Source organism: Ambystoma mexicanum, chromosome 5p (genome assembly GCF_040938575.1).
Source record: "Ambystoma mexicanum isolate Mex_15411 chromosome 5p, UKY_AmexF1_1, whole genome shotgun sequence".
Lineage (NCBI taxonomy): Eukaryota > Metazoa > Chordata > Amphibia > Caudata > Ambystomatidae > Ambystoma > Ambystoma mexicanum.
The window spans coordinates 221,474,586-221,762,943 of NC_090930.1; positions in this window are offsets into that span (position 1 = coordinate 221,474,586).

Consider the following 288,358-nt stretch of genomic DNA (forward strand, 5'->3'; position numbering starts at 1 on the left):
CATGGCATACACATTAGGGGCACCTGCCACCTAAACAAATACAGTATTTGACCCATCTCTTACTCCCCAACCCTCCCCAAAATTGCATTTTGCCTCTGTTCGCCGCCGCGCTGTCGGCAGATCCAAGATGGCGGGTGCATCGAAAAACAATGTGTCCCACCTCACTCCTCACTCCAGCCAATCGGCGGACATATCACGTGTCCGCAGACATGACGCAAGCCGATTAGCCAATCGGTGTCCTATCCGCGGAGCAAACAGGGAAGTGTGGCCGCAGAGCGGACATAGATGTCACTAATTGTTTTACCTTATGTTTTGGCCATTTAAAACAAAAATACCAGATGGATTTACACCAAATTTACAAATGCACGCTTTTGGGACTAAGCCGCCGTTCCTGCCGCAAATTTGGTGGAAATCGGTCCAGGTGTTTGAGCTGTAAACATGCGCAAAGTTATTTCCCATTATGTCTATGGGACAAAAAGACATTTTGGGACCCCCCTATAACTTTGCCCTCCCTGGACCAAACCTCACCAAAATTTGCAGAGTGGGCCATATACTTTTTTTGCAAGGTTTGGTGATGATTCGTTTGGGAGGCTTATAACTTCGCACCTCTGACAAATCCTCAAGAAACCTTGCAAAAAAAGTGTATGGACCTGGCAGATTGAATTCAGCAAAGTTTGGTGAGGTTCCGTGGTGGGGGGAAAAGTTATAGTGGCGGTCCCAAAATATATTGTTTTTCCCATAGATGCAATTGAAACAACATTTTGCTCACTTCTACAGCCCAAACGAATGGACCAATGTTCTCAAAATGTGCAGCAGGAGCAGCTTGGTCAATAAATTGTGCTTTTGTAAATTTGGTTTAAATCGGTCCAATAGTTTTTCTTAAAATGGGCAAAATGTACGTCCCAAAAAAATTGTGATATCTGGGTTCGTTGCATGGACTCATTTCCGTGTTCCATCCATGGACTGGCCTCCAATTGGCCCAAAGGACGGCGTGCTGTCAGGGGATATCGGACGCACCCACTGATTGGATGTGAAAAGAGTGAGGCGCGTCAAGTTTTTGGAACTGCTCGCCATGTTGGATTCGTGAACAGAGCCCATAGTCTGCGGACATCGTTGTGAAAACATATTAATAAACCTAATATTGCACTTGCCAAAGTAATGCATCAATCTCTGGGGATTGAGGGGTGATGAGGATGACATCAGATGGGGTATGGTCTTAAAAAGCCCAATAAACAGTGTTTTTTCAACTCCGACATCTGCAAACAGTCTGGATGTCTGGGGAAGTCTGTGATGTTCGTGAACATCTGAGATGTTCAGGGACATCTATGCCTATTTCTGCATTAGAGGGTTGGTGAAAAACAGTTTTTGAATGGCTTATAACTTTGGCGCCACTTAATGAAGCTGCATGAATCTCATTCTAGAGTTGACTTTCAATGGTTCAGCAAAGGATGGGGCTGTTTTGCCAAGAGGGAACAAAATTAGAGGGGGGTACCAAAGTATTTTAAAGGCTTATAAAGGTGGTGCCATTTGACGATTCTACACAAAGGTTTGCAAAAGGATTTCAGACCTACATATGAATGTTTTTGCAAGGTTTGGTGTGTTTGTCAAGAGGAGGCAAAATTAGAGTGGGGTCTCAACATTTTTAGACGGCTTATAAATGTGCTGCTGTTTGACAAATGTTGTCAAACGTTTTCAGAAACATCCTTAAATAAGTTCTGTTGTGTTGGAGAACCCTCTGTGACCGACAACAATGACATCAGGCACCAGGAGAGAACCTATTGACGTAGTGACTACTTGTGAATAAACAGTTGGTTGTTTACAAAAATCAAGCCTTCTTTCCTTTCGACGTTGTATCATCTGGGTTTATCAAGTTCAGGAGGAGTCATCACAAAGGGTTCCTTGACTTCCTGGAGGAAACAGGTCATCAGATTGACAAATCTGTTTCTCTAGAAGAGAAATTCCTGCTGAGGTTCTGAGAGGGATTTAGTGTTATGACCTGACAAAGCATATGACAGGATGATAAAATGGTCTAGCAAATAGGTAAAGGCAATTAAAACATATATTTTAGCAAGGAATCTAGAAGGAAACATGGTTGTAAACGTATAGGCCACCATTGATGATATAAAGTTATTTAAATATAATACAAATGTGAAAAGCAGTTTTTGAAAAACTACTCACTTAAATATTGTTAACTACAATTAGTATGAGGAGAGATGATTGGAATGAGGTGATCAGTGACAAGAAATAAACAACTAAAAAAATGAACTAAGAACAATTAAATGTTCTGAACTAAGCTTACACAGATACTTATGGCAAAGTATGTAATTACACCATGATTATAAATATTGTCATATTATCCATAATAAAAAAAAAAAAAAGCTAGACAACACTGAAAAATAATTCTGAAGGCTGTTATAGGGAAAGGGTCTCCTTGCTTCAGGACATTAGCTGAAAGCAGTAGAGAAAATGCACAAACTAGACAGATAATACTGATTAGCACACAGAGATCGTTATTGACCTCCTCTCAAATAATCAGAATATTCAGAGCATATTCAATAACTGCTGCTATTGACTTCATTCTAAACATTCTGACTCCCAAACCAGACTGGGAAACCATAAAGCAATTTCCAGGCAAGTTTTCTTTCAACAAGAGCCTACTTTTTCACAGCAACATCCTATTTAGCACACAAGCCAGAAATATAAAACATTGGACTATGCTTTCACTTTCTTACAACGACTCCTCTCCATCGGATTTGCCTCAAACCAGAGGATTGGTAGTGGGTCATTATCCCTCAGTAGTGATCCCTCCCTCAGTCAATAAGGCTATACTAACGCCTCAGTAAATAAGGCTATGCTAACCAAGATACTTGCCGAACGATATTATTAAAAACTACACTGAAGTATACGTTTAAGAGAATTTTTGTAAATAATGGATTAAGAATCAAATAGATGAGAAATTGCTTGTAAATTATCATGACATTTTGAGTATTATTAATGTAGTGAACATCACCATTTGTAATCAACTTGAGTTTTGGGCTCAATTCCTTGAACCGGTATTCAAAAGAATTATCGAGACAGGACATACCCCTAATTCATAGCAGGAAGCCCTTTTAATTCAAATGAATGAAAAATGTTGTAGACATGACCCACATAATTAAAGACTAATAGGGCCTCATTACGAGTTTGGAGGCAGCCATGCCCTTAGTAAGGGCATGGCTGCCTCCAAACTCAGGCCCGTGTCCGGGTTCCCTGAATGGGGAATTACTAGGCCATTCTGACTTTGGAGGGCCCGGTATTTCCCCATTCAGGGAACCCGGACCATCCCCATTCCCATTCGAGACCCCATAGGGCTCAATGGGAATGGGGAGGGAGCTAACAATGGGCCTGTCAATATTAGGCCCATTGTTAGCTCCCTGGTCCCCTTGCAGGACCCGCTAAGGACGTCTGGTAAAACCAGATGTCCAAAGCGGGTCCTGCAAGGGTACCTCATAATAGGGCGGTATGTGTTTAACGGCACCGGCACCTTTACCGGCACCGTTAAACACATACCGCCCGGGCCGTGATGAGGCCCCTAACATTTTTAGTGCCATAAATAAAATTGTTTAAACTACAATGTTGTGAAAATAAAATCTTGGCCTCGTGAAAATAAAGTCTTAGTAAAGAATCAAATTATTTAAAAAGATCCACTTTCCATAATTTATAAATATTGACATCATTACCGAAAACTTTAATCAGTAAAGTAAAACTTTGACTCTTTATAGCTTTTTTGACTTGTCTTTACTTTTGATTCTGTTTGTAGAAACTGTTTGGGGAGAAAGATGAGGAACTGGAGGATTGATGCTAATCTTTTGCACCTGGTTAGACAATAAAGCAGTGAGAGTATGATTAAATAGAAAAGGTTAATTTACTAATGGCATCAAAACAAATGTTAGGTCGAAAGCTGGGCTGTTTTTTAGCTATCTTCCTTTTTTATTGTATATTTAACTGACTTTGATAGTTCTCTGGAGCAGACAAATTCTTATCCTTTGAAATTAGAAAACACATATTTATTGAATGTCTACATTAATGACTTACTGTTATTTACTCATACTGAGAACGTTTTACAACTGATGCTCGATGCAATAGCAGATTATGGTAACTGTAAGGATATTTGGCGTGTTACAGCATAGAAAAGACATCTGTAACAGAATACAGTGTAGGGGATCAGGTGTACAAGTTTCATTTTGGAAAAAGTAAACAGAAAAATTCTAAATTTCTAGCAGCCTGGCAGGGGCCATTTCAAATTATAGATAAGGTCTCTCCTGTGGTTTATAAAATTTTGAAAAATGAAGGTGAGACGGCGATAGAGCAGTTTGTCCATCTAAATCAGATCAAACCATGCCATCCCAGACACGAGATCAGGCGGCTTGAGCATGTAGAAACAGAAAGCCCTGGGGCTACTACCCACTGATGCACACAATACAACATAAAGTCCCTTGAACACAAAAAGAGAGAAAATAAATGGATACAATCAGGAGGCAGTGACAGAGAAGTTAAAAAGTTGATTGTTATAATGGCACACAAACACTGTAATATATGTAAAAATATATAATATAAAAGTAAATAAATAAATATATATAATGGAAGCTCATGATTGGTGTGCAGAGAGAAAATGTATTAAATATTGAATGCTGTTTTATATATGCTTGTTTTCTTTTTAACTTGTGTTTAATTTCAGAAAAAAAACGAAATGTTTTTACCAAGCATGTTTTATTTTTGGAAAAAGGGTGAAGTTAGTATTGTGCAATATACTTAATCTGTTTCTTTTCTATTTTTGTTTAGAACATTAACTATTTATACCGGAGGTCACGGGAGACAATGGAGTCCTGGAGCCCACGTGGACGGATTCCGGGAAAGCCCCAAAGAGGGGTGAAGACCAAGGCTGCAAAGCGATCAGCATTGAAGATGATACCGATGATATGGTTAATGATGATGATATTAGGAGGGATCTTCAAGAATTCAGAAGCACAGGTTGTCATTGAACCTGGACCAGCATCTGGTATCGCGGTGGAAGAGGCACCAGGATTCATCATGAGTGATAGAAGGATGATTTTCCAAAATATCTACATACCATTGAATCCTGAGATTTTGATTGAAAAACATTTGAACAATACCGGAATTAAGATTGAACAGACTAAAGAGTGGCTGGAAATATGAAAAGAGGACACTAAGCAGTCAATAAGAGATATATTAATGCAGTTGGAGAAAACATTTGTGAATTCAGCAGACATTAAGAAGAGGAGAGAAACGAGAGGTGTGGTGATGCTCGCTTATATCATTGGTAATGTCTATAGTTGGAGCCATAATAGGTACCACAATATCAACAGCCAATTCTATTTCGGTAGGAACACTGAGTACTAAAGCGCAACAACTGAGTATTGACCTAGAAATAATACAAAAAACATTAGATGGGATTAGAGGGGGACTGGATGAACAAGTAAGATTCATAAATGAAACTGCAATCATTCTGAATGAACAAGCAGATGTGATGCAACGGGCGACTAAAATAATACTTAAGCATGACAGACCTTTAAATGAAATATTGAACATAATGAGTCCTGTTGATAGATTATTAACGAATTATATGAGAGAAGTTCAAACTGCAGTTTCACAATTGATTCAAGGACATATCCCCTTGTATTTTGTTTCGCAGGATATTATTCGTCAAATGATAGAAAGATTGACCAGGAGGGAAATTGATATAATACAGGTAAAAATTGCATTTGAAATGGGTAATGCAATGCCGTTATACGTGGACTTGGAAAGACTAGAGATCGGATTTTTGCTATGCATCCCATATGTAGCTCCTGAACTTATTTATCAAACAAAGTGGGTACACAACGTGGGATTTTGGCAAGAGGACACATTTATTAAGATTAAGACTCCAGAAGTGGTGGCATTTCAGTCATGGGAACCTGAAGTTTATTTAATACCAAACCTGGAAACATGTGTCAAATTTAAAGAACAAAATTATATGTGTCCAGGTAAACCGTTTGTTCCTGATGCCACAGATGCTATTTGTGGTTTGAAATCTGACCCAAGTATATCAGAAGGATGTGAAGTGATTATTAGCAATATGGGGAGCGAAGAACTGGCACAGGCCAAGATGGTCAGAGGTAAATGGTTGGTCAGCACCTGTTTAAAGAACATGACGGTAGTACATTTAAACCATGGAACATACGTGGTTAAACAGGTGAAATATAATGTTTTTTATTTACAGGTTCCGAAGGATACAATTGTGTCAATTGGGGGGTTAACATTGTTTCATGTAACAAATGATGTTTGGGAAAGCCAAGTGGAAAATATCGATTTTTTTCAAAGGGATACTTTTCCAATAGATCCGGATGTGGAATATTTATTGAATCACAAAGAAAGACATGTTATAAAAATGAATTTGAGAAAAAACAATATTACAATTAGTAATCTGGGGATAATAGAAGTGGAAAGATTTAATTGGGGAACCTGGGGGGAACGCTCAATAGTGGGTTTGGCTGTCCTGGTGCTAATCATGGGTGGATGGTTGATTGTGCTATCAGTAAAAATGAAAATGTTACTGATTTTACTAGCTACGTCAGGAAGAGAAAGATATCCCAATGCACATGCATTTTAAAAGAAAAAAAAGAACAAGTTGTTTTTAGGAATTGGCTTGGATCGTAGCCAAGTTCTAAAAACAAAAGGAGGGTATGTAAGGATTTTTGGCGTGTTACAGCACAGAGTACAGCACTACTGCACAGGTAGCATTTTTTTTTGATGCAGCACCACCACATGGGAGTGGTGCATTGCTATATGTGTTGCCAGAGTAACATGGACATATAAGTAAAGACAGGCTATTCAGTCAAAAACGATTTTTACATATAAGATGCAAATCTATTTTTACAGTTAAAAGCACACATGTGCACATTCAAAATGCACACTATTTTTCACCTGAAATGCCTGTTTTGCAAGAGACACATTTGAAAATTAATAACTAACCTTATTAATAACAAACCTGACTAATAAAACTTCATTTAACATAACCCACTAATAAAAATGTGTCTCCACTGCAGAATTAGGCCTACTCTGAAAGTGAACTTTTAAACGCACATTCATTTTTTTTCTCTGCTGCTCTGTCCACAAAACTACAGGAAGCAAAGAGCTCTAAAGGAACAGGAAATCAGTTTGTTATAATTTCCACTGTAAAAGTGAGCCATTGTGTAGTGAGGGAGGAGATGACATGATTGAATCTGATTGGAGCAGCGTCATAGCAAGTATCATGCTAGAGGCTGTGATTAGTTTTGCTGGAGAAGCTTGAGGGGAAGGGGAGGACAATCGAGATCTTGCAGAGCTGGGAGAAGGACCTGTTTCCTGGCTGGGGCATTCCTGCTGCAAAAGCTGAGAGTTCCAGGCAATAACCCGTGTTTGAGAACGGCAGACGCTTGTTCTCACTGGGGTTGATTTTCAAGGGAGCCAAATTCAGAAAGAGAATAGCCGGAGAAAACTCATGCTGAGTTTCGCTGTGCAAAAGTGTGCAAAACTGTTCAGTCAGTGTATTCGAGGGAGTCTCAGTCTCTTATCAGCATATTTAATGTTACCAATTGAATATATTCTCGCAGCTCTCTGTTCATTTTATCACAAATAATGTTGTATCATTTCATTTATTTCTGTAAAAAAGTTAAACTGTGTTTAAAAGAAATTTCTATAATACAAAAATATTTGAAAACAGATAGCTAGTGTGTATTATTTCTCTCTTTCATTTTGCATGGGGAAAGGTTTAAACGTGGGTAGATTTTTAAACAGTGCAATTGTCAGTTTAAAGCAGATGTGTGCATGATTCTATTCATTATGGACAGTTGTGAGTGACTGTTTGTAGCATAGCCTGTTGGAGGTACATGAGTCAACGGGAAGAGAGACTCTCTGGACATAGTTCCCTACCATATATAAGGTAGTGGAAATTACCACAAAAATAACACAATAGCCCATGGTGGCACACAACACTAACACTGAAAATGTGGTATCCCTAAAATGTAGGCCTGAGGTCTCTCTAGTAATCAAGAACAATATAGATAAAAAACAACGGATGTTGGATATTGGGGCCACAAATAAACCAACCACTATACCAACCAACCACGCAAACTACCGCGCACATCATCTAAATAGGTCTGAATTCTGAAATAATGCAATGTATTATTGTCATGTGTGACCCAATATGAATACAGAGAGTGATTATTGTAAGAAAATACCGCAAAGCCCCAAATATCCACAAAATACCCAACATAACACAAATCATTTATTAATAAACGCAACAAAAATAAGATCATGATTTTTAATGAACAAAGGAAAAAAGGAAGAGTATTTTTTTAGAGCATCATTTTTAAGTTATGGGCCCTCATTACGACCCTGGCGGAATTCGGAAAACGATGGCGGAAATGCAATACCGCCATCGAATAGCGCTCGGTGCGACTATGACCCGTCACCGCAAAGTACGAAGCCATTAGCGACACCGTAGTGAACGCCAACGCTAACTGCACCAAGCACGCGCGCGCGCCATGCCAAACCGCAAACACCACCATGGCACAAGGGTACGCCAATTCCGACCCTAGCGGACATGTACCTAACGCCATCAAGCATGGCGGAATGTACCATTCCGCCATGGTGAGAAGTACGGCATCGCAAATCAACCGTAAACGGCCCCACTGAGTGCCTGTACACCGCTCCCTGCCCACAAAGTACAACTCCCCGTAGGTGCAATGAAGTCACAATGCAACCATTGAAATGTACAAGTCACCCATGCATGCCAACGAACAAAAGAAACACAACAGGGGCCAATGGGAGCTGCAGGGCACAGATGGCACGAATACAGAAGCCATCCCAATGGACATGACCACAGTCCCCCACCAAGAAACGCACGCAAACACAGGCACCTGTGACCAGCAATATTCCGAAAATCACATCATTCCACCAGTCCACCTGGCTGACCGGCATCTGTCACACAAAACCCAATCCCCCGCCCCTGAGCATGACAACATTCAAACTGTCATATTGGCAGCCCCCATCCCTGACCTCACGGGCTTCGTAGGCAAACGCGCCCAGCACAGTACCACGCAACTAAACCCCGAAGCTGGAACCCAATGCAGATCTCCCCACAATACATCGCCCCCCAAATAGGCATATGCCACATCACTTGCAAAGAAAAACGCTACACGGGCCAAATCAGAATAGAAATTTAATGCACATCAAAATCACCAAGCCCATACAGCCATCAGGCCATGAACTCCAAAACACTTTTCACCATTGTGGGCTGCATCCGCAAGAAATGACCAGCCACTACTTGTGTGACGCCCTGTTCCCTCATGGTACACAGAGCCACATTCACGTACGAAAAGGCAACATGGAAGCGCACAGAACCGCAGGGCCGTCCCAATGGGGAGGCACTAGTCCAGCTGAAAGGCCGAAATGTTGCTCCGAGCCACCAGTACTGCGTAAGGGCATGTGGGCCATTGGCGATCGTCCCATAAGATCGTAATGCTGCTCCACTGATTAACACGAAGCAGCAGGTGTCGGGAGTAAAAGCCATCTGCAGGAGTGGCATACAGATGGCAGTGGCAAACGGGGAGGAGATACCTGTCAACCAAAAGAAAAGAAAAAGAACAGAATGGCCATCAGAACTACATTCCAACAACTCACTTCAATGATCACACTAAATCCACAGCCATATGCATGCTAGCCCACTCCAAAGGATCATCACCACCCCAAAACCACTTGCGACTCATAACCATCTATATCGAGGTGCAAACACCATCACAAACGAGTGTACCTGTGCATGCGTCTGTCAAAACAGAAACCATCAGATGGGAATGTTAACGTGCATGGACACAAGTGTCTGAGGGCGCGTCGAGACAGGGAGGGCTCAACAAGGCCAGATAGACGATGGTCCCACTATGGCAGCCCTGCATCACATAGCGTAGGGGAGGCGGATAGATCCCAAGAAGCCCTGTACATGGCAAACTCTGTATCAAATCACCTGCCCATGCATCCATCCATCATTCCCTCATCCCGGGATCAAAACGCCTGAATAATTACTCACATGACATTGGAAACATCCATTGAGTCTGTGCGTTATGCAGCCTGCAAAATCCACAGTGCCCCAGCCCGTAATTCCAGTGTCGTGAAGTAACATGTATTTGGGAACGGCCGGCCTCATCGGCCACGTAGCTATTGCGCATCCCAAACTATTCATATCAATCATTGCTTCCTCGCCATGGCCCCTGTCTCAAGGACATTGAACAATAGAACGTTATATTTGCAGTCAGACCTGTGGGCATCTCCTCGCCGCTAGCTGGAAACCGAAAGCGCCGCCCTTCGAATTCCTCATTTGCAACATCACGTCGAAAAGGCATCTGTGGCCGTTTGAAATCACTAATTATTCCATCAAGTGCAGCTGTGTGTGAAAATGGAAACTGCCTTCACCCACAAATGGGACGCCCCGCCCGTCGTTGCAACTCGGTAGAGTGATGCATGAGGGCCCACCGTTACTCGAGTACTACGTTCCACTGACCCTTCACAAGTCTGTTCGCGACTGCACAGATAGTATGGGAAACAATGGGACCACAGCAGAATGAACATATCAACCAATCTTACACGGCCATCGGGTACAAATACATGATTGCAATAGCAAGATGCCATTCCCCGAATTGCAGCGTTGTGCGCGGGACGTGCCCGGCCAAAGGGGAGAGCAGTTTGCACAGGTGGAATTAATCACCACAGGTGGAGGCCATACAGCCTGAAAACACATAAATTGCACACCCAGTCTCCTCCCACAACCACACCGAAATGCTACCGGCAGGACTCGCGATGTTGGCCCTGGGGGACCTGATAGCACTGCAAGTACTCCAACTCCAAGAAGAAGACGAACACCAACTACAACCGGCCGCACGGAGGAGACGCAGGAGGAGGAGGAGGCCAAGGCAGGGCCAGCAAGGGCCGCCAGCACAGCCACTACCACCACGCAGGCAGCCCGCAATCCCACGCCTCCGAGCACATCCGTTCAACCTCACTGATGAGCAGATCCACACCCTCTACCATCTGGACCGGGACACCATAGCCGCCATTGTGGACATGACACAGGCTGACCTTGTCAGCATGATAGATAGCCCAACCGCCATCCCACCCCTACTGAAGGTGGTGTCTGTACTCCACTTCCTGGCCACAGGCACCTGGCAGCACACAGTCGGACAGTTGCATGGCATTTCTCAGCCACTGTTCTCACGGACACTATTGCAAGTGCTCGATGCCCTCCTGCAGCACGCAGACGACTACATCTCTCTACCACGCTCGGAGCAGGAAATTACCAACACAAAAGTGGGATTCCATGCACTTGCCGGCATACCGGGTTGCATTGGTGCCATCGACTGCACCCATGTTGAATTGGTCGTCCCACATGCCATGGAGGCCCAGTACCGCAACCGAAAACAATTTCATTCCCTGAATGTACAAATGGTGTGTGACTCCAACAGGATCATTACACATTGTTGTGCCCGATTCCCTGGATCAACCCATGATTCTATGGTCTTGAGGAACTCTACAATACCACGCTACATGGAGCGACACGCAGGGAACAGATCCTGGCTACTCGGTGAGTCTCATTACATGCATGATTATGTGGGGTATGTGATTTGGCAATGACCTGGCAGGAAGGGGGGGGGGGTGTGCGTACGTAGCAATGGCATTCCACATCATGCGTTTCTCGTCCACATACAGGTGATGCTGGATATCCACTGAAGAGATGGCTCCTCACACCAGTCCGGAACCCACGGGACCAGCATGAGGAGGACTACAACCATGCCCACTTACGTACCCGTGTAGTCATCGAACAGGCATTCGGCCTACTGAAGACTCGTTTCCGCTGCCTCAGCAGGTCTGGCGGAGCACTCCTGTGCCGCCATGAGAAGGTTGCAAAGATGGTCATGGCATGTGTCATGCTCCACAACATGTGCGTACGTAGAAATGTGCCCATGCCCCCTGACGCAGAACTGCAAGCACCTGATGATGGTCATGATGAGGGTGGGGATGTGGCAGCACCTCATGGAGTCTGCGAGGCACCGGAGGCCCGTGACATTCGTCAGCATATCATTGATGCATGCTTCTAGCACTCACGCCTGGTGGCTGATACATGGACACGGGACTCGTGGCACTGTGTGTGTCTGGGACATGCACAATATGGACTGTACGCCTATGATGGCCTAGTACACAAAGATCAATGTCCACACATCTCATTGGTTGATCGTGCACTGTTTATGGCATATGTGATATCATGTTGAACACCCTATCGACCCGCCACCCAAGTGAGCCCAACACACCCCCTCCACCCTCCTACCTCCCCCCCGAACACCAGTGTCCAAAGATGCTCATTGTCAGTGGGCAGTCGCTATTGCAAGCCCCCTCTGCGGGTATCAGGGGCACCCCTGCCTGTGGAGCGCAGGTTCCTCCCAGATCTACGTTGGGGGCTGCCCTGGACGGAACTTGCAACGGATGATGTGTCTGCCTGCTCACGTCCATGCATGTCCCTAAGGGTTTGCGAGAGCTCAGTGAGCACACGGCGCACTGCGGCAAGTTCGGCACATACGTCTTTGGACGTCGCATGCAGTTCCCCCCTCAGGCTCTCGGTGCTTCTCTCCATTTGGACTCTCAGGCTCTCGGTGCTACTCTCCATTTGTGCCCTTAGCGTCTCTGTACTTCTCTCCATTTCTGCACTAAGTGTCTCAGTTGATGTTTCTATGTCTGCCTTAGTGCCCCCACATTCATCGGCATGGTCCTTGAGGAGCGTGGCCATTTGCTGCTGTTGCACGATTAACTGGTCGAGGGACTGTTGCCTCTGCTGGGCCATGGCCATTTGCGGGGGTGTCACAGAGGGGCTGTTGTCCTCATGTTGCCTTGCCACAGGGCTTGTGGGGGATGGCCAGTCGTCGTCTTGTGGGTGCCCCTGCGTGGTATCCTCATGTTGTACGGGATGGGACAGACAGGGGGATTGGGACAGGTCATGGATGGATCTGACTTCGACATCCCCGTCTTCGGTGTCCGAGCATGCTGCCATCAATGGGGTGTCACCTATGGTGCTGCTGCCACCAGAGGCAGTGCCTTCTGTGGCATCCATTGGGGGGACCTGTGGTGGTGGTGTTGTGGGCATGCTGGCTGCTGGGGTGCCTGTTGATGTTCCCTCCTCTGTGCTGCCACCTGATTTGTGCTGCTGCCGTGTCTTGATGCGTGCAGCTGAGGTGGAGGGTCTCTGGCCGTTGGTCTTGGCCCTCTTTGCAGGTGTGCTGGTAGGGGTGTCCTGGAGCTCGTCGTTTGGATCGGACCCTGTGGTGGAGTAAAGGAGGGCGAGGGTTATTGATGGGTCTGTGGTAATTGGAATGGCATTGTATCACATGCATTGGAGTGGTACCTGAGGGTGATTTGGGTCGGGGCCTTGGAGGTGCTTTCATTTGTGTGTGGAGTGAGGGTGCAGTTGTTTGGCAGCCTGCAGTTAGGGTGTGCCTGCTGCACGTGTAGTGCGTGTTTTAGGGGTTTTTAATTATTTATGTATTTATTGTGGGTTTTAACGTGCGCTATCAGGCCGATGTGTGTGGACGTTCTCCTGGACATGTGTTTCTGTTGCACTATGTGGACGCATGGTACTTCACATGGATGGACTGTGTGGATTTGGCATTGTTTTATTTGGCCCACCTACCTGAATCTTGGGATGTCTGCACTCCTTTCTCCATCCCTCCGACTCCCTCTATGCTCTCCATTCCGATGGTGGACGCACAGATTTCTTCCCAGGGGGTCAACTTGATGGGTGATTCAGGACCTCCCCCGGTGGCTGTGGCAATGTTGCGGTTGGCAGAGAGTATGCTGCGGACGCGTATCCGCAGGTCGTCCCATCGCTTGCGGCATTGCTGTGGGGTGCGGGGTGCGGTCCCCACCGCACTTACCCGCTTTGCCACCAGAGCCCATATGGCCTTCTTGTTTGCAAGTGCCGTTCTGGTCATTTGCGTGGAGAAGACGACGGCAGCATTCTCCTGGAGGGTCTCTGTTAGCACGGTGAGTTCCTCACGGGAGAAGTGGACCTGCCGCTTGCGGTCGCACGCTTTCTTCGCTACTTTTCCCATTTTTCTTGGTTTCGCTAGGGTGGATGACGGGTTGGGGTGTGTTTCAGGGTAGTGATTTTAGTGGTTGTGTGGTTTTAGTGGTTTTATAGGTGTACGGCGGGATGTTTCCCGTTCCGGGGCCATGTTTTAACTTCCGTTTCCGTATATTTCCGGTCACCGTACTTTGCGGTAGGCGCACACTGCGGTGACCGCTAAGAGGGGTGGCGGTATTGCACCTAGGGCGCCGTACGGCGGCGGTGTGGGCCGTTTTGGGGTCATTTCCGCCATCGCGGACTTTGCACTTCCGCCATGGCGTGGTGCTCGTGCCCGATGGGTCGGAATGGGCCGCACTTTGCTCCTTCGTGCAATGGCGGAAACGCTATTTACGCTGTGGCGGTCCGGTCAGTCACTTTCCGCAAGGGTCGTAATGAGGGCCATGGTGTGTATTCCTTGATACCATTAATTACCCTACGTAAACACAAGTTTATCCGAGCAATACCTTATGAGTTTCACTGCTAATTTGAGAAGCACATTAAATAAGGTGGTTGTGAAATTGCCAGTTGTGAATTCTGATTATTGTCTATTCAGACCGTGTTCAAAGTAAGGAGGAGCACCTGGATTTGAAGTAATGAATGTGGATAAAAATTCAACTTATGAAACTTTAAAATATTCAATGTTACAAAAAGTCATTTAGATGTAAATAATTCTAGAGAAGTTAATTCATTTTTCAAACAAATTCACTCAGGTATTGCTGTTTGGGGTTCTAATTAAGCAACCTAAAAATAAAGAATGGCAATGATTTGGAGAAATTAGCATGACTGGAAAAAATCCATAGAATATTTAACCTGCTTTGCATCAAATTGTACAGACACAGCCATATATTCAATATGTCCTTGGTTGGCAGGTAAGGAAATTATTTATGAAATCTAGCATGAACTTATTAGAAACAATGTAGGTTATAGGTCCACGATTAAAATACAATAAATATACATGATTTTGTAAACTCTTCAAGGAAGAATCCAAACAAGAGACATCTAAACATCTGATGACCCACTGTGAAAATTCAAACTAAAAACAAATGGTTGCGATATCTGTACATTGCCATCTACATCTACTCTTAATTCAGATATCTTTGAATGGTAAACAAATGTGTGTGGTAATACAGTGTGGTAATAGATGTGATATTGATTAGCATTGCTTTAATATGCATAGTGTATAATGCTGAACAAGGATGAACTTTACATTTAAAATAAAATAAATAATTGCTTTAAGGAACTTGACCTTCAAATTTCAGCAGGCATTGTTGCTTAGTTCAATCACTTTTTCAATGTGTTATAGTAACTTTAAATGCATTTTTTATTCATAAAATCTATTTCTCAAATGGTGCTCATAACTTTAACTTCAAGTTCCAGCATTAATTGCTTTTCAGTTCAGGCTCTTCCTCTACTGGCTTCAGCAGCATGAATTGTTTGGCAGATGTAACCCATTTTCAATTGTACCTATGAACATTCTTGTTTGAACATGCTGAATTTCCCAGTCCATTACAATATCTAATTTCCTCAAGGAATTTTACCTTCAATTTACAGATTGCAGCTTTTTTTATTCTACCACTGTCTAAAATGGATCTTGGAATGTTCCCCTCAGAAGGCAGTGTTTCTTAGTTCAATCTTCTTCCTAACTGGCTCAAGAAATGTTGCCTTCAAATTCATGGGAACTTTGCCTGTGTGTGCCCTCTTACTGTGTTTCTCAGTTCAATCTCGTTATCAATTTGTTATAGGAACTGTGCATTCAAGTTCCTGCAGCTGTTTATTTTTAGTGGACTCAAGATGCTCTAGGATCTGTTTCACTTCACTCTAGCCAGCAGCATGTCTCTTTTTCCATTTGACTGGGGTTTCTTGACAGACTTTTCCTTGACCCCACATTTTGACTGGGTTGACTCCTTTGCATCGTGCAGCCTTCCAATCAGAGTTCTGTGTCTAGTCCTCAACTGGCATCTGTGAACCCTGCTCTGCTCTTGAATCTATTTACTGCCTTATGTCATGCTCCCAGCCATGTTAACGTCCATGTCAGTGATTTCTCTAATGTCACTGCTTGCTCTGCATCAGGAACTCTTTCTCTTCCTCTCACACTCGATATGCCACAGTTGTGCTGCATTCTCCACATATTTTGGCATGGCACTTGTCCTGCTCTCACTGCAGTAACATTTTTTAGTACCTGACGTACACTTATTTTCAGTCTGCTATATCAGTCTCCTAGGCCAGTGATCCTGTTCTGCCTGACTTGGCTTGCTGCAATTTCTATGATAAACAAGACCACAGCTGGCATCACATAACCCGAAAAAGTGCAAAAAGACCCACTACCCAGTGTTTTCTTCAATCCTTCAAAGGTTTCTTTACAGCATCCTGTGATCAAAAGCACCACAAATGTATCCAGGCTACCACGGATATTTTGTTTGACCTCAAGAGAAGCACCAGCTCACTGTAGCATCAATTGAATGAATTAAAATGAATAAGCACTACAATTTGGCAGTACTTCAAGACACATATGGAACACCACCAACAGCAGTGGCATGCACACGATACTGACTCTCTGGATGATGACGTGTAAATGAAATAGATGCTTGCAAGTAAAGTGGGTACTTAGGTGGTTTAGCAGACACAACAAAAGGGTTGTATAGTTAAATGCTATTAATTTATAAGGTGTTTTCAAGTTCGTTGGGTGGAATATGATTCAGATGGTTTGTACCGAGGCAATGCTAGTACTTTTGTCTTTGATCATTTAATGTAACCAATATTCTTTAGGAGCTCTGTCTTAAAGCTACAAAAGGTAATGTTACTATGTATAATCACTTGCTGTAAGATTGGCTTTAAGAGTGTTGCCTCCAAGTTCCATTAGACAAATTTACACTATGGGGGTCATTACGAGGTTGGAGGTAATGGAAAAACGATGCCGGTAAGGGATTACTGCACGCATACCGCTCCGGGCTATTCCAAATCAACAACCCGGTATTAGCGCCACCGCTGATAGCGTGCTCCCCCGTACTGGCATATGCATGGGCACGCCGCCCTTGGGCCAGGCAATAGCGGGAAGGCACTAACAGGAGGACATCACAAGTCAGGCGGTCATGCAAATACTGGCATCATGAAGGCGGTAATGAGGGATACCGGGATGCCGGCAATACCAGCATCGCAAACCACCTGCAAACAGCAATGTGTTGTGCTCCCAACTGCCACGGGTGCACACAATCAGCACAGGTGGTGGCAATGGAGTCTGGCCCAGCACAAAAGGAGCACACCCACACACCACATCCCTTACCACACCAAAATGATTCCACTTATAGTAGCAATCCTGGGGCTGGAGGACATGCTTGCATTGCTACACCAGCAACAACAACAGGCACCACAGAGGAGGCATAGGAGGAGAAGAAGGGTGAGACAGGGCCAGCAAGCCCCACCAGTGCAGCTAGTGGTACCACGCAGGCAGCCCCCAATCCCTCGCATCAGAGCCAGTCCATTCAACCTAACCCCTGAGCAGATCCACACCCTGAACCGTCTGGACCAGGACACCATCACCACCATTGTGGACATGATACACAATGACATTGTCAGCCTGATTGAAATATGCACTGCCATCCCACCTCTACTGAAGGTAGTGTCTGTGCTCCACTTCCTGGCCACAGGCACCTACCAGCACACAGTGGAGCACATGCATGGCATTTCACAACCCTTATTTTCTCGCATGCTGAACCAAGTGCTGGATGCCCTCCTGAAGCACTCAAGGAACTACATATCCCTACCACGGACTTAACAGGAGATCTTTGACACAAAAGTTGGCTTCCATGCACTGGCAGGCATGCCAAATTGTATTGGTGCACTTGACTGCACCCATGTGGAATTGGTGATCCTGCATGCAATGGAGGTGGTGTACCGCAATCGTAAGCTATATCACTCAATCAATGTACAGATGGTATGTGACTCCAGCAAGATCATCACACATTGTTGTGCCCGATTTCCCAAATCAACTCATGACTCAATGGTCCTGCGGAACTCCAGGCTACCTCGCTACATGGAGCGACATGCAGGACGATGTGCCTGGCTGCTTGGTAAGTTGCATGACAGGCACATGGCAGTGAAATGGTGAGAGAGATGCACACACCATCATGGTGTCATTGTTGTGGTGACTGCACAATGTCCACATCCCAAAACACTGTGCCCCAAAGCATCCCAAACTGAACATGACAACCAATCTCCATAGCAATGAAGGAAGCTGCACACCAATCACAGCATGCCAAACTTTCAACCACCCCACATTCCACAACACGTGCACCACCCATCATCAGACCTCACCCCCCATAACACAATCCAGCAACATGCTGTGAGTATACACAATGTAAATGTCTGCAGCACATCACTACACAGGACAAGCATCCATGAGAGTGCACAAAACAAAACCACCAAGGGAATCCACTGCTTGTCACAGGGCCACCACCACAGTAGTGCAGCATGTCACCATGGGAATTATCAGCGCTGAATGCTAAATAATGCAGAGACTACTACCAACGCTGCCAGTAAGAAAATCATACAGAACACTACACATCACATATATGACACAAACACAGTGGTATGCGTCCACAGTGCATGAGCAACATCAAGGTAGTGTACACCGAGTATCATCTTGAAGACACAATCCACGCCATAAGACCATGGCACAGCACACATTGAGGCAAGGTAAAATGTGTGCATACAACCAGGGACATGTGCATGTGACCAACAAATATCTGCAGGCACGTGTGATAACTACAGCTGTCCACCATGAATTGACTAACACATACCTTATTTTGCACCCATGCAGGTGATAGTGGCTATCCCTTGAAGACGTGGCTCCTCACCCCTGTCCGGAACCCGCAGAACAGGCACGAAGAGGACTACAGTCGTTCCCATACCCGTACCCGTGTGGTCATCGAGCAGACCTTTGGCCAGTTGAAGGCACGTTTTCGCTGCCTAAGCCGGTCGGGTGGGGCACTCCTCTACAGGCATGAGAAGGTGGCCAAGATCATCATGGCATGTGTCATGCTTCACAACATGTGTATCCGATGGAACATGCCCCTGCCCCCTGACTTTGAACTTCAACCACCAGGTGAAGATGAAGAGGACGAAGAAGATGTGGGCGCACATCATCGCGGTGCAGATGCACAGGAGGGACGTGCTGTGCGCCACTCTGTGATTGGCCAATATTTCTAAGACACATGGGTGCAGAGGGTGTCATGAAAGTGGGACTGAGGGCACTGGGTGTGGGAGTACATGTACACTATGCACTGTAGACCAATAAATGACATATATACAATAAGGAATGTCCACTCAAGTATTTTTTCAGGTACACAACGGGAGTATTAAACGGTAAAATAGTAAAAAGTGCTCATACCCTCCAACTCAAACACACCCTCTCCCACTTCCCTCCCCCCACAACTCCCCTACACACCCTCTCCCCCTCTCCCTCCCACACAACTCGCCCATACACCCTTTCCTTCCCCTCCACAAATCCCCTACACATGGTTTCCAATCAAATGCTGCAGGTTTCTGCATCAATTGCCATTATCAGGCTGCCCCACTTACTTTTGACCACTTCCCGCATCTGGCGGCGGCATGTCTGAGCTCTGCAAGGTGCGCACAGACCTGCAAAGGGGGCTGCCCTGAGTGGAGCTCGATGAAGATCCTGTGCCCACTTGCTCCAGTCTCGGGGCAGGACGCTCTGCCTCCAAGGCATCCGCTATATGGCAAAGGACCTGCCTCAGAGCAGACACCTCCCCACAGATACAAGTCTTTCTGGCCTCGATGGCCTGTCTCAGGGACGCAGTGTTGTCCCGGCCCTCCTGCCTTGCCTGGGCACCGTCTGCTACAAACTGTCTGACCAGCCCTGTCAGCTCCTCCTGGCGCAGCTCTGTCTATGCGATTTGCTGCACCCCATCCCGGACACCAGTGGAGGTGGATGCTGCATGTTGCAGATGTCCCAACTCATGTGGCTCCTCTGTGGGACTCAAGCTCCCTTGCCCTGGCTTCCCTCCAGATTGCTCCTGTGTGCTGTCATTGGGGGTGCTAAATGGTGTGATCTGGGGTGATGGCGGGGGACTGGGTGTGGCAGGTAAGTCTGATGACTCATCCTCCACAGGGACACACACCTGGCCTTGGCTCTGTACATCCTCGTCGCTATGGGGTGCCGTGGCTGCCGCCTCCCCGACAGAGCTGTTGCCAGCTGAAAGGCCCCATCGGCCACTGGCTCCTGTGCAGTGGACACTGCTGTTGTGGGGATTGTTGCTGTGGCAGTGGCCCTTTGCCGCCCCAGTGACATAGCATCCAGTGATGCCTTTCCCTTCTGTGGCAGTTCTGACCTGCCTGGGCCTTATGATGTAGCAGGCCTGTTGCCTTCTTCCCTGCCCCTGGCCTTCTTCCTGGGAGTTGTTGCCTGCGCTGCTGAGTCCTGGGCCTCGCTGTCAGGATCTGAGCATGTGGGGGACTGAGAGAGGGATGGCATCAGTGATGGTTCAACATGCATCATGCATACATTGGTATTATTGTTGTTCTGCACATAAGAGGGGATTAGGTGTTGGAGTTTTCACATTCAGGTTGCTTGCTATATGGGGGAAGCATGCAGGCATACGTCAGGGTCACACATGTTTGAGGTGGTGTATGCTGTGTATGCTGTGTATGCTGTGTGACATGCATTTCTGTTGTGGACTGCATGCAGTGAGACTAATGCTGTTTCAATGTTTGGCATACTGCATGCATGTGGATGTGTCAGTGCTGAGGACGGCATCTAGGGCCATGCATTGCCTCATGGCACGGTCAGATTGGTGGACTATCATCATACTTTGCATTAAAGTGTTTTCTTCGGACACTCACCTCCATCTGTGGATGATGTGGTGTCAACTTCTATCTCACCCACACCTTCGCTGATAGTGCTAGAGCAGGTTTCCTCCCAGCGACTGAGTTTAATTGGCGAGCTAGGGCCACCGCCAGTAGCCAGGACCTGGCTCCGGTTGGCCGACATGATGTTACACACTCTGAGGCGCAGGTCGTTTCACCGTTTACGCAAGTCCTTCCTTGTGCGGGGGGTGTTCCCAACTGCACTCATTTTACGGGCTACTTGTTTCCAGATCTCTTTTTTCTTGAGCTGGGATGCTCTCTTGAGGTCATTCACAAAGACCACCTCAGCATTTTCAGCCAGCGTGTCTGCTAGCATTGTGAGCTTGTCCCCCGCAAACCACTTCTTACGCTGCCGGGATGCCCCTTTCTTCACTGCCTTTGGCATGTGCTGGTTGAGTGGATGTTCTTTTTCTGTCGGAATGAGTCTCCAGGTGCTGTGTAGTGAGGAGTGGCAATGGATTGTGTTTTCAAAGATGGCCACTGTGCCCTTTCCCGTTTCGGCGCAATGATGTTACTTCCTGTTCCGCTTATTAGCGGTGACCACTAATAGCGGTGGCCGCTATTAGAGGTACCCACTAATAGCGGTGCCCGCTAATGCCGTATCCATTATCCATTGAAGCCGGGCCCGTTATTTAGAGGTGGACGGTGGCGGTAGTGCTATCTGTGCTTCCGATGATGCCGCTAAAGGGCATTTTTGGGACTTTAGCAGAATGCCAGTACTGTTGATACCGGCATGCCGCTATGCTCGTGCATGCACACTCGTAATAGGCCACTGTTAGCGGCCTCTTTCCTACACAGACACAGTATTGGCTCCATACCTCCAACCTCGTAATGACCCCCTATATCTTTGCTTTTCAAATATTCTGTGGGGGTTCTGTCTGATTCCAACTACCAGCAGGCATATCTGGCAGCTTCAATTTTAAAGCTGTTGGGATGCATGTACAGCATCCATACAGAGGGAAAAGGTTCAGACCATGCAAACTCTATGGGCACAGAGATTTACTTGTGTATTGCCAGTATTTTCATTGTTTGCCTTGGTAGTTTTGCACACATCACACATGTCATTTTATAATTAGCATTAACACACTTTAGAGAGCGTTATGGGATAAAAGTGAAAGCAGCAACAATGCCGAAATGAGGAGGCTGGTTCCAAGTCATGTTGACAGAATACATCTAGTGGCAGCGAAGTATGCCACATTCTATTCGTATGAGAAACAACACAGAATATATTGTGTCATTTTGCATTTAGGGAACTCTTAGTAGCATAAGAATGAGAGGACACAGTGGGCCTCAATACACGGTAGGCGATAAGATACCGCCTTTACCGGCATGGCGCTAACAACGTGTCCACGTAGGCAAGAGACCGCTAATTGCGTGCCATTACGAGTGTGCGGGCACGAGTTTAGCGCCATGCCGGTAATGAGCCTACCGCCATGCCGGTAAAGACCTGTAAAGACCCTTAGCGGCACCGATGAAAGCGCTGATAGCACTTCCGACCTCCTGCAACACGGCATTAGCGGTGACCGCTATTAGCGGTCACCGTAAATAAGCGGAACCAGAAGTAGCGTCATTGCACAGAAACAGGAAATAGCACAGCGGCCATCTTTAAAAACACAATCCATTGCCATCCTCTCCCCCCAGGACCTGCATCCTCACCAGTGCAATACAAATCATCCAAGACCCACTGACAATGCCCAAGGCAATCAAAAAAGGAGCGGAGCGGCAGCGGAAGGATCGACTCACCAATGAAGAGCTCATCATGCTCACTGACACGCTTGCCGCCAACGCGAATGTGGTGTTCGCAAATGACATGAGGCGTGTCACCCTATTACAAAAAAGGCAATCTGGGCAGAGGTGGCCCAGAAAGTTGGTGCGGTGGGCACCACCCCCCGCACTGTGAAAGATTGCAGGAAGCGGTGGGACGATCTCCGCCTCCGTGCATGCAGCATACTGGCTGCCAACCTGAACCTGGCCATTGCCACAGGAGGCAGTGGAGGATCCCCTATCCAACTGATGGAGTGGGAGGAGACGCGCGCGAGCACCATAGGTGTGGAATCCATAGAGGGAGTCAGCGAAATGGAGCGTGGTACGCCCACAACGTCAGATGGAGGTGAGTGTCCACATAAAACACTGTACTGTGAAAGATGAGGTACTCCCCCAAATGTGAGCCCTAAATCAGCTCATGGATGTGGCCACAAACATACATGCACACAACCCTGCCCATGTGAGGGTCACATCCCAACACACACACATGCACGCATCACCACAGACTCGTGCCACCCAGACCCATGCATGAATGACCCACCCAACAGTCCTACGACCTGTATGCCCACAAATGAAGTCCAAATGCATATAACAGCATGATGAACAACATCTGCATGAAGCACGTTGACCTATCACCAATGCCATCCCCCTCTGTTTCCCCACAGGCTCACAGACTGACAGCGATGAGCAGGACACTGCGACACAGGTTCCCCCCACCAAGAAACAACCCAGGGGAAAGGAGTCAGGCAACATCACCAGCACATCGAGGGACACAGGGAAGAGAGCAATCCCGCAGAGGGCCTAACACAGCAAGCCACCCACGTCACCAAGACGTGAACCTACGGCAGAAACAATTTCTGCACCCACTCCAGTGATCCCCCAACGCACGAACCACCCACGGAAGGGCAACTGCTGCCAACAGTTCCATTGGCGAGGCAGCAGCCACAGCACCGCTGTCCGATGTGGAGGACACTTGTGACTCGGCCATGCAAGAGCACACCCCCAGCCCCCAGCAATCAAAAGAACCAAGCCCACGCCCCACATCACAATCCAGTAGCCATGCCCAGTCTGGTGATGAAATCGTGGAAGGGTGCTGGAGTCCACCGGTGTCCTCACCTGATGCTGGACCCATAGAACAAGGTGCAGTACCCACCCCACGAGCAAGACACAGTGGCCATGACATGGCCATCATCAGACAGCGGCAGGAGGGCATAACAACGCTGGTTGGCCAGCATGTTGATGAATAGCATGTTTGAGGGAGGAGTGCAGGGAGAATGCAAGGGAGATCAGACAGGGCATGGAAGCCTGCACCAACAGGCCCTGTGAGGAAATGGCACTAGTGAGGCAGGTCCTCACATGCATAGCTGACGCTATGGACAGACAGAACCGCCCACCGCTACAAGAACAACCATGCACCTCCTCCTCTGCCAGCTCAAGGCAGACGAGCCCCCGGCGCCGGTCCTTGCGATCTATGGGTTGCACACCTTTTCAACCCCCTAATGGTGGGAGTGGGGATGGGAACTAGGGGCAGCCCGATGCAGCTGACACATGTACAACAAGACAGCAACGTTGTACCAGCCATACATGGGGTTGTTGTGGGGGGGGGGTGTTTTGGGAGTGTTCAGGGGGAGGGGGGAAAGGGTGTTTTGGGAGTGTTGTGGTGGGAGGGGGGAAATGGTGTTTTGGGAGTGTTGTGGGGCGAGGGGGGAAAGGGTGTTTTGGGAGTGTTGTGGGGGAGGGGGAAAGGGTGTTTTGGGAGTGTTGTGGGGGAGGGGGGAAAGGGTGTGACCTTATCATTGTGTATGTCAGCTTTATTGGGGGACAGGGCCCAGTGTGCGCTTCATAACAAAATGCAGTGGACAAATACCCACATCCGTTCAACAGAGTAGGACCATGTGAATCAGAATATGTGGTTAATCAGATGCTGACGCACAGCGCGTCCCTCCTGGCCATCGCCTCCTGCATGACCTGCAGCCCGTCTCATCCCTCCTCATCCCCATCATCATCCTCATCAGGTGGTTGCATTTCAATGTCAGTGGGCATTGGCACATTCCGTCTGATACACATATTGTGCAGCATGACACATGCCATGGTGATCTTGGCCACCTTCTCATGACCATACAGGAGTGCCCCAACCGACCTGTTGAGGCACCGGAGCCGTGTCTTCAAAAGGCCAAAGGTCTGCTCAATTACGACGCGGGTACGGGTATGTGCACGATTGTATTCCTCTTCGTGCCTCTTCTGTGGGTTCCGTACAGGGGTAAGGAACCACCTCTTCAGGGGATAGCCAGCATCACCTGCATGGGTGCAAGAATGGGGATGTGTTACTGTTTACATCAAGTGGAACCTGTACATATCACACAAATCAACTTTGCATTGTGTTTGGCATCCACGAATCCCAGCATGCATGGAGACGATCAGTGTAACTACAATGTGGGAAGGTGAGCTAGTCCTTGCAAGTGGACATGCACCATGCATGCCTCGGGCAGTTATTTCTATGTTCTGGGTGAGGACAGGTCATTAGTGTTCCTGGGCCCGGGCAACATTTGTACCACACTGCTAGTGTACTGCCATTCTGAAATCGATGTCCCCATGCTGTGAAGCGGCACTTCAGTAGTGGTGTGTGGGTGTGGTTCAGTACAATGGCTACAGGTGACCCCTTTGTATGCACTCATGGGTGTATATCTGTTGTGATGTTGTTCAGCGCACATTTCCATTTTGCATATTGGCTGCATGTTGCTGCTTTGTGTCATATAGGGTATGGTATGATGTGCAATGTGCATGTGGATAGATATGTCATGTTTGGTGTATTGGATTAATTTCTTTGTTGTGCAGCTTCCATCTTGCATGTGGTTTTGTCCGGTCCATTGTGGGCTGCCTTGGTGGACATTGGCGTACATCTGTATGTCCATTTATTCAACAGACAACAGTCCACACCCAGTTGGAGTATGCATCTCTCTCCCCCAATCACACCCAGTTGGAGTATGCACCCCCCCCCCAATCACACCTAGTTGGAGTATGCATATCTCCCCCACCGATCACACCCAGTTGGAGTATGCATCTCTCCTCCCCCAATCACATCCAGTTGGAGTATGCATTCCCCCCCCCCCCAAATCACTATCCACATCACACTGCCAAGTGCTTGCCCTGCTACTCACCAAGTAGCCACGTATGTTGTCCAGCATGTCGCTCCATGTATCGTGGTATTGTTGAGTTCCGCAGGACCATTGAATCATGTGTTGATCCGGGAAATCGGGCACAACAATGTGTGATTATCTTGTTTGAGTCACATACCATTTGGACATTGATGGAGTGCTATTGCTTTCTGTTTCGGTAGACTGCTTCATTGTCATGTGGGACCACCAATTCCACATGGGTACAGTCGATGGCACCGATGCAACTTGGGATGCCTGCCAGTGAATAGAAGCCAACTTTGGTGTTGGAGAGCTCCTGGGCAGTCCGTGGCAGGGATATGTGTTCACTTGTGTGCTTCAGGAGGGCATCGAGCACCTGGGTCAGCGTGCGTGGCAATACTGGTTATGATATGCCATGCATCTGTCCTACCGTATGCTGATAGGTGCCTGTGGCCGGGAAGTGGAGCACAGTTACCACCTTCAGTAGAGGGGGGATGGCAATACGGATGTCTATGAGGCTCACAATGTCGTTGTGTATCATGTCCACAATGGTGGTAATGGTATCCCGGTCCAGACAGTACAGGGTGTGTATCTGCTCAGGGGTTAGGTTGAATGGACTGGCTCGAATCCTGGGGATTGGTGGCTGCCACTGTGGTATGACTAGGTGTACTGGTGGGGCTTGCTGGGCCTGTCTTGCCCTCCTCCTCCTCCTGCGTCTCCTCTGTGCTGCCTGTTGTTGTTGGTGCTGCAATGCAATCATGTCCTCCAGCCCATGTAATGCTGCTAGTATTGGAACCATCTTGGTGTGGGAAGGGGTGTGGGAAGTGGTGTGGCGCGCTCCTTTTCTGCTGCCCCAGTCTCCATTGCCTCCACCTGTGCTGATTGTGGCCACCTGTGGCAGGTGGGAACACTGCTCATGTCTCTTAACGGGTGGTTTGCGATGCCGGTATTTCCTCCATGCCTGTATGGGCTTTTTTGGCCAAATCCATGCCGCTATTAGCATGTCCGGATGACTTGTGATGGTCTGCTGTTAGCACCATGCCGCTATTGCCGACATGAGGGGTCGCGCGCCCGCAGACTAGCCGCTATTAGTGGCACTGTTCTTAGCGGTGCCGCTAATAGCGGTTATCTGGGTCGTGATTGGCAAGGGAATTTAGCGATACCGGTAATCCCTTACCAGTATCGTTATTCCCTTACCGCCATCCGTGTAATGAGGCCCAGTGTCTCTTACAACACACATATAGTACAGGGAAGCTAGCTTTCAGTGTTAGGGCCGTGGGCCACGTTAGCAAGTAGATTCTGTTGGAAGAGTTGGAGGCACATTAGACAGTCCAACTACAAATGCCCCTGTAGCTTAAATGTCATAATGTACTCTAGGAACTCCATCTCCACATTCCAACACGCAACATTACTCATTAACGTATCTTTCAAAATGAGCTCTAACTGCGACAACTCTTTGCACCAGCATGCAGCTTTCTTCTTTAACTTAAAATTCTCAGGGGAGTTGCCCAATCAAAGTATGGTGTCCAATGTTTCTATTCAATTCCAGTGACCTCTGCCCAGCTTTACCCTTCCACTTCTGACAATAATCTTTGCTGCTGGTGTGGTTCTGTCGGGGACTGCATGCCCTCACATAAAGTGAGAATGGTTAGTATTTTATTTATTTTCCAATTTTTACAATGAGCTAGATGGTGTGGTACTTTTTCAAAGTGTCTTCAAAAAACAAAACAGGACATTGAGTACAATAATAAGGTGTGCAATATATGTAAGGAATAGGAAACATGAATACGATTACAGGCTCAAACAGTATGCTTAGTTAAATTCCGAATCAGAGATATGAGCTGACAGTTGGGTTACATAGTGTGGCCAATGCTTTTGCTTAGGCACCATTGATTAGGGACATTCTGGTGCTTGCAGGTTATTCATATTGCATCAAACATAACACAAGAGGATAGATGAATAAGTTAGTTAACCGTTTGCCCGGAAAAGCAAGGCACATTTAGAGGTTGTCAGGTAATGGCTAAATGTGGTATGGGACATGAGTGTTAGTAATAAGGTAAATGTGCTGTAAGAGGATTCAATTCAGCACTACAGCCAAGTCAACACCTAGTCTAGAATACTGAATGAAAACCCTTATTGATATATCTTTATGTCCAGTTCATGCGTTCTGGATGACTACCCTTATATAACACCCCTCTCTTTGAATAACCCTGACCCCACTGAGCCAAGAAGTAGTTCTGTTTTGCAAGTTAAAAGGTTTAATTGATAATTTAAACAATATATATATATCACACTTTATAATACATTAATAATTGAATATCACACTTAATCTGATATGATAAAGATTAACAACGGAGAATCTGGCACGAGCACACTTCTTGATAATCACTAAGGAGTTGACATGAAATGGATAAGATAGCAACAATACTTTTATGGTTTCCAAGGGATGCAATGTGGAATGAAAATGCAATACAGAAAATAACTTGATAGGATTTCAGCAAAAGACAATGTAATCACTTTCTTGGACAATTCACCCCCCCTTTTATGCAATGCAAGGAAATGGAGGGAAGCACACAGTTCTCAGAAATGCAATCAAATGTGATTCAGTTCACCCCAGCAACTTAGACTACAGAAGTTGAAAACACAGGCCCAAATGCTTTTAAATGTGCTGGCAATGAAGAAAAAAAATATGCTAAAATGCTTTTAATTCCCTCTAGGAGGTTCAGGGTGAGTGAAATCAAGTTAATATTAGTCCAGGCTCACACTAGCAATGATGCAGGGATAGTTTTTATGAGGCAAACGATTTTTTTAGAGGAAAGCAAAAGCAGCTATCTTTTTGCAAGTGGAGAAATTTTCAAATCGCGGCAAAATTCGCGAATGCGCCGGGCGCTATTACAGAAGAACTACAAGGACTATCACTATCGTTTTGGGGTCCTAGTAAAGCCTAGGATCTCAGCTTCCAGATGAAAGTTACTGCAAGTCTCTAGCACAAACGGTCACGGAGATATGAGTGATTAAATAAAGGTCGTTTTTCAGATTTGAAATTTTAAAGTTCAAAAAGACAAGTGCAGCTTGCAACTAGAAAATGACAGGTGACAGCTTTGCAAATGACAGGTGACAGTTAGGAGACAGTTCTACTTAGATTAAAATAGGATTGAATTATCTTATTTTAACTAAGAGATTGGTTCTGCAAAGTTCTGCTATGTACTCACAATATATTTAGAAATATGCCTTGCCACGGATCTGGTCAGGTTTTAGACGGGACTCTGGTCTCTGCACTTCACAGTGATCTGGGTCTGCTCTCTCTCTGGATTCTGAAGATTGAGGGATTTAAAGTCTGGATCTTTCTGCACAGCTTTCTCTGGAGATTGATGGAGGTAAAGTATGGATTTTCCCGGCAGAGCTTCCAGCTGCAAATGGATTTGAAGGTCCCTATCTGTCCTGTCTCTCTGCTTTTATGTGTTTTAAAAATGGGTGTGTGTGAGCAGTATCACTAGACCCTACCCCTCTCCACTTGCCATTGGTCAAATTTCCATTTCTCACTTGATTGGGGAAGGAACTGTGAGTCAGAGCGATGTCATTTTATGGCTTGCAGAGAGGACACTCCCCTGTCAAATTGCACATATTGTTTTAAAATCATATGCACCCATCATGCATTACAGGAGGTATACCCTGTCCAAATCTGCTCTTCCTGAGGGCTTGCATTCAGAAATGGCACATATTTCACTTTTTAACTGATTTCGCAATTTCGGACATTAACCCAAATTTACACACATGTGCGCAAGGAGTATGGACATTAGTTGATGAAGTGTCAGATTTTTCACATGCACATATTTTGAGTAATATCCTCTTAACTGCTAAAACCCCCCTGAACATGCCACCGGTTTGAAAAACCTCTTAAAATGTGGGCAGAAAAATCACAAGAATTATGGTGTCATTTATACAATTTTCACATGTCCGCTCTATGAGTTATTCATCTTTTTAGAGTTATGTTCTGGCCCCAAAGGGGTGTGGTTTTCCTCCAGCACAAGGTTGAATTTCTGGTTTTTCCAGTTCTGCCAAGCCAGCTTGCTCTCACAGGCAGTGCCCCTCCCCTTTGCTTCCAGGAGAAATCTACTTTTACGACGTCTGCAATAAACCATCTGCCTGGGTCAGGACAGGGCTTTGTTCAGAGCTCCTGTATTCTGTGGGGCTCCCCTTAATTCAATTATCAGAGAGATGGCATATCCTTAGTGTGGCCAGCAAAAGGCAGATTGGCCTGGGAACACAGCTGTGACTCAAGTTTCACTCCTGATGGGGGTAGTTGCCAGGCAGAATTCAGTTCCTTAAGCCAAGTTTCAGATAAAATGTCACTTTTTGTTCCCCAGTTTTCTGCATTCAAATAAAACTAAACATTTTTACATATGCAGCTAGAATGCTGATTCTAAGTTTAAAACTATGACGTTTAAACAATTGCAACCTATGTGACACTCAAAAGTAGGTCACTCAGTCAATTTAAACATTTAGATTTGTAGTGTCTTTCAGTCCAAATTTACTTAAACTGCTGAAATCCACAGCTCAGCCAGTCTTGTTATAAACCTTCAAGTCACTTCAGAATATAACTTTACATTGGATCCACCTCTTAAAATGTCTTTCTTTGGCATGTTTTGGGTTCATTTATTCAGTTTTACACAAAAAAGTAAAATCTGGTGGTTTTAAAATGCCGGCTTTTGGATAGTGGTGAGTACTGGTACTGCACCCCTTTTTGGGATTTAAGAAAATGAATTCCCAACAGTTATGGGTTTGCTTTTGGCAATCAGCATTGCCATTCCCAATGGTTTCAGACTACTGTGTGGGTAGTCCCATGGTGGTTTTAGGCAGTTTCCTTCTGTGCCCATAACATCGGCAAAAATGAGTGGCAGCCTATTCTTCATGCATTTCCCTGTGCATTTTCTGGGAAGCTCTGGCCATCATGATGTTTTCCATGTCAGTACTGCACAGTTTTGAGGTAGGGCTCGGATGCATGGGTAAATACATCCCACAAGCCCCCCTCTTGCGATGGCCATTCTATTTCACGAATGGGACTCGCAAGACCTGGGATTTTTCCTCATCTTCTTCCAATAGATGGCATAGTTCAGCATCTTTTCCTCCATCCGGTACTGATCGATCGGTTCTCCTCACCAGTCCTGATGGGAATATTGGGCGGTACCCCGGCCCATTGCGTCTCTGCTCCCGGTCTCTGGATCATCCTCCTTGGCCCGTCTCCAGGTTTTCTTTCTCCTAGGACGACAAAGGAAGAGCGGCAATACCTACTCATAGACGTTTTTCCACCACTGTTGAGATAGTGGGGCAGCATATGCATTTCATCATAACGAAACATTACATTCTTATTTTGATAAAAAAACAGTATAACTAAGAGACAGTTTCATGCAAATCACAATATTTTAGAGACTAGATGTGGTATGTTTTATGGTTGGAACTGACTTAGTCTGAGACAGTACCCGCTAGGATTCCAGAGGATTCCTCCAGTTGTTGCAGAGCGTGCCTGGGATGGCAACATTTCAACTGGTTTATGTGGACCCACTTGTCTTCCCCCGCTGCCAAAGGACCTTTGGGGATGTGTATTTTGTAGGCCACAGGGGAGATCTTGTCGATGATCTCAAAGGGTCCCTTCCACGTAGGCAAAAATTTCCGCTGTTTTGCCTGGTTTCTTTGGAAGTTGTATAGATAGACCCGGTCTCCCACCTGATATTCCTTCCTGGAAGTCTTCAGGTCATAGTGGGTCTTCATGCTATCAGCTGATCTTTCTAGATTCCGCTGAGCATAAGCAAAAGCATGTTGAAGGTGTTTCCTTAAATTCTCCACATACTCATGAGTTGTGGAGGCATTTATTAGTGTCTGCTCTTGGGTCCTGTAGAGCAAATGCTGAGGAAGCACCATCTTGCGCCCAGTCATCAACTCAAATGGTGACATTTTGGTTGCAGATGAAGGGGTAGATCTGATGGCCATTAGGACCAGAGGTAATCGGATATCCCAACTTGGCCCAGAATCTGCCACAAACTTTTTTAAGATGCTCACAATTGTCCGGTTATATCTCTCTACTGCCCCAGAAGAAGCTGGCCGGTAAGCAATATGCAACTTCCTTTTGACCCCCAGTATCTCCCACATTTTTGTCATTACTTCACTGGTGAAGTGGCTACCCCTGTCTGACTCAATCCTTTGAGGTAGACCAAAACGGGAAAAGATGTGGTTAATCATCAAGGCAGCTGCCGTTTCTGCCTTGCAGTTTGGGGCTGGGAGACATTCCACCCACTTGGTAAACAAGCATGTCATAGTCAACATGTACTTATTCCCCCTAGCCGAGCGAATCACGGGGCCTACAAAGTCGATTTGTAAATCTGACCATGGCAGTGTCATCCCCCGCTTTTGGAGAGGCGCGCGGTGCGTGAGGGATGATGGCTGAAATTGTGCACACACAAGACACCCCTTCAAGTATTGGTTGAGGTCCTGCCCCATGTGTGGCCAGTATGCAACCTCTCTTAAGATTTCCAATGTGGTGTGAAACCCCCTATGACCGGCGGTGGCCGCATCATGGGCGTGACTTAACATCAGGCTTCGGAATGAGGTAGGAACCACCCACTGATCGTGGCCAGCTTTGGATTTCCTTACCAGCAAACCGTCTTGGATTCGGAACATTTTCGGACATTTCATCAACACTCTTACGTCCTCTTTCCCAATGTAATCGGTATCCGTCAGGGGAAAGTTCTCAGGGTCCTCAAGGTGCTGGTAAAATTTACCAATAATTGGATCCCCCTTCTGAGCTGTAATCAAATCAGCATCAGGGGTCTCCTTACTCCATTGTGCAATTGAAAGGTCGTTGTGAGCATTTGTCTGGGACCTAGTGATAGCAGTGACCTGGATTTCCCCCAACAGGGACTCAATCTCAATTAGATCCCCTTGGATGGCCCCGGTTTTGGCCAGCTGATCAGCTAAGTCGTTTCCAGTTTTGTCTGGTCCCTCTACTTTGGAATGACCCTTGATCTTTTTCCAATAGATGGTCATCTCATTCGAGGTGACCAGATCATCAATGTTTTGGATCAACTTCCCATGTTTCAAGGGTTTATTGTTAGCACATAACATGCCTTTGGTTTTCCAATTAACCAGGTGCTCCACGAACCCGTTCCGTACATAATCCGAATCGGTAATTATGACCAGTTCGTGGAGTTGATGCTGGACAGCAGTGAGGATGGCCTGATGCACAGCCATCAATTCTGCCACCTGACTACTTCGGGGACCAATTTTGTATCCAGCGGAGGGTTCTGGGGACTCATTCCCCCATGCATTCCCTACGCCGGCCACCAGTTCTTTCTCCCCGTTGTTGTCAACATGGTATGAGCATCCATCCACATAGACAGTGGGCATTCCCTCACACTTGTCCTCTTCAAAGACTTTGTGTGGGGAATTAAGGTATGCCTCCATGTTGTCCTTGATTTTTAGACTTTCGTCCTCGAGACTGTTTTCTCTGGCACAATCATGCAAGTCAGCCAGACCTTGCGCGAGGGGACTCTTCTTGTTTTGGCCATATCTGACCTCCACAGGAAAGCCTTGCATTGACAGAATCCAAGAAGTAATTCGGGAATTACTCACATTTCCGGCCTGGATTCTGTCACTTTGGAGATATTGCAGAGGCTGGTGTGGAGTCTCCACTATGATGTGTTCCCCCTGGATAAACGGGCGGTAATTCTTCAATGCCCACACCGTTGCCAGGAGTGCCTTCTCACAATCATTGAATTTTTCCTCCACAGAGGATAAAGTTTTGCTCGCATAGGAGATTACTTTATTGACCCTGTCATGCTTTTGGTATAATACTGCCGTCAAGCACGTATTAGAGAACCCTGTCTCCAGGAAGAACTCCTTGTTTCTGACAGGGTAAGCTAGGCAGGGCGCTTGTGAGAGGCTTCTTTTGAGTTGTCTTACTGCCTCGGCTTGTTCTGGACCCCATTCCCACTTGACCCCCCCCTTCAGGAGATGAATCAGGGGTCTGGTGATCTCTGCGTAGCCCTCAAAGAACTTTCTACTGTAATTAGTCAGTCCAAGGAGGCTCCTTAGTTCACGCAGAGTTGTGGGGTCTTTCAGTTTCTGAAGTGCTTCCACTTTCTTTTCCTGGGGACAGAGACCCTGAGGAGTAATCTCATGCCCCAAGAAGTTAACACGGGTTCTACACCACTGTGATTTCTGAAAGGAAAGTTTTGCTCCGGCGGCCCTCAACTGGGTCAGAACATAACGGATCTCCGCTATGTGTTCCTCCACAGATGAACTTTTGATGAGGACATCATCTACATAAGCCAGGTTACCCCTCGCACCCAGGTCGGGCATGGCCTTATGTAGGAAAATTTTGAACTCATTACCGGAGTTGAGGTATCCGAAGGGAGTCCGGGTCCATGTGTATTGCTGGCCCCCAAAGGTAAAAGCCAGCTTGTATTGGTCCTCCCTACTGACCGGCACAGTCCAGTATCCATTGGTCAGGTCTATTGCAGTGAATACCTGTGACCCCTGGATCTGGGCCAGCCCTTGGTCAATGTAGGGCAGAGGCCATCGGGAAGTATGGACCCGTTTGTTGAGCTCCCTAAGGTCAGCGCAGAGTCTCCACTGGCCGTTTGGCTTCAATATTCCCAGCACCGGATTATTGAAGGTGCTGTGGACTGGACGGATTATTCCCCGGGACTCAAGGTTCTTAATTATTTCAGTAAGGGACTCCATTGATGCGAGAGGCAAGCGATATTGCTTCACAAACACAGGAGTCATGCCAGGGTCTGTGGGGATTGTTGTTGTGTGGATGTCAGTGCGACCGCAGTCATATGAGTCTACCGCAAAGAGAGCTTGGAAATCCAAGAAAACTTGTTTCAACTTTTGCTTTTGTTCCAGAGTCACACAGGCATCAGCTAGATTGACTCTCTCTTCCACCATCTGCCTGAAGCCTGGAAAGACTTCTGGTTTGGCTATCTCCGCGGCCTCCTCCAGCTGGGTGGAGAAGTCCCTGGTCAGAGTGCTGATTTGGACCGGAGGCTTCAGGTGGGAAAGGCAGCCTTCATGGACCTGGAAAATCACCTCATCCCTCCTGAAGTCACAAGTCACATCTTCCTTACCATAAGGGCAAGAAGTGTACACCAGGAAGTTCCCCCCATGCCGGGTAAAAATCCTGTCTGGTGTTGTATTGTCATCACTGTCACTGTCAAAACAGTCCTTGGGGATTGGTCCTAACAGTTAATTTCCAAGATCAATGGAGAAATGTCGGTCATCAACCGCCATTCCAATAATGGTGCCTGCGGCTAGAGTAATACTCTTTAAGTCGCTGTTATCCACCTCTATTGGAATGGTGTCATGTTCTATGTTGACTAATGGAGTTGGGTTTACCCCTAACCCTTGCTGTTGGAGAGAAGCATTTAGATGTATGTAAGCATCAGGGTTTTGCAAATATTGTCCTCTTTTAACTTTCACTTCCAGGGAGAATTGTCGGGTCCTTTCTGGGATGGTGACTTCCTCTTTGATCTGAATTTCAACTGCATAAGGTAGCAATTGAGCTGACCTAAATGCTTTTTCTGGATCATCAAAGCCCATGGGATTATCCGCTAATCGGGACCAAGCTTTGAAGTTTATTAGGTCCAAACTAATGGCAAAGCGATTGAGAATGTCACTGCCTAAGTAAAAGGCGGCAGGGACGTCTCGCACGACCCAACAATTGTGGACTATGCTCTTGTTGCCAATGGAGATTTTGAGCATACACCTGCTTGGCAGGAGATGTTTGGAATTAGGTGCTTCCAGGTCCATTTCCCATTTGTCTATCAGTTTGAATGTGGGAATGGCTGGATCTTTTGGGAGTTGGCGGAACATGGCTTCGCTGATGAAGCTCTTACCGTTGTTCACACACACTCGAGCGAGAACAGAGTCCTTCCCATCATTTAACTGAACAGGGATGAACAACTGCTCTCCAATTTGCTGAATATCAACCAGGCTCTGAGCTGATTTCACATCTTTCTGGACTATAGGAGTGGGAGTTTCTGATGGTGGATTAGTATAGAATCTCAGAGTGTTTCCTTCCAGCGTGGAATACCACTTTAGACTGGAAGGAAGGTTGATTTTCAGAAATAGAGAGGACCCTGCATCACCAGTCTGTTGTCCTACTGCTATTACTGTCACGTCTGGAATCTGGTTATTCTGGAAGTGAAATTCTACTTGGTCAGATTTTTGTTCAACCATGTGGCAGGTGCCGTTTAAACTAACATGGTTGACACTCTGTTTTAATTTTATTGGTCGGCTAGTCTGGGTCCAGAGGACCTTGTTTACACAATCTATTAGGGGTGACAACCTTCTCAGGAGGTCATTCCCTAGTAAAGAAGGGGTGCCCTCTGGGGTCACAACTATGAACGGGTGTTTCAACTTATGTCGCCCAATTTTTATGTCCAAATCTACCGTCCCCTCAACAGGAATTTCCGTCCCGTCGAAGTTCTGGAGTTGTCCAGGAAGAGAGGTGAGAGGAATACGATAATTCTCTCCCCTTCCTGCATTCAGTTTGTCAAAGGCCCTTCTGGACAGAAGGGTAGCTTGAGATCCAGTGTCCACCAGTGCCAAAATTGTACCCTGTCCCTGTACTTGTACCGGGGCATAGTATCTTCCCTCCTTCTCCTCAAGGGGGCACAGATAATGTACATTTTTGGACAACTGGTGGGCTAATTTTCTGGTTTTGGACATCGCTAGCGAAGAGATTTGGGCAGAATTCTGTGGAGAGCCTTGGGAATCTGAAAGAAAAATTTGGCAACTGGAGATCAGAGCCATTTTGGGTTCCCCTGGCTCCGGTTCTGGGCCGCCCCCCCCTTTTTGGAGGCAGTCACCAGGATGGGTTTGAACCAGGGGATTTTCTTGCTGTTGGTTCTGGGATGAGATAGTGGGCGGCGGTAGCTCAGTCTCCACATCTCCCCAGTCTGGATTTGCATCCCTAGGGACCCATTTTTCTTTGGGAGGAGTTCTCCCCTCTCTGAAGGAGAAGATCCTTTTCCCAGGATCCTCTGAGGATCCCTCTCCCTCAAATTGGAATATCTGTACCTCCTCCTCAAACTGAGTCTGTTTGGGTCTTTTGTTTCTCCTACCCCCCCTCTGCTCCTTAGGAGGCAGACTTTCAGGGGCAAGAGATTTTGTTTCCGGTTCCTGGGTTTCCAGGGGCTGTTTACAAGTGAGGAAGGAAGCTTCCTCCAAGGCTTTACACCCCCCTTCCCTTTGTGCCTCCTCCCTGGGAACCGGTGAGTTATCGGGGTGCTGCCCCCGTCATTGTTCTGGAGCACCAGGTCCAGAGTTGGGTGCGTTCTGCGCCGGCACGCCCATCTGAGGGTTCTGCTGAGCCCTCAGTATGTGACCCAGATCCCGCGCCATGTTTTGAACCTGGCGCTCTAAGTGGGAAACCCGCTCAGGCTGATGCGGGGCCCTGTTTTCTCCCCTGGGCTGATCCCGGGAAGGGTAGCTGTCCCTCCTCTGGTAATACCCCGGGTTGGGAAGATTTGGGTACCCCTCCACCCTTGGCCTCCCCTCTCCCGGATTAGGTTGTCTGGGCTCAGGGAATTGGGGAAAGAAGGATGGATGATTTTGGGGTTGGAAATTGGGTGGATACCTGGGGAAAAAGTTCTGCCCAGGATTTGGAAAATTTCTGCCCTCCTGTGGGAAGTTGGGAGGGAAGTTCCCTGGGTTAGGTGCTTGGCTGGATCCCCCCCCTTGGGCTGGAGGAGTCCACACATAACCCAGGATGGGTCTGTTTCCCTTGTAACGGGGACTTACGTAATCAGGAGAGCGAGGGACCCCATTTGTGGGGCTGCCTCCCTGGCTCCCTGTCTGTGACTGGCCCGAGGACCTCCTGGGCCTAGCATTATTAGGTGCAGGTAGGTTTTTAGGCCCCCCCATCTCCAAATCCAAAACGGGGGTGACCTTTACCTCTGCCACCTTGGCAGCAGCAGGGGTGCTGTTGGCTTTGGGGTTTTTCTGGGCATTACTTTTGCTATCTACCGGTTTCTGCACCTCATAGATCCGGGTAGCCTGTTCAATGACCCAGTCTAAAGATCTTTTCTCGTGAAAATCCCTCACGAGCTGGGTCATTATGTATTTGGGCAAGGCATGAAAAAATGTATTAATGAATTCTCTACTGTCTGTGCGCACCCTTCTGGTGGTCTGCGCAAAAGCACGCTTTAACTCCTGCACAAATTCTTGTGGGGCCTGATCCTCCCCACATTGTAAATTGTAGGCTGCCTTTCGAGCCTCTTGAGGATTTCTATGAATGGAAAAATGTTTCAAGATGGCCGCCTTATAGGTGGACCATCTTAAATGATTTTGGTCCTCCAGCCCCGCAAAGAAACTGGAGTATTCCGGGGAGAAGGTCCACTTTACATATTGAATACAGCTTTGGCTGTCCTTCAAATGGAAAGTCTCCATCATTTGCTCAAACAACTCTAAGTGCTCCCAAACAGATTACTTAGCGTTCTTATGGTAAGGCGTGATGACGCTCCTGATCGCCTTAATCTGCTTTAAGGGGTCCTTAAGAAAGGCCCTTTTTGCCTTATTGGCCTTTTTGGTTCGGGTAACCCTTGTCCATTCCTCCTCTGACTCAGAGGCACTGCTCCCAGAGGTTCCTGTCTGTTCTTCCAGGTTTTCCCGGATTCTGCGAGCCTGGGAATGGCTGGCCGAATGTGGGGACCTGGTCTCCTGTGTCCTGCGCAGTTCAGAGGAGTCTTCAGATTCCTCCTTGCTGCCAGGATTTGATGGGTACCCCCCCCACTGACCTAACTGGGCAGAGGTTTTCAGGATGCCCTTAATGGGCCTACTCTCCTGGGGTTCCCCATTAAATTGCACTGTGCTTGGGTGCCCATACCCGGATGCCCGCCCCTCCATTCCTGGGTGGTACTGGCCTATGAGCCCCATGATTCTGGCTGGATAGTAATCTGCCATCCCTGTGGCCCTGTGCTCACGTGCGCCAGGGGACATGGGGGTGGCAGAGTCCAGGGACTGAGAGGTATGAGGGCCTCTGGTACTAGGGCTCCTGAGGTTATGCTCCGGAGTTTCCATTTCCCAGCGAACCTCATCTCTATCCGCCCCTGCTCCCTGTTGCAATGCAAGAGCCTGCATTTGTGCCTTCAGTTCCTCAGTTAAGGCCTTACTAGACTCTATCAGTCTCTCCTGCATCGCTACCTGTTGCTGGAGCCTATCATTGTGCTGGCAGAGAGCCTCATTCTCTCTCTGTGTTTCCTGATTGGTCCTGGAGCACTGGGCCAGTCTTTGCTGCAGGAGGGTTACCTCCTGAGCTGTGTCCCTATTGGCCTGCTCCTTTCTTGCTAGAGCATCCTCCACCCTCCTGGTGTGCTCTAACAAGTTCTGGTGTTCTTTTTGGAGGTCACCCAGTCCCTGGTGGGCCAGGTGATTTTCTTCCATTTTTCTTTTTAAATGGCAGACTTCCTGTCCTAAGGCGTCTCTTTCCTGACTAAGAGCCTGCATTTGTGCCGCCAGGTCGTCCCTCTGCCTTTGAAAGGCACCAGCTTTCTGGCGTTCTTCATCAAACTCTGCCTGGGCATCCAGGTCTTTCAAAATCAGCTTGTTGCTCTCTACCTTCACTCTATCTAGATGACTTTGCAGGGTGGCTACCTGCTCCGTGCATGCCCTGTTAAAGTCTAATTGTTGCTCCAGCTTTTTCTGGCTCTGCAGTAAGGAGTCCAAACTGTCTCGGTGCTCCTTCTGCAGGGCCAGAAATCTAGTATCCTGGTCAGCCTTTTCCTGTTGCAGTATATCCATGTCCTCTTTTATTTTAATGATATACTGCCTACTGTCATTTTCTGACTCCTGGCTCCTGAGCAGCCTCTGCTCAGAAGAGTCCAGCTCAGATTGGGCCTTCTGTAATGCCAGCAGTTGCCTACTCGCCAGATCTTGGCCTTCAGCACATCTGTCCTGCATGGCTCCCATATGTAAATATAAATATGCCGCTACCCTGGCAATCTTGTTGTGCTCATCCTTGGCCTTAGAGGACATATATAGTTCACTCAGGGCCACATGTAAGGGACCCTGGTCTCTCCATATATCTGACCCTGTTTCCGTGATTTGGGGTGTGATGGCCTGCAACCAGACTGTTTGGTCCTGGTGAGTCCACTCACCTCTCACAAATAACTTATGTAAGAAGTGCTCTCTGGCTATTTTCATGTCTACTAAGGTCGTCATTCTAGAGATTGGTCTCTGTCCTGACTTACAGAAGTTTGTATTTTATTTTTGCAAAACAGACCTTTTTCTTAGAGTGTTCCTTTGAGAAGTGCTTTACAGCGTAACACAGCGTGTGCTCCGACCGGATATGTGAATCTGGTCAGCTGGCACACTGTATTAATCTGCACAAGTGATAGATCTAACCCAAACGTCCGGCACGAGCCCCCAATTTGTAAGAGGATTCAATTCAGCACTACAGCCAAGTCAACGCCTAGTCTAGAATACTGAATGAAAACCCTTATTGATATATCTTTATGTCCAGTTCATGTGTTCTGGATGACTACCCCTATATAACACCCCTCTCTTTGAATAACCCTGACCCCACTGAGCCAAGAAGTAGTTCTGTTTTGCAAGTTAAAAGGTTTAATTGATAATTGAAACAATATATATATATCACACTTTATAATACATTAATAATTGAATATCACACTTAATCTGATATGATAAAGATTAACAACGGAGAATCTGGCACGAGCACACTTCTTGATAATCACTAAGGAGTTGACATGAAATGGATAAGATAGCAACAATACTTTTATGGTTTCCAAGGGATGCAATGTGGAATGAAAATGCAATACAGAAAATAACTTGATAGGATTTCAGCAAAAGACAATGTAATCACTTTCTTGGACAATTCACCCCCCCCTTTTATGCAATGCAAGGAAATGGAGGGAAGCACACAGTTCTCAGAAATGCAATCAAATGTGATTCAGTTCACCCCAGCAACTTAGACTACAGAAGTTGAAAACACAGGCCCAAATGCTTTTAAATGTGCTGGCAATGAAGAAAAAAAATATGCTAAAATGCTTTTAATTCCCTCTAGGAGGTTCAGGGTGAGTGAAATCAAGTTAATATTAGTCCAGGCTCACACTAGCAATGATGCAGGGATAGTTTTTATGAGGTAAACGATTTTTTTAGAGGAAAGCAAAAGCAGCTATCTTTTTGCAAGTGGAGAAATTTTCAAATCGCGGCAAAATTCGCGAATGCGCCGGGCGCTATTACAGAAGAACTACTATCGTTTTGGGGTCCTAGTAAAGCCTAGGATCTCAGCTTCCAGATGAAAGTTACTGCAAGTCTCTAGCACAAACGGTCACGGAGATATGATCGATTAAATAAAGGTCGTTTTTCAGATTTGAAATTTTAAAGTTCAAAAAGACAAGTGCAGCTTGCAACTAGAAAATGACAGGTGACAGCTTTGCAAATGACAGGTGACAGTTAGGAGACAGTTCTACTTAGATTAAAATAGGATTGAATTATCTTATTTTAACTAAGAGATTGGTTCTGCACAGTTCTGCTATGTACTCACAATATATTTAGAAATATGCCTTGCCACGGATCTGGTCAGGTTTTAGACGGGACTCTGGTCTCTGCACTTCACAGTGATCTGGGTCTGCTCTCTCTCTGGATTCTGAAGATTGAGGGATTTAAAGTCTGGATCTTTCTGCACAGCTTTCTCTGGAGATTGATGGAGGTAAAGTATGGATTTTCCCGGCAGAGCTTCCAGCTGCAAATGGATTTGAAGGTCCCTATCTGTCCTGTCTCTCTGCTTTTATGTGTTTTGAAAATGGGTGTGTGTGAGCAGCATCACTAGACCCTACCCCTCTCCACTTGCCATTGGTCAAATTTCCATTTCTCACTTGATTGGGGAAGGAACTGTGAGTCAGAGCGATGTCATTTTATGGCTTGCAGAGAGGACACTCCCCTGTCAAATTGCACACAATCTGTATTTGATATAAAAAAAACATATTTGCAGAGGTACATATTGTTTTAAAATCATATGCACCCATCATGCATTACAGGAGGTATACCCTGTCCAAATCTGCTCTTCCTGAGGGCTTGCATTCAGAAATGGCACATATTTCACTTTTTAACTGATTTCGCAATTTCGGACATTAACCCAAATTTACACACATGTGCGCAAGGAGTATGGACATTAGTTGATGAAGTGTCAGATTTTTCACATGCACATATTTTGAGTAATATCCTCTTAACTGCTAAAACCCCCCTTACCATGCCACCGGTTCGAAAAACCTCTTAAAATGTGGGCAGAAAAATCACAAGAATTATGGTGTCATTTATACAATTTTCACATGTCCGCTCTATGAGTTATTCATCTTTTTAGAGTTATGTTCTGGCCCCAAAGGGGTGTGGTTTTCCTCCAGCACAAGGTTGAATTTCTGGTTTTTCCAGTTCTGCCAAGCCAGCTTGCTCTCACAGGCAGTGCCCCTCCCCTTTGCTTCCAGGAGAAATCTACTTTTACGACGTCTGCAATAAACCATCTGCCTGGGTCAGGACAGGGCTTTGTTCAGAGCTCCTGTATTCTGTGGGGCTCCCCTTAATTCAATTATCAGAGAGATGGCATATCCTTAGTGTGGCCAGCAAAAGGCAGATTGGCCTGGGAACACAGCTGTGACTCAAGTTTCACTCCTGCTGGGGGTAGTTGCCAGGCAGAATTCAGTTCCTTAAGCCAAGTTTCAGATAAAATGTCACTTTTTGTTCCCCAGTTTTCTGCATTCAAATAAAACTAAACATTTTTACATATGCAGCTAGAATGCTGATTCTAAGTTTAAAACTATGACATTTAAACAATTGCAACCTATGTGACACTCAAAAGTAGGTCACTCAGTCAATTTAAACATTTAGATTTGTAGTGTCTTTCAGTCCAAATTTACTTAAACTGCTGAAATCCACAGCTCAGCCAGTCTTGTTATAAACCTTCAAGTCACTTCAGAATATAACTTTACATTGGATCCACCTCTTAAAATGTCTTTCTTTGGCATGTTTTGGGTTCATTTATTCAGTTTTACACAAAAAAGTAAAATCTGGTGGTTTTAAAATGCCGGCTTTTGGATAGTGGTGAGTACTGGTACTGCACCCCTTTTTGGGATTTAAGAAAATGAATTCCCAACAGTTATGGGTTTGCTTTTGGCAATCAGCATTGCCATTCCCAATGGTTTCAGACTACTGTGTGGGTAGTCCCATGGTGGTTTTAGGCAGTTTCCTTCTGTGCCCATAACATCGGCAAAAATGAGTGGCAGCCTATTCTTCATGCATTTCCCTGTGCATTTTCTGGGAAGCTCTGGCCATCATGATGTTTTCCATGTCAGTACTGCACAGTTTTGAGGTAGGGCTCGGATGCATGGGTAAATACATCCCACAGTGCACTAGAGCCAAGCAAAGGAGTCATTGAGGAAGAGAAGGTTATTTGCATAATGTATGCCGGCATGCAGTTATAGTGAGTTAGAACATTTGTTAAAGGAGCTAGATTGTTACATCATTTTTAAACCACTTGAAGGTATATTGTGTACATAGTTATGGGAAACTTATTTCAGAATGTTGTACCTAATATTGAGTGGGATCTCCCTTTCTGTTTCAGTCTTCTGTTCCTGGGTGTAGTTAGGTTGTTAACCTGTGATGGTCTCAGTTGTCATGTAGGTACATATTTGCTTATGTAAGAGTTCAGGTTTTTAGGAGCAATGTTATGAAAGATTTGGAAAATATTACAGATGATGAGCGTGTTGAGGGTTATTAGGCCGGTGAGATATGGTTTGAGTCCCAAAATAAGTTATTCTCCTTTATTTTAGATAAGTTGCAGTTGCTGTACTTGGTTTGTATGTTTTCCTTTATATATACTATTATAGTAGTCTAGACGAGAGAGGACAAGGACTCTAGTAACTCAATGTTCTTTGTCATTTGAAAGTAGGGGACAATCCTCTGTGTATATGGTGCTGTAAGTAAAATGTTTGGGGTAGCAGGACTTTTTGTGGTTGCTTTGTGAGTTTAGTGTTGAAAATGACACCTATATTCTTTGTATGGTCCAAAGGGGTGGGTGCCATACCCATGTGTCATGGCCACTGGACAAGGGCCATGTCTTCATCACCTACAGGGTCCAAATGGACCCAGTCCTGGCGCCTCTGGCACCAGGCTCATATAAAAGTGTGCTTGCACACTTTGTGCCAAAGGCATGTGCATCAGGGCCAGGCGTGGCCATAGAGGATCATTGGGGAGCATGTGTAAGAACCTCTGGGAGTGGCAAGGTGGAGCCACAAGGTGGGGCCAAAGAGAGGGGCCAGGGCCAGCCTATTTAAGGCCAACCCGCCCACATATTGGCACTTCGCGTTAGTCTGCTTTCTGCAGCGTAACGCTTACTGCCGTCCTTACCTGTTTTCCATGCTCTTCTCCTCGTTATGCATCTTACCTGATTCCAGCTACTCCATCGCTGAGGGCGCATCTTACCTGATTCTGTCTACTCCATCGCTGAAGGCGCATTTTACCTGACTCCAGCTGCACCATCGCGGAAAGCGCATCTTACCTGTCTCCAGCTACACCATCGCTGCACGCTCATCACCTATCTCCTGCACTCCATAGTCTGCAGCGCATCGCATCTTACTTGACTCCCATCGCTATTGAAAGTTGGAGTGCTTCTTTACCTGATCCGGACGTCCAGCTATGCGGGAACTTATGTTCCATCCTTCATCTTCACCGAACCTCCATCTTGCAGACTGTCCTCCGAACAGCCAGCCTCCGCTCGACGTCGCCAGACTTCTCCTGCAAGAGAAAAGAACACAATAGTTTAGGAGTCATATAAATAACTAACGCTCAGCCGCACCATACCTAAGCCTAGCGTTCTACATTAAAAGCCAACTTACTATCTAGTTCAAAGGCTTTATCATCCTATGGGGAATCGCTGGACTCGCTCCAAACACTGCGACTCCGGGCAGCCATCTTCACACCTATCGAGGAGAGAAAAGACATTTGCAAGAATTACGAACTATAATCACAGCAAAAGACATTGCAAGAATTCCGAACTACAATCACGGCAAAAAGACATTATAATTAACAAACAATAATCATTGCTAAAAGAATCACCTTCTAAGTGGTTGGTCACAGCCGGTTTGGATCACCACTTCCACGGGCCAGTGAAGCAACTAGGTCCACTCCAAGCACCCCTGCTAGAAGAAGCAGGACGGAGAGCTCAGCATTACAAATAAACAGGTAAGCTTGCATGGGTAAACACTTGCACACTTCGTTCTGGCACGAAAGGGGTTGAGGGGACTCACAACACCACCACGCTATTCACATTGCCTCTATCTTCTCTCAGGGGCAATATCAGCATCCGGAGCAGTTGATTCCGCAGCAGCTGGGTGAGAGAGTCGAGCCACCAGAGCCAAGTCGAGGGAGGGCTCCAACCATGCCCCAGCGTCCCCGCAGAGAACAGGTGAGCGTAACACCATGAGAGGTGGTGCCCTGAAAGATAGTGTTGCTGGATTAGTATCCACAAAGAAGAAACACTTTGTCTTAGAGGTACAATGGCAGGGTTTATGGATTCTCTGGAGGATTTGAATTGTAGGATGCTTGTTGTTATCAGGTTCAAGGTTCAACAGTACCTGAGTCATGGGAATAAAGTGGAGCCATGGGGAACATCAGATTTTGAGGGGGAATGTGTTGAGTTGAGGATTCCCATTTTAATCTGCAGGGAATGATCCTTAAGGTATATTGCAATGGTTCTACGTTATTTCGCCGCAGTATTTTTCATCGCAGGTTTTTTCATCGAGGTTTCTTTTTTGAAAAACTCATCGTTTTTTTGGGGGGGTTTTGGGGGGGTTACCCCTCCTATCCCCCCTTTTTTTTTATTCCCTTACACCCACAACCATATATTTAATTTTTTAACCCCCCCCAAAAAAAAAAAACGATGAGTTTTTTTTTCGAAATAAAAACGGCGATGAAAAAACACGCGATGAAAAATACCGCTGTGAAATGCGTGTATACCATTGCAATACACTTCAGTGCAGTACTATCTACTCCCATTTGAACTTTTTTTTTTAAACTTAATTTTATTGGAGTTTATATCAAACAGATTACAGTTTATACAACCAAAGTTAACAATCATAACAAGAAATCAGGTATTACAGTCAAATAGAAAGCACGGTTGAGATTTAGTTTCATATATCAGCAAAATTCTTGCATTTTGTTCCATCAACAGTTAACTCCCCTTTACAATGTCACTAAGCATTGGTCACTCTTCTCCCATTTCCCCCCCCCTCCCTCCTCCACCCCACAAGACTTTATTAGCTGCCGCCGTGGGATGTATTGTCTAGCGTTTGGCGGATTGGTTGATAGGTTTGTCAGACCTTGAAGCCTACCTTGTTCGGGAGGTTATCATGATGTTTCACTACTCAGGGCATTGGTCATTCGCTAGGTGTTAGTGGGCTGTTCCGGGCATATGTTTGTTGACAAACTCTCACCATAAAATGTCGCATTGCGTGGCTTTCCCGTGTATAGATGCCGTGATTTTTTCCATGATACACATATTGAAGGTCACATTAACCCATTCTTTTTCTGTGGGGGTTGCAGGGGATTTCCATTTCAAGGTCAATAGAGCCCTCGCGGCTAGTAACAGTGGTGCAGCTATGTCTGTGACCCTTCTCAATTCATCCTCGATCCCCTCGAGACCAAATAAGATCAAGTAGGGGTCCACTGTTCGTTGGATCCCGTCTAGATCCTTAATACAACCTAGGACCTCATTGCAGTATATTTCGACCTGAGGACATCCCCACCACATGTGCCAGTAATCTGCCGCAGACCCACATCCCTGCCAACACATTGGACTAGATGACTGATACATCTTGGAGAGCCTGTGCAGGTCATATTGCCAACTATTCAATAATTTTATCGAATGCAATTTATATTGGCATGGTATTGAGGCCTTCGGTGTTGTCCTACATATCTTATCCCATATCTCTGGGTCGATGTCTTCACCCATGTCCCTTTCCCATCTTAACCTAAGCGGTTCTGTTGAGCCCTTTCCCGCTTCCATTAGTGTTTTATACAAGGCAGATATTTACCATTTTGTTTCCGTCATGGAGTTGAGTATGGTTTCAAACGGGGTAAGTTCCTTGCTCAGCTTTTCCCTCCATTCTGGTTTTGTCAATACACCCTTGATCTGCAGAAAGTGGAATGCAGACAGTGTCCCTATTCTGAGTGCCTCCTCTAGTTTAGGGAGTGCAATGAAGGAGTCATTCTTTAGGAGTTGTCCCACCCTCTCCAGGCCTGCCTCATACCAAGCTTGAAACCTTTCCACATTGGGGATCTGGTCATTCATGCCCGTTGACCAGAGGTGACTTAATGGTGATGGCCATGTGGTAATCTTTTCCATATCCCTACTCTCTCGCCATATGTCCCATATGGTTACAAACATCGGGTGTGTCTTAGATCTTTTCAGTACCCTCTTCCTAGGGGACCATAGCCATTCGGAGATTGTTGCCAGGGACAGCTAGTGGTTGTCCATAGCAATCCACTGGGGTGTTTTTTGGTTACGAAGATGGGGAATAAGAATACGTAATTGGGCTGCATCATAATATTTTCGATGTCTGGGAGACCCACTCCACCCTTGTCTTTTGGTAATGTCAAATTGGAGTATGCAATTCTGGGCTGTTTCCCTTGCCATAAGAATTTTAATATCGCCTTCTTGACTTCTGCAAAGAATTGACGTGGCATCTAAATGGGGAGCATTTGAAAGGGGTATAAAAATCTCGGGAGACAGGTCATTTTTATCGCATTTAAACGCCCCAACCAGGATATGGTTAGGTTATCCCATCGGGCAAGGTCTGCGTGACATTTTTGGAGGAGCGCAGGGAAATTGGCTTCCTATAAATCTTTTAGTGATCTTGTGACATGTATGCCTAAGTACTTCATTTTTTCGTGTTCAATCATAAGGCCCAGGGACTGGTATCTTTCTGTGTTTGTATCCATTGATCCCTGTAAGGGGAAAAGGATGGACTTAGATTTGTTAACCTTGAACCCGGATACTTGGCCGTATTTGTCTAAGAGGTACAAAGTCCTGGGAATGGATGTAGTGGGGTTCGTCACATGAAGGAGTAGGTCATCGGCATATAGCGCTACTTTGTATTCCTCGTCCCCTAGACGCATATCTGTTACTTGAGTATCCTGTCGCATTTTTTGGGCCAGGGGTTCTATGGAGAGGGCGAAGAGGATGGCCGATAGGGGGCATCCCTGCCGGGTACCACGTTTCAGCTCGAACCATCTCGAGTATTCCCCATTGGGTATGTAAGAGTTCAGGTTTTTAGGAGCAATGTTATGAAAGATTTGGAAAATATTACAGATGATGAGCGTGTTGAGGGTTATTAGGCCGGTGAGATATGGTTTGAGTCCCAACATAAGTTATTCTCCTTTATTTTAGATAAGTTGCAGTTGCTGTACTTGGTTTGTATGTTTTCCTTTATATATACTATTATAGTAGTCTAGACGAGAGAGGACAAGGACTCTAGTAACTCAATGTTCTTTGTCATTTGAAAGTAGGGGACAATCCTCTGTGTATATGGTGCTGTAAGTAAAATGTTTGGGGTAGCAGGACTTTTTGTGGTTGCTTTGTGAGTTTAGTGTTGAAAATGACACCTATATTCTTTGTATGGTCCAAAGGGGTGGGTGCCATACCCATGTGTCATGGCCACTGGACAAGGGCCATGTCTTCATCACCTACAGGGTCCAAATGGACCCAGTCCTGGCGCCTCTGGCACCAGGCTCATATAAAAGTGTGCTTGCACACTTTGTGCCAAAGGCATGTGCATCAGGGCCAGGCGTGGCCATAGAGGATCATTGGGGAGCATGTGTAAGAACCTCTGGGAGTGGCAAGGTGGAGCCACAAGGTGGGGCCAAAGAGAGGGGCCAGGGCCAGCCTATTTAAGGCCAACCCGCCCACATATTGGCACTTCGCGTTAGTCTGCTTTCTGCAGCGTAACGCTTACTGCCGTCCTTACCTGTTTTCCATGCTCTTCTCCTCGTTATGCATCTTACCTGATTCCAGCTACTCCATCGCTGAGGGCGCATCTTACCTGATTCTGTCTACTCCATCGCTGAAGGCGCATTTTACCTGACTCCAGCTGCACCATCGCGGAAAGCGCATCTTACCTGTCTCCAGCTACACCATCGCTGCACGCTCATCACCTATCTCCTGCACTCCATAGTCTGCAGCGCATCGCATCTTACTTGACTCCCATCGCTATTGAAAGTTGGAGTGCTTCTTTACCTGATCCGGACGTCCAGCTATGCGGGAACTTATGTTCCATCCTTCATCTTCACCGAACCTCCATCTTGCAGACTGTCCTCCGAACAGCCAGCCTCCGCTCGACGTCGCCAGACTTCTCCTGCAAGAGAAAAGAACACAATAGTTTAGGAGTCATATAAATAACTAACGCTCAGCCGCACCATACCTAAGCCTAGCGTTCTACATTAAAAGCCAACTTACTATCTAGTTCAAAGGCTTTATCATCCTATGGGGAATCGCTGGACTCGCTCCAAACACTGCGACTCCGGGCAGCCATCTTCACACCTATCGAGGAGAGAAAAGACATTTGCAAGAATTACGAACTATAATCACAGCAAAAGACATTGCAAGAATTCCGAACTACAATCACGGCAAAAAGACATTATAATTAACAAACAATAATCATTGCTAAAAGACTCACCTTCTAAGTGGTTGGTCACAGCCGGTTTGGATCACCATTTCCACGGGCCAGTGAAGCAACTAGGTCCACTCCAAGCACCCCTGCTAGAAGAAGCAGGACGGAGAGCTCAGCATTACAAATAAACAGGTAAGCTTGCATGGGTAAACACTTGCACACTTCGTTCTGGCACGAAAGGGGTTGAGGGGACTCACAACACCACCACGCTATTCACATTGCCTCTATCTTCTCTCAGGGGCAATATCAGCATCCGGAGCAGTTGATTCCGCAGCAGCTGGGTGAGAGAGTCGAGCCACCAGAGCCAAGTCGAGGGAGGGCTCCAACCATGCCCCAGCGTCCCCGCAGAGAACAGGTGAGCGTAACACCATGAGAGGTGGTGCCCTGAAAGATAGTGTTGCTGGATTAGTATCCACAAAGAAGAAACACTTTGTCTTAGAGGTACAATGGCAGGGTTTATGGATTCTCTGGAGGATTTGAATTGTAGGATGCTTGTTGTTATCAGGTTCAAGGTTCAACAGTACCTGAGTCATGGGAATAAAGTGGAGCCATGGGGAACATCAGATTTTGAGGGGGAATGTGTTGAGTTGAGGATTCCCATTTTAATCTGCAGGGAATGATCCTTAAGGTATATTGCAATGGTTCTACGTTATTTCGCCGCAGTATTTTTCATCGCAGGTTTTTTCATCGAGGTTTCTTTTTTGAAAAACTCATCGTTTTTTTGGGGGGGGTTTGGGGGGGTTACCCCTCCTATCCCCCCTTTTTTTTTATTCCCTTACACCCACAACCATATATTTAATTTTTTAACCCCCCCCCAAAAAAAAAAACGATGAGTTTTTTTTCGAAATAAAAACGGCGATGAAAAAACACGCGATGAAAAATACCGCTGTGAAATGCGTGTATACCATTGCAATACACTTCAGTGCAGTACTATCTACTCCCATTTGAACTTTTTTTTTTAAACTTAATTTTATTGGAGTTTATATCAAACAGATTACAGTTTATACAACCAAAGTTAACAATCATAACAAGAAATCAGGTATTACAGTCAAATAGAAAGCACGGTTGAGATTTAGTTTCATATATCAGCGAAATTCTTGCATTTTGTTCCATCAACAGTTAACTCCCCTTTACAATGTCACTAAGCATTGGTCACTCTTCTCCCATTTCCCCCCCCCCCTCCCTCCTCCACCCCACAAGACTTTATTAGCTGCCGCCGTGGGATGTATTGTCTAGCGTTTGGCGGATTGGTTGATAGGTTTGTCAGACCTTGAAGCCTACCTTGTTCGGGAGGTTATCATGATGTTTCACTACTCAGGGCATTGGTCATTCGCTAGGTGTTAGTGGGCTGTTCCGGGCATATGTTTGTTGACAAACTCTCACCATAAAATGTCGCATTGCGTGGCTTTCCCGTGTATAGATGCCGTGATTTTTTCCATGATACACATATTGAAGGTCACATTAACCCATTCTTTTTCTGTGGGGGTTGCAGGGGATTTCCATTTCAAGGTCAATAGAGCCCTCGCGGCTAGTAACAGTGGTGCAGCTATGTCTGTGACCCTTCTCAATTCATCCTCGATCCCCTCGAGACCAAATAAGATCAAGTAGGGGTCCACTGTTCGTTGGATCCCGTCTAGATCCTTAATACAACCTAGGACCTCATTGCAGTATATTTCGACCTGAGGACATCCCCACCACATGTGCCAGTAATCTGCCGCAGACCCACATCCCTGCCAACACATTGGACTAGATGACTGATACATCTTGGAGAGCCTGTGCAGGTCATATTGCCAACTATTCAATAATTTTATCGAATGCAATTTATATTGGCATGGTATTGAGGCCTTCGGTGTTGTCCTACATATCTTATCCCATATCTCTGGGTCGATGTCTTCACCCATGTCCCTTTCCCATCTTAACCTAAGCGGTTCTGTTGAGCCCTTTCCCGCTTCCATTAGTGTTTTATACAAGGCAGATATTTACCATTTTGTTTCCGTCATGGAGTTGAGTATGGTTTCAAACGGGGTAAGTTCCTTGCTCAGCTTTTCCCTCCATTCTGGTTTTGTCAATACACCCTTGATCTGCAGAAAGTGGAATGCAGACAGTGTGCCTATTCTGAGTGCCTCCTCTAGTTTAGGGAGTGCAATGAAGGAGTCATTCTTTAGGAGTTGTCCCACCCTCTCCAGGCCTGCCTCATACCAAGCTTGAAACCTTTCCACATTGGGGATCTGGTCATTCATGCCCGTTGACCAGAGGTGACTTAATGGTGATGGCCATGTGGTAATCTTTTCCATATCCCTACTCTCTCGCCATATGTCCCATATGGTTACAAACATCGGGTGTGTCTTAGATCTTTTCAGTACCCTCTTCCTAGGGGACCATAGCCATTCGGAGATTGTTGCCAGGGACAGCTAGTGGTTGTCCATAGCAATCCACTGGGGTGTTTTTTGGTTACGAAGATGGGGAATAAGAATACGTAATTGGGCTGCATCGTAATATTTTCGATGTCTGGGAGACCCACTCCACCCTTGTCTTTTGGTAATGTCAAATTGGAGTATGCAATTCTGGGCTTTTTCCCTTGCCATAAGAATTTTAATATCGCCTTCTTGACTTCTGCAAAGAATTGACGTGGCATCTAAATGGGGAGCATTTGAAAGGGGTATAAAAATCTCGGGAGACAGGTCATTTTTATCGCATTTAAACGCCCCAACCAGGATATGGTTAGGTTATCCCATCGGGCAAGGTCTGCGTGACATTTTTGGAGGAGCGCAGGGAAATTGGCTTCCTATAAATCTTTTAGTGATCTTGTGACATGTATGCCTAAGTACTTCATTTTTTCGTGTTCAATCATAAGGCCCAGGGACTGGTATCTTTCTGTGTTTGTATCCATTGATCCCTGTAAGGGGAAAAGGATGGACTTAGATTTGTTAACCTTGAACCCGGATACTTGGCCGTATTTGTCTAAGAGGTACAAAGTCCTGGGAATGGATGTAGTGGGGTTCGTCACATGAAGGAGTAGGTCATCGGCATATAGCGCTACTTTGTATTCCTCGTCCCCTAGACGCATATCTGTTACTTGAGTATCCTGTCGCATTTTTTGGGCCAGGGGTTCTATGGAGAGGGCGAAGAGGATGGCCGATAGGGGGCATCCCTGCCGGGTACCACGTTTCAGCTCGAACCATCTCGAGTATTCCCCATTGGGTATGTAAGAGTTCAGGTTTTTAGGAGCAATGTTATGAAAGATTTGGAAAATATTACAGATGATGAGCGTGTTGAGGGTTATTAGGCCGGTGAGATATGGTTTGAGTCCCAAAATAAGTTATTCTCCTTTATTTTAGATAAGTTGCAGTTGCTGTACTTGGTTTGTATGTTTTCCTTTATATATACTATTATAGTAGTCTAGACGAGAGAGGACAAGGACTCTAGTAACTCAATGTTCTTTGTCATTTGAAAGTAGGGGACAATCCTCTGTGTATATGGTGCTGTAAGTAAAATGTTTGGGGTAGCAGGACTTTTTGTGGTTGCTTTGTGAGTTTAGTGTTGAAAATGACACCTATATTCTTTGTATGGTCCAAAGGGGTGGGTGCCATACCCATGTGTCATGGCCACTGGACAAGGGCCATGTCTTCATCACCTACAGGGTCCAAATGGACCCAGTCCTGGCGCCTCTGGCACCAGGCTCATATAAAAGTGTGCTTGCACACTTTGTGCCAAAGGCATGTGCATCAGGGCCAGGCGTGGCCATAGAGGATCATTGGGGAGCATGTGTAAGAACCTCTGGGAGTGGCAAGGTGGAGCCACAAGGTGGGGCCAAAGAGAGGGGCCAGGGCCAGCCTATTTAAGGCCAACCCGCCCACATATTGGCACTTCGCGTTAGTCTGCTTTCTGCAGCGTAACGCTTACTGCCGTCCTTACCTGTTTTCCATGCTCTTCTCCTCGTTATGCATCTTACCTGATTCCAGCTACTCCATCGCTGAGGGCGCATCTTACCTGATTCTGTCTACTCCATCGCTGAAGGCGCATTTTACCTGACTCCAGCTGCACCATCGCGGAAAGCGCATCTTACCTGTCTCCAGCTACACCATCGCTGCACGCTCATCACCTATCTCCTGCACTCCATAGTCTGCAGCGCATCGCATCTTACTTGACTCCCATCGCTATTGAAAGTTGGAGTGCTTCTTTACCTGATCCGGACGTCCAGCTATGCGGGAACTTATGTTCCATCCTTCATCTTCACCGAACCTCCATCTTGCAGACTGTCCTCCGAACAGCCAGCCTCCGCTCGACGTCGCCAGACTTCTCCTGCAAGAGAAAAGAACACAATAGTTTAGGAGTCATATAAATAACTAACGCTCAGCCGCACCATACCTAAGCCTAGCGTTCTACATTAAAAGCCAACTTACTATCTAGTTCAAAGGCTTTATCATCCTATGGGGAATCGCTGGACTCGCTCCAAACACTGCGACTCCGGGCAGCCATCTTCACACCTATCGAGGAGAGAAAAGACATTTGCAAGAATTACGAACTATAATCACAGCAAAAGACATTGCAAGAATTCCGAACTACAATCACGGCAAAAAGACATTATAATTAACAAACAATAATCATTGCTAAAAGACTCACCTTCTAAGTGGTTGGTCACAGCCGGTTTGGATCACCACTTCCACGGGCCAGTGAAGCAACTAGGTCCACTCCAAGCACCCCTGCTAGAAGAAGCAGGACGGAGAGCTCAGCATTACAAATAAACAGGTAAGCTTGCATGGGTAAACACTTGCACACTTCGTTCTGGCACGAAAGGGGTTGAGGGGACTCACAACACCACCACGCTATTCACATTGCCTCTATCTTCTCTCAGGGGCAATATCAGCATCCGGAGCAGTTGATTCCGCAGCAGCTGGGTGAGAGAGTCGAGCCACCAGAGCCAAGTCGAGGGAGGGATCCAACCATGCCCCAGCGTCCCCGCAGAGAACAGGTGAGCGTAACACCATGAGAGGTGGTGCCCTGAAAGATAGTGTTGCTGGATTAGTATCCACAAAGAAGAAACACTTTGTCTTAGAGGTACAATGGCAGGGTTTATGGATTCTCTGGAGGATTTGAATTGTAGGATGCTTGTTGTTATCAGGTTCAAGGTTCAACAGTACCTGAGTCATGGGAATAAAGTGGAGCCATGGGGAACATCAGATTTTGAGGGGGAATGTGTTGAGTTGAGGATTCCCATTTTAATCTGCAGGGAATGATCCTTAAGGTATATTGCAATGGTTCTACGTTATTTCGCCGCAGTATTTTTCATCGCAGGTTTTTTCATCGAGGTTTCTTTTTTGAAAAACTCATCGTTTTTTTGGGGGGGTTTGGGGGGGTTACCCCTCCTATCCCCCCTTTTTTTTTATTCCCTTACACCCACAACCATATATTTAATTTTTTAACCCCCCCCCAAAAAAAAAAACGATGAGTTTTTTTTTCGAAATAAAAACGGCGATGAAAAAACACGCGATGAAAAATACCGCTGTGAAATGCGTGTATACCATTGCAATACACTTCAGTGCAGTACTATCTACTCCCATTTGAACTTTTTTTTTTAAACTTAATTTTATTGGAGTTTATATCAAACAGATTACAGTTTATACAACCAAAGTTAACAATCATAACAAGAAATCAGGTATTACAGTCAAATAGAAAGCACGGTTGAGATTTAGTTTCATATATCAGCGAAATTCTTGCATTTTGTTCCATCAACAGTTAACTCCCCTTTACAATGTCACTAAGCATTGGTCACTCTTCTCCCATTTCCCCCCCCCTCCCTCCTCCACCCCACAAGACTTTATTAGCTGCCGCCGTGGGATGTATTGTCTAGCGTTTGGCGGATTGGTTGATAGGTTTGTCAGACCTTGAAGCCTACCTTGTTCGGGAGGTTATCATGATGTTTCACTACTCAGGGCATTGGTCATTCGCTAGGTGTTAGTGGGCTGTTCCGGGCATATGTTTGTTGACAAACTCTCACCATAAAATGTCGCATTGCGTGGCTTTCCCGTGTATAGATGCCGTGATTTTTTCCATGATACACATATTGAAGGTCACATTAACCCATTCTTTTTCTGTGGGGGTTGCAGGGGATTTCCATTTCAAGGTCAATAGAGCCCTCGCGGCTAGTAACAGTGGTGCAGCTATGTCTGTGACCCTTCTCAATTCATCCTCGATCCCCTCGAGACCAAATAAGATCAAGTAGGGGTCCACTGTTCGTTGGATCCCGTCTAGATCCTTAATACAACCTAGGACCTCATTGCAGTATATTTCGACCTGAGGACATCCCCACCACATGTGCCAGTAATCTGCCGCAGACCCACATCCCTGCCAACACATTGGACTAGATGACTGATACATCTTGGAGAGCCTGTGCAGGTCATATTGCCAACTATTCAATAATTTTATCGAATGCAATTTATATTGGCATGGTATTGAGGCCTTCGGTGTTGTCCTACATATCTTATCCCATATCTCTGGGTCGATGTCTTCACCCATGTCCCTTTCCCATCTTAACCTAAGCGGTTCTGTTGAGCCCTTTCCCGCTTCCATTAGTGTTTTATACAAGGCAGATATTTACCATTTTGTTTCCGTCATGGAGTTGAGTATGGTTTCAAACGGGGTAAGTTCCTTGCTCAGCTTTTCCCTCCATTCTGGTTTTGTCAATACACCCTTGATCTGCAGAAAGTGGAATGCAGACAGTGTGCCTATTCTGAGTGCCTCCTCTAGTTTAGGGAGTGCAATGAAGGAGTCATTCTTTAGGAGTTGTCCCACCCTCTCCAGGCCTGCCTCATACCAAGCTTGAAACCTTTCCACATTGGGGATCTGGTCATTCATGCCCGTTGACCAGAGGTGACTTAATGGTGATGGCCATGTGTTAATCTTTTCCATATCCCTACTCTCTCGCCATATGTCCCATATGGTTACAAACATCGGGTGTGTCTTAGATCTTTTCAGTACCCTCTTCCTAGGGGACCATAGCCATTCGGAGATTGTTGCCAGGGACAGCTAGTGGTTGTCCATAGCAATCCACTGGGGTGTTTTTTGGTTACGAAGATGGGGAATAAGAATACGTAATTGGGCTGCATCGTAATATTTTCGATGTCTGGGAGACCCACTCCACCCTTGTCTTTTGGTAATGTCAAATTGGAGTATGCAATTCTGGGCTTTTTCCCTTGCCATAAGAATTTTAATATCGCCTTCTTGACTTCTGCAAAGAATTGACGTGGCATCTAAATGGGGAGCATTTGAAAGGGGTATAAAAATCTCGGGAGACAGGTCATTTTTATCGCATTTAAACGCCCCAACCAGGATATGGTTAGGTTATCCCATCGGGCAAGGTCTGCGTGACATTTTTGGAGGAGCGCAGGGAAATTGGCTTCCTATAAATCTTTTAGTGATCTTGTGACATGTATGCCTAAGTACTTCATTTTTTCGTGTTCAATCATAAGGCCCAGGGACTGGTATCTTTCTGTGTTTGTATCCATTGATCCCTGTAAGGGGAAAAGGATGGACTTAGATTTGTTAACCTTGAACCCGGATACTTGGCCGTATTTGTCTAAGAGGTACAAAGTCCTGGGAATGGATGTAGTGGGGTTCGTCACATGAAGGAGTAGGTCATCGGCATATAGCGCTACTTTGTATTCCTCGTCCCCTAGACGCATATCTGTTACTTGAGTATCCTGTCGCATTTTTTGGGCCAGGGGTTCTATGGAGAGGGCGAAGAGGATGGCCGATAGGGGGCATCCCTGCCGGGTACCACGTTTCAGCTCGAACCATCTCGAGTATTCCCCATTGACAGACACTGAGGCTTTTGGAGCGGTGTAGACTGCTTTTACCCCCCTTCTAAATTTTGGCCCTATTCCCACAGCACGGAGGACTGCGGCAAAGAAGCCCCATTCCACATGATCAAAGGCTTTTTCAGCATCAATGGAGAGTAAGGCGGGATCGTTGCACATAGTTTGGGAGGCTTCAACCAAATGAAGAGTCTTTCTCATGGTGTCTGCACCCTGTCGTCCAATTATGAACCCTACCTGGTCGGGATGGACGAGATGGGGCATGTGGACCTCTAGCCTGGCTGCCAGGACTCTTGTGTAAAGTTTGGCATCAAGGTTGAGCAAGGATATGGGGTGGTATGATCCGCAACATTTGGGGTCTCTGCCTTCCTTGGGAATGACTGATATGAGTGCTCGGGCGAATGAGTCAGGGACAATCCCTGTGTCAAGGATTTCATTAGGGGGCGTGGCTACGAGGGCCATGTAGGTGGACGTGATCTGGAGGAGCTCCCGTGATCCTGAAATGATCCGAGCGTAAAAGTGCGCAATGATGGGCCGACGACTGCTGAAAATACACATGTCAGTGTGTGAATGATTGGGCCACGCTTGGTTAACTTTTGGAAGGTGTAGGAAGAACGGCGGCAGAGATCTGTGCGGAAAGGATAAGGAGCACCGGAGACAAAAGACGACACAAAATGGCCGACCAATGTCCGGAACAAAGGAAGGAGCAAGCCGCACGGTGATCGAGCGAAAGAGGCGTACTGGGCTCGCAGTTGACATTTGTGCAGAACACAGGTCCTCTGGGTCATGCCGAATAGAACGGTGAGGCCGAAGGCGAAACAGCCCACCTTGGACGACTTCGCTAAGACATCCCCTGGTCAAGACAATACCAAGAGCAAGGATAAGCCGCCTGCAGGCAGCATGACGACAATGGGTGCCAACCAAGAAGTCCTAGCTGCGATTGCAGACCTAAAGGCGGCCTGGGAATCTAAACTCGAATTAGCCGTCACAGAACTGAAAACGGCACTGAACCTTAAGGTCGGAGAGGTGCAGGAGGATGTCAATCTACTCTGACAGGACGTCAGGGCCTTGGCGGAGGGCACGGAGTCCCTTGAGAAGGAAGTTAGCCCGAATAATGCATATTGTGCCTCCCATAACGCCGAATTGCATGCCCTGATACAGAGAGTGGGCAACTTAGAGAGCAGAGCGGAGGAGGTGGAAGGACGCGCCCGACGAAACAACATCCGCATCGTGGGCCTGCCGGACGGATTGGAGGGCCACGATCCCACAGAGTTTATTGAGTCCATACTACTGTAAGAGATACCCGGAGGAGCCCTATCTCAAGGATTTGCGGTGGAAAGGGCACATAGAGCTCTAACAAGGAGGCCGCCGCCAGGAAACCCACCTAGGCCTGTGATAGCCAAAATTCTTAATTACCGGGACCGGGAGAGGATATTGGAACATTTCCGCAAGGGAGGAACGATTATACGAGGAGCGGCAAACATCACGGCCTACCCGGACTATACCCTGTCTGTGCAGCGTAGCCGCATGAACTTTGGGACGGTAAAGCAGAGACTGAGAGAGGCGGGCCACAAATACATGTTACTGTATCCGGCAAAATTGAAAGTTATACATAAACACAAAACTTTGTTTTTTGAGACCTCGGAGGATGCCATGGGATGGTTCGATGCGCAGGGATGTCCCCAGGAGTCAGAAGTTCGGACGGAGAGAGAGCACGGAAGAAATAAGTAATGCACGAGGAAGGTGCCACAAGATGGCGCGGCACAGACCCGTGGGACTTGAATATAGTCATTTGCACAGCCTTCAGTAGAGAAGGTCAGACTATTGCACTAGAAGTTATGAGCACTGTAATTATTATTGAAGTAATGGGAGCCTTACAGAGCGGATCTCTTTACCCCACAATAATCTTAGTTAAGTGGCCATTAGGGCGACTTTACCTTACTGAGCTCTGTGCATTGTTTGGTGCTTGCAGGGCTAGATGTGGGGGTGCCTGAGTTCCGAGAACGGAGCTGGGCAGCAGTTGGGGTGTGTGGTGTTGCGGAAGGGACGGGTGGAGGGAGGGGAGGGAAGTTGGGAATTTGTTGTGTACATAGTTAGGGATAGTTTGAGCTGGCAAAAGAAGCTACAAGTAAAGATGGAGAGCTGTATCTGTATCACGTGGGCAAGGCGGATTTGTTACACGGAAGGCAAGATGACACTCATAAGCCATGGGGGACCTTAAGATTGTAACATGGAATGTCAGGGGACTCAACAGTTACTTAAAGAGAAACAAAGTCATGATGTACTTGAAAAGACAGAAGATTGATATTGCGTTGTTGCAGGAAACACATTTGACCCGGCAAAAACTGGAACTGGTGGGGAAGAAGTGGATAGGTACTGTAGTAGGCTCTCCGTATTCTGCCTACACTAGGGGAGTGCTGGTCTGGGTGGCACCGCACGTTCTGCTCCAACTTACACAAGAAGTGGTGGACACGGAGGGGAGGTTGGTCATATTAAAGGCTTTGGTGGAGAATAGAGAGGTGTGCATTATAAATACGTATGCCCCCAACCAAAATACTGCGGCATATTTTAGAACCCTGTGTACTCATCTGGGCGCGTGTATGGGAGGACCGGCTATCTGGGGAGGGGATTTCAACTGCATGCTCAACCCAAAGGCAGACAGATCTGATGATAAGATTGATAGGCCCACCCCAACAGCCAGGGTATTGCAGACATTACTAGACAACTTCGGGTTGGCAGATGTTTGGAGGCTGAAACACCCTAATGAAACACAGTACTTGCAATTCTCAGCTCCGCAGCAACTGCATACAAGACTTGATTACTTTTTTGCCACGCCAGATGTGGTGATAGAGACCACCCAAATAGACTATAGAGCGAGGGTCCTGTCGGACCACTCGCCTCTGGTTCTGAGTTGGCAGTACTGCCGCCCCAGGGCGCGGATACCGACATGGCACCTCCGGGCGGAGGCGCTCCGGGACCTGGTCTTCAGGGAAGATATCAGGGATGCGATCACACAGTATTTTGAGGTAAACACAGGCAGCGTGGACTCAGCGGTCACGCTCTGGGAAGCCTTTAAGGTGGTATTGCGGGGTGCTGCTATTGCTAAATCAAAAGGCCTACAGGGTGGGGTCCTAACGGAGCTAGAGGAAGCGGAAGAGAAACTGGAACGGGAAAGCAACAGGGCGGGAGGGGATGCGGAACGTGTACTCGAACTACAGCAGAGGTGTGCAGAGCTTTGGGAAAGGCTCTGCAACCCTAACTATAAGAAGTATGTTGAGAGGCAACATGCAGGTGGGGATAAAACTGTCTGCTTGTTGGCGTGGTTATATAAGAGCGAAACCCCCAGGCCCCCGATTAGGACAATAACTAGAGAAGACGGGGAGGTGGTTGACACCCAGGAGGGAGTCAACGAGGCATTCTTCGACTATTACAGGACATTATATGAGGACAGAAGAGGGGACAATCGAGATGAGATTAGAGAAACTCTAAAAGACATGGAATTACCTAAGATTAGTGCTGAAGAAAGGGAGGAGCTGGATGCACCGATTACCTTAGAGGAATTGGAGGAGGTGGTGAAGCAGCTACCCACCTGTAAGACCCCGGGCGCGGACAGACTCCCTGGCGAGTTTTATAAAACATATAGAGAGGAAGTACTCCCCCCTATGCTAGAGATGCTCAATGAGTCTTTTGAGATGGGCCGGCTGCTGGAATCGCTTAGAGAAGCGTTAGTTGTGCCGCTTCCTAAGCCCAACAAGCCAGGGCATAGCTGCGGCTCCTATAGGCCTTTGTCAATGTTGAACCAGGATAGCAAGATATTGACGGCGGTCCTGGCCAATAGGCTGCGTAGAGTTATTAGCAAACTGATACACCCCGACCAGACAGGTTATGTCCCCAGCAGAAATATAACCCACAACCATAGGCGACTCCACCGGGTGATTGAAGAGGGAAACAGGAGCGAGGGGGAAATGGCAGTGGTGTCCCTAGATGCAGTCAAAGCTTTTGACTCAGTGAGGTGGCCATGGTTGCTGGAGGCCCTGGAAGAATACGGGATAGGGCCGGGTTATGTTAGGTGGGCAAAATTACTATACAGTGAACCACTGGCCAGGGTGCGCACAGGATCAGTGATATCTGAGAGATGGCAACTCAGTAGGGGCACCAGACAAGGGTGCCCCTGATCCCCGATGTTATACATTCTAGCCCTGGAGCCCCTGGCAGTGTACCTCAGACAACAATATGACATGGTTGGTATTGAGGTAAGGGGAGAGAAACATCTAATATCCTTGTATGCTGACAATTTACTACTATACTTGAAATATCCGGAGGAAAATCTTCAATATATTCTAGAGGTTATGGAAAGGTATGCAGAACTGTCCGGCACAGCGGTGAACCCCCAAAAATCGAGCATGTTCCCATTGGGGAGCTACAGAGGAGCCCCTCTGGAGCGGTTGCCAATGTTGTCCGTACCATGGGCAGTTGATTCCTTCCGCTACCTCGGAATAGATGTGTACCATAGGTGGAGGAGGAACACTTGCATAATACTGAGGTGGCTGTGGGAAAAATCCGAACAAGTATGAAGTTTTGGGAGAAGTTGCCGCTGGCGATGATGGGACGGGGGGCGATGCTCAAAATGGTGGTCCTGCCCAGGCTGTTACATTTCTTCAGTAATATACCATACTTGATACCCAAAAAGTTTTTTGTCAAACTGAATAGCATGTGCAGAGACTTCCTATGGCATGGCACTCGCAATAGAGTGGCGCTATGGAAGCTGCAGAACTTCCATGATAGAGGAGGCATTAAGCTGCCTAATTTTGAGGCCTATTATGTAGCCGGTCAGTTGCAATATGTAACCAAATGGCTTTCTGATGAGGTAACTCCTGTATTTAGGCTGTTTGGACAGGACTGCACTCCGTTTTACCTAAAGGAGATTATCTGGGTGCCTAGACTTGAAATGAAAGAACGCCCGGGTATGATGTTGCTTGGGTGGAAGATGTGGCGCAGAGTATGCCGACTGATGGAGAACCCGTGCCCGTGTTCCCCACAGGTGCCGCTAGTCGCCTTGGCTGGGGGAGACAACCAACTCAGAATGATAATCAGGACCTATTGGGAATCGGTCGGGCTGGTCACATTGGGAGATGTATGGCAAGAGGGGATCATTAAGGATTTCGAAGAACTGGGAGAAGAGGCAGGCCTGCACAGAGGCCAATATGACATGTATCTTAGGCTAGTGCAGATTATTCTTAAAACCTGGCCAGAGACTGTATTGGCGGAGGAGCCAGGGGGCATAATGGGAACAATATATGACATATCAGAAGGAGGGCACGAGATCTCTAGATTGTATGAGATGGTGATGACCCGGATGGGGAAGGATTTGACTCATTTGAGGCTGGACTGGGAAGTGGAGGTGGGGGCACAGATGACCGATGGGATGTGGGAGCGTGCTATGGGATACCACAAGAAGGTGTCCAGAAACGCCAGATTGCAGCAGATACAGTTATACATAATGCATAGAGCCTATATGACCCCGAAGAGAATATCTATGTTTGTAAACACAGGAAGACAAGCATGCCCAAAATGCGATGAAGAAGACGCTGATATGACACACATGTTCTGGTCTTGCCCAGTGATTGAAGGTTTTTGGGGGGAGGTGGCACAAAAACTAGCAGATAAAGGGGTCACGCTCAACATAGATACGGCCTGGGCCTGCCTGTTGGGAGGGTTTCCCAGACCACGGAATACTAAACATGTTGGGAAACTGAGGGACCTGGCATATGTGCTTGCAAAAAGAAGGATTGCCATGGGCTGGAAGCAGTGCCACTAGCCATGAGTTGAGGTATGGTGGCGGGATTTTCAAAAATGGGCGGAGGCTGAAACGGTAGTATGGCAGGAGGCATGTAGCAAGTGCGGGGAAGAAGAAGTGGGTAACCTGATGGCATGGAGAGTGTTAATAACAGGACTGTTTGGCACAATAATGGATTCTGCAGCTTCGGAAGGAAGCGATACCCGGCCACACGCAGCAGATACAGAATGGGAAACGCAAACAAGCTCTTGAGGGGGGAAGGATTTGGGGAGCAGTAATGTGCATTAATTGATGTTCACAAGTCTGTTGTAAATAGTGCTGCAAGTTTGGTTTGTATTGTTCATTTGTTTTCAAAATAATAAAAACTTTAAAAAAAAAAAGGATTTCATTAAATAGGGTGGTCAGGAATGGAGCCAGGAGGGTACAAAAGGTTTTATAGAAGCCGGTAGTGAATCCCTCCTCGCCAGGGGATTTGCCCAGTGTAAGTTATTTGATCGCCTCGTGTAACTCGTCTTCAGTTATGGGGGATTCAAGATGGGCCGAGTCAGCGCTTGCAACTTTCGGAAGAGCAATGCTAGAGAGGTAGTTGTCTATCTCTTGTGAGTGTGGTTCTACTTCTGAAGTGTATAGGGACTCGTAGAAATTTGCAAACAATTCTGGGATGGGGGGCATAGGTTGTGCCTGGTCAGGGGTTGGGTCTGTAATCTCTTTCACCCTACGTTCTGCCGTTGCATCCTGAGTCTAGCCGCTAGCAGTGCATCAGCCTTATCTCCCTTTTCATAAAATGTCTGCTTCAGTAGGTGTAGCCGTTTTTTCCTGGCCTCTTGGATCTTATCAGGGTCTGTGGTGTCCCCCACCCTGGCTTCTCTATCAAGATGACATATTTCACTCTGGAGCTTATTCTCAATAAGGGTTCTTTCCCTTTTCTTCCAAGCCCCCTCCCGTATGAGGATTCCTCTCCAGGTTGCCTTGGCCGCCTCCCACACACTCTGTTTAGAGACCTCCCCAGTATCGTTGGCTTTAAAGTATTCTTTGATCTCTGTTTCGAGTTCCTCTTTCAAGACGGGGTCTCTCCATAGGGCCTCATTACATCTCCACTTCCCGCCCTTAACTGGTAGATGTTCCCACTGTATATCGACTGTGACCATGTCGTGGTGGGACCACGCTATTGGGGTAATCCCTGAGTGTGAGGTGGTGTTGTTCAGTTCTCGTGAAAGGTAGATGTAATCTATTTGGGTGAAAGTACTGTGTGGAGGTGAATAAAATGTATACCCTCTTTCATCAGGATGCATCATCCTCCATGCGTCTACTAGTGCATAGACCTGCATCATGTTTGCAAAATCACTGCGTTCTCCTCTCATAGAAACATCAATGTCTGGGCGTCCCGCTTTTCGGTCGTGATCTGCCCATAGGTTGATGTCTCCGCCTAGTATAATATGGCCGGTGGCTTCCAACATTATTTTGGGGACAGTTTTAGAGAGGAATCGGAGCTGTCCTACATTGGGAGAGTAGATTGTCGCAATCGTTACATCCACCCTCCCAATAGTCCCCACAACTAGCAAAGCTCGCCCTTCCGCATCTGACCAGTTTTGGAGACAAGGAAATTAAGTCCCTTTCTGATAAGGATTCCCACTCCCCCTTTCGCAATGCTCCCGAGCCCCAAAACTCCATGCCGAAACATTTCCCCAGAATAGACCTCTCCTCCCCCTTCATATACTTTGTTTCTTGTAAGAGTAGGATATCGATGTTAGCCCTTCGGAATTCCCGCAGGACTAACAACCTCTTAGTATTTGAGTTAAGGCCTTTGGCATTAAGCGTCCCGACTTTCAAGGGGCCTCATATGCTCGCATCAGAAGTGGCCATCAATATATGACAATGCGATATTCACAACAATGGCTCGCCATATCTTGTGTTCCATACCCTCAACCAATCTTAGTGTCTTTCCCATCCCAGCAGCGAGTAAAAGCTCTGTAATAGTTGTACCCTCCCACTTGTCTTGCAGATCCCTCCCTCTCCCTCCCATGCACCCCCCACCCCATATGTCGGCGTCCAAGCAGGTCCAGTTAGATTCACTGAACTAGTGTCTCTCCCATCCCAGCAGCGAGTAAAAGCTCTGTAATAGTTGTACCCTCCCACTTGTCTTGCAGATCCCTCCCTCTCCCTCCCATGCACCCCCCACCCCATATGTCGGCGTCCAAGCAGGTCCAGTTAGATTCACTGAACTAGCAGCGAACCACCAATAGGGTCCATCGTCGCGCGGTACTTTAATTAACAATAAACACCACATAAATCTGAGCCCCCCTCACAACCCCCTTTCACCCCAACTCACAACCATCGAAAATAACTTTAGTGTTGGGCTGAAAGCGACCCTTACCTCAATCATACTCATAGTGTCAAGGTAGCTGCCGCTAGTCTAGCTCACTTGTCCCCCTCCAGGGTGTTGTTACCTCTCCAAAACTTTCTCGACCCTTTGACTCTCTGCCTCTTAGCTCCCCAGAGTTTCCAATCTCGCCCTTCATTTTTTGGGGTGTTTTCATCCTCCAGCGTTCACAGGGATCGACAAGATCGGAGATGCAGGTCTTTATTTCCCTCTCCGACTGTAGTCTGATTCTCGTGCCATCATGTTCAAAAGAGAACGAGAAGGGGTATCCCCACCGATATCGGGTATCCCGCTCTTTCAACCATTTTGTCAGGGGGCCACACATCCTTCTCAGCTCCAATGTCATGGCAGATAGGTCTTGATATATGGTGACCTGGGCACCGTTGAGAGTGATCACGCCTCCACGCCTTGTCTTCTCGAGAATCTTTGCTTTGTCCTGGTAGCTGTGGAAGCGGGCGAGGACCGATCTCGGCCTCCAGGTGGGCCACCCGCTCTGTGGATCCGTTCTGTTCTTGGCTCATCAATCTCATCATCTGCCGCCAAGATTTTGATGATATCATGAAGGGTTGCTTTCAGGCTCTCCTCTGTCTCGCCATACTGTTCCGGGATCCCAAAAAAAGCGTACATTGTTCCGCCTCTCCCGATTTTCAAGATCATCCATCTTAAGTCTGTATTCCTCTTCCCGCTGTTCGAGATCTGTGATCCTGTGTTCGAGTTGTGTTTCCAAAGTATCTATGGAGGCTTGATTGTTTTCTACCCACTCACCTGTCCTCAATCTTATCTATGCATTGGGTGATTTTGTCAATCTTTCCGCCTATGTTGGCCCCCATATTTTTTATCTTCGTCAGGAGGGCCGCTATGTCACCTTTCGTGGCTGCTGTCTCTCTGTGTGCCACGGGTTCCGTCGCCATCTTGGGGGTGATGAGTGTGTGGGTGGAGGGAGCGTAAGCGTAACTAGCCAGTTTTATTTTGGCCTGCATATACTTGGGTGCCTCACCTCCAAGTCTCGGGTTCGAACAGGCGAGGGTAGGACGTGAGGGCTTACCCCTCAGGCTGCTCTGCAACCCCACACGGTTCTTAGTCATCCGTTAGCGGTGATGTGCTCACCCTGCAGGAGGGACAAGTTGGCGACACCCTCCAGCAGATAACCTTCGAATTATGCAGGGTCCCTGGTGTAGGGGCAAGGTTGGAAGGTGTATCCTTGGTCTCAATTCCAATCAATACCAGGGATCCGAGGAGGCACACGCCCCTGTTTCGGGGGCCCTACCCTCAGTCCGAAGGATCCTTGCCCTACTTATTAGGAGGAGCAGATGATCTGCGGGGCTGGAAGGCTATGTGTCCATAAGGAGGGGGGGCCGGTAAAAGACTGTGCGTTGTTGGGATTCACCTTGCCCCTTGCTTCTTCATTTTGCTTGTGGTAACGTGTGTTGTAGGTGTTCAGAGAAGTTATGGTAGCCCTAGAGAGTGCCTCCCAGTTAGTCCCTTTGAGGGCCGGGGCCCTGCACGTAGGCCGCAGTGTTCGGATGTACCACGGTCACGGCGGACAGTGTGGGCTGCGTATAGTGGAAGGCACAGCTTACCTCTCGGCGGGGCCTTCTCTATTTTCCGATGATCCGTGGGCCGGGGTGTGTGACTGGGGGGTCCACGCCGTGGGTCGTTCGGGGGCACCTCAGGGGGGTAGCTCAGAGGGCCGAGGGGAGGCTCGCTGGTAAGCGCCTCAAGGGGGGTGCGTCACTCTCCCACTGGGCCCACTCGTTGGTCTGGCCAATTTGCTTTCGATTTCGTGCCGTCTCCGGCGAAGAACTAAACTCGAAGTTTATTTGGGCTTCGCGGGTCCGATTTCGATCGTTTTTTCTCCAGGATGGTGCAGGTGTATTCCGATGCACGATTCTCTGCTGTTTTCACCGTGGGGGGCTCGCGGGGTGGGGGCTCCGGTCACCTCGCAAACCTATGGGGACATAGCTTACACTGAGGAGGACACCATCCGTGCGCCCCCTGGTGGCCGATCCCATTTCAACTTTAAACTTTGTATTCGTGTCTAATGGTTGGCTGTATCATGGACAGATGATCCAGGAATTCTAGGGCTGTTGGTGTATTATTATAGAATTTTCTCATGAATGCAAAAGATACATGTCTCTGTACTTCTGTTTGAGGCAAGATTATTTTTCATGAAGTATGTTCTCTTCACTGTGGAGGACCATTTGGGACGTAGTTACCCTTTCCAGGATGTTATCAATGAAACGAATGGTAAATATGGCTCTGTCGCTTTCAGATGTGTCTGAGTATGCACCCACCTTTTTTAGCTGGAATGTTATTGTAACAGCCCTCAGAGATGTCAGGATACTGCCTGATGTTAGTAATTCATTACAACATGTGTTCATTCAGTGCATCACATTTTTAATCAGCTCTTAACCTGTCATGGAGCTGAATTCCATAAACGCAGGTTTTGGCCCTGGTGTATGGTGGCTGCTTTATATGATCATTTCTGGTGATTATTGTTAGCTTGAATTTTGGTATTTCTTTCCTGATAAGCCCCAACAAGAGAGGTGACTAGTTCCACTCAGGGTTTGGGTTGATTATTACCTTGTTATCCTGGATGAACTCATGAACAGTTTGAAATTGGATTTAGTTTTACACCTTGCATACGAGATACCGTTGTGGCAGTATCGCCTTTATCATGTTTACAATGGTCCTATCCAGCAATACATTTTGCATGCCACTTTTCCATTATGGCACTTCAATTTCCTCCATGCATGTTACTTTGTTCTTTGTTTCATAAGAATATGGTGTTTTTGGTTGTCTTGTTTTCCTGAATAATGTATGTCATGTTTATAACTATCCCATTCATTTAGTAGCAGGTGATGACTAGACCATTACAGCTCTATTTGTGTGGTCTGTTTGAAGTCTAGTTTAAATATGGGGTTAAGGCCATGTTCAGTGGTGAGTACGTTTTTTTTTTATCCAGGGTTTGAGATACTGATTATTTTTTGCTTGAATTCATAGTTTGGAATTTGGATTTTTTGATTGGTTGAGCCATAGGTTAATATCCCCTAGCTCTGGCCATTCTTATATAGGTGGTATACTGCATACCTATTCAAGTACGTGCAAATGCGCTGGGACTAAAGGTAAACCCATTCCACCCTCCCAGCCAATATTCTATCCCAATGTTCTGTACACTCAACATTGGAAACACAACTCATCCCCTCCCCACAATAATACACACAAATAATTGTTATCAGTGAACATTTCTTGCATGAGACAGTATGTGATGCTGGATAATGTTCCCATCATTATTTGCAAGCATATCCCTCCAACCATTTTGGAGGACAGATGACTCTGTGACTGCGTCTGTGACCTGCCCCATTCTTAGGTCCTGTATCAAAGGAGGACATGGTAGCTGGAAACAGTGTGATTGGTCTTCCCACATCTTCGCAGCATTATGCTCATCACCACTTTTGTTTTTCACCAATCACATCTGAGACCACACAGGAGGTGGTAAGTGGAATGCTGGGGAAGATCTAAGAAGACCAATCTGACTGCACAATTATTTGCAGAGGTAACCATGCGCTGTGACTAAAGGAGAGGAGTAATTTCTTTGTTGCACTCATACACTCTAATCTTTACGAAACCGTTAAGCCATTTCACCCCAGCCTACATTCCATCCCAAAGTACTGCCCTCCAACATTTTAAACACAACATAAATGCTATTATTGAATTAACATTTGCGCACGCATGTTTCAAAATTATGATAGAGAGGTGTACAGCTGGGCTCTGTTTAGTCTGTCTGGGTAGATGGGGCTACTCCCCCTGCTCTTGTATTAGTTGCATTCTAGGCCATTATTTTATAGCAAGATTCTAGACACATTGGTTATTTATTTATATACTGGAAGGAACAGTGCTCTTTTGATAACACAATAAAGTACAATAGATAGGACATCAGAGTTGATAGGAAACAGTAAACTTCTTACAAAGGGGTGAGTTTCAATGACATTCTGAAAAAGTTGTGGAGCGGAGCAAATGAAACAGTCACCAGGGACAATGCATGGGTGAATTTACGTAGATTAAGGATAATTAACATTAGACATTTGTAAGTGCAGGTAGGTGCTACGGCCAGCTGTGTTAGGGATGTGTTCATGATGGATGAAGTGCTAGAGTGGAGGCAGAGAACGTGAGGAGTAGAGGCAGGTTAGAGGCAATGAGAACATGTTATCAAGAAGGGAGATGAGAGATTGGTAAAGAGGGTTTCAGGGGAAAGGCAGTGGGCTTTTTGTTTAGCTTTGAATACATCAGTGTGGACTGTTTCTTGAATGACTAGGGGCAGAGAATTCCATGCAAGTGAAGCAAGAAGAGAGAAAGAGCAGAAGCAAGAGGAAGCACATGGAGGCTGAGGTGTCATTGGAGTAGTCAAGGAGGAAAATGAGATTACGAGAAGGCTTGTAGAGTTTGATAGAGGAGAATAGATACAGTGGTGCCTTACCATGGATACATTTGTGAACCAGGAGAAGACATTTAAATCTGGCTCTGTATTTCAATGTCAGCTATTCAGCCTGGTGACATTAAGAGGAAGTCGTTTGAAGTGAGTGCGTTCAAAGAGAGTCCTGGCAGTAAAGTTAATTATCTTGCACTTGGACTGGGATGAACAAACAGGGATATTCCTGCTTTCAAAAAGGCTATTCAAGGACAAAGGCCAGGCAAAACATTAGTTACAATTCTGCTTTCTTCCTCTTCCAGGCTCTTGCAAGTAGAGAGCAGGGGATATTGGTCCTAACTTCAAGGAAACAATGAGCAACACTTTCTTTCACAAGGTAAGGCTGATAATAACAGGGCTGCTGTACTGCATTGACATTGGCTGTAAGGATCAATCAGGGAGCTGCCTGCTTCCAGATTGGGTAATCGGGGACAAGGCCTAGGTAAAGTAGTGGTCTAAAGGCTTAACATCGTCTTCAGCTGAGCTCCAGCAGGGAGTGAGCAAGGGCTGTAGCTGCTACCTGTTGCCTTCAAAGGAGCAGTGATGAGCTTTCTCCTTCACAGGGCAAGATGGGTAAAAAACAGACTTGGAATCCTGCAACCACTTGGGCGGGAAGATCAATTGTGGAGCTACCTGGTTCTAAAATGTCCATTCATGGAAACATCTTCAGCTCAGCTCCAGCAGGCAGTGATCATGGGTTGTAACTGCTGGCTGATGGTAACAAGGGAATACAGAGACATTCTCTGCTTACGAGGACAGAGCTGGTAAAATCGGAATATGCAGGCCTATAAACACATAGACTGAAAGGACCAATCAGAGAGATGTCTCCTTCCAAAAATGTCTGCTCACAGACAAAGGATAGCCACAATGATGGTCAAATGCTGAGATATACTGCAGGTTAGATCCAGATTCACTACCATCAGGGAGCAAGCATTGGTTGTTGTTGCTTGTTGCTGACTTAAAGGGGCCAATGAGGAGCCCGTTAATTCCCTGGGCAAGGCTGGTAAAAGCTCAATATGCAGTACTGAAATCATAGAATTTGAAGGACCATTCAGAGGGCTGCCTATTTTCTAAATGGCAGCTCATTGACAGGGCAAGGCAAACTGATGCTCGAAATGCTGAGTTCTTCTTCAGCTCAGCTCCAGATTCATCACCAGCAGGGAACACACATGGGTTGTTGCTGCTGGCCGCAAGGAACCAAAGGGACATATTGTTATAATGCCCAATGCCTAATGCCCTCAATATGTCCTTGCAGTGGATGCGCACAACTTTGCACTCAAGTATCTGAAGCATCATCCTATCAACTAATGAGTGTGGTTGTGATCAATGAACAGTGCCCTGATATTTCACTTGCCATGCCCCTTTGCAACAAGACTCTTTTCCCTTCATTGTATTCCCCACTTGTTCCTCCACAACTGCCTCCATCACCAGTGAAGAAGCCATTACATCTCCTCTCCCATACATATTTGCCACAGGGGGGAATTCAATTGTGGATGTGAAATGCAGGGGACAGCTATGTTGTGTTAGAATGATGCTGTGACATTCACTACATCATTCTATCCAACATAGCAGCCCCCTGCATCTCACATCCACCATTGCATTTCACCCTGAACCATCGACTGCAATGGCACCCTTGCCATTACTTCCTCCTTTTGCCTCCACTCAGCTCCATCATAGCAGTTTCCTACCACATATTCACCTTCACATTCAATGACGCTAAAAGGTGGCCATAATATTCCTGAAACCACTTTTTCCATATTCCTTTTCTGACTTTCCCTCAACTTTAAAAATCACAAAATGTATAGGAAAATAAACATAATCAAGCGATAAAGGAAGCTAATGGAAGGGTGAAAAGGGCACACAATTAAAGGGAACAATTGAGAATGTAGATATAAACCAAGAGTACACTAAGGAAAAGGAAGGATTGAAAGTAAAAGAGGCATGAAAAAGTAAAAACACATAACAGTATAACTGACAGCAACTTTAGATTCCTTTAATGTATCCCTGCCTCGTCCACTGCAGCCAGTATAATTCATTGGATAGATCTTCCCTCACTTCACCCATCGCATATAGTACCACAATATACCAAAATGTGTACAATGGCAATACATTAATTTATTATATGTGTATTAAATTGATAATACTAGAAAACCAACAGAACATTTGAAAATGCCTAGCTAAAAATGTACACAATGGTAATAAACATAGTCTTGTTGTATTAGATTTGTGATATCTGTTAACAAACAAAACATTCTAAACATGACAGTCAACATGCCTGCATCCAAGCGCAACACTTGGTATGACTCTGACCTAGCCTCTATCAAACGAAAATGCAGAGTTGCTGAGTGTAAGTGGCAGGCCTCAGGCACATTCTCTGATAGACTGGCCTGCCGCCTGTTACAAAAGCATTACAGACTTTCTATCTGCTTGAAGAAGAGCGCCCATATCAGAGTCTGCATCTCTGGGACCGCTAACAACAGTGGCAAACTGTTTGAAATCTGCAAGGAACTCTTCAATCCTTCTGCAGTCTCCACTTCTCCTATGCCTTCCCTAACCTTATGTACGTCACTGGCCTCCCACTTCTTAACTAACACTCAGGATATCCCGTCCTCACTCTCCTCTACTAGACATCCCCATCCCCAGCTCTCAGAACTCCCTTTGCCCCCTCTTCTCTCCCTTCTACTCTCCTTGCTCTCACCCATAGCTCCGGATGAGGTCTCTAGTCAAGTCCACCCTATAAAGGTCTGCTCCAAACAGGTGCTCCCCTGCTCTTCCAGAACCGTCAAGAACAACATAGCTTCCGTTGCGCCAGACTTGGCTGATTTCGGTAATCACTCTTTTACCACTTGCTCTTTTCCACTACCCCTCATGCACTCCCGTGTTCATCCTCTCTTCAAAAAGCCCTCTGCCGTTCCCCCTGCCCAGCTAATTACCGCCCTATCTCCATTACCCCCTTCCTGGGAAAACTCCTGGAGAAGATGGCCATCTCCCAACTGATCCAACACACTGAATATGTTGGTTGTCCCCTCAACAGCAGCCAGAGACGCGGAAATTGATCTACTGAACACCCGTGAAGACTTGCTCTCATTTCTCGATTCCAGACCTCCATCCGTTCTTATCCTCCTGGACCTTTCCTCTGCCTTTGACATGGTCAATCATGACACTCTTACTAATTGGCACTGTGACATCCTTGGCATCACAGGCCTGGCACTGGACTGGTTGATCTTTTTCCTCTCTGACTGACCCTCCAAGGTTCAACTGGACCCTTTTCCCTCCCCTATCACTCTCTCCACCTGCAGTGTCCCTCAAGTCTCTATCCTCTGGCTGTGGCTCTTCAATATCTACCTTGCCACTCTAGCCCACCTGATCTCTTCCTTCTCTCCTCACTTCCAGTTTTATGCAGACAACACACAGCTTTCCTTCAAGCTTCCCTCTACTTCCTCCTCTTACTCCTCTTACTCCTATCTCATCCCTGACTGTCTGACTACTATTCAGGCATGGTGTGCTGCCAATGACATGTGTCTTAATGCCAATAAGACTGAGATCCTTCTCATTGGGACCCCAGCTCCCTCATTCCCTCCTAGCCTCTTGCAACCCTCCATGGGTCCCCTCCGCTCACCCTCTTGTGAGGCAAAAACATTGGTGTCATCTTTGACTCCTCTCTCTAGTTCTCTCCTCACATCACAGACCTTGAAAAGAAGGACCACTATCAGCTTCACCTCTTCAGAAGCATTCGCCCTTTCCTCACCTTCCCCCAGAAACAATGAGGGTCATTACGAGTACGGAGGTAAGGGGTTAACGGCGCCGGTAAGGATGCCAGTGGCGTCAACCCCTTACCGCCGCATTACGGGGTTCCCTCGCGGGACCCACTCAGAACGTCTGGTCAGACCAGATGTCCTTTGCGGGTCCTGCAAGGGGACCAGGGAGCTAATAACGGGCCCATTATTAAGAGGCCTGTTATTATCTCCCTCCCCATTCCCATTAAGCCCTATGGGGGGCTCGAATGGGAATGGTGATGGGTATTTTGAATGGGGACTTACCGGGTCCTCCAAGGTTGGAATGACCCGGTAAGTCCGCATTCAAAGAACCCGGACACAAGTTTGGAGGTAACCATGGCGCTGTCTCCAGAGCTCTGGCCCTCTTTAGGCTAGACTACTGAAACAGCCTCTTCCTCAATCTTTCTATTTCCTCCCTTTGGCCTCTTCAGCTAATTCAGAATAGGACTACAAGATTTATCCTTGGCCTCAAGCCCAGGGACCGCATCTATTCAACCATCAAATCTCTCCACTGGCTCCTGGTTGCTGCTCGGATCAAGTTCAATACCCTCTGCATCATCCACAATGCTTTCTAGGCTCTGGAGCCCCCTGCTATTCTAGCTAAACAGATAATAGGGGTAGATCACTCTCCTCCACAGGAGCCTCCCTCTGGAATGGTCTCCCAACCCCTTTCATACTTGAGCCGGATCTCCTTGAGGTCCGCAAGCTCCTCAAGACCCTCCTTTTCTCTTCTTCCTTTCCGCTTCTCCTCCCCTGCTAACACCCCCATCTTCCCAGTGACTGGCTGCCTGGTTCCCTATGAGTTATTCAGGACACCAGTTTCCCCCCCACCCAGTCACCCCCTTTCACCTATTCCAATCTAGCAGCCGGGCCCGGTGCCCCAGAAGTAACAATGTGCGTGTTTTTGAAATTGTTGTGCCTTTTCGCTCTCTGAGCGCATTGTGCTCCCTCCCCCAATCCTTCAGCCACTTCCTTGTTCTCTCTCCCTCCCACCTCCCAGCCAGCCCCGACCCCATCCTGATTGGCTTCCTGGTGGTAGTCCCTTCACTACACGACCGCTGCTCTCCCCGCTTGCCTCATTGCCAGCGGAGCGGAGAAAGCATCTGACCGTGACCTGCCTTCCATTGTTGCAGGAGGACTCGGCGGCCCTGGTGTCCCAGAAGTAACCTTGTGTTTTTTTTTAAAATTGTTGTGCCTTTTCACGCTCTGAGCGTGTTGTGCTCCCTCCCCCCACCCCTTCAGCCACGTCCTTGTTCTCTCTCCATCCCGCTTCCCAGCCAGCCCCTACCCTATCCTGATTGGCTGCCTGGAGGTTTTAGCTGACCATCCATGGGCAGCTCCACAGCTAATGACCCCTAGGCAAAGGGCGGCTCCCAGATAGGTGGCCCTTGTGTCTGCAGGTGTCGACAGGGTATGCCAGTTGTCAGTCATACAGGCTCCCCTGCTTTCCCCTGTCCACCTAGAAAACTCACGATTGTTTCTTGCTAAGTTTTCATCTAGCTTACTCCCCTCCAGCATCTGTGCGTTGTTGTATTGTCCACTTGTCCCTTCCCGCCTGTCTCGTTGGCTTGTGCCTCTCCCTGAATCCTCTCCCTAGTGTTCCCCTTTCCCCTAATTGCCCCTTCCTCTTCTCTCCTATCCCCACCTACTCTATGGTGCTCTCTGTCTCTCCTATCTTTTCTAACTGCTTCACTATCGACTATCCTGCTCTCCTCACTAAATCTGGTAAAAAGACGTTTAAAAAGGACATCCTTGTCTCTAACCCATGCCTCCCTATTGAAGACACCTATACCAGTGCCTTCTCTAGGCAAACCCTCACCGACATCCTCTTTGTCGTTCCCTCGCCAGACCTATGGACTCTTCATATGGTCTCTGTGCTTTCTCCTCTCTCTTCTTCTCCCATTAATGATGGAACCTAGTGCGATGGCCTCCTGCCCTTTACTTGAATGGTACTGTCCTGGTCCAAGTCCCTCAGGCCACTCTCCTCCTCTTTGATAGATGCTTCCCACGCCTCATCAATTTCCTTCCTTCTACTGCTGTCCCCTCCCTTCCCTCCACAGTGGCTTCCTTGACTCCCCCTGCTGTCTCCTCTCTGGCTACCTTGCCCTCTCCTCCTTCCTCTTCTGGCCCTCCTCAGGCTGTTTCTATACCTCCGCACGGCGTACCTTTGATTTGTACCCCTCCACGTAAGTCTTTTAAGGATGGCAACCTTCTCCATATTGCACTCTAAACTCTCGCTCAGCTGTCAAACACTCCTCTGACATCTGGGTCCTCCTGGAGGAACTTCACCTCGATGTCCTCGATCTCACCGAGACATGGTTCATGGCCAGCTCTGTCACAAGCTTCGACACTCTCCTCCCTCATGGCTACAAGATCGTCTCCGCACCCAGGTCCAACCGATCCGTAAGGGGTGAAGCCCTGATCTTCCCTGAGTGGATTCCTGCCTCTGTCATCCCTATGCAGGCCTACTCCTCTTTTGAATGCCTCGTCTGCAGGCTCTTTCTCTCTCCTAGCCAGTCACTTAAGGTGGCTACTATCTATCGGCCACCTGGTCAGATCGTCTCCTTCCTCTCTGAGAGGGTGACCCTCTCCTCTTCCCTCCTGGTCTCAACCACTCAACTCCTCCTCCTTGGAGACTTTAACATCCACCTGGATACTTCTTGCCCTTCCTCCGGACTCTTTCGCGACCTTTGCGACTCTCTCTCACTCTCTATTCTCCCCTCTGGCCCAACTCACTCTGCAGGGCACACTCTGGATGTTCTGATTACTTCAGACCTTCCCCTTTCTATCCCTCTCACCACTCCCCTCTCCTGGAGAGACCACCTTCTCCTCTCCTCCCAGCTCGCCCTCTCTACCTCTCAGGCCAAATCAACTCCTGCACTGCCACTCACCTTCTCGGTCATCCGACCCATGAAGCGCGTGTCAGTTGAGGCTTTCGCTGCCACTTTCTCGCCTCCCCCTCCGGCTGACTCTCACCCTGACACAGGCCTTTCTACTCTCCACTCTGCGATATGTGATACTCTCAATGTTCTTGCCCCTGTCATGAGGATCTGCTTGAAGTCCAAAGCCAAGTGCAATTCCTGGTATGACTCAGACCTCGTCACCCTCAAACGCAAGTGCAGGGTGGCTGAGAGAAAATGGCGTGCTTCTGGTACATCCTCTGACAAACTGGCCTGCTGCCTGCTACAAAGGCAATACCGGCTCTCTGTCCACACCAAGAAGAGAGCTCACATCCAAGCCCGCCTCTCTGGAGCACCTAACAACTCGGTTGAACTCTTTAAAATCTGCAAGGAATTGGCCAATCCTGGCACAGTCTCTACCTCTACTGTCCCTGCCCACGCCCTCTGCACGGCTCAGGCTTCTCATTTCATCTCTAAAACTCAGGTCATCCTGTCCTCTCTCTCTGCCTCTCCCCCTCCTCCCTCAACTCCCTGCTTTTCCTCTGGCCCTTTTCGGCCACCTCTCCTCCTTCCTTCTATTCCTTTCCCCTGTTCTCCCCAGATGAGGTTTCTAGATAAGTCTGATCTATGAAAGTCTCATCAAAACAGGTCCATCTCTATTCCTCCAAAGCTATTAAGGACAACATCGACTCTATGGCTCCTGCTCTGGCCGACTTCTGCAACCACTCCTTCACTACTGGAGTCTTCCCATCCCCCCTGAAGCACTCCCTCAGGCACCCTCTTCTTAAGAAACCCTCTGCCAACCTGTCCTGCCCGGCGAACTATGGTTACCAGTCAATTGGTCGAAAACATTTGGTCGACAGGACAATTGGTCGACACCATTTGGTCGAATGCCAAATGGTCGAATTTTTTTTTTTTTACCCCTTTTTTGGTTTCCCCCCCCCCAACCCCCTTTTTTTTCTTTTTTTTTTTTTCCCCACACGAAAACCCACAAAACACATATATAAAAAAATAAAAAAAAATCGACCATTTGGCATTCGACCAAATGGTGTCGACCAAATTGCAGTCGACCAGAATGTTTTCGACCAATTGACCGGACACCGCAAACTATTGCCCAATCTCCATCACTCCTTTCCTGGGCAAACTCCTGGAAAAGCTGGCCATCTCCCAACTCAGTCTCCACACTGACTCTGTTGGTTGTCTTCATGATCATCAGTCTGGCTTCAAAGCTGCCAGAAGCATGGAAACTGCTCTCCTGAACATCTGTGAAGAACTGCTCTCCACCCTCGACTCCAACACTCCCTGTGTCCTCATCTTGCTGGATCTCTCCTCTGCCTTTGACACAGTCAACCATGCTATCCTGCTCAACCGTCTCATAACCTGGATATCACTGGTCAGGCCCTGGTGTGGCTGGCATCTTTCTTCTCCGATCGACCCTCCCACGTCCAACTTGGGTCCTTCCTCTCATCTATCTTTATCTCTTCCTGTGGTGTTGCGCAGGGGTATAACCTCTCTCCATGGCTGTTCAACCAATATCTGGCACTTCTTGCTCACCGCATTGCCGCTCTCTGCCCCAATTTCCAGTGGTATGTGGAAGACACTCAGCTAATTTTCAGGCTTCCTTTAGCCACCTCTTCTCTTTCACTCATCTCTGACTGCCTGTCTGCCATCCAGGAGTGGTACACCACCAATGATCTCTGCCTTAATGCCAGTAAGACTGAGATTCTCCTCGTTGGCACCTCCGCCCCCACCTGTCCTGCCACTCTCTGGCCAGCCTCTCTTGGCCCTCTTCCTGCTCCCACCTGCAAGGCAAAAAACCTTGGGGTCATCTTCGACTCCACACTCTCCTTCTCTCCTCACATCTCTAACGTCTCCAAGAAGTCACACTACCAGCTGCACCTCCTGAGAGGTATTCTTGCTTTCCTCTCATTCCCCCAGAAGTTCATTGTCTCCAGAGCTCTGGTTCTCTCTAGGCTTGACTATTACAACAGCCTCTTTCTAAATCTGCCTGCTTCTTCTCTCTGCCCTCTGCAACTCATCCAGAACAGAACTGCGAGACTTGTCCTTGGCCTCAAGCCCAGGGATCGTATCTCTCCAGGACTGACATCTCTGCACTGGCTCCCAGTGGCTGCGAGGATTAAGTTCAAAACCCTCTGCATTGTCCACAAGACCTTCTGGGGCCTGGGGCCTCAATACCTCCAACTCTCTCTTCCTAAATATCTTCCTTCTCAAGCTCTTCGCTCATCCGCCTCCAACTCCCTCAGGGCCAGTCGCTTCTCCATGCATTGAGTTGGTGGTAGATCTCTCTCTTCAGCCGGGGCATCCCTCTGGAACAGCCTCCCTGCCTCCATGAAACTTGAGGAGAACCATCTCTGGTTCCGGAAGCACCTTAAAACCAACCTCTTTGCTTCTGCTTTCTCTCCCCCTCTCCCCTGTTGAACTCCTGGCTGCAGCTGCACTGGTTACCTGGCCACCCTTCGGATCTTCAACAAGATTTGCTGTAGGCTTATATTGTTTGTGTTCACTAACTTGCAGTGCATTTGAAAGACAGTCTCAAAATGGTGTTCTTGACTATGCTTAAAATGCTTCCTATGATATTGCTTCATTATGAAACACTTCTGTGAATTGACAGCACTCTGATTTCAAGTTTTTTTAAAATAATTTTTTTAACTATGATGCCTGATTTGGCATATTGCCATCAGCACCCATTTAGTTTCCTACACAGGTACTAAGGTTTTTTTTTCTTCAAACATTAAATCAAAACACAAAGAAACGTACCTTCCCTGTGCGGCCCTGACCAGGCCACACTGTGCTACTAAAAGCTGCAGTTTGTTTTCAATGCTGATGACTGTAACGTCATCAACATGAAGTGGACTGAGGGACAGCAACACTGAAAAATAGACACATTTTGCACCTGTGTAGGAAACTACACGTATGCTAATGTGAGTGGGATGGGGGAGCAGGGAAGGGAAGATGGCGCTGGCTGCTCAGGCAGCTTGGAACTTTGGCTTGTACCATACAGTGCAGCCTGCATTCCGTGCCTCCTGATTGGCTGGCGCCCCCCTGCAGGGTGCTAATGTCATGTAATGCAAAACAATGAATTGAGGGCTAAAAACGAATAGACATATTGCCAGCCATGTATCTGTTGCGTTACCCTTTTACATTAATTTATTTAAATGTGTTGACATCTCACAATTCCAATGACAGCAGGCAAAGTATGTACACGAGGTCCAGCTCTACATCGCTCTCACCTCCTGTACGTGCATATGCACTTGACTAAAAAAGCAATTTGATACACTCAGATGAATGTAATCAAAATTTTGCAAACTTCAGTATCCTTTTTACAGCCAGTTCTCAAAAAAGTCTTTAATCTTAATAACGATCCCTTGGTCTGCCATGGTTTTTCCAATTCAGAGGTCAGACCTGAGAGCCTTCAGGGAGCTCTCCAGCTGTTCCTGTTTTGTTCATGTATATTTATTTGCATGGCTTTTGAACCCCATTAGCCAGCAAGAGTGTGTTGTTTTCCTTAATGGAAATTCTGAAATGTCTGATACATTTCCAATAAACCCACTAGTAGCATTAAAAATGAAGCACTGCACAATTAATTCCTACATCCAAGGTCTGCTTTGGTGAATGGCACTGAGCGCCTGCACAAATAGCAGTATAGTGAATGCACAGAACCAATGTCCCGAAAACAAAAAGTAAAAACAAAAAACGCAAATACCTCAAATAATTCATGAGATAGCTGAGTTCGTATAGCATTCTCAGAAGTGATCTGCATTCCATGTGCGTATCTGTGACAAAATGACTGCCTTTTACATTGGGCAGGCTTATTATTCATGTTCTTGCACTGCTGTGTGCATTGTATATAATTGAACGGTGGTGGAGATTCCAGGTTTGAATGATTGAGAGTGGGAATATTGAGAGAGATGTTATGGGCAGATGAGTTCAGGAGGAGTGTGCAGCAGTTAGTTGATCTGGGGACCTCCTTACCAATGTACTATGTTACCTGTAGAGAGACTGAATTAAAAGGTCAACCACCTTCCTAGTAGTGTTCTCTTCCATAACAGTGGTGAGGAGCTGGACACTGAGGCCCCCAGGTGAGAGTCCTTGTACAGCTGCTTAGGGATTACCCCTTTCTTATGCTGAAGGTGGAGCATGAGGCTCAGATCAGCCTGTGCGGCTCCCGTGTAGATGCTCAGGGCCGTGGGAGCAAAGTGAGGCTGAGGCCTGGAGTGACCCTGCACAGCAAGGCAAAACTTTGCTCAGAGAGAGAAAACTTCAAGGGCAGTGTGGTGGGCGACCGGGAAGGTGTGGGTGCCGGTGAGACGCTGGTGTGGTTGTTGGAGCATGGAGTGCCAATAAAAGGATGGAGTCAGAGCAGGGTGCGTACGGTAGACACAGGAGCATTGTATAACACAGTGCTGTGTGTGCCAGTAAGAGGGAGACACTTGTGGGTGTGCACTATGTGCACTTCATCTGGATGGTTGTCACTGCAACCCTGGAGCTCTAGCAAAATGAGCATCAGGAAATCAGCTGTAAGGGAAAAGCTGGAACATGTCCCATGCTCAATTTGATTTACACGAGGAAATAGCCTACTGCTTGGACAAGGTATACTTTCATTTATTTTCTGGTTTGACGAGATTATCGGGAGTGCACATGGTGCATATCACAGCCTACTGGATAATGGTGACATACTTTACTGGTAGGATCCTTCTGCTACCCAAGTACCATGGGTAGCCTGCCACCCCAATTCCTACCCAACACAGTGGAACCCACACTCAGAAAGAAGATTTTCAGGACTATGATCTGGCCATTCATGGGCCTTCCTACATACTGAAGAGACTGTTATGGAAGTTTTCCTAAAGTCCACCTGATGGAAGACTTTATAAAACTATCCTTTAGTATACAGACCCCAGCTTCTGGTATAGGTCTGTACTACTCAAAGGTTTGGTAGTATGGAAGAGCAGCCAGGCTTATCTTATGTAGGTAGGTAAGTACAATGAACTCAATAAATCCATAAACCCAAAGAAACTCTTACACACTTGTTGTTATAGTAAAATAGATATGTAGTTTACACAAACAATGTAAATTTATATTCAGGTAAGTAATTACTATTTTAACTAATTAACACAATAGGAAACATAAGCAATACTTCAGGTGAGTACACCAATAGTGGGGAATTATGCAGACCACGAACACAGTAAATCACTTGTTATAGCAACTCAGAAAATGTTCTGGTGTAGGAAAAAAAGAGTTATTCAACACCAGCAACATCAGTTCAATCCTTTAAAAGACTTGTAATACTGTTCAAAGGCCATAAGGCTTTAGCAGTCCATCCCTATCTATGTATGAGTTCTTCAAAGTCAGATTGGAGGGAAACCAGGTAAAGCACAGCCGCAGAAAACTCAACTTTCCAGAGGATTCTTCTATTACAGGTTAGTAAAGTGCTTTGGTGGGTCAAAAAGGTTTCAAGCACCTCGGGAAAGACTCCCTGTAGGCGTACAAGGGATAGGCCTGTACGAACGGTAAAGGTAAACACTCAAACACTGGAATCCGCAATCCAGCAGCAAAGGATTGACAGAATGACTTACGGTATGTGCTACCACATGTCCCACAGTAACGGAGGAGTTGTGAAGAAGATGCAGCTGGATTATTTCACGGTACCGCAGTGGTGGACCTGGTCTCCTGTTCCTTGATCATGGTGTCAAAAGGAGGGACTCTGGAAGGGATGTTGCAGCAGCAGGTGAGAGAAAAAGGACTCCAGCAAAGAATTGTTCATGCTCCTACATTGGTCTCCAGTTTTGCTGCCTTTTCACAGACTCCAAGGATGAATGCATACCGCCCGGTAAATCTGCTTCCATTCTTCAGTCCTGCACTTTGGTGAGGGGACTTTGAGGATGGGGGTCTTATCTCTGTAAGTCCAACTAGTGCTCACCAAAGTTCTGAGAGGATTTGTTCATGGGAAGATGTTGCACTGTAATATGGTTGGAGGTCCCCGGGTATTGTTGGTTTGCAGCCCATGAAGGTGAAGGTCAAAGCCTGTTGGGGATGACTCGTCTTGCAGGTTATCTTATGGCTAGTTGGTTACATGAGGTAAAGGGAAGCAGTCATCCTCTTCAGAGTTCCTCTGTCAATTTGAACATGGGGTCAGCACAGCAGTGGTCTCTACGCGTTTTTCTGGAAGGGTCTGCAGGCGTCTCTGGTTGTCTTCTTCATCTGATCTTCTGCTCCAGTGGTCGACTTGCCTTCTGCCTCAAGAGGCTCACCTTATATTAGGATTTCACACTCATTCTCTGCAAACTCTCCCTGCATTTTACAGAAAGGGCCAGGTAGCTGTCCAATCAGGTCAGACAGCCCCCAGTGGGAACTGGATCCTTTCAGGCATACTAGAAGAAAAAAACAATAGCAGATTTTCGGGTTCCTCCCATACTTCCTGTCCTCGCAGACACACTGGAGCCCAGTGGGCTACAAAAAGGGTTGCTGCCTAAAACAAAACTCAAACCAGGACCTACCCCACCCAGTACAGTAGAAGAAGGACCAAGAAAGGAGAAAGATACAAAAAATGGCAAAAAGTAATGAGGCCAACATGTTGGATCAATGGTGACCCTTCTGTGCATAGCTGCAGCTGTGAAGACAGCCTGAAAGCAAGAATTGCACAAATGTTGGCAGAAGACATCCACTGCCACCAACCATAAGTGTCTGCGTGTCACTGTAGCATGAATGTTACAGGAGCAGAGAGAAAGGGGATACTAGGTACCTCTCAGCACTCCACATAGGGTGGTGTGTGCTGATCTCTCAAAATGAAAAGGTAAGAAGGATTACAAGTATAACTCTAACCTTGAGAACAGCAGTTCTTAAGAAAAATAAAAAAAAAGTATAAAAAGGAGAGGCCAAAGGTCTCCCAGCAACACTGAACAAAGGGTGGTGTCTGCTGCAAAAGTAAAGCACAGATGCATTTAAAAAGTATGGAGTAAAGTATAGCTCCATATTACAATTTAAAAACACAATTAACAGGGATCCCATGGTCAGAGCAACAAGAATGAATGAAGGGAACAAGAAAAAGGTTCAGAAATCAAGCACGAAATGCTGGTGGTCTCACATTTAGAGGGGATTTGGCATAAAAATGATAAAACACCCTAATACTGACATGTTGCCCATCTTATTCACAGCCTGGGATTTGAGGACAGGAGGATTTTGAAAAGTCTTTCTGAGCTAGGGCATGCCCATGCTGTGGGCAAAGAACAGGAAGCTGGCAGGGTTGAGTCATTAAATGCTTAAGAAGCCATCCGGCACAAAATGGACATGAATTTTGAGAAAAAGTCCAGAACAATCTTTGAGAGGTGACATGTTGGAATCCTAGAGCAGGGGATGGGTGAGGCAGTTGAATATTTCATCATAGGAGTGAGATAACTTGCTAATGGATACAAATTTGGTCTTTCATATAACGAGCGACTCAGAGATCAGTTCATGCTGAAGGTCTGTGAACGGTAACACCAGTTTGGATAAGGTTTTAGATGCAGCAAAGAAAATGTAACCTATGATGGTATGTGTCAAATAACTAAACAAAAATTAACCAAAAGTTCTTGACAGAGTAAGCACTTCAGTGGGTGATGTGGAGAGTCAGAAGAAAGACACAGGGCCACATTATAAGTTTGGCCTCAGTCCTTAAATGCAGCAGTAACGCTATTAACACTGCATTTAAGGGCTGGCCAAATCATGAGTTGGGCGGAAGGTTTAGAGTTCTACCTCCAGCTTTTTGCTGGAGCGAAAATATTCCACTTTCCACCCTTTTTTCGTCGCTTATTATGGACCCAATGGGGAATGGGAACTTTTTGTTGCACCACTGCGCTTGACTAGCGGTAACGCTATTTGCATTGGTGGTATCCCGGCTGTATTACCGCTGGGATACCGCCATGGCTCTGATAGAGCCCATAGACTCTTAGAGGATATGGTTCACAATATTTTATTAAAGTATGAATTATAAGGACTAACCTTCCCTATCCCTATGGGTGGTCCCTGCCTAACCTTCTAACTAAGGTGATTTTCCATCCCTTGTGAGAGTCCAAATAAAGGAGTCCACTGTCCAAACTATCCCAACTGACCCTTCTACTATATAAGCTAACTTAGTCTGAGAGAATTGTTCCCTTCTCCTAAGGATACTTCTATTATCATTCTATTGGGTCTGGCTTATGTGTGGTATGCGATCTTGACTTTTAATGTTTCTTCCCCCTTTCCTTGGGGTTCACATATAAGTACAGGATTCTTAAATAGTCTCTCATGGTTTCTTGGATCAGTCTCTGTAACTCTTCGAATGGTCTTGTGATTTCTTTCTTATACTCCAGGTTGTGATTCTCACCATATCCGTGGATACACTTGTTGTTCAGGTGGGCTATCCCACCTCGACTATTACAGCTCAGTTCACTTTGGTCTACTTAAAATTGAATCTGCTCTATCATGTTCCCCTATTCCCAGGGTATTATAATAACTGGTTCTGCTCTTCCTTTATTCAATTTATCAATAATGCTCTCTGTCGTACTATCACTTTTTAAGTTCAATGGGTTGAAGTTGAACTTTGACTCTATTCCCTTTTTCACGGACATTGTCATCACTCGTTCTTCTCTATCTTCAGTCTCTTTTTTAATAACCCATTGGTATTATCACCTTTTAAGTTTGCTGTTTCAATATTAACTTTGTCTCATAACTATTACTGGGACAAGGTGGCTGTGTGTAATGACTCCCTACTTGAGGCCTCCTGTAACTCCCGTCCTTCTGTTTGCCTTTGGTTTTGAAAGGAGAATGGCTTCTCTAGTCCTGGACCACTAGTGCCTTCTCTTCATTCGCGTCTGCTTCCTCACGCTTTGTGTCATACTCGTGCTCCAATGAGTAACCGAACACCATGTGGCTCCATGCTGTCAGTGGTATTGGCGAAGTTCTGTGGACCTGCCCTCCACCACAGACCCTCTTTCATGGTCTCATCAGCATCAATTTTCAGGCTGGGCTTGGGGATGGTCGACCCACATGGGAGACCGGTGCCCAATGCCAGGACATCACCCCGACTATCCTGGAGGTCTGGCTGGGATGCGTTACAGAATGTACCTCTGGGAAGGGAGGGGGACCCTGCCGGGGCTACCTGGGACTGCTACTGCACTTTGGGATGGTCAACCCACATGGTAAATGGATGTCCAAGGCCATGGACATCACCTACAAATGTTGTGGTGTTCATGCTTGCCTGTGTTACAGCTTTTCCCCACCAGGGAGTCCCAGCAGTGTGCCAACATCTCCCCGTAGACAAAAATCGTAACACAGCCCAGCCAGAACTCCAGGATGGTTGGGGGTGATGTCCCTGGCATTGGACATCCATTTATCATGTGGGTGTACCATCCCCAAGCACAGCGGCAGCTCCAGGGATCCCTACTTGGCCCCCTTCCCTCCCCCAAGGGAAATTCTGTAATGTAGCCCAGCCAGCTCTCCGGGATGGTTGGGGGTGATGTTACTGGCCTTGGGCAGCTGTCTCTCATATGCGTTGACCATCCCCAAGTGCAGCGGCAGTCCCAGGGAGCACCGGCAGGGTGCCTCTCCCTTCCCGGGGGTATATTCTGTAACGCATCCCAGCCAGACCTCCAGGATGGTCAGGGGTGATATCCCTGGCCTTGGGCACCCGTCTCCCATGTGGGACGACCATCCCCAAGCCCATCCTGGAGCACTGGCTGGGCTGCGTTACAGCATTTCCCTCTGATGAATAATGGGGACCTTACAGGAACTGCCACTGGACATAGGGGCGATCAACCCACATGAGAGACAGCCACCCAAGGCCAAGGACATCACCCCCAACAAATCCTGGATCTCTGGCTTGGCTGTGTTACAGAATTGCCCTTGGGCAAGGTATGGGGACCCTGCCCAGGCTCCCTGGGACAGCGGCTGCACTTGGGTATGGATGCCCCATATTGGAGACAGCCCCGCAAGACCAGGGACATTAACCATGACTATCCTGGAGCTATAGCTGGCCTGCGTTGCAGCTACTCCATCCGGGGAAGGTTGGGGACCCTGCCGGGGCTCCCTCAGACTGCTGTAGAACTTGTGGACAGTCAACACTTTTTCTTTTCCACCCAGGTAGGTGCACCCACACATGTGAGGTACTGTTTTGGTTGGGACACCTGTGGGAATGTGCGAAGGTAGGACATGTGCTGTTGATGGCATGTTTCGGTGGGTGGGAAGAGGGAAATGTCTGAAAATGGTAGGGTTTTTTGTTGCCAAATTTCGGATTTTGTCAGGGATTGTGAGTAATACATTCTGGGGTGATTTTCACAAGTTAGACCTCTGTGGATTCCCACGGATGTCTTCTTTTTGGAAATGCATGGGGTTCCCTGTTTTGCTTGGTGGCTTCGACACCCTAGGCCCAAATCAATAGGTTGTCTCCCCCAAACCTTTGGGGGTTACCAGTGGTTTAGCGTTTTCCCTTTGCACCCAGGTAGGTGCACCAACACATGTGAGGTACCGTTTTTGTCGGGACCCCTGTGGGAATGCGGGAAGGTAGGACATGTGCTGTTGATGGCATGTTTCGGTGGGTGGGAAGAGGGAAATGTCTGAAAATGGTAGGGTTGTTTGTTGCTAAATTTCGGACTTTGTCAGGGATTGTGAGTAATACATTCTGGGGTGATTTTCACAAGTCAGACCTCTGTGGATTCCCACGGATGTCTTCTTTTCGGAAATGCATGGGGTTCCCTGTTTTGCTTGGTGGCTTCGACACCCTAGGCCCAAATCGATAGGTTGTCTCCCCCAAACCTTTGGGGGTTACCAGTGGTTTAGCGTTTTCCCTTTGCACCCAGGTAGGTGCACCAACACATGTGAGGTACCGTTTTTGTCGGGACCCCTGTGGGAATGCGGGAAGGTAGGACATGTTATGTTGGTTGAGTGTTTCGGTGGGTGGCCAGAGGGAAATGTCTGCAAATTGCAGGTTTTTTGCCAAATTTCAGACTTTGCCAGGAATTGTGGGTAATACATTCTGGGGCGATTTGCCCAAGTCAGACCTCTGTGGTTTCACACAGGTGACTTCTTTTTGGAAATGCATGGGGTTTAATGTTTTGCTTGGTGGCTTCGACACCCAAGACCCAAATCTGAAGGTTGTCCACAAGAGCAGCATCACTCAAAATCTCCTCTGCCGAAAGACTTTGGGTTACCAGAGGTTTCGCCTTTTTCCCTTTGCGCCCAGGTAGGTGCACCCACACATGTGAGGTATTGTTTTCATTGGGACACCTGTGGGAATGCGAGAAGGTAGAATATGGGTTGTTGGCGGCGTGTTTCAGTTGGTACGCAGAGGGTAATGTCTGAAAACTATGTTTTTTTGCCAAATTTCAGACTTTGCCTTGGATTGTGGGTAATACATTCTGGGTTGATTTGCGCAAGTCAGACCTCTGTAGATTCCCACATGTGTTTTAATTTCCAAAATGCATGGGGTTTCCTGTTTTCCTTGGTGGGTTCGACACCCAAGGCCCAAATCTGTAGGTTGTCCACAACAGCAAAATCCCACAAAATCTGCTCTGCCAGAAAACTTGGGGTGACCAGTGGTTCAGCATTTTCCCTTAACGCCCAGATTGGTGGACCCACACATGTGAGGTACTGTTTTCATCAGGACGCAGGTGGGAATGCGGGAAGGTAGGACATGTGTTGTTGGCAGCGTGTTTCGGCAGGTGGCCAGAGGGAAACATCTGAAAATTGTGTTTTTTTGCCAGATTTCTAACTTTACTGGGGATTGTGGGTAATACATTCTGGTGTGATTCGCGCAAGTCAGACCTCTGTGGATTTCAACGGTGGTCTTCTTTTTAGAAATGCATGGGGTTCCCTGTTTTGCTTAGTGGCTCCAACACCCTAGGCCCACATCTGTAGGTTGTCCACAAGAGTAAAATCCTGCAGAATCTGCTCTACCGAAAGACTTGGGGTGACCGGTGGTTTAGCCTTTTCCCTTTGCACCCAGGTAGGTGCACCCACACACATGAGGTACCGTTTTCGTCAGAACACCTGTGGAAACTCTGGAAGGTAGGACATGTGTTGTTGGTGGCCTGTTTCAGTGGGTTGGCAGAGGGAAATGTCTGATAATTGTGGGTAATACATTCTGAGGCGATTCGCACAAATTAGACCTTTGTGGATTCCCACAGGTGAGTTCTTTTTGGAAATGCATGGGATTCTCTGTCTTGCTTGGTGGCTTAGACACTCTAGGCCCAAATCTGTAGGTTGTCCACAGCAGCGAAATAATGCAGAATCTGCTCTGCCGAACGACTTTGGGTGACCAGTGGTTCAGCCTTAGCCCTTTGCACCCAGGTAGGTGCACCCACACACATAAGGTAGGGTTTTCATCGGGACACGTGTGGGAACGCAGGAAGGTAGGACATGTGTTGTTGGCGGTGTGTTTCGGTTGGTGGGCAGAGAGAAATGTCTGAAAATTGTGTTTTTGTCACCAAATTTCAGATTTTGGCAGGGATTGTGGGTAATACATTCTGAGGTGATTCGCTCAAGTCAGTCCTCTGTGAATTTCCACAGGTGTCTTCTTTTTGGAAATGCATGGGGATCCCTGTTTTGCTTGGGGGCTTCGACACCCTACTCCCAAATCTGTAGGTTGTCTCCCCAAACCCTTTGGGTGTTACCACTGGTTTAGCCTTTTCCCTTTGTGCCCAGGTAGGTGCAACCACACATGTGAGGTAGCATTTACGTCGGTACACCTTTGGAAACACAGGAAGGTAAGACATGTGTTTTTGGCGGCCTGTTTCGGTGGGTTGGCAGAGCAAAATGTCTGACAATTGTGGTTTTTGGCCAAATTTCGGACTTTGCCGGGGATTGTGGGTAACACATTCTGGGGCGATTCGCACAAGTTAGACCTCAGTGGATTCCCACGGGTGTGTTCTTTTTGGAAATGCATGGGGTTCCCTGTTTTTCTTGGTGGCTTCGACACCCTAGGCCCAAATTTGTAGGTTGTCCACAAGAGCAAAACCCTACACAATCTGCTCTGCCGAAACACTTGGGGTTACCAGTGGTTTAGCCTTTTCCCTTTATGCCCAGGTAGGTGCACCCACACATCTGAGGTACTGTTTTCATCAGGACACCTGTGGAAATGCGGGAAGATAGGACCTGTGTTGTTGGCGGCATGTTTCGGTGGGTGGGAAGAGGGAAATGTATCAAAATTGTGGTTTTTTTGCCAAATGTTGGATTTTGCCAGTGATTGTGGGTACTAAATTCTGGGGGGATTCACGCTAGTCAGACCTCTGTGAATTCCAACAGGTGTCTTCTTTTCGGAAGTGCATAGGGTTCCCTGTTTTCCTTGGTGGCTTCAATACCCTAAGCCCAAATCTGTAGGTTGTCCATAAGAGCAAAATCCCTCTGTCTGCCGAAAGACTTGGGGTTACCAGTGGTTTTGCCTTTTCCCTTTGCACCCAGGTAGGTGCAGCCACACATGTGAAGTACCTTTTTCATCAAGACACCTGTGGAAAAGCGGGAAGGTAGGGCATTTGTTGTGTTTGCATGGTTTTCATAAAGTTTTCAAACATTTGCTGCTGCACTTTGACACACAATCCTTTCATTTCCCAATTGTGCCCTACATTTAGTCGCTGCTTTAGGCACTATACCCTGTGTAACCTGCACAAGTCACCTACCCTTCAAAGGCTCTGCCTCTGCTCTTTCATAAAATGTATGCATGCTCTTCCTCACCACATTTGTTATCCTTACTTACACATGCTAAGTATATCTGTTTAGGCCGCAAGCATAAAAAAACCTGTGTACCATGGCTCCGTTTTTGGCTTGTGGTATTGCTTGTTTTGTGACACATTACAAAGAATGTGTGATTTCCTAACTGGAAGATTCGGGGTAATGTAGCTGGGCATTGTTTTTCTCAAAATTCACAGAAGCCATTGCCTTATCGGGCCAACAATGTCCAACACATTACTTTTTTTTCTGTCATTTTTCAAACGTTTCCCCAAACTATGGAATTGTTCCCTACATAGTTGTTGCCTAACCTGCACAAATCACCCCTTCCTAAACTTGGAATTGTGTCTACTTTTTAGAAATGCATGCCTTTCTGTCTTCCCATTCAGCTTTCCTACCCTCCTCTTCCAACCGTCCACGCATGCCTACCTATCACAAAACGGCCGGTAATCATATCAAAATATGTTTTTTTGGTTTCCACTGAACCTGTTCTTGAAAGCCTGGAAAATGGAAAATGCAGCATAGCAAACCATTTGTTCCTAGCTCTTACAAGGAAAAAAAACAGAGGCTTCTTAGTAGATCGTTTTATTGGCATTTTCAGAAAAAAAAAACATTTACTCAATTGTTGGTTATTTTCTCTCACCGCCCTACAGCAAACTAGGATTCCTTGGTGGCGTTATGACCGCCTACATATGGGAAGAAAAGTGGCCAAATTTGTCAGAGATATCTTATGTTACAAAAAAGTTACAAGGGATTGAAGGGAGACGTACCGAAATCACAATAAAAAAGGCCTTGGCACTGGAGGGGTGTGGGGGGTCCCTTTGCATTTAAGGGGTTAAAATAATGCCTTTTGGAATGGTATCTGTAGCAACATTTTTCTATACAGTGATGCACAGCTTATAGAGGGAGATCAACGGGGTAGCATACTTTCAGGATGACATTTTGGAGATCTACCCCAGCACGTTTCTTTGAAAAACGATTGAACCGGAGGTACTTAGGGGTAGAGGAGCGAAGAGCTCGAGAGGGGAGGTATTTGCGGAGGGTTAGCTGAGGGTATTTTGGACCCAGGCCCCAGAAAGCCTTGTGGAGGATGCATAGGGTTTGGTATTTAATCCTTGCATCCACTGGGAGCCAATGGAGTGATTTCAGAGCTGGAGAGATATGATCCCAGGGCTTGAGGCCAAGGACAAGTCTTGCAGTCTTGTTCTGGATAGGTTGTAGAGGGCAGAGAGTAGAGGCCGGTAGATTTAGAAAGAGGCTGTTACGATAGTCCAACTTAGAGAGAACCAGGGCTAGGCAGACTGTGAGCTTCTGAGGGAAGGAGAGGAAAGGCAGAGTACCTCTGAGGAGGTGCAGTAGGAAGTTTGACTTTTTAGAGACCTCAGAGATATGGGCAAAGAAGGAATGTGTGGAGTCGAAGATGACCCTGAGGTTCTTAGCCTCACAGGTAGGGGTAGGAGGAGGGCCAGGGGAGGCCAGCCAGAGAGTGAGGGAAAAGGATGGAGATGGTGTGCCGATGAGGAGGATCTCAGTCTTCCTGGCATTCAGACTAAGGTCATTTGCGGCATGCCAATCTTGAATGGAAGTTAGGCAGTCAGAGATGAGAGAGGGTGAGGAGGTGGCTTAAGGCAGTCGGAAAATTAGTTGAATGTCATCAGTGTAGCACTGGAAATTTGAGCAGAACAAGGAAATGCAGTGGGAGAGAGTTGCCAGGTACTGGTTGAAGAGCCAGGGTGAGAGGTTAAACCCCTGGGGAACCCCATAGGTGCACAGGAAGATAGATGATAGGAAGGACCCCAGTTGGACCTGGGAGGGCCAATCAGAGAGGAAAGAGGTCATCCAGGCCAGAGCCTGATCAGTGATACCCAGGTTATCACGGAGATTGTTGAGCAGGATGGTGTGGTTCACTGTGTCGCAGGCAGAAGAGAGATCAAGAAGGATGAGGACAGAGGGAATGTTAGAGTCCAGGTTGGAGAGCAGATCTTCACGGATGTTCAGGAGAGCAGTTTCCGTGCTTCTGGCTGCTCTGAAGCCAGACTGGTGGTCATGAAGGCAGCCAACAGAATCTGAGTAAAGGTTAAGCTGAGAGATGGCCAGCTTTTCCAGGAGTTTGCCCAGAAAGGGGGTAATGGAAATTGGCTGTTAATTAGTTGAACAGCAAGGATCAGTGGGGAGTGCTTCAGAGGGGAGGGGAAGGATCCTGAGGCAAAGGAGTGGTTGCAAAAATCAGCAAGGGCCGGGGCGAGGGTGTCAATGTAGTCCATGATGGGTTTAGAGGAGCAGGGATGAACCTGTTTTGACGATGCTTTGATAGATCGGACTTGTCTAGCCACCACGTCAGGGGAGAAAAAAGGAAAGGAAGAGAAGGACGGCGGGGGGCTGCTTAAGGGGGGGTCTGCAAGCACAGACTGAGAGGGAATGGGGGCAGGGGAGGAGAGGGTGGACAGGATGTCCTGGATTTTTGAGATAAAGTGTGAGGCAAGGGTATTGCAGAGAGCCTGGGAGGCAAGAGGAGGGGTGGAGACTGCTGCAGGGTTGGCAAGCTCCTTGCAGATTTTAAAGAGTTCAGCCGAGTTGTTAGATGCCGCAGAGACACGGGCTTGAATGTGGGATCACTTCTTAGTGCGGACAGAGAGTCGGTATTGCCTTTTTAGCAGGCGACAGGCCAGTTTGTCAGAGGATGAGCAAGAAGCCCTCCATGTCCTCTCAGCCACCGTACACTTATGTTTAAGTGTAGCTAGGTCAGAGTCATACCAGGAATTACACTTGGCTTTTGACTTCAAGCATATCCTCATGACAGGGGCAAGAGCATCAAGAGTATGAGAGATAGAAGTGTAGAGAAGGGACAGGGTTTCGTCGGGGTGTGAGTCAGCCAGAGGAGAAGGAGGGGGAGAGAAGGTAGCAGTGAAAGCCTCAGCTGACACACGCTTCATTGGTCGGATGTCCGAGAAAGTAAGTGGCAGTGTTGGGGTGGGGTTGGCTTGGGGGGAAGAGAGTGAGAGATGGGAGGAGAGAAGGCAGTGGTCACTCCAGGAGAGAGAAGTGGTCAGGGGGATAGACAGGGGGAGGCCAGGGGAGATGAAGACATCAAGTGTGTGTCCTGCAGAGTGAGTTGGGCCAGAGGGGAGGATAGCGAGGGAGAGGGAATCACAGAGGTTGCGAAAGAGAAGAGATGAGGGACAGGGATAATCGAGGGGGATGTTGAGGTCAACAAGTAGGAGTGGTTGAGTGGTTGAGGCCAGGAGGGAGCAGGAGAGGTCAGCCCACTCATAGAGAAAAGAGGTGATTTGCCCAGGGGGCCTGTAGAGAGTAGCAACAGTAAGAGAGTGGCTAGGAGAGATTGAGAGCCTGCAGACAAGGCATTCAAAAGAGGAGTACATTTGAATGGGAATGATAGTGGCAGGAATCCACTCTGGAAAGATCAGGGCTACGCCCCTTCCAGGTCGAGTGGATCTTGGTGCGGAGAGGATCTTGTAGCCCTCAGGGAGTAGAGTGTCAAAACTCGTGACAGAGCTGGCCGTGAACCATGTCTCAGTAAGACCGAGGACATCAAGGTCCAGTTCTTCAAGGAGGTGGCAGATGTCAGAGGAGTGTTTAACAGCAGAGCGAGTGTTGAGAATTGCAAGATGAAGAAGGTTGCCAGCCTTAAAGACCTTCTGGGGAGGGGTACAAATCAGAGGCACAGCCTGTGGAGTTGTGGAGGTAGCCTGAAGAGTGGCAGAGGAGGAGGAAAAACTGGAGGAGGAACAAGTGGGTAAGGTAGCCAAGGAGTGAGAGGAGGGGACAGCTGGAGATGAGAGGAAGTTGATGAGGCCTGAGGACCTTGGACCATGACAGTGCCATTTATGTAGACATTAAGGATGACTCTGGAGGAGTCGAAAGAAGCCATTAAGACATCCCAGCGAGTGCCACCATTAATGGGAGAGGAGGAGATAGGACAAAGCACAGAGATCATATGGGGGGTCCATAGATCCGGCGAAGGAACAACAAAGAGGATGTCAGTGAGGGTTTGTGTGGAAGAGGCGCTGGTATAGGTATCAGCGATAGGGAGACCAGGGTTGGAGACCAAGATATCCTTTTTAAATTTCTTTTTTCCAGACTTAGTGAGAAGGGAAGGGTAGTTGATAGAGAAGCAGTTGGAGTAGATGGGAGAAACAGAAAGTGCCATGAGTGGAAAAGAGAGGAGGAAGAGGGAGGAGTAAGCAAGTAAAGCAGTATTGAACAGTCACTGGGCTAGCAGGTTACAGTCAATGGACAAAGTTAGATGCAAAAATACACCCAAGTTTGACTTTCAGGTAAATGCAAAAATGCACCCAAATTTGACTATCAGGTAAATGCAAAAATACACCCAAATTTGACTATCAGGTAAATGCCAAAATACACCCAAGTTTGACTATCGGGTAAATGCAAAAATACACCCAAGTTTGACTTTCAGGTAAATGCAAAAATACACCCAAATTTGACTATCAGCTAAATGCAAAAATACACCTAAATCAGAAAGAAGCTGAACCAATCAGGCCCAAAGGCGTCATTCAGCCCCATCTCCATAACACATAGCACATCAGGGGCCAGATCCGCTAACAGATCAGAGCAGGCAGCTGAATGTTTAACCAGGGAATGACTCACTGTGCTCAGAGAGGCGCAGCTTCACCTCACTGATGAGGCCCAACAAGGCTGAAACACGTGTATGGGGGTGCTTTTGGCACTCTTGTTCAGAGAGGAATTGCCAAAGCATTTTGGTGCTGGACTGCCCATGTGGGCGGGACAAAGACTGATATGCAAATGGATATTTCCCATCCGTGAAAGGTACAGTGAGCAAAAAGCACGCGCTGCAAACTCTAATCTCAGAACAGGTTATCATGCCATGTTCTTTCTGGAGAGGAGCGCCTGCTACCTTTTTTTGAAATATTTGTAAGGAACTTGAGGTTGGTCACCCTGAGTTACCTGGGGGCAACCAGACGTGGACTCCCTGCTCACTGTGCTCAGAGAGGAGCAGCGTTACCTCACTGAGGAGGCCCAGCAAGCCTGAAACACGTGTATGGGGTTGCTGTTGGCACTCTTGTTCAGAGAGGAATTGCCATAGCATTTCGGTGCTGGACTGCCCATGTGTGCGGGACAACGACTGATATGCAAATGGATATTTCCCATCTGTGAAAGGTACAGTGAGCAAAAAGCGTATGCTGCAAACTCTCATCTCAGAACAGGTTATCATGCCATGTTATTCCTGGAGAGGAGCGCCTGCTACCTTTTTTTGAGATCATTGACAAGTAACCCGGTCAATGCCTTCCCTGGAGGATCCAAGGTTGGAATGGCCCAGTAATTCCTAATTTAAGTTACCCGGTAAGGGGGTAGCCATGCCGCTAATAGCGGTATGGCAACCTCCTAACTCGTAATGACCCCCATAGACACCAACGCAATGACTGACAGCACACTACACATCTCATGTCACAATAACACAACTATCTATGTAGGCCCTCACTGACACCATAGCATCCCTCAAGGCCACATAGTATGCAGACAATATCCTTCCTGCCTGGTACTCAAGGGCAATCTGACAGTAGCACTTCACCATTACCTGTCCTATCATCAACTGCCCCCTAGGTCAAGGCACCTTCCACTCGACCCCGCAAGACTGGGAAAATCCTTCCACATCTTGAGAAAGCAACAATGGACCCTGACAATCTCAGCAAATAGTGCCCCATCCCCCATTTTTCCTCACAAGTTAAGATCCTTGCTGAAGCAGTAGCCACACACCTACTCCAACCCATAAAAGCCAAGGGACTCCTTCAGTCCTACCAATGTTGCTTCAGATCCTGATGCTGCACTGAAGTGGCTAACATCTAGGTGATCTACGATGCCTTTGAAAACCTCAATGATGACACTTCTTTGCCTCCTGGTTCTCCTTGACCTCTCAACAGTATTTGACACAGTAGACCACCTCATACTCACTACATAAGCTGCATGGTGATCTGAAAACATAATCTTCAGCTGCTTCCAATCCTACCTTGAAAATCTTGAACAGTTACTGCATATGGATTCTTCTACATCACCAACTCTACCCATCTCCTGTGGTGTGCCACAAGGTTGCATTCTGTAGCCTGTGAACTTTATTCTTTACATGGACCCGCTCTGAACTCGTCTCACTCTGTGCAACATCCACATCCACCAATACACAGATTACCCACATATATACCTTCAGCTATCAGTCATTGCAGACATCCAAAGATCCAGGCCCCCCATCTCACATTGATGAAGTCCTGGATGTCCAGTGCATATTTGATGTTCAACCCCTCAAAATAATATTTCATGAAACCGACCAACATCAAACACCCTGACATACAGACCTGACTGCCTCCTATGAACCTTGAAGGCTACGCAATTCAGACTGACACTTGTGCCTCTTATCTTGGGTGAAACATCAACAAATAACTCACATTCAAACTGCACATAGCCAGAGAGACAAAAGTGTCTTGGTAGGTACTTTCTCTCATGTGTAAAATGGAGGCCTTACTCGCAGAAAATAAATTCTTCAGATCTGCTGGCTAAACCTCTCACACCTGGTTGGTGGCATTGCTCTTTTGTATGGGCTGCATCCAACTACACTGTCACCCGTGAGATGTGTCCTGCAAGCTGCAGCAAGACTCCACAAATGTCTGTGAAATTCATCTACATCACACCAACCCTCACCAAGCTGATGGGGCTCCCACTGCAGAGACATATCATGTTCACATTATGCTACATTATCTACAAAGCAGTGACCATGAGGTCCAGTGGCCTTCACTCCTACCAGAAGTGAGGTAATGTGCAGATTCCAACTCTGATGGTGAAGGAAGGAAAGAACCAGTGGACAGGCCTTCTCTGTCTACTCTCCAAGACTCTGGAACCTCTCCCCCATTGACATCAGACTTACCCAATCGCTTTGTGAGTTCAATATTGGGCTCAAGACCTCCCTCTTCAAGGAATATCTCCTCTCTAACATGTGTGGCAAAAACACACGGCCCTCCCTAGCTTGTCCAGGACTCTGTAATCTGTTCCCCACTGTCTCGTCCCCTGCTTGCATGTCACTACCTTGATGCCAATTGCTCACCCTCGCACTCCTGTGCTTATTCCCAGGTCTCATTTTCTCTGCATTCCCTCACTGTGGTGTTCCCCCTATGAATGTGAGGCACTCTGTTGCTTCCCGAACATAGGTTGATGCTCAATTGATGCCATTATTACAATTGTTGTGGTGATGTTGATTCATTAAATGTGGTGTCATTTTTTGTGTTTCTGTGTGTCATGTGACTGCTTGTGTGTTTGTGATAGCTGATACTCAGCAGGTGTTGCCAAAGGTTCCAGATGCAAGGGCCTGGTATATATATGTGAATGACACAAGATATAGCGATTATGCAAGCATCTTGGGAGGTTGGCATTCACATCCATGTTGTTTCCCTTGGCATCACAGATCACCTGGACATGTGCGGAATGCCAATGTTTACTGTTGTAACGTATGTGCTCTGTGCCTCGGGGGGGACGGGGGTTGCAGCGCTTCATGGGTGCAGTCAATGGCTGATGACCCTGTGAAAATGCTGAAAAACAGAGAGGCGCACTGGATCTCTCTAACCAATGCAGTTAGAAAAGGCCTCAATAATTGAGAATAACGTGTGCCTGGACTGATGGCATTCTCAGCATCCGGTTTTTCAGCTATCATGAAACATTATCAGCCAGGCTCCAAATTACATAGGATTGCGATACGCAACAATGTGCAATGTGAGATATAATGTATAGAAATATGTGCTACACACTACACGCTAATATTAGCAGCATTCACCCCCTTGAGTATTTCAGGCATCATGTAACAACATTAACCAGGCGTTTTCATGGTATTACCGATTCTAAACAATCCAATTGGGTAATCAATACCAAATGTGGGGAGTGGGGGTTGTGGGCGAGTTCCCCGCACTCCATGTTTGGTAGTGATGGCTTTTTGGGGGTAGCAGGGTTGTCCCCTCCTTCTGGAGATTTGGAGGCGGGGGATGGGAAACAAAGCAAAAAAAAGAAGAAAAGTGGACCCTGCGTCGTCGGATCCGACCCACGTAGGAGGGACAGAACTGACGCCACAGGGTCAGAAGAAAAGCGGACATCAAAAAGGTAAGTAGGGTGTCAGTGGGGGAATGCTTGCGGGCTGTGTGGGGTTAAAGTTTTGCCAGATTTGGCGGCAGAAAAATTGTCTTCGCGGTCAATTCAGCCATGGAGAATTTTGGCATGCCCAAATCATATACATCCTTTTTGATTGCGGTAGTTTATGCAATACCAGCGTATATCGGGATGCACTATTTGAGTACATTGGAACATGGTGCTCAGACTTGAAGTATCAAGTCCTGTGGTGCGTACTGGACATCAGCATGCATCGCAGGAGCTCCAGAGCAACAGTCTCCTAGTTATCCTGAGGCACGTCTACATCCAGCGCTCCACAAGCAAATGCAAAGGACAAAACCGCAAAGGAGCCTGCACGGGTTCCTTACAAATTGGAAGGACCGTTCCACAAGGGAGAGTGTTGCCCATCTATTTTCTGGAGACTCGGTAAGTGATTAACTGAACATGTATATCGCAAGCGCTCAAATTGAACATTATTACTATCGAAATACTTTGAAGAGTAGGTTTGTTCAGAAGCTTAACAGAGTTTTCTTTTCTTGACTACACCTTCTTTCCTTTAGCAAGAAATGTGAATCATATGGTCACACGCAATCAGCTAGGAATTGGTGAAAAGTAACAAAGAAATAAGCCCTGGCTCCTGAGAGATCCCTGCAGACTAGGTAACCCCACAATAATTTTGTACATTGATGGAAGGAAAGTAGCTGGACTGAGTGGGACAACTCCCAAGCACATTTTTTGAAATCTGTGTTATTCTTTTTTTTGTGCTTCGATCACAAAACAACTGTAAGGACGTTGGATCAATGTACTGACACACAACACACCTGCTTTGGGCCAAGACATAATTCTATGATACGAGTGTGTCGCCTCACCTGGTGTCTGGGTCCACAATTGAACACTACTTTCTGGAATGGGGCTATGTGCCCATAGACACATGTTCCTATTTATCACACCCTTCTTTCCCAGAGCACATATTTAACTAATATGTATGGATGAACCTCCTTAGGGCATGCAGGCGCACACACATACTTTGGGACAGTATCCAGTGCTGGTTTCCTGGGATAGACAAGTGTTTCCCCCTTCTTCTTTGTTCCCCCTTTCCCTCTACCACACTGGGTGCTAGGGTTCACCGCATATTGTCTTTATTCTATCCCTATGTTACGTTTGGACATACATACTGTTTAATTGCTGGAGCAACTCACACTTCTTTGACTAATCAAATATCTAGGCATAGTCCACGATCAGTGATTATAGTCAATTGAATTCGAATTTTAGGATTTCAAACACGCATCCGTTTATCCTGACGAGACATAGCCGGGCTACTGAAATACCTTGACTAACTGATTGAGACCAGTGAATAAGACTGAATTGGTAGACAGCACAGGCCCCAATAGGACAAAACATGTGTCAGCAATCCACAATATTTTTGTTTAAAAAGGCTGGCCTCTTCACCGGAGCACATGGTGTGTGCTCCCTCGCTCCTACGATCCTGATGCACGCCTGCCTGGAGTCTGTGCTGGCTGTGACTTCTACACCCTGCACACAGGTAGGATTTGCGCAACATCATCTTTGCCTGAATCTTTATTGAGAAGGTGATTGAAGAAAGTGACACATTTTATTATTTGGCAAAAAACAAAAGAAATTATGTAAAAAGAAAATGTTTTACTTTGAAATGCAGTGCGTTTTTTGCCATGCTTCCCTGCTTTGTTTTCTTGTGCCCATTGAAGTTGGGGCCTTGTGGGCTGGGATCATCTACACCTTTTCTGCTATATCGTGGCATTTCCAAGATGGTGGGCGCTTTTGTAAACCTGTAAAGAATGCCTGAGTGTATGTTCTCTGCCTCTGCTGATTGGGCCTTGGGTAACCTAAAGGGCCCCCTGATTCAAAGGCACTATTTCTAAGGCCCTGTCTGTTCCCCTGTCCATTGCCTGGCCGGACCTGTGTGCCCTCTTCTACACCTCCCACGCTTCACATGAGTGCTGAGAAATATTCCTTGTTACCGGGACACACAGTAAGAAACAGCCCATCTAATACTTCTCTGCAAGCTTTGAATATCCTCATTGATCCTTTCTGACACTCATGGACTTTTCTACCTCTCACTCCTTCTCATTCTGGACTTCAAATTAAACTATCATTGCCCTGGCACTAATTGTTTTTGCCTGCCTTGCTGAAAGTCAACTTTTAGTGTACCCCGCTGAAAAATCAAATTTAGCCTGCCTGTTATTTTCATGTGTTAGCCTGCCCTAGTTGAAGTTGTTTTCATGTGCTAGCCTGCCCTAGTTGAAGTTGTTTTCATTTGTTAGCCTGCCTTAGTTGAAAATCAAAATTAGCCTTCCTGTTGTTTTCATGTATTAGCCTGCCCTAGTTGAAGTTGTTTTCATGTGTTAGCCTGCCTTAGTTGAAAATCTAATTTAGCCTGCCTATTCTTTTCATGTGTTAGCCTGCCCTAGTTGAAAATCAAATCTAGCCTGCCTTTTGTTTTCATTTTTTAACCTGCCTTAGTAGTAAATCAAATTTAGCCTGCCCTGTTTCATGTATTAACCTGCCCCTGACCACTGCTTTCATTTTCCTTGCCACATTTTTTGAATTGTGATGTGCCCAGTGACCACTGTGCTTTATATCTTCTGTGCTTTCCCACCCTGACTCTCTTGTCTCCTCTGCTTCACTCCCCCTTTTTTGTCTCAATTCCCCCACTCCTTTCTTCTCTCATTTCCCCCCTACATCCTGCCCTCTCCTCCCGCCTCCTCGACCTAAGCTATGGTGCTCTCTGTCTCTCCTATCCAACTGCTTCTATATCGACTACCCTCCCCTTCTCACTAAGTCTGGTAGGAAAAAGTTCAAAAAGGATATCCTGGTCTCCAACCCAGGCCTTCCTATAACTGATACCCACACCTGCGCTTCCTCCAGACTGTCTATCACCGACATACTCTTTGTCGTTCCTTTGCCAGACCTATGGACTCTTCATATGATCTCTGTGCTCTCGCCTTACTCTTCCTCTCCCATTAATGGTGGCACCCGGTGGGAGACCTATCTTGCCTCCTTCCACTCCTCTAAGATCATCATTAATGTTTACTTGAATGGCACCGTCTTGGTCCAAGGCCCTATGACCAACCTCCTCCTCTTTGATAGACGTTTCCCATGCCTTATCAATTTACTTTCAGCTTCCGCAATCCCTTCTCTCCCATCTTTGGCTTCCTTGCCCCCAAACTCTGCCTCTTCTGTGGCACCCTCTCCCACCTCCTTGGCAACCTTGCCCTCTCCTCCTACCTACGCACTGGTGGGGGTGTAGCCTTGATTTTCTCTGAGTGGATTCCTTCCTCTACCATTACTATGCAGGTCTACACCTCCTTTGAATGCCTGGTCTGTAGACTTTCACTATCTACCGGCCACCTGGTCAGATCACCTCCTTCCTCTCTGAGTGGGCGGACCTCTCCTCATCCCTCCTGCCCTCGACCACTCAATTCCTCCTCTTCAGTGACATTAACATCCACCTGAATGCTTATTGTCCCTCCTCCCTCTCTTTCTATTCTTGGAATAAAAGCATGGAAACTGCTTTCTTGAAAATTCCCGAAGACCTGCTCCACAACCTTGATTCTGATCTCTCCTCTGCCTTTGACATGATCAACCATGCCATCCTGCTCAACTGCCTCCGTGATGACCTGGGTATCACTGATCAGGCCTTGGCCTGGCTGACCTCATTCTTCTCCAAACCACCCTCCCAGGTCCAACTTGGGTACTTCCTCTCCTCTATTTCACTCTCCACATATGGTGTTCCCCAGGGGTCTAACCTCTCTTTTCATGGCACCCCTCGCCCACCGCATTGCTGCTCTCTGCTCCAACTTTCAGTGCTACGCTGAAGACACACTACTTTTTTTCAGGTTCCCCTCTGCCACCTCTTCTCCCTCTCTCATCTCTAACTGTCTGTCTGCATTCCAGGAGTGGTGTGCCGCCAATGACCTGTGCCTTAATGCAAGTAAGACTGAAATCCTGCTCATAGGCACTCATGCACCCTCCTTTCCTGTCATTCTCTGGCCAGCCTCCCTTGGCCCTCTTCCTACTCCCACCTGTGAGGCTTAGAACCTCAGTGTCATCTTTGTCTCCACACTTCCCTTTTCTCGACTCTGACGTCTCTAAAAATTCAAACTACCAACTGCACCTCCTCAGGGGTATTCTTCCTTTCCTCTCCTTCTCCCAGAAGCTCCCTGTCTCTAGAGCTCTGGTTCTCTCTAGGATTGACTACTGCAACAACCCCTTTTTAAATCTGCATGCTACTACTCTCCGCCCTCTGCAACTCATCCAGAACAGGACTGCGAAACTTGTCCTTGGCCTCAAGCCCAGGGATCGTATCTCTCCAGGAGTGGAATCTCTTCATTGTCTCCCAGTGGGTGCAAGGATTAAGTTCAAGACCCTCTGCATTGTCCACAATGCCTTCTGGGGTCTGGGTCCAAAATACTTTCAACTCTCCCTTTGGAAATACCTTCCTACTCAAGCTCTTCTCTCCAACACTTCCAACTCTTTCAAGGTCAGTTCGCTTCCCCAAGCAACAAGTTGGTGGTAAATCTCTTTCTTCGTCTGGGGCCTCCCTTTGTAACAGCATCCCTACCTCTCTGAAACTTGAGGAGAAGCATATTCAGTTCCAGAAGCACCTCCAGACCTTCCCCTTTGCTTCTTCCTTCTCTCTTCCTCTAACTTGCTGATCTGCCTGTGTTGCACTGGGTTCCTGGCTACCCTCTGAATACTGGCCCGTTCCCTGCCCACCCAGCTGCATACCAGCACTGCCTCCTGGCAACCTCTGAACTTGGGTCTGTATCTGCAAACCTACAGTCCCCTAAACCGCACTTATCAGACACCCGATGTCTGTGCTTAATCCTTGCACTTGCCACCTGCTGGCCGCACTATTTGTTGTTGTTTTTGATCAATTGTTCAGCACTTTCCACTCCTCTCCTCCCCTTGCACTTTCCCCCTTACCTCTCCCCTGCACTTGCACGTTCTCAATGTCACTGGGCCTAGAAATATCATTTTTTTTGTCCTCCCTTGTACTCTTCCTTGCCTTGTAGCACTCTGAAACACTTGTGTATGGGCGCAATATAAATAAATGATACCATATAATATCATATCTTTGTTTCATCATATAATAGATGATTGTCTTTTGTTTAAGGTTTGAGTTGTTGCCCACTCTTTACTGCCAAGACAAGATTGAATGACAGACTAGGCATTCACCATTTCTTGTTTTTTGTATACCAAATTACCTTTGCCTTTTGCAACCACTGATCTTACCATAAATATACGACAGTTATATAAAAAGAGAAAGTGTACAACACTGTGTTCATGGCTTTGGGCATTATTGATCATTAAACTCATCTGCTAGTTTGAATTATGCAACAAGTGCCTCAAAAATAAGCAACTGATGCTTTTCTGGGTTGGTCACTACATCAGTTTTTGGTGTTCGATGGGCCCAGGAAATGTGGAAAATGTGCAACTGCATAGAATTCATGGTACGCTCTGCAGGGGGGTTGGCATGTGGATATGCCTATCACAAATGCTAGGATGTAGCGCAAGATCTGGCGGAGACACCTTCATTGTATAGGCTGTGCTATACCCCTGACAATGGCTTTGGTATGCTGGAATGATCCATCCAAGACGTGTAAGGCTGGTAACACTTTGACCAGAGCTGTCACAGCTTGTGAGGACATGGGGGGTGATGCCAGATCATTCTCCCACTCCCTGACCAGGTCTAGGCCAAAATGGGGAGGGAAGTGATATCCTCCATGCACCTCTGTATTTGGCATCCCAAATATTGTTGTTCCCGGATGGAAGAATCTGGGCCTCCTCCCCCTCCTCCTTCCATGTAGTAATATCAGTGCTAGTAGTGCTGGATCCGGCCTTTCATTGCGCTTTGTGCCTACTGATGGGTGATGGTTGGTGCTAAAATCATTCTCCTTTGAAGTCAGGAATGACTGCGTGATTGCTTCTGTGAATAGGGTTTCCTTAGCGAATGATGGGGCGCGTTGTTTGTTTGCATGGTCCCGCACTCCCCACACCCTTGTTATCCCTCATTTTCCTGCTTTAATTAGGATTTTGCATAGTCTGTCCCCTTTTGAAGCTTTGGCGCTGGGCCATGCCGCTCGCCATGCAAAGTGCTCAAGCAGAGCTCTACGTGGAAAGAGCCAGTGCAAAGTCTGAAGAGAGAATCGGAAAAGGCATTTACCACGGCACAAATGTACTTTTTGATCTCCGGCAGGAGATCTCCTCTGTCGTTGGGAAAAGTGGTGAGACGGTCCAGCAGGGCTCCACCGGTGGTGTCGTCGTGGCAGGTCGGCTCAGCTTCTCCCTCGTCAGATTCTTAGGTCCTGTGGCGACTTCTGAAGTTCCAGTCCCCAAAGCCCTGCATTTATGCAGAAAACCCCCATTCACTCAGCCTAGCTGTCACTTAAACATGCTAAGTGGTGAGCCGGCCGGCTCACCACTTGGGCCAATCAGGCCCAGGCAACTCAGTCCTAGGCAACTCAGTCTAGAGTGCCTAAATCTCCCTCCACCCCTCCTAAGTACCCCAGACAGAGTGGCACCACTTTGGAGGGCTTCTGTGGAGAAGCCCGCCAAAAAGTGGAACAAAGGGCTCGACTTGGGTTGGAGTCACAGACGAGAACACAAACACCATTTTAGAACCGAGTTTTGGCAAAAAATACCAACCGGAGAATTAATAATAATTAAATAAACCGGCGGTATGTTCGAGGCTATCGTAATAAAATAAATAAAAATATTAGCCTCGAACAATGGGAAAATCCCACAGAGAAATATTCGCGGTTGAATATAAAAAGTAGTATCCACTGCCACCAGCCAAAACTCGATCAGGGGGGACGGCGACGTGCCCCCTCGACTAACAGACCCCAGGGCAATCGAATTGCCCCGGCCAGTACGTCCACAATATGATGGTTTGTACTGGTTCTGTTCAGAATTCAAGACTAGTAAAGTCAATTGTGACTTTACATGCCCTGGGAGACAGTAGTCAGTCCCAGGGTATGGGGTCTATACTGGGGGATCTCTATGACACCCCTGTGTTACTGCACTGAGGGTGCTGTGTAACACACATCCCAAAAACACATGATGCCCTATGGAGTAAAAGGCCCCATAGCCCATTAAACACATCTAGAGTCAAAGGAACACACTCAAATCTTGTCCAAGAGTGAGGGTAAAAGAGTCTCACTCTTGCCAGGAGAAAACAATAAACCCAAAAAATCCAGCAAAGCTGCTGGGGGACTCACTAGGTTAGGAAATTCAGCCTAAACAGAGAATTCTCCCTAACAGCTAAATCTTTTGTAAATTAGGGCCATTATTTTCTTGAAAATTATTTCTTGAAATACGTGGGCGTTAATGACATTCCACTTGCAAAACAATCAACAAGGAGTGCAGGAAAATACCCCTATAAAATCATGTATAAGCAGGGACGGCATTTCACCAAAATGACAGGGGTAGTGGAAGTGACATCACACGACCCTTGGCCTCTGATGACATCAGAGGAAGCTATGTAATTTGACTCCACCCCGAAGTAACATCACATGAAGCGATGGACACAACCTTTCACCCCTTGACAAAACAGGAAGTGGCATCACATAGCGTTGTTCCTAAGTACACTACGAGAAGTATGGTTACCTTATCACTGTACAGTTATATACATTTCATACAAGAATGAATCACCATATGTATCAATAATATTAGTGTGTGTAGGCCCATATTACCAAACTATGGTGAATGGAAGCAAACATCCAATGCCAAATGATAATGCTGAGTTATTATATAGCGCACATGCTTAAGCGCCCTATATAGAACAAATATACATACAATTTCACCCAACCTGTGTTGGTACTCATTTATAGACCTCAGAAGAATGAAAGGCTGAGTTGGCCTTGCTGGGATTCAAATCTGCAACCTGAAGTTCACACACAAATTGCAGCAGTGAGCGCTCAACCCACTGAGCTATCTAACTAGCTATAGCTATTTTACTGGCTATAGTAAAATGAGCAATTACATGTCTCAATGTTCTCAAAGACAGAAAGCAAATTTCACTCTGTAGTGGATACCAATAAACCGGTAACTAAGATTTACACTAGCCCTAACGCACAAATGCATCCATCACACAGCACCTCCATATCTCTCTCACAGAGTCAGCACTCCACACTCCTCAAGACCTACAAGAACACCCTATGCTAACCTTCTGTATGTTCCCAGAATCAAGCACGCTAGAGGGGAGGGGGTGCAGGCTTCCCTTTCATTGCAGCCAGACACGGGGAACACCCTGTCACTTGCCCTCAGAGCTGAAACTTCACATGTCGCCTTCCGTAAAGCAATCAAAACTAGACTTTTTGCCTAAACCGCATACATTGTGACCCTAAAGCCCTACCACCGCTACTTGTTTTATGAATTTCAAACAACAGTATACTAGGTTCTTCTTAGCTTTGTATCATAATCAATCGTAATCAATCTCCTCGTAACATGATATGCAGACTAAAATGTTATTCTATGTTGCATCATCACACCTGTAACTATTCCTATTGCTCTAACTTCAGGTATGGGCTAATGTAACCAAGCCAACTATCATAGAAACGTAACTGTACATGGTATCAATTTGGCTAATGTAACCGAGCCGCATAACTCTGTGTTGTAACTAAGTAATCTCCTGTAACAGCACCTCAATGCCCCTGGGTTGTGTGCGCGCTTTATAAATGAAAATAAATACATGAATAAAAAGTAAATACATTTAACAGCGGGCCAATTCATATGCAGGTCTGATGCAAAGTTGGCCACATGTCAAGCCTGTGTGGATCTACCTTTCAGGCTTCAGAGGTTGGCAAAATACATACCATTGGGAGGGTTCATAACTATGCATTAAATAATTTACAGTGGTGCAGGGAAAGCAGCACTCTCACACGGCGTCCCATACTATGGGCACTCGTTACCTCATACATGCAAACAAACATCTTGAACAGCATGCCATGGAAATAGGAAAGATACACACATTATAACAAAGCATTCTGTAGAGAAGGAGCTGAGTATCCCCACCTCAACAACTTTGCCCAAAATGCCTATATGTTGGAAACCAGAGTATGTGACATATGTGGAACAACAAAAACTACAGAGACCAAAGAAAATCCTAGAGTCTAGGTTCGCATTGAGAAAATCATACCTGCATTCAAGACAGTATGATGGCTGTTTAAACAAAATCCCAGAAGAAGCAGGATGACTGACTGACGAAGCAGATTGGTGAAGTCATGTGAGTGTCGAGATGACATAAATAAAAGAGATGCAGAGACGAGAGAATATGGATATTCTATAAGGTATCATGAAAGTATCAAAGATAAGCAACATGTTGGGCTAAAGACGAAGAGGCTTATGCTACAGAAACAATGAAGATATTAAGCCAGTTTACACATGTACAAACGCAAAGTAACGCAAGAAGACAAAGTTCTCATGAGGCTAGCTTTATAGTGAATAGATTGCGGCAAGCGCTAATGTATGGATGCACAGGAATAAGTTAAGAATGGATGGTCCCATTTTGAACTATAAGTAGAGCAGAGCTAAGGGAGAAAGGCCATCTTTTCCAAGTGTGGCACAGTTAGAAAACAAATAAATTACAAACGAAGTTCAGAAAGGCGAGGTTGAACGAGCCAAGAAGTCAAGGTCTTATCTGGCTGAGAAGAACAGAAATTAGTTACAATCTTGTTAAGGAATGAACCTCCTGTTCAGAAGCTTGGAGGGAACAAAGAAGACATCAGAGGCTCATTAATACACTAAAAGCTCAATTTTGTGGTCTTCAGTCACGTGGGGAGAAGAAGTTGGACGAGCAGGATGATCACACCTACGCACGAGGGCAGAGCGCGCCTCTACTCCCCTGTATCTTCCAGAGCAAAATAACACGTCCAAGGACAAGTTCAATGACCCTAATTGACAACCAAAACACTGAGGTGATGATAGATGATATTCTAATTGGTGGGAAGCGGATGTTTAAGACTAACTCACCAGCACCTGGCAGTCTGGACTGCGTGCGGCTAGCATGGGCTGAAGGATGCTGATGGAGGTTAGAAGCCAACCAATGATAGAGGATAGCATGATTGGGGGTCCTGTAGTTAAGTATCCAATAGGACATTGTGTATTTAGTGACGTTCATAGTGACCTGCTTTAAGGGAAGGGCTTAGTTGCCCCACCTGATGTTAAGAAACCTATCACCTTTCTCACGCAAATCAAACGAGTATGGATTGTATACTTAGATATTCCTTTAGACCCTATCACTCTCTTCAGTATGTTTGTGTAGTTTGCCACATAATATGACGTTAGTAATATGCAGGTTGTACGTCACCTATGATGTGATTTTAGTATAAAAGAGTGCATTTTAATAAGGTTTGTTGAGATCATGCAGTGAGATGTCCGTTGATGTCGGTTATACTCCCTGTTTTAGATAACTGATATTAAAACAGTTATCTTTTTCCCAACTTCCTGAGTCGTTTCGTTTATTGATGTTTCAGTAACCTCTGCATCCCCATTCCTCTAAAATGTATTGGTGACCTATCTTAAAAGGCTGGAAGTCCTCCAGTTCACTTGGTAGCAGAGAGGATGTTTAGATTTACATTGAGATAACTAAGCTTTGGGGTCTCCAGGCAATATCGAACAACCTCTGCTATTCGGCTGAAAGGACGTGAAGCTCCCTGTGGATAGCGGTTAGAATAGGTTAAGGCTTGTGCAAGCTAGTATAGACTGATCCCTTCTTTTCAGTCATATACCCCTCCCAGTATCTACAGGAAGCTGAACGGACAGAAAGTTGGAGAGGCCCCAGAAGGAGGCATTGCGATCCTGAGGGTCGGATGCCGAATGTACGAATGGTGAGTACAAACTTAGCAAGATGGCAAAAATGTATGAATGGGCAGTGTGAAGGGAGAATGATGAGGGGAAAAAATGAGTAACAGTGGTTTGGAAAGGGATGGTCAGCTTGAGACGAGGAGCGTCAAGTTTAATGTGGATAATTGATTCGAGACGATAAGAGCATAGAGCAATTTAAAGAAGGTTGACTTGAGACAATGAGCGTCAACCCTGTGAGACGAGGAGCATCACAGTGGGATACGCCCATTTTTAAAGAACATCAGCAGGATCTGTTCCCTAGAGCCATATTCCAGGTGGTGTAGGAGACAAACTTGTTTTAAAGAACAATTTAAAGAGGGGAGATCACACTCAACCGGAGTATTGTTTTTAGGGGCATAAAGAGGATGAGTCTTGAAATGACGACTGATATATGTGACCGGTCAAGTATGTCAATTAGAACAGAAGAAAGTGAATGAAAATTGTTTATTTATGCTATTGTATTGATGATGCTTGGTGGCAATACAGAGTAAAAGGAGAAAATATGACGTAGAAAGGATTGGAGCATGCGACAAGTGGTGCAAGCTCATATTATGTTATTTTTGGGAAACACATTGTTTTTAGGAAATTTCAAAGTGTACAGGTGAGTATTGACTGTCAAGAATGACGAGTCAACATGAGAGGCATTACTCCGTTTATACAATGTTGCAACCATACACTCAAGTTTAAATAGTGTAGTGTAGAATGTGTAAAGAGACCATGGACAGAATGATCATGCCGCGGTTATGAGAGGGATAGAAAGATAGAAATGATTTTTTTGCAGCACATGACGACATAGTTGCATGATGCTTATATGAAAAAAAAAGTTAGATAAGTGACTAGCGAGCTTATAACTTTGGGTAAAATGAACGAGGAGGAGAAAGAAGAGCCGCCTCTTATGGATAGGATCCTTGTCATATGCAAACAGGAGCCTGGAGAGCTTTCTGCTCCACCCGCCACACCTAACGTCGACGGCGAGAGTAAAAAAGATGAGTTAAGATAGCAATAAGTTATAAATGAACTGGCACATGAGTCGCCTGCGTAAAGCGGTGATGAGAGAGCAGACAATGTTCCTGAAGAAAATATGTAATCTCTTATATCTCAAGGGACAGGAAGTGACACGATATGGAGAAAAGCGATAGGACAAGCGCATTCTCAGACATTGAGATGAGAAATAAAGGGATAGTAGAAAATGAAGAATAAAAACTGATTGGTCAGTGCCCATACAGGATGAAGGAGGGGTGGGCAGATTGTGCTCAACACTCGACAACAAGAACATTTAAGGAAGGGAGACAAAGGGGAGGGTACAAATGATTGAGTTAAAGATACGCAGTTGTGCAATAGAAGCGGAGGCTCATCAAGTTTTGAGCCCAGAGAGCTGTCTTTAAATAGACTGACTCTGAAGAAAAAAGAAAGTAGAGACTGGAGGCACAAAATAGATAGGATAGGATAGGATAGGTGAAGAAATGGAAGCCTTGTGATAAGAAAGAGGGAGAAAATACAGGGGGTTCTGAAAGTGTTTGTGGGGAAAATAAGGAAATAAGGTGATTGAGTCCAGGCCTACCTATCTCTCGGGCAGCACAGATTATTGAGGCAGCTCGATCAATCTGGGAAAAAAGGGTAACACAATGGTCAGATGGGGGACAACAAGCCTGCATACATATTTGCAGCAGAAATGGAAATGGGTTTGCTGAGGGTCAAACAGCGCAACAAAAGCGAGGACCGAGAATGTTACAAGGTTTTGAAGGAAACAAATGGCAATGATGTCGCTATAAAGTTGGAACGCCAGTCACCCATGCAGACACAGCAAAGCATAAGTACAGGACATTTAATAATTCTTAACATAAAGGGGAATGTTACCGTTGACTTGCAAGGTAAAACCTTTTTGTTCCTTTTAAAGAGACACCGATGTAATGCGCACACATAACACGAGAGGGGACATTTTGATGGTTGGAAATATCGCACATATTTAAGACTTTATAGGAGCTGTAAGAAGAGTTCCAATTATTGAAGAATTGACAGTCTTTATAGAAGAATGGGATATGTTTGTGTTATGGATATAGTTAAGATAGACATGTATTAGTATTATAGATTGAGATTTAGTAACAGAAATGTTTAACATGATGACTTTGGTTCATTAATTAAAATATGGTGTGTTTTTATATATAGTAGGAATATATTGTTAAGCATGAGTGAGTTCATTATGGTATTTATAGGACCTTGGACCTATCATAGAGGGATTTGTGGACCCAGTCCTGAGGGGGTCATACCCCTTGCGACTAAAGATGCCAGTCGTTGAGTATGCTATTATGAGAGTTTATAGTATGGTGATAAAAAGGTTAAGGGGGTCATTACGACCTGGACGCAAAGGGATACCGGGCACCGGTAATGACACCGGTGCCGTTAATCCCTTTGCGCCCTATTCCGAGGTCCCTTTGCGGGTCCCTCTCTTAACGGGACCCAGAAAGTGATACCGGGGTCAATAACGGCACCGCAATTTGCGGTACCGTTATTGCCGCCTTCCCATTGAGCCCTATGGGGGCTCAAATGGGAATGGGGAATGGCTCTGGTGAATGGGGAATTACCGGTCCCGCCGACCTCGGACTGGACCGGTAATTACTCCCTTCACTAGACTGGAGTCGAACTGATTTTGGAGGCAGCCATGGAGCTAATAGCGCCATGGCTACCTCCAAACTCAGAATGAGGGCCTAAATAATGTATTATATTGAACATGTAGGGATTTATTTTTATTTAGGAAGATTTGAGGGTATGTTGGTGTTTTTAAGGGGTATTGCCTAGAAGGGCAAATTTAGAATTGGTGACCAAATAGTCAGAGATGGAAAATAGAATTCTGCCATGGGTGCAGTGGAAAATATAGACAGAAACTGAGTAGTTTCAGGGGTGTTTGTATTTTGAGAAAAAGCCAGGATGAACCTGCAGGGTAAAGAAAGAGATATTGGTAGTGGGGGATATTTGTGTTATTAACAGTTCTTTAAGAATCAATCGGGGTAATAGACTTAGAGATACAGGTGGCGCTGGGGCAAAGCACATGACTAAAGAAGAGGTTTTGAAGTATTGACAAGTGTATGACTACCGTCTGACTTTTCGGCACAGGCAGGTGAATTAGTGGCGCTGATTGTCACGCTAGGGGAAATTGTACAGACCAGGAAGTAATAGTGTACTGTGACTCCGCCTATGTGATGTTGCCAGTGTACGCAGAACTAGCATGTTGGAAAAGGAGGGGCGACGGCCGAGCGGACAGTACTCCAGTGCAGCGCGCACCTTTAGTGAATAGACTCACAGAAGGGGGTATTATGACTCCTAGAAGCCATTATAATAGGATGAAATGTGTAGTGTATGTTGAAAGGAGCAGATTTTATTTTTATGTTTACTATTATAAAGTAAAAATAAAAAAGTGAAGTGAATGGTATAAGAGGGAGCTTTGTTATGATTGTATGGATAACGATGGAGATGAATGAAAGAATGGTGATGATAAATGAGTATGTTTAATAATTGTTATGTTAAAAATATGAAGATTTAGTTAGTAGAAATGTAGGAAGTAAAACGCCAAGATGAAAAGGATTGGTGAACGCGGAATGGGTGTCTTTAAGCCTTTTTTGGAGCATTGTGGTGACGAGACAGCACTGGTATACCAGTGATGCCTGAAGCCTTATTAAGGATGGTGATAGGATAGCTACACTGCCTTGTGCACGTTAATAGAAAAGAACCACAGCGCAATGAGTGCGAGGAATGGTCCGGTTTGTATAAAGTATTACATGTTGCATTTTGTACAGTAAAGTGCACCGTATATTAAAAGATTTACTGCTGGGCACATGTCACGCAGCGTTAGGAGAATTGTTTTGAAAGGATAGGGATCCTTTGTTAGTATCCATGCTGATATTGCAAAAACAATAAATGAACCTGGGTATGTGGTCAATAGAAGTATATCTTTCTCAGGGTAGATTGAAGACGGACCACGTATACACGCCCAGATGCCACCTGTGTAGTGAAATTGGAGGTACACCAAGTCTTTATAGATAAGAATTATGTAAAAAAGTAAAGCAATATAATGGCCCTTATTTTTTATTCTTTATTTGAAGCCTTTGAATGGATAAACTCGTTGTTCAGTATACAAGAAGGTTTCATTGTCGTGTCCCAAGCAGACAGACAGAGTTGGAAAGACACTCGACAGCCTGCCTAAGAAGAGAATAGCCAAATAGGAATTGATTATGAAAGAAAGGATGGGGTGCATTGTCTATCACTGGCATTATAGGGAGATAAGAAATTGGTTAGGTGTGGACCACCATCCTATCTCTCAGGAAGAAAGTGACAAGGAGGAAGAGGAGGATGTCCCTCACCTTCCATCTAGACTTAGACGTAATGCCCAAGCAGCGATAGAATTGTTAGGAAAGGTGCTACGTGTGTTCCTTATGTGTATAACTTCAAGTATCCTTGTCATTTCAGAGGAGCTCCAATGACAGGGGTGTGGGGTAGCACAAAACACAGAAAGAGATGCTGCAACAACCGGAATTGAAGGACCTTGTCTTCCCAAATTCTTCACCAGACTTTAGTTCATGAACTTTGCAAAACCTCACTAAGAAGAGGAGTGAGCTTCGCTTTAAGTAGCCGTCCATTAGGGAGGGACATGACTTCACCTGCAGCTGAGGTGCAAGACAAACGAACAGGGCCAGTCATTGGTAAAGACGTAAATACGATCGGAAGCAAGCATCAGGGAAGAAACTCAGCATGCGCAGACTAGATGTATGATGAGGAAGAAGGACGCAGAAGCAATCAAGTAAAGACAAGGGGCCTCATTCTGAGGCTGGCGCAAAGGGATTACCGCCACTGGTAAGGACACTGGTGCCGGTAATCCCTTGGCGCCCTATTCCGAGGTCCCTTTGCAGGTCCCGCTAAGGCCACCTGGTTTACCCGGAGGCCTTAGCGGGAGCCGCAAAGGGTCCAGGGAGCAAATTGGCACCGTCATTTGCACCTTCCCCATTGAGCCCTATCGGGGCTCTAATGGGAATAGGGAATGTTATTTTCAATGGGGATCTACCGGTACTGCAAAGGTCCGTCTAGATCGGTAAGTCCCCATTGAATGAGGGCAGAGTAGGTACCGGTATTGGAGGTAGTCATGGCGCTAGTAGCGCCATGACTACCTCCAACCTCGTAATGAAACCCAATGCATACTGTACCCGGTTCTTGCTTCATTTTATCATAACACTCACCCTAATATTTGTATGTTTTCACATTGAAGGAAATACACTGATTCAGAAAGCCTCAGGATTTGGAATTGAAGATATAAGTGCTTCAATATCATCCCCTTCATTGGATTAAGGGCCATCTGCTGCTACAGATTTTTTTTAGCAGACACACCAATGTTGCTGTGTTACATTTCAATTACATTACATTATTCATACAATGATGGTTGATCTAGTGAAATAATGAACTGAGTTTGCAGAGACATTTTCATATGCTTATTTGTCTGGAAAAGTATGACTCACTGAAATGTGAGCAGATTGTGTATGCCACATCAGGCTTATCATGGTTGATTGGGATTTCACTGTCAAATCATATAACCATGTGGTGTAGAACATTCTGAAGTTGTAGGATCCGGAGACAACTGTGGAAGTTCAACACATGTTTTGCATCAGAAGGAGGGCTTGATGGGGTCCTAAATGGTTCAGCAACTAAAAAGGATGTCACAACTAGCCCTTTATAGTCAGAGTGTGTCAAAGACAGTGAACAAAAACAAGATTATAGGGGATGATAGTAATCTTGCTCTCTTGGATTTCTCTCTCCTTAAAGCCATACTAACTCTCTATTTTGTTCCGGTACATCATTCCACTTCATCCCCTTGGACTCATTTCTGCATAGATGGTGATGGGATTAAAGCCTAAGGGGTTCAACTAAGTTCAAAGGAGTTAGCTAGAGAAGATAGTGTCAAGGGAGAGGTACAACCCATATTCAAGTCCACGTCTCTAAGTCTCCTACAGAACCTAAATCCAAGTCACCAATTCACTATTCTCAAGCAGGATTTAAGATCTAATTCCCTTTTCCCTAGTCCAGACCTATTTCTTGGAAATGTATCTTCAAGTTCCTTCTATGTTGCCTCTTTGTTCTTATATTGTCTTGCTTTGACAGCCATGTGTCTTCCCACTCTCCTGAAGCTAGCGGCAACAGAAGCCTACTGACAACTACTTATAATTCCACCTTGCCATATGAGATACTGACAGAAACCATATTTTGCCATATTAATCTCAGGCTCCTGCCAGGAATTGCACATTAGTCCCCAGTGGGCTCTCTGCAGCATGCTCTCTCTGTTGGGTACTGGGAGTTAGCTCTCAATAATCTGTGACGCATCGCTCTCTTTTCTGCTCCCGCCTTCTTCTACAGCTCCACCACTCTGTACTACCATCCTTATTCAATCTAACACTAGCTCCTTCAGCCTCCTTTTAAATGTTTAGCATGCCCTAACCCTCCCAGTGATCTAGTGGTTTGACTAGCCGCTTTCCTCATTAGGAACGCGTCATGGAATTGCTCAGGGTTCCATCGTTTCCCGTTTCCACAGTGTGCTACACCTATTCCTTTTACCATAAGCTGCACCCCTTGTGCATCTTCATTTTTAGTAACTTCAACACTTAATGATCAAAGCCCAATGATTTAAGGACCCCTCTGCCTACTTGGGGCCAGATTACAGAAACTTTGCACTGGTGCAAGTGCAAAGTTGCACGGTATTAGCACCAGGGCAAAGTTTGCCCTATTTGTAAAAACACTTGGAAATATTAGAAAACCATTGCATCATGACAGGTACAGTTTTGCATGTTACAAGCAATAGGGCAAAAATTGCCATGGTGCAAAAACAATACATTTTCACTGTCTTTTGCACCAGGGCAAAGTTTGCCCTAGTGCTAACACGGAATAGTATTAGCACTAGGGCAAACTGTGCCCCTTGTTCAAACATTCATCGAAAAGGTATCTTTTTCAGACTAGCGTCATTGTGGCCTTGGTGCTTATACCATGCCAAACTGAACTTGTCATGGTGCAATGGTTTTTCTAACATGTCCCAGTGAAGAAATGGGGCAAACTTTGCCCTAGTGCTAATACTGTGCAAACTTTGCACTTGCACCAGTGCAAAGCTTCTGTAATCTTGCCCCAGCGAGTCATGTTGAACCATTGCAGCACTCGGGCTGGTCCCAGCCTTAGCTCTAAGTGTGATCAGCAAAAGTGTTATTTTCCAGCGTAATGTTTGGCAATGGTTTAACAATACCCCAGACCTATTTTTGGCTAACTCTACTTGAAAGCATATGTTCCAACCCACACGTGGGTAAACATGTTCCTTGCTCATTGTCTGGCGGGACCTCGATGCTCAGTGTTTTACAGGTGCTGCAATGTGCTTGCTGCTGGCAAGAAATGTAAATGCACCACTCACAGTGGCTTAGTTTGGGGCTTGCAGCCATGAGGTAGACTTCTTGGCACACAGTACATCCCCCCCAGGGTCACATCACAGAAGTGGGGCTTCCCCTGCCAGCCAGAATGTCATACTCATTGACAACTGGCCCCCTACATGTGGCTTCCTCACCAACGACTCAAATGAAGGGACAAGGGATGTGTTCCCCAAATTTAGAGTAGCGATTGGAGTGGCTCTTTTGTCTACCACCATTATGCCCAGGGGGTTGTATGCCCATGGTAACGTGGGCATCCCTATGTTTTGAGCGATAAATTACTTTCTGAACACTAGAACTACTAATTTTACAAATGAGGCAAAGCTTTAATTTGAATGTACTTTTGACTAACAATGTGCCAGGGGGACTGCCCTTGAACATCTCCTCAGTACAACCGTTTATTTTCTAGACATTAGTAATGACATAATTACTTCTTTCAGCAACTTTACCAGTTCTATCACGATGAGATGGCTCCTGTGTTATTTACCCCTTTTCTAAACCCACTGACACTGGGCTGGTGTACCATCAATGTACTATCTGTTTCCCAAGTGAAACAATCTCTGAGGATGCTGACAGTTCTGCTAGGCAAAGCATCAAGGTTGTTTATTTTCAGTACCGATTTTCAGGGTGACAGTAGGAAAAGGCAAGCATGCTGCTGGGTGCTTGTTGTCTGATTTTGCCCAGGTGACATGGTTCTATAGCACCTAGTACAGGTGGTAAAATCCACTGGTTTATCCTGCCCAAAAAGGTTCCACATGAAAAATGCAATTTAATTAAGTCATCTTTTAAAACGCATTTAATAGCGGAGCCCAGTTTCTAAGCACACGACCACGATTTGAAGATCTGTTGCTCTGTGTTATCTTGTTACCAAGACGAACACGTTGCCCCTTAGCTATCCTCCCTGCCCACCATTGACCAGTGATGTTCACCTAGAAAGAAAGAGAATACAATGCTTCTCTATGTGTATGGGCACCATATGTTCACGTTGCTCTCTTTGCTCTGATGACCGCAGCTGCGGTGTCACAGGGGTATGTGCACTGACACTTTGCGATTTATCACGTGTCACAGACAGTGCACATGGAAGAGACACGCAGTTGTCTTTCTGCAATCGGAATGGTTGTTGTGGTAAGTGCCAGCTTAGAGTGCTTCTATCAATTCCATGTATTTGTAACTGCTGGTGCCAGATTTGGACTAGCTATCAACAAAGGAGCCAGAGTCCATTATCTTTTGTCTCTCACAAGGAGTGGGGGAAAATCAATCTATGAGTTGTTGATTATCATCATCACCAATGCCATCCTCAAAATCAAACTATGAAGGACGGACATGTGTGGACGATGCAATGGGTCAGACGTTGTTCAAGCTACCAATAAGCTGCCCCCTGCACATAATCAGTGAACTGATCACCTTCTGATCTTAGGCCAGGGCGCTTGCGGCTCTATGCAATGCATTATCAGATATAGAAGAACCAGAGCAAACTTTCAAACTGCTAGCTGCCATATTCTCTGTTCACATTATCTGACACCGTTGCAGCCAATGAGCATGTGCTCCTTTAGTTTCTGCTGACAATGAGCCATTTGATGTGCAGGCACCCCCAGTGTAATGCAGAAGGAGAGGTGTCTGCAGCGTACTGTTCAGTGTGTTTGTGTCTCAACTGCACATTGTCTTCCTCTCCTGTTGGGCTGTTGTGAACATGTGAATAAGGTAATCTTTTGTTGTCTTCCAAACACACAACAGAAGGTGGCATCCCTGATAGAGTGGGCTTTCTCCATGTCGCTCTGCATTCTTTGATACCTCTCTGAAATGCTACAACAAGCTGGGTTGCCTCACACAACAAGTAACTACCGCCACCACTTCTGTAATATGCTTTGGTTTATACCATCCTCACACAGTCAGTGTGACACCAAACATCAGATCACTGGCTTGCTACTACCTACCACCGCAGCCAACACCCGCAAAGTGATGCAACACTTCCAAAAGAAATAGTTCAATGAAATGTTAGTAGAATATAGAGTGATTTTTGCTAAGCTGTTCCAAAATAAATGAAACAATCACCTGGTGCAGAATGGGGTTACATCGCCCACCATGACAACCTACCATTGTTCCTCATTACCAATTACCTCCAAACAATGTCACACTCTCCAAACGTGTTGATGAAATGTTGTGATAGAGAAATATATGGAGCACTTGGAAGTGGTGTTTTCTAAACAATAAAGCGATGGTGCGAGATTTTCAGACAGGCTGAGTTACACTACAATCCCCATGTGGTTAGCTTGCCAGTTCAATACTAAGCTTTACTAAAGTGCGTCCTTCTGTGTATAGTGCATTCAGTGTCTTGAAACTGGGCAATAAAACATCCTGTTAATACAGTGTTGAGAAGAAGGGGGAATCAAGTCTGAAGTCAGATGTGAGAGCACACTTTATTAACACCAACCACCAAACAACAAAAGATTAGTTTTCTGGCTAAAAATTGCAATGAACTACAGTTTAAGCAACATGTAGAGTGCTCTGTATAATGTAATGTTGATGGCTAATCAATGATGTGGCTGTCAAGAAATCGACTGTTACTTCACCAAAAGAGCCACCTCGTATTATAGCTGCCACCAACACCCTGCAAACAATGCAAACATCGCCAAAATGTGTGTTGAAAGAAAGTGCCAGCATAATGGCTTACTCTGTTATCAATCTAATGCCGAGTACGAATTACATGAGCAACTACATGAACAAGCTATTACAAGATCATGACAGGAGGAAGAACAATCCGTCTGAAATGATGTTGAATGACACAACTTCTCATCCTCCTCTGGCCCGTTGAAACCCACACAATGGGCCTCATTCCAAGGCTGGCGCAAAGGGATTGCCGTCACCGGTACGGACACCGGTGCCGGTAATCCCTTTGCGCCCTATTCCGAGGTCCCTTTGCGCGTCCCGCTAAGACCGCCTGGTTTTACCAGGCGGCCTTAGCGGGACCCGCAAAGGCTCCAGGGAGCAAATAACGGTACTGCAAATTGCGGTACCGTTATTTGCACCTTCCCCATTCCCATTGAGCCATATGGGGGCTCAAATGGGAATGTGTAATGGTATTTTCAACTAGGATTTACCGGTCCCGTAAAGGTCCGACTAGACTGGTAAATCCCCATTGAATGAGGACGGACTCAGTACCGCTATTGGAGGCAGCCATGGTGCTATTAGCGCCATGGCTACCTCCAATCTCGGACTGAGGCCCAATATATCCAATGTCAGGTTAATTTCCAGTACCTGTAGTCCCTTCACAAAAATGAAGCCCCCGAGTAAAGAAAGAGGTTTGTTTTTAATGTCTAGCACAATGGGGCTAATTCAGAGAATCAGTAGGATACAGTCTTTTAGCTACATTAGAAATGAATTCCTTATAGAGCTGTCACAGTTTATTATGTGGTCACCCTTAACTCAGGAAGTTCCTTTCCCCCAATCAAGGTGGCACACAATAAATCACTATTGTTTTGATTCACTGTTCCTTTTGGTAAGGCCTCCAACCCGTCTCACACCCAAGCCCAACAAATACCCAGTGCCACAATGGACTAGGAACCAGGCCGGTGTGCAGTAACAATATAGATGTATTAATGCATTTGAACCAAATTTGACACACAGACTAACATCAGCCATCAATCCTGTGGCAACACAGGAACAAAAATGACTTCTGTAATGGCACCAACACAGAGATAATACTGAGATATGCAGTCACAATTCCCCACTGCTTTCTTTTCAAATCACCCACCAATACAGAAAAAGAACAATTGAAGACACACAGTGATTGCTGAATTGGTTATACATTTTTTTCCCACTAACCGCCACCCTCCAAACATCACTTAGACTTGGCCCCTCTGAAATGAAGGCCACTGCCAGAGAGTGGGAACTCAATGGGAACATCGTTTTGGGATTCTAAAAAAAAATGGACTTTTTGGAAAAGGGATTCCAGGTAGGGGGAACATCGTTTTTTTTTTCTACTTATTACCACAGATGCAATATGAGGCAAAGAAAAACAATTAGGAAATTTGTTTTGCCACACCTACAAAGAACAGGCATGGCTTTGTGGTTTGGGTCAAAGCACAATGGGAACAAGAGGGCATTTTTTCTTTTTACCACACATACAAAGGAAATACAAGGCTTCACACTTCTGATTTAAAATAAAGGGGATCAATGTGGAATTTAGTTTTCCACCCTGCACTCTGACGTGGAAACAAAGTTCTGGGATTCATTCTTTTGACAAATCTTTATGGCCCTCATTACGACCCTGGCGGTAAGGGGTTTACGCCAGCGTTAGCTGCGCCGACCCCTTACCGCCAACTACGAGTTCCCAGAGCGCCATGGTCACTTTTCCGCCCGCTTTTTGCGGGCGTAAAAATCCATGGCGCTATGGGACCTCGGTGTTAATTACGCCACCGTAGTGTACGGTGGCGTAATTAACACCTTCCCCACTCCCATTGAGCCCTATGGGGCCGAAATGGGAATGGGGAAGGGTAAATGGGTCAATGGGGACTTACCGCCCCGCCGACCTCGGAATGGGGCGGTAAGTCCGCCATCCGCCATGGCGTAAAGGGACTTTGCGCCATGGCGGAAAAGTCCGCCGATGGCGGAAAAAATCCGCCAGGGTCGTAATGAGGGCCTATGTCTATACAGACTCAAAACACATTGGGAAGAACGTGTTACTTTTGAATGTTAACAAAACACATCCCGTGATTTCTATATGGCAATGAATTGATTTACTTTAATCAAATATGCAAAGGATCTACACAGACAAACAGGATATTTTGCTATGGGGAAATAACTAACACAATGCTGGGAAATGCAGGGCCTACACAATCTATGGCTTTGGGATAGTTTTATTTACAGGAGAGGACTTGATGAGCATCAGGGAACAGCAGGGCACATCTGGGACTGCACGGGTGTCAGTCACATATAGGGCCTCATTACACGGTAGGCGGAGGACCAAGGTGCTATTAGCACCTTGGTCCATGCCGGTAAAATACCGGCACCACCTTGGTGGAAAGGGGAATTACCACCCTATTCCAAGGTTGGCGGGGCGGTAATTCCCCCTTCCCCCCATTGCCCTTCCCCATTCCCATTTTTGCCCATAGGGTTCTATGGGAATGGGGAAGGCGCTAACTACGATGCCGCAAATTGCGGTACCGTAATTAGCACCCTGGTCCCTTTGCGGGTTTGTTTTTAACGCCTGCTAAACAGCAGGCGTTAAAGTACCTACCCGCAAAGGGACCTCGTAGTAAGGTGGTAAGGGTTAACGGTCACCGGTACCATTACCGGTGACCGTTAACCCTTACCGCCTTCCATGTAATGAGGCCCATAGTGTCCTCTGGCTCCTCCAAAGGGACCCAGTCAGCTTCTATGTCTCCTGGTTCCTGTCTCCGAAGCAACATTTGGGGCATCTCTGATTGGATGTTTCACGCAAGAGTTCAGCAGCAGGTTGCCTCCCAGAATAAGTGAAAAAGCCCAGTTCTAATGCAAACTGGTCTACTTGGAAGCAAGATGACATGGAGCAACACAGGTTCGATCCCCGGGTCCACGCTTAGAAACCTCTGGGTATTAAGTGCGTTATAAATAACCTATCATATCATACTTATAGGGCAAATGAAATCACAACATTTTTATGATTCCCGCAAAAGGGATTTGTTGGCTTTCTTTACCCGCCTCCCACCTGTTTGCTCATAGGACAGGAGATGAGGGGTGTGAGTTAGGAAAACTGTGGTAGGAGAAAGCTTTGTCATCCCAAACGGACATGTGGGCTCGGCCTGTTTCAACTCTATCAAGTACCCTCATTTTTCAAATCTTTACATGTATGGAAATATTTTTAAGAACTACATTTTAAGGCCAATCAGATGATGCTAGTCTAAAGTCGGCACGCCCATGCTATGCAGAGATATGGTTTTTCTTACTTAGGGGCCGTTTCAGTGAAAAATATGCCACTTCATAGTTCCCAACTTAATTTTGTCCTTCACCCTCGCACCAACTTTCAAATCTCTCAGAATCAAGGGAACGCCCAAATCAAATTTGTATTAATAACTTTAGTTATGTTTATCACACCAACACGTTGGCATGGTTCAAAGGGGGTTACTGTCATGTTTAATAAAAGCCTGGAATTACCTTTGTGGCATACACGCTGCCCTTTTAAACTCACACACAATGCATTTCAGATGACATTGTATAAGGCATCTGGGCCTCATATCCTTATGCAATGTACTTCTTTAATCCCACAGTTGCAAAATGCTTGGCTATCACTTCTACTTCTATATGTATAGGACAGTTGTATGAGAAAACCATGTTCAAACTCTGAAACTCTAGTGCGCACTTCTCTTAGCATACTGTCATTTGGATGAGGAAAAAATGAAGTTCTTTTATTTCTCATAATTGCAAGAAGTTTGGTTTCAATAAAGAATTCGGGATCACAGTCTCATGTTGCATAAAGATATGGTACACGCTGCTGTCTGTCTCTTTAAGTAAAAGTGCAGCTCTCCATGGAGTATTTAGTAAAACAGCATTGCCAGCCACATGTCTTTCTTTTCCTTGCTAAAATGCTTTGCGCATATATTTGCACTTTTGATATTTAAGCCCACGTTCTTTCCTTTAAGATGTAGGCCTGTTTTTGGTTCAATAGGTCTCATGTCTAACATCACCATTTCTGTGCTGGTCTTATACTTCAATGGGATTTCACAAATCACTTTGGCCTCTTTATTTCTGGCATTCAGGGGCTATATTTCACCCCACATAGCAGCCTCTGACCTTGACAGGCATGGCCTTAGTCACCATATTAGCCCTGAATAATTCTGCCCAGGCTACGTACATGACACAGTCTTCTCCCTCAGCGGATCATGTTATCATACATAGTGGGACCCCAACTGATGAAAATAACGAAGGTGACCTTTGCCCCGTTTCTCAAGCAAGGAAACCCAGCCTTCCTTGATGGTGCCTCACATGTCACTGGATGTGTCAACGGCCCGAGGCAGACTACAGTCACAATCACAGACCCTTATGGGCTTGCACTTGTTTAGGAGAAACTTTTTCAAGGTTCTGTGCTAAATTATTCTTGCTCCTCTCTGGGCCTGGTGTTTAAAAAAAAAGTTCTTCTGTAACTGCAAAATAATTCAAATAAAATAATAACTGCATTTGTGTACACATTTCAATTTGAATTCAAAGAATAGTGTTTATTAACATGAAAAAGTTTGTCATAACATGGAAATACATTTTCTTAACATAGTGACATATTTCTCTCAAGCAGCCATTGTCGGTTGGAAGGCAAATTGCATAAAAATTCCAAAATCACAATTGAAAAATTACATCCATCAAAAATATGTTCTTCACAAATAGGTTTTTCATACAAATACATACATGCATTCTAAAAGTGTCTTAATAATTTTACCAAATATATATGTGGGGGGAGACCACCAAAGTACCCCCAAATACCACTCCACTTTTTTTTATTTACTTAACCCACCCAACACATATATATGTGGTCAAAAGGGGGCCTCCAATTTCGGTATTTTGGGCTTTGAAAGTTTTGCATACTTTATTTTGGTATCATCAACAAGACTCCTCAGGTCCAGCAACGAAATCCGCTTGGAACCAAAACCATACCTCAAGAAAAAACTTGGAGGCACCTCCTTCTACCACAAAAACCTGCAACAACATCCCAAAAGAAATAAGAAACACCAAAGATCACGTAAAATTTAGGAAATCACTAAAAACCTGGCTCTTCAACACCACAAACTCAAACTGAAAACCGAAACGGAAAAGAAAAATGGATGACTAAACTGGAGTGGACACGGACAACTCCCAGAATCCCCTAGGAAACACCCATGCCACCTGGACGAGTGACACCGGGTAGAGTGGGACACAGGCGAAACCCAGGGAGACGGAGTCAACAACCCCATCCTACACCCGCACTCGCCCCTTAGCTGCCACCAGGTACCACAGTGTTTTAGAATTGTCAGAATATTAGCAATCACCACATTAGCTGAGCTGTAGACATCGGCAGGTGCACTGGCTGTATGAGTGGGAAGGGAAGACAGGTAGGGCTGTGAGGGAGGCTGGGGAGGAGGGGACTAGATGTGAGAGGGACCTTGAAGGCCAGACAGCCCCAGATCTGGAAAGAGGCGCAGGGATGCTCCCAAACCCCATCTGAGGAGATTACAGAAGCCCAGCGCCTCAATTCAGGATAGATATGCCAACTGCTAACTAATTGCACTCACAATTTCCCCCCTCTGCGTACACCTCTCAAACTCCAAACCAAACACAACCACAAACCTACAGCACAATAAACCCCAAAAACTTCACTACATTGCAACAACAAAACAAAACACACATAGACTTGCACAACAGTAAACAACGACTCCCGGCCGCAAACACCCCAGGCCCAGCCAACGGACCCACCAGGCTGAGGCCGCCAACAGCACATCACTGCTCTCTTGCACTTTCCCAGCTTCCTCCCACTAAACCCCCCCTCCCGTCCCTTTTCAGAGCCGCCAGAGCACCAGGGGACCACTCCGGTGGTGATAGTGAGCGGTACAAATGTCCTTTAACATTAACATTAACATCATCCCATGACAAATAGTTCTCAATAAGTGTTATTCACATCCAATCTTTCTGCCCAACACGTTTTGGATCTCATGATCCTTCCTCAAGTGAACAAAAAATGTTTTCTCCTATGACTCGTAAATAAAAAAAACGTAATAAGCCTTAACCCCGAACAACCTACAATCCATCAATGAGTATGTTAATTAGTACTGGTCTTATGTATCTTTTGATCACAAGGAGTGCCAACAGTTTCCAACCTCTGTAACCAAACAGGTATCAGAGATCTAATAACCCTAAAAGATGCTCTCCATTAAAATATGTGCATCAAATGTAATAAAGTTCACCAGAATTCAAAGTAGCCAATGCTCGTACATCGGCAGTGAAGCATGGTAGTCTAATTTACCACAGTCACACTCCAAATCTCTGAAATATATTATACAAACTCTCAGTCAGTAAATATCCAACAATGTTCTAATACTCTTCTCATCTAGTGTGTCAATTTGTAAAGAGGCTTACCATAATTCAAAGTAGCCAATGCTTGTCAAATATCAATGACGTGTTGCAGTGAAATTCTCCACAGTCGCATGCCAAATCTCTGAAATACATTACACCAACTCCCAGTCAGTGAAAAATTCTGTTTTACATAGAATCCTTAAATAAACTCAAATTTCACCTCCATGCCAACAACCAGTTCAACGCTCTTACCTGTGGCATGTACTGGTAATAATCAGAGGAGTAGAAGAAGCAGCAACCTCTCCCTCTGCTCCTTGCTCGTATATTACCGACCTGGACACGTCATGTGACCCACAACTGGCATAGTCACATGTACTGATCCCTTCACAAGTGTGCCAGTGACCATCTTTGAATAGTATTTTTCTATTGTTTCTCTAATGTAATGTATATGAATCAAGATTAAATATTAGTAAAAATCGCTAGATTATGTGGCGATGAAGTCACCTTGTTACATGGCTAATTTGATATTTATGAAAAAAGGCAATTGCGATAAAATACACATCTTCACTGTATTGTATAACAGGGTTCCTATAGGTCTTTTTTAGTAACCATTGTACCTAATTTGTTGATTTTGTTTTGATCAAGAACATATTTTTGATGGATGTAATTTTGCAATTGTAATTTTGTAATTTTGGATACAATTTACATTGCAGCCTACAATGGCTGCTTCAGAAAAACATAACACTGTACTAAGAAAATAAATGTCCATTTTATGACAAACATTGTTATGTTAGTAACAACTGTTCTTTTGATTTTAAAATGAACTGTGTGCACAAATGCTGGTTATTAGTTTCTATGAATTATGCAGCAATTGCCGAAGAGAGTTCTTCTGGGCTTCCTGCAAGGTTTTACTAGGTCTTTTTTTGTTTTGATAGTTTGACTTTGGTTCTCTTGGTCGGGGACGGGCCCTTAGCACTTGAAGTATGGGAAACATTTTAAATGATAAAATACATGAACAAATTTAGAATTTAGCTGTGCACCCGATATCCACACTTTCTGGCACTCTTTTCATCATAGCCTTTCTTTCGCAGGCATTCGGGATCAAGTTTGGTAGTGCATTTGAACATATTTGCACTCACTGTCTCCAGATAAAATGCACATGTAGTAGGCTATGCTACACTTCCTAAGATACAGTCCCACAATGTCCTCCCTGCCGTACCACTACTGTCCACTTCTTCCCCAAACACCAGATTCTAACTCCTTCTGGGGAGATTTCCTGTGCAACTTTCTTTTCCCATTGGTGTGTGAATCTCTGTAGTGACTATGTTGCATGTCTAGAGATAGCAACACGAAAGATGTGATGTGTGAAAGGTTTAGAATTAATCTTAACATCTGGCATTGCTCGCCCAGACCATGCCAATCTCATTCAGGGTGACTATAGCAACACAAACGAGGCAATAGCTGGAAGGTTTAGAATTATCTTAACCTTTGCCTGGACTGCTCCTGTAGGCATGTGACCAAGTCTTATTTGCGTACCATCTTTCCCCTCTCTGTAATGGTTTGGCAGATTAAGAATGATCATCTGGAGGAATGCCCAGAGTGATGCCAGAGGTTAAGATTAATTCTAAAGCTTAACCATCTTTTGTTGTGCATTTTTAGAGGGTCCAACAAGGCCTCTTACCTGTCCTTGTGGTCACAGAGTGGATTGAAGACGACCGATTCACTAATCCCATTACCATTTCAACTCACAATGGCACTAACTATTGACCTATTTATTTATTTTTATTTATTTGGATTTATAAAGTGCCAACAGCTCAGGGGCATTGTGGCGCTGTTACAAGGAGGTTTGCTTGCGGATACAGTTGTTTATACATTGACGTTACATTTCTGAGTCTAGTGCAGTCGTGTCTATACAGGGTACAGTCATATCTATACAGGGAAGGATTTACATATTGGTTTAGTAAACATAGTATTCATGAGATGGATTAGTATGCAGAGTACAGGATAGTATGAGGTATTGATCACTATGACATTCTATAAGTCTATGTGCGTAGTGGCATATGGTTCATTATGCATTATGCATAGTATGCATATGGTTCATTAGAGTATTATTGGAAAAGTTGTGTTTTGAGGGCCTTACGGAAGGTGGTGCTGGAGGGTTCTTTTCTGAGGGCTGGTGGTAGAGCGTTCCAGCTCTTGGGTGCAAGCACAGTGAAGCTGGATCCACCAGCTTTTTGTCTTTTGAAGGTCGGGACGGAGAGTCGGTTGCAGTGTTGGGTGTGTTTGGGTCTGGTGAGCTGTCTTTGTGGATGGTTTCTGAGAGGTACGGTGGTGCTGTTAGCGCAAGGCAGGTGTGGGTGATGGAGAGTGATTTGAAGAGTATTCGCTCTCTAACAGGGAGCCAGTGAGCGTTTCTTCTTGCGTGGGATATGTGTTCTCTTTTAGGGATGCTGAGTGCGGCCCTCAGAGCGTTGTTTTGTGTGGTTTGAAATTGTTTTAGTTTTTTGGTGGAGGTGCCTAGAAATAGGACGTTGCAGTAGTCAAGCTGTAGCTCTTGCCATGGCAAGGCAGTTTTTGGCCAGTGGCTAGTGTAGTGACCAGTACCCAAAGTGCCCCTAAATTCCGTTCTCAATAAACAAAACACTCCGTTCATTTGTCGCCACTCATGCATCACTATGTGTGTGAGTGCCAGAGGACAAGACTACTATCATACCACACAGCCATAGGGGATTCTAAAGGTATGCCAGCCAATCACAATGTTTCAGATGTTTCAGCCTGTCATCTTCCCGTCTATGGTTGCAGTGTTTCTCTGCCCGTGGGTCAGGTGCAGTGTCAGGAACCTATGAGAACTGTAAAATACGACAGTGTCCACATGCTCTTGTGTGATATTCTGTACAATTGAGATAAAAGATCAATTGTACACATAGCTTATAAGTAGTACTGTTTGGTAATGACTGGTGTCTGCTTGGGGTCATGAGAGCCCCTGTCCTCTATGAAAATACATATTCAGTATTTCCTTAGACGGAATGTGTGATGCCAGTTATTTTTATTACAACCATCACATTACTGAGTTGTTTTTTCCCTTTTCTGATTAATTGTCTGCTAGATTCAACTGATCACGTGTATCAAGATGTTGTTCTGCTTTCAGAACGACGACGAGATTCATCCTGACAGCACAATGTGTTAACAGTATTCTTCAGGATTCCAGACATTTCATAAAAGCATGTCTGTAGTTTCAAGTTTATTTCAGCAGGATTGTGTTTTGCTAAAAGTAGATCTCTAATTTAACTGACATTTATTTCATCCTTGCTCTATCATTTATGTGCTAATATCTTCCACCTAATTCCCTTTTTATTAAAAAGTTTGAACTTCCTGGTAACTAATCTGTTCTCTATTTTTTCTACGCCTCCAACATCACAGAATTATTTGAATACATGTGAACCTCAAGAGGGGATTCACAACTCAACAGGACAGCTTGTATTCAGCTGGATTATAGATAGGCTGTTTCGATTATTGCTGCATAACCTGACATGGTTAGGACCTAACATGTTTGGGTCACATTGTTGATTAAAGTTAAAGATGTAACTTAATAATCTCATTTTACTATTGCACAGAACTACATCTAAAGATTATATTTCAGGGTGCACATGAAATGAATTATTGAGGTATATGAAAAATGTGCACCCGAACTAGTGTGTGGCACGCTCGGATTGCTTGTATTACAAGTGTTGTCTATTGGTTCATGCCCGCATTTCAAGCAAGATGACAGAACACTGTCTAAGGTTCAGTTCCCCGCTTCCCCCACTCACTGTTCACCCTGGACCTCTCATTTATAATAAAAACTAAATTGCCAAATGTCTTTATCTCTCTCGCTCGTGGCTGCATTACCTTTGTCATTGTAGGGGCTGATATGAAAAGTGAAAAGAATCGGCGTATACAGCTCCGTTATGATGTTTTTGTCTCACACTTTCTTGGTTTATTTTTTTGGTTTCTTTGAATGAAAAGGGTTTTTTCCAAACCTTCCAAAATCCCATTATCATTCCACATGCTCTAACAGGGTGATGGGTGTGGTAATGACGAATGGCTGGTTAAGGAACTTTTGCCCTCAGTATGTGTGTAGCTACAGGGTACAGAACATCTCTGGCCTCCTTCTCCACTACTATGATACAGATTGATTGATGACTCTGAGAATAATGATGATGATTCCCAGCCACTCACGTAGCTGCCCTGAAATCAATCCACCAGGTTGTACTACATCTTAGTAAAGTTGTGCTGAACTTTGACCGAATCACCCCCATTCTACTCAAGCTACATTGGCTACCTCTCCATACCAGGATACTGTTCAAGACTGCAAGTATCATCTACAAAGGAGTCAGAAATACTGTGCACCTGGTGGATAATGTGCAGCAAATTGACCAAACGTCTTGAATCACAACTTGTCTGCAAAGAGTGGACCTGCAAACAATCCTTCTTTGTCACTCGTTCACCCTCTGAAACTCAATCCAAGTATTGCCTCAGAATGACCCCACCAAAAGGCTGCTTTTAAATAACACCTGAACATGGACTTTTCCCAGTGGTTGCACAGAATGCAACTCACAGTACTGTGCTTCGTTTACACAACACCAGTCCAACGCTGGCTAACCACACCCTATACAGTGCTCCACTGCCCCCGAGCTTGATCTGCACTTGAAACAATAAAAGAAAAGGAAAAATTATAATAATTAAGAGTAATGTGTTCCACCTGGGTCCAATCCTAACACATGGTTTTTTAAACCAATTGTATTATGGAGGAAGTTGACAGTGCCACAGTTACAGAGGCAGGAAAGAAAGCTCTGAGACACACAATGGTACAGATGGGTAGATATCGCACAAGTCAGTCATTTTTCTCAGACAACCTCATCTAAGTTTGTATTCCAGCAAGTTTTAACTCCATTCATTTGCTATGTTGCATTTTCATATTCTACAGCATTCATTGGGTACTTTCACAAATCTGAAACCATCTAAAGAGCTGCTTCAGAAACAACACAATTAACTCCATCATTTACAAGTTGACAAATGCACAGAACTCACTGACTAGGATGTTCAAGAAGATTTAGAAAACTGCCTGGATTTATGTAACTTTCAACTTTCACTTGCATAATGTAAGAACCTAGCTAATTGGCAGTATTGTGTAAACTGGTGATGCAAATTGAACATATATGAGAAAGGTACACCTTAATTAATTGTTAGTCAAATCCTTTTTGGGGTGACTTTGTTGGAAAAAAGTGCAAACACAATCTCATAATTCATAAATTGTACATAGATTTTATTAGGAAAGACGAGAAACCATCAGGCAGTTTTGTAATATCATAGCATAAGTCAAAACCAACCTCATATTTATTTCATATTAGTTCTAATAGAGCAACACCAGTTATCTAAACTCTTATCATTACAACAATTGATCAGAAGGAATGCCCGCATTGAAGGGCCAGAAGTAAACAGAAAAGTGCAGGCCATCATTGTTTACATTCTAAAGCTTTTAGAACTGGTATCATAGTTGTCTTTTGGTCAGATTTATAGGGACGTCAAAACATATACTTACGTTTCTAAATGATAGAGAGCGAAAGCAATTTTGAAGGACGGGGAGGCAATCAAGAGCAGGCTTTTCACGGGATCCCTATTACGTGTAAAGGAACACACATTCATAGCCATCATGAAAGGGTAAAGAGGTAAGTATAGGTAATATATCCAGGGTATTTACCTGGTATTGGGGGTTTGGATTCAATGTCCCTGATACCTACCTTCCGGTCCCTGTCCCCTATACTCCATGGGTAAAGAAAAAGAACAACATTGAAGCTTCAGGGATAAACTGCCACTGACACACAGACATCTTATCAAGGGGAACACAGGGGTTCCAGATATTTCCCATAGGCAAAGAGCAGGAAGGAAAAGTAGATGGCACGGAAAAGGAAATACAAAAGACAAAAGCCACAGGAACTGCTTGGAATACTTCTCACGAACGGAAGTTGTTTTCGTTAACTCTCTGTTCTATTTTGGTTTGATCTTTGAAAAATGCATGTTTTTGTCCAAATTGTGTGTATCTGCTCGCAATGAATGTTTGCCATGTATATGTTGATATTATGTATGCAAGTTATTAGATGATGCTGCCATTACCATGCCGAAGAGCAATGCTCAAAACACGTGCTGACAACTTTAAAACATTGCTGTGACCATTTCGAAAATATTGCCAACTTTAAAACCCTGCTACATTGCCACGCTTTTTTTATTTCTTTCCTTTCTGTATATGTTTTCTTCTTCTTGTCTATTTTGTGAAAGGTTCCAGTGTGAAATAGTAACATACATCTATCAATAAATGCATTTACAAAACTGATTACTGTAACTGAGGCGAAAAATGCTGACAGATTTTTGGTAACTAGTTGCTAATGGTCCCAAGTCAAGAGGACGGAGTGGGCCCTAATGTCTCTATTGACTGTTGGGATCTTAAATCGCACTTACTGACATGCACCCTGTCACCACATTTGAATTGATTAATATAGAAAAGTTGAGGGTAATTATGTTTAAATAAGGTGTTCCTATTCACCGCCTTAGAATACATATGAGACTTCATAAAAAAGAAAACATTGCAGTGGCTAGATAATGTCAGAAGGGGGCCACTACTTCATCCTTCAGTATTGCACAAGGGGTGTGCCAATGATGTGTGATGGGCACTTTCCTTTTTCTTGTGTGTACCACTTCTCTATATTCTACGGTCTGTTATTCCCGAGATTACCACCACACACATTCATAAACTGGTCTAAGCTGATGATACTGGTCTTATAGCACTCAACCCTTTTGTCAATCCCATATGGCAGATTCAGGATGTGTCGCTTGCTGAAACTCATATGTGTGCAGTACAGCAATGTGAGGATGTGTCCGCCATAAACAGTACAGAGATCGAGCAGAAGAATATTAGGAAATATACTTAATGAACATGTGTGCAGAGTAGGTGGGTTCACAGGTGGTTTCATCACACCTGATTCAGCGGCATGCAGAAGGATGACGGTCGAGACAGCAGCATGAAGCAGTGGCTGACAAACTGTTAGGAACAATCAATGCACATGCGCAGGGACACACACCAAGGTAGCCCCAGAAGGAATGCATCAGCAGGACAGGGCCATCTTAATACTTCAACTCACGAAACACAAACACATCAATCTACTAGTAAACAAGAAGAACCAGCATCACACAACACATGAGGATGATAAACAGGGAAGAGGAATCGCATTATAGAAAGGTAGTAGGCAGTTGTGTCTCCCTCTCAGATCGCCCAAAGATGATAGTAAAAGGTGCTAGCCAATTATACACACTATTGAGGCAGAGGTCCTAAGTCAGGGAGTTGGGGTGGTGTTATAGAGAGTTGATGTGTTTGCAAAGCAGAGATTGGAGGAAGTAAGACAGAGAAGATGAGATGAATTTGCTAAGGAGCGATGCTTAGTTTGTAATCTTGCAAGGGGATCACCCTGCACTGAACCCACTTGCCATTCTAGCCAAGACCTTGGTGATAGAGAAAAGCACAGTAATTTCAGCTATATGGTGCAATTGGAAATCCTGCACAAGAATAGTAAGGATAACCTAGGGTCTGTGAGTTGGAGGCTCACATCAGCAAGAACAACCAAGAGACTATTGTAAGAAATTACAGAGCATATGCCCAGGACAGGCGCCCATTCTCTGTGGTTAATTATAATGTCAGTATCACCATGGAAATCTGTGTTTTGGATGTTTGCTCAATAGCTCCTTTAGGAATTCCTCAACTCCTTATCTAAAGTGGAAATTAAAGTGTTAAATGGCTCCAATGCAAGTGGGTTGCGTGATAGGTGAGCATGTAATCTATCCCTGTTGTAATGTTTGTCAAAATTGTATCTGTTGGTCCAGTGGGCCCTACGCCATGTGGTTGCCCAACTCCTCAACTCCAACCATCACATCGCCCCCTCAGCCCTTCAATTAATCTCTGGATACATCTCAGTATAGGTGGGATGAGCCCAGTAAGCACCTTTATGCAGGAATAATGAAACAGCTTCACCAGACACATCGATGGGATCACTCCTCCTTCACTAGCATTCTGCCTCTGTCAGCCCTGATCCCTTCTCTGAAAGGTCCTCCTCAGACAGCCTAATGTATCCTGTTGCATGCACTGCTTCCCTGGTGCGGCCTCCTCTTGCTCCACCATACTCTTCCCTGATGGCCCTGTTTCAACCTTCTGTAGTGAGCTAACCTACTTAAAGCTCAACATCATGTGCTAACTGACATGACTTTGTCCCATGTCAAAATAATGTGATACAAAAACACAAGAGTCTCATAATTAGCCTCAAATCATCCACCTCTCACCTTTTTTTCTTTTAAGGAATATGAATGGAAAATGGGAATTGGGTTGATATTTTGTTATATTTTAACCATAGCAAAAGGATAGCAACAGCATTGAACATTGTTTCAATTTGTTTTTTGCATTTTACACTCCGCTTAGAAGAATGTGCGCAAGACAAAATAGCATTGGACATTTAAAAAAGTAATGAACACCGGAAAAACAACCTGAGATAGGAAATGTTCCAATAAATATGTCTGCAAGTTATGAAAGGTGCTCACCTTGTAAACCCATAAATCTGTCATGAAATATTCCCTGCTAAACAAAATACAAGTACGAAACAAGTGCTTGTGGTCATGTTGGTAAGCATTTCCACTGGGTACATGACAAGATGAGTTCAATCCTGGGAGACAAAGGGTTGCGTCCACCCTCTGAAAAAAAGTTATGCTGTCCCCCACATCTGTCCTTTAATGTTTCCCCGAAAAGCAGCCTCAATCAGGGGTAAATAACTGCACCAGTGTCCAGGATTACAAACTCTCTTGCATTAACCGCGGCTACTGAACTACACATGTCCTCATACACTCGGCTATCCATAGTCGTTTATTGCAGCGAATATCCCAAAAACAGCCGAAAGAAATATGTTTTCCTCCCCACAGGCCCTCTTCTGTGCCAGCTCCCCCGACTCCCCAGATGGCCTCCTCACCTCCCCTGCCCTCTCCCTTTCCCCCCCACAAAACGCAATTGGCCTCATTACAAGGTTGCCGGTCCGGATAGAGCGGTACCGGTAAGCTTGCCGGTACCGTTCTATCCAGACTGGCAAAGTCCAAGTTGTGCCGCGGGTGCCTTTCGTTCCACCAAGTCTGTCCTGGCAGAAGGAAAGGCACCTGCAAGCACAGCAAGCCTGTAGCACCAGCACCGTTATGAACGGTGCCGGTGCCACATGCATCCCCATTCCCATTGAGCCCTATGGGGCTGAAATGGGAATGGGGATATACTGGCACCCATGAAAGGACAATTACCAAGTCCGGTGGGGCCAGAATAGCCTGGTTATTGCCCATTCGTGGGTGTCGGATTTTCATGCCGGTTTGCAGGTAGCCTTGCTGGTTCTACCAGCAAGGCTACCTCCAACCTTACAATGATTCCCAATGTTTATGTAACACAGTTTGCTTTGAGATGATGGCTATAGCGAAGGCTAAAGACAGCTTTTTGTTGCAAACACAGTGTCTAGACCCCCTCCAACTCCCAAATTTCACTTGGTGCCCTCTAGCCTCACCCCCAACTCTAGTCTGATGACATTTGCATGTGGTTGTAACTGCAAATGGCTTTTTTATTGTGTTTCATTTTCCCATATCCTCAGCTATAACCTCGAATATCTCTCACATTGAGAGAAAAACAAGATGGTGGCTGTTTCATTTCTAAAAACACCCAGTGTTGGGTAAATCCCTGAGATATAGCTATCTATTATTGAGAAGGGGTCACCCATTGCTCCATCAAAAATGTGATATAACTACTGCATGGAATAACCTCAAACGAAGCATGGATCGCAAGTTAATGCTTCTTGCCCAAGTTGTTTTGGACCAGGTCCAAATCCGTCTAGCAGTTCTGGCTGTGCGCTTTGGCAAAAATTGACCTTCAACAATTTTTTTTCACTTCTTAATAACTGTCTCCTATTTTTACGTTTCTATACAAAACTTTAGAGTCTGGGGGAGGAGGGGCACAAGTCGCTAAACAATTTTGAAATTTCTGTCAAATACATTACTCAAATTAAACATTTTTAACAATAAAATGTTAAGGGGTTCCTATGGGAGTCTGACTCACCTTACCTATAGGGTGGCTATTATCACCCTTTAATATATAATTATTAATGCAAACATAGAAAGTTCATGAGGGACAAAATCGATTATGAACTGGGAAGGGTTTTTACTTTTTCCAAATGTTTTGATTCCTTACAAAAAATTCTGCGTACTCAATTAGTGCCAGCTCTATCTGCTAAAATGGGAACTGTCTCTTCTGAATCAGATATTTCAGCTTCAGAGAATGATGAGCCAATAACTAAATTGCTTTTTTCAGCAGAGATGCGCCTCCTTTGCCATGGTGGAAAAAATGGAAAATGGGGCAGGGAGCGTGGCAAGGACAGAGGAAGAGGAAGAGGACAACGTTCTCTGACAGGAAGAGGATAACAAAATCCGTCGGAAGAAAACCCGCCAAGGCCAGCAAGGGAGACGGCTTAAAAGTGGATCAGCAGAGACAAATGCGCTCTGGGACCAAAGTCCAAAAAATAACACCATGAAACTCTGCCACATCATTAACCTTTCCTCTCATGTACTTAGCAAATCACAACAATTGCTTCTTTCATTGGGACTTAATTTATGCCCAAACATGAGCTTTGACTATGTTCAAGCACGCCTTGACGTTGATCAATTCTTTCACAAAATTAAGTTAATAAGTAGTTTGCTTCAAATCTGGCTGCTATGAAACCATCTCGAGTGCAACCAGGCCTTACCCATCTGTGTTTCTCAGATGTCCCAACATTAGTGGATCGTCTAGTCTGGACAATGTTTCCTTTCATCCTTCCTACCTTGACCTTTCTGACTTTGACATTAATCCTAATTGGGATGTTCGCACCAAGTTAAAGAACAAATCAAGATTTAACCCCCAGTTCCCAGTGGGGGGTTGCATTGAGGCCTTCTATGATTTGTGTGTAGATGATTTAAGATCATTACATCAGCGATCGACTGGCTCAAACGTCTAGCAATCCTGAAATTACAAAATGTGTCTAACATTGTCATTAAACCAGCTGACAAAGGCTATAACATTGTTATCCAGAATTGGAGTGACTCTGTATTAGAAGCCAATCAAAAGACAATTGCGAGATCGGCTGTGCTATTGTGAGCTGCCTTTGAATCCATTTCCTGAGATAATCTCTTACTTGGTCTCTCTCTGTGCTAAATGGGTGGAAAAAGACTTACTTGAGGATGATTTAATTACATTTTTGGTTCCTTCAAGTTATACCACCCCTACTATTTACTTTCTCCCCAAGACACACACATTTTTGATTCATCCTTGTGGGAGACCTATTGTTACTTTATGTGGCTCACCATTAGAACATTTGGCACCGTACATTGATGAGACTTTAATCCTATTTGTCTCAGTGTTACCTTCCTACCTGTGAGATACAGCGTAATGCAGCCATGCATGCCAACACTGTGATACTGCTATATGGATGCCACACATATGTTTACAGAGTCATTTATTTGTTCTCCTTCGTTCCTTTGGGTTATAACCATATGTTGCCACATCGTACACAGTTAAAACTCTGCATTTCTCTGAGGGTGATCACCTTTACCGAATGGTTGTGAAGGACATTTTACACTTAGTAGAGCATGAGAAGTGAGCTGTCATGCATAAACTTCCATGTGGTGTAGGTTATAGCACTTGTTCCACATTAGGGAGCAACATACCACCACTTGCGTTTGCTATGGTTAGCCCCTGAAGATACCCTTTGTTTAGGAAGTGAAGTAAGCTATTGTGACATGAAAAGGACATGAAAGGGATTGCTCGGCATCACACATTTAAAATATGGAGAATGTACACAGCCACCCACATATAGTGTAGTTACGTAGTACGTACTTTTACGTACACTGAGACAAGCTACTACCTTACAAATGGTGCAATGTACAGCTGCCACAATATATGTACATTTATGGGCCCTACCTACTATTTATATGGGCAGTGTCTTACAAATCAACGGTGTGTGTTGGCAGACTGTCTGTGCGATGGCTGTGCATACGTGGGTGGGTGGCATAGCCATTTTACGCACTTAAGTGCCTTTTGGCAAGGTGATTTTTGCCCCTCTCGTTCATGAAAGGAAACAAATTACTCATTCAAAGATTGTACGTAATTTCCATTGTATGCATTATAGTGTCTGAACTGGTTGTGTCGCCTGTGTGGTAGATTATGGCCACTGGTGGGAAGGTTTTGTTGGCAAGTGATACCTGTCAGTGTGAATGTTGTAAGCTTGCACTTATTTTTGTTTCCATCTGGATTGTATGTTGAAATCATTCTTATTACGTATTGACTATGTGATTGTATATGTAAGTTTGAACGATTATCGAATTGCAAGGCCTACACAATATGCTATGCTTTGCATTGTGTACCACTTGCTAAAATGGAATGGAATCACAGTTAGGTATATGTACATAGAGAAAGTGTTTGTTAAGGACTTGTTCCTGAATGACATGATTGCAGAGAGTGCATGTATGTTTCCACAAGTAGGAAGTCTGAAAGATTTCATTTGTGGGTATGTTTTTGCTTTCCAATACTTGTACTAACTACATTACAACTTCCTGTGCACCTCCTTGTCTGTTTAACATGCATTTTCCATTCTAGCACAGTAGTGCAATTTCTGCCTTATTCTTGACACTCTTAATGGTTTTTAGGATTGTTCCAGTATTTGTGTGCAGGACTATCATTTGTAAAAACAAAAAAAACGGGTCTGAGCAGTTTACATAAATGTTTTCAACATTTGGTGGCATTTGTAATACTTCATTGATTGCTACATTTGCACAGTCATTTACACCAATTGTATTGAACAATATGAATGGAACAGGCACTTTTGTGTCGTTCTAAGTCTTGCTTAGTACACTTTGTAAACAAGATATTTTACACTACAATGGTATGGTCCTAACATTTTCATATGGTGAAGGTACTTTTGCAAGCAGGTCAGAAATGCAGGTTAACACATGTCCTGGTACTCATGTGTATGTGTGCACTGGACAAGAGTTCATAGTTTGTAGTATTTTACTTTTTACTTTCTCATTGCATTTCACATGGTGGTCGAGGAACTTCTGGAATGACTTGATAGAGGTTTGGCGACCGTTACACATTGATGTGCAAGGCCATTTGTAGATGGGTCATATTGGTTAGGTACCATCGACAGTGGCATGTAAGTGTGAAAGCAGTGTGAAAGCAGTGTTTTTTGTTCCATTATGCTATTGTCCCCCTTGTCATACCCTCGTACAGTGCTACATATGGCAATTGGTTCCTCTGCTCTTGTTTCTATGAATCTTCATTGAAGTATGGCTATGTGCTGGTGGTGTGACTCTAATCACCTGTACTGCTGTTGCCAAAGCTACCTATGCTGATATTGCCTTTGTTTCGAAGTAGTGCTTGTAGTTTACAAATTAATTTTGGCAATGGTTTCATTTTGTTTAGAATAAATAGAAAGATTTTTTGTTTCTAGGGCATTACACTGTCTAAAAGAGCTTCCAGGATTATTATTCTGTGGTAAGCTTTAAGGGCTGTGATTAATTTCTCCCCTTTACTTATAAGGGTAAAGGACTGTGTGTGGAGGAACATTTCTTATAAAATTACTTTTTGAAATGCTTCATTGTGGTGACATTAGTATTTCTACATGCTCTATTACCAGTGACAGTTGCACTCTTTTTACTACCTTTCTTTTATGTCTACATTTTGAGAGAGGAATTACATTCTCCTTACTGGTAGGTGCTTTAGTTTTCGTTAGTGACTGCATTAGCTGTCCCCTTTCAACTTTCAGCACAAAACCTGTTAGAGGTGGATGGCTACTTTCTATGCTTTTAGGTACAACTGGTCTATTTCTGCGTTGTTTTCTACAGAATTCCTTTTTGCTAGGTATTCTGTAGCAGCTGTTGCAGAAAAAAGGAAAGTGTGGGTGTGCATATTTTCTGATGTATATGTGTGCATCTTTGCATGAATGGATGAATGTGAGGCTAGGAATATAGACATACATGTGTGATTGGGTAATGTGTTAGTGTAAGATGGGAATGCTACATTGCTATGTGGGAGTTAATATAATGGTGGTGACATGCTAACACAAAGTGAGGAACTGTTGAGGTGCAATGAGTAACAATGATGCAAAAAGCAGTGGGTTGATGCAATTATGTACCTGAAAATAAAAGAACAGTACACTGTCTCAGTAAGAGGTGAAACTTCACGATAGCATTGCATTTTGTTGGCAGTCGAGAGTAGGCTTACTCTGGGTTGTATTTTCAAGTGGATACGCCACTGGCTTTCAGGACAGAGGTGCTTTCTGCACCTGTGAAAGAAGATTATAAGAAAATATGTTTGTTAATGGCATACTGAGTGCATTTGTAGACTACATTACTTAAAAGGGTAGGGGGATGTGTTGGCAGGAAGATTTAGTGTGTGTAATTGGATAGCTTTGTATATGAATGTGGACTTGGGAGCATCAGTATTGTTGTTAAGGGGGTAAGTGGCTCACTTGTAAGTGTGCCGAATGACATGTGGTTTAGCAAGTGTGTGCATTGGTGTAGGAGTATTCACTTTGCAAATGGATTAGTCCTAGTTGTAGAAGGGTGAGAAAAAGTTTCGGAAAGGTGTACTGATTGGAAAGGAAAATGGTTTTTTTTGTGTCAAATTCCATTACATTTTCTGTGCATATATGCTTCCTACACGAGTAGAGCAATTATTTCACTTGTTGGTTTTATTTATCCACTTTCATGATTGGTACTGTTGTCAATGCACAAATATTATTTTTTGCTTTTCTAAGAAATGTTACATTCTGTGAAGAGTGCAAGGTAAGTGGCAGGCACTCTGTTTGTATGTATGCAATGTATGTACTTGGTTTAGGTTGGTAGGATGCATTTGGTGTACCTTTGCAGCGACAATTTAGGAATTTTATAGGAGATGCATTAATGCAGAAAAAACACATTCAATTGTCAGAAGCGAAGAAGAAAGTAACTGTTTGGATATTGCCATGGCTGATTTGGGTAAATGAAACATTCAATGGCCATACCGTTGCAAGTGGCATTTGATGGTAGGTGATGGGAGAAATGACTGTATGCTTCTTGAGTACATTATGGAGGTTTAGTGACCCCCGCCCTCCTGGTGAATTCCTGGTTTTCGCTCTTTTCTACCACTTTGCAAGCCCTGCCCACCTAATGCCTTCCTGCTTGCTGCTCTTTTCCCTACTTAAGGAACCCTCTTGCCTCTTTTCCTTTGCAGCTGGGGAGCAGGTGCAAGTGTACCTAAGTCACCTGGCCTAAGCCCCACCCACCTGGTACCTTCCTGGTTGCCACTCTTTTTCACCACTTAGCAAGCCCACCCACCTGGATCCTTCTTGCTTGCCGCTCTTTTCCCTACTTAAGCAGCCCTACTTCCTCTTTTCCTTTGCAGCTGGGGAGCAGGTGCCAGTGGATTTAGGTCACCTGGTCTAAGTCCCACCCACCTGGTGCCTACCTGGTTGCCATTCTTTTTCACCACTTAGCAAGCCCTGCCCACCTGGTGCCTTCCTGCTTGCCGCTCTTTTCCCTACTTAAGGAGGCCTCCTGCCTCTTTTCCATTGCAGTTGGGGAGCAGATGCAAGTGACTCTAGGTCACCTGGCCTAAGCCCCTCCCACCTGGTGCCTTCCAGGTTGCTGCTCCTTTTCACCATTTAGCAAACCCCGCCCACTTGGTGCCTTCCTGCTTGCCGCTCTTTTCCCTACTTAAGGAGCCCTCCTGCCTCTTTTCTTTTGCAGCTGCGGAGCAGGTGCAAGTGGATCTAGGTCACGTGGCCTAAGCACCACAAACCTTCTTAGCCCTGCCTCGTCTTTCATGCTCTTAAATCTTAGATCAAGGGCGTATCTTGCCTGGGCTTCTGAATCGAAGGCAGACAAAGAAAATGGCAATTCCTCTTTGGACCTTTTTGGACCTGTTTGGACCAGGAGGACCTAAGGCCCGACCACCTGCCCCCCAAGGCCTGACCCCCTGCTCAGACAGCAGATAAGGATGCATCAACATGTGTTTACACCCTCTGTCCCCACAGTCCACCCCGACCCCTGTGGTTCCCTGTGATGTTCCCTTGTGCCCCCCTTCTCGCACACAGGTGTTGCCTGTTTTCTACCCTGATTCCCCTACCCCCCTCCAGCCTACTTCTGCAGGAGTCTGTCCTGATACATTCTGATTTCTCATTCTGATTTCACCGTCTTGGGGCCAATGCTGTAATGGACTTTTTACGGACTTCATTGATTCACGGTGCATCACCCTTTCTCAACTCTCATGCTGGAATTTCTTTGCATCTTGTACTCATGGTGTCCCTGAATCATGCTGTTCCCATCTTCATCTGTATCCTGGCTTGCAACATTATGTGTTACTACTGACTTCTGCAATTGTATTTGCTCTCCCCTCTTGCTTCTCCACACTTTTTGACTGATTAATCTCTGTTCTCTCCTCCTATCCCTTCTCCCTTTTCCTATCACCTCCCCTTACTTTCTTCTAGCGCAGTTACTCTATCAGAATTGTCCCTGTACCTAGTATGACAGCAACATCGTCTGTCTCCTCCGACCTCCCCTTACTGCCCCCCCTCCAGCACTATCTGAAATGTCAGGCCTAGTACGATAGTCACTTGTTTTGTTCCTCCCCTCACTTTCTGCACCCCTCTCCCTCACCTTTTGTCTTCAGGCCTAGTACGGTAGTCGCCGGTCTGTTTCCATTTCCATCCCACTCTCCCACTCCCTTCCTTATCTAGCTCTTGAACTATCTGAAATGTCGTCAGGCCGAGTACAAAAGTTAATTTCACATCCTTACTGTTCAGGGCCTGTAAGAATGTCATTGTATTTTCCCTCCTTGCCTTGAAGCGCTTTGAAACACGTTGTGTATATGCGCTATATAAATAAACTATCATATCATATCATACTAGAAATAACTTCATAATAGAATGTTATTTGTATTAATGCATTGCTTAATGCACTACGTACCTCATGATATTTATTCGAATGATCCTTGATACTTTTTTATCAACATTACAATAAGAATACCTTGTGCAGACTTTTCATGAAAAGTAAATGCACATGTGATGTCATCAGTGATATCATCAATGACATTTGTGATGTCATCATTGATGTCCTGAGTGTTCGTCTTAGCAGTGCACGGTGGTGGCATGAGTTATGGTTGCTTAGTTTACCATAACTGGTGAATTTCAGGAGGGTTTTCAGTTTTACGTGCAACCATAACATCCCTTTAATAACGTTTTTTCACTGAATTTCATAGGTTTTTAGTAGCACAACTTAACCATAACGTCCCTTCAACAACATTTTTTCACTGAATTTCATAGGTTTTTAGTAGCGAAACTTAACCATAATGTCCCTTTAACAAAGTTTTTTCACTGAATATATATAGATATAGATAGCATGAATTTGATAGGTGTTTAGTAGGATTCCCTTAGTTTAAATACATGAAACATATAACATACTGAACCCCCTTCCCCATGCTAGTGGTTTTGATGTCCGCGGACGGACTCGGTCAACATCAACACTATCCAAAAACTCAGGGGGTATCTTACATTGTTATATCATGCAATAAAAACACTGAACATGTTCAAAAAGCAGCACATAAATTGCATTTAATAATAAATAAAAAGTGAAACTGTATATGTAAGATACCAACAGTTCAATTACATAGCATATGCAACATAATGGAACATACCAAAAGAAAACAAATATGCCTCCAGCAGAATTACCTCACAATAACTGCACAGGAAAAATCAACAGCACACCTAGGCAGCAGTAACAGCAAAACTTAAAATGAAACTAGTAAGTACACTACATTAATTTTATATATTTAAAAACTTTCTGTATTAGGGACAATAAAAGTAATTTTGTTTGTTATTTACAAAGAAATGTCTAGTACTTTGGAATGGCTAGAAGAAAATTTGCCTCGGGATGAAAGTAGTGAAAACTGTGATGCTAATGGTAGATACTACACTTCTGTAAATAAACCAATTAATAACGATTAATTTATGTGTACTTAACATATATATTTTTTTAACAGACCATACAGGCATTAAACATAATACAGAAACAGACACCTTGGAACATCATCTACAGCATGTGGAGCAACACATTAATCTATTAATGACAAATTTCATTCTTTTAAAAAACTTCGTAGAGGACCATATAAAGGAAAAAAATAAATATCACGTTCCCACATGTACCTGGACCCCTTCTCCATATGCCAGCCAACCATCCCCAAAAACTCCCCAGCAAGAAAAACATTATGATGAGTCTTCAATCCCTTTCTCCCTTACTACCCAACATGTACAAATCCCTAATTCCCCTTTATTTGTATCAGTTTCTGATTCCCCCACTCTTTCATAATTTTTATATTTTTATTCAGTAATAAAATATTATGTGTGATGTTAGTATATTCTTCTCTGTCTTATTTTTATTTAAAAGGCGGATAAACTTTCCATGGACAGCGCGGGTGTCTGGGATGTCTGCAATTAACCAAAATGGGGTTTCCTAAGGACAGTATACCTGTTTGCACTGTGTGTAATTGAAATGGAGGTGTCCTTAGGACACACAAGATGTCCGCCTGTCCGCAATTAACCAAAATGGGTGTGTCCGCAGGACACTAAATTGTCCGCATGTCCGTAACTATTCAAATTAAGGTGTCCTAAGAACATTCCCCCTATTCGCATTGTCCCCAACCAGAATGAATATGTCCGTAGATCCCGTCAGCCTGTGCGCAAAGTTGTGATGCACATTTATTTTGTTCGAGGAGCTGAACACTGTCCGTAGAACAACCGCGCGTATGCGTATCACACCCTTGGCTCCTACGAGCATCGTGACTGTCCGCAACTGTCCCCCGTATGTGTGTTGCACTTTTAATTAGTTTGGGGACAGGAACACTGTCCATTGAACACCTGCACGCATGTGCATGTCTGACCCCGTGTATTTGGTGTTCTACGGACAGCCGTCCCATTCTCGAATGTGTCTGCGATGTTATCATGTGACCGCACCCACGCTAAGTGTGGGTCCTTGTTCGCGAGCACAGTCCGGGCCCCCAGACATTTAAAAAAAGATGTTTTGAACAATCCAAGGTATTTTCCATTGAAAGTTCACCCTTGCACATGTCCCAGAAAAGGTTCCAGAGGATCTACATACTTTTTTAAACTATTTGAGCCCTTTTTTGATGTTTGAAGTGTTCACAGACAACGTGGGTGTCCGCAAAGCGCGCCCCAGCACCCCTATAAAAGGCCACACCCATAGCTGCTCCTTATTCTGTTTTTGGACTTCCAGGACAGGGACTGTTCCTTGTTGCATTGTTGAATTGGATTGCTCTTGCTCTTTCCTGTGTGCAGACTGCTCACATTCTGGAGGGTCCTGACACTGTTGAAGATGGCAACCATGGCTGATGCTGATCCTGCTGGTGCTACTTCTGCCTCAGCACCACCCCAAACCCCTCCACCACCACCACCTCCCCAATGGACTGCAGAGGGGAACAGGCGTGAGGATGCAGAGGAGAGTTATGAAGAGGATGACGAGGCTGAGGAAGTGGAAGTCCTTACTTCTAGTGCTCACTGTGAATTGTGGGTGTGGAGGTTATTTACCACTCTTGATGCAGTACCGAAAGCTTGTGCAAACAAGGTGCGCTGCACTCAGTGCCAGTGGTACTGAGTCGTGGTAAACCGGGTTTGTACAGCTACGGTACTACCTCAATGAAGCGACACCTAAAGTCGTTCCACGGTGGGGCTATTGTACCTTACGATATATGTAGTAGGTTGAGTTCCCCTTCAGCATCCTGTTTCCATTCCTGTCACCACAAGAGACACTCCTGTGGGGCAGCACATCTCTCCAGCTGCCTTGCAGTCCAAACATGATGTTGTAGACCCTTACCTTTCAAAGTTCACAGTATTGTGTATGTACTGAGACCCAGTACTCTGCAGGGGGAGAGCATTCAAAGTGCTTTCGGGGCTGCTGAGAAGGTCTGCCAGCTACCTGAAGAAGGCCCACCCAACATCTTCTTCTCTCCACCTGCCCTTTCTTATCCCTGTGGTTGGTGTCCCTTCCTTAAACTCCTTTCCCTTCCTTTCCTTGTGTGTCGTGTTTAAAAAAACAAACCAAATATAAAACAACTAAAACCAACAAAAAAGGCTCTTTTCAGAGCCACCTTTTACAGTTCATAAATAGAAGTGTCAATGAGTCAATGAAATGCTGCAGGGCCCTGTGCATTTTCAGAAGTCTGCAGACAGTCTGTGGACATTTAAAATGTTTGGGGTGCTGCCCTATCAAAACCATTGCACTCTTCTGTGGGAGGAAGTGGTGGCTCTAAAAATAGCCTTGTAGTGGTGTTTCTTTGTGTTTTGAAAACTTGAAACGGTCAACACCTACTGCCAAATCGATTGCTTTAATTCCAAAAAGGGTTGCAATGCAATTTGTATATTTCACAGAAAAATCGGATTGCCAGCATAAGTAAAATGTAATCCATCTCTGCAAAAAATGTGTGTACTACGAAACATAATATTTTCATTGTGAAAAGAGGACATGCCAACATCTCTCAAAAAGGCACACACAGCCTTGTTGACATTGCGCCTCGCTTTCTCCATTTGTGGACAAAATGAAGAAGAACGCAGCCACATTCGTCTCTGCGCAATACGAGATAAAATTACTCAGGACTTTGGAAAACATGTCCATGACTTTCTCAAGTCATTTGTTCATTGCAAATTGCAAAGAGATTCCAGAGACATGTCCTAAACTGTTCCCTCCACAATGAATAATAATAATGTCTGGATGACATTGGGTCACGAAAATAGCACAAAGAGGTGACAAATCCAGCTGTATCATTCCACACACTCCATGCCATTGCACTTCCACATGAGGGAATCCAAGATGTGCACCACTCCACAGTGATCGGCATGCACCTCCAACCAATTTATCCACGAATCTCCCAAAATCCAGACAATCTGCTTTCTGAAACACACAGCCATAGATATCTGCTCTCCTCTCAGGAAAAAGACTTTCTGACAAAGGCCCTCATCACGACTTTGGCGGTAACCCTTAAATCCGGCTGTCACGCTATTACCACCAGATTTAAGGGTCCGCCAAATCAGGGCTTCGGCAGATTTCGCCCCAGCTCTGGGCTGGGGGGAAATCCGCTGAAAATTTGCGCTATTACCGCCGGCAGATTTCCTGCCGGAGGTAAGAGCGCAAAAATTCCCCATTGAGCCCAATGGGGAATGGGGCATTCCCGAATGGGCTCAATGGGGAATGGGGATTAACATTACCGCCGAACTTGTGATCTGGCGCTATTAGCGCCGGGGAGTTCAGCGGTAGGGCTAATACTGCCGGCGGTAATACTGTCGGCGGTAACGCCCACGTCGTGATGAGGCCCAAAGTCTCTCCTTGCACATCACACCCAGTAAACCTTATTGACCAATCCCTTGCTCTGCTAAGTCTCATTTGCATGCCTCTCAACCTCAAAATCCCTGTATGTAATACACGCTGTCCGTCATACCCTGGGCCATTACTGTCTGTGGCAATTGGGTTTTTTTGTTCTTGTTTATAAGCTTATTCATTTAAATACGGATCAATGCTGCTTGTGTGAATCCATTCACCTTCAAAAAAGTTTGAAAAGGTATCTTTATTGATATTGCACATGTTTCAAAGTACTTTTTGTAATTTATTGATTAATTTAGTAAGTGGTATCATTCTGTTTAAAATTAACATAAACAACTTTTTCTTTAGTAGAAATGTGCTGTCAATTAAAGCTTCAAGGATTAGCCTTCTGCAGTCATTTTTTTAATGGAAGACCATGGGCCTCGTTACGAGTCCGGCGGTAACCAAGGCGGTAAAACCGCCTGGTTACCGCCGGACTCGTATTACCATTCCGCCTCCGTCATTCCCGGAATTACCGGGGCATTACAACCCCAGTTTCCCGGAAATCACGAAGGCAGAATGGTGTTAATCCCCATTCCCATTGAGTCCTATGGGACTCAATGGGAATGGGGATCATGGAAACACCGGCAGCATCTCGTAATGCTGCCGGTGTTTCCTCGTCCACTTGCAGGCGGGCGGTGTTAAACCCGCCAGGTCAGACCTGGCGGGAACATCACCTCCCACCTGCAGGAGTCAGGATCAGGCGATCCGGAAACAACGGTGGCGGCGGGTTTACCGCCACCGTTATTTCCGGACCGCCTGATTTGTAATGAGGCCCACTTTTTAGCTGTCTTTCTAAGATTGTGAAGAAGTCTATGGTGGAAAATTAATTGTAACATTATTTTTGGGGAGAGCTTTAATGTGGCTAGGTTAAAATTTGTAGATATAGTGTTAGGTTCATTAGTTGGTGTGCTTTTGTTTTTTACTTTTAGTTTTCGCAAGAGGGGCCTTACTTTTTTTAGTGGTGGCTGATTTAGTTTTGTTGAGGGGGGGTTGATAACTGTTTTGTTTTAATGTTTTCTACACATTGTTTTAGAGTTGGATGACTAGATGGCTTGCTTTTATTCTTAACTGCTCTGTTTTCTTTCTTTTCTACAGATTTGGTTTGTTAGTAAGCATTCTGTTCTGTCTGTTAGAAAAAAGAAAGTTTTAGTTGAAAGTTGTTGAATGTATATGCATGTATTATGCATGGATGTGTGGGTGTGATTGTAGAGATGAACAGAGTGGTGTGTGATTATGTAGTGGGACAATTTGTCTGGCTGGGAAGTTTGTAAGAGTAAGAGTCTGTAGGAGGTTTGAGGGGCTTGGGTTAGTGAGTAAGGGAGTCGTGGTGTTTTTGAATAAGTAGGGACATTATGATGCTTCGAGAAACTCAGTGGTTGTTATAATGATGTGATTTAGGTATGGGCGTTGTGTATTGTCATCTTCGATGTCCTGGGTGTTAGTCTTACCAGTGTACAGAGTTGCCAGAAGTGATGATTGATTAGTTTACCATTTTACAACAGATATGGGAGACCCTTTGTGGGCAGCCATGGCTCGGGTCAAAATGCAGTACAATAACAGCAAATATGAATACGCTGCAAACAACTCAATGTGTTGTATACATTCTAATCATTTGATGAATTGAATAACGTGCTGGAAAAATCATGAAGAGTATCTCAAATATTTCTCAATGATAGATTTTTATTATGATGGCATACATATCCAACTAAAAACACACATAACACATTATATACATTGTGAAACAATTATTAAATCAAAACAGTGATATTATAAACCATTGTATAGTATAATGTCGCAATTGACAACAAAAAAGTAAAGAACAAGATTTAACCAAAGACAAAGTTCTTAAGAAATAAACATATATACAATAATGTTGCTCAATCTAAATTATGAGTTACTACGGGGTATACTTGATTTTACCAAAGAGTTCTAAACATGATTCATCAATAATCATGCCTGAAAATTACATCCAAGGTATATTTGTCTTTACCCTGAATGTTTGGACACGATCAATCAATAATCATGTCTGAAAGTTTACCATAACTCGCACATTTATGGGGTTTCTTGGTTTTACTTGTAACCATAACGTCCCTTTAACAATGTTGTTCACTAAATTTCATAGATTTATATTAATGCAACTTCACTATAACATCCCTTTAACTACGTTTATTCACTGAATATAAATTACACGGCCCACGGTAGTGGCCGAGTAGTTATGGTTAAGTTGCTAATCTCAAAGGAAGAACACTTTTTTGGTGGCTTATAACTTCGCTCCCCCTGGACGAATCCACAGCAAACTTTGCAAGAAAAGTATATGGCCCACTCTGATTTTTTTTATGCAAAGTTTGGTGAGGTTGGTCCAGGGGGGGCAAAGTTATAGGCGAGGTCCCAAAATCTCTTTTTTCCCATAGACTGAATGGGGAAAAAACTTTGCTCACGCCTACAGCCCAAACCGCTGGACGGATTTTCACCAAATTTACAGCAGTAGCAGCGGCTTGGACCCAACAGCGTGCTTTTGTAAATTTGGTGAAAATCCGTCCAGTGGTTTTTTTTTTTTTAAATGACCAAAAAGTAGGTCACAAAAAATTATTGATATCTATGTACGCTCCACGTACACACTTCCCTGTTCACTCCGCGGACAGGACACCGATTGGTTAATCGGCTTGCGTCATATCCGCGGACATGTGACTTGTTCGCTAATTGGATGGTGAAGAGCGTGAAGTGCGTCAGATTTTTAGAAACATCCGCCATCTTAGATTCGCAGATGCGGCCTGTGTCCGCGGACATCACGGTAAAAACACAACATTGCACTTGTCAAACTTATCAAATAATCTCTGGGGAGGTGAGGATGAGATGGGATATGGCTGCAAGAAGCAAAAAACAGGTGTTTTTGACGCAAAATTCTGCGAACAGTTTGGATGTTCGCGAACAGTCCTGTAAAGTTCGCGAACACCTCCGCATTACAGGGTTGGTGAAATGCAGTTCTTAGATGACTTATAACTTTGGTGCCACTTAATGGAACTGCATGCAATTGTGCATCTATATTTCTGAAGTGATTCTTAGTGAGTATGGTGGGATTCTGTCATGAGGGGGCAAAATTAGAGGGTGGTCCCAAAATAATGTAAACGCTTATAAATGAGGTGCCATTTGACAAATCTATACTTCATTTGGCAAACTGATAATAGATCTACATATAAATGTTTTTGCAATGTTTGGTGGGATTCTGTCAAGGGGGAGCAAAATTAGAGGGAAGGTCCCAAAATATTGTAAAGGCTTATACATGTGGTGCCATTTGAAAAATCTACACAAAGGTTTGCAAAAAGATCATAGAACTAGATATATATGTTTTCGTAAAGTCTGAATGGATTTTGTCAAGTGAGGGCTAGTTTATATGATGATTGTATGTGCATACATTTAACACTTTTGAAAAAATAAAATATGGGTGGATTTCCAGCAAACTTGTGTAAGGAGCATTGGTAAGGACCTACAAGCATGGTTTTGCAAATGTGCCAGTGTTTTATTATTTGACACGTGTCATAATGTAGCTACAAAAAATTGTGGTATACCTTTAGTGACCGAGGGGTAGCCTGTGGTCATGGGCAGTGGCCATATTGTCTGGGTGATGGAATAAGGTCATGATCCGGACAATCTGGCTACTGGCCATGACCACAAGGGACAAAACATAGGATTAAAGTGGCCATGTCCACCTGGGACTGGCTTTGTGGTAAAGTTATTCCTAATTAGGATAGATCTGAAAGGGAAGACAAATGTGCTTGTGGCAATATGGTCATAGGGTTCTCTTTTTGCCTTCTGCAGGCTGCCATGGAAAGTGAAGAGGGGCCCTGTATGGAACCCTCACCTTCCCTTTCCCTTGTGGCCATCTTGGAAAAGGATTTTCCTTCCTACAGCGGGACACCACAGGCGTCCCGGTGTAGGAAGAAAAATCCTGTTTTTAAGCACCCCGGGTTCCTGCTTTGGGAACCTAGCGTGCTAATGGCCTTCATCCCACATTTCAGGTGCTGGAATGGGGGGATGATGGTTCAGAGACCTCGTTATCCACCCTCGCTTTGCTTGGGCTGATAACTTAGGCTGCTGGGCCGGTATCCACTGTTCCAGTCCCTGGAACAGAGGATGAACCCCACAATATTCCCATTAGCATAACACAAAATGCAAATGGAAATGTTGGAAAATCTTATTGAGTCTATGTACTTTACTGAGAAATATAAAGTAGATGGAGTCTATACATGTTTTTTTAGTTCTATTTTTTTAACTGTGAAAGGTGGTTCCTAAAGGAATATGTCTTTTATATGTTTTTTGGCAGGAGAGCTGAGAATGAAAGGTGGGGAGGGAAATGAGGGAAGAGGAACCAGACACTAATATGGAGGGGTAGGTGGACAAGGGAAAATGTTGCGCGTGTGTTATTTCTAAGGTAGGGGGTTGTGTTTCTCATGCTCCTTGATTACAGCAGTGGTGGTGGCTCTTGGGGAGGAGGGATGGCGTTAGCTAATGCCATTTTAAGATAAATAGCAGCTTTGCTAAAAGTATGTACTGTGTACTAGATTGTTAATGGATACTGAGTCGGAATAGGTGTTGGAGCTGTGCAAGGGACAGTTTGAAGTTGAAAGTTCCTAGATCAGTAGAAAATGCAAGTTCTGAACTGCCCGCAAAGCAGAGATCTTATCGTAAAGTGCGGACGGGTTCTCGGACACTTCATCATGCTGCACACCAGAGTATGGTCATGTGGCACTGTCCGGAAGGTCCGCTATGAAGTCAGATGTTCTTAGACATGTACGGATGCAAAACTAGTTGAATTAGTTTCAAAAAGTGTATAGAATTGTTAAAAATGATTCCAGAAGGTGGGAAATTGCAGAGTTTAAGGTGACACTTTCTAAATGGGACACAAATATTGCTATATTGGGTAAGTATGATATTAGTAAGTTGTAGGAAACTGGCATGCACTGGTAAAAACCCATGACATTCACTGAAAAATCTTTGTTAAAGGGGTATTATGGTTAAGTTGCACTAATAAAAACCTATAAAATTCAATGAAAAAACTTTGCTAAAGGGACGCTATGGTTTCAAGTAAAACCGAAAACTCCCAGAAATTTGCTAGCAGAGATCTTATTGTGAAGTGCGGACGGGTTCTCAGGCACGTCATCATGCCGCGCGCCAGCGTATGGTCATGTGGCACTGTCAGGAAGGTCCGCTATGAAGTCAGATGTGTGTAGACGTCTACGGATGCAAAACTAGTTGAAATATTTGCAAAAAGTGTATGGACATGATAAAAATTATTCCAGAAGGTGGGAAATGGCAGAGTTTTAAGGTGACACCTTATACATTGGACACAAACATTGCTATATTGGGTATGATATTAGTAAGTTGTAGGAAAATAGCATGCACTGGTAAAAACCTATGCAATTCACTGAAAAAACTTTGTTAAAGGGGCGTTATGGTTAAGTTGGATTAATAAAAACCTATGAAATTCAATGAAAAAACTTTGTTAAGGGGACGTTATGGTTAAGTTGCACTAATAAAAATCTTTGAAATTCACTGAAAACACTTTGTTAAAGGGATTTTATGGTTATGTTGGACTAATAAAAACCTATGCAATTCAAAGAAAAAACTTTGTTAAAGGGACGTTATGGTTTCAAGTAAAATCGAAAACCCCAGAAATTCACCCATTATGGTAAACTAAACAACCATAACTCACGCGACCACTGTGCACTGCTAACACCCGAGCACACATGCACCCCTATAAAAAGCCACACCCTAGAGCGCATCCTCATTCTGTCTTTCTACTACTGCAGATTGCAGATTGACTTGCTTTTTCTGCTTTTTCTCCTCTTGCTACTTTTGCATCATCTAACCTGATGGCATCCATGGCTGCTGCTGCTCCAGCTGGTGCTACTCCTGCCTCAGCACCACCCCCACCCACTCCACCACCACCACCAAGGGCCCGTGGAAGGGAACAGGCATGAGCATGCAGAGGAGATGGATGAAGAGGATGAAGAGGTTGAGGTAGTGGAGGTCCATACTATCAGCACTTGCGGTGAGTCTTGGGTGTGCCGGTTGTTTTCCACTCTTGGTGGTGTGCCAAAAGCTCTTGCGAATAAGGTCACCTGCAATCAGTGCCACATGATACTGAGTCGTGGAAGGCCTGGTTCATACAGCTTTGGTACAACATCAATGAAGCGACACCTGAGGTTGTTCCATGGTGGGGCTATTCGCAAGGTTGTATCTTGTGATAAACGTAGTAGGCTGAGCTCCTCTACAGCATCCTCCATTTCCGCTCCTGTCACCACAAGAGACATTCCTGTGGGACAGTGCATCCCTCCAGCTGCATCACAGGCCATTCATGATGCTGTTGACCCTTACCTTTCGGGGGTCACAATATTTTGTATGCACTGCAACGCAGTACTCTGCATGGGGGAGAATCTTCGGAGTGCTTTCGAGACTGCAGTAAAGCAGCACAAGAATGCCTGCCCACTACCTGAATAAGGCCCACACTACATCTTCCTCTCTCCGCCTGCCCTTTCTTATCTCTGTGGTTGGTGTCCCTTCCTTACCCTCCTTTCTCCTCCTTTCCTTGTGTGTCGTGTTTAAAAAACCCAAAAAATATATAAAACAACAAAAAACAAAAAAAAGGCTCTTTTCAGAGCTGCCTTTCGCAGTTTAAAAATAGAAGTGACAAATAAATGGTGCAGGGCCCTATGTATTTTCTCGAAGTCAGCGGATAGTTTGCAGACATTTATTTTTTGGGGGTGCTCCCTATCATAACCACTGCACTTTTCTATGGGAAGAAGTGGTGGCTCTGAAAAGAGCCTTATGGTGTTTTTTTTTGTGTTTCAAAAACTTCAAATGATTAACACCTACTGCAAAATGTATTAATGTAATTCCAAAAAAGGTTGCAATGCATTTTGTATATTTTGCAGAAAAATCTGATTGCCAGCATAAGTAAGATGTACTCCATCTCTGTGAAAAATACATGTGATATGAAACATAATATTTTCATTGTGAAAAGAGGACATACCAACATCTCTTAAAAAGGCACAAACAGCCTTATTGACATTGCGCCTCGCTTTCTCCATTTGTGGACCAAATAAAGAAGAACACAGCCACGTGTGTCTCTGCGCAATACGAGAAATAATTACTTGAGAATTTGGAAACATGTCCATGACCTTCCAAAGTCCTTCTTTCATTGCAAATTGCACAGAAATTCATGTCCTAAACTGTTCACTCAACAATGAATAATAATTATGCCTGGATGACGCTGTGTCACCAAAGTAGCACAGAGAGGTACCAAATCCAGCCACTTCATTACACGCACTCCATTCCAGTGCCCTCCCACATGAGGGAATCCAAGATGTGCAACCACTCCACAGCGTTCTGCATGCACCTCCAACCAATGTATCCATGAGTCTCCCAAAATCCAAATAATCTGTTTTCTAAAACACACAGCCCTAGCTATCTGTTCTTCTCTCAGGAAAAATACTTTCTGACAAACTCTCTCCTTACACAACACACCCAGTATACTTTATTGACCAATCCCTTGCTCTGCTCATTCTCATCTGAATGCCTCTCCACCCCAAAATCCCTGTATGTAATATGCGCTGTCCGTGGACAACCGCCATGTTCGTGGACATATTGAAAAATCTGAGCGTGAGGAATTTAAATTTAAATAGTGTGTCCCATGTCCCCTTTGAGTTGGCTCTGAAAAGAGCCATTTTTTTTTTGCAGATGTTTGAGAGACACCTTTTATTTTGTATTTTTTTTTTTGTTTCTTATTTCACTCCTAAAATGTTCACATAAGCTTCTCCAAACCAACCCTTATGTTCCAAAACAGCATGGCATTTCACATAAAATATAAAGAAATACTATCTTCTTTAAAATAAACAGCATTACCACAATCAATGTTCCCATTATTACAAAAGAACATACCAGCTCTAAGCATGAAAGCAAACATGCCTCTGTTGATTGCACACCTAGCAATGTTTTGCTGAGGACAAAAAACAGAGCTATTTTCCCATATTGCCCTAGGTACTAAACCAGAGAAAATGACTTTGGCATTTGGAAGGACTTTCATTACTGCTTGCACCAAGTGTTACAAATCTGCCAACAAAGTAGGAGCACTGACATAGCCAAATGCAAAGCACCACTGGACAAAACTAACACAATGGGACTGTTCATCCTTCTCATATCTTCACAAACTTGTACAATTCCTTGCACATTGAAATCAGGCACAGTGTTCCACACCACCTCGATTCCTCAACATTAAAATTGTTTGCCACATTCCTGCATTTAGCATACTCCTCCAAACCATGCACAAACATATCTCCAATGACTAACACACTGACTTTCTCCACCTCTTTACACACAGCCTCTTTCAACACAAATCCACAACCTCAACTACAGTCCACTCTCCATGCTGGTTTTGCTGGAAATCCCTCGGTGTGGTAAGCCCTGTCCACCACATTTGTGATGTCATCTTTGATGTCCTGGGTGTTAGTCTTAGCAGTGCACGGTGGTGGCGCGAGTTATGGTTGCTTAGCTTACCATAACTGGCGAATTTCAAGGGTTTTTCGGTTTTACTTGGAACCATAACGTCCCTTTAACAAAGTTTTTTCACTGAATTTCATAGTTTTTTAGTAGCACAATTTAACAATAATGACTTTGACTTTATATACATGTCATATGGAACTGACTAGATCTCTTCTTATGAACTTGATGTCCGCGAACTTATTTAATGTTCGCGGACATGTTCGGAGAACAGTACCACTACCTAAAAACTGTGGGGGGGGGTTGGGGGGTATGTTTGATTGTTATATCATAATATAGGAACATTTAACAAATCCAAAAAGCAGCACACAAACACATTATATATAGTAATACATAAGAAATGTAACCCATATATGTAACACACTAACCATTCATTTAAATACAATATGTTCTGAAATGGAATATACCACAAGAAGATAAATTGGCTTCCAACATAATTACCTCACAGACACAACAGAACTGAGAACAAGACCAGACCCACTGAATACATAGGACTTATCTTACCAGAAATAGTAAGTGTACTTCATTTTACTCATATATTTATAAACTTTCTGTATTAGATTAAAAAATATATTATCTTTTTCTTTTTTCTCACAGAAATGTCTAGTACTCTGGAATGGCTAGAGGACAATTTCCCACATGAAGAAATGTCACAAGATAGTGAAACTAATGGTAAACACTTTATAATATAAACCATTTATTTATTATTTTTTTTATATACATTTAACATATATATTATTTTTTTGTACAGAGCATACCAAAATAGAAAACACTTCAGAAAACCCTGTTATGGATAACAGTCTTCACAATATAGAAGAAAAAATGGATGTATTGTTGGCTAATTTTAATAATTTAAAAACTTTTGTAGAAAATCATTTCAAACCAAAAACCTTGTAGCATTGCCCCACATGTACTTGTCCCTCCTCACCATATCCCAGTCAATTATCCAAACCCTCTCCATAATATAAAACGTTTTGATGAGACTTCCATCCCTTCTTCACCTAATATCAATCATGTTGAAACCCCAAATTCTCCTGTTTTTGTTTCTGTTTCTGCCTCACCTTCTCTGTCATAAATTATTAATATATGTTAAATAAAGTTTAATTTTTATATTGTATTGTGAATAGTTTCCGTTTTTTTTTTTTAAAAACAATAAAAGTGTCCGCGGACAGTGCGAGTGTTCTGAAATGTTCGTACATAAACGAAAATGGAGGTGTCCTGAAGAACACCACACCTGTTCGTACTGTTCGCTAGCAAGTTGAAACTGTTCTAAGAACACACGTGGTGTCCTGAAATGTTCGTAAAGAAACAAAAATTGAAGTGTTCTAAAGAACACTATACCTGTCCGGTACTGTTCGCTAGCAAGTTCAAACTGTTCAGAGAACGCTATTGGTGTCCTGAAATGTTCGTACGTAAACGAAAATTGAGGTGTCCTGAAGAACACTATACCTGTTCGTAGTGTTCGCTACCCAATTGAAACTGTTCTAAGAACACAATTGGTGTCCTGAAATGTTCGTACATAAACAAAATTACACGTGTCCTGAAGAATACTATATCTGTCCTTACTGTTCGCTACCAAGTTTAAAACTGTTCTAAGAACACACGCGGTGTCCTGAAATGTTCGTTTCACGTGTGACGCACTTTTAATTACTTCAGAACCCGAACAGTGTCCGTAGGACATCAATGCGCATGTGCTAACCAATCTCCGTGCACTTGGTGTCCTGCGGACAGGCGCTTCCTTCGCGGACTAGTTCGCAAACGGATAATATGACCGCGCCCACGCTCATCGTGTGTCCTGAAATGCGGACACTGTTCGTGTCCCCGAACAATTTAAAAGTACATTTTCAGTTAATCCATAATATTTTTCAATAAAATCTCACCATGGCACAAGTCCCACATAGCAATCTTGAGTTTCTATATACCTTTTGAAACTTTCCAATCCTTTTTTTGTGTTCGATCTGTCTGCGGACAGTGCGCATGTCCGCGAACCGCGCACAAGCACCCCTATAAAAGACCACGCCCAAGAGCTTATTCCCATTGTGTTTCTGGCTATTCTTCAGAACACAGTGATTTTTGCTGCCACATGCAGACTACACCATCATCGAGATGACATCCTTGGCTGCTGAACTGCCACTTGGTGCTGCACCTGCTTCAACACCACCCCACCCCCTCCACCACCACCACCTCCCCAAGGGCCTGAAGAGGGGAACAGGAGTGAGGATGCGGAGGAGGAAGAAGAGGATGATGAGAATGAGGTAGAGGAAAACCCTACTACCCGCACTAGGCGTGAGTCTTGGTTGTGACGGTTATTTACCATTCATGGGAATGTTCCTAAGGCTCGTGCGAACCGTGTTACCTGCAATGAGTGCAAAATGATACTCAGTCGCGGGAAGCACGGTAAGTACAGCTTTGGGACCACTTCTATGAAGCAACACCTGAGGTCATTTGACTCTGGGGCTATTCGCAGGGTTGTACCTTACGAAGAACGTAGCAGGTTGATTTCCTCTACTTCATCCTCTATTTCTGATCCTGTCACCACAAGGACCACCTCTGTGGGACAGCGTCTTCCTCAAGCTGCCTCACAGGCCATACAGAATGCTGATGACCCTTACCTTTCGAGGGTCACAGTTGTATGTATGTACTGTGACACAGTACTCTGCAGGGGGGAGCGACTTTGGAGTGCTTTTGAGACTATCGTCTCAGAGCACGAGAAGACCTGCTCACTACCCAAATAAAACCCACTCTACATCTTCCTCTCTTAGCTCGCCCTTTCTTATCCCTGTGGTTGGTGTCCCCCCTTTACCCTCCTTTACCCTCCTCTCCTAGTGTGTCGTGTCTGAAAAACCAAAAAAAATACAAAATTACAAAAATCCCAAAAAAAATAAGGCTCTTTTCAAGCCGCCTTTCCCAGTTAAAAAATAGAAGTGAAAATAAATGAAGCAGGGCTCTTTGTATTTTTTAGAAGTCTGCGGACAGTTCGCGAACATTAAAAAAATTGGGTTGCTACTCCATCACAAACATTGTAATTTTCTCTGGAAAGAAGTGGTGGCTCTGAAAAGAGCCTTTGGGTGGTGTTTGTAAGTCAACAATTGTAAATGCTTAACATCTACTTCAAAATCGTTGTTGTAATTCCAAAAAAGGTTGCAATGCATTTTGTACATTTCTCAGAAAAATCTGATTGCTAGCATAAGTAAGATGGACTCCATCTCTGCGAAAAATGTATGTACTACAAAACATAATATTTTCATTGTGAAAAGAAGACATGCCAAAATCTCTTAGAAAGGCACAAACAGCCTTATTAACATTGCGCCTTGCTTTTTCCATTTGTGGACCAAATGAAGAACAACGAAGCCACATTTGTCTCTGCGCAATCCGTGAAAATATCACTTGAGAATTAGGAAACATGTCCATAACCTTCCTAAGTCCTTCTTTCATAGCAAAATGCAAAAAAATTCCAGTCACATGTCCTAAACTGTTCCCTCCACAATGAATTACAATTATGTCTGGATGTTGCTCTGTCTCCAAAGTAGCACAGAGAGGTAGCAAGTGCAACCACTTCATTCCACGTACTCCATGCCTGTGTACTTCCACATGTGGGAATCCAAGATCTACAGCTACTCCTGGCACAACACACCCACCAAACTTTCCTGACCAATCCCTTTCAGTGCTTATTCTCATTTGCATGACTTCTGAACCCAAAAATCCCTGGATGTAACTCCCGATGTCCGCGAACTACCGCCATGTCCGCGGACATATCGTAACATGAACAGCCCTTCTACCATTTCCATTACACTCTCTCTGCCATTCCCTCATTGGATGTACCTCAAAAATCACATGACCATGCACCAATCACATTCAAGACCTCTACATCTAACTGCATCATCATAGATCAGCACTGCAAATGTACTCTGAATCTCTCTTTACAAGTGTCATATCATTGGCAAGCAGCATCTACCAGAAATACTGTACAAGTCTTCAAGATTTCTACTTGCAGCTCCATGCATATCCATATGCATGAACACAAACTTCAGGTATGCATATTTTCTCTATAGTAGATGAACACATTTTCAAACAGACTTTTACCTTGTAAAATCTGTAAAATGAATTTAGTGTACTTTTTTCAATTTCCTAAAATCAACTATCACTTATAAACCTTTATACTATTTACTTTCTTTATACACACACACTCAAATCATGTTAAACTAACATTTTTTAAATGAAATATATAGACTACATATATTCAAACAAAATTACATGCAAACACAATCTATGTTTAAACCTTTATAAAAATACTTATACAATTTCATATTTTTTGTTTTTATTTATTTATTTACTTAATTACTTTAAATTAGACATGACATTGAGGCGCTATTACCTAGAACAGTTTACTTACAGAAATAGTGGTATTCACTAATATATTATACATTTCACAAGACATAGTAAAGATATTTTTTTTTTGCTACAGTTAGTCATTCAATACAATTTGTTCATTAAGAACATATCATATGTACTGAACTGATGCAATGTATCTTATGTAAATAAATGTAAATTAGTTTAATGGTTTTACAGAAGGCACTGAGGATTTCAATTAAAAAAATCAATATCTAAATTAAAAACAGTGCTATATACAAACAAAGTTACTAATTTGAAGCTTTTACAATTGCAGTGAAGACCAGTTTCCTGAAAAGAAGCAGCCGAATTCGAAGAAGAAAGAAAAACTAAGAAGTTACCTGTTAATTTTAAAAAAAAGTAAGTAAAATATCACCATGATATTTGTATTATTAATCAAATATAATATAACGTTAATACGAGCTATTTCGGTTTCTAAAAATAGAGATTTTATACCATTTTGTCCAAAAATTTCCATGTCTTAAACAGCGATTTACAGCCAGAATGACCCACAAATTTCTATTTTTGGACACACAAATTACCCAACTGAACCACTACAATTTTCATATTATAGAACAAACAACTGTTTTAAATGTATACATTAGATTTACTATTTGTACTTTTCCACACCACTAGCTTACTTTTTTTGCCATCTGAACCCCAGTATAGTAACACATAAATTCAAGAATACCTATCCCTACTAGTTTTAGTTCCCAATGCACAATCACACACCATTACATACATCTTTATCATCTTACTCAAACACTCATGCAGACAGCACACATACATTCCAGAACACCCCAACCCATATCTTCTTTATTTTTTTCAACAGACCCTAAAGAATGCCTCCCAAAAGTCAAGTCCGTAGAAAGCAACGCAAAAGTAGAGCAAATGAAAATAATGTTGGCCAACATAAGCATCCATCTCTAGCAGAATTTGCAAAAAAAATTTGCAAAAAAAAGTTGAAACAAAACAGCTAATACAATCATTTAGTGAAACACAAGAAGTTTCAAGTACAACAACTTCGCTTCCGCTATCAAAATGTAAAACAAACCAAAAAACAATTAACAGAAAATCAGCTATCAGTACAGATAAAACTACTTCTTCAAATTTTAATATAGTGCAAAGTAAGCATACCAAGAAAAGTATTTTAGCCAAAATATACCGTCACAAAGTCCTTCAAAATCTTATAAAAACAGGAGAGAAATCAGGTTCAAAGCTTAAAAACTATCGTAGGAAATTAATCTTAGAAGCATTGATGGACAGTGCAATTCTTCTCAAAAGAAATGTATTTATTTTACCGTTAAACAAAATGAAACCACTAACAAAACTAATAACTAAATTACAAAAAAGACTTCTCAATAAGCGAAATATCAACAGAAAGAACTTCTTAAGTATCAGCGGAGGTGAATGGAATCACACTACAAGCACAGAACCATATTTTAATGAAGAAGCGTACAAACAAAAGCAAACGAATACAACTGCCATACATAGCAGTGGTCGAGGTTATGAAAAAGTGAATAATACCATAATGGAACAAGAAGTACTTCTTACAAAAATATGCCCTGAAAACTTAGAATTACCCCTCCATTCAACTGAATCAGAACGTCTAGTGTACAAATGGCCATGCACGTCAATGTGTAACATTCCCAAACAATGTTTCAAATCTTCATGCCAATTCCTCAATAAATATGTAAAAAGCAAAGACAAAATCAAAATTAAATTACTGCAAAATATAGATACCTGTCCAGTGCGCAAGTACACAGGACTACAAGGACATTCATTGGCCTGCATTACAATACCTACTTGTAAAACGACTTTCCATGATATCAAAAGGATATCAACACATCATTCAACTATAAGAAATCTAGTCTATAAACTGTACTATGCTAAAAGTCCTGCTTTAGCACAAGCAAAGTTAAATAACATCCTTCTACATGGTACAGCAAAAGACCTACTTGAAGAAATTCACTATATCCAGAAAAAATATTTTGGAAGTGAAAGCCATTTACAGAATGAAATAGCTTTAAACCAATTAAGCAACAATTCTACACATGGCAACCTTTTGCTAAACACATACAAAAAAGAAATACTAAAATTTAAAAGTACATCCGCTGAAGTACCAAACCATGTGTGTGTGTGTTGACGCAGAACTTTTTATAAAAGTAGCACAAAAACTATAGACATAACATACAAAATAGAAGACAGTGAAGATTCCAAATGCTTTGAATTAGCTCTCTACCTTATAGCAGAAAACAAATAAGAAAAAACTGACCCCTTAATACTTTGTAGTTACTGCACTGAAAAACTTGACAACAACCAAACTCTGTCACGTCCTACCACAAATAACTTGAAATTATTCCCACTACCAAAACCCCTGCAACAACTCAATTTATAAGAGAGCATCATTATTCAAACCGTGCACCTATTTCAAGCAATAATACACCTTCAACCAAAAACAGCAAAAATACCTCCCTCTGAATTTGTCAAAGGCATTCGTGACAAAGGAGTTTATTTACTATTAGATCTGAAAGAAAATGTACACACTTTGGGATCAATCTTTAACTGTTTTAGTAAATGGTGTACCTACAAAAGACAAAAGAATCTGGCAACAACTTGTGGACTTACATAAAGTTACACAAGCCCTGCAATATCTAAAAAACAATAATGAATACTACAAAGAAATTAATATTGAAGAAAACCTGAGGGAAACCACTGAAATAATTGAGTCACCATAAACTGGTCAATTTCAACTTCTGGATCCTGCTACAGCATCCAATATTTTAGACCATTATACAATTCATCCATTATACTCTAAAGACTCCATAGATGATGCACTGGAAATGTACCAAATGCGATTAACAAAAGGATCTCCAATCAGCATATGGGAAAAAGTATAGAAGCACATGCTTTTCCTCTACTCTTTCCCACTGGGAAATGAGGAAGGTACGATGATAGACCCACTCAGATAACAGCATCAGAATACCACTCTTTATGAATGTATTCTGAAGATCCCAGATGGAGACAAAATGTGGAATACATATTCCACCTACTCTTTGAAAGTGAATTAGCAACTCTATGCAACAGAGTTGCACACACATTGAAATCGGGTACCCATTTTCAAAATATGTCAGCTGCACCATTACTGCAAAAAGTACAAGAAAAAGATGAGATTCTACAATCAAGCATTACAAATCTGTTAGCAAATATGCGTGGTACAAAGGAATACTGGGTCCAACGTCACAGAGGTGTACGTTGTATGATAAGAAACCTTGGCCCACTCACTTGGTTTGTTAAATAAAGTTGTGCAGAATATGAATGCTGAATATGAATGGGAAGATGTACATGATTTCCTATGCATAGCAAACAAAAACAATACAAATATAGATATACTAACACCTGGAGAACTCTGCTCTCTAGATCCTGTTAATGTTTCAAGATATTTCCATCATCGCTTCATTGCTATGCTACACTTTATTTGTAATAAAACTGTTCCTCCCCTCGAGGAAGTGGAACACTTCTTTTGGAGAAAAGAATACCAAGCTAGAGGAGCACCACACATCCACATGCTTTTGTGGATTAAATATGCTCCTAAACTTGGTCAAGACAGTGATGCAACTGTCTTACAGTTTATCAAAAAATATGTCACTTGTGAAATTCCTCCACAAACAACAAATAGTGACCTTCATGCACAAATTATACAATCTCAAAGACACAAATGTGGGAAATATTGTCATCGCAAATATAAAAACAAAGGGAAATACTTTACCAAATGCTGTGTTGCTTTCCCTAGACCCCTTACAGCAACAGGTCAAGTAAACAACTTCATGTCTTCAGTTAGACATAGTGTCAAAGGTAAATCACCTAAGAACACATATTAAATAAAAAGAACCGAAGAAGTAAAATACATCAATGATTACAATGCAATCATTGGCCATTATGGAATGGAAACATATATGTACAGTACATTGCAGACAATTCCACTGCAGTTGCACAATATGTTACAGCTTATTTAACCAAAGAAGAAAAAAACAGAGCTTCAAGACCTCTGGGATGACCTATCATCTGACAAAACACTGACACAGAAATTGTACAGCTTAGGCATAAAATAATCTCTCATAGAGAATGTGACTGCTATGAAGCTGCAGACCGTTTAAACGGTACTGCTTTGTATGGAAAATCTGAAAATATAGTGTGGCTAAGTCTTGATCCTGCTAAATCTAGAAAAAGAGTTCTCAAATCATATGAGGACATAGAAACAATAGCCAAAAATGATCCCGACAGCCAGGACATTTTGACAAACAATTTACTAGACACATACTACCCAAACAGGAGTACCAGTTTGGAAAACCATGTGTCTATACCACATAGCCCAAAACTTCACATATAAAAATAATATAAAACCAGATGAAAACAAAGGTAGATACAGAGTGACAAATTGTGAAGGCAGCTTAGTAAAACTTACCAAACAAAGCTTCATTAATCATATCAAATTGTCATTAAAATCTCTTCAACATAAAGAACTATATTAGATGTCCCTGCTACATTTTTTTAAACCTTGGAGAAAAGAAGAAGTTTTACTAGATATCTATGACTCTTATGAAAACGCTTTCAAAGCAAATGAAAGCACTTTAACAGATGTAAACTTTACACAGTACAAAACAATGTTGCACAATGAACATCAACACGAAGAAGAACTCCAGGCCCAACTAGATGAGGACACTCCCGGCAGTAGTCAACCTTTTGTAACAGGAAGCCAAGAACCACTGGGACAACCACTAATAGCAAACTAGGCAGAATTAGCTATGACAGAAGTAGAAAACACCATGTGTGACTCTGAAGAAAATACAGAAGACTTCACTCTACTGATATCAAAACTGAACAAAGAGCAGTGTAGCATTTTCCAAGAAGTAACAAAACAATTTGAACATGGTGTACCACATGAAAATAAACACTGTGCCTGCCAAAACTACACACCTATACTGCTATATGTAAGTGGTGAAGCTGGTTCAGGCAAAACAGTCTTAATCAAAATCATCAGCAAGTCCCTTCAACAATTGACAAATAACAAACTGTCAGCTGTTGTAACTGCCCCCACAGGTATAGCTGCCTACAACAAGATTCACTTTACACCGATTACTACTCCTTCCAGTAGAACACCAAAACAAATTAGAATATTACAAACTTTCTACAGAAGCTGCAATGGAACCAGGCAGAGTTTTGAAACAAATGAAAATGCTACTAATAGATAACGTGTTCATGGTATCCAACCTAATGTTGGCTTTGATTCACCTCCGATTACAAGAGGTACTCAAAACAGACTACGATGAGCTATTTGGAGTAAAACACATTATTCTTTTAGGAGATCTTCTTCAATTGTCAACAGTGAAAAGTGAACCTATTTTTAAAATCTTAGGGCACAGACTCTGCTGTAAAACTGTTGGCAGCATAGGGAATGTCAACCTTTGGCAACATTTCCAATACAGAGAATTAACAGAAAACATGCGCCAGTCTGCAGACGTCACATACGCCAACATTTTAAAAAGTATTAGAGTTGGTGTACTATCTCAAGAAGCACAATCAATATTAAAAACCCGGCACATCAATGCACTCTATGGCCATAACTCATGTGCTACTGATGACATGAAATTAGCACACAAAAATGTCAATAGTATGTACTTGATGCCAACTCTTGCAAGCTGTTCCAAATTCAATTAAACAATGTTACCAAAAGAAATGCAACCAATGATTGAAATTTGCTCTACAGACAAACTGGACGTACATGGTATGACACTACCCATGTCTCATCAAGCCACAACAAGACTAATTACCTTAGAAAACTCTATCTCCAACACAGATGGTTTAGAAAAATACTAAAATTATCTTTAAACTGTAGAGTAATGCTTAAACGTAACAGTGGAGCAAGGACTAGTTAATGGAGCACTTGGTACAGTTGTTGGCTTTCAAACATACTCATGTGACAACAACATTCCGTTTGTCAATATTCTCTTTGACAAACTATCAGAAGTTAAAAGGATAGGTCGCTCAACAGCCCCATTCCTTCTTTTCAAAGACATGTATGTACGCAGAGAACAATTTTCTCTAACTCTAGCATACGCAGTCACCATTCACAAATCATTGGGTCTTACCCTAGATAAAGCATTAATAGAAATTGGGAACAAAGTCTATAAAGAAGGCATGAGCTAAGTACTACTATCATGCTTACATACACTAGATAGTCTATTTCTAATCAACTTTGATGCAAGTAAAGTAAATGCTGATAGTGCTTGCATTCTAGAATACAATAGACTACGTTCACTGTACACCCCCATCTAAAAACCTATCCTGTTCCACAAAAAGCAAAACACTGTAAAAGAAAACTACTTCAAACAGAAACACAACAGGAACTCACTGCAAATCCTCCAAAGAGAGTAAAAGAAGCTAATACTTCATCAATTACTACAACCAAAGAAGAATCTACTGCTCAAAGTAACACACACTCTGAAAAAATGACATGGCCACAGAACTATAAGGTCCATTCAAATTTACAAATATATCTTGTGTAAATTGCTACACAAATGCAATAAATATTCTATTCGAATTGCCACCAATTATTGACAACATTTACTTACACAATACAGACCAATTGTGTTTGCAAATGTTAGTCCTTCATAGAAACGCAACCAACAATCCTGACAACACCTGCAGTGTTCATGGAATAAGACAAGATTAGACTATTGTGCTGGAATGGTCAAATTCACTATAAACTCACAAGAAGATCCACAAGAATTTCTAATGTACTTACTACAAGTACTGGAAAACAAAAACATACCTATAAATGAAATCTTTCAGATTTCATACATGTGGAAACATATATGCACTCTCTGCAATCATGTAGCGCAGGAACAAATCCCAAATAAACGCTTTGTTTATGTATCAACACCTAACTGTGGATCCATTCCATTTCAGCAACTTGTACAAAATGCAAACTATGGCAGATTGTGTACCACCTGCAATTCAGATAATCGCTCCACCTTACAAATACAGACACATAGTAAATATGTAATACTAATGCTTTCACGTTACAATGCAGATGGTACCAAAATCAACTGCAAGCTGACTGGATTCACACGTGGTCAAGTATCACTTGGAAAGAAATCATTCACAACAATAGGTATAATCTACCACGCAGGAGCCACAACCAATGCAGGTAACTACACTGCATACATAGAAAAGAATTGTGGATGGTTCGAATGTAATGATAGTACCATTACTTTAAAGCAGAAATTACCAGCAAATCTTATAAACGTTTATTTAATATTCTTAAAACCAAAATTTAATAACTAATCTGTGCATAAACATTAATACAACTTCAATTATAAAACGATAAACCATTAGAATACACCAACAGGTATCTAACTGCCCCAAGATTCTGCAACAACCAAACAGATAAAGCAATACCACTAAAATATAACAAAAAATAAACAGTTAGAATACGCCAACAGGTATCTAACTGCCCCAAAAATCTGCAACAACCCAACAGATAGATGAATAACTTGAAAGTATAAATAAAAAACTATAACCAGTTAGAATACGCCAACAGGTATCTAACTTCCCCAAAAAATCTGCAACAGGCCAACAGATAAAAGATTAGTATGAAATTATAAGTAAAGAATTAGAATACACCAACACGTATCAAACTGCCCAAAAATCTGCAACAAGCCAACAGACAGAAGATTAACCAGAAACAACAAATAAGCACTGAAAACAAAGAAAGAAATATATTGTAACATCACAAAAAAGTTTTTTTTTTTAGTCCAGCATGGATTTTTTTTTCCCACAGACCCAATGATTTAGAAAACAAACACAGAAACTGAGCAAATGTCACAGTACACTGGTTTGATATATAGTACTTCTAAAGTACTAAATATGAGGGTCGAAATAATGCAGAAATATCTTTTCTGCAATGCAATAACTCATTATGAACTACCTACGCTAACATGTGATCTTTTCTTTTATCACAGAAATTGGAAAAAGAAAATCTGCTCATGAAAGAAATATATCTAATCACAAAAAGTCAAACAGTAAGTAAATAATAATTCAAATTACAAATACTGCTGCATAACACAACCATTCAAGCAAACATCTAACCATACACCACAATCCAAAAATGTTTACTTCCATGGATATGTTAAACTGCAGTGCGTTTTACCAAACTCTACAATCTTAATTGCATGACTTAGCCAAAACTTCTACAAAACAAAAAGTACACAAACTTTTGATTTGTGGATATTTGATGGATGTTTGATTGTATGGGTATGTTATGCTGAGGCCATGCGCCCAAGACTCTAGGCCCTGGCCACAACCACTGCAGCATAACACACCCATACAATCAAAAATTCAAACTGTGGTATATAGGCTACTTATACAGGATATTAATTACAATCAACGTGCTACTAAAAACCCAAACCAATACCATACTAAAGTAAAATAGCCAGTAGTGCATTTTTTATGTCTGCGGACAGTCGTGAAGACCACAGACATGACAAACACATCAGGGGCACCTGCCATCTCAACAAATACAGCATTTGACCCATCTCTTACTTCCCCACCCTCCCCAAGCACTCTTACACACTAACACACTCCCCAAAATTGTATTTTTTCCCATTCGTCACTGCGCTGTCTGCGGATGTCGTGGATCCAAGGTGGCAGGTGCATCAAAGCAATGTGAACCACCTCACGCTTCATCCCAGGCAATCAGCGGACATGTGGTATTTCCGCAGACATGACGCAAGCCGATTAGCCAATCGGTGTCCTGTCCGCTGAGCAAACAGATAAATGTGTCCACACGGGGACATAAATATCACTCATTTTTTTAGACCTACTTTTTCGTTTTTTTAAAACAAAACTACTGGACAGATTTCCACCAAATTAACAAAATCACTTTTTCTGGACCAAGCAGCTACTCCTACAACACATTTGGGGCATTCCCGTTCAGGGTTTGAGCTGTATGCATGAGTAAAGTTTTTTCCCCATGAACTCTATGGGAAAAAAATACATTTTTGGGACACCCCTTATAACCTTGCCCCCCCTGCACCAAACCTCACTAAACTGTTCAAAAAAATTCAGATTGGGCCATATACTTTTTTTTTTGCAAAGTTTGGTGTGGATACGTCCAGGGGGAGCAAAGTTATACGCCACCGAAAAAGTGCTCTACCTGTGGGATTAGCAACTCAATCATAACTACATGGCCACTACTGTGGGCCGTGTAATATATATATATATATATATATATATATATATATATATATATATATATATATATATATATATATATATATATATATATATTCAGTAAAAAACCTTTGTTAAAGGGACGTTATGGTTAAGTTGCGCTACTAAAAACCTATGAAATTCAGTAAAACAACTTTGTTAAAGGGACGTTATGGTTAAGTTGCGCTATTAAAAACCTATCAAATTCAGTAAAAAAAATCTTTGTTAAAGGGATGTTATGGTTCAAAGTAAAACCGAAAAACCCCTGAAATTCGGCAGTTATGGTAAGATAAGCAACCATAACTCGCGCCACCGTGCACTGCTAACACTAACACCCAGGACATCAAAGATGACATCACAAATGTCATTGATGACATCACTGATGACATCACATGGCTGGCTCTCCTAATTCTCCTGTTTTTGTTTCCGTTTCTGCCCCACCTTCTCAGTCATAAATTGTTTATATATGTTAAATAAAGTTACTTTTTTATATTGTGTTGTAATTACTTTCAGTTCTTTGTGATAAAACCAATTTAGGTGTCCACGGACAGTGCGGTTATTCAGAAATGTTCGTAAATAAACAAAAATGTAAGTGTCCTGAGGGCACTATATCTGTCCGTAATGTTCTTATGCAAGTTGAAAATGTTCTAAGAACACTCGTATTGTCCTGAAATGTTCATAAATAAACAAAAATGGAGGTGTCCTTAAGAACACTATGCCTGTTCGTAGTGCTCACTATCAAGTTGAAACTGTTCTAAGAACACTCGTGGGGTCCTGAATTGTTCGTAAATAAACGAAAATGGAGGTGTGCTTGAGACGCTGTGTCTGTCCGTATTGTGCACAAGTAAATTAAACTGTGCTAAGAACAAACGGCTGTCCGTAACTGTTTGTTTTACGTGTGACGCACTTTTAGTTAGTTCAGGACCCGAACACTGTCCATAGAACATCAACACGCATGCGCAAAACAATGTCCGTACATTGGGTGTCCTGCGGACGGCTGCTACCTTAGCGAACATGCTCATGAAACAATCATGTGACCATGCCCACGCTGATCGCGTGTTCTGTTTATGTCCCCGAACACTTTAAAAGTACATTTCAAGTAATCCACAAGATTTCTAATTAGAAACTCAACATACCACAAATCCCACATACTAATCCTGTTTCCACATAGTTTTTGTGACTTTTTGAACCTTTTTTGGTGTTCGATCTGTCTTGCGGACGGCGCGCATGTCCATGAACCGCGCACAAGCACCCCTATAAAAGACCACGCCCTAGAGCTCATTCTCATTGTGTTTCTGGCTATTCTACAGAGCACAGAGATTTTTGCTGCAACCTGCAGATTTCCATCTTCAACCTGATGGTTTCTGTGGCTCCACTGCTGAAGGGCCTGAAGAGAGGAACAGGAGTGATGATACAGAGGAGGAAGAAGAGGATGATGAGAACGAGGTAGAGGAAAACCCTACTACCCGCCCTCGGCGTGATTCTTGGGTGTGGCGGTTGTTTATCGTTCATGGGAATGGTCCTAAGGCTCGTGTGAACCGTGTCACCTGCAATGAGTGCCTAATGGTACTCAGTCGCGGGAGGCATAGTTCGTATAGTTCGAAATCAACCTACTACGTTCTTCGCAAGGTTGTACCTTGCGAAGAACGTAGTAGGTTGATTTCCTCTACTTCATCCTCCGTTTCTGATCCTGGCACCACAAGGACAACCTCTGTGGGACAGCGTCTTCCTCAAGCTGCCTCACAGGCCATACAGAATTCTGATGACCCTTACCATTTGAGGGTCACAGTTGCATGTATGTCCTGTCACACAGTACTCTGCATGGGGGAGCAACTTTGCAGTGCTTTTGAGACTATTGTCTCAGAGCACGAGACGATCTGCTCACTACCCAAATAAAACCCACTCTACATCTTCCTCTCTCAGCTTGCCCTTTCGTATCCCTGTGGTTGGTGTCCCCCCTTTCCCCTCCTTTCCCCTCCTCTCCTAGTGTGTCGTGTAAAAAAAACAAAAAAAATACAAAATTACAAAATTCAAAAAAAAATAAGGCTCTTTTCAGAGCCGCCTTTCACAGTTAAAAAATAGAAGTGAAAATAAATGAAGCAGGGCTCTTTGTATTTTTTAGAAGTTCGCGGACAGTCCGCGGACACCCTATCACATCCATTGCAATTTCCTCTGGTTGGAAGTGGTGGCTCTGAAAAGAGCCTTTGGGAGGTGTTTGTGTGTCAAAAATTATAAATACTTAACACCTACTTCAAAATGGATGCTGTAATTCTAAAAAAGGTCGTATTGCATTTTGTATATTTCTCAAAATCTGATTGCCAGCATAAGTAAGATGGACTCCATCTCTACGAAAAATGTATGTACTACGAAACATAATATTTTCATTGTGAAAAGAGGACATGCCAAAATTTCTTAGAAAGGCACAAACAGCCTTATTAACATTGCGCCTTGCTTTTTCCATTTGTGGACCAAATGAAGAAGAACGAAGCCACATTGTCTCTGTGCAATCCGTGAAAATATTAATTGAGAATTAGGGAACATGTCCATGACCTTCCCAAGTCCTTCTTTCATAGAAAATTGAAAAGAAATTCCAGACACATGTCCTAAACTGTTCCCCCCACAATGAATTACAATTATGTCTGGATGTTGCTCTGTCTCCAAACTAGCACAAAGAGGTAGCAAGTCCAACCACTTCATTCCACGTACTCCATGCCAGTGTACTTCCACATGTGGAAATCCAAGATCTACAGCTACTCCACAGCTTTCTGCATGCACCTTCAACCAATGTATCCATGAATCTCCCAAAATCCAAACAATCTGTTTTCTGAAACACACAGCCATAGCTATCTGTTGTTCTCTTAGCAAAAAGAGTATCTGAGAAACTCTCTCCTGGCACAACACACCCACTAAACTTTCCTGACCAATCCCTTTCAGTGCTCATTCTCATTTGCATGACTTCTGAACCCAAAAATCCCCGGATCTAACACCCGATGTCCGCGAACTACCGCCATGACACATGTCCTAAACTGTTCCCTCCACAATGAATTACAATTATGTCTGGATGTTGCTCTGTCCCCAAACTAGCACAAAGAGGTAGCAAGTCCAACCACTTCATTCCACGTACTCTATGCCAGTGTACTTCCAAATGTGGAAATCCAAGATCTACAGCTACTCCACAGCTTTCTGCATGCACCTTCAACCAATGTATCCATGAATCTCCCAAAATCCAAACAATCTGTTTTCTGAAACACACAGCCATAGCTATCTGTTGTTCTCTTAGCAAAAAGAGTATCTGAGAAACTCTCTCCTGGCACAACACACCCACTAAACTTTCCTGACCAATCCCTTTCAGTGCTCATTCTCATTTGCATGACTTCTGAACCCAAAAATCCCCGGATCTAACACCCGATGTCCGCAAACTACCGCCATGACACATGTCCTAAACTGTTCCCTCCAAAATGAATTACAATTATGTCTGGATGTTGCTCTGTCTCCAAACTAGCACAAAGAGGTAGCAAGTCCAACCACTTCATTCCACGTACTCCATGCCAGTGTACTTCCAAATGTGGAAATCCAAGATCTACAGCTACTCCACAGCTTTCTGCATGCACCTTCAACCAATGTATCCATGAATCTCCCAAAATCCAAACAATCTGTTTTTGAAACACACAGCCATAGCTATCTGTTGTTCTCTTAGCAAAAAGAGTATCTGAGAAACTCTCTCCTGGCACAACACACCCACTAAACTTTCCTGACCAATCACTGTCAGTGCTCATTCTCATTTGCATGACTTCTGAACCCAAAAATCCCTGGATGTAACACCCGATGTCCGCGAACTACCGCCATGTCCGCGGACATATCGTAAGATGAACAGCCCTTCTACCATTTCCACTTCACTTTCTGTGCCATTCCCTCATTGGATGTAGCTAAGAAGTCACATGACCATCCACCAATCACATTCAAGACCTCTACATCTAACTGCATCATCATAGATCAGCACTGCAAATGTACTGTGAATCTCTCTGAGTACAAGTGTCCTATCATTGGCAAGCACCATCTACAAGAAATACTGTACAAGTCTCCAAGATTTCTACTTGCAGATCCATGCATATCCATATGCATGAACACAAACTACAGGTATGCATATTTTCTGCACAGTACATGACCACATTTCAAACTGACTTAATATTTTTGTTTTATTTCTTTATTTGTTCAATTACTTTAATTATGCATGACATTGAGGCACTATTACCTGGAAGGGATTAGTTACAGAAATAGTGGTATTCAGTGGTACATTATGAATTTCACAAACATAGTAAAGATATTTTGTTTGCTACAGTTAGTCATTACAATACAATGTGTTCATTAAGAACATATCATATGTATTGCACTTGTGCGATGTATCTTATGTAAATAAGATAGTTTTAATGGTTTTGAGGAAGGCACTGATGATTTCAATTAAAAAAATCAATGTCTAAATTAAAAACAGTGCTATATACAAATACAATTACTAATGTGTTTCTTTTACAATTGCCTGTAATTGCCGGTTGCTTCTTTTCATTTTCCTGAAAAGAAGCAACCGGATTTGAAGAACAAAAAAGAACTAAGAAGTAACCTGTTCATTTCAGAAAAAAAGTTAGTAGAACATCCCCATAATATTTGTATTATTACTGAAACACACTGTAAAGTTAATTCATGCTATTTCTGTGCCTAAAAATAGAGATTGTGCACCATTCTGTCCAAAAATCCCCATGTCTTAAACAAGGATTTACAGCCAGAATGGCCCACAAATTCTTATTTTTGGACACACAAATTACCCAACTCAACCGCTAGAATTTTGATATTATAGAACAAACAACTGTTTTAATTGTATACATTAGATTTACTATTTGTACTTCTCCACACCACTAGCTTACTTTTTTCTGTCATCTGAACCCCAGTTTAGTAGCACATAAATTCAGGAACACCCATCCCTACTAGTTGTAGTTCCCAAGGCACAATCACACACCATTACATACATCTTCATCATCTTACTCAAACACTCATGCACACAGCACACATACATTGCAGAACACCCCAACCCATACCTTCTTTAATTTTTTCAACAGGCCCTAAAGAATGCCTTCCAAAAGTCAAGTCCGTAGAAAGCAACGCAGAAGTAAAGCAAATGAAAATAAAAGTGTCCAACATAAGCATCCATCTCTAGCAGAATTTGTCAATTGAAACAAAACAGCTAATACAGTCATTTAGTGAAACAAAGGAAGTTTCAAGTGCAAAAACTGTGCCTCCTCTATCAAAATGTAAAACAAACCAGAAAACAATTAACAAACAATCTGCTATCACTACAGATAAAACTGCTTCTATAAATCTTGATAAAGTTCTAAGTAAGCATACCAAGAAAAGTATTTTAGCCAAAATGTTCCATCACAGAGTCCTTCAAAACCGGAGAGAAACCAGGTTCAACCCTTAAAACCTATCGTAGGAAATTAATCTTAGAAGCGTTGATAGATAGTGCAATTCTTCTCAAAAGAAAGTTATTTATTTTAGTGTTAAACAAAATGAAACCACTAACAAAACTAATAACTAAATTGCAAAAAAGACTTATCAATTAATAAAATGTCAACAGAAAGGACTTCTTAAGTATCTGCAGAGGTGAATGGAATCACACTGCAAGCACAGAACGATACTTTAATGAAGAAGCGTACAAACAAAAGCAAACAAATACAATTGCCATACATAGCAATGGTTGAGGTTATGAAAAAGTGAATAATGCCATAATTGAACAAGAAGTACTCCTTACAAAAATATGCCCTGAAAACTTAGAATTACCCGTCCATTCAACTGAATCAGAACATCTAGTGTACAAATGGCCATGCATGTCAATGTGTAACATTCCCAAACAATTTTTCAAGTCTTTACGCCAATTCCTCAATCAATATGTAAAAAGCAAAGACAAAATCAAAATTAAACTACTGCAAAATATGGATACCTGTCCAGTGCGCAAGTACACAGGACTACAAGGACATTCATTGGCCTGCATTACAGGACCTACTTGTAAAACCATCTTCCATGATATCAAAAGAATATCAACACATCATTCAACTATAAGAAATCTAGTTCATAAAATGTACTATGCTAAAAGTCCTGCTCTACATGGTACAGCAAAAGACCTACTTGAAGAAATTGACTATATCCAGAAAAAATATTTTGGAAGTGAAAGCCACTTACAGAATGAAATAGCTTTAAACCAAATTAGCAACAATTCTACACATGGCAACCTTTTACTAAACACATACAAAAAAGAAATACTAACATTTAAAAGTACATCAGCTGAAATACCAAACCATGTGTGTTTATGTTGCCGCAGAACTTTTTATAAAAGTAACAAAAAAACTGTAGACCTATCATACAAAATAGAAGACAATGAAGATTCTAAATGGTTTGAATTAGCTCTCTACCTTGTAGCAGAAAACAAATACGAAATAACTGACCCCTTAATACTTTGCAGTTACTGCACTACAAAACTTGACAACAACCAAACTCCTTCACGTGCTATCACAAATAATTTGGAATTATACCCACTACCAAAACCCCTACAACAACTTAATTTATATGAGAGCATCATAATTCAAACAGTGCACCCATTTCAAGCAATAATACTCCTTCAACCAAAAACAGCAAAATTACCTCCATCTGAATTGGTAAAAGGCATTTGTGGAAAAGTAGTTTATTTACCATTAGATCTAAAAGAAAATGTGCAAACTCTAGGAGTGCAACGTCCAATGCAGCAATCTTTAATTATCTTAGTAAATGGAGTACCTACAAAAGACACAAAAAATGGCAACAGCTGGTAGACTTACATAAAGTTAGACATGCCTTGCAATATCTTAAAGAGAATGATGAATATTACTAAGAAATTAATATTGAAGAAAACTTGAAGGATACAACTGAAATAATTCAAGAAACACAAGAAGCTGGTCAATTTGAGCTCGTAGATCCTGCTACAATATCAAATACTTTAGACAATTATACAATTCATCCTTTGCACTCTAATGACACCACAGAAAATGCACTGGAAACGTACCAAATGCGTCAAACAAAAGGATCACCAATCAGCATATGGGAAAAAAGTATAGAACCACGTGCTTTTCCTCTACTCTTTCCAACTGGCAAAGGAGGAAGGTACGCTGATAGACCTATTCAAATATCAGCTTCAGCATACCGCTCATTACGGATGTACTCTGAAGATCCCAGATTTAGACAAAATGTGGAATACATATTCCACCTACTCTTTGAAAGTGAACTAGCAACTTTATGTTACGGAGTTGCACACATATTAAAATCAGGATCACACTTTCAAAATATGACAGCTACACAATTATTACAAAAAACGCAACAAAAGGATGAGATTTTACAATCAAATATTACAAACCTATTAGCAAATATGCGTGGTACTAAAGAGTACTGGTTTCGACGTCATGGAGATGTACGTTGCATGATCAGATACCTTGGGCCACCCACTTGGTTTGTTACATTAAGTTGTGCAGAATATGCATGGGAAGATTTACATGATTTCCTACGCATATCAAACAAAAACAAAACAAACATAGATATACTAACACCTGGATAACTTTGTTCTTTGGATCCTGTTAATGTTTCAAGATATTTTCACCATCGCTTCACTGCTATGCTACATTTTATTTGTATTAAAACTGTTCCTCCCCTTGGAGAAGTGCAACACTTCTTTTGGAGAAAAGAATACCAAGCCAGAGGAGCACCACATATCCACATGCTTTTATGGATTAAAGATGCTCCTAAATTTGGTCAAGACAGTGATGCCACTGTTTTACATTTTATTGAAAAATATGTCACTTGTGAAATTCTATCAGAATCCGCAAATAGTGATCTGCATGCACATATTTTACAATTTCAAAGACACAAATGTGGAAAATATTGTCATCGCAAATATAAAAACAAAGGGAAATACTACACCAAATGCTGATTTGGTTTCCCTAGACCAGTTACAAATACAGGTCAAGTGAACAACCTCATGCCTTCAGTTAGAAACAGTGTTAAATGTAAGTCACATAAAAATACATATTTCATAAAAAGAAAAGAAGAAGAAAAATATATCAATGATTACAATGCAATCATTGTCCACTTTTGGAATGCAAACATAGATGTGCACTACATTGCAGACAATTCTACTGCAGTTGCACGGTATGTTACAGCATACTTAACCAAAGCAGAAAAGACAGAGCTCCAAGACCTTTGGAATGACCTGTCATCAGATAAAACAGTGTCTCAGAAATTATACAGCTTGGGCATAAAAATGCTCTCCCATTGAGAATGTGGATCATACGAAGCAGCTGATCGTTTAACTGGTACTGCATTGTATGGTAAATCTGAAAATATAGTATGGCTAAGTCTTGGTCCAGCTAAATCTAGAAAAGGAGTTCTAAAATCCTACGAAGATATAGAAACAATAGCCAAACGTGATCCCAACAGCCAAGACATTTTAAAAAACAATTTATTGGAAACATACTACCCAAACAGAAGTAATACTTTGGAAACCATGTGTCTATACCACATACCACAAAACTACACATCCAAAAATAATCTAAAACCTGATGAAAAAAAAGGTAAATACAGAGTGACAAACTGTGAAGGCAGCTGAGTTAAACTCATTGAACCAAATTTAATTAATCATATAAAATTGTCATTAAAGACTCCTCAACATAAAGAAGTATATTGCATGTCCCTGCTACAACTCTTTAAACGAAGGAGAAAAGAAGAAGAAATACTAGATAACTATGACTCATATGAAGATGCTTTCAAAGCAAATGAAAGCACTATAACTGATATAAACTTTACACAGTACAAAACAATGTTGCACAATGAACAGCAACACGAAGAAGAACTTCAGGCCCAAGTAGATAAGGACACTCCTGACAGTAGTCAACCTTCTGTAACAGGAAGCCAAGAACCACTGGGAGAGCCACTAATAGCATATGAGGCAGAATTATCTATGATAGAAGTAGAAAACACCATGGGGCCAATTCATAGAATTCGGCGCACAAGTGGCGCACGCGGCTGGCGCACAGTGTGCGCGTGCGGTAGTCTGCGCCAGCAGCGTGCGCTGAAACACATTTCCGCGCACAGCGTATTCATGGATTCCAGCCACCAAAACCAGCCGTGGCGCACAGTGGCGCAGCGACCTTGCAGCAGCGCCAGTTACGCCCCCAAGAACGCCTTCCGCGCAGGGAAAAGCCATCAAAATCCCCAATCCAGCGCAAAGGGCTGCGCTAACCCTGTACCAGCACGGCAAGCGGGCTACGTGTATTACAGGGGTTCACGTGAAGTTTCACACGCGATTTCAGCAGTGTACATGTATTTCAGGGGTGCGCGGGAAGTTCCACACGCGAATAGCCTGGGCGCGTGTATTTCAGGGGTGCGCGGGAAGTTCCACACGCGAATAGCCTGGGCGCGTGTATTTCAGGGGTGCGCGGGAATTTCTACACGCGAATAGCCTGGGCGCGTGTATTCCAGGGGTTCGCGGGAAGTTTCACACGCAATTTCAGCATGGTACGTGTATTTCAGGGGTGCGCGGGAAGTTCCACACGCGACTAGCCTGGGCGCGTGTATTTCAGGGGTGCGCGGGAAGTTCCACACGCGAATAGCCTGGGCGCGTGTATTTCAGGGGTGCGCGGGAAGTTCCACACGCGAATAGCCTGGGCGCGTGTATTTCAGGGGTTCGCGGGAAGTTTCACACGCGATTTCAGCAGGGTACGTGTATTTCAGGGGTGCGTGGGAAGTTCCACACGCGAATAGCCTGGGCGCGTATATTTCAGGGGTGCGCGGGAAGTTCCACACGCGAATAGCCTGGGCGCGTGTATTTCAGGGGTGCGCGGGAAGTTCCACACGCGAATAGCCTGGGCGCGTGTATTTCAGGGGTGCGCGGGAAGTTCCACACGCGAATAGCCTGGGCGCGTGTATTTCAGGGGTGCGCGGGAAGTTCCACACGCGAATAGCCTGGGCGCGTGTATTTCAGGGGTGCGCGGGAAGTTCCACACGCGAATAGCCTGGGCGCGTGTATTTCAGGGGTGCGCGGGAAGTTCCACACGCGAATAGCCTGGGCGCGTGTATTTCAGGGGTGCGCGGGAAGTTCCACACGCGAATAGCCTGGGCGCGTGTATTTCAGGGGTGCGCGGGAAGTTCCACACGCGAATAGCCTGGGCGCGTGTATTTCAGGGGTGCGCGGGAAGTTTTACACGCAATTTCAGCAGGGTACGTGTATTTCAGGGGTGCCGGGGAGCCCTACCTGTGATTTGACAGTGTGGGTCCTCCCAGGTGTTCCCTGTACACCCTCCATGGCCCCTGCAGGCAGCCCACACCACAGGGGACTACCCTGCATCCCTGGTCATGTCCCGCAGGCAGGCCACCCAACATGGGCATGCCCCCCAGCAAAGGCACATGTCTCCTTGAACTAATGAACACCAACTCATGTCCCCCACCACCCCCACCCCCCAGCACTGTGGGGCACCTGCCAGCAGGCCCCCACCCATGTCCAACTCATGTCCCCCAACCCCCCACCCCCCAGCAATGTGGGGCACCTGCCACCAGGCCCCCACCCATGTCCAACTCATGTCCCCCACCACCCCCACCCCCCAGCAGTGCAGGGGCACCCACCACCAGGCCCCCACCCATGTCTCCCACCACCCCCACCCCCCCAGTCACCAGGGGCAGCCTCCACCAGGCCCCCACCCATGACTCCCACCACCCCCACCCCCCCCAGTCACCATGGCCAGCCTCCACCAGGTCCTCACAATCCCCAACACACATGCACGTCAGCGTGTAATACGAGGAAAGGGCCATGCGCGTAGTGGAAACTGCACGTCCGCGTGTAATACGAGGAAAGGGCCTATGCGCGTAAGTGACGTGACGCACGCAGGTGTTACCCTCATTGCACGTGATGACAGAACACACGTGGATTTCCACCAATCGCGTGTGAAAGTTCCCGGCACCCCGGAACACACGTACCCAGGCCACTTGCGTGTACGCACACTCCCCTCCAATCACACGCGATGACACTCGGACCGTATCCGAACACGGGAAACACGCGCACGGCAAAAGACGTGCACAGGCGTCAACGCGTCTGCCACACGAAGGCAGGCGGAAGCGTCCCCGCGCACAGCATAAAAGTGCGCGCAAACAACAAACGCGTATATACAGCTACGATGAATGCCCCATTTGTTGCTGCACTGATCGTGGGACACCGTAGGAGGAGGAGAATAGCCAGGGCACGCATTTTCGCAACACGGACAAGCCTTTTTGGGATGCCTGACGACCAGGTCTATGGCAGGTATAGGTTTCCACCCCATATCATCCTAGACCTGGTCAGGGAGTGGGAAGATGACCTCACATCCCCCACCCTTTGCTCCCAAGCATTGAGCCCCTTGGAGAAGGTGCTCAATGTCCTGCATTTTCTGGCCACTGGGTCATTTCAGCGGACCACTGCCATAGTGGGGGGGGTCTCACAGGCCACGAAGTCACGCTGCCTACACCAGGTACTGGCAATCATGACAGCGCGCCCCTCAGTCCGCAGGCACATATACATGCCCAGAACACCCGCAGAAAGGCAGGCTGTTGTCCTGGATTTTTTCAGGGTGGCACACTTCCCCAAAGTGCTCGGTGCCATAGATTGCACCCATGTGGCCCTACGTCCACCTAGGGCCATTGAGCACATCTACCGAAACCGCAAGCACTGGCATTCCATCAATGTACAGGTGGTATGTGATGCAAAGGGAATCATCACCTCTGTCTATGCAAACTACCCTGGCTCCACCCATGACAGTTTCATATACAGAATGTCCGCCCTGAGCCGGGCCCTGGAAGCTGGGCAGCATGGCGACACATGGCTCCTAGGTCAGTACAAATGCCCTTGCACATGCATGCAAGTCACACACAGACAAATATCCAAACCCTAATTATCTCAACTATTATCATCTCCCCAGGGGACAGTGCCTACCCTCTGAGCAACCACATGATGACGCCAATCCGGAACCCCACCACACCACCCCAGGTAAGATACAACGCCGCCCATATTGCAACCAGGGGCATAGTGGAGCGCACATTCGGAGTGCTCAAGTCACGTTTCCGCTCCCTTGACCGCTCTGGCGGGCAACTACTCTATGCACCACCAGTAGTGTGCAGGATCATTGTGGCAGCATGTGTCCTGCACAATGTTGCAACACGGCAGGGCGTCCCAGTGGACATGGTGGTGCCCCCACATCCCCAACCACAGGCGCTGCCCATGGGAGGGGACAGGGCACATGGCGAGGAAGCCCGGACCCAGCTTGTGGCCACATTTTTCACCTAAACTCCCACCCCTGCGGAGTGCACACAGGCCTGGCACATACCAGGTGACAATCGATGATGACAAAGAGACAGTCAACTGTAACAACCTTACCACCCTGAGATAGTTGCCATGGAAGTGCCACATCGTCTGCATCCCTAGCTACTTAAACACAAGCTATCCTGTGTGACCAAAAGGCACACATATGACATATGACATGATATGGGCCATACACAAGTATTCCAAGGCGCAATGAGGCAGGGAGGGGGGAACAAGGGAACACAGAGAACGGTACTACTAGGCCCGGTGTCATTGGGATCGTGCAAGTGCAGGGGTAGGGGGAATGGGAAAAGTGCAAGGGGAAGGGTGGGGGGGAGTCCAGTACAGGGGAAGTAGCCCGAAAAAATAATACATAGGTCACCTGGTGGCAACTACAAAGGTGAGTGCAGTCAAGTGCTGGGAAGGGAGGGCTGTAGGGATAGAGAGACAGTACTGCAGTGCAGGGGTTGCCAGGGAGGCAGTGCAAGCGGAGAGTGGCTGGGCCAGGGACCAAGGTCGGTGAGAGTGGCCCAGTTGCAGCTCCTGTGCAGTTCCAGTGGAGAATTCTGCAAGGGAGAGGCAGAGAGTAAGCAGAAGCAAAGAGGAAGGACATGAGGTGCTTCCAGAACTGGAGATGATTCCCCTCAAGTTCAAGCCAGGCCGGAAGTCTGTTCCAGGGGGAGGGCCCTGCTGCGGAGAGAAATCTACCCCCAGCTAGTTGCTCTGAGAAGCGGATGACACGGACATGCAAGGTGTGCATCACACACACCTGCACACCAGGCCATGGCCATCACTGTCATGTCACACAAACCCTCCCAAACATCAACATGTCATGGCACGCAATACCCATACACCAATGCAGTAACGATAAGGTACACATTGCCATGTCCTAAATGCACAGTGGCATCGGACACTGCTGCCTGACCCGGAATCAGATGAAATGACAGACCAACAACCTCCCACCCAAAATAAGTCATTTCAAAATGCATTACAACAGTCGTAGACGTAATATCACAATGAATGTCTGTCTACATGCACATCATGCATTGCAAAATCAACACTGCAGCTCATGTGTGCAGTGTCCTACTCCTGCATCACACTGCTCAGCGCACAGCACAGTGAACAGCCATTGTGTGTGATGCACACCCTGAGCATCAAATCTAAGTGACAGACCACGTCAAACATCAAATCAGGCATGTACTGGATCCATGATCGGTCACAGAACATGTGCTGCCGGGACACAGTGGGCACCAGAATTCAAACAGTGTACATGTGTATATGCAAGGGTGGGAGTACATGTAGTGCATCAGAGTGCAAGTGTGTGGTTCTGCAAGGACATGCACTCCACATATGCATGTGCACTCAAGTGACCATCAGTGTTCCCTACACATCACATGTGAACATCCACCATGTGTACACCCCAGCATGTCAAACCTCAACTATCCCCTCGCACCTGAAAGGAAAACACAACACATGAACAGGCATTGATCAGCAGAACACAACATGTACATGGGATACCACCATTACTATGTCAGAGTTCCCATCACACTGCAGGGCAAGGCAACAATCAACAACAACCTCCCCCTCCCTCACAAATGACCATGACCCACTGAACAACTGCACCTGGGTCATGGAGCCCCCAAACCTCAATTCCACCTGGCCACAGGATCACCTTTACCCTTCGTCATCATCTCCCACCTTGTGTGTAAAAAGATGCCTGAACCCCCTGAATACACACTCATTTCCGAAACACAAAATCCAAGGCATAAAAACGAACCCAAACACCCTCCAGTAGATGACTTGACGTAGCAGTACCTCACAAAGGCCAAGTACTACCACAATGATGCAACAACCAAGGTAGCACAGCAAAACAATGTCACGACAGGATGTGAGACATGTGTGGTACATGACATCGGATGATGCACCATGAATGGATGTGTACTGTCACAGGTCCCCTGTACAGGCGCGGGAGTGCCACCAAACAACCACCCCCACCATGTCCCGGGTGCCTGCAAGGTCAAACTCACACAGGCCCCTGAGACCCTGGTGGGGAAGGAGGTTCAGGGATATGCAGTCGGGACAGGTGTTGACACACTGGATGACTGGAATGAGCGGCAGGAGAGGGGAGGTGGAATGACACATGAAACTAGGGAATGCACGAAAATGTACAACCTGCATGAACACATACACAATCCAAACAGACTTGGACATCATTGTCATGGCCTTCTGTAGTCCAGGCTCAGGAGTGGTACGAACCCACCACCCCCTCTAGGGTTTTGGCGCCTTCGGGGCATACACAGGCATCCGCAACCCCAGTGGGGAAAGAGGGTCAGGGAACGTTGCTTGGATAGGCACGGGAAGCAGGAACACCGGGTAGAGGGTACAGGTTTCAAAATTGCATAGGATCACGGGTGATTAGGGAGAAAATAACATACCAAATAGAACCACACATACATCCATGCATCAGTACACTCCCCAGCAAGCCTATGCAGAGCAGTTTGTAAGAAAAACAACAAGACACTTAGCTCTGGTTTTGAGTGCTGGCCTCCTGCCTGCGCACTCTCAGGTCCGGTTACAGGAGCACTGCAATGCTGCAAAGAGAGACACAGTCAACAACCTGTACGTGCCAATTGCACAAAAACACAACACCAAACATGCCCCATAGCAACAGACTACTCTACAAACAGACAATCTGTGGTTGATGCTTCGTACCCATATATAACATCACCCCTGTGACGGGTCATACACAGTCAATGCAGTAAGGCAGCCGCTGCTGGGTGCGTGGAAAATGGAACACCAATGTGTCACAATTCACACAACATGCAATGTTCCCTGGGTAAGCAGACAGACCCATATTGCAAGCCATGACTACAGAGCAAGTTGTGTACCACCATGACCGAAACAAAGTTGGCAGTGCATTTATCATGAAGTACGTGGAAAAGACATGCACTGCACCCGAGTATGTCCCTTGCTGCATGTCCCTGCGAGCTGCCCCTTTCCATGTCTCGGAAGGCTACATGGTTGATACAAGTGGCTCAATGGACCTTGGTGTACCGGAGGGTATGTGCCACTGCCCCTGCATGTGTCCCAGACAACCCTACTATCAGCAGCCATCAGTCCACAAACACATCTGAGCTGCATTGTGTGCTTCAACACCAATATTCGTCTAAGCTCACCCTCAGTGCTGTGACTAAGCCTGCATGTGCAACTCGCCTGGTGCAAGCTTTGCTGTGTCGTGGCCCCCCTGTGATGCTCACCTTGCCTGGAGTTCCTTGGAACATGTCAGCAGTACTAGGATGTGGGTCTGCAATCACTGTGCCTCTGCTCCTGCACACATGTGCATGTGGGCACCAACAAACGGGTCCAGAATTCCGTCGTCCAATGGGACATGTCTGCTGGTAAAGGTGCTCTGGAGGCTCATCCCCCTGCAGAAAGGGCATGTAACACATGATTAATGCTTCAAAGTAATCTGTGTGTGTCTCATCAGGCATCTCATTACTTGACCATGTCAGAGAGTCACATCACAAATCACACCATCAGTCCGTCTTTCACCTACAAAGTGTGGAACACTATCTACAGCATGAATAGCAACACGCACATGTACAGGAAAGAAATGAAACATACTACACAATGCATAGCAATCAATGTCCACATTAATCATGATACACCCCATCTAGCAAAAGCTGAACAGTGGACAATGACACCTAAATCATCCCCACTAGGGGTGTCAACACAAGTCACACAGCACCAGACATGCCACAGATATGACAGTCCAATGCCCTTGTGTAAAATGCTGTAACACCGAACCATCCTGGCGAGCCCATGGATAAGGGAGGCAGGAGTAGCATATGTGAGTCAAGGAACCCAAGCAGCAAACACCTACACAAGACAACCATGAAGGGCCCAGCTGGAACAGACAGTGGATGCCTTCAAAAGCCACAAAGCACCGCACCGTCACATGAAAGCACAATAGACTAGCAATTTTAAACTAACTCAACTATTAACTAATTACACTAACTATGAAAAACCTACATTACCTATTTAAACTAACTATCAAACAGAAACTTAACTAACTAAACTAGAAGAAAAATCAAAAATGGCCACATACGACCCGGGGGGGAGGGGAGGCACCCAGGAGGGGGGAGGTACAGGGTGCTGCTCAACATCCACATGCGATGATGCTGAGCCAAAAAAAAATACCTCCATGGTCTCAACGCCTGCACAGCACGACCTATGTGGGAGATAGATGGTCGTCCGAGTCTGGCTCATCCTGGAAAGGAGGACGTGGCACAGTAGCCTGGCCACGCCTAGCCGCAGCTTGCCCCTCGTCGGCAGCAAGTCTGCCGGACGGGTGAGCCTGGTTCTGTGTGGCGATGTGACGTAGGTCTGCATGCAGAACCTCCTGTGATACACGTGCTTCCTCTTGCAAGGTAGCACGTGTAACACGGAGTTCCTCCTGCAAGGCCTGGCTTGACAACCGCTGCACCTCCCGGCAAGCCTGTAGCTCAGCCGAGATGGTACACTCAAGCTGTGCAAACCGCTCCTCTGCCCGCTGCCTCTGGGACATCATAAGGACACCCAGAGTGGATCTGAGGGAAGCATACTCCTCCCTCAAGGCATCCATGTGCGCCTCTGCGTGAGCAGCAATTGCTTGACGCAGAGACGACATTTCAGCCTGGTGTGCCCTGTCTGAGGCCGCCATGCCCAGCCTGAGCGAGCGGGCCGTGGACCGTGCCGCCTGCTGCTGGAGAAGCACCTGCCTAGCAGGGGGGAGCACAGATCGGGCCACACGCTCCATGCTCTCAGCGATGTTCTCCATTGCTGCCCCCTGCCGTTCGGAATTGGCAGTCATGTCTTGCTCCCACTCAGTATACAGCGGTTGCGCGCGGCGACCGCGTTGCCGGGCTTGACCCCTGCGGGACCCAAGGACCGGGGGTCCTCGCTGTGTTGGCACCGCCTGCGGCTGCACGACTACATGCCCCCGTCGACGTGATGTCCCAGGCACATCAGTGACTGGTGTGGAGGGTGACCCTGCGTCCCGATCCACCACGGGCGGAGGAACCAAGACTGTCTGATCCCTCAGTGCAGGTGTCGCAGACAGAGGAGTGTCCACATCAGAATCACTCACCCCTGACACATGGACTTGATGGTCATCCAACTCAACATGGACGTCAGAGTCGTCATCAAGGCTGGACTCATAGGCAGCCAGAGACAAGATGGACTGCAGCACTTGGGGGTTTTCGTGGCCTACCACCCCACGACCCACACTAGTGCCGGGTTGATGTGGCGTTACCAACCCTGTGTCTGGCATGACAACACCATCCTCTGCCTCCATTGCGTCATCACCTGAAAAATAGAGAGGAAAAGGTCAATACACATGTCAGAAGCACACGACACACACACACCCCGACAGCAAAGGCATCAGGCAGACATGTGACACACAACATATGACCTGGCATGCATGCTGGGTCTACTTTGAATAGCTTCTGTGATCAGACCTGTTGAAAGGTGGCAGTTTCCATGGAAGTGGGTCTATGCAGTGCAGAAAATGTGTACGCCACTCACTACCTACATGTACAAGCACTACATGGTGTGTGCCAGGAAATGTGAAGACAGTGCAATGTCAAAATCAGACATCACGTGCATTGTGCATTCAATGTGTACCATGTCCAGTAGCCAAGCACCCCTCCACCCCAGTACCAAAGCAGGGATGCCTATCATGGTATCAAAAGGCTGACCATACACCTGTGTATTGACAGGCAGTGTTGACTGGCATCAACAGCTTCATGTGATTCAAATGACAACACTGCAAATGATGCTGGGACAGTGGGCAGGACACATGATGGAAACTCCGGAGGCCGCCCACGTGTGAAGAAGACACAACAAGAGTTGGACAGAGTCATTGGCCATTGAACAGGCTGAGGCCTGTGAGCCACACAGATTGTCAGAGCCTAAACATGTGTGCAACGCAAGACTGAGGCACTGTTGACATGGGAAGGCTGATGAGATGGCAGGCAATGTATGTAACCAAGGACTGATATTACAGTGATCATCCAGTCAAGGACATATAGGGGCATGCGTGCAATGCACATGGAGCATGAATGGGCACTCATGTCCCTGCGGGACATCTGACCCATGCACAGTACAAGTGAGATACCCTGCATCGAGTACTAAGGCTGTACGACATGGCATATGTCTGGCAGATTCTACGCTGGAAGTTAGCATCTACACAGGACACATGGACAAGAAACTACACATTGGCAAGATTGGATCAGACCAGTGCAAAGGTGGAACTGGGGTGCAGAGTGGCGGAGGAGGGGCAAGGGAGCATGCCTACATGGAGTCCCGCATGCAGGCAGAGGTGACATGCATGACATTAGCATTGCATTAATTACACATCAGAACCATGTACATGTCACATGTAGCAGCAATCATGCACAACACATCCCACAAGTGAACCACACACGTCCTCAACAAACACGCATCAACACTCACTGGACTGGGCATCGAAGTCCAGCTTCTCTCCCACTCCTTCGACCAATTCAGGTGGTATGAACTCCGCAACGAGAGCCTCATGCGGAGTGAGTTTTTCCTCCTCTGGTGCAGGCCCACCGCCAGTCACCAGAGTCAAGTTGTAATTTGAGGCACGCTTGGCCTTAGTGCTGCGCTTGATGTCATTCCAACGCTTTTTGCACTCCTGCGCCGTGCGCACCTCATGGCCGAATGAACTGACATGTTCCGCAACATGCTTCCAGTGGGTGTCACGTTGGGCAGCCGTGGTCTGACTATTGGCACCCACTAGCATGTCACGGCTGTGTCCCCGCACGTAGTCCACGAGGAAGTCCAGTTCCTGCTTACAGAAAGGCTTCTTCCTCGACGTGCAGGAGGTCGTGGCTGTGTGTGGGGTCGCAGCCTGTGCTGCAGGTGCAACCTTCCTCCTCTTGGACTGTGGCGCAGACCCTGGCTGGCTAATGCCGCCCTGACCAGCATGGCCAGTGGGTTCGGTGGATTGAGCCAAGGGAGTGGCAGGTGGAGGGATGACCAGAGGCCTGACTTGTGTCAGTGGCAGCTGGGTGCCCACTAATGGACCCTGCGCAGCAACATCAGCTGTGGCAGGGTGCTTGGCCGCAACGGTCCTGGTTGGCAGGCTCACAACCGGGGTGCTGTTGGGTGCATCTGCCCCTGCACTTGCCAACACCCGGCTGTTCGGGGCAGCAGATGACATGACTGCCCCAGGGACACGTGTCTTGGTCTGAGCAGCCCAGCGTGCCCCTATGGTTTCCCCCCTGGCCTGTTGGAGATCTACCAAGGGCTCTTCAAGTGCCAACGCAGCCTGCGCTGGCAGACCCTGAGCCTGGGTGGCGGTGTCCACAGCTGCACCTGCAGCTACCACCACCCTTGGGCCCGTGGCAGTCGATGGAACGGACTGCCGGGTCATATGGGTGCCAGTGCCAGATGCAGGAGCTGCATCCCCCGGAACCACAGGAGGTGGTGGCATGGCTGCACCGACACATGGCACAACATTGTGCTCAAGTGGCGCACCCCTGCCTCTTCCCCCTCTGTGGCTGCCCTGGACACCCTGGAGTCCCCCTACTCCCTGGTCACCACGGCCACGTCCCCAACCACGCCCGCCACGAGGAGTACGCCCAGCTGAGGCGCCCCTCACCTTTGGTGGCCTCCCAACCATGGCACAGATGTAGTAGTGCTGGCACAGATGGAGTGGTGCCAATGGGAGGTGTACACCACAATTGACCTGGGCAATTGGGGTGAAGGGGGTGGGAAGCAAGATGTTAACAGCCCCCCTGCACCTGCAAGGCTGTATGTGACCCCGGTGATGTGGTGACGGGTCACGCAATGCTCAGGCACCCCAAAACTGCAGTAAAACCGTGCACGCAACCCTGCAGCCTACGTGCGTGGATTGGACCTCCCGCAGTACGCGGTGGCACCCAGTAACACGAATAACGCGTACGCGTGGGACACGCAGGCTACTATGACATCAAAAATGGGTGCGATACACAGGGGCACCCGCAGTGGGAAAAAGAGCGTGTGTGACTCACCGTCTGACTAGCGCGATGCAGAAAAACACGCGTAGCCAATACCCCCGCCAAAAGAAGAGATACGTCCTTGAGAGCTGTGAAGTTGTGATGGCGCGCGAAACAACAGGAAGCAGCAACACACGTCGGTCTCCACGAAAGGCACGTACAGCGAACTGCTGGGCCCGCTCACCTTTAACCCGTGCTGAGGGAAACGCACGCGCGCGTCACGTCACTTACGCGCATAGGCTCTTTCCTCGTATTACACGCGGACGTGCAGTTTCCATGCGCGCTTATGCGCATGGGCTTTCCTCGTATGCGCGCTTACGCGCATGGCCCTTTCCTCGTATTACACGCTGACGTGCATGTGTGTTGGGGATTGTGAGGACCTGGTGGAGGCTGCCCCTGGTGGCTGGGGGTGCAGGGTCACATGCAGTGGGGGGGAGTAGTGCAAGTTGACATGTGGGTTGGCTGGTGGGTATGGGCATGGTGGGTGGGGTGCCTGCATGACATGTGCTGGGTAGGCCCCTGTGGTGTGAGCCACCTGCAGGGGCCATGGAGGGTGTAGAGGGTACACCTGGGAGGACCCACACGTGCAATTCAAGTGTGCTGCTCCCCGCGCACCCCTGTAATACACGTACCCTGTTGATATGCGCACACCTGTAATACACGTACCCTAATGGAATTGCGTGTGTAACTTCCCGCGCACCCCCGAGATACACATACCCCGCTCAATCGCGTGTGTCACTTCCCGCGCTCCCCAGAAATAAGCGTAGCCCGCTCCCCCAGACCCGATTGCGTGAGAAACTTCACGCGCACCCCTGAAATACACGTAGCCCGCTCCCCCAGGCCCGATCGCGTGAGAAAGTTCACGCGAACCCCTGAAATACACGTAGCCCGCTCCCCCAGGCCCGATCGCGTGAGAAAGTTCACGCGAACCCCTGAAATACACGTAGCCCGCTCCCCCAGGCCCGATCGCGTGAAGAAGTTCACGCGCACCCCTGAAATACACGTAGCCCGCTCCCCCAGGCCCGATCGCGTGAGAAAGTTCACGCAAACCCCTGAAATACACGTAGCCCGCTCCCCCAGGCCCGATCGCGTGAGAAAGTTCACGCGAACCCCTGAAATACACGTAGCCCGCTCCCCCAGGCCCGATCGCGTGAGAAAGTTCACGCGAACCCCTAAAATACACGTAGCCCGCTCCCCCAGGCCCGATCGCGTGAGAAAGTTCACGCAAACCCCTGAAATACACGTAGCCCGCTCCCCCAGGCCCGATCGCGTGAAGAAGTTCACGCGCACCCCTGAAATACACGTAGCCCGCTCCCCCAGGCCCGATCGCGTGAGAAAGTTCACGCGAACCCCTGAAATACACGTAGCCCGCTCCCCCAGGCCCGATCGCGTGAGAAACTTCACGCGCACCCCTGAAATACACGTAGCCCGCTCCCCCAGGCCCGATCGCGTGAGAAAGTTCACGCGAACCCCTGAAATACACGTAGCCCGCTCCCCCAGGCCCGATCGCTTGAGAAACTTCACGCGCACCCCTGAAATACACGTAGCCCGCTCCCCCAGGCCCGATCGCGTGAGAAAGTTCACGCGAACCCCTGAAATACACGTAGCCCGCTCCCCCAGGCCCGATCGCGTGAGAAAGTTCACGCGAACCCCTGAAATACACGTAGCCCGCTCCCCCAGGCCCGATCGCGTGAAGAAGTTCACGCGCACCCCTGAAATACACATAGCCCGCTCCCCCAGGCCCGATCGCGTGAGAAAGTTCACGCGAACCCCTGAAATACACGTAGCCCGCTCCCCCAGGCCCGATCGCGTGAGAAAGTTCACGCGAACCCCTGAAATACACGTAGCCCGCTCCCCCAGGCCCGATCACGTGAAGAAGTTCACGCGCACCCCTGAAATACACGTAGCCCGCTCCCCCAGGCCCGATCGCGTGAGAAAGTTCACGCGAACCCCTGAAATACACGTAGCCCGCTCCCCCAGGCCCGATCGCGTGAGAAAGTTCACGCGAACCCCTGAAATACACGTAGCCCGCTCCCCCAGGCCCGATCGCGTGAGGAAGTTCACGCGAACCCCTGAAATACACGTATCCCGCTCAATCGCGTGTGTAACTTCCCACGCAACCCCGAAATACACGTGCCCCGCTCGCACAATTGCTGTATGTTGCCACTTTTGTAATGCGCAGGGACGCTACCGCCTGCCTTCATGTGGCGGACGTGTATCGGCTTGTGCGTGTCTTTCACTGTGCGTGGCTTTGCCCTATTCGGTTCCATGAATACGTGTGGTTCGGGTGCGTGTGGGCGTTCCCTCTGCTTCCCTGCAGTACATCCCCAGTTACGCCCTTGTTTTCGCAAGTTGTTCCCCATTCCGCGCGTTACGCCCTGTGTTCCGCCCACTTTCTAGTGTATGCGCAGAGGTTGTGCGCTTTCACTGTGCGCGTCGCGCACGTCTTTCGGGATGTTGCAGTGACGTGTGCGCCATGCACGGGTTTGGCGCACATCCCGAGGAAGACACGCGCAGGGACTTCCATGTATTGCACGTGTGCACGTGCGCCTCTTTTTTTCCGCTTGCGCCTGCTTGCGCCTCCTTGCGCCTGCTTGCGCGTAGATTTTCGGCGCACGTTTGTTCCATGAATCGGCCCCCATGTGTCAGTATGAAGATAAAGAAGACTTAACTATACTACAATCAAAACTAAACAATGAGCAACGTAGCATTTTTCAAGAAGTAACAAAACAAATTGCACATGATGTACAACACGAAAATAAAGAACGTTCCTGCCATAATTATAAACCTATACTACTGTACGTCAGTGGTGAAGCTGGTTCTGGCACAACATTCCTAATCAAAATCATCATTAAGTTCCTACAACAATTGACAAACAACAAACTGTCAGCTGTTGTCACTGCCCCCACAGGTTTAGCTGCCTACAACATAGGTTGTGTCACGTTACACCGATTACTACTATTGCCAGTAGAACACCAGAACAAATTAGACTATTACAAACTTTCTGCAGAAGCTGCAATGGAACTACGCAGAGTATTTAAACAAATGAAAATCCTACTAATAGATGAAGTGAGCATGGTCTCCAACCTAATGTTGGCTTTGATTCATCTCAGATTACAAGAAGTACTCAAAACAAACTATGAAGAGCTCTTTGCAGGAAAACACAGTATTGTTTTCGGAGATCTTCTTCAATTGACACCAGTAAAAGGTGAGCCTATTTTTAAAACATTAGTACACAGACTCTGCCGTAAAACTGTTGGCAGCATTGGAAATGTCAACCTTTGGCAACATTTCCAATACAGAGAATTAACAGAAAACATGCAGCAATCTGCAGATCTCACTTATGCCAACATCTTAAAAAGTATCAGAGTTGGTATACTTTCTAAAGAAGCAGAAGCAATAATATACCGTGCAGATTAATGCACTTTATGGCGATAATGCATGTGCTACAGATGTTATGGAACAATTAGCCCACAAAAATATCAATTGTATGGCTTTAATGCCAACTCTTGCAAGCTGTTTCAAATTCAATGAAATAATGTTAAGTAAAGAAATGCAACCAATAATGGAAATTAGCGCCACAGACAAACTAGATGTACATGGTATGACACTACCTATGTGTGACGAAGCCACAACAAGACTAAATAGTTTAGAAAAATCAATCTCAAACACAGCAGGCTTAGAAAAGATATTAAAATTATCCTTAAATTGCAGAATAATGCTTAAACGTAACCTTGACGTGCACCAAGGACGAGTTAATGGAGCACTGGGTACAGTTGTAGGCTTTCAAACATGCCCACGTGACAACAAAATTCAGTTTGTCAATATTCTCTTTGACAAACTTACAGAAGTAAAAAGGATAGGACGCTCAACAGCTCGGTTCCTTCTCTTCAAAGACATGTATGTACACAGAGAACAATTTTCTCTAACTCTTACATATGCAGTCACAATTCATAAATCACAAGGTCTTACCCTAGACAAAGCAATGATAGATATTGCTAACAGTCTTTAAAGAAGGCATGAGCTAGGCAGCACTATCACGCTTACGTACACTTGACAGACTATTTCTAATCAACTTTGATGCAAGTAAAGTAAACGCTGATATTCCTTGCATTTTAGAATACAATAGACTTTGCTCACTATACACCCCCCATCTAAACACATAGGCCCTCATTACAACCCCGACGCTAAACCATGGCGCTATTAGCACCATGGTTGGTGCTGGTGTTATAACTTGTCCGCCATGGTGAAATGGGGAAATACCGCCCCATTCCAAGGTTGGTGGGGCGGTATTTCCCGATTTCACCATGGCCCTTCCCCATTCCCATTTTCGCCCCATAGGGCACAATGGGACTGGGGAAGGCGCTAAGTACGGTACTGCAAATTGAGGTTCCGTAATGAGCACTGAGGTCCCTTTGCAGCACTCTACTTTAACGGCTGGACCTTGTAATCAGGCGATAAGGGTTTAACGGCGCCGACACCTTTTACGGCACCGTTAAACCCTTAACTCCAGGGTCGTAATGACCCCCACATTCTGTTCCACAAAAAGTAAAACTTTATAAAAGAAAAATACATCAAACAGAAATGCAACAGGATGTCACTGCAAATCATCCAAAGAGAGTAAAATAAACTAATACTTCATCAAGTACCACAAGCAAAAAAAATCAATTAGGGAAAGTAAACCAGGTACTTCTTCAAAGAAGGAAGACAAACTCCAAAAAAAGCAGTCGGATACAGAACAGCCTGGTCCATTTGAACTCTCAAATATAGTTGGTGTAAATTGCTACACAAATGTAGCAATGAATATTCTATTTCAATTACCACCAATTGTTGACAACATTTACTTACACAGTACAGATCAATTGTGTTTGCAAATGTTAGTACTTCACAGAAACACAGCAAACAATCCTGATAACACATATAGGGCCTCATTACGACCCTGGCGGAGTGGGTTTACGCCAGCGGTATTCGCGGAGGACCCGTCCGCCCCACTACGAGTTCCCGTAGCGCCATGGAGCGTTTTCCGCCTGGTTTTTCCGGGCGGAGAAATCCATGGCGCTACGGGACCTTGTTGTTAATTACGCCACCGTATTTTACGGTGGCGTAATTAACGCCTTCCCCACTCCCATTATACCCTATGGGGCAAAAATGGGAATGGGGAAGGGTAAAATGGGGAATGGGGATTTGCCGCCCCGCCAACCTCGGAATGGGGCGGTAAATCCGCCAACCCCCATGGCGCTATCGGCAGCTTTCCGCCGTGCTCCATGGTGCATTTGGCGCCACGATTTCCGCCAGGGTCGTAATGAGGCCCATAGTGTTTATGGAATAAGACAACAAATGGACTACTGTGCTGGAATGGTGAAATTCACTATAAACTCACAGGAAGATCCACAAGAATTTCTAATGTACTTACTACAAGTACTGGAAAATAAAAACATACCTATAAATGAAATCTTCCAGATTTCATACATGTGGAAACATACATGCACTCTCTGCAACAATGTGACACAAGAACAAATCCCCAATTAACGCTTTGTATATTTATCAATACCTAATTGTGAATCCATTCCATTTCAGCAACTTGTACAACATGCAAACCATGGTAGATTATGTTCTACGTGCAATTCAGATAATCTCTCCACGTTACTAATACAAACACATAGTAAATACGTAATACTAATGCTTCTACGTTACAAAGCAGATGGTACCAAAAACAACTGCAAGCTGACTGGATTCACACACGGTCAAGTATCACTTGGTAAGAAAACCTTCACAACAATAGGTCTAATCTACCACGCAGGAGCCACAACCAATTTAGCGCACTACACTGCATATATAAAAAAGAAATGTGGATGGTTTGACTGTAATGATAGTACCATTGCTCTAAAGCAGAGATTACCAGCAAATCTTACAAACGCATATTTAATGTTCTTAAAACCAAAATTTGATAACTAAACTGTACTTAAACCCTAGGTAAACTTGTAGTAAAAAAATGTAAACTGTTAGAATATTCCAAAAGCTATCTAACTGCCCAAAGATTCTACAACAACTAATCAGATAAATGAAACCCAGTAAATTAGAGCAAAGAATAGACAGTTAGAATACGCCAATTGGTATCTAACTGTCACACAATTTAACAATATCCAAACAGATGAATCAATACCACTAAAATATATAAAAAAATATACAGTTAGAATACGCCAATTGGTATTTAACTGTCCCAAAATTTAACAATATCCAAACAGATAAATCAATACCACTAAAATATATCAAAAAATAGGCAGTTAGAATACACCTACTGGTATCTAACTGCTCCAAAATTCTATAATCTCCAAACAAATAAATAATATGTTACTGCTCCAAAAAAATGCATCAAGCCAATGTATAAAGCATTACCCAGAAACAAAAAGTGAACACTGAAAACAAGCAAACAAATAAACTGTAGCATAACAGAAAAAGGTTCTTTTTTTTTAATCCAACATGGATTTTTTTTCCTCCCACAGACCCAATGATTTTAGCAACGAACACAGAAACTGAGCAAATTAATAAGTCATTACAAAATAATAATACTAACATGCTATTTTCTTTTATCACAGAAATTAACAAGAAATACATGTACTCCAGTTACTAAACCAAACAGTGGCCCTCATTACGACCCTGGCGGATTTTTTCCGCCATCGGCGGACTTTTCCGCCATGGCGTAAAGTCCGTTTACGCCATGGCGGATGGCGGACTTACCGCCCCATTCCGAGGTCGGCGGGGCGGTAAGTCCCCATTGACCCATTTACCCTTCCCCATTCCCATTTCGGCCCCATAGGGCTCAATGGGAGTGGGGAAGGCGTTAATTACGCCACCGTACATTACGGTGGCGTAATTAACACCAAGGTCCCAAAGCGCCATGGATTTTTACGCCCGCAAAAAGCGGGCGGAAAAGTGACCATGGCGCTTTGGGAACTCGTAGTTGGCGGTAAGGGGTCGGCGCAGCTAACGCTGGCGCAAACCCCTTACCGCCAGGGTCGTAATGAGGGCCAGTAAGTCTATTATACACTCTATGCCCTGGCCACAACCATCGCAGCATATCACACCCATAGTATCTTATAACTTTATTCCTTATAAATTTGTTTTTGACCCAAAGTTATAAGCAACTATAAGTGCGATATGCTGCGGTGGTTGTGGCCAGGGCATAGAGTGTTGGCCATGCACCCAACACTCTATGCCCTGGCTACAACCACCACAGCATATCACACCAATAGAGTCAAACATTTCAACTATGGCCTATGGAAACTTTTAATGTCTGCGGACATTATGAGTGTTCTTAGAACACTTTCAACTTGCCAGCGAACAATACGGACAGCATCTTCAGGACACCCCCTACAAACATTTCAGGACAACGCAAGAGTTCTTAGAACAATTTCAACTTGACAATGAACAATACGGACAGCGTCCTCAGAACACCCTCATTTTATATATTTACAAACATTTCAGGACACTGCGAGAGTTCTCAGAACATTTTCAACTTGACAACGAACGATACGGACAGCGTCCTCAGGACACCCCCTACGGGGATTTCAGGACACCACAAGTGTTCTCAGAACACATTCAAGTTACCATCAAACAATACGGACAGCGTCCTCAGAACACCCCCATTTTGTTAATTTGTAAACATTTCAGGACACCGCGAGAGTTCTTAGAACACATTCAACTTGCCAGAGAACAATACGGACAGCGTCCTCAGGACAAACAGCGTCATCAGAACACCCCCTATGAACATTTTAGGACACCACGAGTGTTCTTAGAACACATTCAACTTGCTATCGAACAAAAGGGACAGCGTCTTCAGAACACCCCCTACGAACATTTCAGGACACCGCGAGTGTTCTTAGAACACATTCAACTTGCCATCTAACAATACAGACAGCGTCCTCAGGACACCCCTATGAACATTTCAGGACAACGCGAGAGTTCTTAGAAAATGTTCAACTTGACAACGAACAATACGGACAGCGTCCTCAGAACACCCCCATTTTGTTTATTTACGAACATTTAAGGACACCGCGAGAGTTCTTAGAACATTTTCAACTTGACAACGAACAATACGGACAGTGTCCTCAGGACACCCCCATTTTGTTTATTTGCGAACATTTCAGTACACTGCAAGTGTTCTTAGAACACAATCAACTTGACAAAGAACACTACGGACAGCGTCCTCAGAACACTCCGATTTTGTTTATTTGCAAACATTTCAGGACACCGCAAGTGTTCTTAGAACACATTCAACTTGCCAGAGAACAATACGGACAGCGACCTCAGGACGGACAGCGCCATCATAACACCCCCTACGATCATTTCAGGACACCGCAAGTGTTCTTAGAACACATTCAACTTGCCATCGAACAATACGGACAGCGTCTTCAGGACACCCCCTACGAGGATTTCAGGACAATGCGAGAGTTCTTCGAACACTTTCAACTTCACAACGAACAATACGGACAGTGTCCTCAGGACACCCCCATTTTGTTTATTTGCGAACATTTCAGGACACCGCAAGTGTCCTTAGAACACATTAAACTTGCCAGAGAACAATACGGACAGCGTCCTCAGGACACCCCCTACGAACATTTCATGACAACGCGAGAGTTCTTAGAACATTTTCAACTTGACAACGAACAATATGGACAGCGTCCTCAGAACACCCCATTTTGTTTATTTACGAACATTTAAGGACACCGCAAGAGTTCTTAGAACATTTTCAACTTGACAACGAACAATACGGACAGCGTCCTCAGGACACCCCCATTTTGTTTATTTTCGAACATTTCAAGACACCGCAAGTGTTCTTAGAACAGTTTCAGCTTGCTTCCGAACAAAACGGACACATATTGAGTCCTCAGAACACCCCCCATTCAGTTTATTTAGAACATTTCAGAACACCTGTGATGTCCGCAGACAAAAATCGAACACAACAAGAACGTCTACCACATGAAAAAACACAACTTTCAACATACCTCATACTCTCCCACCCTCCCCAAATACTCCTACACACCAACACACTCTACTAAATACAAATTTTGAACCAAGTTTCACTGTGCTGTCCGCGGACGTCCGTGAATCCAAGATGGTGGGCGCCACCGAAAATCTGACGCGCTTCACGCTCCACACCGTCCAATCAGCGAACACATTGCATGTCCGCAGACATGGCGTAAGCCAATCGGCCAATCAGGACACTGTCCGCGGAGCGAACAGGGAAGTGTGTCCGCGGACCGAACACAGATATCACTAAGATTTTTGACCCACTTTTTCGTCATTTGGACGGATTTTCACCAAATCTGCAAAAGCACGCTTTCGGGACCATGCCACTGCTCCTGGTCCAAATTTGGTGAAAATCCGTCCAACCGTTTGGGCTGTAGGCATGCGCAAAGTTTTTTTCCCATTTAGTCTATGGGAAAAAAAGAAATGTTGGGACCCCCCTATAACTTTTTCCCCCCTGGACGAATCCTCACAAAACTTGTAAAAATAATTCAGAGTGGGCCATATACTTTGTTTGCCAAGTTTAGTGAGGATTCGTCCAGGGGGAGCGAAGTTATAAGCCGCCCAAAAAGTGCTCTTCCTATGGAAGGAAACACCAACTTAACCATAACTACATGGCCACGGTAATATATATATATATAAATATATATATATATATATATACTAGTTGTAATTGGAATTTGTTATTTATAACACAGTTAATACCCAGAGGTTTTGAAGCGCGGACCCGGGGATTGAGCCTGTTTTGCTCTGTGTTGTCATGCTTCCAAGATGAGCATGTTGCGACTGTGCTATCCTCCCATGACAGATATATATATATATATATATATATATATATATATATATATATATATATATATATATATATATATATAAATATCTCACAGTCTTCCAAGGACATAGTTTGACACATTGACACACAAGAACAAACACATAGTATTGCAAGACATAAACAGATAAAGTGCCAGGTAGACTCCACAGTTACTTCAGAGTAATTTAAAACTACATGCACAAACAGAACTAACCTTAAATCCAGAACTTAATCTCTAGCCCAGACTGCAACAATGTATTACTTGCATACTTTGTAAAGTCACATTTCCATGATGGATTGCTATCTGGCAAAAATGTAGAAGCCCTGGCTTTTATGATTTGTATTTATTAATAAAAAGATGCAGGTAATTCTATGCAGGTAATTCTATCTCTAACCAGGTCTCCCTTTCATGAGCACTAATCAAAAATCATAGTGTACACCTGTGACCTGCGAATCAGAAAGATCATCTGCAGTGCCTGCTCTCAAGAGGCACAGAGCAGGTTCAGAGGTCACAGATGCCCTTCAAAACAGCGCAGAGATGGCACAGAAAGGCTGCACCCTTGTTCTAAAACCACATAGTCATGAGGAATTACTATTTTGGTGACAGATTAATCTTTAACTATATATTTATTCCTGATGTTGGGGTATGGTGGATATTCACATAACTATAAAAGGCTACATCAGAGAGATATTGTAAATGTGTTAGCACTGTGAGTCTAGGCCAGTTGTGGGAAGATCATCTGTGTTCTGGTCTGGCAGGATGGTCCTGGCACATTCAGGGCAGGAGACTGATTGGCTGGGCCTCTCATTATGATATTTTGTGAGGTGTGGTAATACTTATCCCAGCAGGAGGTGTCCTGAAAAACAGGAATCAAAGGTGACACATCCCAAAATGACTCAAACCAGGGTACCACATAACACAAACAACTTTGGGTGTGATGTCAGTAGGCAAAGACCACTTGTCTCCAGGATAGAGATTGGCACGCAAGAGAGGCAGATTTGCTTAAGCTCAATCACCTGTAGGCGTTTTACAATGATGGAGGGTAAACCCCACTGCTTCCCTAATTCACCTTGCAATAAAATATTAAGGAAGAAAGTATTGGACCTTTGTTGGGTGGGTTGACTTTCCAAAGCCCTCAACCACAGTTAAAGATTGAGTGTGGCAAGCAGAGGCAATTTCTGCTTCTTAACCATCCCCAGGGAACATTCGGGGTGACCTGCTGCAGAAGCAAGACTGCCTCTATCCCACACTGCCCAGCAGGGCCTCACTGAGCCTTCAGTCCCTTGATTGGGATTCACAGCACCTGAGAGTCAAGACAGCCAGGATCCCTGTTGTTTTGATGTTGAACCACTATGAGCTGTGATTTCAGCCCCATTTCCATTGAACCAATAGAACCATCTGGAGCTATCTTTGGCTCTCAATCAATTTTTTTGAGTTGCTTTAATAAACCCTGGAACAGTCTGCCATTGCACTGCACCAGCTCAGCAAATTGTTGCCTCAGGTCAAAATTGAAACTCATTAGAGCAACCACCAAATTGAAACCATTTTTTGAACCAACAGCATCATCACTTCCCATCCTCATCAACATTTGAGCTGACCCTGGTGGCCTAATAGAATCGCTACTTCCAAACATTGCATCCGACAGCCCAACGTGAACTGCACATTCAATCACCAGCATCTTCACTGTCGAACCAAATGTTGAACTGACCCTTGTGGCCCTCACTATCCACACTTTATGGAACTCGACTTCAAACCACTTTTAGAATCACCAGCATATTTCTTATAGATCTTCAACATTCGAACCAACCCTAGTGCATCCTCGAACAGCGACCCTCAAATACTGCAGCAGACTGCTTGATATATCTCATGCATCGTTTTCCCTCACTTAATCCTCAGATGAAATCAAGCAGCTCATGCACTATGCCAGTAAGGGGAAGATCTCAAACACCTGTATTACCAATTTTACAAAACCATGTCTTTGCAAAATATCATTGAAAATGGTTTAATTGACCAAAGTTAATGCAATATATAAATACCATTGTATTCTTGCATGTAGTCTTAACTGGATTTATTTCTTTGTTCACATGTGGCAGACTGTTTTGTTCACCTTATTTTTTTACCTTCACACTCTATGTCCCACTATTCCCCTAGAATGTCTTTTCTCATTACTGTTCCTCAATGATTATGTTAATTTCCACTTTGATTTGGACCCATGGTGTTGCCTTGTACACGTAATCCAAAGTCACCTAGAGCTGAATGTTATCTGTGTGAATGAATGACCCACGTCCAATAAACAACTATATGTCTGACATTGATGCCTGTATATGCCTGTATTGATTAATGTGCAATAGCATAGACTCCTGAATAATGATAGCAAACTACCTATAGGTGTTGCACTCCTTTATCATGCCATTCAACTGATTACACTATGTTTGATGAACTTACTCAGGAATATACAATAAACCAACCCTTTTATTCATTTTCTAATCAGAATTCAATAGTTGTTCATAAAAATAAAAATACCTGTTTATCTAGATTGGATCATGAGCTTGAAAACATTTCAGTGCTTGCAAAAAAAACAATTGTTCACATTTCTTCTGACACACTACTTGTTTCGAATAACATACTCTTCTGCAAATGCATAATATCAATGCAAAAACAATGGTTTAGCCTCTCAGGAAAATGTCACTTTCTGTGTCTTGGGTGCTCAGTGTGTAATATAGTCATAGGTGGGCAGAATTATGGAATACAAATATTGTCAAACAAATTGAATTAGAACCCAGTGGGGGGATCTAGCCAATGAGGTGGCTAGGAACGTTGGCTTGAACTGCCGGTGTAAGCCCGCGTTACAAGCATCCTGATCGGCAGCTCCCCTGCCACCATTTACCCTCTCACCCTGTCCCCTTTTTTTATTTTCAACCCCCCTGCCCCAAAGATACCTTATTGCGGCTGCAGCAGCACTTGCTGCCACAGCCTCACCTTGCTCCCTGTTCAGAACAGCTGCCATGGAAGGAGAAGATGGGTTCCGTGTGGAGGATTTTCCCTCTTACAACGGGACAATGCGCACGTCGCGTTGTAGGAAGGAATCCCCCTTTTTTTTAGCATCGCGAGTTGCCACTTTGGTAACCCGGGGTGCTAATGCCCTTAACACCTGATGCACCCCACCGGATCGGGTGTTAATGCAACATTAAAACAACATGATTCATGTGTACTGTGGATTGCATTGACTTCCAACAATTCCTAGCAGTAAACTGTGTGTAGGTGAATTACTAGATATGCCTAAATACAGATATTTGAGAGTAAATGTAGGATAAAATGCCACAAAGGTGAATCTACGAATGCCATAGTAGACAGTGGGTCAAGGCCACTCTCAACATTTTTCAAACAGAGAACCGAAGAAAAATAGAAAGTGGCAGAGTTTGATGGTAGGTTCTTGTCAGCCATTGGTATTATTTGCTTGCTGTTCTAATTTGTATACAGCTCGCACTAGGTTGTGAGATGATACAATGTACAATAGAGACAAGATATCCGTTTTTAAGGGTCAAATGTTAAAGTAGAAAAAAGGGCAAATGTCAGGGATTTGTGAAACATATCCCAACCCATACCGACGTGATAGGAGGTGACCACAAATGGGAATGTCCAGTGAGAATGGGCTTAATTATTACATCCAATGTAAGAAAGTAACATGCTTCGCAACTTTCAAGAAGCTTTATCTATCTCTTCTAATAACAAATCCACTTGATTCCAGCAGAGGTGAATTAACTGCACATGGATAGGGTTGGTAGGATCTACTGCAGCTGTCCGAAAAATGACAAGACCACTGAACTTGCATTAATGGTAAGCAAAGAGCTTCCTCAAAGAAGACCAACATATGAAGGGATTGGGTATTGTGATGACAGGTTGACAACGATCTAATTGCACAAGGGGGAACAAATTGTAGTTATAGGGTCAATCTAAGGTCTAGGGATATTCAAGCAATGTGGTTTGATTTCATGTGATAGAGGGCCCTACTGTTTCATCCCATTGATTTGTATTCATTCCGGATTTTGCCTGCCATGAAAGATTATGTCTAATGCACACATAACACGTTCTATTTTAGTTGCCTAGGCTTTTCTCTTAAGTGATATTTACACCTGATTAGTAATACACAATGTAGCTCACACCTTAACTTGTTTTTTAAGCATATGTCTTTTGAACCAGAGACTCACACTTAATTAAACATATTTTATTTAAATTAAAGCTACACCATTTTAGCTCTAAATGTACAATTGGTCAGTAAATCAACAATATTCACAATAAAGTTAAATGTGTCTCATTAGTCTCTCTACATGGACTTGCATATAACACTCATATAGGAACATCAAACACCAAATTCTTTTGTCTCAATTCTTCTAAAAATATTAAATTACCATGCACAGCTCATAGCCTCTTTTCCAAACTTAATCCTGAAAATATTTGCATTGTGAGGTACTAATCATACTTTTTTCCTTGTGCTAATTTAAATACTAACATATGCACTGTGATGACTTTGTTTGATCTTCTCCAGGTTGAAATACAGATAGCGCAACACCCCTATGCTCTAAAGTGTGCACTCTTTAGCCTCACTATTCCAACACCTCGAATTTACAGTTCGATGTCAGTCAGTCGTCTTGGTAAGGCCACTCTTGTGTTGATTCAACTCCCATTCTTTCAATGCAAATGCAGGCCCCTCTTTGCATTCAGAAACATGTCCACATTCACTTCCAAATGCAGTGAAAATCACTAGAAACAGCCACAAAGCAGAATGCCAATAGCAACCATTGTTCCTTATCAGTATGCTTTAAAATGCTTTAAATGTGCAGGCCCCTATTATAGTGACTTTTGATTAGCCTACTCTTTCCATAAGGATCTAAAATGTAATCTAATCAGCATGCCTTTATATATAACCTCCCTACGGTGGTCGAAATATACGAAAAGAAGTAGTGGTACTATGTTCCCTGCTGTCCTGCCCCCGCTCGCCACAAACCCCATCACCACGACCCTCCCAAGCACAATACAAACACACCTGCTATTTAAGGGAGTATTGAAAGCAGTGCACTGAAGGGCACCTTTCAACTTCTTCCTACACATTTATTTTAGATCTAAACCATTCCAATTTCACATGACCAAGGACTACTTCCAATGGATCCACATTTGGACACATAGACCTCACAGTACTGCGCTACTTTAAAAAGACGACAGCCCAAATGCAAGGCCACACTCTCTACAGTGCTCCGCTTCCCTCAAGCAAATTCCATGCTTTAAACAATATAAAAAGAATAAAGAAGAGATGGAAAGAATGGCTGGGAGAAAGATGACTTCCATTTTTGAAGATTTCAGCATGAGGCAGGAGAGGCCGATTTGGTGACAAATTGCAGTGAGAGATTTCATAATATGTTTTGAGATGGATTGGGTGAAGGAGGGAAAGGAGAACAATATTTGAGTGTCATCAACAAAAAGGTGATAGTGAAAGCCAAAGGATCAGTTAGGTATTCCTAGGGCAGATGTATAGAGGGTTAAGAGCAGAGGCTCCAGGGGATGCTGAAGAGGTCATCCTTTGGTGATGGGCCAAAAAAGGAATGTTCATAGCTACTTCTAACACTTTAGTCAAGGCCTGCATTTTCCAGACACTGAGAAAGCCTTTTCTGCCAGAGTTTAAACTAAGGCCAGCCAATCTCAGGGTCGAGAGTCTGGCTGGGTCAGGTCTGAAGGAGAGGTTGTGGTTCAGCTCCCCTGCTGCAGAGATGACAGTCTTTCTATACATAATATAAGCCAGCCTCCTTTTCTCAACATGTTCAAGGCCAAAGAGGTGGAGGATCCAAAAAATGTAATGGAGCCTTCCAATTTGGAAGTAAATACCTGCCTTCTCCCAGTACAAAATATTCCAGTAACGGGAAGGTCTCAGTATACTTTTTTTTCAAAATCGGGTTACTAATTTCCTGTGACCGTTTTGTTTTGGACACAGATGGTATCAGAGAGAGTTGTAGCTTGATATATTAGGGGTTATGCCTCGAAATTGGAAATCTGCTGACCAGCTACCTAAATGTGCAACTGATGTGAAAACCTTTTAATAAATATATTCAATGCCAGTCAAATACACAGATATACTTTTACATTTACTATTTCCACATGAACTGATCGTAAATGTATACAATCGCAGTAAAATTCATTTCATAAGAAAATACATTCCCTATTTCAATATATAAGACACACTCAAAACAATGTCTGGAGGGTCGGAACAGGTAACTGTGCACAATTTGCAGCATATTGGTGAAACAGTGTGGAATTGTATAAAGAACCATGTTTCCCCAAGCCACAAACCCACAAACTAAAGTTGGCTTCTGCTGAAATCCAGGGAAAGGGGTGGGGTGTCCAAATGCCATGTAGTCACTAATGTCTGGAGGGTCCTAACTGGTAATTATGCAAAATGTGGTGCAGATTGGTGTAACAATGTGGAATTGTATAAGGAACAACGCTTTGCCACAAACCCACAAACGCATTTTGACGTTTGCTGAAATCCGGGAAAGGCGGGGGTGTCCATATGTCATGTAGTCAGTAATGCCCAGACGGTCCTAACAGGTAACTATACAAAATGTGGTGCAGATTGGTGAAACGGTGTGGAATTGTATAGGGTACAAATCCTGCTGCAAACAAACACATTTTGGCTTTTATATGTATAGATTGTCCTTGAACATTTCCATATCTGTTACATGATTCTATTAACCATTACATTTCACTCTGTAATAGGCAGAATGTAGGCTCTGCATCGCATGTTTCTTTTCTTTAACATCATGGTGTAGAATATTCCTCAAGAGCACTCTGTTTTGTTCAGCTTTTTGTTACGGAGGTTACATTCTTGAGAGGTCAATGATAGGTGATGTATATCTTCTTTGCCACTGCTAAGCCTTGCCTGCAAACAACCCAAAAGACATTTTATTTTTGGCATATATTGGAGAAAAGAGCCAAGTTCCAGGTGCCATATATTGCGGTATTCTGAAATCTTTTGCATTAATAAACAATGATTTTCTCTTCTCAAGTATTTTTCTTTCCCCTTTCATTTTTTTCTTCGCACTGTTGAAGTATATTCAGTATGTGCATAATACATACACGTTTTTGTATTTGTTCAACTCTATTGTGGTTGCTAGAGTTTATCACTGAATCATAATTCTAATTATTCTGCATATTCTATTGTGAAAAGACAGACTCTTTATCTACAAAATCTGTACATGCTTATCAAGAAAAACATTCATTGCAGCATTTCAACTTTCTCGTACTGACACATGTAAATACTTTGAATGGACTGACGTGTGGGCCAGGTTTCTGCATCCACCTAGCTTTAGACTGGTAGTGTGAATTAGAATATTTATAAAACTACGCTAAGGATTTTGAACTTTTGAATTCCTAAGGTATAATACAGATCATTCGACCATTACTGTCCTTACCTCCCCTTCTAAAGACACCCGAGTAAGCAAATAAGAATCTGATGGGCGCTGTCGTTCTCTGGGCGATATCTTTGTTTAACCCATTTTATATCTCCCACAGTGTGTGAGGCTAAAGCTACATACACCTCATGCTCTCTAGGCGCCAAATTTGGTTTTCTTATTTTCTTTTTGCCACTCAATGCATGTCATCATGGAGGATATTACTGTTGTATGTAAACACCTGACGCCATCTTAGAATGGGTTTCTCAAGTTGTTAAGATGCCCTGATATTTATTTATTATCTTACAACTCTACATGTTAAGAACACTTGCATATTCCTATGTGTTCATATTCATAGTCGGAAAATAAAAGGGGGGCATTGATGCTCTAATAAAGAAAAATTATTCTACTCAAACATTCTTTACTGTTCACCTACCCTTCAATGGCTGACAGTAATAAAATGAATTATATACAAAATTACCTTATTTTGTGCCATTTGTAAGGATGGAAAGGTCTTTTCAGACTGCCCTGACATTGCCATGTGAAATATATCTCGTGTTTACCCAAATGGAGGGAGATGTCCCGACATTTGCCTTTCGATTCTAATAATTTGGCCTTAGTATAATCACAAAAAGATGATAGACAAAGCCATTTGGTGAGACCTACAGACTTCATTTTGTGTGACCCAGAAACACCATCTTTTTCTAGGCCCTGTTATGATTTTGCAAAAGCCTTCCCCCCCTCTGTCCAGTGCCACGCACAGTGAGCCCCACCAACCCACTCTCCAACTCCTCCTGGTTGCCCTGCTCCATCGCATTTCTCACTGAAGTGCTCGGCCATGTATTGTTGCAAATACTCAGTATCCTTCTCTCTTCCTCAGAGCTCATTGCCATGTGTGTGACCGGAGCAAGCTCTGGCCTGAGCATCCATCCGTCTCCACAAACCTGCCTGTGCCACCTCAACCCCAATCCATTGTGAATTACAGCTTACAGACCCTTTGCCCACATACCTCTCTCTCTCTCTCTTTGAAGTAACTGCTGGATAACCTTTCCCCTCCAGACCTCCCGCAATTGCCCACTATATTCCTAATCCATGGTGACCATATATACTCCTGTAGAACCAACACCCATCCATCCACTTGCTTGAATCGTGAGGCACCATGTGGAATAGATCACGAATAAAGATCTTGAAGATAAGATGTGCTGCCTGTGTAATGTTTGACAGAGCACTCTCAGGGCAGCAGAGTTATCTGCTTGCACAACTTAATTGATATAAACTTTGTTCAACTTACAATCTATCTCCTGGTCTCATTCCCTACAGGGGTGCGTCCTTCATTTGGTTTAGTTTTATATTGTGTTGGGACCAGGCGCCTTCACATTCAATCTTCTCATTTAGCCTTGGCTGGCAACTTTTTGTCAACAAGATGAGATCCCATTCGCTTTTTAGTCCCCATGTAAAACACGAAAGTGATAATATTTGATTTGGGCAGTTCCTTCTGCTTAAAAGGAACATTAGTACAAAAGATTCATACAAATGTTGCTGAAAGCTGTATTTACACCCGCTGGGCTATCTTTTTAATGATATAAATGCACTAAAATGTCCTCTGTTTTTGCTAATAATATCCGAATGTGTGGTTCAGTGGTTTGTGTTCTGTTTCTTGCACCCTTCTCGGGGATCAATCGTAAACGTTTTTTCTAAGGAGCAGTCCTAGAGGGCTGACACTGCGCCTGTTAAGATAGGGCTTTTCATGAATGAGAGGTTGGCCACAGTCTGAAAAGTGGAAGAAGAAGGACAAAATGCCGGCTTTCTAGAGGACAATGAATGCCCATTGATGGACATTGAGAAAGGGGAGGCGCAGAATCTTATTAGTTTTCTTTTGTCTTGCTTCTGTGAACAATACCGGAAACATGGGGGGGTGCATTGACATTTTGCTAGTACAAAGGCCCTTCCAAAAGCGTTTTTGTGGCATAATGAACAAAATAAAGATTCCTTATGGAGGAGTTGAAGTGCCTTGGAGAATCAACTGACGAACACGTGCACACACGCACAAACACATGCACACAGAGACACACACGCACATGCGCGTGCACATAGACGCATAGACACACACACTACTCGATTCCCAACTTCAACCTTCTGTAAGACAAATAAGGAACATGTGCAACTCCATGAGAACAAATATATCTTTTTTCTTTTAAATCACTCAAGTGGTTTACTACTATTTTTTCTTTTAGGTTATTAAACCTTGTTTTCTATTGCGTGTATGCTATTCAAGGAAATGTGCAGGTTCACAATGTGCTAGGCACACATTGCGGTCATTATAAAACAAATGCAAATTGCATGCTGGGGACTGCCAATGTTAGCACTTACGTGCTGCTAGGTTCCCTGCATGTAATTTTCAACACTCATATAGCAGGGTGTAAACATTTCACACATGTAGGGTAAATCAATGTGAAATGGCTTTTTTCAATGTAACTCTCCAGTCTATAATAAATGAAACATTGCCTGCCCATTATGCTTTGCAGGCAGCATTTTATAACGGATGCCAGTGGAACTGGTTTGCTATTTATCAGTTGTTAATGTCAGGCGTATTCTCTGTATTTCACGTGTTTTATGCAACCGGATGCTCACCCAAGACATAGGAGGAGAGTAAAGTGGAGATGCAAACTCTGCTTTGAGCTCCTCCTACACCTTGGAACAGAATGAAAAGGAGGCGAAGCAGTAAATGGAGGCGTGAAAGCAGTAAAGCTCACTTTCACGCCCCCATGTAATGACAAACATTACCCCGATCGTGTGTACCCCATGTCTGATTCTTTTGGATCACTATACATGAAGAACGTGCGTGTGGCTGCCGGCACAATTTGCACCATTTCAGACGGACACGTGCAAATCGTTTGTGAAGTTTTGCAATTGCTGGGTACTGTAAAAAGTAAATCTGGGTAGGAAAAGAAAGTTCATCTTTTCCGTCTCCAGTAGTGCAGTGATGTTGCATGGCTTTCAAGCTAGATGAGTTATATTTCAAAGAAGACACACAAGAACATGTTATCCTCAGGAGGATAGCTCAGGGCCAACGTGCTCGCCTTGGAATCAAGACCACATGGAGCACCACAGGTTCGTCCACGTTTAGAAAACTCTGGGTATTAAGCGCGTTATAAATAACTCATCATATCATATCATGTGCATCAAATTACGATATCACTCGACCTATGACTCGAAAATAACGAGAAAACCTGAATGTACGTTTACTGGCCACTAGGCAGTAACAAACATGTCAAAACACTGTTAATGGTGGACAGGCGGATCTGAGGATGCAGAGGTGTCCGCCCGCTCCCCTCCCCCATTCCTTTACACGATGAAGCAAATCTGTCATCTACTATGAGCGGGGCTCAAATCTTATTAAGAAAGGGGGGGGACTCATTGACATAGCAATTGAAAGTGGCATCACCAGAAATTAGCATATCGAGGTGCCCTCTGAAAAAAGTGGGGCGTCCACCCTGTAGCCTTGACTTCCCTGAGTCTATGAGGCATGTTGGAGAGTACTCCAATGTCCACAACCAACTGCGTATGACACACCAGAGCTTATTTTCCGATTAACTAAATTGCAAGATTTGTTTGAACTGACCACTATATATGAATTTCCAAATCTATATTTTACACTGAGAGTCAGCCGCACTTGCCCAACCAGTATTGTTAAAAGCCTTTGGCAAGATAGACTCTCCTTTTATTAAAATCTGTGTACTTAGTGATGTATGAATGATGTGGCATTTTCTGAGGTGGGCTAATGTATTCGGTACATCGTGTCAGGTTGGGCACCTCAACCTTTTAGTATCATTTCTATTTTGTGTAGATGACACAGTGCAGCACTCCAGCGCGGATGTAAATAGGAAAACAAGCGCCCTGGACAGCCAGTCAAATACTGAAAGGTCAAATTGGAGCAGACCACAGCTATAAATCACCCACTGCAGGTTGGGAGACGTGCATGCCATGCCTTGCTCCTTGTGACACAGGTAATGGGGAGATAGTTATAAACCCTGCGCGCCATCACTCAGCTTTCGCACCGAAGACTGCAAACTCATCTTGAAGTTCATCTATTCTCCTTATTATCTCCAGGAGAGACATGTTTACCATTCGTTAATTGCAATGTGTCGCATTCAGTAGTCTGAGAACTGGCCTCGCCTGCATTGTTGTGATTTAAAAATGTGTCGGAGAACATTATCTCGGCAGATGCCAATTTCCCCCAAACAGGCACCACAGAAATCCAACTGTGTTACATCCAGAAAAAATCACATTGATCATGAAGATTGCCTGAGGTTCCTTTAGTACAGGGTTTAATGCGTGTTTTATTTTTATAAACGTAGAGCTGCAATGATTGCAATATTTAATAGAAACAACTTTTTAGCCGTTTTTATACATATGTGTGTCGTTCTTCGTGTCGTTCTTCGTGGGTCTGTATTAAATCAGAATGTGTGTGTGTAGTGACTGCATTGAATGACCACGAGGGGAATGCCATACAATTATTGTAGCACTGTCCTCTCACTCATCACCCTAGTGAGATGCACACATAATATGCACATTAATATTGCCGATAGATCCTATGCCTCTTTAAAGACAGATGAGATGGTAGCCTAAGCTTGGATACCCTTGGAGAGATTGTCATGCGATTTCAGTATTGATTTCTGTATTTGCCATATATGTTCTAATGTGCAGCTCTCTAAATGCATGCTAATATGTGTCCACTCGCATATGTACCGGTACAGGTAAACTCTCCTTTCTCATGGCCACCATCGTGGCCAGAGGGAAGAGACATGCCTTGTCTTTATCTGGATCCCCGTGAATGCACTAAACCCGTCCTGCACCTCCAGTACATATGGCAGAATGGTCCCGGATCCCTGAGATATAACAACATATTGTCGGCATACAAAGACACAACATGTGATATTCCATTAAGTATGATGCCCCTGTCGCCATATTCCTGTCTTAAATATGCATCTGTTGGTTCTGCAGATATAATGTACACCAATGGAGACAGGGGGCAACCCTGTCTGTCGCATGCCCCTGTATAACTGCTATTTATCCGAGTACAACTTCCCGGTCCAGACCCTAGTCATTGGTTCAGTATATATCAGTTTGTCCCACTTCATGTAGGTCAGTCCTATTCCCATTTTTTTCACGGTGGCATAAATCCAGTTCCAGCGAACTGAATCAAAGGCCCTGGTGGCATCTAGTGATGCACCACGCACTGCACCTCCGTTCCTTTGTGCTGGATAACATGGTGCAACCTGCGCACGTTTTCAGAAATGTTCCTACCTGGCACATTTCCCGTTTGATCACGGTGAATCAGCAAGGGGATCACTTTCCTGAATCTATTTGCCAGTAAAGCGGTCAGATCTTACTGTCTTGATTTAACATAGACAGTGGTCTATATGGCCCGCAGTCCGTGCTCTATCGGCTTTCAGAAGAGGGTCTATAACTGCTTCCCTCATTGAGTCTGGTAGGATCCCCTCCTCATACACCTCATTGTACTCCTTGGCAAGGAGTGGAGCAAGGGCATCCTCGTATGCTTTGCAAAATTCGCACGTCAGTCCATCAGACCCCGGGCCTTTACCAGAGGGAATCGTTCTTATGGTGGCTATTACTTCTTCGGGGGTAACTGCACCCTCCAATAATTCAGACTGGTGTATTTCCAACCTAGGTAATCTTGTGCTTAGAACATCCTCTATATCACACGTCTGCTGATAGGGAATCAGCTTATAGTGCCTGGTAGTACTCAGAGAAAACTGTGTTTACTCTGACTTATGTGTTTACTACTTCTAGTGCTTTGGATTGAATAGAGCATATTGGGGTACTAGGGGTTTCGCGTCCGAACAGCCAAGCAAGCATTCTGCCGGGTTTATCACCTTGCGCGTGGCTTCTTTCCACATATCGTGCATAGTTGTGTTTCCCCAGCCTATCCCATTGCAACAAGCATGCTTGTCGCAATTCAATCTTTTTTTTTATATGTGCCGGGTCCACTTTTGCTTCCATCTCTAGGGCCCTCAGTTCCCCCTCATCTCTCACCAGGGTGCCTTCTATTGACTTTTAGGCCCGCCTGAGGCTGCTATCATTTCCCCCCTTATAACCACTTTATTCTCCTCCCACATCGTACCCATTCTCGACACTTCCCTCATTCGTAGCTATATAGTCCTGCATACTTTTCCTCATCTGTTCCCGAAACACCACATCTAGAAGTGCCTCACTTCTTTGTCTCCAGGTGACCATGAGTGGGGCATGGCCGGATAGGACATTTGCTAAATATCTTGCATCAGAGAACATCGTTGCATATTCTGCCCCCACCAACACATAATCAATTCTAGTATGAACCCTGTGTGGGGCCGAGTAATAGGAATACTCCCTGCTGTCCCTGTGTTGTTCCCTCCACAGGTCCTTCAGTTGGAAGCACTATAGAAGCGATGATAACACTTTGGCGGGTGGGGATGTTCTTTTATGTTTGGTATCAGATCGATCCTTGGTAGGGTCTAAGGTGCAATTAAAGCCCCCGCCCCATAATAGAGGTCTATCCCGATATGGATCCAGTCTCGCACATAGCGATTGAAAAAAATAACTTTGCATCATGGTTTGGTGCATATGTTTTAACTATGCAAACCTCTCCGTTCTCTATCATGCCATGTAAGAGGACCATCCTAACTTCATCATCAGTTTTGGTTGTGAGAACCCTTAGAGGATTGCTGGGTCCACCCAGATCAAAGCTCCTCTTGCATAGGTTGAGTATGTGGAGCCCACAAGAGTGCCTCCCTATGGCTTCGCTAAATTCTGTTGCTTTTGTGTGTCTAGATGGGTTTCTTGTAGTAGTGCTGTCCCCACTCTATTCCTCTTGATATACCTATGAACCCTGTGGCGTTTGACATAGCTGTTCAACCCTCAAACATTCCAAGACATAATTTTGATCTTTGTCAGCCATCCCTCATAGGAGCTCGAATTATCTTACTGACCACGAGATTGTTCCTATCTCTGAAAGTCCATGTACCTAGCGTAACCCAAGGCGTGTCAGGGCTCCCTCCCCGCTCACTCCCCTTTTCCCCATTAACCCACATTCCCCCTCCAACCCCCGACTGCAAACCAAACTCAAACATAACTTGTCCAGCAAAGCAACCCCAGCTAGGACTACCCCGTTTCTGCTCCATTTGACCCTGTCCCAGACTAGTCTCTTGGTGCCCTATGGGCGGGCAAATAGTTGCCCGTAACAACTACTTGTGGAGTAATAGAACACTAGCGGCGTCCCTTTACCTCCTCCGCCTGCTCCTGGTGTACTTGTCGGATCAAGTTGACCTTATATATTAATACAACTTTTACAGTGCGCAGCGTGTATATGTTCACGTGTCTCCAACTTATGTCTGCTGCATCAGGCACCATCTGTAGTCTCCGGCAGTTTCTGCTTCCCTTAGTGCTCCTCGTTCTGTTCCTCCGAGTCGGGCATCTGCGTAGCATCCATCCATTCCTGGGCATCCGCTGCTGACTTAAAGAAGGGGGTCTTTTTGTTGTGAAACACTTTCAGTTTTGCCGGTTATATTAACATGTACCTCAGCCCAACTTTCTTTGGCCTTGCTTTCTTAGAAATGAATTATGCGCGCCTCTTTTGACCCTGGAAAGTATAGTCCGGATACACCGCAATCTTAGCTGAGTCTCTTTGGATGGTGCCCCCAGATCTGGAGAAGGCTAGGATTTTGTCCCTGTCTTTATAATTCAGCACTTTAGCTATCATTAGTGTAGGTGGGTCTCCAGGTGTTGGCCTCCTAACCAAGGATCGATGGGCTCGCTCTATCGTGAACCCCTGCGTGAGATTCTGTGGCCCAATTTCTTGGATCAGCAAGTTCTCCACATAATTGGTGGGGTCTGTTCCTTTGATTCCTTCCGACAGGTCGACAATCTGTATGTTATTCCTACGTGCTCGACCTTCTGCCTCTTCAGCTCTGTCTTCCAGTAGCTTGACTTTCGGCATAAGGATGTCCAAGTCTTTCATCTTGGTGTTTTCCTGGACTTGTTCCTCCAGTTTGACTGTTCCTTCTGTTCGGTTCCGGACATCCTGGCGAGCAGTGCCAGGTCAATAGCAACAGCATCTACTTTGGTTTCCAGTGTGACCTGGAGTGCCGCTATGGCTTCCAGAATCTGCTGATTTCCAGGTTCTGCTGTAATTCCTGGAGAAAATGGTTGGAATTTGCTTTGTCTCTATTGCCAATGTCTGGTTGGTGCATCGTGCCCGCGAAGGTCACCAATGTAATCTGCTTGCTTTTGACTTTGCCCCCTTTGGAGGCCATCTTGCTCCCTAATGTGGTGTGGCCTTGGAGGCAGTGGTCACCTGGGGTAACCTCCCAGACTACTAGGAATACGTTCAGTGGTGCCTTGTTTGGAGCAGTGGAGTTCTTCTTCATGACACAGCACATTTTTAACAAAGGTATCCACTGTTCTGGCCTGCTTGTCCAATTGCCAAGTCGCCACGTTATTTTTCAATGGGGCCACAGCTATATCTATAAGTGGATATTGCGGTCCTCTGTTCAACAATCCCTTAATAGGGATATGTGGAGCTGGGTCTCCTGAATAGTAGAACAATTGGTGTGACCAGCACGGTGTCAGGACGTGAACACTGCCTCCCACATCGTTATCCACTGTTAAGAGCCAGTGCCACTGGCATGAAGCGAGTGTGCCCAGGGAAACCTAATTTCTAGTTTCAGGGGGCCAACCAGGCCACGGGCTCCACAGTGGCCTCAGGATGCGTGTTTGCTATGATTGTTAGGCAGAATCATATGCCGTGCCCTTTGGGAACACCACATACAATTAAGACTACAAGTGTAAGTACAATTTCAGCTTTGGTACAAGCCTGTACTACACAGAAAAGTGGCAGCGATAGCTGAGCAGCCAGACTTATCTCAAGAGTAAAGTGAGCAGTACAAGAGGTTACACAAAGGACAACACTATGGTTCAAACAAACACTGATTCAAGGTTTCTGAGTAAAAGAATATACATTTATCAGTTACAAAACAGTTCACTATCATTAAGCAGAAGAAAATCACAATCTTAATATACTACAATAACCCCCAATCAATTCTGGACAAGTTAAGCTCCAAATTATGTGTGAGCAAAATGGCACTCCAGGAATTTAAAAGGGAGGAAAAGACAAGGTTATCCAAAATCAACAACATCAACAAGTTATAGGCAGGGCAATCTAGAAAAGGCTACTACAACTAGAAAACAAAAAACAATAGGCCTGGGTCAATGTTAATGGTTCAGAGTCTTTGCCAAGTGTTCAAAATGAAATTGGTCGGAGGAAAGTTATTCAAAGGAGAAGAAAAGGACAAGCCTTCGGAGAGGCGAACGATTTCAAGCACTTTCATTGCGGTTGGACGGAGCGAACGACCGGATTTGCACAGTACCTTAAATGGAGAAGAATTCTGTAGCTGAGGCAGTTGTTCCTGGCAGTTCCTGCAGGCTCACGGTTCCTGAAGCAACTGTTGTGGTGACAAGAAGGAGGACGTCTGGAGGGGTCCTGCACTGCCTATGGAAGAAGCCAGCAGCAGAGCAAAACGTTGAATAAAAGGTGTGCTCCTTAAAACCCAAACATGTTCTTTTCCTGCTGGCTATCAAGTTCACTGCAGCGATCCACAGCAAATTCGACCAGGAGAGGGAGGCCAGCATTTGGTGTTTGGCAAGCTGGTTGGTCCCACAAAGCTCAAGGGAAGAAGATTTCTTGCAGATCTTCTCTGTCGGTAAAGTTTTGGGCTATTTGGACCTGCAGCAGGGCTTCACCGGGATGTCCATTAGTTGCAGCAGTCGTCTTCCTTCAGCTTCTATTCGGTTCTCTCGATCCAGTTGCGACTATGCCTTCCAGTCCAAGAGACTGGCTTTTTATGCACCAAATCCCCCAGTCACACAGCCTGGCTGTCAATCACACAGCAGGGTGGCTGTCCTGGCAGGACAGTCACCTAGCCAATCAAGCTAGGGTGCAACTAGAGTCTCTGAGACCCCCTGTGCAGGGGGTCTCAAACCCCTCCCTCACATTCTGTCCAGCCAGACACTCAGGCACTCAAGCACCTAAGGGGGGCTGCTGTGCAGAAGCCCAACAAAGTACGGCGAACAAAGGAACCAAACCTGGTTTGGCACGCAGAGTAAAACACGAGAAAGACCTTTACAAAAAGAAATGGCGAATAAACCCAACTGGAACCAAATAAAAATAAAAGCGGTCCAGCGGGTTAGAGTTTGAGGCTTCCACCATAGGCTCTAACGTTACCAAGGCTATTTTCATAGCTCACAGTAGAATAAAAATGGTAGATACCACTGCCACCAGCCAAATCTTAGAAAAAGGGGAACATACAAATGTCCCATGAGAATCAGACAAAAGGAGATAACAATTAATCCTTCCAGTACTCTATTGGAAGATTGGAAGATAGGTTGTACTGGGTCTGTAAATTCAGTAAAGTCAATGGCAACTTTACATGTACTGGGAGACACTAGTCAGTCCTAGAAAATGGAGTTTAAAGTGGGAAGTCTGAAAAGAGAACCCCGTGTCACTGCACTGAAGGTGCTATGTGACACACAGTAAAAAGATAATGCCTATGGAGTGGGTGAGACTCCGTAGCCCATGAGCATAAAATGTACAACACACAGCAAAACACATGTAAGAGTGGGAAAAAAGGCTCACACTCTTACCAGGTCAAAAGATTAAACCCTACAAATCCAGCAAAGCCATTCTGGAGAAGTCTCCCTAACACTCACCCCCCCCCCCCCCAGACTAAGGGACAGGAGGATTTAATCCACTCCTGGATGAATCTCTTCACTCTAGTCGGTCACAAACGTCCTAGAGAGACCACCAGCATTTTGGTGGTGACATCCTGACCTGTGCTCAATAGTGAAATCAAACCCTTGCAGGCAGATTGAGCATTTTAGCAGTTTTGTGTTTCCCCTTTCATTTGCATTAACCATCTCAAGGCTTGCTGGTCTGTCTGAATCACAAAAGTAGATCCAAGTATGGCCTAAACTTCTTCAGAGACCACACAATAGCAAAGCATTCACGCTCAATGGTTGCCCACCTTGTTTCTGGTTCCTTCAGATTACTGCTGATGTAGCAAATGGGATGCTCCCTACCTTTCTCATCCAGTTGACTTAGGACTGCACCTATACCAGTTTTGGAGGCATCTTCCCATACAATGAAGGGTTGGTGATAATCAGGAGCTCTTAGGACTGGAGCTTGACAAATGGCTTTCTTCAGATTTTCAAAGGCTTGAGTGCACTCCTCATTCCATCTGAACTTTTTAGGGAATTCTGGAGAGGAGACTACATTCAAGGGAGAAGCTATGGTCCCATAGTTCTCTATGAAGTTCCTGTAGTACCCAGTGAGACCTAGGAAGGCTCTCACCTGGGTTTGAGTAGTAGGGGTGGCCCAATTTTGTACAGCGTTTACTTTGCTAGGCAATGGCCTTATTTCACCTCCTCCTACTTCATGACCAAGGTAGACCAATTTGCTCTGACCAATTTGACATTTACTTGCCTTTATGGTCAGATGGCCCTGCTCAAGAGCCTGCAATACATATCCTAAGTAGTCAACATGTTCTTTCGAAGTAGGGCTGAACACTGCAATGTCATCCAAGTATGCCATGCAGAAGTCCTCCATCCCATGCAGAACTTGATTAACCATCCTTTGGAATGTAGCTAGTGCATTCTTTAATCCAAAAGGCATAACCTTAAACTGGTAGAGGCCTGCTGGGTTTGAAAATGCAGTTTTCTCCTTGGCATGGTCTGTCAGAGCTATTTGCCAATAGCCTGACATCAGATCAAATGTACTAAGGTACTTGGCTGCACCAAGCTTATCCACCAGTTCATATGTCCTTGTTAAAGGGTGGGCATCCATCTTTGTGACTGCATTTAGAGCTCTATAGTCCACACATAACCTCACCTCCTTGGATCCTGCCTTTGGTACTAGAACAACTGGACTAGACCATGGACTTGTAGATGGCTCTATAACTCTGAGATCAAGATCAGTCCTCCTTTATGTGGATCCTTACATGTTCTGACATTCTCTAACCTCTGCTTTTCACAGGTAAACAGTCACTAGTGAGAAACTCATGATGGCCCCAAGGGGTCAAGCCTGGTCATAGTGAAAACAGGGAGATAACCTGATTTAACAGAAATGTGCACTCCTCCTGTTGTTCAAATGTCAGATTAGAAGAGAGATTAACTCCTTCTATTTTCTCATCCAAACGTTGACTTCTGAGTAGGTCAGGTAAAGGTTCACTCTCCTCCTTCTCTTGAGCTGAAGCTAGAAGCAAAGCTCCCTCTTCTGGTCTCAAGACATAGGCCTTCAAAGGCTTAGTGTGAAAGACTCTGGGAGCCTTCTTAGGTCTGCCTAAATCCACCAGATAGTTCACCTCTCCATGTTTTCCAACAACTTGAAGGTTCCTATACACTTGTCCTGCAAGGGCCGCTGCCTTGTTGGAACCAAAACGAGCACAAGCTGGTCTTGAGCAAACTCAACCATGTTGGCCTTCTGGTCATGCCAAAGTTTGACCAGAGCCTGACCTGCTTTCAAGTTATCACTAGCTTCTGCAATCATGTGTGAAATTCTCCTCCAGAGACCTATCACATAGTCAGTCACTCTGACTGGCTTGGGGGAAGGAGCACTCTCCAACCCCTCCTTAATCAGGGCCAAAGGACCTCTGACTGGATGGCCATAAAGAAGTTCGAAGGAACTATATCCAACTCCCTTCTCTATAAGCAAAGAGAAGGCATGGCAGTAGACGGTCCCACTTTCTTTTAAGGGGTTCTTCTAAAGCACCTATAATGTTCTTCATAGTATGATTAAAACTCTTTATCAGTCCATGTGTTTGTGGATGGTAGGCTGTAGAGAACTTGTACATGACACCACCGTTTTTCCACATGGCTTGCATGTAGTGGGACATAAAATTGGATCCCCTCTCGGATATCACTTCCTTAGGAAACCCCACTCTGGTAAAAATAGCAAGTAGAGCCTTAGCCACAGCCTGAGCTGTATCAGTTCATATAGGTATCGCCTCAGGATATCTAGTAGCATGGTCTACTAAAACCAGGATAAACCTGTTTCTTGAAGATGTGGGAGGGTCAAGGGGACCAACAATGTCGATTCCAACCCTCTCAAAAGGAACTCCCACCACTGGGAGAAGCACCAATAGTTCCACATTCTTGGCTCCACTCTTGACAGAGGTTTGGCAAGGGTGACAGCTCCTAAAGAATTTGTCAGCTTCTGAACCCATTTTAGGCCAGTAGAAGTATAAATAGAGCCTTTCCTTGGTCTTTTTGAAACTCATGTGACCAGCCAAAGGTATTCCATGGGCCAACTGTAAGAACTGGAGTCTGTTTTCTAGGGGCAATACAAGTCTTTTGCAGTCCCTAGGGATATACTCAGTCGGTTCACTGTAGAAGAGGCCATCTTCCCAATGCAACCTGTGCTTCCAGGCTCTTGCCCATCGAGCTGAGAAGCTGCCTGTAGGTGAAGACCTTCAAGAGTAAGACACTCTATTTGTCCTCTGCTGAAGTCTGCCCTGTTGGGTTCACCTTCTGCCAGTAAAGATTACAGCTCAGTATGGTCGGCAGGATCCAGATCTCCAAATAGAGTAAGATTCCTCTTCCAGATCTGATTCTTCAGCAGCTGGATCAATGACACAGGGTTGTACCTCACAGCTGGTGGAGGGGTCACTGGTGTGACTTTGGACAATCTTGAGGATGTCCTGGTTGGTAGCACAGGGGTACTATCTGCTTTCTTCTGGGAGGTCTTAGGTATCCCCTTTGCCTCTTTCTTTTTTGAAATAGCAGTTAGTAAGTTCTGTGGACTGGGTGTGATCGTTTCCTCTATCAGTTCCCCTGTAGAGCCTCTCAGGGTCCTCTCGCTTGCAGGCCTAGTGAGCTCCTGTTTCCTTTTACTGGGAGGCCTGGGGGTATTAGCACAACTCCAATAGTTTTCAGGTCATTATCCAACAGGACTCTCCCAGGCACTTCACTCTGCACACTAATAGGTATATTGACAGTCATGTCATTGCACTGGATGAGAGCTGGTAACTGGGGGAGCATTTGCACAGTGCCTCCAGCTAACTTGGTTAGGTGTTTGGGTGCCTTAGCAACATCCCCAACCTTGAAAAATGATTCAACCACAGTTATGCTGGCTCCACTGTCTCTGATGGCAGGGGTCTCCTGGCCATGCACAAGAACACTATCTTTATAATACTCTTTAGTATTATTTGGGATGGAATTATAGACATCTAATTGCTGTTGTTCCCACACACCCATGGACACTAAAGAAACACTAGCTGAGACTCTCATGGGTTCATCAGCCAGTAGGTGAAAGTTTCCACTTGCCATAGGTACTTCTTCCTCTGGGGAGAAGGCTAAGGAGACAGTTGACCCACAAACATAACATTTCCCACATTTTTTGATGAATGGGGGTTTGTTCTGACCTCCATCTGGTTTGGGTCCAGATGGTGCACTAGCCTGATTCGGTTTCCCTTGTGGCTTAACCTTGTTATATTTGGGTCCCTCTTTTGGATTGGAGGTATTGGAAGTTTCCTTGTTATCTTTCTTTGGCTGCTTTCCCTTATCCTTCTTCTGAGTTGCCCCAGAATCCTTGTGAGTAGCCCTGTTGGCAACCCACAAGTCGGCAGCCTTAGCTAACTTCTTTGGATCTATCTCCTTAGAATCCGCCAAGTGCTGTCTGAGCTCAGGAGATCCGGCATCATACATTGACTCCAACATAACAAGATTTCTCATACCTTCATAAGTGTCAACTCTGTAACCCTTAATCCAACCCTCTAAGTTCTTCAAACATTCACACATCCAGGTAGCCCAAGGGGTACCATCATGATTTTTGAGTGTCCTAAAAGGTACTGGGAAAGGGTATTCCCAAATCTAGTAATTCAAGCTAGCTTCACACACTCATAATCCATCCTATCCACCTCCCCCAGCTCCATCACATCAGATGCAACAGTGGGTAGCCCAGAGAAGCGTCAAGAAAGAAACTGATTACCTGTAATGTCTTGAATCCCATGGTTATACTCAAACATTGCCAACCAATCCAAAATATCAAGCTTAGCCTCATACATACCATCAATCTATTTAGGCATACGAGGTCTCTTAGAAATGGAAGACCTAGAAGACTCTGGGAGAGAAGCATTCTCAACTGACTACTTTTTCATTTCTAGTGCATGGGTGCCATGCTCGCGCCGTATGAACATTGGGGGGTGCCCAACTTCCTTTATTCAAGGGACCTGTGTCGAGTTTTGGGCCTCCCCCTCCCTGCTCCTTACTGTATACCGCCAACACTGCCTTGTCTTCTCCTCCACCGCTGTTTCTTTGTTGCAACAAAGGCAGTCTGAGGTAGCGGGCTCCCCCGCACTTCTGCCTCTCTTTCTTGCCGCAGTTCATCAGCAGCTGCGTTGTGCCTGCATATCCTTGCTACAGCCAGGCCACCCCAAGGTGCTGCATCAGTGTGTCCTCACAATGTTCATTTCCACCGAGGGAGCTCCACCCCATGGGTTTGTTTTTCTCCATAGCGGGTGTCCTCCTCAGTTCCTTTGTAGCTGTGCTCCCACTCGTAGCACCACTCAATATTTCCGGTCAGTGTCTCTTTACCCTCGGCCTGTGGCGTTTCATTTATCTGTTCACAGTGTCTTACCTGCTCCATGTGTTACCTCAGGTTCAGTCAGCCTCATTAGGGCACTCCTTCCATCTGCACATTCGTGCCGTGGGATTCGTTGCCTCCCCTTCTCCTGCCACACTGTTCACTGCTGGGGATATTTTTCTGCGACTGCCTGCTCGACCCGTCTTTCTTTGGGTGCCACAATGTATTCCTTGAACTGGCGTGTCACTTCATTGTCCGGCTTCCACAAAGCTGCTGGCTATAATGTATCCACGCAAGTGTTGCCTCCTTCACCTTTCACAGTGCGTCAGGCCAGTTTTGTGTAAGGAGCAGGCTCCGATTCCTGCCACCAGCACTTCTCATGCTAAGCCTTTGTGTAGGTCCCGGGAGGGCGCCATTTTCTTTCCTTTCTTCTCAATACCTCGCCAACTTCTGTAGTCTCAAACTCTGTTTCCCACTGCCAGTTTACTTTGAGGTTTGCATCGGCGCACACCCTTGTGCCTCATCCAGTTGTTGCTTCAGAGAGAAGCACCTCGAAGTGCTTATTTTCACCCGGATCAATGTCGGATCTGCAGGAGCATCAGAAATGCATGTCCTACCTTGCAGCCTTTTAGCCACGCCCCCCACTCCGGACCATCGTTAATGAACTTTGATACATACTTATTGCTTACAACCTCACCAGCATGTGTTGAGACTGTGATTCTTAATAATAGCTCACTGTTTGCCCTTAATGTGTCCTACATAGGGTCGCTCACAACTTATATATGAACATTCAAGCCTTCCCTCGTTTTTTGGACACCAATAACACTAGTACTCTTAGGACTACAACTTAATTGCTGTGACTTTATTGATAACGTTTTTATTAAAAAACTACACTGTTTGCATATGATGTCACACGCCTTATAGCGTAGTGACTCATCATTATATGCCGCTATTTATCAACTGCCATTTTGAATGATTAAGAAAATGCTGTCTGTAGCAGTCCTTGCTGCCCGTGGAACCTTGCCATTTGCTCGTACCAACATTTGTCTCTAAGTTTTCAGACCCTTTTCTAGCTTCCTAAAACACCTCTAGCTTTGACTATACGATTGTAGGTGTATTACTTCACTCATCTGTTTACATTTTGAAGATTTGCAGATTGCATGGATAATTTCGTATTAATCCTTGAAGCATCAAGTGGTTACACAAGCATGAATCCCTTGTTCCTACAAGCGCCAACTTTAGCCTTTTTTCGTAAGTAGCCATCCAATATTACTTTAGTTCAAAAGTTCACAGATCCATACAATCAGGTAATTGGTTTATCCTTCTTTTTACAGTGTACATTCTTTGCATCGAGCGGCAAATAAGGCGGGGCGCCTTTTTACAGTTCTTTCATTAAGAGACTCAGCAGCATTCTTCTATCAGGAAATTCTCCTGGTAAGTCCTATTGTAAGCCCAGCAGGCGTATTACAGGTTTAACTGCATTTCAATCATTTGGGTAACCAGTGAACATTTAACCCCCTTTTGTAGTGAACATCCTGTTTTCTGAGCGGCAAATGAGGCAGAGTAACCCCTTTTATTTGCAGTCTGGACCACAAGAGATCCAGCAGCATAATGTTAGCAGGATCATTTCCTAGTAAGACCCATTCAATGTCCATTAAGCATTTTACATGTTTGATCCTTTGTAGCCCTCATCTTAATACAGTCAATAAACGCTTACTCATGCTGATTTAGAGCACACAGTAGATCTGCAGCCATAGCTGGCTGCATGGAGATCACACCAAGAGAATAGTTCTATGAAACTGTATGGACAATAGATGTGATTTGACCTTCTCTCAAGGTGGTTACATGTCTATAGACATACACACACATAAATACCAGTGTTACAAGGTAGTTCTTTATAATTGAGGGTGATTCCAACTTAGATAGGCAGACAAAATATTGAGGAATCTAGTTCCACCTGTGTAATTATAGGCCAACAAATGTGCCTTCCGTGGTGAAATCCATGAGTTACCAGCCCTGGTGGAGAGTTTAAGCATTTTTATATAATCACAATTTCGTATTTTTATGATTTATAATTTTTTGACTCTTCAACTGGTGGTATATTACCATTGTATTGAAGTTTCAAATGTATTTTTAAAAAAACAATATGATCTCTGTTTAAATTTCTTTGTAGAAATCTTGTGATTATAAGCCGCTGATGAAGGGCGTAACACAAATTGTTCATTACATACATGAACTAATGGACTACTGAATGGTTATTTGAAGAATGTTTATACTTTGTATTTCTAAAATGTGTTTAATTATCACACGAATTGGCTCTACTGTACCAAATTAATAAGTAGTAAGTTAGTTTTTCCCTACAGGAACCACTTGCCACTTATTGTTAACTACATGCCTTATTGAGGTTATAAGATAGTGTGCAGGGGACGTGAGTTCCCTAATAGTGAACTTTCTCTTTTTCTCTGTTACATGTACAATCTATATGCCAAGGTTGTGATGTTTCTTCCCCGCACCTGAAACACATTGAATAGCTGTTTGTTTAGTGTACTTGTTCCAATAGAACATCAAAACAAATTATACTACTACAAACTTTCAGCAGAATCTTCTATGAAGCTATTCAGAATTTTGTTAAAAAATAAAAATGATCCTAATAGATGAGGTGAGCAAAGTTTCCAACCTAATGTTGGCTTTGATTCACCTCAGATTGCAAGAGGTCCTTAAAACGCACTACAAAGAACTCTTTGGAGCTAAACACGTTATTGTTTTTGGAGATCTTCTTCAATTAACACCAGTGAAAGTTGAACTTATTATTAAAACTGTAGATCACAAACTGTGCCTTAACACACTTGGCAGCATAGGATATGTAAATCTCTGGCAACCTTTCCAATACACAATACTAACTGAAAAAATGCATCAGTCTGCAGACCTCACCTATGCTAACATTTTGAAAAGCATTAGGATTGCTGTGCTTTCTGAGGAAGCACAGTCTATCTTAAATAGCAGACTCATCCATGATCTATACAGGCATAACACCTCTGCTACTGATGTCATGGAACAATTAGCACACACAAATGTAAAATGTATGTCCTTAATGCCAACCCTAGCAACCTGTGCCCAATTCAATGAAAAAATGTGGAAAAACGAAATGCAACCAATAGTGCAAATTTACTCCACAGATAAACTGGACGTGCATGGTATGACAGTGCTTATGTGTCAACAAGCCACAGAATGACGTAATTCTTTCTCCAACATAGCTGGTTTTGAGAAAATGTTAACTTTGTGTTTGAACTGTAGAGTAATGCTAAAGCATAACCTTGACGTGGAGCAAGGTTTAGTTAATGGAACACTTGGCACAGTTGTTGGCTTCCAGATATACCCACATGACAACAACATTCAGTTTGTCAACATCCACTTTGTCAAAGTTTCAGAAGTTAAATGGATAGGATGCTCAACAGCCTGATTTCTTCTTTTCAAAGACATGCATGTACGCAGAGAACAGTTTTCTCTGTCTCTTGCATATGCAGTCAATATTCATAAATCGCAAGATCAATAAATCAATTCATAAATCACATAGATCAAGCATTGATTGACATTGGCAGCACAGTCTTTAAAGAAGGCATGAATTGCGTAGCACTGTCACACCTACGTACACTTGAAGGACTATTTCTAGTCAATTTTGATGCAAGCAAAGTCAAGTCTGACATTCCTTGTATTGTAGAGTACAACAGACAACGTGCACTCTACAGACCCCACCTCAAAATATACACTGTTTCTCAAAACAGCAAATGTGGTAAAAGAAAACTAGTGCAAACACAATTTATATGTGAATTCCTAACAGTACCACCAAAGAAATGGAAAGCGGCTGCTACTCCATCAATTACCACAGCCACAGAAGGATGTACAGAAAAGGCAAATGCATACCCAACTGCAAAAACAAAGAGAAGTACCTCTTCAAAAAAAAAGCAGACTTCCATCAAATGACTCAGACACAGAACTGTCTGGTCCATTCACATTTTCCAACACAACTGGTGTAAATTGCTATGCAAATGTAGCAATTTTTGTTCTATTCCAATTGCCACCAATTGTAGAAAACATGTACTTAAACGGCACAGACCAGTTGTGTTTGCAAATGCTACACCTTCATAGAAATGCAACAAACAATCCTGACAACACTTACAGTGCCTCAGGAATAAGTCAGGAATTGGACTACAGTGCGGACATGGTTAGATTCACTATAAACACACAAGAAGATCCACAAGAATTTCTAATGTACTTACTGCAAGTACTGGAAAGCAAAAACATACCTATAAATGAAATCTTCCAGATTTCATACATGTTGAAACATACATGCACTCTCTGCAGCCATGTGGCACAGGAACTAGTCCCTATTGAGCGCTTTGTTTATTTATCTATAGCTAACTGTGAATCCATTCCATTTCAGCAGCTGGTACAACATGCAGATCATGGCATATTATGTACTACTTGAAATTCAGACAATTGCTTCACCTTACAGATACAGCCAACACGTAATGGTAATGCTTTTATGATACAATGCAGATGGTACCAAAAACAACTGCATTCTTACTAGCTTCACACATGGGCAAGTATCACTTGTCAAGAAAACCTTCACAACTGTAGGCATAATATACCACACAGGTGCCACAACCACTGCAAGTCACTATACAGCATGTATTTAAAGAATCATGGGTGGTTTAAATGCAATGATACTTCCATCACTCTGAAGTAGAGATTACCAAAAAATCTTCCAAATGCCTACTTATTATTCTTGAAACCAAAAGGTACTCGCTTATCTACAAAAGTAGCATGGCCTACTGCCGAATACCCACCAACAGATATGTTACTGCAGACAAAAAATAAACTTATGCCCTGTGAAACTGGAACAATTTAACATACAACTGGCCCATGAGTACATCAGTTGCACTGCTATACAGTTTTTCCCCCAATGACCTAATGATTATAGTCACAGAAACAACAACTGTGGAAAAGACACACTAATATTGTTTCACCCAACTGATAGAATAAAGCAACAACTGTCTAACAATGCCCATACCACTGCAATACATACGGAACTGCATGTAATTACACCCATAATAAATGAATGGCACTTGCTAATAGTGGAAGATGGAAATCAGCCAACAAGAATGAAGGTGCTTGAAAACATACCCTGCAAAACTGTGAAACTGTAAACAGAATACTCCAACTTGTATCTAACGGCAACCATAATACTGCAATATTACTTTACATTACTACACAATTTAAAATCCACCAGCAAAAATGAAAGTTCTTCTGAGGAAACCCTTCAAGGCTTATTCAATATCAACAACCAGAATACACCAACTGGTATCGGACTACACCCGTAGTACTACAATGTTTCTTCCAGCAGTCAAATTGCTAAAATCGACCTTCAGCAATCACAGTGCTACAACACATACCCTCAACAACTTACAAACTACCAACAGTTAGAATACGCCAACAGGTATCTAACTCCCCCCACAATACTGCAATCTTAGTTTGCAATAGTACAGTAGTTAGAAAACACAAACAGCAATCAAACATCATAAATGGATACTGTTAAAAAGAGGAAACAGATTAACAGTTGGAATAAACCAACTGGTATGTAACTGCAACCATAGCACCATCACTTCCAAAAAGCAAAACACATACACCATTTAAATTCCTCATGCTGCAACAGTGCTTATAACAGCAAGACCACATAGATGTGCATCTTAAACATTCCTGTAAGTACTGCACATGTCAATGAAAGAGTGTGCCACACAATATCAAATGAGTGTAGAAGTTTTTTTATCATGCATGGATCTTTTCTCCCACAGACCAAATGATTATGCAATAATTATGCAAATAAACACAGGAACTGAACACATTGCAGAGAACACTTGTTGGAAGCATAGTACTTGAAATGTACTAATTATGAGGGTCCACAAAGTACATACATGTCTGAAATTGAGAAAATATGTACCCACAGTGCCAGAATATTCAAATCTGCTAATGCCACTTCAATGATATTCTATCACTGAGTTCCAAAAAGTTATACAGTGCCTCAACAATAAATACAGTGAGTATACGCTTATTGATGCCATGCTTCTTTGTAATCAGCAAATTGCATTTCTATACGCATGTTTGTACAATCCATATGCCAGTGTCTCATTCTTGGGTGAATGGCCATATTATGCTGAGGTGGTTGTGGCTAGGCCCTAGAAACTTAGGTGTATGGCCTATGGCCTACGACCTCACATGCGTATGTTCAATGTCTGTGGTTTGTGTTCATAATTACATTTCATCCAATTATCAGTTATACAATAAGTTGCTGGCTGCACTACCACTTTTCAGCTTTTATTATTTGTTTTATTTATTTATTATTTATTTACTTTCATTGTTTTGTGTAGCACTTTCCACTTCTCGCCAGCCCCATGCACTTTCACACTTGTTTTAGAGTGTGACGAGGGAAGGGATAGGAATAGGGGAGAATTAAACAACCATCTTACTAGGCTCATTGACATTGAGAACGCGGAATTGCATGGGAGAGGAATAGGGTGATGTCATCAATGACATTTGTGATTTCATCCTTGATGTAATGGGTGTTAGTCTTAGCAGTCCACAGTGGTGGTGCGAGTTATGGTTGCTTACCTTACCATAACTGATGAATTTCTGTTTTCCTTTGGTTTTACTTGTAATCATAACATCCCTTTAACAGCGTTTTTTATCGGATACATATATATATATATGTATATATGTATATTACACAGCCACAGTAGTGGCTGTGTAGTTATGGTTAAGTTGCTGTTTCCATAGGAAGAGCCCTTTTTGGGTGGCTTATAACATTGCTCTCCCTGGACGAATCCTCACCAAACTTTGGAAAAAAACGTATATGGGTCACTCTGAATTTCTTTGCAAAGTTTGGTGAGGCTTGGTCCAGGGGGGGCAAAGTTATAGGGGGGGTCCCACAACTCCTTGTTTTCCCATAGACTGAATGGAGAAAAAACTTTGCCCACGCCTACAGCCCAAACCGCTGGACGGATTTTCACCAAATTTGGACCAGGAGCAGTGGCTTAGTACTGAAAGCGTGCTTTTGCTAATTTGGTGAAAATCCGTCCAGTAGTTTTTTTTAAATGACCAAAAAGTAGGTCACAAAAAATGTGTGATATCTATGTTCGGTCTGCGGACACATTTCCCTGTTCGCTCCGCGGACAATGTCCTGATTGGCCAACCGGCTTGCGTCATGTTCCGCGGACATGCAAGGTGTTCGCTGATTGGACGGTGAAGAGCGTGAAGTGCGTCAGATTTTTGGGAATGCCCGCCATCTTGGATTTGTGGACGTCCGCGGACAGCGCAGTGAAGCTTAGTGGAAAAATAGTATTTAGTAGAGTGTGTTGGTGTTAAAACTGGGGAGGGTGGGGGAGTAAGAGATGGGTTAAATGTTGTATCTATTTAGGTGATAGACCACCCTGTTGTGTTCGCTTAGTCCAAAGACAATGCGGATGTCCTGAAATGTTCTAAATAAACGAAATGGGGGTGTTCTGAGGACACTACGCCTGTACGTATTGTTCGCAAGCAAGCTGAAACTGTTCTAAGAACACATGTGGTGTCCTGAAATATTCGAAAATAAACTAAATGGGTGTGTTCTGAGGATGGTAAGCCTGTCCGTTTTGTTTGCAGGCAAGTTGAATCTGTTCTAAGAACACATCATGTGTCCTGGGATGTTCATCAATAAATAAAATGGGGGTGTCCTGAGGACGGTATGCCTGTCCGTACTGTTCCCAAGAAAGTTCAAATTGTTCATGAAGTGTCCTGGATGTTTGTAAATAAATGAAATGGGGGGTGTTCTGAGGACACTACGTCTGTACGTATTGTTCGCAAGCAAGCTGAAACTGTTCTAAGAACACTCGCGGTGTCCTGAAATGTTCGAAAATAAACTATATGGGTGTGTCCTGAGGACGCTGTCCGTATTGTTCACTGGTAAGTTGAAATTGTTCAGCAAGCTGAAACTGTTCTAAGAACTCACTCGGTGTCCTGCAATGTTTGAAAATAAACGAAATAGGTGTGTTCTGAGGACGGTAAGCCTGTCCGTTTTGTTCACAGGCAAGTTAAATCTGTTCTAAGAACACATCATGTGTCCTGGGATGTTCGTCAATAAACAAAATGGGGGTGTCATGAGTACGCTATACCTATCCGTACTGTGTTCTAAGAACACATACGGTGTCCTTAAATTTTTGAAAATAAACAAAATGGGTGTGTCCTTAGGACGGTATGCCTGTCCGTTTTGTTCGCAGGCAAGTTGAAACTGTTCTAATAACACGTGCATTGTCCTGAAATGTTCGTCAATGGACAAAATGGGGGTGTCCTGAGGACGCCGTCCATATTGTTCGCTGGCAAGATGAAAGTGTTCTAAGAACACATCATGTGTCCTGGGATGTTTGCAAATAAACAAAATGTGGGTGTCCTGAGGACGCCATGCCTGTCCGTACTGTTCGTAGGCAAGTTGAAACTGCTCTAAGAACACTCATCATGTCCGCGGACATTAAAAGTGCCCATATGGCATAGTTAAAATGTTTGACTATATGGGTGTGATATGCCGCAGTGGTTGTGGCTTGGGCATAGAGTCTTGGGTGCATGGACAAGACCAAATTTATAAGCACCAAAGTTATAAGTCACTATGGGTGTGATTTGCTGTGATGGTTGTACTTATAATAATATACTTACGGTTTGGTTTAGTAACTGGAGTACATGTATTTCTTGCTCATTTCTGTGATAAAAGAAAAGGTCATGTTAATATCGGTATTTTGTATTGACTTATAACATTGAATAATCAACATTTTTTTTTTACCCTCATATTTAGTAGATTACAAACCAGTGTACTGTGCGATTTGCTCAGTTTCTGTGTTTGTTGCTAAAATCATTGGGTCTGTGGGAGAAAAATCCATGTTGGATTAAAAAAAAAACTTTTTTGTTATGCTACAGTCTATTTGTTTGTTTGTTTTCAGTGTTCACTTGTTGTTTCTGGCTAATGCTCTATATATTGGCTTGTTGCAGATTTTTGGAGCAGTTAGATACCTGTTGAAATTTTGTATTGACTTATAACATTGAATAATCAACATTTTTTTTTTACCCTCAAATTTAGTAGATTACAAACCAGTGTACTGTGCAATTTGCTCAGTTTCTGTGTTTGTTGCTAAAATCATTGGGTCTGTGGGAGAAAAATCCATGTTGGATTAAAACAAACTTTTTTGTTATGCTACAGTCTATTTGTTTGTTTGTTTTCAGTGTTCACTTGTTGTTTCTGGCTAATGCTCTATATATTGGCTTGTTGCAGATTCTTGGAGCAGTTAGATACCTGTTGAAATATCCTAACAGTCTATTTTTTGTTATAATGAAGTGGTATTGATTTATCTGTTTGGATATTGTAAAATTTTGGGAAAGTTAGATACCAATTGGCGTATTCTAACTGTCTATTTTTTGTTATAATGTAGTGGTATTGATTTATCTGTTTGGATATTGAAAATCTTGGGGTAGTTAAATACCAGTTGGCGTATTCTAACTGTTTATTGTTTGATATAATTTAGTGGTATTCATTTATCTGTTTAGTTGTTGTAGAATCTTGGGGCAGTTAGATACCTGTTGGCATATTCTAACTGTTTATAGTTTTTTATAATTAAGTGGTATTGATTTATCTGTTTGGTTATTGTAAAATCTTCGGGCAGTTAGATACCAGTTAGCGTATTCTAAAAATCTATTTTTAGATATAATTTAGTAGTATTCATTTATCTGTTTAGTTGTTGTAGAATCTTGGGGCAGTTATATAGCTGTTGGCATATTGTAACAGTTTATAGTTTTTTAATAGAAATTTAGTTAATGTTTAAGTGCAGTTTAGTTAATACATTTTGGTTTTAAGAAGATTAAATAAGCGTTTGTAAGATTTGCAGGTAATCTCTGCTTTAGAGTAATAGTACTATCATTAAATTCAAACCATCCACATTTTTTTATATATGCAGTAAAGTGACCTGCATTGGTTGTGGCTCCTGTGTGGTAGATTATACCTATTGTTGTGAAGGTTTTCTTAACAAGTGATACTTGACCATATGTGAATCCAGTCAGCTTGCCGTAGTTTTTGGTACCATCTGCATTGTAACGTAGAAGCATTAGTATTACGTATTTACTATGTGTTTGTATTAGTAAGGTGGAGCGATTATTCGAATTGCAGGTAGTACATAATCTACCATGGTTTGCATTTTGTACAAGTTGCTGTAATGGAACGGATTCACAATTAGGTATTGATATATATACAAAGTGCACATTGGGGATTTGTTGTAGAGAGTGCACATATGTTTCCACATGTATGAAATCTGGAAGATTTAATTTATAGGTATGTTTTTGTTTTCCAGTATTTGTAGTAAGTAATGTACCTGTGATGGACATTGCAGGACGATGACTTTTTAGGCAGGGAGAAAGTGGTGGGTCGGCACCGGAGGTCGGGGCCGGCCCGGTGTAAAGTGGTGGGTCGGCACTGGAGGTCGGGGCCGGCCCGGTGTATGTATGAGATGCATTGGGACACTGTCGGTGGTGTCTGTATAGGAATTTGACAGTCGCACGGCGCCAAGGGGCGACCTGCGGTAGATAGAAGGGGATCTTGGGGACGCAGAGAGGGGAGGGGGCGGGCAGAGCTGCATTTGGGTCAATGGACCAAAGTTAAGAGGCGAACTAAACGATATCGATGGGGGCAAGTGGAAATCAACGACAGATGAACACGGGGTAGAGAGAAGGTAGACAGGGCCGGGGTACCCCGGAGGCGTCTGCACGACGCCGACGGAGAGGGGGGGGATTCTTGTGGATCTTCCTGTGAGTTTATAGCAAATTTCACCATTCCATCACAATAGTCCAATTGTTGTCTTATTCCATAAACACTATACGTGTTGTCATGATTGTTTGTTGCATTTCTATGAAGTACTAACATTTGCAAACACAATTGGTCTGTACTGTGTAAGTAAATGTTGTCAACAATTGGTGGTAATTGAAATAGAATATTCATTGCTACATTTGCATAGCAACTTACACCAATTACAACTTATACCAATTACATTTGAAAGTTTAAATGGACCAGGTAGTTCTGTATCTGAGTGCTTTTTTTGGAGTTTGTCTTCCTTCTTTGAAGAAATGCCTGGTTTACTTTCCCTATTGTTTGTGGTATTGATGAAGTATTAGTTTATTTTATTCTCTTTGGAGGATTTGCAGTGACATCCTGTTGCATTTCTGTTTGATTTAGTTTTCTTCTAGAACATTTTACTTTTTGTGGAACAGGATATGTTTTTAGATGGGGGGTGTATAGTGAACAAAGTCTATTGTATTCTAAAATGCAAGGAATATCAGCGTTTACTTTACTTGCATAAAAGTTGATTAGAAATAGACCGTCAAGTGTACGTAAGCGTGATAGTGCTACGTAGATCATGCCTTCTTTAAAGACTGTGTTACCAATGTCTATCAATGCCTTGTCTAGGATAAGACCTTATGATTTATGAATGGTGACTGCGTATGCAAGAGTTAGAGAAAATTGTTCTCTGTGTACATACATGTCTTTGAAGAGAAGGAATCGAGCTGTTGAGCATCCTATCCTTTTCAATTCCGAAAATTTGTCAAAGAGAATATTGACAAACTGAATGTTGTTGTCACGAGGGTATGTTTGAAAGCCAACAACTGTACCCAGTGCTGTATTAACCAGTCCAAGATCCTAGTCAAGGTTACTTTTAAGCATTACTCTGCAATTTAAGGATAATTTTAATATTTTTTCCAATCCAGCTGTGTTGGAGATTGAATTTTCTAAACTATTAGTCTTGTTGTGGCTTGTTCACACATGGGTAGTGTAATACCATGTATGTCTAGTTTGTCTGTGGCGCTAATTTCAATTATTGGTTGCATTTCTTTTTTTAACATTGTTTCATTGAATTTGAAACAGCTTGCAAGAGTTGGCGTTTAAGGCCATACAATTGACATTTGTGTGGTCTAATTGTTCCATAACATCCGTAGCACATGCGTTATTGCCATAAAGTGCATGAATGTGCCAGGTTTCCAATATTGCTTGTGCTACTTGAGATAGTATACCAACTCTAATACTTTTTAAAATGTTGGCATAAGTGAGATGTGCACATTGCCGCATGTTTTCTGATAATTCTCTGTATTGAAAATGTTGTCAAAGGTTGACATGTTCAATGCTGCCAACAGTTTTACGGCAGAGTTTGTGTCCTAAGGTTTTAAAAATAGGCTCACCTTTCACTGGTGTCAATTGAACAAGATCACTGAAAACAATAATGTGTTTTCCTCCAAAGAGCTCTTCGTAGTTTGTTTTGAGTACTTCTTGTAATCTGAGGTGAATCAAAGCCAACATTAGGTTGGAGACCATTCTCACTTCATCTATTAGTAGGATTTTCATTTGTTTTAATACTCTGCGTAGTTCCATTGCAGCTTCTGTAGAAAGTTTGTAATAGTCTAATTCGTTTTGGGGTTCTACTGGCAGGAGTAGTAATCAGTGTAAAGTGACACCGCCTATGTTGTAGGCAGCTAAAACTGTGGGAGCAGTGACAACAGCTGACAGTTTGTTGTATGTCAATTGTTGAAGGAATTTACTGATGATTTTGATTAAGAATGTTTTGCCAGAACCAGCTTCACCACTGACGTACAGTAGTATAGGTTTGTAATTGTGGCAGATGCATTCTTTGTTTTCATTCTGTACACCATGTGCAATTTCTTTTGTTACTTCTTGAAAAATGGCACGTTGCTCATTGTTTAGTTTTGATTGTAGTATAGTTGTCTTCTTTATCTTCATACTGACACATGGTGTTTTCTACTTCTGTCATAGCTAATTCTGCCTCATTTGTTATTAGTGGCTCTCCCAGTGGTTCTTGGCTTCCTGTTACAGAAGGTTGACTACTGTCAGAAGTATCCTTATCTAGTTGAGCTTGGAGTTCTTCTTCATGTTGCTGTTCATTGAGCAACATTATTTTGTACTGTGTTAAGTTTACATCAGTTATAGTGCTTTCATTTGCTTTGAAAGCGACTTCATAGGAGTCATAGTTATCTAGTATTTCTTCTTCTTTTCTCCATGGTTTAAAGAGTTGTAGTAGGGACATGTAATATAGTCCTTTATGTTGAGGAGTCTTTTATGATAATTTGATATGATTAATAAAATTTGGTTTGGTGTGTTTTACTAAGCTGCCTTCACAATTTGTCACTCAGTATTTACCTTTTTTTCATCAGATTTTATATTATTTTTGTATGTGAAGTTTTGGGCTACGCGGTATAGACACATGGTTTCCAAAGTTATACTTCTGTTTGGGTAGTATGTGTCGAGTAAATTGTTTTTTATAATGTCTTGGCTGTTGGGATCATGTCTGGCTATTGTTTCTATATCTTCGTATGATTTTAGAACTCTTTTTCTAGATTTAGCAGGACCAAGACTTAGCCGTAATATATTTTCGGATTTTCCATACAAAGCAGTACCAGTTAAACAATCTGCTGCTTCATAGCAGCCACATTCTCTATGGGAGAGCATTTTTATGCCCAAACTGTATCATTTCTGAGACAGTGTTTTGTCTGATGACAGGTCATTCTAGAGGTCATGGAGCTCTGTTTTTTCTGCTTTGGTTAAGTATGCTGTAACATATTGTGCAACTGCAGTGGAATTGTCTGCAATGTACTGCACATCTATGTTTGCATTCCATAGGTGAGCAATGATTGCATTGTAATCATTGATATATTTATCTTCTTCTGTTCTTTTTATGTAATATGTATTTTTAGGTGATTTACCTTTAACACTACGTCTAACTGAAGACATGAAGTTGTTTTCGTAACTGGTTTAGGGAAACCAAAGCTGCATTTGGTGTAGTATTTCCCTTTGTTTTTGTATTTGCGACGACAATATTTGCCACATTTGTGTCTTTGAAATTGTAAATTTTGTGCATGAAGATCACTATTTGTTGCTTCTGATGGATTTCACAAGTGACATATTTTTCAATAAACTGTAAAACAGTGGCATCACTGTCTTGACCAAATTTAGGAGCATCTTTAATCCATAAAAGCATGTGGATATGTGGTGCTCCTCTGGCTTGGTATTCTTTTCTCCAAAAGAAGTGTTGCACTTCTCTAAGGGGAGGAACAGTTTTATTACAAATAAAGTGTAACATAGCAATGAAGCGGTGGTGAAAATATCTTGAAACATTAACAGGATCTAGAGAACAAAGTTCTCCAGGTGTTAGTATATCGACGTTTGTTTTGTTTTTGTTCGATATGCGTAGGAAATCATGTAAATCTTCCCATGCATATTCTGCACAACTTAATGTAACAAACCAAGTGGGTGGGCCAAGGTTTCTTATCATACAACGTACATCTCCATGATGTCGAAACCAGTACTCTTTAGTAACGCACATGTTTGCTAACAGATTTTAAATATTTGATTGTAAAACCTCATCTTTTTGTTGCACTTTTAGTAATAACTGTGTAGCTGACATATTTTGAAAGTGGGATCCTGATTTTAATGTGTGTGCAACTCCGTAACATAAAGTTGCTAGTTCACTTTCAAAGAGTAGGTGGAATATGTATTCCACATTTTGTCTATATCTGGGATCTTCAGAATACATCCGTAATGAGCGGTATTCTGATGCTGTTATTTGAATAGGTCTATCATCGTACCTTCCTCCTTTGCCAGTAGGAAAGAGTAGAGGAAAAGCACATGCTTCTATACTTTTTTCCCATATGCTGATTGGTGATCCTTTTGTTTGACGCATTTGGTACGTTTGTAGTGCATCTTCTACGGTGTCATTAGAGTGCAATGGGTGAATTGTGTAATGGTCTAAAGTACTGGATATTGTAGCAGGATCTAGGAGCTCAAATTAACCAGCTTCTTGTGTCTTTTGAATTATTTCAGGGTTATCCTTCAAGTTTTCTTCAATATTCATTTCTTTGTAGTATTCATTAATGTCTTTTAGACATTGCAAGGCTTGTCTAACTTTATGTAAATCTACCAGTTGTTGCCAAATTGTTTTGTCTTTTGTAGGTACACCATTTACTAAGATAATTAAAGAGTGCTCCATTGGACGTTGCACTCCTAGAGTGTGCACATTTTGTTTTAGATCTAATGGTAAATACACTACTTTTCCACAAATACCTTTCACTAATTCAGAGGGAGGTAATTTTGCTGTTTTTGGTTGAAGGCGTATTATTGCTTGAAAGGGGTGAACTGTTTGAATTATGATGCTCTCATATAAATTGAGTTGTTGTCGGGGTTTTGGTAGTGGAAATAATTCCAAATGATTTGTGCTAGCACGTGAAGGAGTTTGGTTGTTGTCAAATTTTTGTAGTGCAGTAACTGCAAAGTATTAAGGGGTCAGTCATTTCGTGTTTGTTTTCTGCTATAAGGTAGCGAGCTAATTCAAAACATTTAGAATCTTCATTGTATTCTATTTTGTATGTTAGGTCTACAGTTTGTGTGTTATTTTTATAAAACGTTCTATGGCAACATACACACACATGGTTTGGTACTTCAGCAGATGTACTTTTAAATTTCAGTATTTCTTTATTGTATGTGTGTAGTAGAAGGTTGCCATGCATAGAATTGTTGCTAATTTGCTTTAAAGCTATTTCATTCTGTAAGTGGCTTTCACTTCCAAAATCTTTTTTTCTGGATATAGTCGATTTCTTCAAGTAGGTCTTTTGCTGTACCATGTAGAAGAATGATATTTAAATTGGTTAGGGCTAAAGCAGGACTTTTAGCATAGTGCAGTTTATAGACTAGATTTCCTATAGTTGAATGATGTGTTCATATCATTTTGATATAATGGAAGGTGGTTTTGCAAGTAGGTCCTGAAATGCAGGCCAATGAATGTCCTTGTAGTTCTGTGTACTTGCACACTGGACAGGTATCCATATTTTGCAGTAGTTTAATTTTAATTTTGTCTTTGCCTTTCACATATTGATTGAGGGATTGGCGTAAAGACTTGAAAGATTTTTTGGGAATGTTACACATTGACGTGCATGGCCATTTGTATACTAGACGTTCTGATTCAGTTGAATGGAGAGGTAATTCTAAGTTTTCTGGTGATATTTTTGTAAGCAGTATTTCTTGTTGCATTATGGTATTCTTAACTTTTTCATGACCTCGTCCACTGCTATCTATGGCAATTGTATTTGTTTGCTTTTGTTTGTATGCTTCTTCATTAAAATATGGTTCTGTGCTTGTAGTGTGACTCCACTCACCTCCACCGATACTTAAGAAGTTATTTCTGTTGACATTTTGTTTATTGAGAAGTCTTTTTTGTAATGTAGTCATTAGTTTTGTTAGAGGTTTAATTTTGTTTAACACTAAAATAAATAACTTTCTTTTGAGAAGGATTGCACTGTCTATCAACGCTTCTAAGATTAATTTCCTACGATAGGTTTTAAGGGTTGTGCCTGATTTCTCTCCTGTTTTTATAAGATTTTGGAGTACTCTGTGACAGAACATTTTTACTAAAATACTTTTTTTGGTATGCTTACTTTGCACTATATCAAGATTTATAGGAGCAGTTTTATCTGTAGTGGTAGCTGAATTTTTGTTAATTGTTTTCTGGTTAGTTTACATTTTGATAGAGGAGTCAAAGTTTCTGCACTTGAAGCTTGTTTTGTTTCGCTAAATGACTGTATTAGCTGTTTTGTTTGAACTTTTTTTTACAAATTCTGCTAGAGATGGATGCTTATTTTGGACACTTCTATTTTCATTTGCTCTGCTTCTGTGTTGCTTTCTACTGACTTGATTTTTGGTAGGCATTCTTTAGGGTCTGTTGAAAAAATAAAGAAGGTATGGGTTGGGGTGTTCTGCAATGTATGTGTGCTGTGTGCATGAGTGTCTGTGTAAGATGATAAAGATGTATGTAATGGTGTGTGATTGTGTATTGGGCAACTACAACTAGTTGGGATGGGTATTTGTGAATTTATGTGCTACTAAACTGGGGTTCAGATGACAGTAGAAAGTAAGCTAGTGGTGTGGAGAAGTACAAATAGTAAATCTAATTGTATACAATTAAAACAGTTGTTTGTTCTATAATATCAAAATTCTAGGGGCTGAGTTGGGTCATTTGTGTGCCGAAAAATAGGAATTTGTGCACCATTCTGCCTGTAGATCTCTGTTTAAGAAATGGGGATTTGTGGACAGAATGTTGCACAATCTCTATTTGTAGGTACCGAAAAAGCATGAATTAACCTTACAGTGTGTTTGAGTAATAGTACAAATATTATGGTGGCATTCAACTTACTTTTTTTCTGGAAAGGAGCAGGTTTCTTCTTAGTTGTTCTTTGTACTTCAAATTCGGCTGCTTCCTTTCGGGAGAATGGTCTTCACTGCAAGTGTAAAGGAAACAAATTAGTAATTTTGTTTGTATATAGCACTGTTTTTAATTCAGACATTGATTTTTTCAATTGACATTGACCCTCAGCGCCTTCCACAAAACCATGAAAACTATCTTATTCACATAAGATGCGTTGTCACCAGTTGAATACATATCATATGTTCTTAATGCATAAGCTGTATTGTAATGACTAACTGTACCATCACCATATCTGTTCTATGCCTTGTGGAATTCATAATGTACCACTGAATGCCACTATTCCTGTAACTAAGCTCTTGCAAGTAACAGCGCCTCAATGCCGTGGGCTGCTTGCGTGCTATGTAAATAAATAAATAAATAAATACATTTTTATGTTTTTGTACAAGTATTGTTGTTTGATATTTGAACATACTGTGTGCATGCAATTTTGTTTGAGTATGTTAACTCTTTATATTGTGCTTTAAATATGTTAGTTCAACACGCTTTGAAAATGTGTGTGTAAAAAGAAATTAAATAGCAGATAGGTTTAGAAGTGACAGTTGATTATAGGAGATGGAAACAATGACAGTATGTTCATTTTATAGATTATACAAGATAAAAGTCAGTTAATCTGTTTATATGAATCTATAAGAATTGTACATGTACTAAACAGAAAATATGCATACCTGTAGTTTGTGTTCATGCATATGGATATGCATGCAGCTGCAAGTATACATCTTGGAGACTTGTACAGTATTTCTTGTAGAAGGTGCTTTCCAATGATATGACACTTGTACTCAGAGAGATTAACATTACATTTGAAGTGCTGATCTATGATGATGCAGTTAGATATAGAGGTCTTGGATGTGATTGGTGGACGGTCGTGTGACTTCTTAGCTATATCCAATGAGGGAATGGCACAGAAAGTGAAATGAAAACGGTAGAAGGACTGTCCATGTTATGATATGTCCGCGAACATGGCGGTAGTCCGCGGACATCGCGTGTTACATGCGGGGATTTTGGGGTGAGGAGGCATGCAAATGAGAATGAGCAGAGCAAGGGATTGGTCAGTAAAGTTTAGTGGGTGTGTTGTGCCAGGAGAGAGTTTCTCAGATACTCTTTTTGCTGTGATGGAGTCCATCTTACTTATGCTGGCAATCAGATGTTTCTAAGAAATGTACAAAATGCATTGCGACCTTTTTTGGAATTACAGCATCCATTTTGTAGTAGGTGTTGAGCATTTCAAACGTTTCAAACACAAACAAACACCACCAAAAGGCTCTTTTCAGAGCCACCACTTCCTCCCAGACAAAACTGCAATGGTTATGATAGGGCAGCACCCCAAAATTTTAGATGTTCGCGGACTGTCCACGGACTTCTAAAAAATACACAGGGCCCTGCTTAATGTATTTTCACTTTTATTTTTAAACTGTGAACGGCGGCTCTGAAAAGAGCCTTTTTTTATTTTTGATTTTTGTTGTTTTATATTTTTTTTGTTTTTTATGCACAACACACTAGGAGAGGAGGGAAAAGGAAGGAAAGCGGGGGGACACCAATCACGGGGATAAGAAAGGGCTGGTGGAGAGAGGAAGATGTAGAGTGGGTTTTACTTGGGTAGTGAGCGGATCTTCTTGTGCTCTGAGACCAGAGCCTCAAAAGCACTTCGAAGTCTCTCCCCCCTGCACAGTACTGCGTCGCAGTACATACACAGAACTCTAATCCTCGAAAGGTAAGGGTCATCAGTTTTGCGTATGGCCTGTGAGGAATACGCTGTCCCACAGGAGGGTTCCTTGTGGTGACAGGATCGGAAACAGAGGATGAGGTAGAGGAAGTCAACCTACTACGCTCCTCGCAAGGTACAACCTTGCAAATGGCCCCAGTGTGGAATGACTTTAGGTGTCACTTCATGGTAGTTGTCCCAAAGCTGTATGAACCAGCCCTCCAGTGACTGAGTACCAGGTGACTCGGTTCGCACACGCCTTAGGAACATTACCATGAATGGTAAATAACCGCCACACCCAAGACTCACGCTGAGTGCTGGTAGTAGGGAGTTCCTCTACCTCATTCTCGTCATCCTCTTCATCCTCCTCTGCATCCTCACTCCTGTTCCCCTCTTCAGGCCCTTGGGGAGGTGGTGGTGGAGGGTGTGGGGGTGGTGCTGAGGGAGATGTAGCACCAGGTGGCACAAATGCAGCCAAGGATGCCATCAGGTTTCAGATGAAAATCTGGAAAGTTGGCAGGAAAATGCACTGTGTTCTGTAAGATAGCCAGAAACACAATGAGAATGAGCTCTAGGGTGTGGCCTTTTATAGGGGTGCTTGTGCACAGTTTGCAGACATGCGCGCTGTGCGCGGACAGATCGAAAACCAAAAAAAGGTTCAAAAAGTCCCAAAAAGTATGTAGAAACTCAGGATTACTATGTGGCACTTGTGCTACGGTGAGTTATTATTGAAAAATATTGTGGATTGCTTGAAAAGGTAGTTTTAAATTGTTTGGGGACAAAAACAGTGTTCGCAGTCAGAACACACGTTCAGCGTGGGTGCCGTCATATGATAGCTTCCCGAAGGGAGCGGGTGTCTGCAGGACATCAAATACACTGAAACTGTTTTGCGCATGGCGTTGGTGTTCTACAGACATTGTTCGGGTCCTGAAACTAACTAAAAGTGTGTCACAAGTGAAACAAACAGTTACGGACAGGCGTTTGTTCTTAGAACAGTTTTAACTCGCTTGCGAACAATACAGACAGGCATAGAATCCTCAGGATACCCCATTTTGTTTACTTGCGAACATCCCGGGACACTTGATGTGTTCTTAGAACAGTTTGTACATGCTTACGAACAGCACAAACAGGTCTAGCGTCCTGTGGACACCCCGATTTTGTTTATTTACGAATATTTTAGGGAACTGTGTGTGTTCTTAGGACAGTTTCAGCTTACCTCCGAACAATATGGACAGGTATAGAGTCCTTAGGACACTCCCATTTAGTTTATTTACGAACATTTCCTGATACTGCCTGTGTTCTTAGAACAGTTTCAACTCACCTACGATCAATACGGACAGGTCTAGTGTCCTCAGGACACCTCCATTTTGTTTATTGACAAACATTTCAGGACACCGCATGTGGTAGTTTGATTGCAGACATCCCGAACACCAGCTGTGTCCTTAGAACAGTTTCAACTTGCATGCTAACATTACGGACAGATATAGTGTCCTTAGGACGCTCCCATTTTCGTTTCTTTACGTACATTCCAGACACCTGCATTGTCTGTGGACACCTGAGCTGCTTTTTAAAAAAAGACAAGAAATTAATTAGGACACAATATAATAATTTTACTTTATTTTATATGGATGTTAAATTTATGACAGAGAAGGTGAGGCAGAAACTAAAACAAAAACAGGAGAATTGGGGGTTTCAATTGGATTTGTATGAGGTGAAGAAGGGATGGAAGTCTTATCAAAACGTTTTGGTTCATGGAGAGGGTTTGGGGATAATTTACTGGGATATGGTGAGGGGGGACCGGTACATGTGGGACAATGGTATGTAGTTGTTTGTTTCAAGTGATCCTCCACAAAGTTATTTAAATTGTTAAAATTTGCCATGAGTAGGTCAATTTTTTCTTCTATGTGCTGGAGAGTCTTATCCAATACATCTTTTTCTTTAGTATTTTCAATTTTTGTATGGTCTGTACAAAAAAAATGTATATGTTAAATATATATAACATAATATTTATTAATTGGTTTATATAGTAAAGTGTCTACCATTAGGTTCACTATCTCCATCAAATCCAGTAGAGGGGATTCAGTATGTTCTATGTTACATGTACATAAAGTCAGAGATATTATTGTTAAATTGAGCTACTAAAAACCTATGAAATTCAGTAAAAAACTTTGTTTCAAAAAGCTCATGATATTTATTCCAATGATCCTTGGCACTTTTTTCTCAACATTATAATAAGAATCCCTTGAACAGACATTTCATGAAAAGTAAATGCACATGTGATATCATCAGTGATGTCATCAATGACATTTGTGATGTCATCTTTGATGTTGTGGGTGTTAGTCTTAGCAGTGCACGGTGGTCGCGCGATTTATGGTTGCTTAGCTTACCATAACTGGCGATTTTTTCAGGTTTTTTTTGGTTTTACTTGGAACCATAACGTCCCTTTAACAACGTTTTTTCACTGAATTTCATAGGTTTTTAGTAGCGCATCTTAACTATAACGGCCCTTTAACAAAGTTTGTTCACTGAATATATATATATATATATATATATATATATATATATATATATATATATATATATATATTACATGGTCTGCGGTAGCGGCCATGTAGTTATGGTTAAGTTGCTATACCCATAGGAAGAACACTTTTTGGGCGGCTTGTTACTTCACTCCCTCCGGACGAATCCTCACCAAAGTATATGGCCCACTCTGAATGTTTTTGCAAAGTTTGGTGAGGTTTGGTCAAGGGGGATAAAGTTATAGGGGGGGTCCCAAAATGTATTTTTTTCCCATAGACTAAATGGAGAAAATACCTCTGTCGCGCCTACAGCCCAAACCACTGGACGGATTTTCACCAAATATGTGGCAGGAGTGGCGGCTTGGTCCTGAAAGTGTGTTTTTGTAAATTTGCTGAAAATCCGTCCAGTAGTTTTTTTTTAAACGACCAAAAAGTAGGTCTAAAAAATGTGTGATATCCATGTACGCTCCGCGGACACACTTCCCTGTTCGCTCCGCGGACAGGACACCGATTGGATAATCGGCTTACATCATGTCCACGGACACGCAACATGATCTCTGATTGGCTGGGATGAGGCGTGAGGTGTGTCAAATTGGTTTGATGCACCCGTCATATTGGAAGTGAGTATAAATCCAATTTTGGGGAGTGTGTTGGTGTGTATGAGTGCTTGGAGAGGGTGGGGGAATAAGAGATGGGTCAAATGCTGTACTTGTTTAGGCCATAGGGCATGCACTTTTGACTCTAGGCCCTGACCACAACCACCACAGCATAACTCTACAATGCTACCAAACATTCTGATTGTGGCATATGTGCTGCTTAGGGGAAATGTTTTAAAAAATGTGAGTACTGGTTGGTAGTAGTGTAATAGAGTTTATAGGATAGTGTGATGATGTCTGGATTGGTAAGGGGAAGCACTTACTTTTTTGGATGGAAAGGGTAGGTTTCTTCTGAGTTCTCGTTCATACTTCAGACTCTATTAATGTAGACATGGATTTCTTTGTTTTTGCAATAGTCGTGCTTTCTGATAACTGTGCATAGCATGTACATACACTTTTCTTCGTAAGGCGGTGTTATTGGATGTTAGGAGATAGAAGAAATAATCGTATGCTTTGTTCGCTATTTTTACAGTGTAAATGGCAGGAACTGTATGGAAAAGTTAGCAATGTATGTATTTGTGAAGGTGTGGGAAATACATCTAAAGAATTTGATGGGGTCAGCAGCTTATTACTCAGTAGGCGATTACTAAAGTACTGGGTGATTCTGTGGTGCTTGGAGATGGGAGAGTCTGAAATTAAGTAAGGGTTGCAATGAAGGACCTGGTGCTTGTGTTGCAGACTGAAGGGAAGCAGGGAGATGCTGTATGACTTGCTTTACAGCACTGTATATAGTTGTGGATGATGTGATAGATATGACTGCACCTCTGCATAGTTGAATGCTGTTGGGAAATCTAGAACGGAATGGACAACCAGCTGGAATGAGAGAGCTGTGTAGATTGGAAGAACAGCGGTAGAGGCAGTGGTGTTGTTTTAGCTGGGAGCCTTTCAAATGATATTGGCTATCTGTGTACATACATAAAGATGCATGTACTCATGTTGGCTGTGCGTAATTTTATAACACACTGGAAAGCCTTTTTCCATAATTATACTGTTATTTCTCCCATCCTTTAACATGAAATGACACTTTGTTGGATAGCTGTGTGTGTTGTGGCTGATTACTAATATAGTCATTTGTAAAGGAAGTTAAAATGATAGAATGTATGTGAAATATGCAGAATGTATAGAAAGGAAATTGTATGTGCATTTTATGCACTATAATGCATTAAATGCTATCATGGTTGAAATGTGGTTAAATACGTGGCAGCGGTTACAGAAATGATAGAATGAATAAAGAAAATAACAGTTTCCACATTACAGTTAATAATATGGGTAAATAAAAATTTGGAGAGCAGACAACTTCCCAAGTGACACTTGATGATAGTAGATGGGAGAAATGACAGTAAGCTTGTTTTACAGGTTACACAGGATAAATGGCAGCTACTCTGTTTATACGATGATTTTCTAACGTCTATGATTGTATATTATTTGTAATGTCTGTATGGTCTGTTTAAAAAAAATGTGTTATGTACACATAAAGTAATGGTTATTAAAGTAATGGTTATTAATTGGCTTTTATAGAGAAGTGTAGTGTCTACCATTAGTATCACTGTCTTCACTCATTTCATCCCGAGGAACATTTTCTTCCAGCCATTCAAAAGTACTGGACATTTCTGTGTAAAACTATATATATATATATTAGTTTTAGTGTACCTAATACAGAAAGTTTATAAATATATACAATTAATGTAGTGTACTCACTAGTTTCTTGTTAAGTCTTGCCATTACTGCTGCATAGGTGTCCTGTTGATTTGTGCTGTGCAATTTCTGTGAGGTAATTCTGTTGAAGGCATATTTATTGTGTTTTGGTATATTCCACATATGGTATGTAATTGGACTGTTAGTGTTTTACATACACAGTTTCACTTTGTATTTATTATTCAATGTAATTTATTTATTTGCTACTTTTTGAACATGTTTAGTGTTTTCTTTTTGGATTATATAACAATGTCAGATACCCCCTGAGTTTTTGGATAGTGTTGATGTTGTCTGAGTCCGCCTGCGAACAGGCGCATGGTCCACGAATATCAGACCCACTAGCATGGGAAGGGGGTTCAGTATGTTCTATGTTATATGTATATAAACTAAGGGCATCCTAGTAAACCTTTGTCAAATTTACATTATTTATATATCTATATTCAGTGAAAAAGCTTTGCGACAGGAACGTTATGGTTAAGTTGCGCTACAAAAAACCTATGGAATTCAGTAAAAAACCTTTGTTAAAAGGACGTTGTAGTTAAGTTGCGCCACTAAAAACCTATGAAATTCAGTGAAAAAAAAACTTTGTTAAAGGGACGTTATGGCTCCAAGTAAAACCGAAAAACTCCTGAAATTTGCCAGTTATGGTAAGCTAAGCAACCATAACTTGCACTCCCACCGTGCACTGCTAAGACTAACACAGGACATCAAAGATGGCATCACAAATGTAATTGATGACATCATGATGACATCACATGTGCATTTAGTTTTCATGGACAGCCTCCAAAATGACACGACTGAAATGTATGTCTCAAAAAATTAGGTATATGTGGACAAATTTCCCTGTTCACATCGCAGACAGAAGTCTCATTTGCCAGCGGTATGCCGTTCTCTCATTGAACACTGGACGCGGCTGGTGGTTGGCTTGAGGGAAGCATGCTGTGCGTCAAAGGTTTTGGAAAACACTGCCATGGTGTATCGGAGGAGAGTGCGCCGGCGGAAGGGACAGGAAAATATACTGTACGCCATGTGTTGGCGGCAAGAAGGGAGGGAAAGGGTGGGTGAGTGAGAAGTTGTTCATGTGAGATATGTGAATAGGTGCAAGAAGACAGAGGAGTTGCTGCAGTATTCATGTGTGTTGCCCCAAATCGCGGATACCTAGAGAGGTGACTACTTTGTGTGGTGATTGGAGGCAGCTGTTGTAACGGCCCGATATCTTGTGCCGTGACCTGTTTGAGCCGACCTCTCTCCATGGTGAGTGGTGGCAGGTGATTTTCAGAAGGGAAGTGATTTGAACATGACATAGGTTGGGTGGGAGCTTCCATAGTGTGGTGTGCGCAGATAGGTTGGAGAAGGGCCAATGTTGCGAACAGTATGTGGTTAGGTTGGCAGTGACAGAATACTTTGTGAATGGAAGTGGCTACGGCCATGTGAATGAATGTGCACAGGGGTGCAGGAGACAGTGGTTTCTTTCTACATTATGGTAATGGTTGCACTTTTTCGCTGCATAGCTCCATGGTGGTGTCCAGGTTGGGTAGGAGTGCTGGTGGCTGCGGTGTGTATGTGGATTGTCGTACTTGATAACATGATGACATGCATGGGGGCATTATGTTGCAGTGGGTGTGTTCAAGGCCTAGACTATTGGGTGCATGGCCGAAGGCCTTAGGCCGTCAGTCATGCACTGAAGAGCCTAGTGCTTGAGCACACTCACGGCAGTAATTAATTTGTGACTCTGCTGTGGAAGGCCGTTGGCTTTAGGACCTGCACTCAAGAGCCTAGGGCTTGAGCACATTCACGGCAGTAATGCATTTGTGACTCTGCATCATATAAAGGGTGGTGACTTGTACGGAATGGGTATGGAGCACATTTCAGATGCAATAGAGCAGCAGAAGTGAGCTGGCATGTGTTGTATGTTTGGTTGCACAGGTGAGGTCACTGTTAGAACATGGTCACATTTTTATGTGTGGTTGGAGATGGTGCAATGACATGTCACGCAGTGTGGGCACTGGGTGCAGTGTTTGCATACTGTCAGAAAATGTGAACATTTAGTGGTTAGGTTGGCAGTGACACAATGCTGTCTGAGTGGAAGTGGGTAAGAACATACTATGTGAGTGAAACGGTGTAGGTGTGCAGGAGACAGTCTAATGTTTGTACAATGTGGTAACCGTTGCATTTACCACTGTGTAGCTCCATTGTGGTTCACAGGTTGGGTAGGAGTGCTGGAGCCAGTGGTGCGTATGTGCATAGTGGTAGTTGGTGACATGCTGACATGTAGGGTTGCATTATGGTGCAGGGAATTGGTGCAAGGAGCACACCCACTGCAGCAATGCAGGTTTGACAGTGCATCAGGTACAGGATGGTGAGCTTTGCAGAATGGGTGTGGAGCACACTGTAGTCGTGCTGCAGTAGCACAACTAAATTGAAAAGCATTTATTGTCCGTTCCACGGTGTGGAGATAGTTGCAACACGCTACAGTATTTGGTGTGCGGCAGAAGATGGTACAGTGAGAAGTTGTGCAGTGTGGACACAGGGTGCAGTGTTTATGTAATTTGAGTATGGAAGAGGGTATGGTTGAAATGCAGCTAATATGTGTTTGATTAGTGTGCTGTATGCAGATTTATTGAAGTTGCCCCAATGTTGTAAAGTTGTTGTGGTTAGGTTGCCAGTGACACAATACTTTGTGGATGGCAGTTGGTAGGGATGGTGCAGGCTGTGGTATATTAGTGGATTCTGCAAATTGTGACATGTTTGGTGACATGGTGACATGAATGGTGGCATTATGTTGGGGTGGGTGTGTTTAAGGCCTAGACTACTGGGTGCATGGCCAAAGGCTCTAGGCTGTATGCTATGCACTCAAGTGCCTAGGGCTTGAGCACACCCATGCCGGTGATGCATTTGTGACTCTGCATCAGTTAGAGGATGGTGACTTGTGCGGTATGGAGAACATTTCAGATGCAATAGAGCATCAGAAGTGAGCTGCCATGCGTGTAGGTTTGGTTTTGCAGGTGTTGTCTCTCATAGAACATGGTAAAGTTTTTCATGTGTGGTTGGAGATGGTGCAGTGAAACGCCACCGAGTGTGGGCTCTGGGTGGAGTGTTTGCATATTGTCAGCATGAAAGATGGTATGGTTGAAGAGTAGCTTATATGTGCTTGGATAGTGCACTGTGTGCAGATTTCTTGGAGTAGGGGCAATGTGATGAACAGTTTGTGGTGAGGTTGGCAGTGACACAATACTTTCTGAGTGGAAGGGTGTAAGAGCATAGTATGTGGATGAAAGGGTGTAGGGATGCTGGAGACAGTGTAATGTTTGTAGAATATGGTAACTGTTGTATTTAATTCTGTATACCTCCATTGCGGGGCAGAGGTTGTGTAGAAATGCTGGTGCCAGTGGTGCATATGTGCACAGTGGTAGCTGGTGACATGCTGACATGCATGGATACATTACCGTGCAGTGAATGTTTGCAAGGAGCACACCTACTGCAGCAATGCATGTTTGACAGTGTTTGTTTGTTTGTTTGTTTGTTTATTTTGTTTCTATAGCGCTCCGGACCGGGGAGTAAAAGGGCGCTTAGTACAAGGTACAAGGCACAGTACATTGTAAAAAACAGTTATGTACAAGATACAGGCAATGGAGGTAATAACAAACAGTAAGGACATAAAGGAGGCATGTGCAATAAGTACGGTTTATAGCTAAGTCTAACTTCAAGGTTGTCTTTTTGGCAGAAGCCACCCAATGGCAAGTTTCCTGAACGACTGGAAGGATTTCGGTGACTTAATAGTCAGTGGCAGAGCGTTCCAAAGTTGGGAGGCGAGGACAGTGAAGATCGAGCCTCTTTCAGAGGTAAATCTAGGTAAATCAGAGGTAAATCTAGGTACTGTGAGACATAAGGAAGATCTTGTGGTTCAGAATGAAGATTTCATGGTGAATTTGTTAGTCAGGTAGGGGGGAGCTAGATGGTTGAGAGCTTTGTAAGTGAGGCAGAGTGTATTTAGATTGATTTTATGTTGGATGGTGAGCCATTTGCATGTGGTTCTAGTGACAAAGATGTGCTCACGCCTGGGAATGTTTAGCGCTGCCCGTAGCGCATTATTTTGTAGGACTTGGAGTTTACTAATTATCGCTTGGTTGGCACCTAAGTAGAGGCTGTTGCAGTAGTCTAACTTAGATTGTATAAGAGCTCTGGCTAGCGTGAAGCAACTTTTAGGGGAAAGAAAAGGTCTACAGGCTCTGATTAGTTTTCCAGTATAGGCAGTGGCAGAAGTGGTGGAGTTAACTTGCTTAGTGAGGTTAGTATTGGCATCAAGATAGAAGCTAAGTGTTTTCACGTTTTTGGCAATCGGGATAGAATTGCCATCAATTATGATGTTGGAGTAATTGGGACTTAGTTTTTGTAAGTTGTTCGGTGAGCCAACAATGAGCAGTTCAGTCTTCTCGTCATTCAGGCAGAGGCTGTGTGTGGCCATCCATGACTGAATGACGGAGAAGATTGCATTGATCCTGGCTACATCAGTGTTGTAATTGCCCGAGATGGTGAGGAGTATCTGGGTGTCATCCGCGTAGTTTGTGTAGGTGACACCCAGCCGATCCAGTTTATCAAAGAGGGGCTTTGTAAAGATATTTTATAGGGTGGGTGAAATACATGCGCCTTGTGGGACACCACAGATGATAGGGATAGTGTCTGCTGCTGCCACCGGAGAGAAGACTCTCATGGTTCTATTGGCCAGGAAGGACTGTATCCATGTGACAGCAGAGGGGGAAAAGTGTGTGGTGGAGGAGAGGTGGTTGCAAAGTATTTTATGGTCGACCAAGTCGAAGGCTGCTGGGAGATCTAAGAGGAGTAGGATGGCAGCCTTGCCCTTATCTTTAATTTCGTCAATCTGACTTTTAAGATCAACAAGGGCAGTTTCAGTTCCATGTTGAGGCCGGAAGCCAGACTGACGCAATCCGAGTAATAGGTTAGACTCTAGGTAATGCTGGATTTGCAAGTAGGCAACTCTATCAAGGATTTTTAACAAGAATGGAATGGTTGTGATAGGCCTGGAGTTTGTGGGGGTGGTTGGGTCCAAGGTCTGTTTTTTTAGTATCGGGAGGACCCATGACTGTTTCAAATTGTTGGGTACCGAATTAGTGGAGAATGACACGTTTATGCGCTTAGAAATGAAGGGGGCGAGGTCTCTTGCTGCATCTTTTATGATCTGTGTGGGGCAGCTGTCCCCTTTGCAGTTTGATGGTTTGTGGGATGTTATAATTTTTTGCACTTCTAGTACGGTTAATTTTTTGAAGGTGAAGCCATGGTTATTGTTAGGGGTGGTGGGTGGGCTGGGGATAGGGGGGCTAGGGGTGGGGCTACTATTGGAGAGTTGTAGTCTTTTATTTTTGTTTGCAGGCCAGTGATTTTGTTCGCAAGGGCATCTTGGATACTAGTGAACCAGAGTTGGTCCTTCACGGACATATCCGTAGGTGGATTGGGATTTTCTAACTCCTTCAGGATGGTGAATAATTCTTTGGTGCTGGAGCTGGCATTACTTATTCTTATATTATAGGCTTCCTTTTTAGTGCAAATTATTTCTTTTTTATAAAGGGAGGATGCATTTGTGAGATTGATTTTGTGTTCCTCTGATGGATTCATTTTCCAAAGGGTTTCCAATTTGGACTTTTTATTTCTTAATATTTTAAGTTCTGGTGTGTACCAGGAATTAAGATGTGCTTTGGGTTTACCTTTGCGTAGTTTTAGAGGGGCAACAAGGTCGATAGCTTTGGTCATGGCGTTATTGTAGGTGTCTACTAGTAAGTTGAGGTCCGATGTGTTGGGGATCATGTTTAGGGTGGGTAGAACCAGTGGTATGAGGGCTTCAGCGGTGATGTTCCGCTTATTTCTCGTCAGACATGCTGGTGCAGGTGGCCACTGTGTGTGGTGTGGGTTATTAGTGCTAATGTCAAATGAAAGTAGGAAGTGGTCGGTCCATATAAGTGGTTGGGGGTCCTTGCAGATAATGTTACAGTTGTGGGAAGCGAGCCAGTCTAAGGTTCTGCCTTTCTGATGTGTAGGTGCATGAGCCCCAGGATGGAGTTCTTTGGAGAATGGGTGTTGAGCACATTGTAGAAGTGCTACAGCAGCACAAGAGAGTTGAAAAGTGTTTATTGTGTGTTCCATGGCTGTGGTGATAGTTGCAACATGCTACAGTATTTGGTCTGTGGCAGGAGATGGTACAGTGAGAAGGTGTGCAGTGTGGCCACAGGGTGCAGTGTTTATATAATGTGAGTATGGAAGAGGGTATGGTTTAAGTGCAGTTTAGATGTGCTTGGTTAGTGTGCTGTGTGCAGATTTAGTGAAGTCTGCCCAATGTTGTGAAGCTGTTGTGCTTAGGTTGCCAGTGACACAAGACTTTGTGAAAATACAGTGGGTAAGGGTTGTGCAGGTTGTGGTATGTTTGTGGATTCTGCTAATTGTGACACGATTTTGTGAATGGATGTTCTAATGTGAGGGGGAGTTGGGTAGAAGTGCCAGTACGTATGTTAGGTTTGTGCATAATGTTAGATGCCGACATGGTTGCATCCATGTATCCATAGTGTTGTGTTGGGTGTAGGCAAGGGCTGCACTGTTGTGTGCATGGCCAAAGGTGTGCTGGCTGCGCCACAGAATCTCTGGTAATGCTGCAATCGTGCATTCATTAGCAGATGTTTCTAGTGGAGGGGTTTTGGAATTAAACGGAACGTACACTGACAGTGTGTCACGGTAAATATGGAGTGGTGTACAGAAATGATAGTGTGCAATGCAGAGGTTTTCTATGTGATAGCTGCATGCGTGTTTGATAATGTCACATCATTCAATGAGGGAGCGCTGCAAAAATACCACTGCAAAGGGAAGAAGTATTGTGTGTGCTTTACTGGGCTATGGCCTTCACTGTAGATGTGAAAGCGCACGTGGCACATCCTGCCATTATGAGCATGCTAGCCATGGAAATGGAATTGTGGGAAATAGGCAATTAGGTGTTTAGGGCGTGTTTGACAGGAAGGGGTGGTACCATATCTTCCCAATTCTGTGTCATGAGGTTGGTGGAGAGACACACATTGCTTATCGTCAGTGATACCTTTGTGCACCATCTGCACAGGTATTGTGTGCAAAGAGGCGTTGCTGCTAATTTCAGGTTGGAAGGAGTGGACCCTTTCTGGCATTGTCAGGGTGACTGCAGTTTCGGCTGGATGGTTTGGCTTTGCAGATGTGTGGCCTCCATCACGAACATAGACTTTGTTGTGGTGCACTATGGAAGTCTACATTTGGGTTACATGTCGTGTGGACGTTTAATCTGTCACCTGAAGAGGTTGCTGAAGGGAGTGTTGCAGATATTTCTTACTGCCAAGGTTGTTTTCTAATAATACACCAAGATGAGTATGGGCCCATGCCGGTGCAATGTGTCCCCAGCCAGAGGTCGGAAGGTGTGTTATAAACAGAATCATGTGTGAATTTATGCAGACTGCTGGCATGTTCTCCACCCACTATGAGATCATGAGGTGGCAAAATATGCAGTGGTTTCATAGAAATGGCATTTATTTGAGCGCCATGGGCAATGCTGTTTTCTTTTACACTGTGTATGAAGCATTGAACGGAATGTGGTAGAAATGTGAGGAGAGGCAAACAGAAACACATATAAAGAGAAAAAAGAAAAAAGTTTCTTGCACGCACGTAAATGAACAAACTGTATACGTCTACAATGGAAGACTCAATCCCCTACCCAGCTTGAAATGACTTCCCCCGCCAGCCCCCGCCCCCTTTCACTATCACAAAAAGGTAGCAGATTCTGCAGTACTTTCAGAATTACACATGCCACATCCTGGGTGGCCATGTGGATGTATGTGGAGAGAGAAATTGTGCATACTTTTACTGAAGTTTGCAGTGGACGTGCCTTGGAATGGCAAACACTTGTACTATAAATGTGTAACAGTACATTTGAGGTGTTGTACAGGAGTGACAGTTTTGGATGATGGCAGATTTAATGCGAGTGGTGGATGCATGTGTGCCTATTTACGCGCAACCCAAGAGGTAGTGCTGCAGAGAAGATAGTGGAAAGGGAAGACGGACTACTCCAGTTTTACAGCGGTGCAGCCTTGTGGTACATTGGGAGGCGCACGTGCCACAATCTGCCCTTCCCACCATGTTGACCAATTGACATGGGACTGTGGGGATTGTCCAAGCAGGTGATTAGGATGTGCAGAAATAGAAGATGGACTACAGCTTCACTCGGGTCCGGCCCTCGCCGTACCTGGGTACTGTAGGGTTTGTCCTATCAGGTGATCAGGGTGTGCATCACAGGAAAGTGCACCATAGGAAGAAGGACTCCTCCTGCTTCACTGGGGCGTGGACCTTGCAGTAGTTCGGAAAGCGCACATGCCACATTCTGCTCTTCTAAGCATGCTGGCCAATGAGAATTTTGCTGTGGGGATTATCCAGTTAGCTGCTTAGGTTCCGCTTCACAGGAAGGGGAGGTCACATTTCCTTACATTACTGCTTGCACTCAGACTGGAAAAAATGGAGAGATGCAGAGTGCTGTTACTGGGTGATGCCTTTGTGGTACATTTGCACAGACTTGTATGGCAATATCGGGTTAGAAGGAGAGGAGGCATTGTGGTGTGCTGCTGATGTCTGCAATTTCACCGTTGTCCTTTGCAAAGAAGTGGTCACTTTCTCGCCTTTTCATGTTGTTGTGGTGCAGTATGAAGCTCAGTATTTGGGTTACGCCCCTTGTTCTATGTGTTGCATCAACTCAAGAGATTGATGAAAGCAATGAAGTGTTTTTTTTCCCACTGTGAAAATGCTATTCCCATTGATACCGCCAAGAAGAGGGTGGGGATGTTCTAATGCAGTTTGTTCACACCCAGAGGGAGGAAGGTGTATCATCAATGGAAAAATTGCTACTTTTTGTGCAATTCCGGAATGTTCTTCTGCAACAATGACATCATTACTTCTCAAAATGCAGACTTATTCCATGATAATGGCATTTATTTGTCCAATATTGGCAATGGTATTTTGTTGTTCCATCTACAGGATGCAGTGAAGAGCTTAATAAAATGCATCTAAAAAAACAAAACCACAAAAGGCTCTTTTAGAGCAACCACTACATATGAAATCTGGTGTCCTGGTTGAAATGTATTCCGCTACGGCCACACACAGCACGTATTGTACGCAGACACCACATTACTTCCAGGATTCCACATGCCACATCCGGCCTATTTGCAGAATGATGCGCATGGAAATGGGTGTGTGGAAGCTAAGCGATTGTGCAATAAGGCTTCTGGGTGTGGTGTGAGCAGGAATGTGTTGGAAGTGTAACGTTTGCAAAATAGTCACCAATGAAATATTAAAGCACTGTATATAATCTTGCTAGCAGGTAATTGCAATAGCTACTGCAAAGGGTGGCAAGGGACTTGGACACACATTGCGAATGAAAGTGGTTGATGGCAACTCACTCCCAATACCCACTCTGATCCTTTCTTCTTGCCTGTGAACAAAGGGCCACTCTACAGGTTGCTATAAACAGTACAATACTGCAACAAATGTATATATCCAACGTCTGATGCACTAGTCCTAAATAGCCTGTGCTTTGGCACTGCCATATGTCTCAATGTCTCAACACGGGTAATTTGTTCTTGCAGATATTAATCAGCAGCATATTGTATGACATGTATTACGAAACAATAATGCTATTTGTACGTCTTCAAATATAGCAATCTGTGCATCAAAGTGAAAGTACTGTCAATTGATGTCACAACATTAGCTGTATCTGCAGTATTCATGGAGATGAGTACATTTTGCCACATAGGAATTATTTCCATTAGGAGACATGCAGTTTCATTAGGCAGAGCAACAAGACAGTTGTTCATGGCAGCGCACGTGGCCACAGTACCTTTGCAACCATCACTCATAATCTTTGAGATCCGAAGAGTTGGTTGTTTACTTAGCTGTGCTTACATTTAACTGTCTGCGAGTTAGCAGGCAGCAACAGCGTTCATATGTATCGGACGCACTACGGACTGTCATATGTGCAGTGCAATCTTTTATGCAACTGTACAAAACGCAGTGATCAACTTGCTACGTAACCTCATGTTGCTAAGTGCAGAGACGGTGTGTCAGTTTCACGGGTCATTGAAGGGCAAGCAGCTCATCAATCAAAGCAATGGGCCGTTTAACACGCCCACCGTACAGTGGAGCATCCTGTTCCTTGCTCCCAATGGGCCCCATGCAGCCAGGCGTGACGCAGCCATAAATCGGTAGCTTTGCACCACGAAATCCGTAGGCGGCAGGACTGTTTGAAATGCTGTAGCCTGTTGCATGAATCAATAGGGTTGGCGACAGGAGTTGCATTACCAGGAGACAGAGGATGACATGCGCATAAGTATAGCTGTGCAACCGACAGACGTCCGGTGCCATGACTAGTTAAAAATTAAAAGGGAATGAGAAGATGCGGACATGAGGCCAGTACTGTAGTCCTGTGGACACTTCCATTGTGATTGGACATACGCCGGGCAGGTGCACTCTCAGTAGGAAACCTCCATTTTGTTTACCTGCAGGCGTCTCAGGCAGCACTGTGCGCTACAGAGACACAATGCAATTACAGCACCAAAGCAACAACTAGGCACACACTGACAAACAGTTTACATGTATACGTTTAATTTGTAAGAAACACCACCATTATTAGGATAGGGTAGGGGTAGTAGTAATTGTGTAGCAATTGTTCAATTTCTAAGTACAGGCTATGTACGTTGCTTTTTACAGCATCTAATTGATTTTGTGTGGCTATATGCTGTTGCGGAAGAGGTGCTGCTTCTGATGCATTTCTTCAGTGTAACATATGTCCTGTTTCACACAAACATATGCGTGAAGTGTACGTAAAGCAATACATACATTACTTTTTGGGCTGTGCTGCTTGTCAATGCAGTTACTATAGTTAACCGTAAAAAAAAAATACCATGGTTTGCTATTTTGGTACACTGCAGGCATTCTGCAATCATAGGAGAGACTTCAATGCAGTTGCCACATTGGAGTTATGTGCTGTTCTCAATACTTTGCATTCCTTGCTCTGCTACTTGCTTTTTTGTTTCCACGTACAGCATCAGTGTGGTGATATTGTTGGACCATACGTCACTTTGTTTACTGGTGCATTCCATTATGGTGCACACTCTATGCCTTTGGTCTGTTTGTTTCACAAGTACAGAGATTGCACCCTTAACTTACTTCATTCTCCTTGCAATGTACATACATGGTGTTATGTGTACATGTTTATTTACTTTGGTGAATGGTAGCAGTATGTATGAGAACTCATGCTGTTTCTAGCAGTTTGAATGCTAGCCACTATATGCCCACAGACGTACAGTTTGTGGTGACGGTGCTCTTTGATAGGAGACATCACTTTCATATGCTGTTTGGTACATCTACACAAACTAATGGCTTCCTGGTAAAAACCTATGAAATTCAGTGTAAAAACTTTGGTAAAGGAATGTTATGGTTAAGTTGCGCTAATAAAAACCTATCAATTCACTGAAAAAACATTGTTAAAGGGACGTTATGGTTAAAATGCACAAATACAAATCTATCACCGTCACTGAAAAATGTATACTGAAGGAGCTTTCTGGATCTACTGCCCTACTAAAAACCTATGAAATAAACCAACACAAAACATTGTTAAAGGGACATTATGGTTAAGTGTTGCTACTAAGAAACCTATGAAAGTCAATGGAAAAACATTGCTACAGGGATGTTAGGGTTTCAGGTAAAACCGAAAACCCCCAGAAATTCGCCAGTTATGGTAAGGTACGCAACCATAACTTGCACTACCACTGTGCACTGCAAGGACTAACACACATGACCTCAAAGATGACATCACAGATGTCATTGATGACATCACTGATGCCATCACATGTACCTTGAGTTTGAATAACCAACATCAACAAGGGATTGTATTGTATTGTATTTTATTTATATAGCGCACCGAGCACCGAGCCCTGAGGCAACTGGGCACTTTTCTTAAGTACAGACACAGAAATGCATATATACAGTTACAGACGTGGAACATCAGGGTTGCACGCATGGTAGATGAACTGCAGTGCACTACCACTGTGCACTGCAAGGACTAACACACATGACCTCAAAGATGACATCACAGATGTCATTGATGACATCACTGATGCCATCACATGTACCTTGAGTTTGAATAACTAGCATCAACAAGGGATTGTATTGTATTGTATTTTATTTATATAGCACACCGAGCCCTGAGGCAACTGGGCACTTTTCTTAAGTACAGACAGATATATGCATATATACAGTTACAGACGTGGAACATCAGGGTTGCACGCATGGTAGATGAACAGAAGTTACAGTACATATAAACATTTTACATAAGAATTTACATTTACATAGGTAGCATAGAACACAGACGTCTGTACAAAGATTACATGATCGGAAAGAGAGTATTTGCAGAGAGTTTAGCTGTTGTGGATTATTTTTCATTCTGAGTGAGCCAGGTTTTGGCCCCATTGCAGAATTTATGAATGGAAGGGTCTAGCCTGATGTTAGGCGGTAGTATGTTCCAAGTTTTGGCTGCGATGACTGGGAGGCCTCTGCCTCCTGCTTTGTTCAGTTTGTACCTAGGTACGGTGAGGAGGTTGGAGTGGGAGGATCTAGTTTGTCTAGCAGAAGTGTGCAGTTTGAATTTTTGAGAGAGGTATTTAGGTGCTTGGTGGTGTATACTTTTGTGTACTAGGGAGAGAGTCTTGAATTGAATTATTTGGTTGATAGATAACCAATGGACATTGCGTCTTAGGTCTGAGATGTGTAATTTTCTGGGAAAATTGGTGGATGCTCTGAGCGCATTATTTTGAAAGTTTGTAGTTTGTGTAGATTGTGTTGATTGGTGCCTAGATATAGCGCATTGCAGTAGTCCAACTCGGTAAGTACCAGTGCTCTGGCCAGGGTGATGGAATTTTCTGTTGTCAAATATGGTCTGCATGCATTAATAAGCTTACAAGTGCAGGCAGTGGTGGACGCTGTGGTATTGATTTTTTTACTTAGCGAGAGGGTGGCATCAATGTACATACCTAATATTTTGACGTCTTTAGATACTTTGATGTCACAGCCATCAATATTAAAGGTGATGAATTTATTGTCCAATTTGTTAAGTCTGGCTTGGGTGCCCACTAGGAGAAGTTCAGTCTTGTCGTCATAGAGCCATAGACCATGTTCTGCCATCCAGGCTTGGATGATCAGGTAGATGCATTTGAGTCGTTGTGAGTCAGAGTCATGATTGCCTGTGATGTGTATGAGAATTTGTGCGTCGTCAGAGTAATTAGTGTAAGATATGCCCAGTTGGTCGAGTTTGTCAAATAGAGGTTTGGTGAAGATATTGTAGAGTGTGGGGGAGACACTTGAGCCTTGTGGGACCCCACCAAAGCAACAACTAGGCACACACTGACAAACAGTTTACATGTATACGTTTAATTTGTAAGAAACACCACCATTATTAGGACAGGGTAGGGGTAGTAGTAATTGTGTAGCAATTGTTCAATTTCTAAGTACAGGCTATGTGCGTTGCTTTTTACAGCATCTAATTGATTTTGTGTGGCTATATGCTGTTGCGGAAGAGGTGCTGCTTCTGATGCATTTCTTCAGTGTAACATATGTCCTGTTTCACACAAACATATGCGTGAAGTGTACGTAAAGCAATACATACATTACTTTTTGGGCTGTGCTGCTTGTCAATGCAGTTACTATAGTTAACCGTAAAAAAAAAATACCATGGTTTGCTATTTTGGTACACTGCAGACATTCTGCAATCATAGGAGAGACTTCAATGCAGTTGCCACATTGGAGTTATGTGCTGTTCTCAATACTTTGCATTCCTTACTCTGCTACTTGCTTTTTTGTTTCCACGTACAGCATCAGTGTGGTGATATTGTTGGACCATACGTCACTTTGTTTACTGGTGCATTCCATTATGGTGCACACTCTATGCCTTTGGTCTGTTTGTTTCACAAGTACAGAGATTGCACCCTTAACTTACTTCATTCTCCTTGCAATGTACATACATGGTGTTATGTGTACATGTTTATTTACGTTGGTGAATGGTAGCAGTATGTATGAGAACTCATGCTGTTTCTAGCAGTTTGAATGCTAGCCACTATATGCCCACAGACGTACAGTTTGTGGTGACGGTGCTCTTTGATAGGAGACATCACTTTCATATGCTGTTTGGTACATCTACACAAACTAATGGCTTCCTGGTAAAAACCTATGAAATTCAGTGTAAAAACTTTGGTAAAGGAATGTTATGGTTAAGTTGCGCTAATAAAAACCTATCAATTCACTGAAAAAACATTGTTAAAGGGACGTTATGGTTAAAATGCACAAATACAAATCAATCACCGTCACTGAAAAATGTATACTGAAGGAGCTTTCTGGATCTACTGCCCTACTAAAAACCTATGAAATAAACCAACACAAAACATTGTTAAAGGGACATTATGGTTAAGTGTTGCTACTAAGAAACCTATGAAAGTCAATGGAAAAACATTGCTACAGGGATGTTATGGTTTCAGGTAAAACCGAAAACCCCCAGAAATTCGCCAGTTATGGTAAGGTACGCAACCATAACTTGCACTACCACTGTGCACTGCAAGGACTAACACACATGACCTCAAAGATGACATCACAGATGTCATTGATGACATCACTGATGCCATCACATGTACCTTGAGTTTGAATAACCAACATCAACAAGGGATTGTATTGTATTGTATTTTATTTATATAGCACACCGAGCCCTGAGGCAACTGGGCACTTTTCTTAAGTACAGACAGATATATGCATATATACAGTTACAGACGTGGAACATCAGGGTTGCACGCATGGTCTTGTCGTCATAGAGCCATAGACCATGTTCTGCCATCCAGGCTTGGATGATCAGGTAGATGCATTTGAGTCGTTGTGAATCAGAGTCATGATTGCCTGTGATGTGTATGAGAATTTGTGCGTCGTCAGAGTAATTAGTGTAAGATATGCCCAGTTGGTCGAGTTTGTCAAATAGAGGTTTGGTGAAGATATTGTAGAGTGTGGGGGAGACACTTGAGCCTTGTGGGACCCCACCAAAGCAACAACTAGGCACACACTGACAAACAGTTTACATGTATACGTTTAATTTGTAAGAAACACCACCATTATTAGGACAGGGTAGGGGTAGTAGTAATTGTGTAGCAATTGTTCAATTTCTAAGTACAGGCTATGTATGTTGCTTTTTACAGCATCTAATTGATCTCCCAATCGAGGGAGATACACAGGCCGATGGTGCAAATACTCTGGTTGTTCTATTGTTCAGAAAAGATTGGATCCAAGTTATGGCGTCATTGGAGAAATGGGCTTCAGTGGAGAGTTGTTTGCAGAGAATTTTGTGGTCAACTAGGTCAAATGCTGCTGATAGGTCTAGAAAAAGAAGGAGGGCAAGGTTGCTTGAGTCCTTAATGTTTTCAATTTGGGTTACTAGATCTATACTGGCAATTTCTGTACCGTGTCTAGGTCGGAATCTGGATTGTTTTAGCCCTAGTAGTAGAATGGTACCTTGGTGATTGGTCTATAGTTGTAGGGATTGTTGGGATCATGGGATGGTTTCTTAAGGAGTGGCATGATCCAAACATCCTTCAGGTTAGTCGGGATTTCATTGGCCTTGAAGGAGGCGTTGACCTGCGAGGTAATGAATGTGGCAATCTCCCTCACTGTTTCTTTTAAGATGGGAGCAGGGCAGATGTCGGCCATGCATCTAGATGGCTTGAGGCTTAATATTATTTCTTCTACTTCCTTAATGCTGTGTGGGGAGAATTTGAAAAGGATAGGTTGGGGAAGGGGTGGGGTCACTGATGAGTGAGCAAGATGGTTTTGAATTAGGTTAGCTTTTTTCATTTCAATCTTCTTCTGTAGGAGCTCAATCCTGTCTGATAGTGGTTTTTGAATGTTTTGGCACCATATGGTGTCCTTGATGTAGGTACTGGGAGGTTGTGTTGGTGATTCCAGCTCTCTAAGAATACTGAATAGTTCCTTAGTGTCGGATTTGGCATTCTGGATGCGGTTGTTGTAGGAGTCAGATTTGACTAAGCAAATAGCTGATTTATATAAGGTAGAGGCTTCTAGGAAGTTTTCTTTGTTATGAGCCGTGGGGTTGTTTCTCCAATTTGTTTCTCTTGCTCTTTTGTTTTCCGAAGTGTCCTCAATTGTGGGATAAACCAGGTGTTCAGGTGGGTGACAGGTTTGGCTTTACGAGCCTTCTGTGGTGCTTTTGGTCAATGGCATTTGGGGTGGTGGCGTTGTATAGGTTCACCAGGTAGGTAGGGTCATCATTCGGTTCTAGGGCAGTATCCCTATGCAGGATTGGTTGAAGAAGTGGGAGTAGTTTAGGGGCTGTTATGTTCCGCAAGTTTTTTGCTAATCTTGGAGGGGCTATGGTTTTCTCCTGGTTGGGAGGATCTCTAGGAATAGAGAAGAGGATAGTGTGATGGTCAGACCAGGCGAGAGGGTAGTTTGCTCAGATGATAGTGTTGCAGTTGCAATCTGCTATCCAATCTAGTTGTCTACCTTTGGAATGGGTGGCTTGTGTCAGGCGTTGAGTGAGACCTAAGTCTGTTATGCTGTTGCTAATCATTGTAGCATTAATCGGATTGTTAATACAATGTTGCCACAAAACGATCAGAGGTCATTGGGAAAACTATAATGATATAGATAATTCAATATACAATCCATTGCTATAAACACCAGTGCACTACAGACTTCTTTCAAGTATAGCAACCACCTCCTGCAGAAACATAGGCATTGGCTGTAGCATGCACCACAGAGGTCTAATATTCACATTTTTGACATGTTACATAGCACAATGCTGAATGCTTTATTTTCAGAGTTTCGAAGTACCTAATACCTTCTCACTTACTACATATTTGTAGTTCTACACACAAACCATAAAGAGAGCACAACACACACAAATATGCCCACATGTCGGGACTTTAAAGTAAGTAAAAATGCAGCTTTATTACCAGAAAGTGTTCATACCCTAACTGATTATCTTCATGCACAGAAACGATTGCTGTGTTTCGCCTGCGTCTTCCCCTATGTGCATGTATCACATGATGTGACTTAACTCTTAAGAAAAGACTGTAAGGACATATGAGAAGGGTAAGGTCTACAAATATAGTACCTTTTGGAAGTTCACTTCCTGCCTGTCAATGAATAAAACCACCTGCCCTACCTATGTCTGTGAACAAAAAAAGAGCGAGCCAGGCATGTGATGGCATCAGTGATATCATCAATGACATTTGTGATGTCATCTTTGAGGTCATTGGTGTTAGTCCTTGCAGCACACAGTGGTGGCGCAAGTTATGGTTGCGTACCTTAACATAACTGGCACATTTCTGGGGTTTTCCAGTTTTAGCTGTAACCATAACGTCCCTGTAGCAACGTTTTTCCATTGAATTTCATAGAATTTTTAGTATTGCAACTTAACCATAACGTCCCTTTAACAACGTTTTTTGTTGGTTTACATATGTTTATATATATATCCTGCTTAAGCCAGTGTGTACACACGGGCAAAGAAGAGTTGCACTCCCAGCCAGTCTCTTTTAAACAGAAACTACGACAGAAAATCCTCCAGTTCGACAAACACCAGCATGATGAACATGAATAACTCGTTAGTTTGCCGAAGGCATTCTTCTCTCATCCGAGTTCCCATTCACAACTCCCTTCTCGCAAAAAGCAATTTTGGTGACTTGTTTTTGTTGAGTGTCAACACACCTGCTGTTCAGAAACTCTTGTAAGCATATTAACCATCATGCACAAGCCCTTTCACACATGACTCAGGCAGAGAAATGTTTTATCATTTGCTATTTCCCAACATGCTATACTGGTCAGCAAGGAAGAGGTGCTACCTGCAGATCCCAAAAGCTTCTAACTTTAGTCAGGTTACTCATGTCTCCTTTAAAGGCCAACGCAAACATTTTCTCCAAGCAAGGTGACATGGTTTTCAGCATGTACTGCCTGGCAAGGGGCAATCTGGAGGCCCTTCTGATGCCACCGTAAATAAAGAGTCATCCTTCTGTTATGTCCTTTCAGGTTTGATGAGTTCACAAAACTAGAAAAAAAAAAGTATTGCTTTAAGTATGTATTCATTTCTGTGTTTGGCTCGCAAATTGGCTCGCTTAATAACTGACTAAATACTGTGTCCACGGTTTCTTCCAATTGCTGTCTTATAACTGTGATTATTAAATAACTGCAGAGTTTACTACCTTGATCTTGTTGTGTGTGTGTGTGTGTGTGGTTTTTGCATTTCACAAATAGCACAGTTTGACCTCTGAGGCCTCGGCACACTTATTGCTTTTTCAGAGCACATTTAAAAAAGGAAATCTTATTATGCAAAACTGCTCTGGGTGATTACCAATGCATGTCGGTAAGGTGTACTTTACATAAACGTGCCTAATAATTTGCATAAGCCTTCTTAATATTATACAAGCTGCCAGATCTATATGCAGCTGGGTGACCATGCAAGGTTTTTTCACTTTGAGATTTTTAGTTGCAGATTAAATGTGAATTTGGTTAAAACTCTTCCATGTGAATTGATGTGCCGTGATATGAATGCACTTGAGAAATAGTCTTTAGAAACATTCGATGCTGGAACAGACATCTTTCTGTCGCTAACACTGACGTGAACAGCAGCATGAGAATGCTTGTATTAGCAGTCATTGTTACTGTGCGACAGGTTTTCAATTAGGTTTGATTTTGGGTCACTTGTATTTGCAATTCATTTCACATTTTTAAATCATTTTCATCCCATATTTACATGCAGGCATCATTCTAGGTATTATTCAAAGTTTTATTTGGAAATATATGTTACCAGGATTACATTTGACCAAAGATGAAATGCTGAAACAAAATAAAACGCGTACAGGCGAAATAAAAAATCAGAATTAGTTATAGGTGGCTTGGAAAGCGCATCACACCATTAGTCAGTTGAATTTGTTTCTGCATAAATATTAGCGCAAGAAAATCATCCAAGACAGAAGTAAGAACATTACAGTTTGAAATGGAAAATGGGATCACAAAGGATGCAAAAGTTGCTCAAGTAGTAAATTAATTTCCTAATACTTTTGCTAGACAGGACACTAACAACTATTAGCTGTCACCTGCTGACTACACATCATTTTACACAGCTCCGAAGCCATTCAGGCAGAGACATGAAGTTGCTAAAGAAGATTGTGGAGCATTTTGCCCTCAAAAGTCAGACTTTACTAAAGATTGGTTTAATTATCTGTACGACAAGATTCTTGTCAACAATAGTATGTGCATTATCTTCAACTGTATATATTGTAAAGGCGATATTAACTAAGAAATCAAAGAACACTAACCTGCTTAAAAAAAGTACTTTTTAGAAGTGGTATTGAAAAAGGAACATATATTCTTAAATACGGACGTGTGTTCTACACTGATTCCGACTAGATGCCGGCCTGTAGTCATTACTGAACACTTATGTGTACATATTGGAATGCTGTCTCTGTTGAAGTCACTGGTCAAAGTGAGCAGGGACATTAAAAGCGGCGCTCCTCTACTTTTTCTTTTTTAAATACTCCATTCCTATACTTGTATTTTAAATAGGAAGTCATTCCAGAACGGTTCTTTTTTAAATGAAAATATAGGAAGTAGAACAAACTCTCTCTGGCCTCACTACTGTAGCAGAGTCCCTAGGCCCAGCTGCATCATTGAGCATGTAGAGCATGCAGCACAAGACGACTAGAGACACGCTCTGCCCAACTACTACAGCTCAGGGACGTCATTTCACCAAAATGCCAGGGGTAGCGGAAGTGACATCACATGACACTTGACCTCTGATGACATCACAGGAAGTGATGGCATTTGACCACACCCCAACGTGACATCACGGAAATTGATGGAACAGAACCTTTCACCCTTTGACAAAACAGAAAGTGGCATCACCTGGCATTGTTTCTAGGTACACTAGAAAAAAATGGTTACAATATCACTGTAAAGTGATATACATTTAGACAAGAATGGATCTCCATGTGTACCATTAATATCAGCGTGTATAGGCCCATATTAGCAAATTACTGTGAATGCAAACAGACGTCCAAGGCCAAACGATAATATGTTATTATATAGCACTTATGCTTAATTCCTTCCTATAGAACAAATATACATAGTATATTACACAACCTGTGTTGGTACTCATTTATCAACCTCAGCAGGATAAAAGGCTGAGTTGACCTTGCCGGGAGTTGAACCTGCAACATGCAGTTCACACACATTGCAGCAATTAGCACTCAACCCACGGAACTATCTTAATGGCTATAGATATCAGAAAACTCCAGAAACAAAGAGCCACATGCTGCTGGCCATAGCCCAGGAGCCCCGATTTAATAAAAAAAATATATATATATTCTTTTTTTAGGAGTAGCAAGGGAGACCACACAGGTAGCAAGGCAGACCTCAGGGGTTGCAGTTGCGGCCCTTGGCAACCCCAAATGACGTCCCTGCTACAGCTCACTCTAAATAGAGCAGTTATCCGGAAATCAGGTAAGCAAAGCAACACTGGTCATTTTAAAGCAGACACAAGGGTATTTTGACTGTTTTCATTCTCTTGAAAAAGTGGTTTTCAGTCATCAACTAGAGCCGTCTGAGGGCTTGCAGGTGCAAAGTTATATCAGCTAATCATTAAAGCAAGAGGAGTAGTTCTGAGGCGCTAAAAACAAGTAAGTGGTTTTAGGGACACATCACATTTTTCTTTGAGGTTCTAGTAGTCTAATAATGTGAGGGACTGTTTTCCTATCTAACATTAATTGAAATCTGAAATCTAAACTTTGAAATAAAACAAACTATTAACAGACTGTGCTAGAGAGGTCTGTGCTCTAGCACAGAATGGAGGGGCACGTGCAGCTGTGTAGAAAGAAAATCATCCAGTGTTTACTTCTGCAGTTAATGTGTGTTGGATTCCATTTCGCCGGGGCACCGGAGGGAGAGGGAATGAAGTAGACCCGTGTGTGAGGCCTGGTCAGGGGAGAGCAATGAGCACACACACACATGCATTGGTAGGAACATGCCCGGAACTGCCCCCACTCGTGGCGAGGCGGGGCCTTTATTAACTCGCGCCTGATGTCACCGCATTTGCGGGACGTCAGGCATACATAACATTCCTCCTTTTTTTTCCAACAACTTTAATCAAACATGCTCTGTATAACTCTACTTGCTAAACAAAAACTGAACTAGACTGTGCAAGTCCAGCACAGATTATGTTACTATTCTTTTATGTCCTTCTACCACTCATAGGACCTCATTCCGAGGTTGGTGCTAGTCATGGAGCTGTTAGCGCCATGACTAGCACCAATACCGGTACCGCCACCGACTTGGTGGAATGGGGATTTACCGGTCCAGTCCGACCTTGGCGGGACCGGTAAATACCCATTTGAAAAGCCATTCCTCATTCCCATTTGAGCCCCCATAGGGCTCAATGGGAAGGCGTCAATAACGGTACCGCAAATTGCGGTACCATTATTGACCCCAGTATCCCTTTTCAGGTCCCGTCCATAACGCCTGGTAAAACCAGGCGTTAAGGGAGGGACCCGCAAAGGGACCTCGGAAAAGGGCGCAAAGGGATTACTGGTACTGGTGTCATTACCGGTGCCTGATATCCCTTAGCGCGCAGGTCGTAATGACCCCAATAGTCTTTGAGCCTTACAGGGGGCCTCAGTGCTGTTCTTAAAGTGTAGTGCCCTCGCCTAGAGGCCGTCCCCGGACCTGTGTCCTGTTGTGGCTCCACTTCCTTATTTGGAGACGCCTCCTCTGGATCATCCAGTAGTTCCTCTGTTTCGTGCCTTAGGGTCGACTCTCCCTCGGGTTGATGGTTCTCGTCCTCCACCAGTGGACCTGCTTCCTCCAAGAGCTGATGGTTCTCATCAGTCCACATTTGTCATGGCACGCTCTTGAACCATGAGGCGTTTCCGGTAATCTGGCGCTGCCCTCGTGCTGCTGTTACCATGGTTCCTTGTCGTCGAGTTACAGTCCAGGGAGCAAAATCATACTGTGTGTCCAATTTCGTTTTCAAGGGATTACACACCACTACACCTGGTCCCCTACTTGGTGTCTGGATTCCTTTGCATGCCTCCTGATGCTCCTGCGCTCATTTGCGGTGATCCTCCTTTGGTGGGTGCGATTGCTGTCGTAGATATCTGTGCCTCTGCTTGGGTGGTGTGGTGTGGATGAGTTTATCACCTCCCATAGATGATATTTGCCAGTGGTAAAACCGTGGTGCTGTGGGGTGTCACTCGATAGTTACTTAGAAATCGGTACAGGTCCAACCTCCAGGGGCTGGCATGTGCTTGTGATAGGCAGAGCACCTTGTTGAGGATTCTCATGAACTTCTCTGCGTCGCCATTGGCTTGTGGCCACCTCAGCGTTATGTGGTGGTACTGTATGTTTAGGTCATACAGGTATTTTTTGATTTCCACACCTTGGAAGGGCAGTCCATTGTCGCTTCTGATGCATCGCGGCAGGCCGTGGGTAGCAAAGATCTTTTTGATGGCTGGTATCACCATGTCTGCAGATGTGGATGACACAATTTCTACCTCTGGGTATCGTTAGTGGTCATCGATTGCCACTAGCAAATACGTGCCCTCCTGGACCGCACAAAAGTCAAAACTGATTGTGCCCCATCTTGAGGATCCCCTCTCTGCCGCCTGAATGGGTTTGAGGTCCGGTGGAGCACTTGTGATCTGGCACGGGAGGCAGGCTGTTATGAGTTGTTCCACCTTGGTGTCCATAATTGTGAACTACACTCAGTGTTGGATCCTGGCTTTCATTTTGACCATGCCTTGGTGGCCTTCGTGGGCCAACACTATGATTCTGTCTTGTAGGCATTTGGGGATTACGTTCCGTGCCCCTCTCAGGATTAGAACTTCCCGGGTGACAGACATGTCTTACAATACCGGGAACATGCCTGTAAGGAAGTCTAAGGCTTCAGGCGTGCGGTTGTGTACATTTCTGAGGAAAGACTTCCACTCACCTGATATGATGGAGTCTTTGACCAGGTCACAGCAAGGGTCGCATTGGGTGGCTTCCACTTTGTCGTCAATGCCGACCGCTTTGGGTTTCATCGTGTGGATGACCTGGCAGATGCGCTCCTCAGTTTCCTCTGCCCCGTTCACTTCCCTTGGCGTGGCGCCCCTCGGGTGCCTGGATAAGAAGTCTGAGTGGTTGCTGGTTCCTCGTTGGTATATTAACTTAAATTTGTATTGCTGCAGGTTAAACAGCCACTTCCCTATCCTGGCCGTGGGGTGTGCAGAGGATCCTGTGAATATAGGGATGAGGGGCTTGTGGTCCACGTAGGCTTTGAACTTCCTTCCATATAAGTAGATGTGAAAATGGCAGCAGCTCCACAGTACTGCGATGGCTTATTTTTCAATGTGTGAGTCAGTGCGCGGGACGCATAAGCAATCAGCTTTGTCTCTCCAGTTCGAGCAACTTGAACCAGGATCGCCCCGAGGCACACGGGGCTGGCGTCAACGTATAGTTCTGTTGACAGTGTGGGGTCGTAGTAGGCCCTGTTGTCTTGGCCGAGAGGGAAGTTTTGATCCGCTCGAACGCTTCCTGGCAGTCAGGTCTCCAAGTCCATTTTGTGTTGGATTATGTGAGTTCTTTGATCGGTTTGAACAACGTTGCCAACTTGGGGATGAACCTCCCACAGTATGTTGCCATCCTTATAAAGCTGCGTACCCCTGTGGGTATGGATGGGGGAGAGGCTTCCTTGATGTCTGTGACCTTTTGTGGGTCGGCTGACACCGCTGTGCTGTTGAACACATATCCGAAGAACGTGATTTCTTCCTTCATGAATTTGCACTTGTCTCGATGGATGGTCATCCCTGCAGTCTTCAGCTTGCTGAGCAGCATCTCGAGGCAAAGCATTTGCTCTTGTCTGTCACTGTAATGGATGAGAATGTCATCACTGACACTGAGCACTCCAGGGATGCCCTGTATCACCTCTTGGATGGCATGCTGGAAAACCTTGGCTGCCGAGGATATACCAAAACTCAACCTTTTGTATTGGTGTAGGCCCAGGTGTGTGGAGAAGGTTGTAATATATCTGGAGATGTGATGCAGTTTTAACTGTTGATATCCAGCGTTAAGATCAACCTTGGAGAATACTTTCGATCCTGAGAGGTCTGAGATGATTTTGTCGGGTGTAGGGGTGATGTGCCATTCCTGCTTAATTGCTGCATTGGGGAGGTGCATGTCGATGCAGATCCGCACCTTCCCTGGTTGCTTTGGCTTCTTTGTCACTACCATGGGAGAAACCCACAGTGTCGGCCCAGTCACCTCCTCTATGATTCCCGCCTTTTCCAGCTCTCGCAGCTACTTTTCGACTTGGTCCCTCTTGTGGAATGGTGTTCTTCTGTGCCGCACTGCTCGGGGTTGTACCGATTCATCAATGTGGAGTTTTATAAGTTTTCCTTTTAGGCAAACGATACCTTTAAGGAGGCTCAGGTATTTCTCGAGGAGGCTGTTAATGGCCATTGGGTCCATGATGTCAGAGATGAAATGGAATTAGCCTCAGGTCTTCTGCTGCGTCCCCACTCAGTAGGCATTTGATGCCAGCATTGACGACATATACTTTGGATGGTAGCACTCAGTCGCCTCTGCTGAGTGTTGTCCGGAAGCGTCCCATGACTGGAAGTGGGGTTTTGCACCCATAGGCAAACAAAAGTGTGTCCGTTATCTTTAGGTCAAGAAGAGGGCATAGTTTTTGGTACTATGTTTACTGATGCCCCAGTGTCAATTGTCATTTGGGTTTACTGTCCCTGTATGGCCACCAGGCATTTTTGTCTTCTTTGCCTCTTTGCCGACACTACACCTCTGTGTTCGAGTGCCGAGACTCGGTAGACTTTTCTCACCTTTCTTGATTGTCCGTTTTCTGTCTATTTCATCATGTCGCCGTCATCATCACCTTCTTCATCTGTGGGTGAGTTGGACATTTCAATGTGGTGGGCGTTGGCCTTCTTCTTTTTTTTCTGGGCACCTTTGTCTTGTAGTGGCAGGGGGTGTTGCATTTGCCCTGGCGATCTACAGACTCTCACATAGTGGTCCTTTCGGCTGCATGCTCCCCATGTTGTACCTTGTGCTGGGCAGTTCCGTCTTCCATGATGCATGCCTCCATACCATCCACATTCAGCAGGTCCTGGAATCTTTGATTGCCACCGAGATGAGGTGTTTGTGTCATTGGGGTCTTCTCTCAGCTGTTGGTGGCGTGTGAAAGTTTTCGTTGACGCCCATATTCGAGGATTCTGGCTAGAGATATACATTTCTCGCTCAACACCATCCTGCATAGTTTCTCAGATTGCATGCCATTGATAATTTGGCATCTGATCTCTGGTGATGTGCGTCTGTTGTGAAGTCTCTCACCACCGTGCCCCTGTTGCCAGTGGTGTGTCAATCATGCCCACTGGTACTTCCTTGGTTCTGCCCGCAGTGCATGGTAGCCTGGTCTGGGGTGAGACTGTGTGCAGGCACCAGGTGTGCATTTGATTCTGACATGCACTGTTAGCAGGCTTTTGTAGTCGCTGTTGTGTGTGCAGGGATGATGCAGCAGGCCAGAAGGGGAAAAATATATATATATATATATTTTTATAATTTGTTTTTCCCGGTGGGGGACAGGCCCCCCAATGTGTTCCCAAAAATATGCCTGTGTCGAGGGCTTAAGTGTTGGTTAATGCTCACACACGCGATGTGTAATCGGTCCGTCCCTCGTCGCCACTGTTGGATTCCATCTCGCCGGTATGACGGCGGGAGAGGGAATGAAGTAGGCCCCATGTGGGTGGCCTGCTCAGGGGAGAGCAATGAGCACACACACACACACACACACGTGTTGGTAGGAACATGCACGGAACTGCCTCCGCTCGTGGTGGGGCGGGGCCTTTATTAACTCGTGCCTGACGTCACTGCGTTCGCGGGATGTCAGGCGTACATAACAATGTGGAGCAACTCCTTTTTGACATGATCATAATATGCAAGTCCTGCTGACTTGTGGGCATGGCTTAGAAAGCCAGTGTCCTGAGATTAATTTCGAGATTGGGCTGGTTTTATTGCTACACAGCCTGACAGTAAAAGTCAATTAAACTTTGCTAACATATTGTATCTTTCATTTAGTTATTTCAATAGTAAATGTAAAGTACTACGCAACCAACAAACGTCTACAACAAGCAAGACAAATGTGTGTGATGTAATCAAAGGCTCCAAATCAATGGAACTGGAAGGCCCACTGAAAACATTGCCTGTCAGCATTTATAACAAAACGTTCACACAGCAAATGGGCCTATTAAGGCAGACTGTGGGCTTTTTGAAAGTAACACAAGGCAGGCCATGTGAAACGGGCCTACCTGTCATTACCAAAGGAAAAGCAGCATTTTAATTCAGAAAGGTAGAGGAAATTCAAAGGTCCCTTTCACATGAAAAACAGTGTTTTTGAACACTGACACCAATATGGCTCTGCATGTGTGTTGGCAGATTAAAGCAGGACATACAAATGTCAAGGAAAAGACATGGTGCGAGTAAACAATATAAAATACTGGCAACAAGTGAAAGATTTCATTTAGGCCCAAGGCAGACTCTTTTGGCTTGTTGGTGGGCAAACTTCACAAAGAACTCCCCAATGTACGCCTGGCTTTTACATCCCACCAGCTCTTTACAACTGCAATAGAGTGTCATGCTGACAGTGTCAGCTAGACTTGCTGTCTTTGAAAGACTAGCTTGGGGCAGGACAAATGGCACTAGCTGGTGCATCCCAGGTATTTACGAGCTGCAACCAACTTCAAAGAGACCAATACAAAACCCTGGTCACAGGCTGTTCCAGAGCAGCAAATGGCAAATGGCTTGGAGGAAGCAGAGCTACTATTTGAATTAACTTAAAGATATACTATTAATTTGGCTAATGGCAAATGGCTTGGAGGAAGCAGAGCTACTATTTGAATTAATTTAAAGATATACCATTAATTTAAAAGAACTATTATAACTTTAGTCTTTTTCTCAGTAACCACAAGTCACACTGATTACACTGCTTCTCCCTCGCCTCTCTAACCTCACCTCTCCCTCCGGCCAGGCTCCCTTGCCTCCTGTGAATTCATCCTCCCCTTTACAGGTGACCCTGCCCTGTCGTACTGTCCCGGCTCCCTTGTTGGCCTCAGCTCCTCTGTTATCCTCCACTACCCACACAGCCCTCTTGGCACCCTCTGGGGGGACCACTGTCCCATGTGTCTGCACCCAAGGAAGACCCTGAAAGAAGGCAAGTTGCTCCACATTGCCACTCTCAACACCCGCTCTGCCATCAAGCACTCGGCGGACATCTGCAACCTCCTTGAACTCAGGGACCTTGATGTGCTCGCCATCAGTGAGACCTTGTTCAAGGAAAGCTCCATCACAAGCTTTGACACACTCCTCTCTGAAGGCTACAAAATCCTCTCTTCAGCCAGGACTAAAAAGACAGGTGGTGGAGTGGCGCTTATCTTCCCAGAATGGATACCTGTCTGCATCATCCGTATTCAGGCCTACTCCCCCTTCGAGTGCTTATTCTGCAGACTCTCACTATCCCCAAAATCTTCTCTCATTATGGCCACCTTCTATCAGCCACCAGGTCAATCCACTCTCTTCCTTTCTGAATGGACTGATCTGGCTTCCTCACTACTCCCCTCCTCGATGCTTCCTGTTGGGGGATTTGAACATCCATCTGGACTCTCCTGACTCCTCAGGTCCTTCCCACAACCTTTGCGACTCTCTCTCCCTCTCTATCCTACCCTCTGGCTCCACGCACACCGCAGGCTACACCTGGAATGCTCTCTTCCCTGCTGATATCCCTCTCTCTATCCCTCTCACTACCTCCCTCTCCTGTACTGACCACTCACTTCTCTCAACACACATGATTCTCTCCTCTCCTTTTGCAACAGCACTCTCGGCTTCAAAGTCACCAGACCCATGATACAATTGACAATGACTGCCTTTGCCTCCACCTACTCACCACCACCCATTCCTTCAGCTGACACAGCCCTTGCTAACCTCAATCTCGAACACTCTTGACACTCTTGCCCCTGTCAGAAAGGGTCCAACTGAAGCCTTCCAAAAAGTGCAACTTTTTGTACCACTCTGATCTGGCTTCTCTTAAATGCAAGTGTAGGACAGCTGTGCAGAAATGGAATGCGTCGGGTGAACCATCTCACAAACTGGCCTGCCACCTCCTTCAAAGGCAATATCGACTCTGCATCCGCTCCAAGAAAAGAGTCTTTTTTGAAGCCTGAATCTCTGCAGTGTCAAACAACACAGCCAAACTTTTTAAAGTCTGCAAGGAACTGGCCCATCCTGCAGCAGCCTATTTTTCTGTCACACCCACCCAGGACCTTTGCTCGGCCCTTCCTGCACACTTTACCACAAAATCCCAAGACATACTTTCCACTCTCTCTTCCACACCACACCATACACTAACACCGGAGCCTCCCTTGGCGCCCTCCACACTTGCCCTCTCCTCTCTCACTCTCCCATCACACCTGATGAGGTCACCAGACAAGTCCGATCTATGAAGTCTTCATCCAAACAGGTACACCCCTCCCCTCAAAAACCATTGAAGACGATATTGACTCCCTCGCCCCAGCCTTGGCTGATCTATGCAATCTCTCCTTTCCACTGGAGTCTTCCCAACTGCCCATAAGCACTCCCTTGTGTACCCTCTTCTCAAAAAAATCCCTGACATCACTGTCATCTCTGTAGGAGAACAAACTGGTAATGGGGACCCTTCTCCATTCTTGAAAATCTACCCTCCAGTGTTAGGTGACAATACACACTGGAAGGGAACACCCTGACATTTTACACCAGTCCAAAATCAGAAAAAACCTTGAGTCCTGTGAAGCCTGACACGGAAGAACCCTCTCAGGATCTGTCAAATATTCAGTAAAAGGGGGAATTTATGTTTTCCCCATTCAGTTAAATTAGGGGGAGGAGCTGGTTCACACCAAAGTATTTCTGAATAATGGAAGGAATTTAATAAGTGTAGTATTTTTTGGGAAATTCCAAGAAGATCAGACCATTCCCACATTTAAATTGATTGGCAAATGGGAAGCAGGTCTGGAAACCCCAAATTGCAAACATCTCCTGCCTAGCAGACATATCCTAAACATTTCCATTGGTGAAAAAAGCAGAGAACATATTTTTTGGCTCGTGAGAGATGTCCCTACTGTCTTTATTTCGGAAAGTGACATTCTCAACAGATTCTGAATCAATTTGGACCTAATTAATAATAAAGCCTGGTCCTGACTGGGTGGTAACCTCATGGGCTTTGACAAGACTGAAAAATAATTTTTGTCAGCTCAATTGTTGCCTTGTGATGTTGAAGTTCAAGTGCAAGAAGAGGTTAGCATCCCAGGACTGGGGTGACAATTCACAAATCCCCTCAAAATTAAGTGAGGATAGAACCTCAAACATCAGGACTCCCATATAAATATCTCCAACAACATGGTTTGTATTTAAATCCAACACCTGTAGTCGACCTAGAACACAACACCATTTGAATTTTGGTGGATAACAGCGATCCTCGAAGTATCACTTTGGGTTCAGACACCTTTATCGGAATGGTGGTTGATGCCCAACATTATTCTTTTGATTTAGGTAATGAAATCATGGGACCAATCCCAAATAACTAGTTTGACATCAGCAACGGTATTCCTCCAGAAAAGATTTTTACTAGGCATGGGGGGAAATTTCAAGGTGTACTCTTCCAACCCTTACGGGGTAAAAGAGGAGACCTGTGACGTCAGGAGGGAGGAGGTAGTGTTCAAAGTCAAGGACCACTACCGCGACTGGCTGGAATCTATTGGGCAGGTCAATACCATCAAAAGGGAACTCTCCAACCAACTGGAGGATACCGCTGAAATTGCCAAGACTGAGGTCTTTCCAGGTGTCAGGCAGATGATCAAGGAACGGATCAATATTGCTGATGCTTGTGAGACTTAGAAGCAAAGACAGAAGCTGAAACAGGTCTTCCTGTAATTCCAAAGTTATATTTTCAGTGGACTTATATAACTGTGAACGCACAGACATACATTGAACCACCATACACACGGACCCCAAGATGTCACCAGTATTTGTGAAATTATACTGGTTGCCTCTCACATCCATGAAGTCACTCACAGAGATTATTACATATTTAGAATCCCAGAGGATAATGCATCCCATCCACAGTACCTTTAATAACCTGGTAATGGGGATACTCAAACCAAATGGCCAATGGATACTATGTGCAGACCTAAGGGAGATTAACAAACAGGTTCACATCTCAAGATGACCCCTTGCCTATATCGATCAGGGACTAGCCAGATCCAAGGGTCAAAGGTGTACACCGCCATTGACCTCACCAATGGCAACTGGATTGTGAGTAGGGAAGACCATTACAAGATTGCTTTTACCTTCGGGAACAGCAGTACATATGGACCCAAACCCCCTTTGGATACATCAACTATGGAAATGAGTTCAACATCTTTCTACACAAAAACATCCCCAACATGTTCTGATCAAGAGCTCAATTGTAGAGGAACACATTGCAGAAATCCGCAATGTTGTAACCCAGTTTCAGAAAGCCAGAGCAAAACTGTATTTTCAGAAGTCACAGTGGTGTAAGACCCGAGTTAATTTCTTAGGGCACGAGATCCCCCCGCGGGTCTTAATCCCACGGCAATGAAGGTGGAAGCCTTATTGAAATTAAAAGACCCTTTCACCCTGTGAGAATTAAGAACCCTTCTTGGACTCACTACTAATAGTCAGAAGTTCAGTGAAAACTGGGGGGCGCTGTTGCGCTTAATGGAGTTGGTCGCCAAAACGTGCAGCTCTGACCTGGGGAAGATTCTATCAAACATCCTTCCTGGTGCAACAGTCAACCTTGAGGCTTTGCTGACCGATTCTCCTGGGCTGGCTGATCATCCTGACCGACGTACACAGCCTAAATCAATATAACTCCTGAGTTAATTGCCGCGGACTGGGGGCCGGCTTGATCCACTGCACAGGCCGGGTTACACTTCCACTGTGCCAGGCCCTCTGAGAGCATGAGGGTTGGGGCTTGTGGCCCGGAAGGGGGTGGGGCATCCCCATCTCCTAATTTTGCGCACTTTAGGAGCCCTGTGTGGTGGGGCATAGAGAGCCGTGCTGTAACACTGGGCTTCTTATCCCGTTTGTGGCTGTCGCCGGTGAGTCAACATCCAGTGGACTAACCCGGGTGGGTTATCGGATCTGACATGCTTTGCTGCATGGCTCCTGGACCCTCTGGTCCTGACACATACGCAGGTTCCACCCGCCATCACACTTCACCAGCATCCTGCAGCCAGGTTGACCTCTGAAGAGCGGACGCCGGTGTGGAACGGAGCCACTCATTCCCGCCTCACCTTCAATGGCGGTGCACTGAGCTCCAACACGCTGAAACTGGTTATCGCAGCAGACAGATACCCTTGCTGAAATTGGTTCTGAACTTGACAGTTTTCGCGCACATGCCGACCGGGAAAGGAAATTCCTAGATGGCCCTCGAGCGGCGCACAGATATGGCGAGGGGGGGTGTCCAGGTCGGGCTCTTGCCATATTGGCTCATCTTGAAAGGGGGACATCGCACAATCCACTCATAGAGAGGGCCGATGGATCGCTAGCAACATCCCACATGATGTTAACTCTGAATTTCGCCTCTTTTATGAAGCCGTTTATTCCAACAAAGACACTGTTGCCACAGCCGATATAGAAGCATTCCTTGACAGTCTTCCGCTCTCTGTCCTTTCCATGGAGACCAGGGAGAATTTGGATTCCCCGATAACCCCCAAAAAAATTTCCGATGCCATAGAATCATTATCCTCTGGTAAAGCCCCTGGTACTGACGGTCTACTAATTGAATTTTACAAACACTACAAGTCCTGTCTCGTCCCGCGTTATCGGCTTTATGGAGCGAGGCCTGTACCATTGGTATCCTCCCCCCATCTCCCCTGGAAGCGATAATATTGGTTCTACTTAAACCTGATAAACCCTCATCCCAATGTGGCTCATACCGCCCCCTTTCACTTATTAATTGCGATATTAAAATCTTTGCTAAAGTACTTGCCCGTAGACTAGACCCTTTTATGCACTACATTATATATCCGCACCATTCCGGTTTTATTCCAGGGCGATCCACCTCGCTCAATCTATAGCGTTTCTTCAATATTCTAGCTTGCATTGACCCAAACACACAGGCCGTTGTGGCGACACTAGACATGCAGATGGCCTTTGATTCAGTCTCATGGAATTTCCTATGGCAAGTACTTGAGAAATGCAATTTTGGCCCTAACTTCAGATCCTGGGTAAGGCTCCTTTATTCTTCCCCCGTAGCCAGGGTTCGCACTGATGGCTTATGCTCGCCACACTTCCCGATAGCCAGGGGAACGAGGCTGGGCTGCCCATTCTCGCTGCTGATCTTTGCGTTAGCCATTGAGCCATTGATGGACAGGATACGTCAGCGGCACGCACATAGAGGCGTGCGGCTGTCTGGTGCCCCTGAGGTGATATCCCTATACACGGATGACGTGGTCCTTTTCATTCGATCTCCTGAGCAGAACCTGGCTCTGATCTTAGATGATGACCAACATTTTGGCGCTCTATCAGGACTTCAAGTAAACTGCTCCAAATCCACATTGTTTCCATTAACCAAAATCACCCCCCCCCCTCAAATCCATTGGGTTTTGAATGGGCACAATCCAAGATCACGTACCTGGGAGTGATAGTCTTGCAACATCGGGGCACCCTTTATGAGGCGAACTACGGGAAGTACATGGCTCTTCTAGTCCGGTATGCATGGGTTGGACCATACTACCAATCTCTCTGGCTGGTAGGATTGCTTTGCTTAAGATGATAGTATTACCCCAACTACTCTACAGTTTCCTAAACGTCCCCATATGGTCAGGCCGAGAATGCTTTGTAAAATTATCTCAAACTTTCAATACCTTCCTATGGCTCTCCGGGTGGTCTGACAAAAATTGGAATCACTGACTCCAGTGTCGAGGGACGGGTTTGGTGCCTCCAATTTGAAGAGATACTGGATGACTGCCCAAGCCCACTTTGCATCATTTTGATTTGAGTCCTCCTACCCTCCCCTTCATGTTAAACTAGAGCGCCTTGCAATGGACGGCCCAGATATCCACTTGATGGTCCTCCCACTCCCATAACCTAAATTTGAACCACTCGATCCGGTCGAAGCCACAGTCACTGCCCTGAGTAAAAGGTGGAGATTGCAGATAACTCCCACCCCTTTCATGGGAATCTCCCCCTCTGGAATTTCTTTCCAGATTCCCTCCAAGTCGATACTGCAACAACACATCATTGGGCGGAAGCTGGGTTGTTCTCAGTCCGAGATGCATTTGAACAAGGCAATTTCATTGAATGGGCGGACCTCCCATAATCCCTTCGATATAGACCCTCTTATTGGCTACACTATGCTCGGTTACGTGCCTCTCTCAAGAGCAGGTTCTCAATTTTCCCCTCGATCCCCCCACATAACCCATTACTGACAGACATCTTGAATACTGCAACCCTTAAGGGGAACGTCTCCAGACTATACATGGTCCTCCAGACCATGGTAGTCTCCCCATTCGCTAAACTCAGGGACTCCTCAAATAGGGATTTGGAGGTTGAGTTTACAGACCAGAGATGGGACCGCATATGTGCCCGCATTCGTGATGTTTCATTTAACTCCTGGTTCAAATTGATCCAGTTTAAGATCCTACATAGTTTCCACTACACCCGATTAGATTGCACCATGTGTCACAAGACCACCCACCCACATTGCCGAGGTGTTCCTCTGACAATGCAAGTTATATACATATGTTGTGGTTGTGCCCACAACTGACCGAGTTCTGGGATGGGGTGTGCACATCCCTATCAAACATCACAGACTGCACTATCACTTCATCCCCATTGACATGTCTTTTTCATGAACTCCCCCGGATGAGCCGGGACTCTAGGAAACTTGCAGGCCTATGTCTGCTACTCGCAGCCCGCTGTGTTCTACTGATCTGGTTACGACATAGATGCCCCACATACGCACAGTGGCTCAGGGCGGTCACCTGAGCCATAGACATCGAAGAACACTGGTTACATTTACAAGCCAAGAAACATCTGGATGCCCTTCCATTTGTATGTATCCTCTCTATCCACAGACACAGAAGATGAGACTGAGGGCTTAGGACCATTGACTCCTAAATCCACTTAACATGTAAGCCTGGTTTTCCCCTGTTCCACAAAGGGGTTGTAGTGACTCTTGCTGTCACTTTTGCTGCATCCCCTGTATAAGTCATAATGCATTGCCGACATCCTGTAGTGCTGCCTTGAGTTACAGAGGATCGTATGCTGTTTCACCGGGATGCTGCCTTGAGTTATGGGGGATTGTAAGCAGTTTTATCAGGGTGCTGCCTGAGTTTTGGGAAACAGCATGCAGTTTTGCTGGGGGGCCACTTGTAGTTAGGGGTGAGGGTCTGCAGTTTCAACGGGGTGCTTCCTTCAGTTACGGGAGATTGTATGGCGTGTCACAGGGGTGTTGCCTTGAGTTGTAGGGGATAGTATGCAGTTTTGCTGGGGGGCTGGTTGGAGTTAGGAGTGATGGTCTCAGTTTCACTGGGTTGGTGCCTTGAGTTACGAGGGATCATATGCAGTTTCACTGGGGTGCTGCCTTGAGTTACAGCGGATTATACACAGTGTCACTTGGGTGCTGCCTTGAGTTGCAGGATACAGTACACAGTTTCGCCGAGGAGCTGAGTGGAGTTAGATGTTGATGGTTGGCATTTTTGCCAGGGTGCTGCTTTGAGTTATGGGGGATCGTATGCAGTGTCCCGGGGTGCTTCCTTGAGTTGTGGGGACAGTATACAGTTTTGCTGGTTGGCCGCTTCGAGTTAGGGGTGACAGTCTGCAGTTACGCAGGGATGCTGCCTTGAGTTAAGGGGGAATGTACACAGTGTCACCAGGGTTCTGCCTTGAGTTGTAGGGGATAGTATGCAGTTTTGCTGGGGGGCCACTTGGAGTTAGGGGTGATGGTCTCAGTTTTGCTGAGTTGGTGCCTTGAGTTACGCAGGATTGTATGCAGTTTTGCTGGGGTGCTGCCTTGAGTTACAGGGGATTATACACAGGATCACCTGGGTGTTGTCTTGAGTAGCAGGGGACAGCATACAGTTTCGCCAAGGAGCTGAGTGGAGTTAGCGGGTGAGGTTGTCATTTTTGCCGGGGTGTTGCTTTGAGTTATGGGGGATCGTACTCAGTGTCCCAGGGTGCTGCCTTGAGTTGTGATGACAGTATACAGTTTTGCTGGGTGGCCGCTTGGAGTTAGGGGTGACAGTCTGCAGTTTCGCAGGGATGCTGCCTTGAGTTAAGGGGGAATGTACTCAGTGTCAACAGGGTTCTGCCTTGATTTGCAGGGGACAGTATGCAGTTTCACCGGTGGGCGACTTAGAGTTAGGGATGATGGTCCACAGTTTTGCCAGGGTGCTGCCTTCAGTTGCAGGGAATCATATGCAGTTTCGCCGGGGGCCGCATGGAGTTAGGGGTGACGGTCCTCAGTTTCGACTGGGTGCTACCTTGAGTCATGAGGTATTGTACACAGTATCGCCGGGGTACTGCCTTGATTAATGGGGCATTGTATGCAGTATCGCCAGAGATCACCCTTGACGTATGGGGGATCATACAGAGGTATCACTGTGGTGCTGGAAGGTGATGCTAAGGCTGACGCAAAGGTGGTTTGTTGGTGATGTTTTTTGTTTAGGTTGGGGCATCTTGTGTGCGTTCCAGGCGCAACTTGATTTTCTTTGCACCTCAGGTTACTTTGCGCTTTGAAATCCTTCAATATGCAGAATGCGCAAAAAAAAGTTTGCGTGCAAGTAGGCACAACGTTGTTTTAGTTCCTAAGTACTTTGCAGGAACTTTGCACTTTTTCTATCAATCTGCTGCTAAATGTAGTATTCTCTGAGCTTTCCAGAACAACGGCTATTTTACATGAAGTATCTCAATGCTTTCTGGTGACCCACTGCTGTGGTCATCTGGCTGCGGTGGGTCTCTATCTTCCGGAGGAAACACTCAAATTGATTGTCAAATAATTGTGGTTATATGGACCATTTGGCCAAATTCAGCCTGTACAAAAAAAACAAAGCCCAAAAATACTGAACATGAAGAGTAGGGGATATGGGGGTCCCCATGTTCTTTATTTATGGGATTCAGGGATCCGGGGGTGTCCCCAGCTTCCTTGACAATGGAATGGGGGACCCCAAAAAAAAGAACAAAAAAGAAAAAGGGACCCCGCAGCATCAGACCCGAACCGTGTTAGAGAGACGGAACTGATGCCATAGGGGTGCAGGAGAAGTGGCAGAAAACAGGGAAAAGGTACGTGGGAAGAGAGGGGGCTGGACTTTGGCCAAATTTGAGTTGTTTTGTCAAATCAGAAACTGATTTGCAGCAAAATCGACAACAGTCAATTCCACTGCAATTGTTTCTACTTCAGTAAAACAACTAAAATCCCTTCCAGATATGGTAAGTGTGCTGGCCAGGTATTCTGGTTTCTTGGGAAGAGGCATTGTTGATGATACACCAGTTCGTAAAGATAATGGTAGCATGCGATGGCTGTTAGATATTCATGGAGGATGAGGGGGATAGTAGCCCTCATCATCAGTTTGCCTGTACCCTCCAGTAAAGCCGGCAGGATACCGGCAAACTGACCTTCCATTCCCAGCTCCTGATATGCCATAATTACCAGCATATTACAGGTGCCGGCAACTGTAGGTTAATCCCCATTCCATGGAGTCCATAGCACTCCATGGGGGCATTGCTGGCATTACCGGCACCAGTAATACTGGTGCCGGTAATACCAGCTGTTTTTTGCTGGTGGAGTGTCTGAGTTACCTCCAGCTCTTTCACCAGTGATTTGGTAGGTTGCAGCATGGATGGAAGCAATCAGGTGAGTCTCCAGCTGGGAGTAGTAAGGCTTTTGAGTAAATTAGTGTCACCTCTTGTGTGAGAAACACTGAGTGCCTCAACTGTGGAGTAGAGGTTGGTGGAAGACTTGACTTTCTTGTGGAGTATTAGCTAAATCCATTAACTTTGGGGGTTTGGGTGAGTTCAGCACAGGTGGTAGTTCTTATAATATCAGGAGGACTCTGCTACAAACTACAAATCATGTATTAGTGCAACCAAGGAGGATGTCATTTCTATTGCAGCCCAGAAGCAGGTTTGGGATGGATTCAGCAACTCTCTACTTTGAGAAAGACCAGGCATCTTTTGTTTCCACCCTTACCAAGATCTTTCTTGCTAACTATGGTTAGCCCTAGAGTTAGATTTCCCTAGATCAAATAGTATAAAGATGGTTTTCAAAACACAGAGGGTTTATACAAATTGCGGTATTGCCAACTTGGAGAGAACATGGCTGATGGAACTTTTGGCTCCAGGTCTAGACACTTCCTTGTGACTGCATCCACTGCTATTGGTGGTGAAATGTGCAGATTAAATGGACTTCGGGGTCTTGGTATTTATGGACATGGCTAGCTATGATTCTACTTTGTGACCATGAATTTGTTCCTTGATTTATTTTTATGTATTTTTTTAAGTCAAGTTTGGTCTTCTGTCATAAAATAAACTTTCAGAATAGAAGCGGCCACAGAGGGGATTAGCATTAAAATGATGAGGCACGTTAATCTAATATTTGACATTCTGCAGGCCCTCGGAAATAGGAAGTTAAATTATAGCACCAATAAAATGGCAATTTTAAGAATTACTTCTGTTGTACAATTCAGCAAGAGCAGTTCCCTCAGCTGAAAATGTAATTTAAATACATCTTGGAGAGAACGGAATGTTCTGTTATATTCACGTTGAAATCAATGCAGGGTGATTTCATTCCAAAATTGTAGATTCTATTTTAAGTGAGGAAACAGTTTCACTTATTAATAGCCACATCATGTGGGCACTCCTTTGTAATTAAATATCACTGTTCTCGGAAATTCCGTTACTATAGGCAAAAGTAGGCTTTGTACAGTGTTTACCAATTTGGGTGCTGTAATAATTCAGCATCTAAGGGGAAAACAGATATGAACTCTTGAAAATGATGCCGATCATCACGATAATAAGGGGAACGATGGAATAGGATCAGGCAGAGAAAAGATAATAGTGTCTAGCTTCCTTGCATCTTCCGTTATCTCACAGTTTCCTTCTCGGCTCCTGGTATCCTAGCAACCAGAAAAACCTGATAGGCTTAATGGACCCAAAAATCATGCTCGTGGAAATCTATCACTTAAGGCCTGGTTCTCGAAGTAATGACACTTCTGGCTTTGATGGCAGGTCTCAAGTCGAATAGATATATAAGGATTAGAGCAGCTGTCTTTATATGGATTTTCAAATTACGCTTGCTTATCCCGGCTGCCCTTCCGCCGTGAGGGACTCTGACCAGCATCCCGGCTTAGCGAATATAGATTTTAGGAATGGTCACATATCCTAATTAACTGTGAATATATGTAAAGGATTTCGGAGGAATACTGGGATATCGATAGCTAATGAGGGGTGATGTGACCGGCGCATCCTGTGCACTGCAATTACTTTCAAAGTCCATAAAGGATTTGTGGGGGGTAAGGTTTTCAAATATATATATATATATATATATATATATATATATATATATATATATATATATATATATATATATATACACATGGGCAGGAGTGTAATCTGCACGATATACTTAAGCCGTCCTTGCACAGTATGACAACATAGCAGAGGTCACCCTTTAAGGAAATACGTACGTTGATGAATTCAGATAAATGAAAACGCATATATAAAATGAAAACAAATATAATGAATGGAATCATCGTACACTGTACGACAAGGAGGAGTATGTTTTATTTTATTTTAAATAGGCGCGCATGGCCAATCATATTTTTACATAATATGACATCCATTTTCAAATTCTGATTAATGTGTGGACAATGGCATAAGACTGTGGGTTTCGATACAAATATATCCCCGAAAATACGTCTTTGTGTCCTGTCTGTCCACCTATTGTTAAATTGGAAAGAAGGAGCTGCTCTACATTCAATTACATCTTGAAAATATGGCGCCTTAGTGAGAGGTTAAGATTCGCGATTCTTATCAGCCTGGCAGGAAATGGGAACTGCATTATGACCAGAGGGAAAAACAAAATCAGAGTGTAAAACGGTGTATCTTTTACACTAAAGAGAACGAGTCCTCAGCTGACCCCATGGCACCAAAGTACACATGAAGCCCATGCCGGTGTCCTTGATGTGATACATCAAGTGCGCGCCTGCGCCCCAGAGGTCGCACGTCTTCCGGTGAAGTCAATTCTTTCATCCCTGCTGATCAAGCGTTCTAGCTATGACTGCCATGGCACCCAAAAGCCCTGCATCCACAATTCACACATCTAACCTGCTCCAGAACGTAACAAGGTACTTTTTGTGAAGCGACGTATCATTTTTTTTATCAGAGGGTAAATGTCAAAAAGAGCCTTGTCTTTTTTTTTTAAAGCAGAATTTCAATATGATTTAAATGCAATCATTTACCAAAAGAAGAGTGATGACACAGGTGGCGGAGGAGGTAGGGAGGATTTCAAACTATGTGCTATCCTGCTGTGCTGAGCAGCCCCATTAAAGAAACAGTCTGAAGGTTAAGTGTTGTCATACTCAATTGGCATTATTTATTCAGCAATCAGAGTCCTGTCAAGAGAACAGCTAAGTGACATGAGAGCCCAGGGAGTTAAACTCTGGCCTGAGACATGTGTAGATCCTGCATAGATCATTTGTATTATTTTAGCTTATGTTTTGTATTTTATACAGCACTTCACTGACTTTTGCATGGACTCTTGGCCTGCGGCACACCCAGAGAAGAGGGTGAGTGTGTGGGTTAGTAGGAGCGAGGAAAATGCATCTGCATTTATTTTGAGGCTGACGCCTTGAGGTTTCCGTTTCTGCAATGGAGCCTCAAGTGGCCATGGTGCCAGAATGTGTCAGTCAGTGTGGGTGCCTTAGTTGGTATGCATGTCATGTGTTGCATCATTGATTAGGAGTGTGTTAGTGCAGGGAGCATTTAGGAGGGATCCTGGTGGATATCTCGAGCCACCATCCCAAGAAGAGTTGTGATATCTTGGTGGCGGTGACCTTCGTTGTGGTAAATATAATATTGTTTTGTTTTATTAAGTGCATTTGGTTATATTTTGTGCCTTTTACATTTATTAACATGTTCCGCCATATAACAATTATAACTACCAGCATTGTTGAAAGCAACATTACGCATCAATACATAGCTATTTAAGCAATTCATAAAACATTGCATTAATTCAAAATGCACCAAGTGCCTCCAAATAAATACAAATGTCCCAGGGCCAGCAAATTATGAGTAATTATGAGGTTAGGTTCTGAGGAATTTTGGTGTAAGTTGGTGTCCAGCACCACCGCCTGAATTCCAGTGGGAACAGAGGTGAAAATGTACAAAAGCAGTCAGCATTTGTGCGGATACAATAATGAGGACAATATGCCTGAGCGCTTCATCACACTGCGGACACTAGAATCGTATCGCAGTAGGCAAAGTCATGTTAGGACACATACCATAGTGAAATCACCATGGAACTCCCAGTGGCAAATTAGAGTCGGAAACTTGGCTGGCTCCCATTTCACTGCTTCGAAGAAGGATTGCCCATTCTGAGACTGCCCGGTGGCTAGGTGGTACATCCAGATTCTGTGGGTGAGGTGCCAAGATCCTGGAAGTCTGGTATGTTCTACTGTGAGTGTGGAAGTCTATAACGAGGAACACGTGGTTCAATATGAGGTCCCTATTTGTGTAGGGCAGTGCACTTCTGTGCCTTGGTGCTATATCTAGTTTCTCCTACTGTGTTGCCATAATGGCTCTGTCTTAATAGTGGTGTCTTGATGTTGAGTCTTGCATGCAATTCATTGTGTTCCAATGAGGAGAGCCAGCACAATGTTGTGCTTTTTGAAGTCTTTGTTGGTCTTATGTGTGTGCAATCCCCCATTATATGTCAACAGGTAGCATTGGGTCCAGGGAACATTCCACTTGAAGTTGCATTATATTGATTGCACTTTGGTTTGTGGGGTTTGTCAAAAAGACCGTGTTTACCAGTTTAAGGTGACCTGTGAATTCCTTTTAAAGGTAAGTGCCAGATCAGGTGTATGCAACCTGTGGCTTTCC